The 288,358-nt window shown below is 41.1% G+C and overlaps 3 protein-coding genes, 3 non-coding genes and 2 pseudogenes across 6 annotated transcripts; 6 read left to right on the top strand and 2 right to left on the bottom strand.

Annotated features, from left to right (window-relative positions):
* The first annotated feature begins 1,011 nt into the window (after positions 1-1,011).
* Positions 1,012-1,130, top strand: LOC126273489 (5S ribosomal RNA). Its single transcript, XR_007549342.1, has one exon. It is a non-coding gene; the product is annotated as a 5S ribosomal RNA (ribosomal RNA).
* Positions 1,131-2,412: 1,282 nt separating this feature from the next.
* Positions 2,413-2,531, top strand: LOC126273488 (5S ribosomal RNA). The gene has a single exon (XR_007549341.1). It is a non-coding gene; the product is annotated as a 5S ribosomal RNA (ribosomal RNA).
* Positions 2,532-3,813: 1,282 nt separating this feature from the next.
* On the top strand, positions 3,814-3,932 carry LOC126273487 (5S ribosomal RNA). The gene has a single exon (XR_007549340.1). It is a non-coding gene; the product is annotated as a 5S ribosomal RNA (ribosomal RNA).
* Positions 3,933-5,214: 1,282 nt separating this feature from the next.
* On the top strand, positions 5,215-5,332 carry LOC126274540 (5S ribosomal RNA; annotated as a pseudogene).
* A 7,703-nt stretch (positions 5,333-13,035) lies between these two features.
* LOC126274539 (5S ribosomal RNA) lies at positions 13,036-13,153 on the top strand (annotated as a pseudogene).
* A 60,458-nt stretch (positions 13,154-73,611) lies between these two features.
* Positions 73,612-130,915, bottom strand: LOC126272963 (dolichyldiphosphatase 1-like). The gene is made up of 6 exons (XM_049976291.1): positions 130,810-130,915; positions 90,619-90,719; positions 87,381-87,559; positions 81,860-81,958; positions 78,459-78,587; positions 73,612-78,372 (listed from the first exon to the last, which is right to left on the bottom strand). The coding sequence occupies exons 1-6, from the start codon at positions 130,913-130,915 to the stop codon at positions 78,243-78,245; spliced, it is 744 nt and encodes a 247-aa protein (XP_049832248.1). The 3' UTR covers positions 73,612-78,242.
* A 40-nt stretch (positions 130,916-130,955) lies between these two features.
* Positions 130,956-199,608, top strand: LOC126272962 (queuine tRNA-ribosyltransferase catalytic subunit). Its single transcript, XM_049976290.1, has 8 exons — positions 130,956-131,096; positions 157,612-157,701; positions 161,454-161,607; positions 184,232-184,364; positions 184,530-184,691; positions 190,488-190,656; positions 190,990-191,184; positions 199,446-199,608. Exons 1-8 carry the CDS (start codon positions 130,956-130,958, stop codon positions 199,593-199,595), a joined length of 1,194 nt encoding a protein of 397 aa, XP_049832247.1. The 3' UTR covers positions 199,596-199,608.
* A 28,855-nt stretch (positions 199,609-228,463) lies between these two features.
* LOC126272964 (coiled-coil domain-containing protein 25) lies at positions 228,464-283,410 on the bottom strand. Its single transcript, XM_049976292.1, has 6 exons — positions 283,249-283,410; positions 283,122-283,169; positions 270,232-270,323; positions 249,206-249,385; positions 242,721-242,923; positions 228,464-228,680 (listed from the first exon to the last, which is right to left on the bottom strand). Exons 1-6 carry the CDS (start codon positions 283,271-283,273, stop codon positions 228,599-228,601), a joined length of 630 nt encoding a protein of 209 aa, XP_049832249.1. The 5' UTR covers positions 283,274-283,410; the 3' UTR covers positions 228,464-228,598.
* Positions 283,411-288,358: the final 4,948 nt, after the last annotated feature.

Below are 288,358 nucleotides of genomic sequence, written 5' to 3'. Positions count from 1 at the left end.
CTAACTACATTAAAAAAAAACCTGTTCCCGTCCGACCACCGAAGATAAGCAACAACGTTAGTATTTGGACCGGCGACCGCCTGGGAACTATGGCTGTCTTCATTTCTTGCTTTCTTGTCATTACCCCTGGCAGCCCTTTTTTCATGCTACCTTTCTCATGTGACAAAGATGCTTCCATACTGATTTTAAACTATCGTAAGATACGATATTAAGGAACTCAGTTTGAAAAGAGTGCGCCAAGGAAGACTTCCAAAGAGTCTCTGGAAATAACAAAACAGTATGAAGTGACAGAAATGTTGTGAAATACGTCAGGGCATATTGTTTTGTAGCAGTGCACAACGGAAAATTTGTAAACAAAAATTTACCTTTCGTCGCTACAAGAGATGGATGCTTTGTCGAACAGCCTGTGTCTAGTGTGCATGTTTTCGCACCTTTCCACGGCACGGCGCAGCACAGAGTTGCTCTGGTAGCTCCGAACGGCCGCACACGGCGCCTCGGACACGCCGGTTCGGCCCGCGCCCATCTCGCAGATGTTTCTCGTGCTTGTGCTGTCATATGGACCGCGACCCGAGCGGCAGCGAGCGGCAGTCGAGCAAAGTCGGGACAAGTCGGGACGGAAGGGGACAGCCGAGAATGCACCGTGCGAATTACGCAAATATCTGGAAGCGCGACGCGTGTCAGGCAGGTGAGAACGCTTCCCTCGGTCCAGCAGGACACTGCCACACCCCGCGCAGTCCCCCCGCCGCCGGCCGCGCCCAAGCCCTGCGCCGGATAACAATAATAAGGTGCGTCTCCCGCGAGTGTCGGAGGCCGCACGAATCAAACGAATGACAGCCGGTGCAACGAGCAGCTGTGTTGTGCGTGTGGTCCACGTGGCGGCGCGCCTCACTGCGCGTCGCCTTCGAGGTGGAAGGACGTGCTTTGCGTCAAATGCGCCACCGAAAACGGCGATTGCGTGTGTTGGGAGGAGAGGCGAAGCCTTCTTCTGCCGTGCGGCTACAGTATAACGACGCCAACGGCCATACCATGTTGAATACACCGGTTCTCGTCCGATCACCGAAGTTAAGCAACATCGGGCCCGGTTAGTACTTGGATGGGTGACCGCCTGGGAACACCGGGTGCTGTTGGCTCCCTCTCTTTTTTTAAATTTTACGTCACTACACCTGCCAGCCCTCTTTTCATAAAAACGCTCAGGTGCGACAAAGATGCTTCCACAAGCATTTTAAACTACTGTATTAAACGTAAGATGCGAAATTACAGTAATGAACTCAGTTTGAACAAGAGTGCACGGAGGAAGAGTGCTAGGAACTCGTTGAAAATAACGAAACACTGCGAATCGACAGATGTGCTCTTGAAATGCGTCAGAGCCTACTGTTTAGTAGGAGCGCTAAATTCCAAAAACTAACTACATTAAAAAAAAACCTGTTCCCGTCCGACCACCGAAGATAAGCAACAACGTTAGTATTTGGACCGGCGACCGCCTGGGAACTATGGCTGTCTTCATTTCTTGCTTTCTTGTCATTACCCCTGGCAGCCCTTTTTTCATGCTACCTTTCTCATGTGACAAAGATGCTTCCATACTGATTTTAAACTATCGTAAGATACGATATTAAGGAACTCAGTTTGAAAAGAGTGCGCCAAGGAAGACTTCCAAAGAGTCTCTGGAAATAACAAAACAGTATGAAGTGACAGAAATGTTGTGAAATACGTCAGGGCATATTGTTTTGTAGCAGTGCACAACGGAAAATTTGTAAACAAAAATTTACCTTTCGTCGCTACAAGAGATGGATGCTTTGTCGAACAGCCTGTGTCTAGTGTGCATGTTTTCGCACCTTTCCACGGCACGGCGCAGCACAGAGTTGCTCTGGTAGCTCCGAACGGCCGCACACGGCGCCTCGGACACGCCGGTTCGGCCCGCGCCCATCTCGCAGATGTTTCTCGTGCTTGTGCTGTCATATGGACCGCGACCCGAGCGGCAGCGAGCGGCAGTCGAGCAAAGTCGGGACAAGTCGGGACGGAAGGGGACAGCCGAGAATGCACCGTGCGAATTACGCAAATATCTGGAAGCGCGACGCGTGTCAGGCAGGTGAGAACGCTTCCCTCGGTCCAGCAGGACACTGCCACACCCCGCGCAGTCCCCCCGCCGCCGGCCGCGCCCAAGCCCTGCGCCGGATAACAATAATAAGGTGCGTCTCCCGCGAGTGTCGGAGGCCGCACGAATCAAACGAATGACAGCCGGTGCAACGAGCAGCTGTGTTGTGCGTGTGGTCCACGTGGCGGCGCGCCTCACTGCGCGTCGCCTTCGAGGTGGAAGGACGTGCTTTGCGTCAAATGCGCCACCGAAAACGGCGATTGCGTGTGTTGGGAGGAGAGGCGAAGCCTTCTTCTGCCGTGCGGCTACAGTATAACGACGCCAACGGCCATACCATGTTGAATACACCGGTTCTCGTCCGATCACCGAAGTTAAGCAACATCGGGCCCGGTTAGTACTTGGATGGGTGACCGCCTGGGAACACCGGGTGCTGTTGGCTCCCTCTCTTTTTTTAAATTTTACGTCACTACACCTGCCAGCCCTCTTTTCATAAAAACGCTCAGGTGCGACAAAGATGCTTCCACAAGCATTTTAAACTACTGTATTAAACGTAAGATGCGAAATTACAGTAATGAACTCAGTTTGAACAAGAGTGCACGGAGGAAGAGTGCTAGGAACTCGTTGAAAATAACGAAACACTGCGAATCGACAGATGTGCTCTTGAAATGCGTCAGAGCCTACTGTTTAGTAGGAGCGCTAAATTCCAAAAACTAACTACATTAAAAAAAAACCTGTTCCCGTCCGACCACCGAAGATAAGCAACAACGTTAGTATTTGGACCGGCGACCGCCTGGGAACTATGGCTGTCTTCATTTCTTGCTTTCTTGTCATTACCCCTGGCAGCCCTTTTTTCATGCTACCTTTCTCATGTGACAAAGATGCTTCCATACTGATTTTAAACTATCGTAAGATACGATATTAAGGAACTCAGTTTGAAAAGAGTGCGCCAAGGAAGACTTCCAAAGAGTCTCTGGAAATAACAAAACAGTATGAAGTGACAGAAATGTTGTGAAATACGTCAGGGCATATTGTTTTGTAGCAGTGCACAACGGAAAATTTGTAAACAAAAATTTACCTTTCGTCGCTACAAGAGATGGATGCTTTGTCGAACAGCCTGTGTCTAGTGTGCATGTTTTTGCACCTTTCCACGGCACGGCGCAGCACAGAGTTGCTCTGGTAGCTCCGAACGGCCGCACACGGCGCCTCGGACACGCCGGTTCGGCCCGCGCCCATCTCGCAGATGTTTCTCGTGCTTGTGCTGTCATATGGACCGCGACCCGAGCGGCAGCGAGCGGCAGTCGAGCAAAGTCGGGACAAGTCGGGACGGAAGGGGACAGCCGAGAATGCACCGTGCGAATTACGCAAATATCTGGAAGCGCGACGCGTGTCAGGCAGGTGAGAACGCTTCCCTCGGTCCAGCAGGACACTGCCACACCCCGCGCAGTCCCCCCGCCGCCGGCCGCGCCCAAGCCCTGCGCCGGATAACAATAATAAGGTGCGTCTCCCGCGAGTGTCGGAGGCCGCACGAATCAAACGAATGACAGCCGGTGCAACGAGCAGCTGTGTTGTGCGTGTGGTCCACGTGGCGGCGCGCCTCACTGCGCGTCGCCTTCGAGGTGGAAGGACGTGCTTTGCGTCAAATGCGCCACCGAAAACGGCGATTGCGTGTGTTGGGAGGAGAGGCGAAGCCTTCTTCTGCCGTGCGGCTACAGTATAACGACGCCAACGGCCATACCATGTTGAATACACCGGTTCTCGTCCGATCACCGAAGTTAAGCAACATCGGGCCCGGTTAGTACTTGGATGGGTGACCGCCTGGGAACACCGGGTGCTGTTGGCTCCCTCTCTTTTTTTAAATTTTACGTCACTACACCTGCCAGCCCTCTTTTCATAAAAACGCTCAGGTGCGACAAAGATGCTTCCACAAGCATTTTAAACTACTGTATTAAACGTAAGATGCGAAATTACAGTAATGAACTCAGTTTGAACAAGAGTGCACGGAGGAAGAGTGCTAGGAACTCGTTGAAAATAACGAAACACTGCGAATCGACAGATGTGCTCTTGAAATGCGTCAGAGCCTACTGTTTAGTAGGAGCGCTAAATTCCAAAAACTAACTACATTAAAAAAAAACCTGTTCCCGTCCGACCACCGAAGATAAGCAACAACGTTAGTATTTGGACCGGCGACCGCCTGGGAACTATGGCTGTCTTCATTTCTTGCTTTCTTGTCATTACCCCTGGCAGCCCTTTTTTCATGCTACCTTTCTCATGTGACAAAGATGCTTCCATACTGATTTTAAACTATCGTAAGATACGATATTAAGGAACTCAGTTTGAAAAGAGTGCGCCAAGGAAGACTTCCAAAGAGTCTCTGGAAATAACAAAACAGTATGAAGTGACAGAAATGTTGTGAAATACGTCAGGGCATATTGTTTTGTAGCAGTGCACAACGGAAAATTTGTAAACAAAAATTTACCTTTCGTCGCTACAAGAGATGGATGCTTTGTCGAACAGCCTGTGTCTAGTGTGCATGTTTTCGCACCTTTCCACGGCACGGCGCAGCACAGAGTTGCTCTGGTAGCTCCGAACGGCCGCACACGGCGCCTCGGACACGCCGGTTCGGCCCGCGCCCATCTCGCAGATGTTTCTCGTGCTTGTGCTGTCATATGGACCGCGACCCGAGCGGCAGCGAGCGGCAGTCGAGCAAAGTCGGGACAAGTCGGGACGGAAGGGGACAGCCGAGAATGCACCGTGCGAATTACGCAAATATCTGGAAGCGCGACGCGTGTCAGGCAGGTGAGAACGCTTCCCTCGGTCCAGCAGGACACTGCCACACCCCGCGCAGTCCCCCCGCCGCCGGCCGCGCCCAAGCCCTGCGCCGGATAACAATAATAAGGTGCGTCTCCCGCGAGTGTCGGAGGCCGCACGAATCAAACGAATGACAGCCGGTGCAACGAGCAGCTGTGTTGTGCGTGTGGTCCACGTGGCGGCGCGCCTCACTGCGCGTCGCCTTCGAGGTGGAAGGACGTGCTTTGCGTCAAATGCGCCACCGAAAACGGCGATTGCGTGTGTTGGGAGGAGAGGCGAAGCCTTCTTCTGCCGTGCGGCTACAGTATAACGACGCCAACGGCCATACCATGTTGAATACACCGGTTCTCGTCCGATCACCGAAGTTAAGCAACATCGGGCCCGGTTAGTACTTGGCTGTCTGCCCGCCTGGCAACACCTCGGTGCCGAGCGAGCAGTACTTCCGCGTGCGACTTGGCCGGCGGCGCCTCGCGTGTCGTCTGCTCTTCTCTGCCTAGCGGCTGTATATTTCATCACAGACTGTAAGTTATGGCTACGATTTACGGTGACAGTGAAGAACGCCAAAATAACATTCAATGTGAGTTCGATCGTTCTGTAGACAAGCCCTCGGCCTTTGAAATCCACCGTTGGATTCTAGAAGATCTGTTGTTAACGCACGATGACGTTCTCGGTATCCAATTCGATACTTTTCTTAACTCTGTGTTCTTGAAGTTGAAAAATTCCGAAATGTGTGATCATGTTGTGTCTGTCAATGACGGTGTCCGAAAATTTCGTCACCTTGACGGTCGCGTAAGCAATGTTAATGTGTCGCATGCTGGCTTTGGCATTAGGCAAATTCGTGTGTTTAACCTACCATTTGAAATTCGAAATGACACAATTGCTCGTTATTTGCGGCCGTATGGCACTGTTTTGTCTGTAGTGAAGGAAAAGTGGTCCTCCGCGTACTTGTTTCAAGTAGAAAACGGAGTGAGAAGTGTGAAAATGGTTGTTAGACAGCACATTCCTTCGTTTGTTTTGGTTAACGGCCACCGCGCGTTCGTTACTTATAGTGGACAGCCACAAACATGTTCTTTTTGTGGTGGCGTTGGCCATTATAGACAGGATTGTCCTAAACGGAAACGGCCTGCCCAGCTGCCCACTGTAGGTAATTTCCATGATGCCAGCTTTGCTTCTGTGGCCGCCACGGGTTTGGGTACCGCCCCCCCCGCGCCCGCGCGCCGTGTAGCTGACGCTAACTTTGCTGCCACCCCGATGGCTATGGATGTGTCCACTACCGATAGTGACTCTGCTTCTGTGTCTGCTGTGTTAGATTCAATGTCTCCGGCTCCGGCTGACGGGACAACTATCGAAAATCTGGTAGTAACGAATGTTTCACAAGAGACAGTGTCCGAACCCGTGCAGCAGTCGGCGCGTGATTTAGTGTCGGAACCTGTTTCGCTGTCAGTGACAGTACCGGAACAGTCCGGTTCTTTGATTGCCCCTGTTACTGTGCCTGCCGGTTCTCCTAATTCCGCTGCTGCTGTGGAATCACAGGCATTTTTTGTAGCACCGAAACCGAGACGGGACGAACGTTCGTCTCGTAGTTCAAGTCGGCAACGTTCGCGTAGTGTTGGTCGGTCGCCTCCCTCTGATAGGGGTCTTCCGCGACCCGATCGCAGTCCGTCTCCGGTTGGGCGTTCCCCCGACGCCTCCCGACCGACACGACCCGGTCGGCAGGCTTCCCAACAGCGTGCTTCACGACGGGACCTTGCCGACGAGCGACGTTCGTCTCAGGCTCCTGGCTCTGGGCGTCAGCCCGTGGAACAACAACAACAACGGCGCGCCTCTCCTCGCCGTCAGCTGCCTGCCGAAATCAATGTTGCTGATCAAAAACGTGACGTTGCTGTTCGGCACTTAAGGACTGTCTTAAGCCAGCCGGGCGCAGGCGACGACTCCGGGCAACCGACCGACACTGTTTCACCTGTGTTGACACCGCAATTGCCGACCAAACGTAAGGCGGAAGACACACACCAACGTCGCATTTGTCCTTCTGCTACTGAACGTGCGCCGGCTTCTTCTCCTGATGTCGAGATGTCTGTCGTTGGTCCCATGTCGGTGGACTCTAGTGGAACGGATTCTGGGACCGCGCCACCCCCCACACCCCCCTCCCGCCGCCCCCCAGGACTGGGCGGCGGACGTGGAGGCCAGTGACGCGACTTAGTGTGTGCAAGTGTTGTTTCCTCCTCTCGCGCACATTTGCATGATCTATGTTTTTTTTTAGCTATTTTATTGCTGCTTCTGCGGTGACCTCGTTTGGTTTTTTGTTGGTCGTTTTCGCGTGGTCAGCTCCGTTTGCCTTTATTCACCGACCGCCGCAAGATCCTCCGTCGTTATTCGGCGTCGATGTTCTATCTGTTTTAAATGACGGGTTATGGGAGCCGTGCTCTGTTTTCAATGGGGGACGGCCTATCATAGTCGTCTTTTTTAGTGCATTGCGCCGATTGGATGCTATGGATCCGGCTGACGGGATTTCAACTCGTCTCTCTGGTGTATTTTATCCTTTTGTGGTGGTTGTCTTTTGCCGATCATTGCTGTTTTTCTCCACATGTAAGGTTTTTATCAATTGTGCTCTTTTTTTTTTTTAATTATGTATGGATATTGAGCATTGTTCGTGGAACATTTTAACTGTTAATGTAAACAAATTGAGTGCCCAGTATAAGTTATCGGCTTTGCACACTTTTTTATGTGATTCTCACTGTCATGTCGCGTTATTACAGGAAGTTACGCGTACGGCTCTTTTGTATTTTATTGATTCCTCTGCTTTTACCGTTATTGATAATATCATGTCGGATGAACAGACTGGTACTGCCATTTTAGTCCGTCCGGGTTTTGATGTCAGTGACGTTGAAATATTGCCCAATGGTCGCGCAATCGCCTGTGTTATTAATGGTGTCACTTTTGTTAATGTCTATGCCCATGCCGGCGATAAACCAGCGCGGAATCAGTTTTACAGCCAGGATCTCTGTCAATTGCTCCATCGCAATACTAATGAATTAGTGCTTGGTGGCGATTTTAACGCCGTTATTGATGGTAGGGATCAGGAGCCGCGCCCTAATTGGTGTCAAGAGTTGCGCACTTTGGTTGACACTTTTCGCTTGCGGGACACGTGGCGTGTGCTCAACCCGAATACAACACATTTCACCCACTTTTATGCCACCGGTCATAGTCGACTGGACAGAATTTATGTGTCGTTGCCGCTTGCCGCCCATGTCACAAGGGCGGAAGTATTGCCGGTTATTTTTTCTGACCATTGTGGATTTTTGTGCCAACTTGTCTTACCGCGTGCGCGACCTCCTCGGCGTCCAAATATCTGGAAGCTTAATTGCAGTCTTTTAGATGATGACGCTCTTGCGTCCCAATTTACTGCTTTGTGGCGCAAGCTCTTGCGTGACAAGGGCGACGATGGCAGTACCATCAGGTGGTGGGTGGAGGTAGCGAAGCCGGCCATCAGGCGCTTTTTAATCAATTTTAGTCGCGATGCGGCGCATTGGCGCCGGTCGACGGCGAGATTTTACCAGTCCTGTTTAAAAGATCTAGCTCAGCGGGTCACTACGTCTCCACAGTTGCTTCCGGTTTTTAATCAGTTTAAAGCTCAACTTCTAGACGATCTTCGCCGGAAGGGGTTTGGGACAGTCACGCGTAGCCAACCTGTAGGTGCCGTTGAGGGGGAGCCGCTCTCTCTCTACCACCTGAACAGGGAGCGGAGGCGGCGGGAGAGGTTGGTTATTCGTAAGTGGCTCAAACAGGATGGGACGACGACTTCCGACTGGGTGGATATTGAGCGGGAGGTCCATGATCACTTTGCTGCGCTCTTTCACCCAGTAGACGCCGACCCCGGGGCGCTCCGCGATTTTTTGCAGGGGGTCCCACATGTTTTAACGCGACAAGACAGGGCCCATCTTAATGCGACTTTTACTTCTGAGGATCTCTCTGCGGCGGTGAAAAGTAGTCCTAGGGGCAAATCCCCTGGTATGGACGGAATCCCCGCGGAATTTTATTTAAAATTTTTCCCTCTTTTAAGCGATGTTTTAACTGTGATCATGAACGAAATCCATAACGGTGTTGACATCCCGGAGGAGTTTGCGGAAGGGCGTGTTGCACTTCTCCCTAAATCAACCGCGACGCCACGTATAGACAGTGTTCGCCCTATAACCCTCTTGAACGCTGATTATAAGATTATGGCGCGGTGTGTTACGCACAGGATGCAGGTCGTTCTGCCCAAGGTCATCAGTGAATATCAAACTTGTGCTGTGGCCGACAAGAACATTTTCGATGCCGTCCTGGCTTATCGCGACTGCATCGGATATGTAAAGGGTCACAGGCTCCGAGCGGCTGCGATCTTGCTAGTAGACTTTAAAAACGCCTTTGATCGGATCAGCCACTCCTATCTGCGGCGAGTGATGATCGGCCTGGGTTTTGGGTCCAAAATAACGAAGATGGTGTACAATATCTTGCGTAATGCCACTTCTCGGGTGGTCATCAACGGTATTCCTGGTAGCGTCATCCCCATTGGTCGTTCTGTCCGACAGGGGTGTCCTCTGTCTATGGCGCTTTTCGCCTTGGCGTTGGACCCACTCCTACGTTGTATAGCCCGGGAGTGCCGGGGTATTCGGCTTGGCGACGTTCAGCTGGTATGTCGGGCGTATGCTGATGACCTGGGGGTCTTCATTGATCACCCAGAGGATCTTGATCGCTTGCGTGGTGTTTTGGACCGTTTTGAGAGGGCGACGGGGGCTATCGTCAACCCTCGTAAGACTGTCTTGCTTCCCCTTACACCTCGATTACGCACTGTCAGCGGCGATTGGTTTTGTGTGAAGCAACAGCACACGGTGCTCGGTGTCATTCTAACTGACAACACACAGCGTATGGAAGCCCTTAATTGGCGTTCCACATTATACAAGATCCGAGCTGTTGCTAAACTCTACGCCTCTCGCAACCTGGCGCTTCGTCAGAAGGTGGCTCTCATTAACACGAATATCTTCGCCAAAGCGTGGTATCTGGCACAAGTTCTCCCAGTGCCAAAAGAATTGGAAAGGGCCATCCAACAAGCAGTTTATTGGCTGCTATGGAAGGGCGATATTTTTAAGGTCTCCTTGGCGACGTGTACTTTAAGCTTGCAGGAAGGGGGGCTAGGTTTGGTTGACTTCCGATCTAAGTGTGCGGCGCTCCTTGTGAAACGGACCACAGTGGTGATTGACAAGGGGCCGCACAGTCCGACAGCTGCCTTATTTCGTCATTACCGCCCACCATCAGTAGTAGCCCCTGTTTCAATCAGTCACATTCCGTATGTGTTGAATTTCGTGCGCCGCTATTATGTTTACAATAGTTATCTTGTGTTTGGTGACGTCTGTACATGTAGTGTTACTGAGATAATTCGAGCTCTTCGAGGGACGCCGATTAGGAACAAATGGGAATATCGGTTGCCACAGCATGATTGGAAGCTGGTGTGGAAGAACCTTGCTACCGCCGCCGTCCCTGCCGCCGTTCATGCTACTTGGTATAAAGTGGTCAACCGGACTATCCCGACAAATGCCAATCTTTGTGCTATTAATTTGATTTCTTCGGGAGAGTGTGAATTGTGTGCAGAGGAGGACACTATCGAACATCGTTTTGTGTGTGACAAATTTCGTGTGGTCTGGGACATTGCCTGTGACATGGTTCGTCTGATTAACAGGGTGGACAGGCGGCACGTGACAACCATGGACGCCATAGTGCCTCAGTGCGCGGCTTACCCGGCCACCAAAAGAAATGCGACGTTATGGATTCTTGGACATACAGTTTACTGTATCTTTACCCTGAAAGTGACTGATGCCGTCGATTTTCTATCCTATTTGTGGACGGAACACCGTCAGGACTTTGCTCGTGCGGCTTATACTCAGACTTTTGCCAATTTTTTGCGTGTGGCCTTGGACCATGCCTATGCTAAATTTTTGATATCTACATAGGACTGCCTACCCATTTTGACTGTTATCGCGTTATCCTCCAGTGGTAATGCCGGTGCTATGGCTTATGTTGCTTCGACGGGACTTTGCTGCTTACAACGGAACTTTCTTTCTACGAATGATGGAACTAAATTTGAATGCCAATGTGTGTTATATGGAACGAACATTATCGACAACGTATCCTGTTCTCGGGTTATGTGGATGTTTTATTAGTAGGAGTTAACTTGTGCTTTATTTATTTGTTTTTCTTTGTTCTGAGGACATTTTTTCTTTCATTTCCTCTCCCAAGATGACCGAGGAGACAGTGTCGAGAAGGACTTTTTCCTTACTTTTACGTGTGCATGTACGTTGGATTCCTTATACTTTCTGTGGGTGGATGTTTTTCAGTTTGTGATTCTTCTCGCCGTCATATCCGAAGATCATTGGCGGAGACCGTTTGATTAGATTTATTTTTTCTTTCCTAGTGTGATATACATTTTCGGCAGCTACTGCGTTCTGGTGGCCATGGAAGTTGGCGACCACTTTCCGCCGTCGTTCAAGCGGGCGTTTACGGTGTGGAGACATTTTTATTTTCCGTTTTGAAGTATAATTTGAGTGATTTTAACGTTTTTGTTTCTCAAGTTTTGGAGAAACCATTTTCTTTTGATTCGTATACAAGACGCAATACCGCATCAAGGTACATGCGCGCCTCACCGAAGAAGGCATTACTAGAAATAGCGTCTACCAGTCCACCTACGAGGAGCCAACAGCACCCAATTAGAAGGCATTTTATGGAGAGTGTAAAGGCCGGGCTACAAGGGGAGTTGGGAGGCCCGTAATAAAAAAATAAAAAAAAAAAAAACGTAAGAAAAAAAAAAAAGGTGCTGTTGGCTCCCTCTCTTTTTTTAAATTTTACGTCACTACACCTGCCAGCCCTCTTTTCATAAAAACGCTCAGGTGCGACAAAGATGCTTCCACAAGCATTTTAAACTACTGTATTAAACGTAAGATGCGAAATTACAGTAATGAACTCAGTTTGAACAAGAGTGCACGGAGGAAGAGTGCTAGGAACTCGTTGAAAATAACGAAACACTGCGAATCGACAGATGTGCTCTTGAAATGCGTCAGAGCCTACTGTTTAGTAGGAGCGCTAAATTCCAAAAACTAACTACATTAAAAAAAAACCTGTTCCCGTCCGACCACCGAAGATAAGCAACAACGTTAGTATTTGGACCGGCGACCGCCTGGGAACTATGGCTGTCTTCATTTCTTGCTTTCTTGTCATTACCCCTGGCAGCCCTTTTTTCATGCTACCTTTCTCATGTGACAAAGATGCTTCCATACTGATTTTAAACTATCGTAAGATACGATATTAAGGAACTCAGTTTGAAAAGAGTGCGCCAAGGAAGACTTCCAAAGAGTCTCTGGAAATAACAAAACAGTGTGAAGTGACAGAAATGTTGTGAAATACGTCAGGGCATATTGTTTTGTAGCAGTGCACAACGGAAAATTTGTAAACAAAAATTTACCTTTCGTCGCTACAAGAGATGGATGCTTTGTCGAACAGCCTGTGTCTAGTGTGCATGTTTTCGCACCTTTCCACGGCACGGCGCAGCACAGAGTTGCTCTGGTAGCTCCGAACGGCCGCACACGGCGCCTCGGACACGCCGGTTCGGCCCGCGCCCATCTCGCAGATGTTTCTCGTGCTTGTGCTGTCATATGGACCGCGACCCGAGCGGCAGCGAGCGGCAGTCGAGCAAAGTCGGGACAAGTCGGGACGGAAGGGGACAGCCGAGAATGCACCGTGCGAATTACGCAAATATCTGGAAGCGCGACGCGTGTCAGGCAGGTGAGAACGCTTCCCTCGGTCCAGCAGGACACTGCCACACCCCGCGCAGTCCCCCCGCCGCCGGCCGCGCCCAAGCCCTGCGCCGGATAACAATAATAAGGTGCGTCTCCCGCGAGTGTCGGAGGCCGCACGAATCAAACGAATGACAGCCGGTGCAACGAGCAGCTGTGTTGTGCGTGTGGTCCACGTGGCGGCGCGCCTCACTGCGCGTCGCCTTCGAGGTGGAAGGACGTGCTTTGCGTCAAATGCGCCACCGAAAACGGCGATTGCGTGTGTTGGGAGGAGAGGCGAAGCCTTCTTCTGCCGTGCGGCTACAGTATAACGACGCCAACGGCCATACCATGTTGAATACACCGGTTCTCGTCCGATCACCGAAGTTAAGCAACATCGGGCCCGGTTAGTACTTGGCTGTCTGCCCGCCTGGCAACACCTCGGTGCCGAGCGAGCAGTACTTCCTTGTGCGACTTGGCCGGCGGCGCCTCGCGTGTCGTCTGCTTCCTTTGCCACGTGGCTAAACCTCTACTGACTGTAAGTAATGGATTTGGTTTATGATGACAGTGAAGAGAGACAGAACAATTTTCAGTGCGAGTTTGATCGTTCCGTAGAAAAACCCTCGGCTTTTGAAATTCATCGTTGGTTAACTGAGGATTTGTTGTTGTCTACTACTGACGTACTCGGTATTCAGTTCGATACGTTCTTAAATTCTGTGTTTTTGAAACTCAAATCTTCCGATCTGTGTGATGCTGTTGTTTCTGTTTCTGACGGTATTCGCAAATTTCGCCACCTTAACGGAAATATTAGTAATGTAACTGTGTCTCACGCTGGTTTTGGTGTTCGACAAATACGGATCTTTAACCTTCCGTTTGAAATTCGCAACGACACTATTTCTCGTCACTTGCGGCCATATGGGACTGTGTTATCTGTTGTGAAGGAGAAATGGTCGTCTGCATACATTTTTCAAGTCGAGAACGGTGTGCGGAGCGTGAAAATGGTTGTCAGGCAACACATTCCGTCCTTTATTTTGGTCAACGGCCACCGTGCGTTTGTGACTTATAGTGGACAGCCTCAAACTTGTTCATTTTGCAATGGTGTCGGTCATTACCGGCAAGACTGCCCGAAACGCAAACGGCCCGCTCAGTTACCGATTGACGACAGTTTGCGCGGGCCAGCTTTGCCTCCGTCGCCGCCACGGTCTTAGGTACAGCCCCCCCCCCCCCCCCCCCCGCACCTTCGCTCCGCGTGGCCGATGCTAACCTCGCTGCCTCCGCGGTTGCCATGGATGTGTCCCCTCCCAGCAGTGACCTTGTTTCTGAGTCTGATGATTCTGCACAGGCTACAGCTACTGTCCAGGCTGCCGAAATTCTGTCTCTGCCCGATGTTTCACTTGCAACTGTGTCCGAACCCGCGCCTACGTCGGCGACTGATTTAGTGTCGACAGCTGTTTCGCAGACTGTGTCGGTACCGGAATTCTCTGGTACGGTGACTGACTTCGTTGACGTGGCCGCCAGTGCTCCCGTTCCCACTGCTGTCGTGGACTCGCAGGATTTTTTTGCGACTCCGAAACCGCGGCGTGATGAATTTCCGTCTCGAAGTTCTAGCAGGCAACGTGCACGCAGTGTCAGTCGGTCGCCTTCCTCAGGCAGGGGGTTTACACGACCGGACCGCAGTCCGTCTCCGGCTGACCGTTCCCCCGCCGCTTCCCGGCAGTCGCGGGTTGGTCGGCAGGACTCCCAACAGCGTGTCGCGCGTCGGGACCTAGACCCCGAGCGGCGGCAGTCTCAGGCTTCCGGCTCCGGCCGTCAGACACAGCAATCACAACATCAACAACAACAACGGCGTGCCGCTTCTCGCCAGCGTTTGCCTGACGATCCTAACATTGCCGATCAGAAGCGTGATGTCGCTGTTCGACATTTACGAACCGTTTTAAGTCAGCAGCCCGTTGGTTCCGATTCAGTTGTGACGGCCGACACGGCTTTGGCTGTGGCGACGCCGCAATTGCCGACGAAACGGAAGGCCGAAGACACCCACCAGCGTCGTGTCTGTCCTTCTGCCCCCGAGCGAGTGCCGACTTCTTCCGACGTGGAGATGCCCGCCGTTGATCCTTTATCGGTAGCTTCCGGTGGCGCAGATTCTGGGACCGCGTCCACCCCCACTCCCGTCCACCCCACTGCGTGGGCGGAGGACGTGGAAGGTGGTGAGACGACTTACTGATTCCTTTGTTGTCCCCTAATCCGGTTGACGGGAATTAAAACCCGTCTTTTTAGCATACCTTTTATCCTTTCTGGTGGCTGGAATTCCGTCCAGGTCTGCTGTCTGTTTTTAAATGAGGAGTTTTTTGTGCTTGTGTCTTTTAACTGTGTATGGAGCTTGAGCGTTGTTCGTGGAATATTTTAACTATCAATGTTAACAAGTTGAGTAATCCACACAAGTTGTCGGCCTTACTCGCTTTTTTACATGATTCCCATTGTCATGTGGCATTCTTACAGGAAGTTACGCGTCAGTCTCTGTTGTTTTTACTTGACACTTCTGATTTTACTGTCGTTGATAATGTAATGTCGGACGAACAGACTGGTACTGCCATCTTAATTCGTCCGGAATTTGATGTTGGCAATCTTGAAATATTGCCAAATGGCCGCGCTATTGCATGTACCATTAACGGTGTTGCTTTTGTTAATGTGTACGCTCATGCCGGTGACAAACCAGCGCGCAATAAGTTTTATGGTCAGGATCTTTGTCAACTTCTCCATCACAATCGTACTGACTTAGTGATTGGTGGTGACTTTAATGCAGTACTTGATGGTAGAGATCAGGCGCCGCGTCCTAACTGGTGCCAGGAATTGCGTACGTTGGTTGACAGCTTTCGGCTCCGGGACACGTGGCGTGTCCTTAATCCGGACAAGACGCATTTCACGCACTTTTACGCCACCGGTCACAGTAGACTCGACAGGATCTATGTGTCTTCGCCGCTCGCCGCCCACACCCGGAAGGCGGACGTGTTGCCGGTCATTTTTTCAGACCATTGCGGCTACATGTGTCAACTCCTCCTACCGCGTGCGCGCCCTACTCGGCGCAACAATATTTGGAAATTTAACTGTAGTCTTTTGGACGATGCCAGTCTCACGTCTCAGTTTACTGCGTTGTGGCGCAAGCTCCTGCGTGATAAAGGCGATGACGGCAGTAGTCTCGTTTGGTGGGTGGGGGTAGCCAAGCCGGCTATTAGGCGTTTTTTAATCGATTTTAGTCTCGATGCGGCGCATTGGCGTCGGTCGATGACACGTTTTTACCAGAACTGTTTAAAGGATCTCGCTCAGCGGGTGACGGCGTCTCCTGACTTGCTTCCTGTTTTTAATCAATTTAAGGCCAAGCTCCTCGATGATCTTCGTCGGAAGGGTGTTGGGGCTATCGCGCGGAGCCAACCAGTGGGTGACGTAGAAGGGGAACCGGTCTCTCTTTACCACCTACACAGGGAGCGCCGGCGGCGCGAGCGGTTGGCTATCTGTAAATGGATCCAGCAGGACGGCACGTCCACCTCAGATGGTGCGGCCATTGAGCGGGAAGTTCACGCGCATTTTGCGACGCTCTTTAGACAAGTGGACGTAGACGCCGCGGCGCTGCGCGATTTTTTGCAGAGAGTGCCACGTGTGTTAACGAGACAGGATAGGGCTGTTTTAAATGAACCTTTTACCTTTGATGACTTAGATGCAGCTGTGAAACGGAGTCCTAGGGGCAGGTCCCCGGACTGGACGGGATTCCCGCAGAATTTTATTTAAAATTTTTCAGTCTTTTAAGTGCTGTTTTAATTGACATCATGAATGAGATCCATAACGGCGTTGATATTCCGGCGGAATTTTCCGAAGGGCGCATTGTACTCATTCCGAAATCGACCGCAACACCACATCTCGACAGTGTTCGTCCCATAACCTTACTGAACGCCGACTATAAAATTATAGCACGGTACATCACTCACAGACTGACGAACGTTATGCCGAAGGTGGTGAGTGAACATCAGACGTGTGCTGTCAGGGACCGTAACATTTTCGATGCTGTCCTGGCGTACCGGGACTGCATCGGCTATGTTAAAAGTCACAGGCTCCGGACGGCTGGGATAATGCTGGTCGATTTCAAAAACGCCTTCGATCGGATTAGTCACACCTATCTGCGGCAGGTGTTGGTCGGTTTTGGATTTGGCACTAAAATGACGAAGATGGTGCACAATATTTTGCGGAATGCCACGTCGCGGGTCGTAATCAACGGAATTGCCAGTCGTGTGATTCCGATTAGCCGTTCAGTTCGTCAGGGTTGCCCCTTGTCAATGTCGCTCTTCGCTTTGGCGTTGGATCCGCTCCTCCGCTGTATCGCCCAGGATTGCCGAGGCATTCGCATTGGTGACGATCAGCTGATCTGCAGGGCGTATGCCGACGACCTCGGCGTGTTCCTTGATCAGCCAGAGGACATTGACAGGCTGCATGGTGTTTTGCAGCGATTCGAGAGGGCAACGGGGGCTGTCGTCAATCCTCGGAAAACTGTTTTGCTCCCTCTTACACCTCGACTGCGTACTGTCCACGGCGACTGGTTTTGTGTCAAGCAACGGCAGACGGTTCTCGGTGTCATCCTGACTGACAATACGCAGCGCATGGAAGCTCTTAATTGGCGGTCCACGCTGTACAAGGTTCGGGCTGTTGCAAAATTGTATGCCTCTCGGAATTTGGCGCTCCGTCAACGGGTGGCTCTTATCAACACGCAGATTTTGGCAAAAGCGTGGTATCTGGCACAAGTCCTACCTGTGCCGAAACAGCTGGAAAGGGCCATTCAACAGGCGGTCTATTGGTTGCTGTGGAAGGGTGACATTTTTAAGGTCTCCCTGGCAACCTGTACCTTGAGTCTGGCGGAGGGGGGGCTGGGTTTAGTTGATTTTCGCCACAAGTGCGCGGCGCTCTTCGTGAAGCGGACAACGGTGGTGATTGACAAGGGGCCGTGCAGTCCGACGGCTGCCTTGTTCAATGCATATCGCCCACCATCTGTGATTGCTCCGGTCTCGGTCGGTCATATTCCGTACACCTTGAACTTCGTACGCCGGTATTATATTAATAACAGCTATCTAGTGCTTGGTGATGTCCGTGCGTGCAGTGTCGGTGACATTCTTCGCGCTCTTCGGGGCTCGCCAAGCAGGAATAAATGGGAGTATCGGCTACATCAGCATGACTGGAAGGTGGTGTGGAGAAACCTCGCCGCCGCCGTTATTCCGGCCCACGTTCACGCGACGTGGTATAAAGTGGTCAACCGCACATTTCCAACTAACGCTAAGCTGCACTCTATTGATCTGATTTCTTCGGGTGTCTGTGATTCGTGTCCTGAGGAGGACACCCTCGAACACCGATTCGAGGGTCGCAAATTCCGTGTTTTTTGGGATATTGCGTGTGACATGGTGCGCTTAATCAAGAGGGTGGACTGGCGGCAGGTGACGGCCTTGGACGCCAACGTGCCTCAGTGCGCGGCTTATCCGACCGCATAACGAAATGCCACACTTTGGATTTTGAGACACACGATTTTTTGTGTTTTCACCCTGAAATTGACTGATGCTGTCGATTTTCTGTCTTGCCTGTGGGCAGAACATCGTCAGACCCTCGGTCGATCGGCTTATTCCCTGACTTACGCCAATTTTTTGCATGTCGCTTTGGCCCATGCGTTCACCAAATTGTCACTTACCTTCTGAGACTGCATACCCGATCTTGACATTTCTCTTTTTCCTATCTGGCAGTACTGCTAATACTAATGTTGACGTGATATGACGAACCCTTGCATGTGATCGGACTTGGCTTCTTGGATAATGATTTGTGGCACGGTAGAGCTGTGTTTATATGGACCGTACATTATAGAAAACGTAAGAATGACATACAGTTATGTGAATGGAGTTTTGTCCGTCATAGTTCTTTTTTGTTTTCATTACTTTGCTTTTTTCCCGTGTTGTTTTTATTTTCTCGCGACGCCTGAGGATACAGTGTCAGGGAGATAAATTTATCAAAGTTGGTGTGTGCCTGCCTGTTGGATTCCCTCCTGTTACTGTGCGTCGACGTTTTGTTTTTATTCTTTATGTCCCATCCGTAGAAAATTGGCGGATTTATTTTTCTTGGGACATTATTCTTGTCCGGTTTTTTTTTTTTTTTTTTTTTTTTTTTTTTTTTTTTTTTTTTTTTTTTTTGGCGGATGCCGCGTGACTGTTGCTTTGGAGGGTTGTCGTTGCTCTGGAACACTGTCACGGCAGGATGCAGTGGCGTCCAGTGGCCGAATTTCGTTTCTTTTCTTTTGAAAAAAAAAAGAAAAAAAGGTGCTGTTGGAATTCATTTAATAAAATACAAAATAAAAAATAAAAAAATAGAAAATTAAAAAATTTAAAAAAATGAAAAATCATAAAAACGGTGCTGTTAAAATTCAAGAAAAAAAGTGCTGTTCGCTCCCTCTCTTTTTTAAAATTTTACGTCGATTCACCTGCCAGCCCTCTTTTCATACAAACTCTCAGTTAAAATTAAAAAAAAGGTGTTGTTGGCTCCCTCTCACTTTTTCCTTTTTCCGTCGCTACACCGGCCAGCCCTCTTTTCATACTAACTCTCAGGTGTGAATACACAAAAACGTGCTGTTGGCTCCCTCTCTTTTTTTAAATTTTACGTCGCTACACCTGCCAGCCCTCTTTTCATACGAACTCTCAGGTGCGACAAAGATGCTTACATAAGCATTTTAAACTACTGTATTAAACATAAGATGCGAAATTACAGTAATGAACTCAGTTTGAACAAGAATGCGCGGAGGAAGAGTGCTAGGAACTCGTTGAAAATAACGAAACACTGCGAATCGACAGATGTGCTCTTGAAATGCGTCACAGCCTATTGTTTTGTAGGAGCGCTAAATTCCAAAACCTAACTAAATTTAAAAAAAACCTGTTCCCGTCCGACCACTGAAGATAAGCAATAACGTTAGTATTCGGATCGGCGACCGCCTGGGAACTCTGGCTGTCTTCATTTCTTGCTTTCTTGTCGCTACCCCTGCCAGCCCTTTTTTCATGCTACCTTTCTCATGTGACAAAGATGCTTCCATACTGATTTTAAACTATCGTAAGATACGATATTAAGGAACTCAGTTTGAAAAGAGTGCGCCAAGGAAGACTTCCAAACAGTCTCTGGAAATAACAAAACAGTATGAAGTGACAGAAATGTTGTGAAATACGTCAGGGCATATTGTTTTGTAGCAGTGCACAACGGCAAATTTGTAAACAAAAATTTACCTTTCGTCGCTACAAGAGATGGATACTTTGTCGAACAGCCTGTGACTTGTGTGCATGTTTTCGCATCTTTCCACGGCACGGCGCGGCACAGAGCTGCTCTTGTAGCTCCGAACGGCCGCACACGGCGCCTCGGACACGCCGGTTCGGCCCGCGCCCATCTCGCAGATGTTTCTCGTGCTTATGCTGTCATATGGACCGCGACCCGTGCGGCAGCAAGCGGCAGTCGAGCAAAGTCGGGAATAATTTCTTTTATTTCTTCATACATTTCTTCCTCATCTGCAGAGCTAGTTGGCATATGAACTTGTACTACTGTAGTAGGTGTGGGCTTCATATCTATCTTGGCCACGAGAATGCGTGAACTATGCTGTTTGTAGTAGCTTACCCGCATTCCTATTTTCCTATTCAATACTTGAGGTATTTCGTTTCCCAAGATGTGGTGGCAGACGATGCTGTGGCGTCCTCGAAGCGCATCAGATGAGCGAGTGTTTTCTTCCTGTTGCTACTGTAATGGACAATGAGAACCTCGTAGAATACGTCTAACAACTATTTGACCATCGATTTACGTTCTTGAGTGGTTCATAATTTTGTTTGTAAATGTACTAGATCTTTTATGTCCTTTACATCACATTTGCTACGTGATTCGCCCTGAAGACGTACGAAATGTATGTTATTTGGTTCAGGAAGCACGTTCCAAAAGAAATTGCTGCTTACATTGACATTTATGCTGCGAATTAGTCGTCTTATCCATCACACGGACAACGAGGATTCTCTGTTTTGCTGCAGTTGATTCACAGCTTAGTGCTATTGTGTGTTGGTGGCGTTGCCAGTTTACATACTGCGTATGTAACACACAATAAAAGCGTTGGGCGCCTACAGTGACCAGTCTACTTGAAAAACGTTTGTTTTCATCGTAATTTATGTAGCTTGTTTGTCGACTTCCAGACTGACAGTTTTTGGAATAATGTTTTACCTTGATAGTCCTAGTTTCAAACATTGTCTGACAGAAAACGTAGGCATGAAGGAGTCAGTGAAAGCAATTATTCGCTATTATAGAAAACTTTTGAATCCACTGGACACTTGAATTGTCTGCATTGATTCTGAGAATTTTGTTATTGCTTTCGTTTTTTACTGTCTCAATGCCAGCCGTGAGAATAAAATTAAAAACAGTGGGATTAGGTTCCTGATCTATACACTGTGTATTAATATTCTGCGCTGCTACGTAAATTTTTAAGGTTATATTCTTTACGTAGAACAGAGTATTCGTTTCAGTCCTAGGATCGACGATAAACTTCCGAAATACAATTACAACATAGTGGCATATCGATTATGGCTCCTCACCATCAACAGTAGTTGTTACCCACAGTTTTGTACACTCCTGGAAATGGAAAAAAGAACACATTGACACCGGTGTGTCAGACCCACCATACTTGCTCCGGACTCTGAGAGAGGGCTGTACAAGCAATGATCACACGCACGGCACAGCGGACACACCAGGAAACGCGGTGTTGGCCGTCGAATGGCGCTAGCTGCGCAGCATTTGTGCACCGCCGCCGTCAGTGTCAGCCAGTTTGCCGTGGCATACGGAGCTCCATCGCAGTCTTTAACACTGGTAGCATGCCGCGACAGCGTTGACGTGAACCGTATGTGCAGTTGACGGACTTTGAGCGAGGGCGTATAGTGGGCATACGGGAGGCCGGGTGGACGTACCGCCAAATTGCTCAACACGTGGGGCGTGAGGTCTCCACAGTACATTGATGTTGTCGCCAGTGGTCGGCGGAAGGTGCACGTGCCCGTCGACCTGGGACCGGACCGCAGCGACGCTCGGATGCACGCCAAGACCGTGGGATCCTACGCAGTGCCGTAGGGGACCGCACCGCCACTTCCCAGCAAATTAGGGACACTGTTGCTCCTGGGGTATCGGCGACGACCATTCGCAACCGTCTCCATGAAGCTGGGCTACGGTCCCGCACACCGTTAGGCCGTCTTCCGCTCACGCCCCAACATCGTGCAGCCCGCCTACAGTGGTGTCGCGACAGGCGTGAATGGAGGGACGAATGGAGACGTGTTGTCTTCAGCGATGAGAGTCGCTTCTGCCTTGGTGCCAATGATGGTCGTATGCGTGTTTGGCACCGTGCACACAGGGCCAACACCCGGCATCATGGTGTGGGGAGCGATCTCCTACACTGGTCGTACACCTCTGGTGATCGTCGAGGGGACACTGAATAGTGCACGGTGCATCCGAACCGTCATCGAACCCATTGTTCTACCATTCATAGACCGGCAAGGGAACTTGCTGTTCCAACAGGACAATGCACGTCCGTATGTATGTCGTGCCACCCAACGTGCTCTAGAAGGTGTAAGTCAACTACCCTGGCCAGCAAGATCTCCGGATCTGTCCCCCATTGAGCATGTTTGGGACTGGATGAAGCGTCGTCTCACGCGGTCTGCACGTCCAGCACGAACGCTGGTCCAACTGAGGCGCCAGGTGGAAATGGCATGGCAAGCCGTTCCACAGGACTACATCCAGCATCTCTACGATCGTCTCCATGGGAGAATATCTGCCTGCATTGCTGCGAAAGGTGGATGTACACTGTACTAGTGCCGACATTGTGCATGCTCTGTTGCCTGTGTCTATGTGCCTGTGGTTCTGTCAGTGTGATCATGTGATGTATCTGACCCCAGGAATGTGTCAATAAAGTTTCCCCTTGCTGGGACAATGAATTCACGGTGTTCTTATTTCAGTTTCCAGGAGTGTATTTGCTATTTGACCGTCGTCACCCTTTAGAGACCAACCTGATCTTTCCACAATGCCATTTTTGACTTGCTTCTTAATATGTCGTATAACTACAGATTTGTTGAAAATATTAACTGTTAAATACGCTATTCCACGAAATGGCTCTAAGCGCTATGGGAGGTCATCAGTTCCCTAGACTTAGAACTACTTAAACTTAACCTAAGGACATCACATACAGTCATGCCCGTGGCAGGATTCGAACCTGCGACCGTAGCAGCAGCGCGGTTCCGGACTGAAGTATTCCACAAATTAAAAACTTCCAGTTATTCTTTATATCTTGAAACTTATTGCCGTTCACTTTCAGTGAAGAAAAGATACGTAATTATAAAATGAAATTATAGATTAGTCTCAAAGCGTGCTGTGAATGGTTAAAATGAAATTAACTAAAAATCATCTCATTGTCTAAACCACGTTACTGTTCCAGAGCAGTTCGGCACTTCTCAAAAGTTTTTACACCTCTGATGTTTAGCCACATGTGGACAAATAGTGGGTCTCGTGAAGCAGCAGTTTATAGCCGTCACAAAAATAAAGCCTCAAAAATCAGTAAATAAAACTATTTTTCTACTGTTGCTCCGAATCGCTTATACTAACACCTCTTGGCTGCGACAACGACTCGAAGTCTATTGGGTATTTGATTTTTCTCTTCTTTTTCGGGCCTCCTTAGCTCCCATTCTAGCCCAACCTTCGCTCCTCAATTACGCCTTCATCGGCGAGCTTCTCCTCAATAATTTTCATTTGTGCTGAATTGATTTTTATCCTTCTTGCATACACACGTGTGTCATGTATTTTTTAGAGAGTGCTTGAATATATAACGTGAGTATTTCTTCTCTTAGCAAATTAAATATTACATATATTGTTGTGAATTAATTTGTTTGTCCAGATTCCACTTACTGCGTTTCCTTAAAATTCTATAAAATTTACATCTGTAAAAAAAAAAAAACTTGAAACATCTGTTGCAGCTGATTGATTGAGGGCTGAAAAAAACACCTCTGCTTATGCTACTTAGTATCGCTTATAGCCTCCTTCGCATTCCACAACGGCTCGAAGTCTGTTGGGCATTGAGCCCACAACTCTAGCCACATAACTAGGAGATTCAAGTAACTCATTCCAAGCGTCATGAATCACATCAGAAAGCTGCCGGCGAGTCAACGGTGACTTTTCCTTTTCCCGTATTACTCTGACAATTTTTGCCCAAATATTCTCAATGGGATTCATGTCAGCTCCTTTAGGTGCTCATTTCATCACAGGATTATTACTTTGGTCGTCGAACCACCTCTTAACCACACGCGTCATATGAACAGGTGAGCGATCTTGTTGGAACATGATCTGATCATCTCCAAATTTTGCTGTCACAGAAGGCAACATCACGCTCTCCAGAATTGATATGTAACTGGGCGCATCGAGTCTTCCTTCCACTTCCCACAGGAGCCCACACCCTTCGGCCGATATCCATGCACATACCGTTATCGACTCCCTGTCACTCGTTCGGCAACTGTAAATATATTATGGATTATACCTAGCAGCTTTTGGCCGGTAAACAAGTATTTTTCCGGTTAATGCCGTCGAGAAAACTTTTTCGTCCGTGAAAATCATTCTCCTCGAGAACTGGAGAGGTTTGTGGACATTTTCAGCAGCAAAAGCAAGGCGGGCTTCTCTGTGGGAAACAGTCAATGTCTCTTTCACAGCAGGGCTTCTTGCTCTCAGTCCACCTTCCCTTAAGCGACGAGTGGTCTTACTGCTAACAAGGAGACCCAAAGTTTGCTGAATTTGTCATGCGTTGACAAATGGGTGGTTCTCACTGAAACGGCGTATCTGCCGATCCTGAGTTGCTGTTGTTTTGCGGCGGCGGCCATGAGGCCTTCCATTCAGGTTACCACTCTCTTTCTTTGGTCTAATCCACCTGGCTACTTGTGAAGACCCATAGTTCTTGCTATATAGCCATTTGAAAATCCCTCTGCAAGGAGTGCTAATAGGAGACATACTGCCTCCTCCATAATTGCAGCCACACCGCAATGGCCAAGTATTTGTAACACTGAAATCGATGGCGTAAACGAGAGATCGCAAGCCCGTACCCGTGCAATTTCATGGTGGAGCAACGTAAAATCTGTAATTTTTCTCAGAAGGGACAGGTCCGCTCTTGTCATGTCTTATCCTGATAAATATTACATGAAATGAAATGTTGTAAGTTTTGCATATACAGCAGGCCTAACGCAAGAAACATTTCTGAAATATCTGAGGCAACCTAAAGACCACTCCGTGAATTTTAGCTGTAGAAGGTTGCCTTATAAGAAGGAAAACGTGTTTATCCTCGCTCGCCGTGTTTCCAAGTGGCGCAGTTAACTCTGAGGCATACATACAGGGTGTTTCAAAAATGACCGGTATATTTGAAACGGCAATACAAACTAAACGAGCAGCGATAGAAATACACCGTTTGTTGCAATATGCTTGGGACAACAGTACATTTTCAGGCAGACAAACTTTCGAAATTACAGTAATTACAATTGTCAACAACAGATGGCACTGCGGTCTGGGAAACTCTATAGTACGATATTTTCCACACATCCACCATGCGTAGCAATAATATGGCGTAGTCTCTGAATGAAATTACCCAAAATCTTTGACAACGTGTCTGGCGGAATGGCTTCACATGCAGATGAGATGTACTGCTTCAGCTGTTCAATTGTTTCTGGATTCTGGCGGTACACCTGGCCTTTCACTTGTCCCCACAGAAAGAAGTCACAGGGGTTCATGTCTGGCGAATAGGGAGGCCAATCCACGCCGCCTCCTGTATGTTTCGGATAGCCCAAAGCAATCACACGATCATCGAAATATTCATTCAGGAAATTAAAGACGTCGGCCGTGCGATGTGGCTGGGCACCATCTTGCATAAACCACGAGGTGTTCGCAGTGTCGTCTAAGGTAGTTTGTACCGCCACAAATTCACAAAGAATGTCCAGATAGCGTGATGCAGTAATCGTTTCGGATGTGAAAAATGGGCCAATGATTCCTTTGGAAGAAATGGCGGCCCAGACCAGTACTTTTTGAGGATGCAGGGACGATGGGACTGCAACATGGGGCTTTTCGGTTCCCCATATGCGCCATTTCTGTTTATTGACGAAGCCGTCCAGGTAAAAATAAGCTTCGTCAGTAAACCAAATGCTGCCCACATGCATATCGCCGTCATCAATCCTGTGCACTATATCGTTAGCGAATGTCTCTCGTGCAGCAATGGTAGCGGCGCTGAGGGGTTGCCGCGTTTGCATTTTGTATGGATAGAGGTGTAAACTCTGGCGCATGAGACGATACGTGGATGTTGGCGTCATTTGGACCGCAGCTGCAACATTGCAAACGGAAACCCGAGGCCGCTGTTGGATCACCTGCTGCACTAGCTGCGCGTTGCCCTCTGTGTTTGCCGTACGCGGTCGCCCTACCTTTCCAGCACGTTCATCCGTCACGTTCCCAGTCCGTTGAAATTTTTCAAACAGATCCTTTATTGTATCGCTTTCCGGTCCTTTGGTTACATTAAACCTCCGTTGAAAACTTCGTCATGTTGCAACAACACTGTGTTCTAGGCGGTGGAATTCCAACACCAGAAAAATCCTCTGTTCTAAGGATTAAACCATGTTGTCCACAGCACACTTGCACGTTGTGAACAGCACACGCTTACAGCAGAAAGACGACATACAGAATGGCGCATCCACAGACTGCGTTGTCTTCTATATCTTTCACATCACTTGCAGCGCCATCTGTTGTTGAAAATTGTAACTACTGTAATTTCGAAAGTTTGTCCGCCTGAAAATGTACTGTTGTCCCAAGCATATTGCAACAAACGGTGTATTTCTATCGCTGCTCGTTTAGTTTTCATTGCTGTTTCAAATATACCGATCATTTTTGAAACACCCTGTAGTTCTCTCGACTAACGAGGGGACCTCGCCAGGTGCCATACGCTGATTGTTCGGAAACTTTGCTCAGTGAAGGAGAGGACAAAATAAGCGAACATGTGTTTCGGCTTACCTGCACACACTCGACCGTTTTCGAGAGAACGACGGTCAAAGTTATCAACGCGCTGTTGGCTCCCGAGAATGCAATTGAAGCGGTGGATCAGTGGCTGCCGTCGTTCCTTCGTAACTTTCTGTAACATCTGTTCTGAATGCCAAAACATTATTTCCTCGGGAACTAGCACAGGAAGAAATGGCCACAGCAATAATGTAATTCAGGGCTCGTAAGAAAAGGTTTACGTGGTCCTTTTTCCCGCACGCTGTTAAAGAGTGGGACGGTAGAGAAATAGTCCGAAGATGGTTCGATGAACCATCTGCCAGGCACGTAAGTCTGGATTGCAAATAAATCCTAAATATGTGGTAATCTAGATGTAACGACGAAATTATGTTGTAATTGATACATGAGAGTTACATTTGATTTGAACATCGAAGTTGTTTGCTGTTTATTTATATTTTGTTCATTATTTTCAGCCATAGACAAACACCTAGGTGCGTAAAATTGATGCTGAAATAAAGTGTCATGCATGGACCAATAGCAATAAATTCTTAACAACTTTTATGGTATGCGGTATCTGCCAGCGTCTTCAGAAGTCAATATCGCATACGACGTTGCTAGGGCTTTTATAAATGGATATTGCAGACGACTTCCAACCAAATTTGAATGTAGCTTCTTAAAAGTTCCGCGATAAAACGATCTGAGTTGCTGGCGAATAGAGGTTATCCTCACTAGACAGTACATATTATCATTATACAGGAGGTGAAAAGGGTTTCGCTGGCTTCTGTGGCCGAGCGGTTCTAGGCGCTTCAGTCACGAACCGCTCGGCTGCTGTAGTCACAGGTTGGAATCCTACCTTGGGCGTGGGTGTGTGTTAGGTTAGATAGGATTAAGTGGTTATAGGTCTAAGGAACTCATGACATAAGCAGTTTCGTCGCATAGTCCTTAGAGCCATTTTTTGACCTTTCGCGTAAGTTTTCTTTACATAAACGACCGTATTTTTAGATTGCGTTGACATAGAAGCTCACTTTTTTTCACCACCAAGAGACCGCCTACTGCAGGAAATGCGATGAATTTCCGCTTATTACGTGTACCCTTACTCGAGGTAAACGGGTTTTAAGGGTTGGGTAGACAGATAGGCGGTCAAGAAAGTGAGACAAGTAGGGTTCCATTTTCACCGATTTAGGTGACGAAATCCTAACCACGAAAATAGCTAAGTCATTGAAAATGAGGGCTGCATAAATAATTCCCCCTACCCTGTATTCGAAATGTTCTATTTGCAGTCCATAAATCAGCATATTACTCGTAGCTACGCTTTCGATCCCAATCACGTTTACAGAAATGGAAATAAAATCCATTTGCCTATACACGTGGTAATTCAGATCCCAGTGTTAATGCCACCGCCTTTTAGAAATGCGAGCATTCCCATTGCCAGCTAGAAACACTTCGGCTAATGAACGTTTTCTGGCTCTGGCGAGTCTAATGGAGAATTCGAAACATTGTATAATACGTTTGGCAGCTATGTCGCCGTTTATTTCCTGGGACGGTGCAGAATGCCCTCTGCCACACACCGTTGGGTGGCTTGCGGGGTATAAATGTAGATGTAGAATTATCATACTAAATTTACTGGCTAATAACACTATTTTGTTATTGCCATTTTCATAGCGAAAATGCCGGCTAATTCATGTCTGGGGTAATAATAGAGGGCTGTTTGCCTGGATTGTCTTTTAGTGTAGCGAAAGGTGTTTGCTACTGCAAGCGAGGTCTGGTTTGTTTCCAGTTCTAATCTCGATGGAGGCAGATAGACTATCAGTAAAGCAATTTCAAGAAATTCTTGGGCCCCCAAACCATTTTATTGCTACCTTTATTCTGTAGTGGCGCCCTGAGGATGTCATTATGAAACTCTTGCCTACATTTTCCGCTTCTGTCAATAATTGAATTGACTTAAATATGGCAGTGAATGTTTTTTAACTGAATTTCGTTATCTTGACGCATTCCTAAATTTGCACACTTTCATGGTAGGTAAGCAACGGTAATCAATGTAAGACTTTTCTGAACGTTGACACAGACCGTTTCGCTCTCGAATGCGCATAATATTTTGCTAACGATCTGGGGTACTTATCTTACTAAAACAGTTATGTTGTCTCGATAAGTTGAAATTCATTTTTATTAGTACTGTTAATACTAATTAGCGTTTCTTCTTTCATTTATATCTTATATTTGCGTGTTGTGTTTAACACACTAATTACCATTACACATGACTGAAAACAGTCTGACAAAGTTCGGATACTTTTTCAGTGTCACGCCTATGCATAGTATGATGGCAGCACTTCGTCGCCTTGCCTGTTATGCTGTGTAACGGACTTTAAAGCTAGTATGCGGATCAGCGTAACGAAAATGCCGGCACGGTGCAGGTAGCTCAGCATGTTCGGTCAGAGGGTTAACTGCTCTCTGTAATAAAAAAAAAAAAAACTGTGTGACTGCATCAGTAATGAACTTCGTGGCGGACGTCACCTGACGCCCATTGAACAATAACGAACAAAATGTGATTACAAAAAAAAACAAAGGCAAGGGGTCTCGCTCGTTTTGTCCACGACTGTACATCCCCTCTTTCCCTATCTCTGTACACCTTTTCCTTCCCCAGCCATGCCCATTCGCACTTTTAGCCTCTGAAAAACGGTCGATACAGCAGGCTGCTACTCCTCCAACTGCTTGTTGTACAGAGTACCTTACACAACAGAGGCTTGATAACCGTTTTACGGCCAACGATTTTTAGGTTGCCATGCAAAGCAGGTCGTTAAAGCAGGCTGCCATTAGGATATTGCAGTGCCTGTGTTATTTTGATTACGACGCAAAGTTCCGTTGGACATCCGTGCATGCATGGGTCTTGTCGTGAGTCTTTCATGGATTGGCAAATGGTAAGGCGACTACTCACGATAAGCGGGAGGTTCGGGTTCGACTCCCGGCCCGCCATAAATTTTCATTGTCGTTATGCCATTCTACAGCTGATGGTTATCCTCATTGGCAATTGCGAACCCATGTAAGGCTAATATTACTCCAAATAATACCCCTGTCATGAATGTAGCCTACACATAAGGGGCGGGAAAACACCTTTTTTCCCGTATCACTGCTCTTATTGGAGGTAAGAGTTGTAAACACCACAATGATGGTAATTGTGAAGTTTGCTATTTGTATAGCATATTTGGTTGAAAGCGATTCAGTGATTTGCGAGAACATCCCGTATACACATACCTACATGCTGCTGAATATATGCAGGGTGATGTGGAAATACTTTTACAAATTTTGGTGACAGGTTCCTTACACTAAAACAAAAACAAGGAAAGTCACTTAAACGTACGCCAAAAAAACCTTCGTTTTCAAGTTATTGAGGAAAGCTGATGTTCAATGGCTTTCCAGGTACAACCCAACAGCTTCACTTATCTATGCACCTGTTTCACTCATTGTATCCAAGATGGCGTTGTATTGCCAGGACGACTTGTTTACAATCGCCATTTGTCTGTCTTCAACCCATCCATTGTGTACATGTGCTTCATGTAGTGTGTTAACTGAATATTCTTCGTTCAGACATGGCAGAATACTCATTTCGTGAGCAGGAAGAGGTAATTTTTTACACAGCCGCCTGACTAGTAATGGATACGAGGTGCATGGCTGTCTCTGGCGGCGTTTCCAGACTAAAGACAGCCTAGTCATCCTGCTTTCGTTGCCGTGTATCGTCGCGTTGCCAAGACAGGACCTGACGCACCATAGGCTGTTGATCGAGGAAGACTTTGTGTTGCTCTTATGCCTGAGCAGGAAGAGCACGTTCTATGATCTACTGAAGAAAACCCAGCAATCAGTGCACGGAAAGTGGTCCTGGCATGTGGTACATCTCCAAGTTCAGGGTGGAGGGTGCTTTACGAGCTACTCATGTATCTGTATCATCTACATGTCGTGGCCTTAAGCCTGCAGATGACCCAGAAGGAGATTAATTCTATCTAGTGTTTGTGCCACAAACTGCTAAGCCATTGCTTGTTTCTTCACTTTTGTTTACAGACAAGGCAACGTTGGGAAGAGATGAAATAACAAATTTCCACAACCAACAGATGTGGGCCAATTGAAGTCTTCCTGCTACAGTACAGGCTACACATCAGCATCAGTTTAATGTGTGGGCTGGAATTCAAGATGACTGTCTGGTAGACCATATGTTCTCCCAGCACATCTCACATGTACTGTCTACAGGGACTTTATTGGAAACACCATTCAAGACCTACTAGAAGACGTTCCCCTACCAATAAGAAGAAATGTGCGGTTTATCCGTGATAGAGCTTTAGCACATTTCAGTCTCAGTGTGTGAGCTGGCTGTTATCTACCATGATAGATGGATAGGCAGAGGAGGAGGCCTGCACGTTACCCTGACCTCAATCCTTTGGATTATTATCTCTTATTGCAACTTAAACGACTGATCTTTGCAGTATAGCACCTAGATACTCTGCATAGACGTGTCATGGAATGCTGCAAATCCATTCAAAACCGCCAGGGAGCATTTGGAAGGGTACAACAGTCCGTGATTCGACAAATGCGTGTGTGTTTAGAAGCTGGAGAAGGACATTTAGGTTGTTCAGTATGAGATTATGCGTTGATGGGCTCCAGTCACCAAAATTGTAAACTTTCATTAATAACTCGAAAACAGAGGATTTTAACACATGTTTATATGAACTTTTTTCCTTGTTTTGATGTAAGTTTGTAGAAGTATTTATGTAACACCCTGTATATAGGGTGGCGCGAAAGTCACTGGACACTGGGCACTGATTTAAACACAGAGTGAATTTATGTTTTATTGCAAATACAAACAATACTTAGCATTATTTTTTGTAGTCAAACTGTTTACCGTCTTCATTAGTACATATCTGAAGTCTTTTTGGAACCCTGTTACATACTCTATGGCACAGTGTGGTATCACTGTGCAAATCGTGAAATGCGTCGCGTATCTAATATTTTAATTCAGCAAGGGTCTGAGACTTTTGTGAATAAATAGAGTCCTTGACGGCAATGTCAATATCTGCCCTTCGGTCAGTCACTTTTCTTTGGAACGTTTCGTTTAAATAATCGCGGGCGGCAATGGCATAGTGTGGTGGAGCACCATCGAGTTGAAAGTAAATTTCTTGAAAGTTTTTCGGCACACGTCATAGATCCTGGTGCCACGTAATTCTCGAACGTATCCAAATAGTTACCGATTGCCAGTGTTCCATCAAAAAAATTTGGTCCAAGTACGCCAAATGACGATACTCCCCCACAAACACACCAGGTTGATTTAGTGGTTCTAACTAAAGATTTTGATTGTCAGTATACCAGTAAGTGCAGTTATGTCTTTTAGCTTGTCCGCTTAACTTAAAACTGGCCTCGTCAGATCACACAGTATTATTGAATTGGTCAGGATCATGTTTCTGTAGGTCAAGAATCAAATCACAAAACTGAAGACGTCGATCTGGATCATCTTCAAAGTACCCATGTCGTAAACGTGGAATGTAGGCTTTACACTCCTGTTTGTGTAATATTCCTTGCACTGATCTTGGTGATAAATACAACTTAGTTGCTAATCGTCTGGATGATTTTCGCGGACTTTGGATCACAGCTAAACATACCCGCAGTTGATTTCATTCTTGTCAATTATTGTTGTATATTCCATGGAAAGCTCTGATACGCTGTGGCTCGTAAAAGATTAATAAAACTAATTTTCCTTTAACCATTTGTTAATAATTTAAGTATTTCATTCGCCAGTAAGATTACTTGTACTTTAGTTAATTCTTATTTTTGAATCAGTTCCATACAAGAAAAAATATGCGTCTCGTGACGTTTCAAGTCGAAGATCGTTACGTGTATTGAAACACTAAGAACTATCGGATGCTGCAGAAGAGTGTAACGATCCATTTTGAGGCATCATTTACTATGGCTTCGCGCTTAAGCGTATCTATGGAATTAAAGAGATAACACAACTGTGTTGCATGTTAGCAGTTTACATTCAGAACAATGACTGCATGTGAATAATGCTTCTAAGCAAAATGTTATATGTAAATGGATGCGAGCAGTACAGTCGTTTGCCTGTGATCAAACGGTGACGAGAATGTCGTGACATCGAGCTGCCATGCCAAGAATCCATAAATGACGTGTTCTGGGTCACGAATCGATAAAAATACTGTATAACTAGCGTTCAGTTGAAATTGGTCGATTTGGTTGTGATGGTAGACTGTTCTGTAGCATAGCCCGAGATCTAGTTTAGGTCGAAAGGGGATAATCTAGTTGTGAGCAGAGTTGTAAAAGAACTCTAGACTACTGTAGACTATCGTAAGTATGCTTAGTCTACGGTAGTTTTTCTAGAGGACTTGGGCAGTTCATATGCTAAGTACATAGCCTGTACATTAGGTGTGTCTCCAGCAAGTGGATCCTCTATGATTTGATCCCCTTCCTCCATCTCCTCCTGTTCCTAGAACGAATATGGATCCTATACGTTTCCTGCAAAATGGATCCTCCCCATCCTTTGGTCTCCCCTATCCTTTCCCTCATCAGCCTGCTGCAGCGCATGTACCACAGTGTCCCGCCTGGTCTCCATACCTTCACCCAAGGTGGCTTCCACCAGCTACCTCTCCTGGATAATGTCCTCGTGCCTTCCATGTAACCCTCCTACCAGATCTAATCCCCCCTTCTTCCCCCCTCTCCTCAGAACTCCCTCTCTTCCTCCCTTTCCCCTTTCCCTTCTATCTCCTTTTCCCCTGCCACCCACATTCCTTCTCCTTTCCTCTTCCCATGCTTCCGACTCCTTTTCTTCTCCCCTCTACTGCCCCCTCCTCCCCCCTACTGGTTTCCCCCACCGTCTCTCCCCCCTACCCTTCACGCAGTGGTAGGTCCCCCCCCCCTTTCGACACAGTGATATTTCATGGTTTTCTTGTGGTGTCAGTGTTTCTCCAGTGCTGTGTGCATTGCTATGTTTCATCGCCACCAACAGTGTCACTCATTTGTGTTCCCACTATGGTGCTTCTTTGTTTTCACCTCGGTCTGCAGTGCTCATTCTCAGCATGTATGTGTGGCTCTCATCTATGTTTTTTAATCTCCCTTTTATACTCATCTGTTTTTGTTATTGTTTATTCACCCCTTTTTACCATTCTCGTTAATGTATTTCTTTTCTCATGTGCTTATGATTTTTGTACTCTCTTGGCTGTAGAGTGGCGTATTGTGCCGCTGGCATCTCACTCCATTATGGGGATTGAAATAAAAATAAAGGAAAATAAATTAGGTGTGTTGCATACCTATCGGTTGTTATTTCATTTATATCACTTTGTTTACACATTAGATTTCCCCAGAAACTGAGTGGGGATACATAAAGGGCCATGTTACCTACAGAACATTAGTACATGACTAGTGTTCTTTTGAATGCGTCATCATTCGGAAGTGTGGGAATTGTACAATACAAGGACCATAGGAAATAAGACAGATACCATGTGCAAGTAGTGCAGAAACATATATCACAAGGCAGTGGTTACTCTTCTAAAAGATCACCTCCGGACGTGTAGACTCTGTCCACAATCTGTCAAACGTGTTTGTGGTTCAGTAACCTTTAGAGAGATCAGAAAAAATTTCGAGGACCACTTCTGAAAAAATTAATAAAACGTCAATGTCTACTACATCTGCAACCTCACCTGATGAGCAATGTAGTCTCTCAAGCTTCACATCATCAGTTTCATTGGGCATCCCTACAACAGTTTCTAACAGACATGACAACATCACTAGAGCTGTTTGTGCTATACGGCCTCGTTATCAATGCTAGAGGCCCAATACTGGAGGAAAGTTTTGTATTTAATTAGTCCTGGCTATGAGCTACCTAAGCACCACGGTATATGTATAACATAGTTCAGTGTTGAGTATGGACATGTTCACCCTGTTGTTATGGATAAGATTGAATGTTCAAATGCTGTCACTTCAATTGCTGATGGATGCATAGATGTGTCTGGATACCAAGTGCTTAATTTCATTTTCACGACATCAGAATCAGTTTTCTTCAAGAGTATTGGTCCTGATAAGTGCACAGAAACAGCATAATTTACTGCCTCGAGCCTTATCAAAGTAATTCAAGAGATACAGAAGGAAAAGTTCATTGTGGTGATCAGCAACAATGCAAGGAATATGCAGTCTACCTGAAGAATAGTGGAAGAAAAGTACCAGCATATACTATGTGCATCTTTTAGAACTGATGCTGTTTATTCTAACATCGCTTGCTTCTTTGTTAACAGAATTCCAGTATGATGGGGTTTGAGACAAAACTTGTTTTCTCAAATTGTATTTTATGCTCATTTTCTAGGCAATGTTCAGCTACTGCTGACTTCTCAAGTTTCCTTTGTTTAACCTTCTCAAGTTTCCTTTGTTTAACATGTCATGAAGGCTCCGCACAAAGCTTGGCAACAGTGCGAATGGTCTGACCTCTGTATGAATATTACCACATTTACAGAAGCACCATACACGCCAGGGACTCGAAGACCTATGTTGTCTTTAACGGGGTACAGCATATCTCTTATCTCAGAGGTGGGTCACAACACTGGTTTCAGTCCATGACTCTTTGGACGAAACTAAGGTCATATGACTGAAAGGAAGCAATGTTAATTACATTATGTTTAAACGTAAATAAAGTAACACTGATGAGCAATTTTCACAATCTTTAGACACATTTCTTTTACTTCATATCAAGAAATGTATATCCATGTTAGTTATCTTTTTCAATACCACCTACATAGTTATCCTCCTGCCTGGAACTGAAAAATAAACAATATTTATATCAACATTAAATTGTCAATATTTAATTCAGGTTTTATCGAAAGTTGTTGATTTTTAATGCGAAATAGAGGGATGCTGCAGTAAAAAAAAAAAAAGACCGGACAAGTTCGAGTAAGACTCACATACCGAGAGTTCTGTACTAATTTAATTATGTATGTAGATACCTCATCCACCGTGGGAACAGAGAATCTCGACCATTTTTGCCTGTTATCTATATCAATACTGGAAACATATCAGCCCCGGGGATGATAAGACTTCGGGGAATGTTTGAATTGTAAGTTTAAGTTATTAGTGTAATTTTGTATTCACCATTGTAATGTTTCATTTATTTTATTAATTTTGGATCTATATTAACGTGCTCCTTCCCCCATGAACCATGGAACTTGCCGTTGGTGGGGAGGCTTGCGTGCCTCAACGATAAAGAGAGCCGTACCGTAGGTGCAACCACAATGGAGGGTTATCTGTTGAGAACCCAGAGAAACATGTGGTTCCTGAAGAGGGGCATCAGCCTTTTCAGTAGTTGCAGGAGTGACAGTCTGAATGATTGGCTGATCTGGCCTTGTAACACTAACCAAAACGTCCTGGCTGTGCTGGTACTGCGAACAGCTGAAAGCAAGGGGAAACTACAGCCGTAATTCTTCCCAAGGGCATGCAGCTTTATTGTATGGTTAAATAATGATGGCGTCCTCTTGGGTCAAATATTCTGGAGGTAAAATAGTCCCACATTCGGATCTCCGGGCGGGGACTACTCAAGAGGATGTCATCAGGAGAAAGAAAACTGTCATTCTACGGATCGGAGCGTGGAATGTCAGATCCCTTAATCGGGCAGGTAGGTTAGAATATTTAAAAAGGGAAATGGATAGGTTAAAGTTAGATATAGTGCGAATTAGTGAATTCAGTGGCAGGAGGAACAAGACTTTTGGTCAGGTGAATACTAGGTTGTGGCGTCGACACACGGATCGATACGCCAAAACATGATACGTGTATAGTATCTTCGATTGATGTTCTTTGTAGGTTGACTTCCGGGAATGAGTTCCCATCTGTACCCCGTGCTGTACAGTTGATTATGAATAAAGTATTGTGATAGGAAGCGAGAGACGTGGTTATTACCTTCCCACCCTTGCGCCTTCCTCAAGGTTATAAATACAAAATCAAATAGGGGTAATGCTGGAGTAGGTTTAATAATGAATAAAAAAAATAGGAGTGCGGGTAAGCTACTACAAACAGCATAGTGAACACCTTATTGTGCGCAAGATAGACACGCAGGCCACACCTGCTACGGTAGTACAAATTTATATGCCAACTAGCTTTGCAGATGAAGAAATTGAAGAAATGTATGATGAGATAACAGAAATTATTCAGATAGTGAAGGGAGATGAAAATTTAATAGTCATGGGTGACTGGAATTCGATAGTAGGAATAGGAAGAGAAGTAAACGTAGTAGGTGAATATGGATTGGGTGTAAGAAATGAAAGAGGAAGCCCCCTTTTCGAATTTTGCACAGAGCATAATGTAATCATAGCTAACACTTGGTTCAAGAATCATGAAAGAAGGCTGTATACATGGAAGAAGCCTGGAGATACTAGAAGGTATCAGACAGATTATATAATGGTAAGACAGAGATTTAGGAGCCAAGTTTTAAATTGTAAGACATTTCCAGGGGCAGATGTGGACTCTGACCACAATCTATTTGTTATGAACTGTATATTAAAACTGAAGAAACTGCAAAAAGGTGGGAATTTAAGGAGATGGGACCTGGATAAACTGACTAAACCAGATGTTGTACAGTGTTTCAGTGAGAGCATAAGGGAACAATTGACAGGAATGGGGGAAAAATGCAGTAGAAGAAGAATGGGTAGCTCTGAGGGATGAAGCAGTGAAGGCAGCAGAGGATCAAGCAGGTAGAAAGATCAGGGCTAGTAGAAATCCTTGGGTAACAGAAGAAATATTGAATTTAATTGATGAAAGGAGAAAATATAAAAATGTAGTAAAGGAAGCAGGCAAAACGGAATACAAACGTCTCAAAAATGAGATCGACAGGAAGTGCAAAATGGCTAAGCAGGGACGGCTAGAAGACAAATGTAAGGGTGTAGAGGCATATATCACAAGGGGTAAGATCAACACTGCCTTCAAAAAAATTAAAGAGACCTTTGGAGAAAATAGATCCACTTGTATGAATATCAAGAGCTCAGATGGAAACCCAGTTCTAAGCAAAGAAGGGAAAGCAGAAAGGTGGAAGGAGTATATAGAGGGTCTATACAAGGGTGATATACTTGAGGACAATATTATGGAAATGGAAGAGGATGTAGATGAAGATGAAATGGGAGATATGATACTGCGTGACGAGTTTGACAGGGCACTGAAAGACCTGAGTCGAAACAAGGCCCCGGAGTAGACAACATTCCATTAGAAGTACTGACAGCATTGGGAGAGCCAGTCTTGACAAAACTGTACCATCTGGTGATAAAAATGTATGAGACAATCGAAATACCCTCAGACTTCAAGAAGAATATACTAATTCCAATCCCAAAGAAAGCAGAAGTTGACAGATGTGAAAATTACCAAACTATCAGTTTAATAAGTCACGGCTGCAAAATACTAATGCAAATTCTTTACAGGCGAATGGAAAAACTAGTAGAAGCCAACCTCGGGGAAGATCAGTTTGGATTCTGTAGAAATATTGGAACACGTGTGGCAATACTGACTCTACTACTTATCTTAGAAGTTAGATTAAGAAAAGGCAAACCTACATTTCTAGCATTTTTAGACTTAGAGAAAGCTTTTGACAATGTTGACTAGAATACTCTCTTTCAAATTCTGAAGGTGGCAGGGGTAAAATATAGGGAACCAAAGGCTATTTACAGTTTGTACAGAAACCAGATGGCAGTTATAAGAGGCGAGGGACATGAAAGGGAAACAGCAGTTGGGAAGGGAGTGAGACAAGGTTGGCCAGCCGGGATGGCCAAGAGGTTCTAGACGCTATAGTCTGGAACCACGTGACGCTACGGTCACAGGTTTGAATCCTGCCTCGGGCATAGATGTGTGTGCTGTCCTTAGGTTTAAGTAGTTCTAAGTTCTAGGGGACTGATGACCTTAGAAGTTGAGTCCCAGAGTGCTCAGAGTCATTTGAACCATTTTGAGACAGGGTTGTAGCCTCTCCCCGATGTTATTCAATCCGTATATTGAGCAAGCAGTAAAAGAAACAAAAGAAAAATTTGGAGTAGGTTTTAAAATCCATGGAGAAGAAGTAAAAACTTTGAGGTTCCCCAGTGACATTGTAATTCTGTCAGAGACAGCAAAGGACTTGAAGAGCAGTTGAACAGAATGGACAGTGTCTTGAAAGGCGGATATAAGATGAACATCAACAAAAGCAAATTGAGGATAATGGAATGTAGTCAAATTAAGTGGGGTGATGCTGAGGGAATTACATTAGGAAATGAGACAATTAAAGTAGTAAAGGAGTTTTGCTATTTGGGGAGCAAAATAACTGATGATGGTTGAAGTAGAGAGGATATAAAATGTAGACTGGCAATGTCAAGGAATGCGTTTCTGAAGAAGAGAAATTATGTTAACATCAAGTATAGATTTAAGTGTCAGGAAGTCGTTTCTGAAAGTATTTGTATGGAAGTGAAACATGGATGATAAACAGTTTAGACAAGAAGAGGCACTTAGCGCACCTCAAGAGCATGATCCAGATCTCGGCCACCTGGTCCTCTATGCTACTTCCACACTTTGCCTTCAATGCACGTTGCCTCCCAGCTCAAACAGAAGTATCTGGTGTGATGTATTCACTGGCTCACCTTGCCCATTCCTGCCTGCTGCCTTCCACAACGCCACGTTTGATTAATTACCCAACCTGACACCCCCTGGCTATGTGCGTCTGCCCCTCTAGTGATGCAGTGTTCCATGTGGCCAGATATTCGGAGGGACTGCAGAACCTGGATCCACACCTGCCTCACCTGTCAACAAACCAAGGTTGGTTGCCAGGTACATGGCCCTATTGCTGCCATCCAGACATCAGGCATTTCTTAGCCCATGATTACATGACCATCATCGGCCCTCTATCTTCCTCTGATGGCTACCACCACTTCCTCACCATGGTAGATAGGTTCACACTCTGGCCTAAGGCAATGCCAATTCCCAATGTCACTACACCACAGTAGCCGCTGCCTTTACCTCCGTAGGAATGGCCCATTTCAGCTGCCAACACCATGTTACTATGGACCACAGATGCCAATTCGCATCTGTCCATTCTCATTTGCTGACAGACCTCTATGGGTCTGACTTGCACCTGTCATCGAGCTACCATTCAGTCACCAATGGCATGTTGAAACAGCTCCACTGTACCTTCAAGGCCCCTCCCCTCACCTTCCACAGAAAACAGGTGGTCCACTGCCCTGCCTCTGGTACTCCTCAGCTTCCACATCACCCACAAGGCTGATCTTGAGGAATCTGCAGCAGATCTTGATTACAGCCAATCACTCACCATGCCGGGTGACTTCCTGCACCTGTTCACCTACCCATGCATGACATCATCCCTGAATTCATAACTAGCTTGCAGAACTGCATGGCTCACCTACAGCCAACCCCTCCCTAGTTATGTTGTGTCATGCACCCACATTATGCTGCATATCGATGCTCACCAGCCCCAGTTTGCTCAGACTACTCCAACTGCCACCAGGTCCTGAAGTGGGAAGGTCCTCTTTCTTGTTTGGCTCTGTTGAGCACAATGAGTGGCTGAATGAATGAATGAATGGTAACCCCCCTACATAATCCATATTCTCTAAATTTTGCAAATTGTTTAAATTAATTTTGGAACTGACATTTCCAAAAGTAGCAATTTTAACTACAACAGCTAAGAAAAATAGATTGATAACTGTAGATGCTAGAAAGTCCTCGCAGACAAATTTCTCAGTTTTTTGCAAAAGTGCTGCACTAATCCACAGTTCCTCAAATAGGCCCTACTACAACGTATATTTAAAAAAATGCAAGAGGGTTCACTTGCAGCAAAAAAATCATTCAATGAAAAATTAATACGTAATGCAGAAAATAAAAGCAAAGTGGTGTGGGATGTAAAACACTAAACTGAGAAAGGTAGACACATGTATAATACCCTACAAATCAATGATAGTGAAAGGGTAATAGAAAATTCTCAGGAGCTAGCAAATTTTGTAAATGATTATTTCTCTGGTTTTGCAGAAAAGATGAAGCAAAATGTTCCTAAGATACATTAGCACCTCCAATGATTTACACACCAAGTACAAGGTTGTTTGTTCCCCAACAGACCTCGAAGTTAAGAACACAAGACAATAACTAAAAAGTAAGAAGTTAGCAGGCATAGATGAGGTTCCTGTCTCTGTTCTAATGGGGTGCATAAATAGCATACAAGCCGCATTAACAGACATAATAAATGAATCCTTTACTTCAACAAAGCAAGAAAAGACAGAGTGCTACTTATTGTAAAGAAGACAGGCACAAGTAAGCACAGCTACTGCACACATGACCGCCAACTCCAGCATCTTGGGCCAGAATGCAACTATCACGTGGGATGCAAGGATCAATGTGGAGGAGGTGGGGAAGGGGAAGGAGAAGGGGCAGTAGTGTACTGGTGGGGAGACATATGAACACTGGTGGAGTGTGCAAGGACAAGACTGCCAACAGGTGCAGCATCAGGAGGTTGTGTGGCAGGACAGTGGGGAAAGGAGCAAAAAAGGAGCGGAGCAGGCAAAGATGGGCAGGTGTGTTGGCAGACTACTGAAAATAAACAGGGTGTGAGATGAGAATGGGGAGGGTGCAGGTGAATGGTGTGTGTCTCTCTTTTACTGATGAAGGCTGTGGCCAAAAGCTTTATGTAAGTGTCTTTTAATTGTGCCTGTTTGCAACCTGACATGTCTTCTTTACGGTAAGTAGCAATCTGTATTTTCCTCTATTGTTAATATTCCTACCTGTAGTTTCCATTGTTTAATCCTTCAGTTCAGCTGTTTTCATAGAGTACATAAACCCTACATTAATGGTGCACCACTAACAAACATAATAAATGAATTATTTAGTTCAGATGTTTTCCCAGAGTGCCTAAAGCTTGCACACAAGTGGTGCCCTTGCTAAAGAAAGGTAATGAGGAAAGTATTGAAAACTGCATGCCAGTTTCACTGCTGTCTTCGTTTTCAAAAATAACTGAAACAGCCTTGACATAGAGACTGATAAGTTACATGAATAAATACAACCACATTAATGAGACACAGTTTGGTTTCAGGAGCAGAGGAAGTACAATATCACTCATTGCAAAATTCACAAAAGTAGTTCTCGAAGCTCTTGAGAGGTATGATTGTGTTACATGCATTTTCTTATACTAGGCCAAGGCTTTTGACACTGTTGATCATAAAATATTATTAATCAAGCCAGAAGCATGAATGATAAGAGGCACAGGGAACGAGTTATTTCAGTCTTACTTGGAAAATAGGGTGCAAACAGTGGAGATTATTCACACTTCCGCTGATGACAAATTTTTAGTAACACAATTGTCAGACAAGAAATATATAAACATAGCTGTTCCTCATGATAGTGTATTGGGACCAGTCTTGTTCTTAATATACATCAATGACATTCCGGGCAGTGTAAGACATGGGGAAAAGGTTCTCTTTGCTGATGGCAGCAACATCACAGTCACTAATAAAACATCCTGACACCTGTTAGTGAAAGCAAATGAAACCCTCAAGGATGTTCACAATTCAGTGGTTTGAAATAAATTGCAACTAAACATAAACAAATGAACAGTACACACTTCACCATAAACAAAGGAAACAACCCTGTTACTTTGAGCATAGATGGTAAATCTATAGATGGTATAGCAAACACAAAGTTTTTAGGGATGAACATTGATTGTCAGCTAACATTGACTGAACATACAAAGATACTGGCAACAAGACTGTCATCAGAATGCTGTGCTCTTAGGTTGTTAGCATCAGTTTGTAACAGCCAAGGTTTTGTGCAGACATACTGTGCCTACTCGGTTCTTAACTATATGATTCTTTTCTGGGAACAGAAGGCACAAAACATTAACATATTTTTAAGCTGCAGAAAACATCCATAAGAATAATAACTGGAAATAATAGTTGGGCTCATTGTAAAGAGCTATTTAATAAACTGGGCATCCTTACTGCACCAGGTGATTACATTTACCAATCTCTGCTGCATATCAGGGAAAATATTAATAAATACTGCACTAATAGTCCTATACATAACCATGAAACAAGTACCAGTCTGGAGTGATATTTACCCAAGAAAAAAAGAATAACAACAACTCAAAAGAGCATTTTATATCGGGATAAAACTGAATAGTAAGCTACCAAAGGAAGTGAAAAAGATTAGTAAAACAATTTGTTTAAAAAGGCACCTATACAATCTTCACAAGTAATTCATATTACACAGTTTAAGATTACTTAGAGCCATTTGCTGTAGTTATACCCTTTTATTATTATCTACCAATCTGTGTTCTCTAAGTGCTATGGGACTTAACATTTGAGGTCATCAGTCCCCTACACTTAGAACTACTTAAACCTAACTAACCTAAGGATATCACACACATCAATGCCCAAGGCAGGATTCGAACCTGCGACCATAACAGCCACTTGGTTCCGGACTGAAGAGCCTAGAACTGCTCAACCACAGCGGCCGGCAACTACAGCATCTTGGTACATTTTAGTACTTGATTTTGGTTGACTGCTTTCTCAAGTAATATATCTAAGGATGTATTAGGCATAATAGTAATGTCTATTGGCTCAGTTTTTCAGGTGGCAATGAACATATTGTTGAATATAGACCCCAGAATTGAGTCAAGGAGCACAGCAGCATCTTCTCACTCCATGAGTTATTGGTGGGTGTCTTAGTGTGGATGGCAGTGAAAAGTGAACTGTATTTTACATAGCAAGTGACCAGGAATAGTCCAGGAGTCATCAGGCGGTGTTCTTAGTGTGTGGGCAGCGAAGAAGAAAACCATGTTTTACTTTGCAAGTTACATGAAGTAATTTGTATGTAAATGAAGAAGCATTACCGTATTTACTCGAATCTAAGCCGCATCTGAAAAATGAGACTCGAAATAAAGGGAAAAAAAATTCCGAATCTAAGCCGCACCTGAAATTTGAGACTCGAAATTCAATGGGAGAGAAAAGTTTTAGGCCGCACCTCCAAATCGAAACAAAGTTGGTACATTGTAATATGAGACACAATTTAGGTCGAATGAATGACGATACCGCTACAGTAGTTTTGTTCGAGTCGTAAGCTTAGCAGACAGCAGTTAAGCTTTACCAGGTAGCCATTGCTATGCGTCAGGCGCTCCATCCGTATTTATACGGGTACTCTTCCTTTTTCACGTGCTTCGTCTGGTTTGAATTCATTGCTTATTTTTCTTTGATCTGATAAGCGCCGTATTCTTTGTTGTAGGTGTTTACGTCACTCTAAGCTGAAAATGCATTACTGTACTGTGTCATGCATTGTTTGTCGCAGTCTGATAGTGAGCGTTTAAGGCCGTCTCCGCTCGGGGCATGGCTTGCTTTTGTGCGCGCTACCGCAGCTTACAATAAAAAAAAGAAAAAGAAAAGAAAGAGAGGACTCGTCTCATTAGCGGAATAATGGCAAGAGACTGCTATTTGTTGTTACTTACACAGCTGCTTTCTTTGTTAATGAATAACAAGAACCAAATAATAGACTGTGTATGATAGAACATGTTCTGAACGAGAGTTAGGCGAAAATTTTTCACCGTTTGAAACTCTTTGCGGCCGCTTCTTTAGTACATCAAATTCTGCACAGAAATTAGAGTCATCTTAGATTTAAAAATCTAGTCAGTTGCCGTGCTTCATTTCTAACTGTATCACTATAGGCATAAGAATAATACGAATATAAACATGACACGATATGTATATTCTTCCGCGTTTGCTGGTGTGTCACTCTAGTTTCGTAGTTTATTATGCATACAGGATTTAAATGTGATAGCAGCAAACACGAAAGAATACATGGCAAAATGTTTATATTCGTATTATTCTTATGGTGAGGAGAATGCTGCATGTGATTCACATTTCATCAGGTTCCTATTAGCAACCATCTCCTCTCACAGGTAGGAAAAAATTCAGATCGTAGAGTTTGCCACATTGACAAATATCCCAAACAGTCTTGCCAGTCGGATTTTCGTACTACATTGAAATTCTGCTACATTCGAAGATGAACAATACGGAATTTGTATTTACTTCGTTGGATAATGTATGAAAATGCGGTGGTCGAAACTAGGGGCGGAGAAAAAAATCTCGTCTTCCACCTTTTTTTTAAGTTTATTTACTGACGCAGAAGTTTTGGCGCCAGTATTTATCTTTGTGCTTACAAAGCATGCCTGTGTAGCGCTACATATATTTGACGGCAGAAGTTACTTGTGGCGGACTTACCAACATTTTTCAGAACTTCCGCTTGCTTTGCACTTGATTCTAAGCCGTAGGCGGTTTTTTGGATTACAAAAAGCGGAAAAAAATGCGGCTTAGATTCGAGTAAATACGGTATTCATTAGAGAATTTAAAAAATGAGGCAGTGCAGCTTTTAGGACACTGACTTCATGTAGGAGGATGGAGCTACTCTATCCGGCCAACCTGATTTAGGTTTTCCTGCGTCGCTAAGGCAAATGCTGAGATGGTTCTTTAACCAAGGCCGCATCCAATTATCTGTCCTATCCTCTTACAGTATGTTATATATGCTGCGCATTAAAATTCAGCCCACTGATTGGCATTAAAGTATCATGACACATCTTATATCACTGATGAGATGATCCTTGGACGGATGAGTAAACAAATAAAGAATAGTCTCTAAGCATTCATAAAACATAATGCTTAGACAACCTTTTTTCAATAACTAAACATGGTTTTAAAGATGGTTTTCTTGTGTTAAATATCTAATCTCACCCTAGCAACTTTGTGTGACATACTTTTTTTAATCCTGCAGCCCCAAATACTGCCTTTATATTGCTTCTGAATTTTGTTCTTCTATCTCTAAAGCTCATCCACATTGTTTTCATTTCATTTGCCTCCATAAAACTGTCTCTAAAACATCTGTCTGCTGCTTCTTTTAGCACAGAGACCTTGCATTCCTTAAAAAGTAGTAGTAGTAGTAGAAGAAGAAGAAGAAGAAGAAGAAGAAGCAGTAGCAGTGTCGCAGCTGTAGTATCATCTATGAACAACATTTACTCTGCACCTGAACAGTGTTGTGGAAAATCATTATTACAAAAAAGGTCAAAAATAATAGTGCCCAACACACAGCCATGAGATGCTTCATAACTACCTTTCCCATATACTGATTAAATAATTTCCAGTTTCATGATATACTTTTAGCATCAGTTCCCCGACAGAAAGATACAACTTACGATTCACTTGACACAATATCTGCAACTGTAGCAGATAATGGTTGCTAAGATCAAACACTTCAAATAAATCTAGAACAGCTCATAGTTTAATATAGCTATCACACCCGACAGACAAGAATTAACTGGTGAAATTGTAAATAATGTTTTTCATAAAACCATTAAGTTGTTCTCGGCAAATGGGCTCTCATTAAACTTTGACAAAACACATACATCTGAGTAAATTAGCTTACCATGCCTATTTTCATTCTCTGCTTTCATATGGCATCATATTCTGGAGTAACTCATCATTGAGTAAAAGAGTGCTCATTCCACAAAAGTGTGTAATCAGAATAATTGCTGGAGCTCATCCAAGATCATCCTGCAGACACTTATTTAAAGAGCTATACATCTTCACTGTAGCCTCATATAAATCTAATTTTGGCTCAGAAGGGGGTAAATTATACTGCCACAAAAGTCTTTGGTCACTTACCTGACAACATCAAAAGTCTGACAGATAGCCATATAGCATTTAAAAGGAAATTAAAAGAATTTCTTAATGGCAACTCCTTCTACTCATTAGATGAATTTTTGGATATAGTAAGTGGGTAATTTCCCAACCTCCACAAAAAAATTATTGAATGTCATGTAATATTTTGTCTAATGTAATATCTTATATAGACACCTTTTATTAACCTGACATTTCCACATCATTACGAAGTGTTATATTCATGATCTGTGGAACAAGTACTAATCTAATCTAATCGATGCTGTTTCAGCCGGAGTTGTCTTTGCGACTCACCTGTTTTATAATTGATTTATTTATTAACCATTCTGTTGCTTCTATAACTATCCATTATAATCCCTTGCATCTTCTGAAGTGTTGTAATAGGTTCTTTGTGTAAATTTAAGTTATTGGCAAATTTTATTATTTTTGGAATTATTTACCTTCTACAGCTTCAAACTTTGGTCCATTTCTCAGATTTGTCCTTCACACAGTTCTAAAGAATTAGTTAAATGCCTTGTTTAATTTGTAGGTTCAGCACCCCTGCCAGTAAACACTGAGATGGATCCATATGAGTTGGCATGGGTCTGATTTTGGAGTAGTACAGAATGCTACCATGTAGGGTATTGCATGGGAAAAGCACTGACTTGTGTGTTTGGCAGCTAGCAGCAATAGGCATGGTCCAGCAGTTTTTGTATATAGACATCAACTACCTCAGAACTCGCACTGTTTTCTGTGTGCCAAGTTATCCCGACACTCACACTGTTCCTGTTGTGTTTGCTATGTGCTCATCCCTACTTTGCATTTCGAAACTCTGCTCCTCTGTAGATTTATTTTCAAGTTGAGTTACTCTCCCTTTTCTCAGCTTCAGCTCCGAGGGCTTGTATTGAGCCACCATCAGCTAGTATAGTGATATTATGGGGTGAGAGAGATGGTTTGCTCTATTCTCATGCCAGTGCAGATACAAAAGTGAAGCTGTAGGACATTCTTATGAATGTAATGCTTTTCTTTCCATAGTGTTAAATTGTGACTAGCATGGTATTGGGAGCCATTGTGCCTCCAACAGCAGCAACAAAAGCTGCAAGAACAAGAGCAGATGCAGGAACTACTCAAACAGGATGCGGAATTCCTCCATGGCAAGCCAGGCGCCTATCTCTGCTGCTATGGAAGATAAGATGTATACTCAGTCCAGCTGATAAGACTGCCTAGTTGTAGTTCAAAGTGAGGGATTGTATGAAATCATGCAGAATTTGGAGCCCTCACTGACCCTGAGAGATTCAACTTTGAGGATGTGTATCATTCGCTCTCATGGTATTTTGACCATGAAACCCCCATGATGGCAACACAGTTACAGTATAACGAATATCACAAGTGCTCCAGCAGGTGTATGCAGCATGGATAACTGACACACCAGGTCTCTCACACAAATGTCGGTTTGAGTGTCCATCTTGTATGCCGGCTCACTAATTAGGGATGGGATCATTAGATTAACACCTGACTCAGAGGTCCAAACAAGGACACTGGTGTTATCTGTCATTTCTTTTCCTGAAGTTGCTAAAATTGCAGAATCACATGAAGTTACAGCAACAGAACAGGACATACTGCCTGACAAATGGTAAATGGCAAAGTTAAATGAGTGTGGTAAATAGGTCCCACTGCCTGTGGGGAGATCCAAGCGGCTTTGCCTTCTGCTGAGCCACCACTGATGGATTGAGCATAGTGACATCATAGCAATAGGTCTGGTCCAGCAGTTCTCTTATGTGGACATCATCTACCTCGGAGCTTGCCTTCACCTCTTGCCATGCCCCATTTTCTGTGTACTTAGTTATCCTGTGAGCAGTTGAACGGAATGGACAGTGTCTTGAAAGGAGGATATAAGATGAACATTAACAAAAGCAAAACGAGGATAATGGAATGTAGTCAAATTAAATCGGGTGATGCTGAGGGAATTAGATTAGGAAATGAGACACTTAAAGTAGTAAAGGAGTTTTGCTATTTAGGAAGTAAAATAACTGATGATGGTCGAAGTAGAGAGGATATAAAATGTAGACTGGCAATGGCAAGGAAAGCGTTTCTGAAGAAGAGAAATTTGTTAACATCGAATATAGATTTATGTATCAGGAAGTCGTTTCTGAAAGTATTTGTTTGGAGTGTAGCCATGTATGGAAGTGAAACATGGACGATAACTAGTTTGGACAAGAAGAGAATAGAAGCTTTCGAAATGTGGTGCTACAGAAGAATACTGAAGATAAGGTGGATAGATCACGTAACTAATGAGGAGGTATTGAATAGAATTGGGGAGAAGAGAAGTTTGTGGCACAACTTGACTAGAAGAAGGGATCGGTTGGTAGGACATGTTTTGAGGCATCAAGGGATCACAAATTTAGCATTGGAGGGCAGCGTGGAGGGTAAAAATCGTAGAGGGAGACCGAGAGATGAGTACACTAAGCAGATTCAGAAGGATGTGGGTTGCAGTAGGTACTGGGAGATGAAGCAGCTTGCACAGGATAGAGTAGCATGGAGAGCTGCATCAAACCAGTCTCAGGACTGAAGACAACAACAACAACAGTTATCCTGTCACTCACACTGGTCATTTTGTTTGCTCTGTGCTTGGCCGTACTTAGCATTCAGAAACACTGCTCCCCCATAAATTGATTTGTAAGTTGAGTTTCTCTCCCTCTTCTCAAGTTCAGCTTCCCAGGCTGCCCTCCTTTGCCCATATTGGACTTGAAGGGTTCAACTCAGTCACAACATTGTAATCTCTGCTTGCAGCATTTTTTGAGTTCTCAGGATCACTCTGCAACATAGATATGTACATGCTCTTGGGCTGCCCTGTGTTGCTATGATCACTATGTCATGTTCTGTCTTCTGGTAAGTAGCGTATCCCTTTGAGGAGACAATTCTCTGTCTCCAAATTTTATAAGAATGTTAACTGGAAACTTCCATTGTTAGTGTTTAATTCCCATTTGAGCAAAATATTTTAAGATTTTACATCTTCAGTTTTTGGTTTCCAATAGTTGACAAACGCATTTAGTGTCTCCAGCCACTCGTTTTCAAGACTTGGACTCTCTATTATTGTTATAACACCACTAGGTTTGAGGATACCCTGTGTCAGGCAACAAATTTCAAGGCACATCTCCCATAAGCTGTCAGCAATACCTTAATTTTGTCAGCCCTGCCCCACTCCCTTCACCAAGCATGACAAGGACAAGGCAGAACCTTCGCATAATTTCTCATTTTATCGAGCCAGTGGACCACTCTTTTGGTTCTGATTCAGAAGCCAGACAACATCATGCCCCTTTAGGATGATTTTAAACAGACGGTCAACGTACAATGTACCATGGACTCATATCCACTTTTGCAGCTGGAGGAGTTGTTGGTGAAGTTGTCAGGGTGCTAATATTTTTCACATATCTACTTCTGTGATTCTTATTGTAACTGCCAGTGGACACCACTTCTTGAAATTTCTTAGTCCTCAATGTTGCCTTTGGGTTTTACCAGTTTAATTACTTGTCCTTTTTAATTTCATTTGTGCCAGGAATTTATCAACAATATTTGGAGCAGTTGATTCAGGACATTCCCTGTTGCACATGATAGGGGCAGTATCTGCAGGTAGTTTTCCAATGAGTTTTGGCAAACAGTCTACATTGAAAACTGGAGAAGTGTAGTTTTTTCACTCAAAGATGCATTTTTGAGACATGTGCTTAGCAAAGGTGGCCTCATCTCTACAGACAGGTACATCAAAGCCATCGTCAACCTGTTGACGCCCAAGAACCTGTAGGAACTCTAGTCCTTTTTGGGCACAATTTCTTATTGTGCTAAGTTCATTACCCAGACTGCACACATCTGTAATCCTCTTAAACCTGGACACTGATAGGTTCCAGTATGATGTTGATGCAGTTCTGTCTCATTAGAACCCAGATAACACTGAGCAGCCCATCGTTTATGCATTGAAGACATTTCCCACTGTGCAACATAACTAGTTGCTAGTGGAAAAGACAGTGCTGGTCATCCTTGTCGGCATTTAAAAAAATCTCATATTTCTTTGAATGGAGCAAAGTTCTCACTCATTACCGGCCACAAGCCCCTAGTTTCTTATTTGATCCTTGCTCTGAGTTACTGGATAATTACCAACCAGTTGCAGAGTTGGGCCCTCTTTCTCAGTAATTACTGCTACCAGTGCACCAATTAGAATGTTAAAGTAGATGCACTTTTGTGGTTGCTGGCAAGACCCCCCACATTGCACCAGACAATGCTGGATTCTACTGTGGTGGTGTGTAAGGTTGCAGCTGTCCTGTCTGCCATTCCACTTTTCTGGAAAGTTGTCTCAGCAGTCCAGTCAGGATGACCCCAGCACATCCCTTAGAGAGCAGATTCGCAGTGATGAAAGTGTTTTCCACTGTGGGATTGGCTCAATGTAGTCCAGGGGCTACTAACATTGGCCAAAGAGGAGTGAAGTGGTCATTCTTCCAGCATTGAGTCCTCACACATTCCAGATGCAGCATGCATCACATTGAGGTATGTTCTGTATGAAGACTTTAGTGTGGCTTCACATCTACCACTAAGCAATCAACGGTATCACAGTGACCTGTGAACAAAACCAGGCTGTACTACCACAGTAGTTTTCCCTGGCTGGTTCCAGAACACCCATAGGACATGGTGCTTGGCAACTTTGTATACTCTTTTTTGGGAGACACATGGTTGTTGCTACTCTATGCACTGTCAAATTTCCTGTATGTGGTCAGGCTGTCCTCCATGATCTCAACTGCAACTGTTCACATGTCGTTGGTCATTTTTGCTATCACAAACACAAAACTTTTCAGTCCTGGTCACACTTATTTCTGAATTTGATCACATATTTTGGCTAACCTCTACCATCAGAATTGTCATGAGTTAAAATGTATGAACATGGGATATACAATTCTTTGCACATTTTCATAAGAAAAGAAAATAATAATGGGGTGCATGTTATTTTATAGATCAGAAAATGAGACGTGTGCACAATTAATTTTATTCATGTTTGCATTTACACAGATAAGCCAAAACATTACGACCACTGCTCACTGCGACATTGGATGCAGTCTGGTGGCATTGCAAACACAAGATGTGTTAACAAAAGCATGTGAATGTAGCAGAGAGAAACAGGGTATCACCCTAGCAAAGATACGGGCTACAAATGGCAAAATTCATTGAGCTGAGCAACTTTGACAAAGAGCAGATTATTATTAAGCACAGCCTGTGAATGGGTATCTCAAAAACGGTGAAGATGGTTGAATGTTCATGTGCTACTGTTGCGAGCACCTGTGGAAAGTGGTAGAAGGACAGTTAAACTACAACTAGGCACTAAATGGACATTCATGACTCTTCACAGAACGTGGGGTTCGGAGGCTTGTCTGCTCTGTAAAGATGGTGATCTGTGGCATGTCTGCCAAAAAAGTGCAATGCTGCTGCATGCCCAACTGTTTCAGAGCACACCATTCATCATACATTTTGAACATGGAGCTCTGCAGCAGTGTTCACAAGTTGACCCAACATCATCAGAGACGATTGCAGTGGGCAAGTGACCATTGATCAATGTAAACACATTGGCTCTTCAGGTTAAACACATTTTTGCTGTACTAGGTCAATGGTCATCTCCACAGGCAACATCATCAAGGTGAACAGCAGCTAAAAATGTGCAGCATCCCACAGATGCAGGCTGGTGGGAGCAGCAGTGGGAGACATTCTCCTATGCTTGCATGGGACCAGTGGTAGTAATCATAATGTTTTGGCTCATCAGTGTATCTGTCATCTATCAAATAGAGAGTGCTGTTATTGTGCTTTGAGCCACACCTGATGGTGGTTAAACAATTTACCTTCTTACTGGGGACTGTGCCAGTATGAGTAAGTACTGTTTGATGATACACATTGTCTCATGTATATTACTGGTAAATGTGAGCACTTCTCATTTTGTGCTTTATCACAGTAATGTGCATCCCACAGTTATTTTCTTTTCTTAAGATAAAAATTTTGCAGTATGTGAAAAGAATGTTAAATCCCACTTTCATGCTTCACGACAGGTCCAATAATGCCAGTTTGCCACAGTGCATAATCAAAATCAGAAATAATGAAGTGGGACCAAGACTGAGAAATTTTGTGTGTTTGTGCATGATTATGGCCACTGACCTGTACAGTGTGTGTCAAAAATACCTTTACAAACTTTGGGAACAGTTTTCTTACCAAACAAGAAAAAAATTTCATACAACCAGATATCTGAAAATTCTTTGTTTTAAAGTTATTAATGGAAGTTTAAAATTTAGGTCATCAACAAATAAACTCACTGTAAATGCTCAAAATGTCCTCCTCTTGCTTCTAAACATGCATGCACTCGTCACAGACTGCCACCCCTTTCAAATACTCCCTGACAATTCCAAATGGTTTCACAAGGCTTAGATGGCAGGTCAATTAAGAGGTTCCGCATCTGGATGGTCTGCTGCATGGAACAATTGTTTAAGGTGCCCCCACAGATAATAATCCAAAGGACTGACATCAGTGGAATGTGCAGGCCATGGGACAGGTTCTCCTATCTATCTGCCATGGCAGATAACAGCTAGTGCATCTCAGACTGGAATGTGCTTGAGCTCCTCGTGCAAAAACTACATGTTTCTTCTTCTTTGCAAGGGCACGTCTTCGAGTAGATCTTGGAGGATATTCTGAATAAAGTCCCTGCAGACAGCAGCTTTAAGACAAGCTGTGAGAATGAATGGCCCTATGGTAGTACGTGTACACAATGGATATACTGAAGACAGATGAGTGATAAAATTAAACACAACCATATTCAGGACACAGTGAATCAAACAGGGGCATAGATAAATGAAGTTGTTGGGATTTAACTGGGAAGCTGTTGAAAATCAGCTTTCATTAACAATTCAAAAATGAAAGATTTTTGGACAAATGTTTATATGATTTTTTTCCTTGTTTTGGTACAAGAGACCTGTTCCCACAGTTGGTAAAAGTATTTTTGAAACACCCTGTATAATAAATATATTCTGTCTGCCATTTTTACTGTTGAGGGCTCTTTGCATTTGCACTGGTATCCAGCATCTAACTATTGCACCATTTCATTTGGCTTCTAACTCAGAGTGGAGTGATTCGTGTCCATGTCTGCCTTGTTCCAAGATGATGCAATGTCTAGCTTTATTGCCACACACCAGACAATACTGGTTAATGGGTGCAGTCCACTAGACGATTTGCATGGCCATCAGCCACAGAGTCTTTTGGATATGTTGTCCCCATAGTTACATGCCCTAGACCATCATGGCCCGCAACATTTTCCTCTCAGGGCAGCCATTTTGAAGTGGTCTTTCAGCCAGCAGCAGGGTATGGCTGTCGGGTGTTGTAATGGGGCACAAAGGTCAGTGTTTATTTCTGGTGGATACTGGTCAGAAGCAGGTGACCCATCATTCCAGTTAGTTGCTTTCATGATCTGTTGGACTCTTGACACTGCTGTGTCCAAGCAAACCGGTCAATGAAGTTGGTTGTGGCGTTGTTGTGGTGGTAAACTGGGAAGCTCCCAATTATGACAGAATGCTAACTCAACTGCTGCTCCCAGCCTGCCCTCCCCCATCCTACCTTCAGCTGCATAATAGGGCAGGGCAGGGATAATTTCCCATCTCCCGAGATGGAGACCACAGAATCTGAACCAGTGCCTCCTCTTCCACTCATTGATGGATGAGGTCTTGCCACTGCTGACATTGGTGGACCAACAATTACCCCAGCCTCTGCAGTATTCTGCCCCTTTAGTGGAGCCAGCTGCATCAGCAGTCTCCAGTGGTTGATCTGCAGCCACAAAACCCCATGCCCTCTCCAGTTTTGTGCTGGAGGTTGCAGCACAAACGTGAACATCTTTGGTCCAATGTGGCCTTTTCAAAAGGGGGGGGGAGTGATTTACGAGGGTTCTCAGAATCACCATGAGAAATTAGCACTAGCACAACGAGTTGTTCACATGATATTCACTGGACTGTTGCCTATAAACATGTGTCACGTCAGTGCTCTAGGAAGAGAGCTCTGTGGTCGGGCAAGATGTGACACTACTCCTGCAGAAATCATTGTAAAAGTGCACAAAATGGTCACGGAGGATCGCTGACTGAAAGTGCAAGAAATTGCTCACCCTTGTCAGATGTCATCTGAAAGGGTATATCACATTTTAACTGAAGAATTAGAAATGAAAAAATTATCTGCAAGATGGGTGCCACTACTCATGACGCTAGATCAAAAACGTCTGAGAATGGACATATCGGAACAATGTCTGACCCATTTTAGGAGAAATGAACAAGATTTTTTGCACTAGTTTGTGACCACAGATAAAACTTGGGTGCTCTACTATACCCAGAGACAAAGCAACAGTCAAAGCAGTGGAAACATGCTGATTATCCACCAACACTGATGCCATGACCTTTCCTGCTGAAGGAATTGTCTTTGCTTTCTGTGTTCTGGGATGTGAAGGGGATTCTGTTTGTAGATTATCTCCCCACTGGGCAATCAATTACTAGAGAATACTATGATAACCTCCTGGACAAATTGCAACAAAAGATATGCGAAAAAAGCCAGGTTCAGCAAGGAAAAAAGTCATATTCCATCAAGAGGATACGCAAGTGTCATCACCATGGCAAAATCACACAAACGACAGAATGAATTGTTGACACACCCGCCTTATTCACCTGATACGGCTCCATCATGACTTCCACCTCTTTCCAAAACTGAAAATTTTTCTTGGTGGTTGAAGATTCACTTCAAATGTTTGATTGATAGCCAGAGTTGACAACTATTTTGCAGGCCTAGAGGAAACTCGAACATAGTTGGACCAAGTGGATTAATCTAAAAGCAGACTACATGGAAAAATAAAAAAGCTTCAGTGATGTAAGTACTTTTTATCGATTCCGTTCCAACCACCCTCATAATATCCCTACCAGCAGATACAGAGATCGATGCAGATTAGATGGCATGGGTTATGAAGTGGAAAAGTGCAGAATGCTACCATGGAGAGCATCCAAAAGACATTTTATGGGCAGAGCCACTGACATAGGTGTTTTCCTGCAGGCAGCAACAACCTCGGACCTGATCTTTGGCTCATCTGTTTACAATCTATTTAGTTATCCTGTCTCTCATGCTGCTCACATTGTATTTTATCCATGCTCGTCCCTATGCAGTGTTCAGACTCTCTGCTCCCCCATAGATCGATTCACATGTTGAGTTTCATCCCTCCTCCCACATTCAGCTCCCTGGGGTTGTAATCGAGCCACTCCTGGCTAGTATAGTAATATTTTGTGCCAACAATGATAGTTTGTGGCGTTGTCATGCCTGTGCAGTCACTAGTGGGATATTTAAATTATGTTCATTGCAGTGTCTGAATATAATAAGTTATTATTCACTACTTGTCAAAGGTATAATAATTAGATATATTATTCTGTTGTTTTGAGCAGAGTGAGAGTCCTCTCTTCAGAACACATTAAATTACTTTTATGAGAACAATCTTTGACAATACTGTACAGATGCTTAAACTGGATGTTCAAGGACTACCAAAACAACATTTCTAGTTTCCATACAAATTGTCCCAAATATCTTGCCTTATAAGGATTTCATGTTGGATTTAGTGTCATTGAATAAGCCTGCTTTTCTTCATTTGTGCTTAAAGTTTTTATAAATAAATTTGTTACTCTGTTACTTTGAAAGAAGAAGTTATTTTTCCATCAATGCTATTCACCTGCTTCTTTTTTTTAAAAAAAAAGAAAAGAAAAAGGAAGAAGAAGAAGAAGAAGCTTCAGGTCACTACACCAACAACTGACAAATGTGCACCTCACATAATTTACACATAGTGGGGATTGCACTGGTAAATTGTCTACTTGTATTTGTATTCCATGCACTGTCCCATGCATTATTTGAAATAAACTTGGAAGATCATGCACTCATTAAATTATGCCACGTTGCTGAACACCGTTGCCATAGGATGTGGAGGTATAGCTTTTCCTCCCACTGTGTTTCTTAGGAACGTTTTCAGCATACAGAAACCCTGTTTAAGTACACTTGATAGAGAAAGCATTCTACCTATTTTCAAAATTTTCACCAATCATAAGAAAGAAGAAGCAAGATTATAAATTTAGAGCAACAGAAGCCCTTCTTACTTTGTGTACTTCACATAAAAAATCCCTACAAAGATTTTACTTAAAGTTTGGAAATAATTTAACTTTTTTTTAAAAATATATTTTTCAAAATTGAATTTCAACAGCTCTGTAAACCAAAAGTATGAAGTGTGTCCAAAAAGTACCAACCCTTCTTGTTTCTCATCTGAGATAGTGAACTGCCAAAGTACTTCTATGGTGGAGATATGGTGGCAAGTCATTCATGCTCACTGCCATGAATTCTGCCAACCAGCAGAAAGTGTAGTTGCTGGCAGTCATTCTATGAGTGATGAGATAAAGAGACCACTCATCGGATTACAGTAAGTTGTAAAATGACAGAATAACACTGAGCATCAATATTAAATCAAATTTTGCCAAAAGCTTGGTAGTACTCAATTGCAAACCATTCACAAGATTCAACGGGCTTTCAAAGACAATGCCACAAGCAACTCAGGGGTAATATAACAAAAGCTGCAACAATGGCCATGCATCAGTGAATAGGAAACAAAGTTCAGGCAGAATCTCCACAGAGATGACAGTGTCACTGGACAAGTGGCGACTTCTGTCTTTGAAGACCATTATATCAGAGCACAAGAGCTGGTGAACAAGACAGGGATAAGTATTTGATCAGTACATTCAATTATGACTGACAAGTTATGCATAAAGAGTGTGTCCTTGAAATTTGTACCAAAACTGCTGAAAATGGAGCAGACACAACACCATATGGAAATCACACAGGACATGTGCAGCGATGGAAATAGCGAACCCAACTTTCTGAACACCATAATCATAGATAGTGAAATATGGGTTTATGAGTCACTTCTGAAGCAATGTCAAGGTCATGTCGACTGTTTTTGTAAACTCTGATGAGGTGATGCATCATGAGTGCACACCACAAGTCCAAAGCATCATAACAGAATACCACTATGGGGTCCACCATTTTCGTAATAATGTGCAGTGCAAATGACAGAATTTGTGGGCAGCAAAAACTTGGCAGCTCCTTCGTGATAAAGCACCTGCCAATTCTGCACATCTGATTCAGACTTTCCTCACCAAAGACAACATTCCTGAGGTTAGTCAGGGTCCTTACTTCCATAACAAGGATCCATGTGAATTCGGGCTATTTTTAAAACTGAAAATGCCCTTGAAAGGAAAATAGTATAAGTCAAGAGAAGGTATCATGCAGAATGCTCAGAGACGTTTTTTTTTTTTTTTTTTTTTTTTCTAAATCAAAATGTGTACAGAGATGACTAACAAAACAAAAAAAGAAGAAACGAAACATGAATTATAGACATTTAATCTAACCCTTTCTTATTCCCTAAGAACATTGTGTGCCTGTTTTCCATTGAGACACGTGAGGGTAAAATCTGACAGAAATTATGAAGAGAGAGAGGATGTCAGTAGTTACTATTCAGTTCTCTCTTTCTTTCATGGCTAGTAATTTCAGTGTACTGACATTTCCATTGCCTGGAAATGGAATCTGACTGATATCATAATTTTTACCTGTTGTATATTTATTAATGTTCAGCTTCTTTTATAAACTTAAAAAGCCATTTAGTCATACATAGTGCAAGCAACTGCTTTCTCTATAATGAGTGAAAAAGTCACACAAGACTGCAAGTGATCACAATTTATAGACTGAGAATGAGTCTTATCTATACAAAGTACTTCAGTTCTACCAAACATCCATCCTTTCTTTCTTCATAATTTCTGTCAGATTTTACCCTCACGTGTCTCAATGGAAAACAGGCACAGAATGTTCTTAGGGAATAAGAAGGGTTAGATTAAATGTCTATAATTCATGTTTCGTTTCTTCTTTTTTTGTTTTGTTAGTCATCTCTGTAGACATTTTGATTTAGCAGAAAAAAAATGAGGCTCTGAGCACTATGGGACTTAACATCTGAGGTCAGCAGCCCCTAGAACTTAGAACTACTTAAACCTGACTAACCTAAGGACATCACACACATCCATGCTCGAGGCAGAATTCGAACCTGTGACTATAGCCGTCGCGCAGTTCCAGACTGAAGTACCTATAACCGCTCAGCTGCTGCGGCCGGCTTGATTTAGCAATATTTCTATTTTTGGACAGCAGTATTTAACTTTATAGCCTACACTGAAGTCAATAGGATGAAGTCAGATAACCCATTTATCATTTTTACATATATGAGGGTAGGTAGCTAATTCTAAGAAATTTCTACAAACAGGACATATTGTTAAGTAGCATGAATTTAATAGTGGTGTTAAACTTTCAGCCACATGTTACACACTGTTGTCTATTGGGAGCTATTGTATGTGATTGGTGTCCTACATTTCAGATTGATAAAGGCAAGTTCCTGCACTGATAAAACATGTTTATTTATGTGGACTGAGATAATTGAGCTCTGCTGAGATCTTGGGGCTCTTTGCACTAGCACTGAACTTAGGGACTGCATGTCTGGCATATTACAGACACTTAATGGAAGTTGCTTTGGAAGGAATGGTTGATAAAATTTATGATACTGTGGTGAAAGCCCATCACATCACAGTCTGTAAGTTGGAAACTATAGTATTCATCCTGCGAGTGGACATGTAGCCACTGCTTCAGCAGGGTCCAAGCAGGCAAACAGGGGGGAGGGGGGAGGTTTACTAGTTATTAGGAGCTCCAGCATCAGGTATATTATGGAGCCCCTTAGACGGACAGTGTTCACCACTGGAAAGAAAGCCAGTGTGCAATGTCTGCCAGAGGGCCTCATCTGGATTGTGGAGGCAGCAATGCTAAATGTTGCACAACAAACAATTTCTGACCGTTTGAAGGCTATGGTAAAGATCCAAAAGTGTAGAAAATGGGTGCCACATGAATTGAATGAAAGACAGATGGAAAACCGAAAAACCATTTGTCAAATTTTGCTTCAAAGACATGAAAGAAAATCAATTTTGCAGCGAATTGTTACTGGTGATGAAAAATGGATTTATTTTAAGAATCCTTAATGGGCAAAATCATGGGTTAATCCAGGACAACCATCAACATCGACTGCAAAACCAGATCGATTCAGCAAGAAGTCAATGCTCTGTGTTTGGTGGAATCAGAAAGGTGTGGCATATCATGAGCTTCTAAAACGCGGTGAAACTGTGAATACTGATCGCTACAGACAATAAATGATCAATTTGAACTATGCATTGATCGAAAAAAGACCAGAATGGGCCAGAAGACAAGGCAAAATAATTTTTTTACACGACAAGGCACCTACACACAAAGCAAAACTGGTTCAGGATACAATCAAAACTATTGGCTGGGAGCTGCTACCCCACCCGCCGTATTCACCAGACTTGGCCCCTTCCGACCACCATTTGTTTTCATCAATGGGACACACAATTTTCGACTTCTTCATAGGAATCGAAGTGTTCCTCGGACAATGCGTGTTCAATTGGTTTGCTTCAAAACATAATCATTTCTATTGCTGTGGTGTCCACAAATTGCCAGAAAAGTGGTCAACATGTATAGAAAGCAATGATCAGTACTTTAATTTTGAATTGAAAAGTAAAAACATTTTATTCAGTGTTTCATTTTCACAAAGAAACGCTCATTTCATACAGGTACACCTGATAATTGGAAACGAGAAGTACTTCTGAACAAATTTTCTGAAAACTGTCTTTAGCAGCTAGCTCACCAGCCCACATGCAATGGAAGTATCCTAGCCCTTGTAGCTACAAATAGGCCAGACCGTATTGACGACAGTATAGAAACAGGGATCAGTGATCACAATGTTGTTATAGAAACTATGGTTACGAAAATTAATAATTCAGTCATGAATGCTACGAGAGTCTTTCTGCTAGAAAGACAAGATAGGCAGTTGTCAGTATCTCAACTAGGGGGTAAACCAACATCACTTAGTTCCAGCAAGACAAACACAGAAGAATTATGGGCAAAGTTTAAGCAGATTGTAAATCGTGGTCTGGAAAGTTATGCACCTAGTAAGTGGATTAAGGATGGAAAAGACCCACCATTGTTTAATAAGGAAATTCAGAAATTTCCGAGGAAGCAGAAGTACTCTCAGTTCAAAAGAGAACACACAAATGATGATAAGTTAAGGTTATTGGAGTTTCATGTGTCTGTGAAAAGATCTATGTGCATACAACTACCACCATTGTCACACCTTAGCAAAAGATCTGGCAGAGAACCGAAGAAAATTCTGGTCCTATGTAAAATCGCTAAGCAAGTCTTCTGTCCTCCATGCAATCAATTATTGACCAGTCTGGTGTGGCAGTCGAAGATAGCAAAACAAAACCCAAAGTTTTAAATTTCTTGTTCAAGAAATCATTCACACAAGAGAATCGTACAAACATACTGTCATTTGACCATCAGACGGATTCCTGTATGGATGACATAGTAATAAGCATCCCTGGTGCAGAGAAACAACAGAAAGATTTGAAAGCAAATAAGTCACCAGATCTGGGTGGAATCCCAATTCGGTTTTTACTAAGAGTACTCTATGGCATAGGCCCTTATCACAAATCTCTCACCCAGCACAAAGTTCCAAGCGACTGGGAAAAAGTGCGGGGTTACTCCTGTGTATAAGAAAGGTACAAGACTGGACCTGTAAAATTACTCTATGGCATTGGCCCCTTACCTAGCTTGCATTTATCATGAATGTCTCACCCAGCACAAAGTTCCAAGCAACTCGGAGAAAGTGCAGATTACTCCTGTATGTAAGATACAGACTTCCAAAATTAGACCAATATCAATAACTTCATTTTGCTGCAGAATCCTTGACCATATTCTCAGTTTGAATATAATAAACTTTCTTGAGACTGAGGCTTATGTCCACAAATCAGCACAGTTTTAGAAAGCATCACTCGTCCAAATCTTAGCTTAGCCTTTTCTCACACAATATACTGCTTTCCGGAAAGCATCTGACACAGTGCCCCACTGCAAGCTGTTAACAAAGGTATGAGCATACAGAAAAGGTTCATAGATATACGAGTGCCTCAAAGACTTTTTAAGTTATAAAATGCAGTATCTTGTCCTCGACAAGGAGTGTTCATCAGAGACAGGGGTATCATCAGGAGTGCCCCAAGGAAGTGTGATAGGACTGCTGTTATTCTCTATATACATAAATGATTTGGCAGATAGGATGGACAGCAATCTGCAGTTGTTTGCAGATGATGCCATGGTGTACGGTAAGGTGTTGATGTTGATTGATGTAGTAGGATACAAGATGACTTAGACAAAATTTCTAGTTGGTGTGATGAATGGCACTTAGCTCTAAATGTAGAAAAATGTAAATTAATGCAGATGTAAAGGGGGAAACAAACTCGTACTGTTCAGATACAGCTTTTGTAATTTCCTGCTTGACACAGTCAAGCCATTTAAATAGCTAGGTGTAACATTACAAAGTTATATGAAATGGAATGATCATTTGAGGACTGTGGTAGGGAAGTGCGAATGGTCAACTTTGTTTTATTGGGAGGACTATAAGAAACTGTGGTTCATCAGTAAAGGTGACCGCATATAGGACACTTGTGCGACCTATTCTTGGGTACTGCTTGAGTGTTTGTGCTCTGTACCAGGTCAGATTAAAGGAAGACATCGCAACAATTTGGCAGCGGACTGCTCGATTTGTTACCAGTAGGTTCAAACAACACACAAGTATTATAGAGATGCTTCGCGAACTCAAATGGAATCAATGGAGGAAAGGTGACATTCTTTTTGAGGAGTACAACTGAGAAAATTTAGAGAACCAGCATTTGAGGCTGACTGCAGAGCAGTGCTACCACCACCAGCATACATTTCGTATGGGAGGACTGTGAAGATAAGATTATAGAGCTTAGGGCTCGTATGAAGGCTTACAGACAGTCATTTTTCCCTCGCTCTATTTGCGAGCAGAACGGGAAAGGAAATGACTAGTAATGGTACAGGATACCTTCCAACACGCATCGTACAGTGGCTTGCGGATTATCTATGTAGATGTCTATAGAATATGTCAGAGTAGAATGCAAATAACTTTTCTAGCTGCCTTTAATCAGCATTCTTAGACAGAGCACACATCAAAGTCATGTTCTACAAACAACAACAATTTGTGAATGCTTTATAAAATTAAATATTGTAGGTGGTTTGCACAGCAACAGTATAGCTTGTTCTCTCTCTCTCTCTCTCTCTCTCTCTCTCTCTCTCTCTCTTTTAGCATACTAGCAGAAAATGAAATCCCTGCAGGTTAGAGGAACAAAATTTGGCCTAAGCAATTGTCTTGGTACCATATTTCTTTGATTCAGGTTTCCATGTCATAGGTTACAATATGCACAAGAACAAATGTGAAATTGCAGGATTTTTATAGCAACCTTGCAAACATAAAGGTGCTGTGTATAATTTTATGGAATGCTGTTCCATGACTGTTGCACTTGGACAGCCAAATCAACAATGGTTGATGCTCGTACTGTAGGACATAGCATTTGTCATCCCTGAATGTCCAGGTCTGGTGATCTCACAAGACAAGACAAACTAGTTCGCACTTTTTAGAACATGTTACTGCAAATGAACTGCAGCAAAACTGATTCAGTAAATAGTCTGAATAATGACAAGAGTGCTCCTACTGCCCTATGAAATCACTCACAGACTGTACGTCCTGTGTACCTATGCCACAGACAGCTTGATTCCAAATACTCACCTGGCCACCTCCTTTCCAACACCATTAGGATCAAGACAGAAACAGCTCTCATCTGAGAACACAACAAATATCGACTGCACCTCCAATTAGCCCTAACTTGATACAATTGAAGTTGTAGACAAAATTAATTCATTTTAGTGGCATGAACGCTACAGAGCATCTGGAGTGGTGTTGTCCCTCAAGTAATTTATTGGTTATGGTTTGCAGTGTCACTCTTGTACCAACAGAAGATCTACAGCTGCTATGGAAGGTAGTATTATGCACCACAGTTACAGGACGAATATGGTGGTCTTCCAATTCACTACTTACCGATGTGAATACAGAACCCACTCTTCTCTCAGGACCAGTTACCAATAATGATGCACTAAGGTTGTATCAGAGCCAAATCTTTCTGCAATAGAGCAGAAAGAAGATACATCTCCCTGCAGCCCTATTATATCGCATCACTCAATCTCCCTAAGCTAATAACATTATGTCCTCGATCTCCTTACAGGCATGTTTGACACTCACTGTCACAATGTCAAATCCAGACAATAGCTAATGGGCACACAGTGTCTATCACATACTGATAGCAAATTGCTTTCAGAGGTCACAGTATGGCACTCTTAATCAACAAGTGTGAAAGCTGAATCATTATCTTTCAGAAGTGCAAACAAACCTTCCATATTTCACCTATCTAGGGCAACTCTTTATGCATGCTCGGATTTCACTTTCTGCCAGTAACAATATGAAGTAGAAAGTTTTTGATGACTTTGAGCCACAGTCATGCAATACTTTCTAAAAAGAGTTAAACCACCACTTGACTATGTATTATTAAATTTATCTTTGTACAGATTTTGGTTTTTATGCCATTATCAAGTACAATGCTAAAAGTTGTTAGACCAGTAATAAGTCACATCTTTGAAGAGACTACTTTAACAGACATGATAAAATAATGGTCTAACAACTTTTAGCATTGTACTTGATAATGGAATAACAGCTGAAATCTGGATAGCACAAACGATAAAAATAATAATATACTGTCAAATGACTTTACTTTTTTTTTTTAATTTGTGCGATTAAAATTTTTAAATTCTCATGGTTCCTTAAACAAGGCAACAGCTAATTTCCAGCCCCATCCTTGTATGTGGGGAAGAATTCTAACCCAGAGTATTTTAAAAAATGGGGTATTGTCAGTTGTTGCATGTTAAACAGAGTGTGTCTTCTGTTAACTTCAAAGACACCTACTCATGAACAGTACGCACAACACACACTGTGAAAATTTTTGCATACCACGACTTCTGCATCATTCAATGTTTGGCTGTCATTTCGGCAAGGGGGGGAGAGGTGTGTGTGCAAAAAAAGAGTAATGCTTAAACCAGAACAGATGAGAATTGTGGAGAATTCCTATCATCCCATGGGTTGAAAGATGTTGGAGGTTAAACACTATGCCAATGCCATGGTCATTAATGACAGAGCCATAATCAATGGACAAGGTGGGGGGAGAATACCAGACTTCAGACTTGTCCCAATTAAAGTGTCTGAGCTACCTAAATAGGCCAGTTACAGTGCTATTTTACTGACTCACTTGTTAGCACTTACTTTCTGCCACCCACAAACACTTTTGACTGCCATTCTTTATCAAAAATGGACTGATAAGAAGGGACTATAAGGTTTTACCATAGGCATCCTTAGTTGCTGTGTTCACCATCTTTTTTCCCTCAATTACTACTTGTTCACGCAATTCGTTATAGCATCTCTTTCCATTATCAATGCAACAAAGAATGAGATCCTTTACATTCTAGGCCACTGTTTTTATAATAAGTGGCAAATAACTTAAAATGTACAGCGTTGACTTGAGTGCTGATGAGTTTTTAAGCCTATAATTAAATATCATGTCCATGGGTGTCCCAAAGGTTACATCGGCAGGGGGGGGGGGGGGGGGGGGGGGGAGAAGGGTGAAACAAGCACATTTTGTGGATATATTCTGATAATACCACCAAGCAACTACTGTCGCCTCCTCCTTGGACTCATCTGTTTAAGTACAGCATTGTTAAAAGTTGGCTTTAAAAACATATGCTCGGTTGTACTCGTGGTGCTCCACGAATTCCAATAAAGTCTGGGTCCCTTATTCAGTAAAACAGGTGATAAGACTGCTTTGTTGGCTGAAGACTGTGATATGCTAGCTAACTACTACCATAAATAGGAAGTACTTTAACTTATATCTGAATATTTGTTAAAAATTTCTTCCACATTTTGCTATATTTCTAGTTTTCATTTGCGAATTTAATTTCCAAACTGTAGTTCAAAAAAATCATGTTTAATTCAACATTACACAACCATTTTAGAGACAACAACATTAGAACACACAAATTTTTCTTTTACAGCTGAATGAGAGAGGGAAGAAATATTTAATAGTGAAATTTTTGGCATTGTATTATCGAACCCATTATAGGTAAAGGATACGAGAATAGACTACAGTTTATACAAAACAATTCAAGCCATCTACAGCTATGATCTAATAAGGAATTAATATTTTTCTGTAAGTTAAACACGTTGTGCGCTTCTTTTCCAATAGAGGGAAGTCTTTGGTATTTTAACTATGCACAAAATTTGGTGTCAAAGCTATGTGATATACTTGCTAAAATATATACAGATAAATGCACATTTTCAAGTATATACAATCTTTAAAAATAGTTCATTAACTATTTGTATAAAATCTTTGCTGTTTGTCATTAACTTGGATGCAAAAAATTGATTTATTCTGCTATGAGGTTTTAACCTTCATTATTGCCTAAGAATGAAAAAGTTTTATAGAAAGAAAAACTATGTCTACTTTTCAGCATACAAATTTATTCTTAATCATCGTGTGGCACAAACTGAATACGTGTCTAAAAATACTGTAAGTACAACCTTAATACAAATCCAGCTGAACCTATACTTAAGCAAGTCGTCCCCCCCCCCCCCCCCCCCCCCCCCCCCCCCCCTCTTCTCTCTCTCTCTCTCTCTCACACACACACACACACACACGCTCTTTTCATTTATGAATATGTCAGTGATACTATGTAAAAAGAGGGAGGGAGGGAGGGAGGGAGCGAAAGAAAGAGAAAGAGAGAGAGAAATATGGCAAGAATACTTTCTACTGAATGTTTTTGTTCGTCACATCTGTTTTATTTTTCTTATTAATTCAAAAGGAAGGACTTGTTAATACTGAAAGGGCAGGCTTAAGTTTTATCCATATTTTCCCTATCAAATCCCTCTTTACTGAATAGTTGTTAGTGCATACTTGATGCAATACATATTTAATTTCTTCAAAATTACATAAAGTTATAATGTGTGGAAAAACATCATGACAGAAAACACTGGGAATTTATTGTGTTATCAGCACACTTAATTGGCATTTTTTGTGAGATATTCATGAATGAATAAGGCATGTATTCAGCAACGTGCAGCTGAAATTTAATACATTTGTAAAAAAAAAAAAAAGTAATAGTAAAGAGGTAATTTAACAGCAGTGACATAATTACAGTCCTCCTCAGTATTCAGTCTACATTAATCTCAAATCAAGTCACATCAAAGAGTGTAATATACGTTACATACAAAACTACGTTTATATTATCTCCATGGGCAATAACAGCAATGACCCTTCAGTCACTCGCTCACCATGCTGATAACATTTCAGCCCATCCCACAATATTACTTGATAATGCAGCTCGTACAAAGAACAGTAGTATTCACACAAAACTTGCAGATCCAAGGAGGTACAGCTTCAAATTTACTGTCAGGTAGGCAATATTCCTACAGTTATCTCTTATTTGACTTAAAATTTGTAACAGTGTCTGTTTTAAGACAAAAATTCAAACATTTACAAACCAGTTCTGTAGAACAAAAATGAAATATGGTTCATCTGCAATTTAAATGCTTTGTCTCTTATCAGTCAAAGCTATGAATATGCAATAATTAATTTTCAATGACTGTGTTACAGTATCCCTCTAATGAATTGGTCTCTACAAATTCTCTGCTATAAAAATGCAGTTCCCCAGCAAATAATGGTACCTTTTCAACTTATTCCTGAAAGCTCAAATATCAGAATCTATAGATTTCAATTGGCCCTGATTACGATTCACTATCTTCCTTCACTGGGCTTCTAGTGCAGTTCACACAAACATCAAATTTTTGAGATAGTCCATGTAAATAACGTTATTGTAAACTGAAAGCAATGGCTGGCGTAAAGGACATGAGGCCTTATTTTACATTTATTAACTGCTCTTAAACGTATATAACATTTACTATTCCACTGAAAGCATTTAGTGTTCTGCTTATCAGTCAAGTTCAGCTATATAGCCTGTGACTCACCCCCACCTAACTGATATTGCTATGTGAAATGGAACACAGAGTGTTGTATCATTGGCTGGTTGGTTGATTTGGGGGAGGGGAACCAAACAGTGAGGTCATCAGTCCCATCAGGTTAGGGTAGGATGGGGAATGAAGTCGGCTATGCCAGTCCAAAGGAACCATCTCGGCATTTGCCTGAAGCGATTTTAGGGAAAAACTAAATCAGGATGGTCGATTTGAACTGTCATCCTCCTGAATGCGAGTCCAATGTGCTAACCAATACACCACCTCACTCAGTAGTTGTATTATTTTGTTGTATCATTTTTACTGTTAATGTCTGTCAAGGTGAAATAAGTAGAGCACCCCTTACATTATTATGTAGTTATTTATCAAACCTGAAGTATAACAACAAACATGATCTGTAAATGAAATAGAAAGAAACTTCCACATGGGAAAAATATATTAAAAACAAAGATTTCAAGACTTACCAAGCGGGAAAGCGCCGGCAGATAGGCACATGAATAAAACACACAAACACACACACAGAATTACTAGCTTTCGCAACCGATGGTTGCTTCTTCAGGAAGGAGAGGGAAAGACGAAAGGATGTGGGTTTTAAGGGAGAGGGTAAGGAGTCATTCCAATCCCGGGAGCGGAAAGACTTCCCTTAGGGGGAAAAAAAGGACAGGTGTACACTCGCACACACAGTGTACACCTGTCCTTTTTTTCCCCTAAGGGAAGTCTTTCCGCTCCCGGGATTGGAATGACTCCTTACCCTCTCCCTTAAAACCCACATCCTTTCGTCTTTCCCTCTCCTTCCTGAAGAAGCAACCATCGGTTGCGAAAGCTAGTAATTCTGTGTGTGTGTTTGTGTGTTTTGTTCATGTGCCTATCTGCCGGCGCTTTCCCACTTGGTAAGTCTTGAAATCTTTGTTTTTAACAAACATGATCTGATTATTAACAAAAGTATGTGCACAAAAAAACATGAAGATTAGTTCATTAATGTGTCACCTAATTTATGTTCCATGGAATAACAGTAATGTAAGACTGGATAACACAACTGGCATTGAAACACTCATGTATCAACAGAGTAAAAGACAATTCTTAGAACTTAGTAACTAAGAAACGGTGACACTCAGTAACAGTCTTCTCGTTGTGATTGTCTGCAGTTCAACATGTCATCTTTATGGTGAGTAGCAACCTATCCTTTTCATAATTGCTGATTTTCCAACCTGGACTTTCCACTGTTCAACAACTAAGAAAATGTATGAAAGAAGAAATTGCAAATATCAGAAAGGCCTCCAAAATATGAAGGGCATTAATCAGTGTCTAACAACCATATTTCTCTACATCTCAAGTATGTATCATGTGTTCTCAACTTCAGACTTGTTAAGTTCACATTTCATGCTTGAATTTCAATTATTCAGCATCAGAACAGAACAGAAAAGATGGTGCCCTTCGTTTGATGTTTCTGTTCAATAATTGAAGCAATCTCCAGTGCTCTATGAACTGCATTTGTGTTCGAATACTTTTGATGTTGGTTCATTCTGATACTGTTGCCTTGCTCCAATACTGTATGCATACATGTCACTAGTGAAACTGAAGTAATATTACCCACACACATTGCTTTTTAAATTTCGATATGTAAGGGCTCTACAGTAAGTCAGTAATATACACTTATTGACACACAAAAGACAGTCTTTATTAAGCTAATAATGTGCACTGGCATTAAATGAATAATTAAACTTGTAGAGGTAGGGAGGGGGGAAAACACCTGATTGTGAAGATATCGACCCAGGAGCTACTCTCCTTTTAAGCTGGCTTCAATAATCTGAGATATGTAAATCAATGAAATTCAGGCTACTATTGTTATATTCAATAGAATATCATCTTTCACAAGACTTTTTTGAAGCAACTAAATTAAAATTTCATGTTCACAAAAGAACTAAGTCATTTTTTGAATGAAATACAGGGTAATCCACGAAACATGTCAGTTCTTTACACTTTTTTTGTATGTGTGCTGTGAAAGGAGCCCAAATGGAGATATTACTTCTCTGAAAAACCCTTTGCTGCTGTTACTAACTGCAACTCAACTGCCATCAATATCATTTTTTATCTAAATTCAGAATACAGCAACTGTGTGTCACCAAGAACTTGCACATGGCTCCTAACGTAAAATAATGTATGAGATTTTTTAAAAAGATGCAAAAGTTTTTTGTACAAAATGAAAGCAGCTAGCAAACCTTTCTGGGAGGGAAACACATTAATTTTAACATGAGCAATGCATCAAACTGTGTGGTATAGATATGTTTAATTATCTGACATATGATGGTGGAATTTATAGTGCAGCAAGAATAACTGTTAACAATTCTCCTACTCTTGTTAAAGATGACAATAGCCCCTCTTGTTAAAGATGACAATAGCCACGGACTATTTGAACTGAAGTTTGGTGGACCTAAAATGACCAGGGAGAAGAGCACACTGACAATCTTAACAGTGATAAAGACTAAGACAGGTATGCCAAATGATGAAGTAATTCAACAACTGAAAGAATAAAATCATTATATAGTTGCACCATTTTTTTACATGAAGGAATGTAAATTTGGATTTAATGCCTTTGTGATAATGAGGTCACTGGAGACTGAGCAGAAGCTTGTTAAGGATAAGGACGGGCTACGAAAGGGGTCACATTGCGTTTAAAGGAAACATACCAGCATTTGCCTTAAATGATTAGGAAGACCCAATGTGTAGTCAGATGGAGATTTGAGCCATGTTGTACCAAAAAGCAAGTCTATGCCACTTCATTCAATTTAAAAAAAAAAAATTGAAACTGGGTATTTAGCATGATATATACATCTAGATAACTAAGACCAGAATGTCTGTTTTACATAACATCCAAGTATTGTAAATATAATAATAGTTTAATTCTCTCTCTCTCTCTCTCTCTCTCTCTAATGTATAAACACTACTGTTATTTCAAAAAGTTTGCATTTGCTATCATTATTTACGAACAGAAAATCAAATGGTCTTAAAACCACAAACCAATCTACATTATGAAAACACTAATGGAATGAGGAAAACATGCAATTCGTTTGGCAAGAAAAGATGTAAGGTTAACTTGCAGTTCATATGGTAAGAAAAGATGCAAGTTACTACAGTGGCTGTTTAGTGTAGACCTCTGTTATAGAGAGCATACAATATATATATACAACATAGGGAGTTACTTTCTCCACATTGTAGAAATGAAAACTTAATCGTTTTTAAGTAAAACAAGCTCTTCATAAACTGAATCTTCATTACTCTGTATCCTGAGTAATTTATACTTACGTTTGCACATATTTATGTATGGCATGTAAAATGCACTCTTCCTAGTGGAAGTACTGTGCATTATGGAAAATATGAGAAACAAAGCTGAAACTCTGTCCTTACACATATGTCTGCAAACTCCAATATAATTTGAAATATTCATTTTAACACAGAAATTTCTAATAGCCTTAGTTCCTCAAGAGATTATTAAATTTAAATAAAAATTATAAATTCAACACTATTTATACCACATCTATTTTTCAATTAGATTCCCAAACCTCCAGCTCCAGTGTTGAAAGTTCCAACCCTGGTCAATTTACTTTTAATTTACAGTAATTATATTTTAGCAATTTTCTATGATACATATGCAACATTTCCGAATTAAAATTATCATCATCTTCCTACCCCACCTATTACAGGTGGTATATCATTGTGTAAGTTCAGAGGTCAGTGGAAGACACACAGCCAGCTGTCGGGGGATCTACTGTCACACATGGGCTCCAACCCCAGCACACTTTGCCTTTTTTCGTGTGTACAAATCACTGCCTGAAGCGAAATAAGCTACATATGATTCAAAAGTCGTAGGTCCAAATCAAGACTGAGCCCCAAACCTTTGGGATTTCCAACATGCATTTAGTGATTTAGTTACACAGATAGTCGCAAGTCAGCAATTGTACAAAATATTTGTCAATAGGAACTGAAGGGATCAACAGAAGAAACTGCTAACCTCCAACTTAGCAAATGATTAGTCTGTTCACAGTACCAAACTGTTTTTATTAATGCACCACATGCTGGTAAAAAGTAGCTCCGTTTATACCACCAGAAAGAGCTGTCTGCTATGTAAATTGTTTTGTTTTATTTGTGTTCTTACAGTTGAATTTATCTAGCCTATAAAATGGGAGTAGCTCAAAATGACACTCTGGTGGGTTATCATTTTCTTCTGCCACCTCATTCAATCATTAACATTTTATAACACTACTGTGCCATGATACAATGGATTTTCTAGAGAATCCCAATGTTTCATCCCCCTTCTGCACAGGTATCTGTCAGTACAATGGGGATGGGGGGGGGGGGGGGGAAGGGGGGGGGGAGACTGGCACACAGTGGATGACTGTGACATTCAGCAAAGAGCCACTGTGTGCAATAAATCAAGGCCACTACACCCCTACAAATGTCCTTCACAGAGACATATGAAATGTTGGGTTTACTAATAAGATCCATTCATCCATAGGCTGACAGGTCACAAATATCTATGACTGTAACATTTCCAGTTGAAAAGGTTTACACTTTAGAACTATCGGCAGCAGTTCCAAAACTTATAGGTGAAGCTCTGTGTTTGGAGAATAAAATCCAGGAGAATTATTTCCTGTTCCTCGGAAGTTAAACACTGTCTTTTTCCTCACAACAGGGTGTTAACACATGAGACCTGCCCAGATAGCTGAGTGCATTCACGTACCACTGCTGAGATTCACAGAGGCACGCCAACCCCGCAAATTTACAGTGACATTCAATGTGCTGACCAGCCTGAATGTGGTTTTTATGCAGTTTTGTACTTCCATCTGGACAAATATCAGGCTGGTTTCCACATCCTGCCTCAGTTACCTGATGTGCAAATATTTTGAAAACATTTTCACATTTGAACATGTGCTTTAAACAAAGACAGATGGGGTCCATGAATTCCACTCACCCACTGTCGCTAACATTGCTTTAACCCTTATAGCAACAGCAACTGTGTTGCAAGGAAGAAGAAGAAGAAGAAGAAGAAGAAATGAACATTTGATATGACATGAAATGCACTTGTTTCTTCAGGTAAAAAGTGTGAGGCAAGAAAGATGTCTAAGAAAAAATTACCTGGAAAAGAGTAGAAATAACTGTCACTGTACATGTTGATTCCAGAGTGCAATGCACTAATATGTCAATGGCACAACTGGCATAAAGCAAAAGCATGACAATTATAGTTCCATCTGAGAAAGTTTAACCCTTTCACTGTTACAGACATGCTCTTTGCAATCTGTGCTCAGGCGGCTTTTGTTATGGCTGTACCCTTCGCCAAATGCTAATGCCTGTGGCGAGAGATGGTGTTCTGGCTGATAGTAAATACTTATCAACTGATATTTCAAAAACTATTATTAGGTGAAAAATATTTATTTTTGTACATTGATACCTTCATCACTCGATAAAGAATGAAATTTCTTTTTGTTAGCTTTCATTCTTACTGTGCTGCATCAAATTAAGTACAACACTGCACCAAATTTTAAAGAGTTAGCAAAGGTGAAAACACATTGCGTAAACTTCGTGTATGGTTGATTTTAGCTCATACATTGCAGTGAATGAAATGCAGATAAGATATCAACATTTTATTTAAAATTTAGAGCAAAACAATTTCTCATTCTGTTCTTGAGTCATTGGGTTTTATATCCGACGGATGGTCAGGAGTGACACGCCCAGTTGCCCAAGTGGACTTGGCAGCTGCTATGAAATACTTATAATACATTTTAAAGAAAAATATTATGTGAAAAAATTTATTTCTGCACATGTTAAGTCTAATATCTTCACCTGATAAAGGACTAAATTTCTTTCCATCGCATGCCATAGTTACTGTGCTGCATCAAATTAAGTAAAACATTGCGTGAAATTTGAAAGGTTTTGCAGAGGTAAAAAAGCATTCGTAAACTTTGCATACGGTTGATTTTAGGTCAAACACTGCAATAAATAAAATATTAATAAGATATCAAAATTTTATTTAAAACTGAGAGCAGAAGATTATCTCATTTTGTTCTTGAGTTACTGGGTTTTTATATCCAAAGGACAGTCACGTGCAACACACATTCACATCCTTGCACATCATCAATCATGTAGTCATAACTATTACCATATCTCATAAATTATTCAAAGTATCGAAATGATGTTTTTTGCAAATGACAGCACACAATGAGGCACATATGTTGTATGATAAATACTAGATACTTTTTAATTCACCAAGATATGGAAGTAACTCATCCACAGCAGTAACGTTGGTGGCTCAGGATGCATTCAGACACGCACAACACTGCATGAAAACCCAAGTGGCATGTGTATACACATCCACAACACTAGCGGAATGGCATAGCAAGATGTGTATACACACCCATAGTAGCTAAAGGCTTAAATAATAATTTACTCGAATTTGTTTATGAAAATGTGAGGGTCATAAGAGTGACTAGCTTGCACTTCATCGCCAGATCACCATCAATTCTACCAGTTTACTTGAGGCAAAATATGTGGAGCCCACACATCTACATTAAACAATGTTGGCAGGATCACTGAATATAGCCTTAAAATTATTTTGACAAATAACTAAGGAAATGGCATGAACATACAGAAAAACACATCATGATGAAAAATTTTGTAAGTGAACTAAAAAGTTAGATTGTTAAGCTCTTTCATGCGCCTCCCCCCATCCTGGAATCATCATCATCTAACACTTATGAAACTTTTTACTAGCAACACAAGAATGCATCTGATTGAAATTCAGAAATCTTACTAACCACTAACTACAAATCCTTCTCCAAAAGTCAGTTTATCTAGCTTAAGGAGAAATTCCACACTTTCTCTCGGCAAGAGAGCACACACAGGCGATAAAAGGCTCTTTATAGCAAGCATTCTTTCCATTAGCAAACTGCATATCGTCATTTCATATTGTCCGCCCCTGGTAGCTGAGTGGTCAGTGTGACTGAATGTCATACCTAACAGCCCGCATTCGATTCCTGGCTGGGTCGGATATTTTCTCCACTCAGGGACTGGGTGTTGTGTTGTCCTAATCATCATCATTTCATCCCCATCGACACGCAAGTTGCTGAAGTGGCGTCAAATCGAAAGACTCGCACTAGGCGAACGGTCTACCTGATGGGAGGCCCTCATCACACGACATTTCCATTTCCACTGCCAACACATCAAAATATTTAGCAAACATTGAAGCCAATGATAATTTTAGTATGCAATTAAATCTGTCTTCAATATGGACAGCTGTTTCACACCACACTGCTTTACTAGGCATAATTCTATCAAATGTGGCACATCCTTGTCTTCCTCCACATTGTAAGCTAACTTACCTAAGCAATTAGAGGTGGACTTACAGTTAAGCATGTCAATCGAATTGTGATGTGACTTGGTATTATTTCATGGAAAACATTTTGAAAGGTGAATGAATTGATAAGTGACGGGGAAAAGTCCTAAGCCTAATACGGATACATAAAAAAATTACTCACTAAGTGGTGGTAGAAGAAAACAAACATAAACAGAGATAGAAACGCATGTTACTATCTTGTTCACCACCACCATCATATAAATCATTCAGCGTCTTTTGTGGTGTCTTTGTAGTTTTTTAGCTAAGGCATGGTAGGGAGGTTTAAGTAATTTTTCACTCTTTGGAAGAATTTCATGTGCATATTGGGCACCTTTTTTATTTGGCCTCGGAGACCACCTCATGGATGGAATTTGCTTTCAGAGTGTGGAATGCAATTTTTCTCTGAACACACAAATTATTAATCAGAGATGACCAGAGTTGTTTTATAATTGACTGTTCATGTGTTCCCATGTAGCTGTTGAGGCTTCAAAGGACTTGACTCGTCCACTAATTTTTCTTCTACATCAACATCGAGGAGATTAGAGTTTTCCAAGATTGCAAGGCCTCACAACCACAGACTTTTTTGGTTTTACAAGTGGTACGGTACTTTAAAAGTTCCTGGTGGTCTTTGTATCAAGGACTACAGCCCAAGTCTTGGTAGAAATGATGTCTTTCACGCACTTTTCCAGTTCTGAACATCCTTTCATCATATTTCTTCTTGGCACAAAGCACTGCAGTTACAATTGTCTTACAAGAAAGTCCACCTCATATACAAGCTAAGCTCCTCGACACGTTTGTGAAAAGCTGGGTGAAACTCAAACCGAACTGACAGAGCTGAAAGACATTATTAAAAAATCTGTCTGGAAACCATATGTATAACATGTTGATGTCACAGTATGGCAACAAATACTTTGGAACATAAAATAGTTCAGGTCACCTCTTATAAACAATCTGTATGTGCAGAGACAAGCTGTATTCCAGGCTCTGAAAGAAAATCCATCCAATGAAGGGGTCTCCAAGGCTAATTAAAGAAGGTGCCCAATGAGCATGTGGAAGATACTAAGAGTGAAAAGTTATTTCCATCTCCTTTATATGGTCAGCTAAAAAAGCTAAACAGATACCACAAAAGACACTAAATGATTCATAAGGATGACGAGGATCAAGAATAGCAACAAGCATTTCCATACCTATTGTGTGTATTTTATTCTACTGCTGCTGTTGCTTGGTGAGTAGATCTTTTATCTATCCATATTACATTTTTACACAATGATTGTTTTTTAGGAAAAATACTAAGACTGCCCACAGGTTGAACTTCGGAGCTTTGGATTTACGGCTTGACAAGCACTCACTTATCCCATCAACTCACACCACTATATTTATGTGATTTAATATCTACATAGTAAAACTGATTCTGGGACAATGTCTTCACATTTGAACTCTTAAGCTAAAAATTTGATTTGTATTACAACGTCATACCATCTCAAAATGAGGAATATTTATCAATTGTTGGCAAGCTGATCCAAAAAAAGAAATGTTTTTGTGCTACAGGTTTCAATTTTTTGCACCCAAGAAATGATTAACAGGCAGTTCATTTAGGAATTATGTTACCAGCAAACACATAACGAACAAATAAAGATTACACCTACCGCCTTTACATAACAAAATAGCTTTGGTTTACACATGACAATTACATAAAAGAGTATATAAATATAAAGAAAACAATTTCATCATAATGTACAAATGCATATCAGTAGAAGAGTTACATTGTCACTGTTAGCCACTGTCACAATCTGAGTATTGAACATACTGAAAAAAAGGTGGAACTAATTTTAATTACAATTCATATCTAGTGCTGTATGTTATGGTAGTGTGGTTCATCAGTCACAGAGGTGATGAATGTACAAAAATATAGAAGTTTGGTACAGACTGTCAAAAAACTTCATCAAGCACTTACAATAAATATCCAATAATAATTAAGTACTTAAGTATAACAACACACTAATTTCTGCAAATATCAGTAATTAATTGAAACAATGGATAAATGCGAGTGTTCGAACTGAGCATTTGTTGAAAATTTACACATAATTTTAAAATTGTCTTTTAATTTCCTTAGAGATAATTTCATAACTTTACAGATGGCACGTTCATGTAAAATTTCTGAGTAAATGCTCATCTGATTATTTTTTTGAGTATATCTACAAAAAAATCACTGTAGTTCAGTAAAAAAGTCATCATTCACATAGAAAAAATTATTTAAAATTGAAGCTAATTTATACTACACACAAAAAATTAAACCTGAATGTAAACTATTTGGAGATATAGAAAGTAACTTTATGGGAAAACAAACATGGAGTCTACAAATCTTGGTTTCACTGCATGGTAAATATAATCAAATTGTTCACTAAAAAAAAGGAAAATTTAAACACAAAAATAAACTACAAAAATTCAGTCATTCATAAAAGCTGCCATGATCACATTTTTATTACATGGAAGTGTTCTGAATTTGAAATTAAACACACTATTCATTACTTTGTACATTTTTTGACAATGCTACAGATGGTTATATTGTCCCACTGCTCACGTATAAAAATATGTACCATTCAAAACTTGTAATACATCACTCCAATTTAAAATAAAAAAGGACAATATTGCAAACTCAATGCACCAATGCACAGTCGAAATCATCACAGAGTTATGACCAACAATAATTTATACAACAACATGGCTAAAGGAACATACTTGTGTAAAGTTTTGTACATTGTCACTTGTAAGAGTGTTACAACAAAAAATTCAGTTAGTTCAATACAAGTTGGATAAACCTTATACTTTGTAAAAATCTCTGGTAAATTTGTGGTAAACACATTGTGGGCAAGACACATTAAAGACACCATCTTACATGTAAAGGGCAGATATTAGTTCTAAAATAATGTTATTACTGATGACTGGCATCTGTCAACAATCACAAATACAGTCTATTTTAACACAATAAATTAATATTATTACTTATAAAAGCTATGGAGCTGCTGCTTCAGGCTGCACTGTTCAGGATGATCTGCTCTGTCTATCAATTTCATCCATGTCTGTAATATAACGACAGCATATTGAAGTATCTTGTGTCCAGGAGAATGAACTTTGTAACACATACTTACTTGCACCGTCCACATTATCTTTTCCGTAACCAATAAAAGTGAATGAGGCTACTTAGTAAGCCACCATGGTGCAAGCCGCCGCCTCCTATGCCTAGCAGCTGTCATTGTGACTTCATAGATACCAGCTTCCTGCTCCTTGCCCTTGCCTCCTGCCTGCTGTTTTTGTATTCAAACCAAAGTACGTTTGGTATCAGTGTTGTGTCTCGCAGAAGCAAAAATTCCGATATTCTCCTAAAAATGTGGAAATAAGAAACAAAAAATATTATCCAAAATTCACAGATAACTTATGATGTAATGAACAATTTTCAAAAACTCACCATGAAGCAACAAGTGGAAACATAGGCGTGAATATCAAGTATGTGAGTGCAAACCAGAGAGATCCAAACAAGAAACCAACTAAAGCACCACTTAGCACCTGTTTCCAGGTATGGTACTGCAGGTATACTCTGGAAAGAAAAATACTTTTGCTTTAAGAACTTTCAACATCACAGCGCATCAACAATCGTTGGTTAATACATTAAAAAACTAAAAACCCGCCTCAGTGCTTTTTTCGCAATCGAGGCAGGTTTTTAGTTTTTTAATACTTTTGCTTTAGATTTTGCACAACAGACTAATCTGTTTCACTAGTGATCTGCAACTAGCAGTAAGTGTACAAGAATACATGTATTTTCAATTAATGGAAACACTCGGCAAACAAGACATTATCTATGTTGTGATTACTGATCATTCATAAATTGTAATTATTCTTCTTCTTTTTACAATCAAGGATGTTGGTTCTCAGCTGGTACAGCTGGCAACATAAGGTGAGACACACAAGATAACATTCTTACTTTCAGTGGTCTCTAACTGGTGGACAATGACGAGTTGAAAAAAGTGTAATGAGGACCGGTGATGTCATTCTTAGTGCACCTAACACTCGTATGTAATACGGCATGATTTTAAGCAAAATGTCATTAGCCAGGTTTAATAGATTATGAAAACGAATTCTCAGTGCAGCAGCCCCCTTCATGGATGAGTTGACAGCCAATTACTACGCTCAATGTGAAGTTGATTGAGTGCCTGCAATGTTACAACTGATAATGGCTAACAAGAATGTCATTTCCCAAGATGAAAATGTCTCATTCTGTAGAGGTAGTTTTGCATCTATAGGATTTAACACTTCTCTAGTCAAAATTTAGCATTCTTGTGTGTCTTCCTTATCACCATATATTAACATTATCATGCATTTCTATTTGACAATAAGAATGAATAATCCCATGCAAAATTCTTATGTTATGTCATACCTACTGTATGAGGAATGATACATAATTCCTCTGGAAGCAATTCATTTGTTGTACACATCCATTCTATGAAAAAATTAATCAGTGCTATCGAACAGAGGGAAATCAACCAACACAAATGCCACCAAAAATTATCCCTTTATCCCAATGTGGATTCTAACACGGATGATTGCTTTTTTACTTTCAATCACTGTCTCAGTAATTTTATGCAGCTGTATTTTATTTGCCTTTAACCCTCTGGTTACCAGAAAATCTGTATAATGTTTCCTACCAGTCAGGCCTCTCAGGCCCATGTTGCTCAAACTGACATAAATTGACACAGCTTTAAAATAATTTTATATATTTAAATTTTACACATTAAAAAACATTGTTTTATACTTTGACTGGTGGCTTTTCAAGGCTATACAGTTTATTCTCATTCTACACCAAATCTTTTTGTAATCTAATTCTTATTGAAAATTTGTGCAGAATCCACAGACAATACAAGAATATTCTTAGCATTCAGTTTTGGTGCACTTGTAACACATAATTTAACTTCTTCTATCTTTCTTCTCTGTACAATATACAAATCTTCTCCTTTTCTTAGTTCCCAACTTTGTGTTAGAAATATTTCTCCCACGTACAGCTCAGGCTGATTTTCTTGACACATTAGCTACCTATCGCTAAAAAAACTGGACTGATTTTGTGTGAAAACAATGTACAGAAGTCCTGGTGCTGCCTTCTGTTAATTTCTAGAATTATTTCAAAACTAATGCCAGTGAACATAACAGATGCCATTGTGAATGGCCGCACTAATATGATCTCACTGACTAATTAATACATACACTCAATGAGTTTCGCAATCTAAGGTATTTCTGCAACAAATACATTTAGTCTGTTGTGTAAGCAAGAAATTTTGGGAGCTCAGGAGGAAAAAATTGCTCAACAACTCACCTTGCCCTTTTTTCTTGGGAGTATAATTATACTTCTGGTCATTATTATTTTAAAATTTGTAATCTATCACAGAACTAAAGCAAATACTGAAAATAAAATTTGAATCTTGGTCCTTTTCTTAGTATGTATTACTCTTGAAGATACATCAATTACATATGGGCCAGTAATGCTTTAAACAACTGTGCAGATGACCAGTTTCCTAAGCTGGTCTCCAAAGTGTTTACACACTGTTTCTGTTCAAAGCCCGTACAGTCCAAAATTGGTACGCAAATCAGGCAGAATCACCACCACTGGCACACCAGATTGAAGATACCCAGTGATAAAACACCTCGTTTTGCTGCTTGATTCTACCGCTGTCTACATACATTTGGCATAAAGACTATGAAGATAAGATAAAAAAATTAGGGCTCATTTGTAAGCATTCAATCACTTTTCCCTCGCTCTATTTGTAAGTGAAACAAGAAAGGAAAGAACTATTGGTGGCACAGGGTACCCAACTTCTATGTTACAATATTTTCAATATAGGGGTGTGTGTTATCATGAAGCAGCAACCCCTTGACACAGTTTTCCCAGATGTCTCACCTTAATTGCTGCCCCATATACATTATTCATTCTCTGATGGATGTCTTCTGGTTTTCGCCCTTCGGCAACCAAGAACAGAACAGTAGCACATAGGTCCAGTTTGGACACATTTAGTAATAATATTGCCATAGTTCACGCTTCCGCATTTACCGCATGCACATCAGAAAGACACGAATGTCACACTAATCCCTTGCCTACATGTTGGTGTCTATAGACCTGCATCAGAGTCGTGCTGGGTTGCTAATACGTTGCAGCAACGCCATCAAATGGAAACATTTTGGTTGTCCATAATTTTTTTATAATTTTTTTCCAGAATTATGTCTAAGAAGTCAAATCAGACAGTCCTAAAATTTCACTAAAATAAAATGTAAAGGAAGTAACAGAGGAGGTAATAAAAATCACAGATGGGCCTCTCAGACCCAACAGTAATTGAAGGGTTGAACTGTGACCAGTTACTTCTACCATATCTTATAGCTCCTATATTAGCTGCAAGACAATGCCGAGGAATTTGTTTATCTTGTGAAGATTATAGTCTGTTCTGAAAAAAAAATTTCAATAAAATGTCTGTGTACATTCTAAAGCTACATTTCAGTAAATTAACAGTATTTAGTCCACAATAATTAATGTTTGAAAACATCAGGCATTTACTTCTTGGCATAGGGCTACATTATACCATTTTGAAATATCTGAAATGACTAGTGATAACTTTAATCAAACATGTACAAATGGAAAGAAAACAAAAACAAATTACATTAAACAATGAGGTAAGATTTATTGCCATTAAGTATTAAAATTCAATGCTTCTATTTAATGGGCATCCCAACAACAAAAAGCCAAGTTAGTGCTTAGTGGTGATAATCATTAAAATGTAAAGGGAACTTCCCAAATTCATACAAATCTAAAGAAGTAGTTTTAATACATACCTGCTGACTGTAACAAGAGCTGCCAGAAACAGACTAGAAATAATTATTGCTGTCTTCCAGATATTTTCCAGTAGAGTACTATTATTCATATGGTGTAATCTGTGTAACACATTTGATTCGACATTAGTCAAGAACATTCTACATAAAAATATAAGCTAAAGAAATAATAAACTTCAACAAAAACATACTTGTGAACAGGAAATAATGTTAATGGATTCATCCAGCACTGCTTGGTAGAAAAATTTGATATTACAAAAATAGTGGACAGTCAGTCATGGGTGGAATACAAATGATGAAAAGAGTAAAGGTTGCCATTAATTGCATTACTGACATGTTGCTTGTCAATTGGCACTTACCCAGATTAAAAATAATGCTAAGTTTTCAGACAATGTCTTTCTACAGTGTTATTCATAAGCATCGACAGTTTGTGGTTTTTCACTGTTAAACAGAAAACAGTTATTCTGAAAACAGTACTTTCAAAGTAAAAGGAAATTTTTATTGCCAAAATGCTATGTATCTCATTTTAACTCTGTGCATGCCAAAATTTTTTTAGGTTCTTCGCAAGAGAAGTTTTTCAGTCGCCCTTCTATTCATCATCATCATCATCATTTAAGACTGATTATGCCTTTCAGCGTTCAGTCTGGAGCATAGCCCCTTTATAAAATTCCTCCATGTTCCCCTATTCAGTGCTAGCATTGGTGACTCTTCTGATGTTAAACCTATTACTTCAAAATCATTCTTAACCGAATCCAGGTACCTTCTCCTTGGTCTGCCCCGACTCCTCCTGCCCTCTACTAATGAACCCATGAGTCTCTTGGGTAACCTTGCTTCTCCAATGCTTGTAAATGACCCCACCATCTAAGCCTGTTCGCCCTGACTACTACATCTATAGAGTTCATTCCCAGTTTTTCTTTGATTTCCTCATTGTGGACACCCTCCTGCCATTGTTCCCATCTACTAGTACCTGCAATCATCCTAGCTACTTTCATATCCGTAACCTCGACCTTTTGATAAGGTAACCTGAATCCACCCAGCTTTCGCTCCCATACAACAAAGTTGGTCGAAAGATTGAATGGTGCACAGATAACTTAGTCTTGGTATTGACTTCCTTCTTGCAGAAGAGAGTAGATTGTAGCTGAGCGCTCACTGCATTGGCTTTGCTACACCTTGCTTCCAGTTCTTTCACTATGTTGCCAGCGTGTGAGAATATGCATCCGAAGTACTTGAAACCATCCATCTGTTCTAACTTTGTTCCTCCTATTTGGCACTCAATCCGTTTATATTTCTTTCTCACTGACATTACTTTCGTTTTGGAGATGCTACTCTTCATACCATAGTCCTTACATTTCTGATCTAGCTCTGAAATATTACTTTGCAAACTTTCAATCGAATCTGCCATCACAACTAAGTCATCCGCATATGCAAGACTGCTTATTTTGTGTTCACATATCTTAATCTCACCCAGCCAGTGTACTGTTTTCAACATATGACCCATGAATAATATGAACAACAGTGGAGACAGGTTGCAGCCTTGTCTTACCCCTGAAACTACTCTGAACCAGGAACTCAATTTACCGTCAACTCTAACTGCTGCCTGACTATCCATGTGAAGACCTTTAATTGCTTGCAAAAGTTTGCCTCCTATTCCACAATCTCGTAGCACAGACAATAACTTCCTCCTAGGAACCCGGTCATACGCCTTTTCTAGATCTATAAAGCATAGATATAGTTCTCTGTTCCACTCATGACACTTCTCCATTATTTGCCGTAAGCTAAAGATCTGGTCCTGACAACCTCTAAGAGGCCTAAACCCACACTGATTTTCATCCAACTGGTCCTCAACTAATACTCGCACTTTCCTTTCAACAATACCTGAGAAGATTTTACCCACAACGCTGATTAAAGAGATACCTCTGTAGTTGTTACAATCTTTTCTGTTTCCACGTTTAAAGATTGGTGTGATTACTGCTTTTGTCCAGTCTGATGGAACCTGTCCCGCCTCCCAGGCCATTTCAGTTATCCCGTGTAGCCATTTAAGACCTGACATTCCACTGTATTTGATGAGTTCTGACTTAATTTCATCCACCCCAGCTGCTTTATTGCATTGCAATCTATTGACCATTTTCTCCACTTCCTCAAATGTGATCCTATTTCCATCATCATCCCTATCCCATTCTGCCTCGAAATCTGAAATATTACTAATCGTATTTTCACCTACATTGAGCAACTCTTCAAAATATTCCATCCATCTGCCCAAGGTGTCCACAGGATTCACCAGAAGTTTTCCTGACCTGTCCAAAATACTTGTCATTTCCTTCTTACCTCCCTTTCAAAGACTGCTAATTACATTCCAGAATGGTTTTCCAGCAGCTTGACCCATAGTCTCCAACCTGTTTCCAAAGTCTTCCCAAGATTTCTTCTTGGATGCTGCAATTATCTGTTTGGCTTTGTTTCTTTCTTCAACATAACTTTCTCTGTCTACCTGAGTTCTAGTATGTAGCCATTTTTGATACGCCTTCTTTTTCTTTTTACAGGCTTCCTAGACTGTGTCAGTCCACCAAGCTGTTTGCTTCATCCTACTTTTACACACTACTGTTCCAAGACATTCTTTAGCCACTTCTAGTACTGTGTCCCTGTACCTTGTCCACTCCTTTTCCAATGTCTGTAATTGACGACATTCAACTACCTGGTACCTTTCTGAGATCGCTGTCATGTACTTGTGCCTGATTTCCTTATCCTGAAGTTTCTCCACTCTTATCCTCCTACAAATGGACCTGACCTCCTGCACTTTCGGTCTCACAATCCCAATTTCACTGCAGATTAAATAATGATCAGTGTCATCAAAGAATCCCCTGAATACACATGTGTCCCTCACAGCCTTCCTGAATTCCTGACCTGTTATTATATAGTCAATGACAGATCTGGCCGGCCGCAGTGGTCTCGCGGTTCTAGGCGCGCAGTCCGGAACTGTGCGACTGCTACAGTTGCAAGTTCGAATCCTGCCTCGGGCATGGATGTGTGTGATGTCCTTAGGTTAGTTAGGTTTAAGTAGTTCTAAGTTCTAGGGGACTAATGACCACAGCAGTTGAGTCCCATAGTGCTCAGAGACATTTAAACATTTTGACAGATCTGGTTCCCCTGCCTTCCCAAGTATACCGGTGAATGTTCTTATGTTTAAAAAAGGAGTTTGTGATTACTAAGCCCATACTGGCACAGAAATCCAGGAGTTGTTTCCCGTTTCTGTTGGCCTCCATATCCTCTCCAAATTTACCCATAAACTTTTCATACCCTTCTGTTCGATATCCAATCCTGGCATTAAAATCCCCCATGAGCAGAACACTGTCCTTGTCCTTTACCCTAACAACTGCATCACTTAGTGCCTCATAAAAACTATCCATCCCTTCACAATGCGAATATACTGACACAATCCTAATTTTCTTCCTAGACACTGTCAAATCTATCCCCATCAGTCGTTCGTTTACATACCTTATTGCAACTATGCTCGGTTCCATTTCTTCCCTTAAGTAAAGCCCTACACCCCACTGTGCTATTCCTGCTTTGACTCCTGACAGGTAGACCTTGTATTCTCCCATTTCCTCTTCTTTTTCACCCTTTACCCGAGTGTCACTAACAGCTAAAACGCCCAGCCCCATCTTACTTGCAGCCTCTGCCAGCTCTACCTCCTTCCCTGAGTAGCCCCCATTGATATTAATAGCTCCCCATCTCATTACCATTTGTTTGCCAAGTCGTATCTTAGGAGTCCCTGGTTTGACAGTTAGAGGTGGGACTCCGTCACCTCCAAAGGTCCGAGGCATTTTGCTCTGATTGTTGCCAGCATCATATTTAAGTACCAGGGAAGCAGGTTGCTAGCCTTAGTTGCCCCGAGTCCCATTGGGTTTTACCCCTAACGGTTGAGGGACTAACCGGTGGATTTGGTAGTCTTTGCCGTATGAGCACAATGGTGAACACGACTCAGAATATGTCCGAGATGCCCAGCCTTCTTCCAAAGTAACTGGTATCCCGACTGTCGGGACCACTTACTTGGCCACTCATATGTTGCCCGTGGTTCATGAACTGGGATATAACTACAGGAACCCACACCATGAACCACGCCTTTCTATTCAATATAAATTTTGTTCCGTCAAGCACTTCCTTCACATCTGAACACAGAGATAAGAGTGTTGGATGATACAGTAATTCATACCACAGTTCAACATATTTTTACCCACCACCTGACAAATGTCACTTGCCACTTATCCAGGATCCACGAAATCAATAAAAGTCTTTACATGTGAATCCTCAAAATTATTGCCATGACATTTATAGCATATGGAATGGATATGTAATGTGCAAGTCACAATTTTGATAGTTCCTTGATCTGGTACTGGTATTAATGTATCCACGTTTCAGCAAGCATACAGCAGTTAACACAAATATTCACTAGTATGCTACTTGGGCATGTCCAATCCATCACTGAGAAATGGTTAAGGCTTCTTTTGATCAGCTGGCAGCAACTGCAGAACCCATTTTGCTGACAGTGAGCTTATTCCCAAATTTTGTTTGAAAACATGGGGTGCTTATGAGCTTTGCTATCTTGCAGACTTCTATTCACCTGCTGTTCGAGAAATATTTTCACTTTTTACTTCCATTAGAAGGTCTAGATGCCTCACATCACATTCGATCAACCAATCATGACTTTTTTTGTGGCATACAATGAAACAGAGCAGAGTAATACTAGATCAAAACATGAGCTGTCATAGAAGCTTCCCAGCATTTGCTCTTCCGATGTCTGATGTGACAGCATGTCCAATCACATGTAGTTACCTTAGTTACCTCCCTATGTAACTGTGGTCAGCAGGCGAATATCTGCTTGGCTGACTACATTGTAGTAAGCGAAGACAAAGAGCCGTACAGAGGTGTGTGTGTGTGTGTGTGTGTGTGTGTGTGTCTTGCATCTTTCTTTTGGGGAGGGATTGCACCCTTCAGACTTCACATAATAATAATAATAATAATAATAATAATAATAATAAACTGAAGACGAAAATCATTACAATGTTGCAACAGTGCCCTGCATAATGTCCTGATATTTGAAAAGTGCATTCACCAGATAATCACAAATGCAATTATGGCTTTAAACCTTTCATTCACTTTACACAATACCCGCTGAAATAAATCAATAAGAGTACTAAAGGAATGAAGGGCTTTTAAGTCTTTAGCCACTGACTGTGAAAATGTAATATCTCTTAAGTCTGTTCTACTGCTCATTTTCTTTCTATAACTTGCTAAATATCCCTTCCTAAGCAAGTTTATATAATACTAAGCACAAACACAAATTATCAACTGAGACAATATCAATAGAAAGCTTTATAATCAGTCATCATTTGAAAATTACACCTTACAGTTGCACAAAATAAATCATATTAATTATATCTACACCATCAAAAAAAAATTCACAATTGTGATGCAAATTACAAGCTAGAAGCATGCATGTTAATAAGGAATATTCAAGTATCAGGCTCACCTTATACACACAAAGTATACTATGTAAGTAGCAAAGAACCACATAAACTGTGAATGTGACGACGGCATTCCATATTCCGTATAAAGTGCATTCCTCTGCATAGGTCTAGCTTCACAAAATGTGTGCTTTAAGATGAGGTTCAGGAGTTCATTCAGTGTAGTGCCAAAGAAGAATGTTATCTACAAACAGAAAACACAAATGATTACCAAAATTATTTTAAAAGAGTTTGCTAGTGAAACTGTAAATGTGTGTAATTTAATAGTAGTTCATCTTCTCACACACAAATTTACAAATGGTCGCAGGAGGTTCTGCTGCTGATAAGAATAAACTGTACAGTTACTCTCTGCCAGATAAAAGAAAAATTCACTGAAAGGGGCACAAACTTTTTTTTCCTTGTTACTCTGTTAAATTTCAAAAGGCTGCTGGGTAAGGCAGCCCGAGGAAACACGAGCCAAAAATCAGTATGCAATCTTACTTTTCTGTCTTACTGTCTCACAACTAGCTGAGGGTCATGGATTACTTTCCTGCTTCAGCCTAAAAAGTCTTGCTACCAAGACATTTCCCCCAGTTTTCCACACAAAAGAATCATGGGTTCTTTTTGTTAGTATTTGTGTTCACTGCCACTTGGCTAATCAAATTTCTTTTTTTTTAGTTCCTACCATTTCTAGTTATTTTCTTAATCTGCCTGACACAACAACTGCACAGTGAAAAATACTAGCAAAACTTATTTGATATCCAGGTCATAATTAACATTATGTTTGCTCTTTTCCGCAAAAGAAGCAAAATGAAAGAAAGACAACTCTCCAATTTATATTATTAAACAACTAATCAGGTTCATGGCATCCGATTCCAGTTGCAGGAGGCTTCCAGGAGGGGGGAGGGGGGGGGGGAGGAATTTATTTTCAGCATTTTATAAAATTGATGAGCAAATTTAAAAATTGCTGTCATAATGAGTTCATTAAGGCGTATAATCTTACATTAACGATTTAATGCAGTAAGACAAGTATTACAGATAGAAGCTGTGTGTATGCCTTGAGGCAGCAGAACTCACTGCATGCCGGTACCTATGTTATATTCTCCCAATATTTGAGAATGAGAACACTTATCAACTCACAACAAACTTACACTGTGCCAGCTTCAGTATCATATACAAGATTCACCTCCAACCAATATATTTGCAAACAACAAAAATGGCTAACTTGCATGTCTTCCTTCTACCTGACACGTTCCACATCATTACGAAGTGTCGTATTCATGATCTATGGAACAAGTATTAATCTAATCTAATATAATGATCTAGGCAAAGGAAACTGAACATGTGTTTTGAGCTTTGTATACTGCAAAGTCAACTCTACCACGCAGAAATAATGAAAATTTAAAAGCACCATAAATATAATCAAAGTTACAGTTACTTTCACGATGACGACTGAGGAGCAACATACCAGAAAAATCAGGCAAAAACAAAATAAATGATTAATTTAAATACCCCATTTTTTTACCAACAACCACCACCCACCGCAGGTATAAAAATTTTCTAGTTGCTATTGCACAATGAAACAAAATAATGAGATAGTTGATGGTAACAGCAGCTGCTAGACTATAATGAGGCCACTTGGGTTTAATTATTAGATTGCGAACACCTGAGCCATAGCCTAACCAGTTTCTTATTCTCATCTTCTAGTCCTTTCCTGCTCCTTTTTTCCTCAGTTTTCTCTCCGTTTGGCTTGGTTGTGTCACTTACAACTCACTCTTTACTTTATTTTTCCAGAGCATTTTTAATTTCTTGACCATCCCATCTGGCTTCATCTTTTGAGCCCAATTATATTTCTCTTAATAATGACTTCTCAAGCATTTTAATGGTGTTACCACTTTGCAGCAGAATACATTGTAATTAAAGACACTGTATGCAAAACCAGTACTCAAAACCTGGACCTATCTTGTGTATTGTGTATTAAACCAAGGACCTAGAAGCGATGGAGAGGCTTCGTCCCAACGTAACCCTCAGTGGTTCACAACCCTACAACGGTCCACAGCTGCCCATCCACCTCACCACTGCCCCACCCCGAACCGAGGATTATTGTGCGGTTCGCCCCCATTGTCCCCCCCCCCCCCCCCCCCCCCCACACACACACACAGGTGAACATAATATGCTAGATTTCAGTGGCTGCTTCACAACCGATGCCATCAGGATCCTCCCCTCCATCATCATCTTTTCTGAACTGCGCAGATGGAAGTTACGCTTACAACACAATCTCTGCACCCGAAATTACCCTGGCCTCAATATATTTTAACATTCTGTTCCCACACCCTTGGTCTAACAGTTTCGTTCCCATCTGTCCTATCACTCCTCCCACATCACATCCACTCACCCTCACTGTCTCTGCACTCTGCCAACACACACACCAGTCTTTTCCCCTTCCCTGTTTCTTTCCTTTCCTGCTACCCATTTCCCCGCCCTCGTCTCCCGCAGCCTCCCGATGCTATACCTGGCAATCTTGTCCTGCTGCCACCTAGTCCTTGCACACTACATCTGACAGTGCTCTTCTCCCCCCTCATCTGTATCCTGCTATCCCTCCCCATTCTCCAGGCCCCTCCAGATTGCTGCTTTTGTTCAATGCAGCAGCTGCAATCTGAGCAGAGTGGCTAGAGGTAGTGATCTCGTGTGTGTGTGTGTGTGTGTGTGTGTGTGTGTGTGTGTGTGTGTGTGTGTGTGTGTGTGTGTGTTTTCTTTTCTGAAGAAGGCTTTGGTCAAAAGCTCCTCATGTAATAGTCTTTTCGTTGTATCTGTCTAGAACCCAATGTGTCATCTTTATGATGAGTAACAATATTCCCTTTACATAATGAAATTTTCACTCTGCAGCAGAGTGTGCGCTGATATGAAACTTCCTGGCAGATTAAAACTGTGTGCCCAACCGAGCCTCAATCTCGGGACCTTTGCCTTTCGCGGGCAAGTGCTCTACCACTGGCAAAGGTCCTGAGTTCGAGTCTCGGTCAGGCACACAGTTTTAATCTGCCAGGAAGTTTCATACCCTTTACATAATATTATTTACTAGCTACAACACTTTGGATTTTTACCATAGCAGAATGTAAGAGACCCACATCGCATCCGATTCTTTTTCTTGGCTGGACAACTTTTTCACTATTCAGACTCATCTTTAATTTTTGCAGTGTCAGTATCTTATTTTTGCGTATTTTAAACATTTTGTTGGTCACAACTAAATCTATAGAAAAATCTTACCGTGTGCAAATCTCTCCTGAAGAGAATGAGAGCAACAAAACCAGATATGATTCCAAATGGTAGAAGACTTGAAAGGGCTAAAAATTTACCCAGCCAATCACCTGGAAGAGAAACAGACAATGTTAACATAAAATTACTGCACAAGTACATGAACAATCTTATTTACTAGAACCATTTCTGTCGTCATAAGGATGACATAGCAAAAGAAAACAAAAACTATGACGTGAAATGACTAAATCATGTTTAGAGTTCAGCTCTGTGATAATATCAAGAAGCAACAACAGAACATAAACAGAGTTAATATGTACGAAATAGTCTCAGATATTTGGCACAATACTATGTGATAGAAAGATCATGGTGTGATCTCAGAGCATATGGGAATAAGCAGATGGAATATCTGCAGAGCACTGTAGATGAAAGTGACCCTTCCACAAAAGGTTTGAGCCTCAGATCAACACACAGTTTTAATCTGTTAGTCTGATGTGTGTAGCAGTTTCACGAGTGTCGTATGTAGAAAATGACAGTAAACTGCTCCACTTAAGCCCGATGGCAGAAGTACAGTTCCTAGAAGATGATTAACAACCTTTCCAGAGCCAAAGTACATGCTAAATCTCTGCCAGTGGGATATAGAAGCAAACATGTGAGAGTTTTACAACTGTTAAAAAAATAAAATAAAATAAAAAATAAAAAACTGCATGCATAATGTAGGCTTCACTCATGAGTAATGTGTGCATAACAAAGTATCACTACAACAATGGAAATTCCTGGATGGAACCACTCACCTATGGCTGACTCATGCGTGGTGCACAGAAATACTCAATAGAATACAGTATTTGCACTAGCTTTCGAGCTCTTGCTAGAGAAAGTGCAAGAGCTCAAAAGCCAGGGCAAATATAGTATTCTGTTGTGTGTTTCTATGCACCACACATCAGTCAGCTTAAGGTGAGTGGTTGCCTTTCTTTTCTTTTTGTTTTTCTTTCTTGTTTTTTTATTTTATTTTTTATATTTTATTTTATTTTATTTACATATTGTTCCATCCGGGAAGAATCATTAGTATTTTGTCATAGAGACTGCTGTTTACGCACCTCTTAAAGATTGTATTGCAGTACAATGCAAATGGTTACATGGTCTGTGTCCACAGTACATGCCACTGTAAGGATCAACTAAAGTTTGCTGAATCATCATCCTGATTTGAACCTTGATGTAACTGTGTTGTGTTGTGTGGCATTATGGTTGTGCAGCGCATCTGAAATGGTTCACATTTGCAGAGGGAATGTTGAAGTGTATGACTGTGCTCTCTAATGTGGGATGTTTATGTTTCAAAATTGTTTGTGAGTGAAGTTAGTGATTCACTGGATTACTTTGCTGCAGTTTGTAAGAAAAATATTGGAAGTGTTTGAGGTGGTCTGCTAGTGAGTTAGTTTGGTTTAAATTTTTTTGGAGCATTGCTCCACAAAAATAACTATTCATTCTAATACTGTAACTTATATCATAAAAAAAAATCTTGATTGCATTGACGTTTTTATGTTTTAGATGACCAGTTTCTCTCTTCTGTAAGCCCATCATCAGATCTACATTCCTTGGTGACAATAAGACTCTCTGGAAGACTCTCTGGCGTCGAGCAGGTCTGTCCGAGCAGACACAGAGAACACAGCATTTTTCTCCATGCCTGCACGGACCTGCTCAACATCATAGATTCTTGCAGTCATCAAGGAATGTAGCTCTGATTATGGTCTTATAGAAGACGAAAACCAGTCACCTAGATGTTGGCAATTATGAGAACAGATTAATTTTTGGATTTGGAATTATTAGTGCTTTGCATTTTTTATGGTTGGAGATTCGATTTATATATAATTTTTTGTTAGTTACAGATATAATAGCAAAGTTTACATGTAGGCTGCGGGGAACAGCATGCTGATCACAATCATATTTGTACAGTTGTTCAGTCTAACTGCCGAATACGTGAAATATCATGTTTGTGGAGAAAGTCTGAGACTGACCAAAGTTGGATGGACCACGGCAAGGTAGGCGGGGAAAACATATGGTGTTCTATCTGGAAGGGTTCATGGTTTGAGAATTCTATGCTGACCATTCAAGAGGTCATGTTGATGACATACTAGGATCTTTTTGAAACTCCTGCATGTTGTGCATGTACAACCATTACAGTGGCGTGATCAAGTTGAAATTTATGTCGGTTGTGAGTGAGGCTTTAAATACGCTGGTCGTATATGTGTTTGCTGGTTCATGTGGCTGCATCTAGATCAATTCAATTTCAAAATGGAAGCTTAAACCAAATCACGTTGGACTACACATAGTGAGCAGTATTCCTACATAAAAATCTAATCCTTATGTGGAAGCATGTGATTCCTGAAGAGGGGCAGCAGCCTTTTCAGTTGCTGCAGGGGCAATAGTCTGGATGATTGACAGAACTGGCTTGTAACATCAACCAAAATGGCCTTGCTGAGCTGGTGAATGGCTGAAAGCAAAGGGAAACTACAGGCGTCACTTTTCCCAAGGGCATGCATCTTTAATGAATGGTTAAGTGATAATGGCATCCTCTTGAGCAAAATATTCCGGAGATAAAATAGTCTCCCATTCGGATCTCCAAGCAGGGGCTACTCAAGGAGAATGTCATCTACAGGAGAAATAGAACTGGCATTTTATGGATCGAAGCACGGAATATTAGATCCCTTAATCGGGCAGGTACATTGCAAACTTTAAAAAGGGAAATGGATATGTTAATTTAGATATTAAGAAATTAGTGAAGTTCGGTGGCAGGAGGAACAGGAGTTCTGATCAGGTGAATACAGGGTTATAAATACTAAATCAAACAGGGGTAATGAAGGGGAGGGTTTAATAATGAACAAGCTAACAGGAATCAGGGTAAGCTACTATGAACAGCATAGTGAACACATTATCGTAACCAAATATGCATGTTGCCCATGACTACCACAATAGTACATGCTACATGTCAACTATCTCCGCAGATGAAGAGATTGAAGAAATGTATAAGGAGATAATAAAAATGTCAGATAGTTAGAGGAGACAAAAATTGTGATGGAGAGCTGGAACTCAACAGTAGGAAGTAGGTGACTGTGGATGGGGGAAAGGAATGGAAGAAGTCGCCTGGTAGAATTTTGTGCAGAGCATAATTTAATCATCACTAATACTGTACTTTGTTTAAGAATCATAAAAGAAGGTTGTATACATGGAAGAGACCTGAAGACACCAGAAGGTTTCAGATTGATTATATAATGATAAGACAGAGATTTAGAAACCAGTTTTTAAATTGTAAGACATTTACAGGAGCAGACGTGGACTCTGACCACAATTTGTTGGTTAACAACAGTAGATTAAAACTTAATAAACTGGAAAAAGATAGGAAATTAAGAGATGAGGCCTGGATAAGTTGAAAGAACCAGAAGTTGTTGACAATTTCAGAGGGAACAATAGGCAACGGCCAGCTGGGGAAAGAAATACAGTAGAATTGAATGAAGAGCTTTATGAGATCTAACAATGAAGGTAGCAAAGGATCAAATAGGTAAAAAGACAAGGTTTAGTAGAAATCATTCGGTAACACGAGATATATTGAATTTAATTGATGAAAGGAGAAAATATAAAAATGCACCAAATGATTCAAAAACAAGACTGACAGCAAGTGGAAAATGGCTAAGCAGGAATGGCTAGAAGACAAAAGCAAGGATTTAGAAGCATATTTCACAAGGGGAAAAATCAGAGAGGCCTTTAAGGAACAGAAAAGCAGCTGTATATCAAGAGCTCAGATGGGAAATCAGTACTAACAAAGGAAAGGAAAGCTGAAAGGTGGAAGGAGTATTATAGAGGGTCTATACAAGGGAGATAAACTAGAAGGCAATATTATAGAAAGGTAAGTGGACACAGATGAAGATGAGATGGGAGATATGATACTGCAAGAATTTGATAAAGCTCTGAAAGACGTAAGTCGAAACAAGGCCCCAGGAGAAGCAGATATTCGGTCAGAACTGATGATAGCACTGGGAGAATGAGCCATGACAAACTCTTCCATCTTGCATGCAAGATGTATGAGACATGCGAAACACCCTAAGACTTTAAGAACAATGTAATAATTCCCTTTCCAACAAAAGCAGTTCCTGATATGTGGAAATTACTGAACTATCAGTTTAATCAGTCAAGGTTGCAAAATACTAACATGAATTATTCGCACAAGAGTAGAAAAACTGGTTGAAGCTGACCTCGGAGAAATGTAGGAACATGCGTGGCAATACTGATCCTATGACTTACCTAAGAAGATAGGGTAAGGAAAGGCAAACCAACATTTATAGCATTTGTAGACTAAGAGAAAGCTTTTGACAATGTTGACTAGAATACTCCTTTGAAATTCTGGACATAACAGGGGTAAAATAAGGGAGCAAAAGGATATTTACAACATGTACACAAACCAGATGGCAGAGTCGAGGGGCAGGAAAGGGAAGCAGTGTTTGAGAAGGGAATGTACAGGGTTTTAGCCTATCCTGTTAGTGATTCAATCTGCACACTGGACAAGCAGTAAAGGAAACCAAATAAAACTTTGTAGTAGGAATTAAAGTTAAGGGAAAATAAATAGAAACCCTGATGTTTGCTGACGACAATGCAATTCTGCAGAGACTGCAAAGGACTTGGATGAGTTGCTGATTGGGACAGACATTGTCTTGAAAGGAGGATAGTCGGACATCAGCAAAAGCAAAACAAGCCTAATGAAATGTAGTCCCAGTAAATCAGGTGATGCTAATGGAATTAGACTAGGAAACACACTTAAAGCAGTAGATGAGTTTTGCCTTTAGGGTAGAAAAATAACTGATGATGACTGAAGTAGAGAAGATATAAAATGTAGACTGGCATTAACAAGAAAAGCATTTCTGAAGAAGAGGAATTTGTTAAAATCGAATATAGATTTAAGTGTTAGCAAGTCTTTTCTGAAAGTATTTGTCTGGAGTCTAGCCACATATGAAACTGAAACATGGATGATAAACAGTTTAGATGAAAAGAAAATATATGCTTTCAAAATGTTGTGTTACAGAAGTATGTTCAATATTAGGTGGGTAGATCACGTAACTAATGAGTAGGTAATGAACAGAATTGGGGAGACAAGAAATTTGTGGCACTACTTGACCAACAGAAGAGATCAATTGATAGGACACATTCTGAGATGTGTCCGCCCCTGGTAGCTGAATGGCCAGCATGATGGATTGTCAATCCTCTGGGCCCAGGTTCGACTCCCGGCTGGGTTGGGGAATTTTCTCCACCCAGGGACTGGGTGTTGTGCTGTCCTCATCATCAACCGATCATCCTCATCAACTGCAGGTCGCCAAAGTGGCATCAAATTCAAAGACCAGCAGCACACAGTGAACGGCATGCGCGACAGGGGACCCTAGCCATACGATTTAATAAATAGAATTCTGAGATGACAAGGGATCACCGTTTTAATAGTGGAGGGAAGTGGGGGGTAAAAATGAAAGAGGGAGACCAAGAGATTCAGAAGGATGTACGCTGCAGCAGCTCTTTGAGGATGATGAAACTCACATAGGATAGAGAAGCACAGAGTTGTATCATACCAGTCTTAGAACTGAAGACCACAAAAACAACATCAACAATGTGGAAATAACCCAACAGAAATGTACACTTTGAGAGCGGTGTATGGAAATAGTGTAGTGGTTTGTAGCACAGAATAATCATTGTGGTCTGCTTGTTTTCGTAAAGGTCAGGTAAGTGTTGAGGACAATCCAAGCAGGTCACAAAAGAATTGCAAAATTGCTTCAATGTTATCGAATAGAAGAACAGTGGAAGATTTGCTCCAATTTATGAAACCCGGATACAAAAATTTGAGCCAGAACTGGAATCTCAATCGTCACAATTGAAAAGATCCAATTCTCCACATCAAAATACATTCCGCCACCAAAAATCAAAGATTAAACTGATGATCTTTGTGTACGACATGAATGGAGTCATAGCTACCAGTAGAATGTCCCAGGGGACGTCTCTAACAGGCACATACTACAAGCTGTTTCTGCAAAACGTTTTGCATTCAAAAATTTGTCAAAGAAGGCTTGCAACTGGTACCCACATTTTGCACGATAGTGCAAGATCACATATTGCCCACCGAGAGAAACACTTGACAAATATGGATGGGAACTATTTCCCTACCCACCCACCTTACAGTCCTGATATGAACCCCCCCCCCCCCCCTTCCCTCCTCCGACTTTAATTTGTTTCCGAAATTGAGGGAACAACTCCATGGAAAATGTTTTGATACAACTGACAAAGCTTTCAGTGAGGTGACCCAAGTAACAAGACAGCGAAACAATGAAGGTGACCTACCTGGAATACAATAGTTGCAAAACAGCGGGAAGCTGTCATATGCAAGTACTTTCTTCAATTCTCTCTTAAAGTGTGCCAAACTTCTGAAGCAGCCCTCATACTGTTTTTACCAGCATTTGTCAACTGGACACTATCCAGTCTTTCTACATGCACCCAAGACTCATTTCAGACCCAGACTATGAGTACGCACCTAATGGCCATATACCATAGTGACATTACTCAAACATTCAACAACTCCGACACAAAATCCTGAATATCTTTCTCACAGTGGTCACCAACAGCAGCTGAGGCAGCGGCTGTGGCAGCACAGACAGTTCACAGCTATCTCAACAACAAACGTTGTCTCTAGGAGTCCATTACAAAAGAAATTAGTGTCCTACCCAGGCACCATGATATGAGAAGAAAATAAGGTAAGCAATGAAACACCTGGAATGGAATCTGGATAGTGCCAGCTTTTCTTCACTGTCCAGTGCAGGATTTGCCAGTTGCATGATGATAGTCATAAAAGAGTGTGGAGACAACACAGTAATAATGCACGTTTCAGGCATCAGTCCGCAACAGGGAGGTGAGTCAATCAAGTATTGGGCTAGCGCAATGTGCAGGACCTTCCAGCCTATTATCCAGCCTTAGCTGCTGTTCACACTGTGACTCAAGATATAATGTGTAAGCAACCCGCATCAGCAGAGTGCATAGAAACATAGTGGAAGTGAATTAACTGCATACTGGGATGACAGTGATACACCACCATCACATATCTTTGTCGTATCGCCCAGCACAATACGGAGTGCTGACAGCTCCATGCAACTTGTGTTGTACGATACATAGGTAGGGATATTTCATGTCATCTGATGTGCATCAAAAAAATGTTTTATGTAAATGAAGGAAAGCTACATCGATCTCTGGTGTTAATTTCTCAGTAAAACATTTACTTTTCAGGTTAAAAATTTAAAAAAAAAAAAAACTTCTGGGGTTTATGTTTGTTCCTTGCAATGCAGTCTTTTTCACCTGATTTTGAGTAAACTATTTTGTAAAATACAGTCATTTTTCTGCATCTTATAGTCTGATGTCACAGCTTGATAACAAACTGGTTTTGTTTTCATTATTGCCCAAAGATATTGTGACACTTTGAAGTAAAGTAAAACATTGCACATAGTTTTAAAAGTCTGCAATGAAAAATGGTGTAGCTGGCCGGTTTACATTTGATGTGAAATATAGCAAACACATCAAAATTGCTTTTGGCAGTCAAATGACAGTCATAACTACTTCCATTCTCTAGAAAATACATGAGGTATGTTGGAGGTTGTCTGTAATGTGGATCTGCCTCGTTCATTTTTGCTGCTGATACAAGCTGAAGCTACAAAAGAAAAACTTACTGAAATGGAAAGACAACAGGAATCATCAGCTGATGATGCTGACTGGATGTTTTTTCAGCCAAAGCACCCTGATTTCAGGAATCTTTGTAACAGGCAAACAAAGAGTTCTGAAAGCTAAATTCATGTTACTTCTGCACGAGCAGCTGGATGAACCAAAGGTGGACACCAGTATTCTGTGTGTAATCATGGGCTTCTTACATTTATTCAAAAAATCTCCGGCAATGTTTCTTCTGAGTACTCATCAAACTGAATCTATACTACTATGAAAAACTGAACAGTTGTAGAAATACTGTCCTAGCTTTATCAATCTGTAACCATTATTTATGTAATTATCACACTGTATGAAGAACAATACTGGGTGGTCTTATACAAAATAAACTTCTGATGGTGTTACTTTAAATGTCATTCACAAACTTACATTACTGTAATGAGTAGCTTGTTTCTGATCATGAAAAATAGCAAGTAGAAAATCTGAGTCCAGCTTTGTCAGAGTATCTAACACCAATTACTCAAGAAAGTGGAACTTGTATGAATTCATTCTGTAGTATCCATAGAATTAGTGTTTGGAGATCTCATAAGAAACAACAGCTAAACCAAGGCTGATATTTATGGCATTGTAGGGGTGCTCCCAAAGCTTCTTTTCCTTTTTTAGTTTCTTGAGGTTTAAATAATGAAAGCCACAATAATGTCCTCTCAAAAGAACACATGACTGCAACTAAAACTGAAATGTTATTCATCCTGTCTGTTGCTTATAGTATGGCAAGTCCTACTGTGCATTGTGTCACATATTCCACTGGAAACATAAAAAGTAAAGCATGAGCTTGCTGCCCCTAGCCTGTGAACACATTCCTCAAGGAGGCAGGAATCCAACAAATGGAATGGTCTACACAGTACCCACTGACATGACCCCAACTATGCATGTTTGGGACCAGATGAAACTTGCAGTGCATCATTGCAGGAACCCACCTGACACATTGGATTACCTCAGGAGGGGCATGTCGAAAAATGAGACAGGCTTCACCACCACATACATATCATCTTGGGACAGCACACCAAAGAAAATACATGTACGTTGCAATGAATGTGGTGGATCATTGTAGTGTTGAATGTTACCAAACAGCAGATTTTGCTTTCACAGATGTGAAAGACTTTATGTTAATTATTGTTTAATTTAATTGCAAAGTTACCTGTTCCCATTGAAGTTAGGCTTGCTCAGATATGTAGTTAGTGCAAAACATTTTTTTTTTCCTTCAGTTTAGCTTACAAAGGTTGCCTTAGAAAATTACACATTTCCATTTTCACACAGATAACCATGAACCTGCTGTGTCGACTATTCCATAGTATTTTAACTTTTGCAAGAGAATATCTTGATTCACTCAAGCGAAAGCCTTAACAAATAAATCTGACTGATTAGGGTAGAACTGCCTTCAGTGATGAGTTCCACTTGAAATTGACCCCCAATGACCAGCTAAACCTGTCCGGAGAAACCCCAGGCAGTGGTGGGATAGCAATCTGATTGTCGCCCACCATATGGCCGGACAACCAGGGGATATGGTCTGGAATGCCATTTCATAATAATTTCATAGCAGTACCCCTTTTGTTGTCATCCATGGCGTCCTTGGCAGCACAGCAGTACATCAACAATATTCTACACCCTGTTATGCTGCCCTTTATGGCAAATCACATTTGGCTTACATTTCACCAAGATAATGCCCACCCACAAATGGCGGAATTTCTACTGCCTGTTATCATGCTTGCCAAACCCTATCTTGACCAGCAAGGTCATCAGATCTCACCCGCCCTGAGAATATCTGGCGCATTATGGGCCAAGTCCTCCAATCAGCTCGAGTGTTTGACGATCAAACGCACTAATTGGACAGAATTTGGCAGCACGCTATCCCTCAGGGGGACAACCAATATTTCTGGCAATCAACGCCAAGCTGAATATCTGCTTTCACAAGGGCCATAACTGCTTACATAAGGGCCAGAAGTGGACCAACACATTATTAACTTGCTCAATTTGTGAAGCTCTTTCTCTTGAATAATCATCCTATTTTACTAAACTTGTAATCATTTGTTGGTCTCTACATGTACATTGCATCTACTGATTTCCTTTCCATTCCATTTGGATAATTCCTTCGTGGGATGTTGCTTCTTTGTCTCTGAGTGTATAATATAAATTGTAATTTCACTGCCCAGTAGGTTTCCTCAGTTTTGTATGATATTCTGATGTCATCTGTTTCCTGAGTTTAAAATCAATTTATCTGACTTGGTTTAATTTTTTATGAGATTAGCATTCACAAAATATGGATAATAGAAAGATAAATTATATTATCAAAGGTAATAGCAAATTAATTATATTTTCAAGTAGGCACAGTGGACTGCTAATATCTTTCTCTTCACTTTACAAATAATTCTGAACTTTTACTTTCAGTCCCAGTCATGGGAACCTGCAGGGGAAGGGGCAAGGGGACAGATGTTCCTAGAGATAATTCATTGCGTTTACAAATATGATAAAATGATGTAATGTGACAAACATATTAAAGTGAGTTATAAAATGAACTAGAATAATGAAAAAGTTTGAAGAAGGTTCAAACTGAAGTTACCAAAAGCATAATTAATTTAAAATCTCTACACTGTTCTTTAAGAAATCTCATTCTTTACATATGTCTGTAAATTGTTGTGTAACCATCTTAAAGCTACTGCAGCATTTGACGGTCAGAATTCAGAGATTCTCGGAAGTGAAGAAACATCTATTGACCGACAAACTGTACCTGTAGATAGAAAACTTTTCAGTGTGTGTGTGTGTGTGTGTGTGTGTGTGTGTGTGTGTGTGTGTGTGTGTGTGTGTGTGTGTGTGTGTGTCAGTGCCCTAACAATGATTAAAATTACTGAATGTGGATAAGAACGATAACTGTCATACACGCATGCACAGGAAATGACCACACAATTGCTCTATCACACAGGTACTCCCACATGCACTAAAACCAATGAGGCGGCAAGATAGCTAATCAAGAAATTAAAACAGACGGAAAACAAAACACAGAAGAGTTAAAAGAACAGCATAGGGAAATGTGACTGGCTGACCACTTACAAAAAAACTTGACAAACTAAAAACACCTCTCCAAAATCTTGTTAAAAACGTGGGACAATTCACAAAACTTTAAAACGCGAACCACATTTGTTTGATCATTGCATAAAATAGACCGCAGATCTGCTGGCGAATCCACTGCACTCCACAGGTCAGCAAATAAAATGCAGTTCAATAAAATGTGGTGCACCACAATCTGCACACCACAAGCACCACACATCAGAAGTCCTCTCGCCGGAGTAAAAATCCATGCGTCATAGGGCTGAGGCCAATGCGAAGACGAGTAAGGAGGGGTTCGTCCCATCGATGTGGCTGGAAGGAAGTATGCCATGGCCAAGTTGTGGGCTTGACAATGCGGAGCTTGTCGGTCACTTCTAGCCCCTCATGTTCCCAGCAAGACCCGACAGTCACGACAAACCTCCTTGGGTGCTCGATCAGCCGTTTCATTCCCCTGAATTACCATGTGCCCTGGTACCCAGCAGAAAGACACCTCCTTCCCCAGTCACTGTAGTTGAAGGAGGGCTTCCTGGATAGTCTGGGTTACTTTAGGATAGTCTGGGTTACATTATCTGCTGGGCGCTCAAAGAATCTGAACAGACGAGAAATCTAGCACTGGGAGAGTGTCTCATCTGCTCCAGTGCCTGCAAGATTCGAGAGGCAGTCTGACCTTGAGGACACGATCCAGGAAGACGACAGAGCAACCAACAGAGTCACCCTGCTTAGACCCATCCGTACATGGTCGTGGTGCTCAAATAAAATAGCAGAAAAGACCATAGTAAAACCAGACGCAGGAGTGCTATCTCTCCTGTACCACATCAAATCTACAATCACTCTGGGTTTCTCCAGTAACCAGGGTGGCAGACGTTTAAAACTCTGTACTTGGGGTCCCACTGGTGCCACACCGAGTGACTCCAGCATATACTACACACAGATCCGAAATGGCATCATGATGAATGGACGTTTGGAAAACAGGCGCCCCAGATGTGGATAAACAACAGTATGGTGTGCAGGTGAAGTTCAATCTGCGAGGAACCTAGATGCTTGGCTCACCATGAGCAGCTGGCGCTGGATAGTAAGTGGCACTTCCCCCACCTCAGCACAGAGGCTGGGTATGGGACTGGTGCAATAAGCGTCAGTGGCCAGCCGAATTCCCTCATGGTGGACAGCATCAATTATTCACAGAGAAGTGGGCCTGCTGACCCATACACCATGCACCCATAGTCCAGCTGCGAGTGCACAAAAGCCTGATAAAACTGGAGGAGACGTGCCCTGTCCACTCCCCAAGATCCGTGGCTAAGGGACTTGATAATGTTCAGCGCCTTTGGGGTTCGGGCTTTTAAGTCTCGCAGGGTTAGCAACCATGACAATCTGGAGTCAAAAATGAGGCCCAAAAATGCACTGTGTCTCTAAAATGTAGGATGGTATCCCGCATCTTCAAGGCATGTAAAGTAAAAAGACGACGAGAACGATTAAAATGAAGACTCACACACTTACCAGCAGACAACCGAAAACCCGTCTTTGCTGCCCACTCTTCTAGCCACCACACTGTAAGTTGCAACTGATGACTTGCCGTTGCAACACTGGAGGAGGAGCAGAAAACAGCAAAATCGTCCACAAATAATGAGCACTGAAAAGGACCCCTTACTGTAGATGTAATACTGTTGATGGTAATGGCAAAGGGAGTAACGTTTAACACACTGCCCTGAGGGACACCATTCTCCTGCTCAAATTGATCAGAGAGTGTGGCACCAACTTGGGTCTGAAAAAACCGCCGAGACAAGAAAGACCGAATGAAAATGGGGAGGTGCCCACAAAACCCCTACTTATGCAGTTGCGCGAGTATATAGTGTCTCCAGATATTATCATATGCCTTACTTATATCGAAGAAAATGCCAATACAGCCATGTTTAGGGAGGAAAGCCTGCTGAATAGCCACCCCCAGGAGGGTCAGGTTGTCGACTGCGGTCCGATATGAGCGGAATCCACACTGAGAGCGGCTAAGGAGTTGCCTGGTCTCCAAGGATAGCACTTTGATATTTACATTCCTGAATAACATTATTGCGTTATTTCTAGATGCACATGCATCGCTCATTCTTTTCTACATTATAGGTGTTAATTATAGTGTCATAAATGGATGTTAGACAAACACAATTGAAGAAATGCAATAAAATCTTAAAAATGACATCATCGTCGAAACATTAAATGAAGAAAGACGCAAAATTTAATTTACGTTCTATTCCCACAATGTTAGTAATGATCGACAACGTGCAGCTCTTACGGACAGAAAGATTACACATCAACGTACTCCAGGCATTACTAAACGGCTATCAGAAAATAAATGAAGTTGCCCATCAACTAAGTGCTGGAACAAGTACGTGTACACGGTCCTTTAAGGACACCCATGATGGTAGTTTCATATCGAAAATCGCTATTAGTAGTTAAAACTTCCGGGCTAAGAGGCCGTGGTCGAACAGTAGAACTTCTTCTCCCTGACGTTTCGTTGCCAGCTGCGGACAACATCTTCCGAGGCGAGTCTACGACTGGCTACCAAGCCGCGGAGGTCCTGTATATATAGAGCGGGTAGAGGGCACCACCACTCGTCACGTGATGTCAACGGTAAAACTATCTCTGACTGGCGTCATTACTCTCGATCGAAGGTAATCGATTGTCACATCTTTGATGCAAGGTTGATCGCCATATTTTATCTAACTTCAAAGCTTCTTCTTTCTTGTTAAAATTATTGTGGTGTTTAAAAATCTCTATCGCCTCTCTATACATACGTGCATGATAATGCGATGTCTTAGCTAGCACGCTTGTCTCGCTAAATTTTATCTCATGGTCTCCGTCTTCGAAAACATGTTCTGCTACTGCTGACTTATCCGTGTGTCCCAATCGGCAGTTCCTCTTGTGTTCAGTCAGGCGAGTATTGATACTTCTTTTAGTTGTTCCAATGTAAACTTTCCCACAACTACACGGAATTTTGTAAACACCCGGAGTAGCTAAAGGGTGTCGTGCATCCTTCGCCGATCTTAAACATTCACTAATCTTCTTAGTTGGTCTGTAGATTGTTTCAATTCTAAACTTGGCTAGCACTTTTCCGATACGGTCCGTAATATTATGGATGTAAGGAAGAAAAACTTTCCCTGCTGAAGGTTGTTGTTTTTGCATGTTTTCGGACATTTTCTTTCTAGGGTGGAGTGCACGATCTATCTCCTTACCAGTATATCCATTTTTCCGAAAAACTGTCCGCAAATGATTTAGTTCCTCTTGTAAATACGCTGGCTCACAAATTCTATTGGCCCTGTCCACCAGTGTTTTGATGACACCTCTCTTCTGCCTGGGATGATGATTTGAACTCTTATGAAGATAACGGTTGGTATGCGTATCTTTTCTGTATACTTTGTGACCAAGAGTACCATCTGCTCGTTTAATTACTGAAACGTCCAGAAAATTAATCTGTCCATTACTCTCTGTCTCCATGGTAAATTGAATTTTTGAATTAATGCTGTTCAAATGCTTCAGAAATTCGTTCAGTTGCTCTTCTCCGTGATTCCATATCACAAAAGTATCGTCCACATACCGATACCACTTCAAAGGACTTTTTCTGGCTGACTGAAGTGCCTGTTGCTCAAAAAATTCCATAAAAATATTAGCAGCGACTGGACTTAGGGGGCTACCCATAGCCACTCCATCAATTTGTTCATAGAACTCATTATTATACTGGAAATAAGTCGTAGATAGGCAGTGCCGGAACAAGGCTACTATATCAGTAGGAAATATGTCAGATATGTAAGCCAGAGTTTCGTTCACCGGAACCATAGTAAACAAAGATACAACATCAAAGCTAACAAGGATGTCACTGGGGCTTATAGTAATCCCCTTCAGTTTTTCGATGAACTCCATGCACAGTCCAGAGACAGGTAGTGCTACTTTCATTGTTTTCTACATGAAGTGGCTAGCAGCACAGTTTAGTCAATAATCAGCTGCCTTTAGTGAATTAGCAGTCTGGTTAAAAGTTGATCAAGTCTCTTCAGTAAATTGATTCCTTAGGATGGATAGGATGTGTGACTGCTGTGTACGGACACAGGAGGAGCTGGCCACTCTTTGCGAACAGCTGAGCATGTTGATGGCCACGGTCAACCGTCTTCAGGCTGCTGCCTCGGAGTGTAGTGGCAGTGAGGAGTCTGGTGTGTCGCAAGGTACACCCCAGGTGTTACATGCTTCACCCACTGTCCCTGCTGTCGAGACATCTTCGCAGGTACCGGGCGCGGTTGGGCCACCCTCTCCCCAAGGGGAGTGGCGGGTTCAGCAGCGTCTACAGCGTACAAGGCAGAGGGTAAATGTGGAGGCTGTCCGTGTGGCATCGCCCGCTCTGCCTGCGAGTGGACATGTGGCTGCTCCTTCCAGCAAGGTCCGAGCAGGCACATGGGGGGAGGGGTTTATTAGTTATTGGGAGCTCCAACGTTAGGCGGCTGATGGAGCCCCTTAGGGAAATAGCAGAAAAGTTGGGGAAGAAGGCCAGTGTTCACTCTGTCTGCTTGCCGGGGGGTCTCATCTGAGATGTGGAGGAGGCCCTACCAGCGGCGATAGAGAGCACTGGGTGCACCCGACTGCAAATTGTTGCTCATGTTGGCACCAATGACTCCTGCTGTCTGGTTTCAGAGGTCATCCTCAGTTCGTACAGGCGGTTGGCGGAATTGGTGAAGGCGTTCCCAGAACCAATCGCGGTCCTCTGGTTTGGAGCCGAGTGGAAGGCTTAAACCAGAGGCTCAGACAATTCTGCGGAGATATGGGGTGCAAATTTCTCGACCTCCGCTATCGGGTGGAGAAATGTAGGATTCCCCTGAATAGGTCAGGTGTGCACTACACGCCAGAAGCGGCTACAACGGTAGCGGAGTACGTGTGGAGTGCACATGGGGGTTTTTTAGGTTAGAGAATTCCCTCCCTAGGCCTGACAAGACGCCTCCTGAGACGTGGCAAGGTAGGAGTAGGCAAAATGCAACAGGGAATAACAATATTAATGTGCTAATAGTAAACTGTACGAGCGTCTAAAGAAAGGTCCCAGAACTGCTCTCATTAATAAACAGTCACAACGCCCATATAGTACTAGGGACAGAAAGTTGGCTGAAACCAGACGTAAACAGTAATGAAATCCTAAACTCTGATTGGAATGTATACCGCAGAGACAGGCTGAACAGTGAAGGGGGAGGCGTGGTTATAGCGATAAGAAGTGCAATAGTATCGAAGGAAATTGACGGAGATCCGAAATGTGAAATGATTTGGGTGAAGGTCACGGTTAAAGCAGGCTCAGACATGGTAATTGGGTGTCTCTATAGGCCCCCAGGCTCAGCAGCTGTTGTGGCTGAGCACCTGAAGGATAATTTGGAAAATATTTCGAGTAGATTTCCCCACCATGTTATAGTTCTGGGTGGAGATTTTAATTTGCCGGATATAGACTGGGAGACTCAAACGTTCACACGGGTGGCAGGGACAAAGAATCCAGTTAATTTTTTTGAGTGCTTTATCTGAAAACTACCTTGAGCAGTTAAACAGAGAACCGACTCGTGGCGATAACATATTAGACCTTCTGGTGGCAAACAGACCCGAACTATTTGAAACAGTTAATGCAGAACAGGGAATCAGCGATCATAAGGCGGTTACTGCATCGATGATTTCAGCAGTAAATAGAAACATTAATAAAGGTAGGAAGATTTTTCTGTTTAGCAAAAGTGACAAAAAGCAGATTACAGAGTACCTGACGGCTCAACACAAAAGTTTTGTCTCAAGTACAGATAGTGTTGAGGATCAGTGGACAAAGTTCAAAACCATCGTACAATATGCGTTAGATGAGTATGTGCCAAGCATGATCGTAAGAGATGGAAAAGAGCCACCGTGGTACAACAATCGAGTTAGAAAACTGCTGCGGAGGCAAAGGGAACTTCACAGCAAACATAAACATAGCCAAACCCTTGCAGACAAAGAAAAATTACGTGAAGCAAAATGTAGTGTGAGGAGGGCTATGGGAGAGGCGTTCAATGAATTCGAAAGTAAAGTTCTATGTACTGACTTGGCAGAAAATCCTAAGAAATTTTGGTCTTATGTCAAAGCGGTAGGTGGATCGAAACAAAATGTCCAGACAGTCTGTGACCAAAATGGTACTGAACCAGAGGATGACAGACTAAAGGCTGAAATACTAAATGTCTTTTTCCAAAGCTGTTTCACAGAGGAAGACTGCACTGTAGTTCCTTCTCTAGATTGTTGCACAGATGACAAAATGGTAGATATCGAAATAGATGACAGACGGATAGAGAAACAATTACAATCGCTCAAAATAGGAAAGGCCGCTGGACCTGATGGCATACCAGTTCGATTTTACACAGAGTACGCGAAGGAACTTGCCCCCCTTCTTGCAGCAGTGTACCGTAGGTCTCTAGAAGAGCGCAGCGCTCCAAAGGATTGGAAAAGTGCACAGGTCATCCCCGTTTTCAAGAAGCGACGTCGAACAGATGTGCAGAACTATAGACCTATATCTTTAACGTCGATCAGTTGTAGAATTTTGGAACACGTATTATGTTCGAGTATAATGACTTTTCTGGAGACTAGAAATCTACTCTGTAGGAATCAGCATGGGTTTCGAAAAAGACGGTCGTGTGAAACCCAGCTCACACTATTTGTCCACGAGACTCAGAGGGCCATAGACACGGGTTCACAGGTAGATGCAGTGTTTCTTGACTTCCGCAAGGCATTCGATTCAGCTCCCCACAGTCGTTTAATGAACAAAGTAAGAGCACACGAACTATCAGACCAATTATGTGATTGGATTGAGGAGTTCCTAGATAACAGAATGCAGCATGTCATTCTCAATGGAGAGAAGTCTTCCGAAGTAAGAGTGATTTCAGGTGTGCGCAGGGGAGTGTCATAGGACCGTTGCTATTCACAATATACATAAATGACCTGGTGGGTGACATCGGAAGTTCACTGAGGCCTTTTGCAGATACTGTAAAGGCAGCATGGCTCAATATTTCTGCAGGGGACTTCCAACGACTTCTGGTGTCCATGCCACGCCGAGTTACCGCATTACAGCGCGCAAAAGGAGGTCCGACACCATATAAGGAGATATCCCACGACGTTTGTCACCTCAGTGCAAAATTAAATATGTACTGACCATTATTTTACAAAACTTTGATAAGAATTGTACAACGTTTTTCTACTCTTTGTAAAACAGACGGTACATATTTAATTTTACTTTGAGATCTGAGGATGATCAACGGAGCTCAAAATCTAGCCATACTGTAAAAAATGTGCAATAGGGACTGAAAAATAAACTATATCAATTCAGCTGCAGAATTCTCTTGTGATGAATATGTTGGCTATAGTGAAAATTGTGCCAAGTCAGATGGTGAGAGACTGTTTTACTTTACTGAACTTTAAAATTACTAAACAATTGCTGCAAAATTAAATTTAATACAGACTGTTTACATCATAAAATAATCCTAAAGCAAGCAAAAGTGCAATACAGAAGAAAAGTGAAATTGTGTGGGTAAAAGATATCATTGATGCCTACAAGTACAAGGGCTTACTAAATGAAGATTTATACTTACTGCACTTAAAGGTACCTAAATCCTTATCTCCAGTACAGTGTGACAACCTATGTGTATATATAGATAATAGAGTGGATTGGACAGGTCATCAGTCCCTTTTTCCTGATGCAAGCAAGGCTCAAGGTACAAAAACACACAAAGTACTTTTGAGAAAGTAAAAGGGGGGAAAGGAAAGGGAAACCACACCTAATAAGAAAACAAATGGAACGAACAAAAAACGGGGAAAACATACACCACAGGGAAAAGTAGAAGAAGGTATTAAAACCATAGAGCACATGGTCTGGGCTGGCTGATCACAATAATGAAAGAGGATGAGACAGCCACTCCGTCCACCGTAAAAGGACAAGGAGACATGAACACATGTACGGAAAAGACGACCACCAAGACAAACAAATGTAAAGAAAGGGCGACAAAGTTAAAATGGAGGGATGGTGGCGGAATCGGAGAGAAGGCTAAATGCCCACCCTTAGATACTATGATAAAAATTCCCTGCAGGAATAAAACGTAAAACTGCACCTGCTGTTGAGGCATTGTCACCCAACACAGAAGGTAGGGTGCTAGGAAGGTTAAAAGTCCGCCACAGAGAGGATAAAAATGGGCAGTCCAGAAAGATGTGAACGACAGTGATATTACACAGAGGTAGGTCCTCGCAACGGAGGAGATAGCCATGTGTTAGCCACATGTGGCCAATGCGGAGCTGGCAGAGAATCGCAGAGTCCCTGCGAGAGACCCACATGGAGGTCTTCTACACATTCGTAGTCTCCTTAATCACACGCAGTTTGTTGTGCATACTGAGATTATGCCATTCCATCTCCCAAAGCTGAAAAACCTTGCGGCGTAATAATGATTGCAGATCAGTTACAGGGATTCCGATCTCCAGAAGCGGTTTCCGTGTAGCCTGTTTGGTCAGCCAGTCGGCAAGTTCATTTCCTGGGATTCCCACATGGCCAGGATCCACATAAACATTATGGAATAACTGGGCCATTCCAGGGCATAGATGGACTCCTGGATGGTCGCTACCAAAGGATAGCGGGGGTAGCACTGGTCGATAGTTTGTAGGCTGCCAAAGAGAAAAAACGACTTGCAATGGCATGAGCAGATGCGCTCGTGAGCACGAGAAATGGCCACCAGATCCATCTGGCAAGGAGTGCTGATCAATATGTCCTCCATGAACATACACAAAGCCAACATGACCATCACCCATCGAGCCCTCGGTGTAAACCAGTGGTCCCCGTACATGTCAAGAATCGAGAGGAAGTGACAGCAGAGAGCTGCGGGGTTAACTGAGTCCTTAGGACCGTGTGAAAGGTCCAGGCGAAGCTTCGGCCTAGGTGTACACCATGGAGGTGTACGTGAATGGACCTCGAGTATAGGTGGTTAATGTAAATACGCCACTTCAGACAGAAGAGATCAGATGCGAACCACAATTGTAAGCCCAGACCTGGGCCTCCGATGATGCGGGAGATGAACTGCCGTGGGTGGGGAAAAGGAGACGGTAATTCAGATGTTCACTACGAATGTGTGCAATGTAACTGGTGAGCAGTTGTGCACGCGTAACCTTCAATGGAAGGACTCCGGCCTCCACCATGACACTGGTCACTGGAATCACCCTAAAAGCTCCCGTTGCCAGTCGAACGCCACAGTGGTGGAATGGGTCAAGTAAATGCAACATTGAGGGCGCTGCCGAACCATAAACCAGACTCCTGTAGTCAAGGAGGGACTGAACAAGGGCTCTGTAGAGCTGCAGCAGCAGAAAGTGATCTGCACTCCAGTTGGTGTTGGTCGGGCAGCGGAGGGCATTGTGGTGCTGCCAGCACTTCCGCTTCAGCTGACAAAGGTGAGATAGTCTCGTCAAACAGACATCGAAAACCAGTCCTAAGAATCGGTGTCTCCACTACAGTGAGTGGATCATCATTAAAGTGAAGTTCTGGTTCCGGATGAATGGTACGACATCGACACAAGTGCAAGACACACGACTTCGCGGCTGAAAACTGGTATCCGTGGGCTAGAGCCCATGACTGTGCCTTGTGGATGGCTCCCTGTAGCCGCTGCTCAGCAACACCAGTAGAAAATGTAGAAGTTGTCTGCATACAGAGGTGAGATGGACGGCCCGATATACTAAATACAGTGCCCTGCAGGACCCCATTCTCCTGGATATGGGGGGAACTATGGGAAGCACCAACCTGGACAGGTAAAGTACGGAGTGATAGCAAATTTTGGATAAAAATCGGGAGTGGGCCCTGGAGACCCCACTCATACAATGTGGCAAGGTTACGATGTCGCCAGGTCGTGTCGTAAGCTTTTCGTAAATCAAAAAAGACAGCAACAAGGTGTTGGTGTCTGGAAAAGGCTGTTCAGATGGCAGACTCAAGGGGCAACTAGGTTATCAATGGCAGAGTGACCCTGGCGGAAACCGACCTGGCATGGAGGCACTAGGTCATGTGGCTCCAGGACCCAACACAACCGCCTACTTAACACACATTCTAGCAGCTTACAAAGAATGTTAGTGAGGCTGATGAGCCGATAGCTATCCATATCACGCTGGTTTTTACTGGGTTTGAGCACTGCAATGATGGTGCTCCCCGCCATTGCAATGGAAAGACGCCATCACACCAGATCCAGTTGAAGATGACAAGAAGATGTCGCTTGTAGTCGGACGAGATATGTTTGATCATCTGACTGTGGATCTCATCTGGCACAGGAGCTGTGTCGGGGCAATGTGAAAGGACGCTGAGGAGTTCCCAATCTGTATATGGAGCATTATAGGGCTCACTGTGACGTTCAGTGAAATAGAGGGCCTTCCTTTACATGCATGCTTCGAGGGCATAGTGCTCAGCAAAGTACTCAGCAATTGCGTTTGCGTCAGTAGATAACACGCCATTGATGTTAATGCTAGTGACACCTGTCGGGGTCTGGTACCCACAAACACGTCTGATCTTCGGCCAGACTTGGGAAGGTGACGTATGGCAACCAATGATCGAGACGTACCTCTCCCAACATTGCTGTATCCGTCTTTTTATAAGCTGGTGAACGCAGACATGGAGCTGTCTAAAAGCTATTAGGAGCTCTACGGTAGGGTGCCACTTATGTCGCTGTAGAGCACGCCGACGCTCTTTAATGGCCTCAGCGATTTCCGGCGACCACCAAGGTACTGACTTTCGCCAGGGGCACCCAAAAGAAAAAGGGTTCGCGTTTTCGTCCGCACAAACGATTGTTCTAGTGACCCGCTCAACTACCGCATTGATGGTACCATATGGGGGAGATTAAATGGTGACAGCAGTGGTGAAAGCTTCCCAGTCTGCCTTGTCTTAGAAGTCCAGGGGAATGGCGCTGGGGGAGTGACAGGAAGATGGGAAAGTTGTCACTATCACACAAGTCAACATATGCTCTCCAGTGGACATACGGGATAAGACCTGGGCTGCAGAAGGATATATCAATGGCCGAGTAAGTGCCACCAGCCACATTGAAATGTGTGTGGGCCCCAGTATCACAGGTCGAGTTGAGACAGGAAAGTTTCGACATCTCTACTTAGATCAGTAAGCAGTACCACCCACATGGGGTTATGGGCGTTAAAATCTCCCAAAAGTAGAAAGGTTTCGAGAGCTGATCAATCAGTGCAGCCAATGCATTCAGGGGTACTGCACCATCTGGAGGACGATATATGTTGCAGACAGTTATTTCCTGTGTCGTCCTTATCCCAACAGCCACTGCTTCAAGAGGGGTTTGAAGGGGCACAGGTTCACGGCATACTGAGTTCAGGACAGACACAAAATCCTCACACTCTATTATAGTCACTACAGTTCTTGTAATATCCCCTACAGACACAGAGGACAGGGGTCTGCATTGTTGGGAACCAGGTTTCCTGGAGAGCAACGCAGGAAGCAGGTGTAAAGCTTAACAGTTGCTGTAGCTCATCCAGGTGGTGGAAAAAACCGCAGCAATTCCACTGAGGATGATGTTATCATTAGGCTGGGAAGGCATGAAGCATGCAAGGAGGCAATTACGACTGATGACCATAGATGTTAAGTCCCATAGTACTCAGAGCCATTTGCTCAGAGGCAATTACACCTCCAGGTCACCTGCTGCCACTGACTGAGAATTTGTATCCATCCCTACTGAGGACGAGACATCAGTGAGTTCCAGGTCCTCAGAAAATGTTAAGATCTCCACCTCATCCACAGGTGGAGAATTAGTCGGAAGTGGTGGTGTTGGGGCCTCCGGAGAGTCCTTTTTCTTAGCAGACTTCTTGGTTTGCTTGCTGGAAGGACTTCTCCGAAGAAGCTTCAGACAAGGAAGAAGACCATGAAGCTCTTTGTCCAGCAGCTTTTGGCTCCTTTAACCACTGGTGAGTGTCCACTGTGGCATTAGTGGAGACCTTGGGAGAGAGTGTTCCAAGACAACCCTTCCACACGAGAGGAGCCTGAGGAAGCTGTTGCTTCTCTAGCTGGGGAGAGGGGAACAATATCCCCTGCGTTGGGGGGGGGGAGGGGGGGGAGGGGGAGGGGGGGGAGCGGCAGCTTGTGTCTGAAGTAGGTAGTTTGGGAGCAACAGAAGGGGGCGAACGTATTCTGGAGGTGTGGAGGGCCCGACAGAGTGGACACTGAAAGAATAAAATTATGAGAAAACATGTATGACAGGTGAAAGAAAACAAAGTACTACTGCGCCTAAAAAACACTAGTTTTTTGACAAACTTGTTTATCTCGAATGATGCTCCTACAGTTCAAGAGAAATCTCTTCATTCAAACGGATTAAACTATAATAGCAGATGTCAAATGTGCAAGTGGCGTGGCAAAGCTTTGGAAGCAAAATTATCAAAGTGTTGAAAACACAGTTGTGATCAGAAAGTAGCTATAATAGCAAAGTATGATTATATACGATTTAAATAAGTCAGCATTCATTATTCGGCAAGGTAAAGTAATACTTTTGTCATTATGAGTGGCGAAGAATATGTAAGGGAATCTGAAATTTTTTTTCTCCGGAACGGGGATTGATGGAGTGACAAAAGAGCCAGTAAAAAGTTTTCTGCAAAACTAAAATGCAAATTTGACACACTGATTTTCTGTTTTCTGATAAAGAAAAAAGCAATGTATAGTCTGCGACCAGTAAATGCCGGACACGAGCGTACACTTAAAACTTCACAAAAAGGAGAAATCCATTATTCTTAACGTCGAACATGAGGCAGAGGGATCCCTATGAAATCCCCAAACCACCTTCCCTACCCTCTGGCTCCTACCCTTGCAACCGCCCCCGGTGTAAAACCTGTCCTATGCACCCTCCCACCACCACCTACTCCAGTCCTGTAACCCGGAAGGTGTACACCATCAAAGGGAGAGCCACGTGTGAAAGCACCCACGTGATTTACCAACTGACCTGCGTGCACTGTGACGCTTTCTATGTGGGAATGACCAGCAACAAACTGTCCATTCGCATGAATGGACACAGGCAGACAGTGTTTGTTGGTAATGAGGATCACCCTGTGGCTAAACATGCCTTGATGCACGGCCAGCACATCTTGGCACAGTGTTACACCGTCCGAGTTATCTGGATACTTCCCACCAACACCAACCTATCCGAACTCCGGAGATGGGAACTCGCCCTTCAGTATATCCTCTCTTCTCGATATCCGCCAGGCCTCAACCTCCGCTAATTTCAAGTTGCCACCGCTCATACCTCACCTGTCTTTCAACAACTTCTTTGCCTCTGTACTTCCGCCTCGACTGACATCTCTGCCCTTACTCTTTGCCTTTAAATATGTCTGCTTGTGTCTGTGTCTGTGTATGTGCGGATGGATGTGTGTGTGTGTGTGTGTGTGTGTGTGTGTGTGTGTGTGTGTGTGTGTGTGTGTGTGTGTGCGAGTGTACACCTGTCCTTTTTTTCCCCTAAGGGAAGTCTTTCCGCTCCCGGGATTGGAATGACTCCTTACCCTCTCCCTTAAAACCCACATCCTTTCATTTTTCCCTCTCCTTCCCTCTTTCCTGACGAAGCAACTGCCAGTTGCGAAAGCTCGTAATTCTGTGTGTGTGTTTGTGTGTTTTGTTCATGTGCCTGTCTGCCGGCACTTTCCCGCTTGGTAAGTCTTGGAATCTTTGTATATATATATATATATATATATATATATATATATATATATATATATATATATAATGATAAATGCTATCAATGCTTTGTAAACGGCAAAGTTGTAAGGTTTCAATTACAATGAATGCAATTTCTTTCCTTCATCACTTCTAGTTTTATTGGACTGTGGAAACATTCCTGTTTTTCTGCGTCACCTTTTATAACTTCAGGTACTTACAGTACACAATTTGTTTTGCAAACTCGATGTGTCTATATAAATGTTGTCAACAGCAGCACTGCTGATTACCATAACTCTTGCTATAAATTGTAGGAGGAAGGGTTTGACTATGATACAGGGAAATGCCAGAGTAGTTCGTGATCCCTAAATCACTATTAATTCTAATATGAAAACCGTAATTTGGGCAAAGTGAAACGAAACAAAACTGCAAAACCACGCTAAATAAGTAGAGAAATGTGTCGAAGCTATATTGCTGTTACCAGCCAGCCAGACAGGCAGGCAGGCAGCCATGATGCATTCGCGAATCTCATGCTATCCATCAGACTGTCTGGGTTTCCATGCGATCAGTGATCAACGACTGATCACTGCTATTTGCTCACGTACGTGTGGTACACAAAGCTATCAGTTGCCCATGCGACGGACCGCTCTGATCCGTCGCTCGTGTGTGGGTCACTTAAGGGACGTCATCTAACAATGTTGAACGAAACAGATTTTTTACACACAGTTTATGTTGAACGAGCCTACCGCCGCCGTATCCGTCCCTCCCCACATCGCCGTATTCCGAGTACAGATGGGTCGTTCGCGAAATAAAGGGTCCAAAGAAACGGTTCATCAAGATGAACGGAACGGGCGAGGAACGAATTCTAAGGAACGGTTTCTCGTAGTTCAATTCGGTTGCAGCTTTCTACTTCCAGCTCCCGAAAAAGGGGAACGGTCGGCCTCGTTCCCGCAACGGCACGTCGCCCGGTCTCGTTCCAGTCTCCGTCCCGTTCCCGCCTGTCTCGTCCTCCTTCGCGTGGCCACTCGTCGCAGTTCCACTGCCGACTGCTCATGGTTAGTTCTCTATCGAGGTGTTAGTCATTTCGTTCGCTATGTACGCCTATTCTAGATCTGTTTCAACCCTTTTTTGAGCTCTGAACTTCTCGCTCTTTACGAATTCTATTCAGCGTCCGTTACTGGTAATTAAAAAGTATTTTATAATTACGTAAAAATTACATGGCATGTAATACTTACATCTTTTCAGGTAACAGTGCAGCATATCAGTTTACTTCACTATTTCGATAAACAGCAGAAGAAATACTTGTAAAAAGGCAAGATTTTTTGTTTTGTTTTTACGCATGCAAAGGAAGTCGGCACGGCACACACGAATGGCTATTTTGCGTCTTTTTTTTTTTTTTTTTTTTTTTTTTTTTTTTTTTTTTTTTGATCCAAGGTAAAAGAGCATTTTCATTGTTATGGAAGGCAGACCGACTTACAACCCAACGAAGGCCGCGCTCCATAATCGAGTGTCTGGTGTCACATTTTGTAAAGAGAATACGATACCTTCTACAATATTATTTCAGTGGTACAGGGTGGCGCACGAAAAATCAGCCCCGAGAACTAGACTGGTCATTGTCGCCCACCAATCGTCATTCTATTGTTTCAAAGTTGTTGTTTGCATTAGCTTATTTGTTATTTCTTCGCTGCCTAATTATTACATGTTTATCTATTCTGCTCGTAGCACTCAACAAATCGTGCGTAATTGGAGAGCAGTCTCAACTCGGGGCCGGTTTTTCGTGCGCCACCTTATATTATTTCACTGTGATCAGCCGCATAACGCTACAGTTTGCTAAACGAGAGGTTTTGCAGAATCACGAAAATTAAAAGTGTGTGAGAATTCTGTTATGAATAAAAACTATGTACTCCAGGGGAGAGGCATGTGCCGCCTTTTGGCGCCTACCATTTCCAGTCACCTATGCTACTAATTTTCAATTTTTTGTAAGAACCATATACCAAGTACAAAAGAACGGCGAACGAGTAAAAATGAACGGTTCCCAAAAAAGAACCATCACCAGTGAACTAGTTCCCAAGGATGAGAGAGTTTGCCCATCTTTAGTACCGAGAGGCCGGCCGTGCCTGGGACCAGCGCCATTCCAAGAACTGTTCAGCAGGAATCAATTTCGGTGGAGGAACTACTTCGGCCGCAACTCATGCGGTGTCAATACCATCACCCAGTCAGAAAAGCCAACCAACGACGATCTCGCTATCCCTGATAGCGGCGACCAATCATGCGAGTCTACTGTATTCGCCCGTGCGGTATTATAACCTTCGACCAAGGGCTGCAGTGTCAGTCCCATCACGGATTCAAATCCTGTAATTATATCATGAATTCGCGATCGGCAGTACTTCAGTCACCACGTATTCATTGCGTCGCCATTCTGGAATATATCGTACCCTTGACGAACTTGTTATTGTAATCAGCACAGTCAAATACTGTATCGCTATTTCGACTCGGCCTCAGGCAGAGATTGTACTAATGGAAGTATTATTACGTGTGTTTAGAGTAGTTACCAAGGCAGTTCTGAGTTACAGTAAACTAGTTTCTTCTGGACTCAGACTAATTTATTGTGTAATGATTTCAGAATACTAGAATGACAGACAGACAGAGTGCTATCCCTCACCACAAATCATTACCTTCACAATAATGGCGCAGTCGGTATTGTGATTTCACACCTGTGCATCCACAACGTTTCTTCAGATATCTGACAGATTGCAGATTCCCATTGTCGTAATTCTGCTTCATAAACATTGACTGGATCTTGTGAATAAGGTATGGGAGACGTCCAGAAAGTAATGTTACAATTTTTTTTTTACACAAACACAAATTAAGATATTATTGTGAAGCCTACAGGAACACAACAGTATGGGAATTGTGAATCCAACTTGACGCAAAACTTTTTTAAAAATTTGTCTACTTATTTATTCCCCAAATTAGATTCAATGACAAACAAATCATCATCATCAGTGGGCTCTTGAAATCAAAAGCATGCGGGAAACAGCATAGTTACATAAAGACAGTAACACATTATTAAACTTTCACTGTTTGTTTTTTTCTGTGGATACTTTCATACTACCTTATTTATTATTTACATTTTATGGCCTTCATTGGACCACTCTAGCTAACTTCATACACAGAAATTTTCAGTCTCCTGTCAGCCCAGTACTTCATTCTCTCGGATCTCATCCTTCTTTCTTCATCGGAAATCACCCTTCCTACTGTCTGTTAATTCTCCTTTGCAGACTGGTTTGTTTCTCTGTGAGTTCCCTGATTTATTTATTGTACGTTACAGCTTTTTTTAAAGAATTGTTGTCGCTGTTTGTGGCACATTTCTGTGCTTTTCCTGCTGTCAATTTTCTCGGTATACATCATGTCATCTGCAACTGTGTGAGTGGCTGTTAATAAACAAATACTAAATGGTGAACGTCACATATTAACGTCTACGGTCCCTTAGCGGTGCAAAGAATTGAAGCTTCAAAGTCAAAAAAGTTAGGTCCCTTAGCTGTGTAAAAAACAAACTTCGAAGTCAATGCAATCAAAGGGTATGGCCATTTAGGTCACACATTTTGACACTAGCAAACTCACTCATCAATACCTAAAGGATACTTCCCGTCGATCTACACTCCTGGAAATGGAAAAAAGAACACATTGACACCGGTGTGTCAGACCCACCATTCTTGCTCCGGACACTGCGAGCGGGCTGTACAAGCAACGATCACACGCACGGCACAGCGGACACACCAGGAACCGCGGTGTTGGCCGTCGAATGGCGCTAGCTGCGCAGCATTTGTGCACCGCCGCCGTAAGAGTCAGCCAGTTTGCCGTGGCATACGGAGCTCCATCGCAGTCTTTTAACACTGGTAGCATGCCGCGACAGCGTGGACGTGAACCGTATGTGCATTTGACGGACTTTGAGCGAGGGCATATAGTGGGCATGCGGGAGGCCGGGTGGACGTACCGCCGAATTGCTCAACACGTGGGGCGTGAGGTCTCCACAGTACATCGATGTTGTCGCCAGTGGTCGGCGGAAGGTGCACGTGCCCGTCGACCTGGGACCGGACCGCAGCGACGCACGGATGCACGCCAAGACCGTAGGATCCTACGCAGTGCCGTTGGGGACCGCACCGCCACTTCCCAGCAAATTAGAGGCACTGTTGCTCCTGGGGTATCGGCGAGGACCATTCGCAACCGTCTCCATGAAGCTGGGCTACGGTCCCGCACACCGTTAGGCCGTCTTCCGCTCACGCCCCAACATCGTGCAGCCCGCCTCCAGTGGTGTCGCGACAGGCGTGAATGGAGGGATGAATGGAGACGTGTCGTCTTCAGCGATGAGAGTCGCTTCTGCCTTGGTGCCAATGATGGTCGTATGCGTGTTTGGCGCCGCGCATACGACCGAGGCACACAGGGCCAACACCCGGCATCATGGTGTGGGGAGCGATCTCCTACACTGGCCGTACACCTCTGGTGATCGTCGAGGGGACACTGAATAGTGCACGATACATCCAAACCGTCATCGAACCCATTGTTCTACCATTCATAGACCGGCAAGGGAACTTGCTGTTCCAACAGGACAATGCACGTCCGCATGTATCCCGTGTCACCCAACGTGCTCTAGAAGGTGTAAGTCAACTACCCTGGCCAGCAAGATCTCCGGATCTGTCCCCCATTGAGCATGTTTGGGACTGGATGAAGCGTCGTCTTACGCGGTCTGCACATCCAGCACGAACGCTGGTCCAACTGAGGCGCCAGGTGGAAATGGCATGGCAAGCCGTTCCACAGGACTACATCCAGCATCTGTACGATCGTCTCCATGGGAGAATAGCAGCCTGCATTGCTGCGAAAGGTGGATATACACTGTACTAGTGCCGACATTGTGCATGCTCTGTTGCCTGTGTCTATGTGCCTGTGGTTCTGTCAGTGTGATCATGTGATGTATCTGACCCCAGGAATGTGTCAATAAAGTTTCCCCTTCCTGGGACAATGAATTCACGGTGTTCTTATTTCAATTTCCAGGAGTGTAGAATCACGATGTTCGGCAAGAACAGTACAAGTAAAGGAGAAGTCCGAAAAGAGATGATTTGTAGTTATATCACACGAAAAAAAATTTCTTTCGTCATTTGTCATGTGACTTTTTTTGTTTATTTGGCCTTTGAGTGTGTACTCAAAAACGCCATCGGCAACACATAGTGACAATGTACACATAATTGAATAAACAAATACAGAAATGCATATTTACAAGAATAAAAAGCTTAACTGTTAAAGTTTTGTACATAACGTTTTAAAAATTGAATTGAATTGGAAAATAATTAAAAGTGTCTTGGATTACAATTCACACCAATTCTGAAATATCTTCATCAGCAAGACATATTTATAATTTTCGTACACTATTAAAACCTACAGATGACTTCCAAGTTAAAATTAAAACATTCTCGAAAGCCTACAATTCCCGGGATCGATATCCTGCCAGTATCAATTTCGATTGCAGGCAACGATCATCGAGATTCTCGATTCCCGTGATGAACTGTCTGTATACATAATTAAGTGTGTACTGAACTCTCAGAGCGTCAGTCCTAGTCCTACCGCACATAATCAACATTTACTTCAATGCATTTTGTCAATCGTGGGATAAGTTATTTAGTACCTGCGTCGCAAATTTCTCTCGCAAACTGCTTAAACCACCAGCGGAAATGTGTTTTCATCTACGTATTCCTTCAATTTAGAAAGTAAATTATAGTCGCTAGGTATGAGATCGGGACACTGGGAGGGATGGTTTAGCACAGGGCTTCCCAACGTGTGGTCCGCGGCCACCTTTCACCAAATCGTGTAAAATAATGAGTAAAATTATTGAATAAAAATGTGAAAATCAAATTCATCATTTTTTTGTATGAAAAACGTGTACTTTTACTTCAGGTCGTATTTCAAGCAGCCTTTTCGGTTCCTAAGTGAGAACTCATACACAGTTTAGTGACGGAGAATGCGGTTTCTCTGACCGACGTTTTGCAACAATACGGGGGTCGCTTGTGCGCCGGCTCACGGCGCTAGATGCGCTGAAACCTATTTAGCATGGCAGCTTGTCAACAGCGAACAGTTTGGACGTGACGTTGATTGCTCTTGGAGCAAGGCAGCTCCAACGTATGAAATGTCAATTACCAAGTAATTGTAATCAGGCTATAGTGTGTTGAACAAAGGGAGTAAATCCACTAGTAAGTGTCTGGATGCAGTGGGAATTCAAATTGGATCGTTAATTTCAAGTTGTTTTCATTCATCTCTAAACCAAAGACTATTGATACTTCAGGTTGAGGGGTAGGGGGGTCATTCGGAACATGGCATTAAGAAGCTTTCAGTTCTCATGAGTTTCGCTCTGAAATTTAAAGTTTCTGTGCTCCTGACTGACTAGGGGTCCGCCATGGATTTTCGACTGAAGAAGAGGTCCGCCAGCTGAAGAGGTTGTGAAGCCCTGGTTTAGCAGATTCCAACTAAAAGAGCTCTCTTGCGCTGCTAGAGCAGCGGCGGCCTAGCGTTGTCACGAAGGAGGCTGACTCCCTTCACTAGTATTCCATGGCATCAAAAAATGGTTCAAATGGCTCCGAGCACTATGGGACTTTACATATGAGGTCATCAGTCCCCTAGAACTTAGAACTACTTAAACCTAACTAACCTAAGGACATCACATACATCCACGCCCGAGGCAGGATTCGAACCTGCGACCGTAGCAGTCGCGCGGTTCCGGACTGAAGCGCCTAGAACCACTTGGCCACCGCGGCCGGCGCCATGGCGTCAAATCGTTGGAAAAGAAAAGCCTATACCATGCAAAAGGTGGAGTAGAAGATTTTCTTTTTCACGTCTTTCATATGGTCGTAAAGACTGGAAAACCAAGTTTTGCCAACAAAATTTATGTTGGCTTCAACTTTCTGTAATCAAAAAACTTTGACCACAGTTTCTTGGGCTCCTAGCGCCTTGAAGTCTATTTCTTTTTTTAAAAACGCACCAAATTCTCTATAAATTTGATTACTACAATTTTTTCCTGTGCCCAATATGAAGGGCCCCTATAGTTCGTCAAAAAATAATGACTTTCAAACTTTGTGCAAAATGATAAAATACAAAATTTATGATCACTTTTATTTCAGTTTCCGTTTATATACTGTAGTACAAATATATTACATGTAACGTTACACTGAGGAACCGAACAACTCACTTTGCTGCACAATCAGCTGACATGTTTATTGAAACGAAGTGAAGAATTAAAAACGTTTCTGAAATACGAACTTACTCCTTATCCAATGCCTCTGTCAGTAAGAGACACACGAAAAGAAACAAATTCTTCATTCTACAACGCCCTTGTTCCAGTGAACGATGTGAATTCAGTTGCACAGAATAAATTTTTTGTCGTTGATGGAGGGTACTTTATACACCTTATACCTTAGCTTTGAAATGTTTCCTTCAGATCAATAGCCCATTGTTGTTTCTCACCTATAGCGTTAGTCTGGATCTCAATTTGCTATTGTATTTGATGGACACCCAAGTGTGGGAGAGTAATGTAGCACAGAGAGGGCTGAGAGAATTCGTAGGTCTAGAACACATTCTTCGGTTTGAAGTAGTTGTTGAATAAGAGATGGTAATCCAAGTCCCTCGGGGTAAATTTTTATCCGTTAAACGAAACAAGAATCGTCTGATCACACTTTTTAAAAACGAATTTCGAAGGAGGTGGATCAGGCACAAGAAGATGGCGCCGTTATGATTGTAACATGTACAGTTTCAAGAACTGAAGATTTTGGAAGTTCATAGTCATAGTGAGAGAAGATACTGACATCCTTGTGCTCAAGCTTTATTTAACACAATGCATCGAAAGCTTATTTTTTCTAATACCTAGAAGAGGAAGTGCAGACGACAAGTGGTTCTGCAATCCAATCTCTAAGTTCGTCAGAGAGCATATGCTGTTCACTCACGCCGTTGGTGAATGTGATACAACAGCAGCTTTTTTTATTTTTTGTCACAGAAAAATGAATTTTTTCAGTGTAGTAAGAAACATGAACACTTACTCAGCACACACGCAAGACACCAGATGCTAACCGTGAGGAAATAGCAGCTGGAGAACAGCTTATCATCACACTGTATAGTGGAGGTGTCAGCAGTTTCCAGACGACAGATGATTTGTCAGCCATTTACACAGTCTGCCACAAAAAGCAAGTTCATCCTTTCAAAAGATGCTGCGCAGCACCACTCTTTACGGAGTTACCAGCAAATCCAAAGTCGAATGGAAAACTGGAAACTCCTGAGAAGTGGAGCTGGACTGACAGTAAACACAGACCGAGGCCTGTTGTAACGAACCAAGCTAAAGCATCTGAGTCAGTTCTTCGCGTTGTTTCATGTTCATGTAGCGGAGGTGTGGCGAAGCATACCTCTGCAGAAAAGCACGTTTGACTTGTTCCATTTGCAAGAACTGCAGTGGAGTCACCTGTGAAAACGTGACAATTCTTATGTGAAGAAAGATAATAAATGTTTCATGGATTTCTTATTAAGGAAACAGGCATCGGAATCAACAAACTGGAAGAGGCTGAGTCACTGTAGAAAGAACAGGTCGATGTAGCACCCACTAGATCTGCTTACCCTGATCCTACTACTAAATCCATTTCTGGTGACAGAAGAACGTGGGCCATCGAAACGTTGGAAGTGACTCACCCGTATCCATTTCAAGTGCACCGAACGTTGAAGTACGCTGTTGTAAGTGTTCCGCATCCAGAAGCAGTAATAACGAGTGTTAGCAAATGTTAATGTATTTTTAATTATAATTAAACTACCTAAGTTTCATTTGTATTGCATGATTTTTTATACAAGTATAATTAGCTACCTATTTTGGTTTGGCTATATCATCTAATTATAATTCAGTTTTCTGGTTATTTTATATATAACACAATGAGTAAGAGCTGTAGTTTTATAAATGTGCATGAGTCAGGGCTGAAATGCCCTGATGCTTAAAATCGACAAGTAATGTACGTATCACAAAAATACATGGGGTATTTTGTCATTTTGCACGAAGTGTTTTGACGAACTCTGGCACCCGTCATACTGTATACAGAAAAAAGTTGTAGGAATAATTTTTTTAGAGAATCTTGTTCCCCTTTAAAATGAAAATCGAGTCAAAGGGCTAGGAGCATAAGAACTGAGATTTTTTTTTGAAAAAACTGAGAAAGTCCTACATTCTCAGTTTTTTGACTACAGAAGTTCGGCCGACATAAATTTTGTTGGCAAAACTTGGTTTTCCAATCTTTCCAACCATATGAGCAAGTAAAAAAATAAAATTTCGCACCTCATCTTTTTCGAGTTTTATCTGTCTGGGCTATTTCTTCCATACTGCTCTGCGAAGTTTCTTGTGGGCCTCTCAGTATCGTGCAGATTTGATTGTTTCACCTCTTGAAAAGAATTCGACAAGCAGAACCCCTTTCATGTGACAGAAAGCGGCTGACATGACTTTTCGAGGTTACTGCTGAGTTCTGAATTTTGTTGTTGTAGGGGAATGACTGTGGTATTGCCGTAAACCAATGTTTCATCCCCAGTCACGACCAAAAAACTCTTACGCGACTCGGACTCTGTTGATTTTGCTCTGCAGTAAGCATCTTTGGAACCCACTACTAACATAAATTGGGATATACAAGTCGATCCCTCCCGATTTCATGTTCGAAAAATTTGGGGCAGTTCGTGCAGGTCATCAATGATCACGCGGTGATTCGAACGGATAATCTCTTCAAGATTTTGCACCAATTCGCCATGGAAAGGCATCCACATCTCTCGTCATCGTGATTTTCCGTTCTTCCGAAAGTAAAATTTCGTAACCATTGTGTCACGTGTTGCCGTGACATAACCTCCTCCCCATGCACTGACACGATTCCGCGACGAATTTCGGCACCACTCACACCCTTTGCATTCAGGTAGCGCAACACAGCGCGCTCTTGCGCTCTTCGTCCTTGATGGGAGGCAATATGACAGCGATGTTCTTCAACCGTCACCGTGAGAATCGGGACGCTACTGATTCACATTGTTCTCGAACATTCAGTGTGTTTTTGGGCAGAGTTACCACCATTTCTCTGCACTTGGCTATTTCTGACATGTTCCTTGCATTCTTACCTCATTGGTGGACATTTTGGACTACATTTTTTAATTGTCTTGTGATTCTTACTGAATGTGTAATTTTCCGCATGACCCACCAAATTGATTTAACGGTTCCACTTTTTATTCATCTCCATTCCTTCTGGCCATATAAAAGAGCAACCATTTCTCTTATTACTAATGCTAGTGCTTCGGTTTTTAAACTAGTTCAGAAACTTTTCCAGTATAAGTATCTGAGTGAACTTATATAATATTGTCGAAATCAAATTAGCTCTCTATTTTCAGAGTTCCCTGCTCATGGCGACGGCATATCACAGTTCCCATTGTACTTAAGGCACCTGGTCAATCGTACACTGACTGGATTATCATCTCGCAGGGTCTCTCCCACAACTGTAATTTTAAATGTGAAAACAAAGATTGTGCTCTTTCTTATGCGGTCGGTGCTGTGAGGAATATGTCAACTGAGTACACCTCAGATGCTGGGCTACACAATGACCTCACCTGTCTGGACAATTCTACATTACAGGAATGCTTATCAGCTGTGCAAGCCTTCAACCAAGTCAAACTGTCAGATCAGATGCTTCACTGAAAGGAATGTGAAGTCTTTCAGACGATTTTTCAGTGTTCTGTATCTCCCCCTGTTACAAAGATCAGTTACCACATCAAGCACCTAGAGACCTTGAACTACACCCCCCCCCCCCCCCCCCAAGACCAGTGCTCACCTTCGTCAAATGTCGCTGCTCTCAATGTTTTGTGACTCATGACAGAGTCTTGCTATTACAAATGCACAAAACTCTTATTTTATCGTAAGCAGGGTCATAAGACACAAAGAGTGCCTCAAGAAATTATGTCACACGACAAGTGCTCCATTTTCATCACTATGATAGATAATTCAGTGCATTCCAAGGATTTACCTCGCACCAACAAGTGATCCATTTTTACTACAAATGGAGACAATCCCGTGATTCCGTTACCTCACAGGACGTATCTCCTTGTGAAAATTTTGACGCTAGTGCATACAGTATTTTCTCTAAGGACTGTGACTTGATGTAGTTAAATTTAGCAGTGGGGATCACGTGTCTTCACATTCTGCTAACATTATGTTTGTGGATACCGTTATTAGTGGTCAAATGATTCAGTTTCAAATAGAAACTGGTGCACCTAAGTCTCTTATCAATGCTGCTAGTTATGCTTCCATTGGATCTCTCAAGTATTCAAATTTACTAGCACTATTTAAAATTTGAATTAACATGCAGTGACAATCAAAGTTATTTGTCATGTACATGTCAGTATAAATAAACTTGAGTGCCAGCCCACTTCCTCGTGATGTGTCACCAAAACAACTGTCAATAGCATCGGCCTTGATCTCTTCCAGCATCTGCATTTCAGGATCCACAAGTCTGATCCCTTCCCATGCCACTGTTTTTCAGGTGGCCGACCATACCTGCAATGCAGTGAGCAACACCAGCCCAATAGTTGCTCAATAGGGGTGATTTTTAGCAGAGGTGCTATTTTGGCCACATCTCCCGCAGGAGACATTTCAAGACTATGATGGCAACAAAAACAATCAGTGACGTCTCGCTATCACTGATATCAGAGGCCAATCATGCATCTCCACCGTATTCATCTGCACGGTATGATAACCTGTGACTGAGGGTTGCAGAGGCAGTCTCATCAGCGTCAAATCCTGTCACAAATGACAGTTCTTCAGTTACCATGGATTAATAAAGAAAAGCATCCTAGAATATACCACAGCTGTGACAATCTCGCCGTTTAACCAGCACAGTCAAATACTGTGCCATTATTTGGACTCAGCCTCAGATAGAGATTGTTCTATCATAAGTGTTGTGTACTTGAGGTCAGAGTTTATATCAACGTATCTGTACTTTCAGAACACTAAATTGGACAGTCATTCAGAGTGACACACACTCATCTTCACTGACAGCACGTCACAAAAGCTTACAAGAACCTGCCAATACATTAAATCAGCAGAGCCATTTTATTGACAGTGAATTTTTTAGAAGAAGGCCTCTTGCAATCATCCACCTTGACATAATGCTCATATGAGAACAACCCTACTCACTGGGAAGAGACGACAATGCCACTTCCGCTCGCACACCATCCTAACAGCAAACCAGTTGCCTTCCATACTCACTGTATTGCATGCCATAAAATGTCACCAAGAAGCAGCAAATGCAATTAACTATGACTACCACATTCTGTTCCCTGTAACTTAAGTTGCATCAGAAGAGTTCGTTTTTGATAATTTTATTGGTTTCTGTCTCTTACAGTTCAACAATTCCAATAGTTTACACTTTTACTATTTTAACAGTCCACTGCACTGTAAATTAAAAGTGAACCATGATCAAGCCATCATTTAACCATGATCAAGAAAAAATTCAACTGTATCTATGTCAATTAAAGTTAATCGTGGGAGTTGATCACTATTAAAGTTGACCGAAGTCGGAAGAGATCGATTATCTTGAACTGTTCACGATTAAAATAAACACATTCCTTCTCAAACAGAACCACACTCCCCATGGCACAGTAACAATACAATAAAAATCTGAAGAGGGCACATAAGTATCACAGCCCAGGAGCTCACGGCATTTTGACCACCTTGTCACGGACAGACAGTAATTACCATTATCTTCGCATGTACAATGGCCAGTTTTCTTTGTAACACACAGAGTTAACCACAGTCCAATTCCCAGTTACCTGAATGTGTTTTGATAATGATCATTTAACACTGATGCAGCACAAACAACTTTAACACAGTGAAGCTTTGACTATGAACACAGGACTTTTGGTTATCTTGCTTGTTTAACTGACAATGATGCAGCCGGCTCAAAGCTATTAAATTCAATTTTAGTTACTGCACTTAATTCCACTTTCATAATTTTGCTATTTTATACCTTAAACTGTTTACACTTTCACAGTTCATTACCCATAACATTTTGTGCTATTTTTTTTACACAGTTTTACTTTTTATAATTTTAATATACGACACTCTTTTCACAAGTTACTATAATGTTCGCCAAATGTAAATCCATTATGCTCTTGACACCCCTCCCATTCCCTGCCTTCTTTAGCCTTTCCCAAGCCCCCTCATTCCAATTTTTTTCCCATACCCCACTATTACCAATTTCCCCTCCCTCAACCTGTTGCCTATCAAAAACTTAGACCACAGTTACGTACCACAGTATCTGACAGTAAAGATTTTGCTTTACTTTATTTTGGATCTGAAGGTGATCCAGGGAGATCGAGACTAGTCATACTGCACTGGGACTAAAATATAAACAATATTGACAAAGTTATAGATATCAACTGCTAAATGTTCTCACAATGAATAACTCAGTCATAGCGACTTCTTCAATTCCTTAGTTGTCTTTTCAATTACTGCCTTGTCATTTTATACTTAACTGTGTCAAGATCAGTGACATTAAAGAACAACAGGCCTCAAGATCTGAAAGTAATTTGTGTCAGGATTTAAATATAAATATCTTTCAATACTGTTGTGAATAAACATTTAAAGATTTTATGAGTTATCAGACACCTATTCACTGTTCAACAATTGCAGAAAACTCTGGAAGAGGACGAGGACTAAAGCAGCTTCCAGAAAATTACTTAAAACCATGTGAATTCTTCAAAACCAACTAACTCAAGGTTGCATGCACGTGCTTGAAGACTGACCCACATAAACACAAAATAAATATCCACAGTCATTGTGCCACAAGCCTTATAGCCCTGTGTCAAAGCCCTTGCAGCCTCTTTTCCTGAAAATGCGGATCAAATATCTGAAGATGGGCAATGCAGTTCAGAACAACCTGCCTCCATTAAGTACAAAAAGCGATAGAAACTGCCAGACACAGAGCAACCTTCAAATGGTTCAAATGGCTGAGTACTATGGGATAAGTGTTGAATATAATTTGCAGTGTAACAAAGGATCAATCCTCCTCTCCCCCCCCCCCCCCCCCCAATAAATAAATAAATAAATTTACTGGGAAAATTAAGTTTAATGATTGTTAGAAGACCGTAAATTTTTTCTGATATTTTCTTCACCCTCAAGCATCAACTCATGTCAAAACATCCAGATCTTAATACAAAAAATTCCTATAAACCAGCTGTGTTCACCATTCATCCATGAATAGCTTACTATCAAAAATTATCTCAAATACCCTAATTTAAATATTTCAGAAGAAACAACCAGATTTCTGTATTAAATCATGAAAAAAAGATCCTTCAAATTTGAACTCTCTTATGATTTATAATGGATGCAGCAATAAATCAGAATCATTGGTAGTCATCAGAAACCTTAAGACCACATTAAATGTTATCAAAAACTGTTCAACAAAGTGTTCAAGGAATTTGGATGAAAAGAAAAATTTGCAGAGTATATAACCTGGAAAAAAAAACCAACAACAGAGAATTTAAATTTAAGTCCTACAAAGTAAATGAGCAACTTTGTACACACACGGACACCTGATAATTGAAACTGAAACATACTTTAATTTAAAAATCATACACATCACATAAGAAACCTACTTTCAAAAACTGCTCTCAACCTTTTGCATAACTCAGTATTAGGATCAATAAATCCAATGCAAGAATGTAAAAGAAATCAGAGAAGAATAAATCTGATAAGATAACTCAGCACAACAGCTAAACAAATCAGTCACATCCAAAACTTGGACATGGCAATGAATGTAAAGAATAAAAAGCTGTTTATTTCTGCAATTTTTAACTTGATCCAGAACCCATTATTGTGGAATTCACATTGGTTATTACTTCTGGGAATACGAGAGGAAAGAAAACTGTTGCTTATACTGAAAAAAAGTGTGTGCAAGAACGATTTATCGAAGGAATGGTACAGGGCACAGAAGGGGAGGAAAAGTATCTGGAAAGCTGAATGATGTTACGAAAGGGTAAAGTTACCCGCAGGTTATTAAAGAACACAACAAGTGGACTATTTTAAATTTGAGGGTAAGTAAATGAAATTGTAGTTCTCAGATTTGAAATTTTCCGTACTGTTTTTTTTTTTTTCAGTCTTTTACGCTAACATATAATTTGGAGCCTATGGGAAACTCGGTGTAAAATCTCTTAGGGCCTAACTGAGAATTACGGCTTGTACAGACTTTCCATCCAGTTCTTACAAGGCTACTGACAACACAGTGTAAATCTCCTCGCTGTGTCAGATCCTTAAACACGCATGGACTGTAACTGAATGTCACTAAATGCTATGTATAATATAATTTATGGTTAGGCAGAGCTCCAAGTGCCTTACAATACTGTTGACCCACAACAGCACTCCAGTTCATGAACATCAGTAACCCGAATTAAGTCATCTATTTTACAATGAATTTCCGATGTAGGGAAAATACTATCATTTGCATTTGCTAAAATATGTTTAATATGACAATAATCACTGCATCAACAAACTTATTTGGCACACGAGGCAGATGTCTTCAAACAGTTAATATTCTTCGGTAACGTTTGTTAACAGAGATAGTGTTAAAGAAATGTATTAATATATATCTCGAAACGAAGTTACTTGCCTTGTGGATATTCAACTAGAGTAAGCGAAAGAGGAACCCAAACAAGCTTGTCATCCGTCGAGACTTTGGCTGTGTGTATTACATGCTCTTCTTCTGAAGCTGCCATCTTTGTTGCTGTGGTATTCCCGGCATTCCATACTGGCAAAATGTCAACATGTGGCACAAGCAAGCCGGCGCTGTCTTTCAACGTACTTGCAAAATGTGAAAAGTCAAAGGCACGGACAAGTATAATGAGTTTACCACACTATGACGTTGAAACACCAGTCTTTATGCCGGTCGGAACGCAGGTAGGAAATGTTCTAAACGTTTACATACGTTTTGCCACGTGCGTTAATCCATCGAAGCTAGGTTATTGCAGTAACGACGTCCGCAATGTATGAAGTTTGTTATAGATTTTTTTTTTCTAGAAACATATACAGTGTATCCAGAATACTGGAGTGTCGCCTTTTGCATGTACCAGAATGATACAAACAGGGTATTTTTGCAATTTAAAGAATTAACGCGTGAGTTGTAAACAACGCATCGGATTAAAACTAATTTGTTTTATAATGAATGTGAAGCCAACAGCCCATCAGTAATTATGTGAGCAATTTTGTTTTTGCGCAGAAAACATACCAGCAAAGTAAACAGTGCAAGAATTACATGTCTACTAAAAGAATTATACTTTTGTAGTTGTTTATTATAGTACAGTAATAATACATTACTATTCAAACAGAAAATGATATGGTTCTATGTTTAACATTTGTCTGTTCTGCAGGGTCTCTCTTACGGCAACACTATCTTTCCCTATGTGTTAGGTTAAATGGATTTTATAGCGAAGCGTTCGGTACCGCGTCTGGTAGTTGACCTGTGATGTCATCAAAATGGACACAGGCTACTTGTAAATCCAATATGGCGCCCATAACTTGACGTCACGCATGTGACAGTAATAAACATTGTGCGCCAGAAAGATGAGCAATAGCACAAATGCCATTGGCAGAAAATAACTAATAAATTAAAAGAACGCATACAAGGTATCAGCAATTACGTAACATTTTCGCGCTATTCTCTTCTTGGATCAGCAGGAATATTAGATACTAGTCGATGGCTTTAACCAATAACGTAATGTTCATGGCTTCTGTGACGTCCCCTTTTTTCTCCTCCTCCTTCACAGTTTGGTTGTGATGAGCGGCTAATCTGCAAATTAGTTGAAGATGTAGATTTGACTGGAAGGTAAACATTGGTTTTGGTGGCACAGTAATCTGTAGCTTAGCCCATCTGGGAAAAAATAAAATAAAAATAGTCGCCACTAACATTATGGTACAGTCATGTAGCTTGCACATTTGTTGCATGATTCCCATGTCACTGGTCACGACTGACGAGTGCTATCGAAAGTTCCTTTTTATTCCTCATTTTCAATATGAAAAGGAATGGAGAGAATAAAGTTTTTCCCTTGATCATGCTCTCCCTCCACCAACTGACCATAAAGCATACGCTATCAAATAATATATAAAACAGGTCTTTTGAAATTTTCACATTAGATTATCTCTCTTGCACTTCCCTCAGTAAAATCCTTGTCCCCTTAGCATGCAGCAATATGGACATCAGATGTTATCTTAGATACATTAGAATTTGAAATGCAAAATTTGAAACTAGTGTAATTGTCTCACAATTGCCAGGAGACACAGTGTAAGTGCTACACTCTCTGATAGATATAGCTAATGACCTATACCTAACTGGTTCATGCTTCAACAGTCTTCTGCTAGTTTTGTACAGTGGAGGTTCCAAACATGTTCAGTGAAGGCTGGTGCTACAGTTAACTTATCAGAGACGAACTACCACGCATTTTGTGCTAGCATAGTAATACGGACACCATCACTTTTCATTGGCTACATCTTTAGCTGGTGAGATGCTAGTCATACAAAATAACAGAATTTAGTGAAAATTGACAGCCACCTATATATGCAGATGGTGTCTGGGATGCATTTGTTTGTATGTTTCATCGTAGATGTCCACCATAAGCTCTGTTTATAGTCATTTATTTCTTGTGCCTGGTGTATAGGTCCAGTGAGACAGTAGTTCATTGAGGGAAACATTAATTTGGATTGTGTGTATTACACCTCTCATTATTATTATTATTATTCTCTTACCTATATTTCTGCTTGTGTCTGTGTATGTGCGGCTGGATGTGTGTGTGTGTGTGTGTGTGTGTGTGTGTGTGTGTGTGTGTGTGTGTGTGTGTGTGTGCGCGAGTGTACACCTGTCCTTTTTTTCCCCTAAGGGAAGTCTTTCCGCTCCCGGGATTGGAATGACTCCTTACCCTCTCCCTTAAAACCCACATCCTTTCATTTTTCCCTCTCCTTCCCTCTTTCCTGAAGAAGCAACTGCCAGTTGCGAAAGCTCGTAATTCTGTGTGTGTGTTTTGTTCATGTGCCTGTCTGCCGGCGCTTTCCCGCTTGGTAAGTCTTGGAATCTTTGTTTTTAATATATATATATATATATATATATATATATATATATATATATATATAAAACAGAAAGAAACTTCCACATGGGAAAAATATATTAAAAACAAAGATTCCAAGACTTACCAAGCGGGAAAGCGCCGGCAGACAGGCACATGAACAAAACACACAAACACACACACAGAATTACGAGCTTTCGCAACTGGCAGTTGCTTCGTCAGGAAAGAGGGAGGGAGAGGGAAAAATGAAAGGATGTGGGTTTTAAGGGAGAGGGTAAGGAGTCATTCCAATCCCGGGAGCGGAAAGACTTCCCTTAGGGGAAAAAAAGGACAGGTGTACACTCGCACACACACATATCCATCCGCACATACACAGACACAAGCAGACATATTTAAAGGCAAAGAGTTACGGGCAGAGATGTCAGTCGAGGCGGAAGTACAGAGGCAAAGAAGTTGTTGAAAGATAGTTGAGGTATGAGCGGCGGCAACTTGAAATTAGCGGAGGTTGAGGCCTGGCGGATATCGAGAAGAGAGGATATACTGAAGGGCGAGTTCCCATCTCCGGAGTTCGGATAGGTTGGTGTTGGTGGGAAGTATCCAGATAACTCGGACGGTGTAACACTGTGCCAAGATGTGCTGGCCGTGCATCAAGGCATGTTTAGCCACAGGGTGATCCTCATTACCAACAAACACTGTCTGCCTGTGTCCATTCATGCGAATGGACAGTTTGTTGCTGGTCATTCCCACATAGAAAGCATCACAGTGCAGGCAGGTCACACACTGAGCATCCTGTATAGACATATTTTTGCCCCTGATCGAAATCCCATCTTTCTCACTCTGATCCGATATCTTCAAGTCTTTAATATACTTAAAGGCATCGAAAAGGGAAAAATTCATGTCCCAAAAAGTAGTATTCCTGTTGAAGTTCCATTAGTTTGCCAAATTTTACTTACTGACGAAGAAAGAGGGTGAGTCAATAAATTAAGTTGTAAGATATGGGAGCACATCAGTTCTGTGACTACCACCATGGAATTCAATTTACTTTCCATAATATTTTCACTGGAAACATAAATACATACATTATCCCACTATTTCACAAGGCATTGAAATCCTATAGCTGTTGCATGAAATGAGTGATCTCTTGGGCTACTGTCACGTTGTCTTCAAATTGCTGCCCATCAAGATGCCTTTTAATGGGTGCAAGCAGATGGAAATCACTGTGGGGCTGCAGACAGGGCTTTACAGTGGATGATCTTGATGGCCTCAGTGAAATGTTTGTAGCAGCCCCTATGTTTTTCTTGTATGAGGTGGGGATTGCCATCCAGAAGAATCACACCCTCTGTAAAGATTCTATGTAGTTCCCATCATATGCCCTATTCCAGTTGCTGCACAGTGCTAAGTAGGATGCACAATTAACAGTCTCACTACAAGTCTGGAATTTCAGTGAGATAACACAACCACCATAACCCTGTGTGCCAGTGGAACAATAATGTGAAAGCTTTTCAAACAAATTAATACATTAAAGCATTAATGACAACTGTCATGTTGTTAGCATTTCACCTTTGTAACAGAAATCAGACTGGCTGTCGCAAAAGAATGAAATTAACCTGTGATTGAAGGAGCATAACATTTGGACCCCCACCAAGATCAGTACTGGGTCCACTATCATTCTTAACCTATACAGCTGATTCTCTAATGGCTTTAAAGTATCATTCAGAAACTATAATGTTTGCTAATGATACTAGCATACTAATCAAGGTTCCGGTTCAGTGTAAGAAGAAACAAATCTAGTGATAACTGAAAGGTTTAGTTCTAATTTCTCAAAAACTCACATTTTACAAATTCAAAAAAGATGTATTCCGAATATACTGTCATCTGGAACAGCAACCAACCCAATTAGTAAAAAGTATTCGCTTGTGTCTGCCTGTTTGGTTACACAGTACCATCGTCAGACCATCTGTTGGTGAGCATTTGCCACACTCGCTTCCCAAATAGGTTGACGATGAAAACTTTTCAGCTGAACTGTGATTTGCATAGTCACAACACTAGATATAAAATTAATTTTTTGCCTTATTGTCGAGGGTTCGGTGTAGACTTGTGTACCCTACAGTAAAGATATTCCACAAGCTCCCAACAAACATTGGAAAGCAAGTGCTGTCACTAACTCAAAGGTTTGAACACCACAGTTCTGTTCTAGGCATTATCCTGCTGGAATCAGTTTGCCCTTGCTTTCCTCTGACCTTTTACTCTAATGTGGCTTCAGACCATAGTGTTACTTGGTAATTTTCACATTAACTAGTAGTTGCCACAAGTGAAAGATGACACAGATAAAAGTGCTAGGGCTGACTGGGGATCAAATCCCATACCTTTTGAATTAATAGTCTGGCATTGGCCCATTTTACAAGGTAAAGCAAAAACATGGGATCCCAACAAATTCAAAAGAAAGTTATTAACCTACTTCATTAGACACTTCTTTGTCACATTACTATTGTCTAGATTCATAATCATCAGTATTTGCCCAAAGGCAGGTTTTTACATGATAACTTGTCATGCCCTTTTTCCTTCTGCCATCCTCTTCAGGTCCACACAATCTCCACTTCCCTTTATGTCATCTATCATCTCTCAATCTCCTCCCATGACCTTCCAAAGCATCTCTCAGCAGACACTCTTGTCTCAGTGAATGTCACAGCCAGTTCTTCTTCCTTTGTCCTCTCACCAGCATTTTTCAACACTCTTTCCTTACTTATTCTTTCCACATCCTGTATTTCTTTTTGGTCTGGACTCATGTTTCCACTCTCCCTTTTGTTTCTGGTTCACCATGTGGTTTGAGCTCCCTTTCTAAATTGTTTCCATAGTGTGAGCCATTTGGGAAAGAGCTTCCTCTTCTTCTGCCTTCCTTCCTCACTGTAGACAGACTCCCCCCCACACACACACATGCTCCCCGACCACCCCAACCAGGTGATCAGCACATGTCATTGTGTTGGGGCTGATATGTACCCTTCCGGCTGAGGCCCCAGACAACACGTAGATCACACTTTTGGTACCTGAGCTGTCACCGCCTCTTGCACCGCCTCTTGTGTGCCAAGAAGTGGTCGCTTGTATTTTTGGGGCATTGGAACTCCCAGGAATGACCGTCATGCCACACAGCCCTTGTGCCGACTAGGTGGTGCCTACGGGGTGAGCCCCTGATCAAATTGGGAGGCACCAGCGTGTATGCTCTGTACATAAAGTGTACTAAACTTCATACTTCTGGCTGCTCTTGTGCAGTCATCTCTTCAGTCAGGAATGGTTCTCCCTCTGCTCCTGCTTTTGCTTCCTCGGCTTTCACTTACCTGGTTGCCTTACTTAGTTTGTTTTACGACAGATGGAGAGACTTTCGCTGATACCAAACTGCCCCCCCCCCCCCCTCTTTTTTTTTTTTTTTTTTTTTGCAGAACATGCCAGAAATAAGTTAGGTGAAGTTGACTCACTAATTTAAATACAATCTGGTTTCATATTGATTAAAATCTCTTCTGCCAGTTAGTCAGCTTCCCTTTGTGTGTGCGAGCACTTAGGAGACATCCCAGTGAACATCATTCCTCATCAGTCCTTAAATATGACCTAAGGCGTTATCTTTGACAGGGACCTCCTCCCTCAATCGCACGAGGAACTCGTACTAATATGGAATGGCATGGCATTTATTTCGTCTGGGAAGTCCAGAGAGGACATTAGGATAATCGTGTTGATACTGATGCTTTCATCGTGGCTTTTGAGAGGTATACTCTTCCAGAAACGTCAGAGTTATGGTTTACCATTACAATGTGAAGACCAACTCCCATGTGCTGTTTCTGGCGTCTACATTTTGGTTTGATGTTTTCACACTGTGAAGTGAATTCCGTTTGCAGTGACTGTGGCCGCCCTTGCGGGGAGGGATTCCTTGTACCCCACCACCCCAGTGTGTGAACTGTTCTTGCCCACATTATCCTTACTTGCCAGATTGCCCAATCTATAAAAAGTAAAGGGAGATTTAGGAATTTAAAACTCTTGACTCTCAGCTATTTATTGTCCTCTGAGGCCTTACAGAAATTAGATCATTTCCATCTGGTACTTTGAACATCTACCTTTGCTTCTGTTATTCTTTTCCTCCTCCTTACCTCCATCCTGTCCTGATTTCCCTGTCCTCATCCCTGGTGGTTCCTGTTCCCTCCTCTCACAGAAATGCTCCTTCACCTCACCTAGAGAAGAAACCCTCTTCTCTGACACCCTTTTGGGATACAAGAAGCATGTTGCTTCATGTCAGATAGATTGCCCATGCTCAGTGGGCCACAAGGACACTTGTTCTCTTTTGGATTCTGGTATTGCTGCAACTTGCTTTCTTTCCATCCACACCTCTTCTCACCCTCGAAAAAGGAGGAGGAGCAGAATAAGAAGAAGAAGAAGCAGCTTAAGTCTTGGGATGAGCCCCCCCTCCCCTCCACATCCCAGGGCATGTGGCTCCCTACCTCTCAATCAGGGTCCGATCTTACATTCATGCATGACATTCCGTCCTTACTGGTGACAGCCACTTATCGCCAATGCAATTCTAATGGTTATTATCGCCATCTTCCAGAATTGCATTCTCTTCTTCCTCTCTACTCTGTAGCTTCTGCTGTATTTAAAGTCTCTCATTTTTTGGATACTCATTCACCACCTCTTCAGTTTCCAAGTCTTCTGCTGGAACCGGATCGGCCCTTTGCAAGCTTCCGGTGTTGTCTGTACATTGGTCTGGCATGGATGTTATTAGTTCCCGGGTTCTTTGTACTGCACTGGAAGCGGCGGCTATTCAGATTCCTTTAGACTCTGCACTGACAATATGTAATCATTATCTCCCCCAGACTGACCTCCTACTCTTCCTGCTCTCCTTGCCCTCCTTAGACAGGTCTCACCCCCCCCCCCCCCTCCCCCTACACCCTTCCTTCTCCTTGGGATTTTAACAATCATAGCCCTCTGTGGGGTGATACTGAAACCACTGACCAGAGAAGGACTGTTGAAGACCTGCTGGCAGTGCTTAATCTCTGCCTCTTTTTAACACTGGAGCCCCATACACTTTAGCGTGGCACGCGGCACTTTCGCAGCCCTTGATCTTTCAATTCATAGCCCTGGATTCCTCCCCTCTGTACATGGGGAGTTCATGACGATTTATGCGACAGCAATCATTTTTTGATCATCTTATCTTTTCTCCAGCATCACTCTCCTGGATGCCCTCACAGATGGGTCTTTACGAATGCAGGTCAGGATGCCTTTTCCTTGGTTGCCATCCCAACCACTCCACTGCATGACAGTGATGATGAGTCTGTATGGAATCTGACCAATATCATCCTTTTGGCAGCTGCTTCTGCAATTCCTTCTCCCTGATGAAAGATTGTCCCTTGGTGGATCCACGAAATTGTATGTCTATGAAAGACCACTATCATGCTCTCCAAGACTGCATATAGCATCTATCTTTTGAGTACGTCCTACCCTTTAAACGACTTTGTGCCAGGATCCATTATCTTCTTAAATGCCAGGAACACATTTGTCGGGAGCAATTATTGTGTCACTCTCATAGTGCCGCACACTCTCTCTTCACAGATAAAAGGTGCATCTTTGGCCGCTGTCCTCCCACAGGTGTCCTAGGAATTTCCCTGAGTGGTATTATCCTCTCCAGCCCGGACTCTTATCACTGAGCACTTTGCTTAGAATTTCACCCAAGCCCCAGCAATGGGCCACTATTCACCCATGTTCTATCTTCTCTAATGCCATCTGGAATGACTCCCTTTATCTTTCATTCCCCACCACCTGCTGCCTTATAATGCCCCATTTCGCAAATGGGAATTAACTGGCACTTTTGCTCTCTTCTGTGACAATGCTTCTGGACCAGACCGGATATACAACCAAATATTTCAACACTTATCAGTGGCCAACCAACTTTATATACTTGCCCTTTTTAACCGTCTCTGGAGCATAGGGGGTATTCCCTTTCCAATGGCAAGAAAGTTCATTTTTCCAGTTTTGAAATTGGGTAAACTGTCTCTTCAGATGGACAGCTATCATCCGATCAGTTTAACCAATGTCCTCTGCAGATGGACAGCTATCATCCGATCAGTTTAACCAATGTCCTCTGCAAGTTACTTGACTGTGTGGTGAGTTGTACGCTGTATTGCATCTTTGAATTCTGGGACTTTTTTGCTCAATCCAGGGTGGTTTTCACCGAGGCCGCTCTACTTAGGTAATTTAGTCCACCTGGAGTCTGTTATCTGAATGGCTTTTTCCCCATCATCAACACCTTCTCTGATCTGCTTGGTGCCACAAATCCTTGCCACCATACATGAGTAGGGCTCCAAGGCCGGCCCCCATTTTTTATTCGGAACTTACTTTCGTTTTGCACTTTTCAGAAGCAGGTTGGTGCCTCCCATAGATCTCTCATCTGCAAGAGAATGGGGTTATGTTTGGAGTGTCCCTCTCTTTTTTGTGGTTCAGTGATCAGGTAGTGGGTGCGGGGCCTACAGTGTCCCAGTCTTTGTGTACTTATGATTGTTGCATTTATTTTTATTCAGCCACGATGGGCATTGCTGAACACAGGCTGAAGGGAGCAACTGAGCACAGTATTGGGCTCTCACTCATGGCTTCCATTTTTTGGCTGCCAAGACTTGTGTAATGCACTTCTTCCCTTACTGTAAAGTCCATCCCCATCCAGATCTGTACCTTGATAGCCAGTCCCTTAGTGTGATGGACTCTTATCATATGATGCCCTGTTGATATGTTTTCCCCATTTTCGTCAACTAAAGCAGACATGTTGGTCACACCTCATTGCCCTTCAATGCCTCAGTAACACCATCTGGAAGATGGACTGCTGTACTCTGATATGGCTCTATACCGCTTTGGTCCAGTCCTGTCTTGATTACTGGAATCTCACATACGGCTCGGCCTGTTACAGAGGCAGGACCCAATATACCATTGTGGGGTGAAGACAGGGGTTCCACCATTGTGGGTTCTGTGCTGACAACAGTTGTCATTTGTACATTATGCATCATCTGCTCCCTGAAGCACCCAAACTACCGTCTACTCTTTCCAGATATGGAGATCCACCTTCTGTGATGGCAGCCCAGGTCTGTGGTTATGATCACCATCTGTATACAGTTCCTCTTTTTTCTGAATGCCAGCTTTCCCCTCTACCATCCATTCTCCATGCCCACATCCATATATGTCTGTGGTGCATGCCTCACCCACAGCTCTGTTTTGACCTGTCACATGGCTCGAAAGACTCAGCTGACCCTAAGTCCCATTGCCAACAATTCTTCTCTGTTTTCGGCTTGTTTCAGGGTTCGGAAGTGGTCTATAGTCATCCCTGTATGGTTGCTGGTCATGCTAGCCTTGGTTACATTCTTGGAAGATGTAATGAAAGCCACTCCTTGCTGGATAGCTGAATTATTTTCACTGCAGAGTTGGTAGCCATCTCTTGGCTCTTGAGCATATCCATTCCTGCAATGTTGAGTCCTTCTTCATCTCTAGAAACTCTTTGACCAGTTTACAAACTCTTACCCTTGCCATGCCTTAGTCCTGACTGCCCACGATTCCCTTTTCTTCCTTGAACAAGGTGGATGCTCTGTGATGTTTGTCCAGGCCCTGGCTCATGTTCGCATTTCGGGGTATGAACTCTTAGACAGGCTGGCCAAATGTCTTTTTTAGATTAGTATTCTGGTATTGGACCTTCGATTGGTAGTACGCTGTCAAGTTCTAAGGATTTGGAATACGGAATGGCATACACTGAGTCTGCTAAACAAGCAGGTGTTAAAGGAGACCATGACTTCGTGGAAGCCCTCCATGCAGGCAAGGACCTCATCGTCCTCTGTTGGCTCCATATCGGCCATACTTGGCTGACTCATGGTCACCTAATCTGTCACGAGGATCCACCCCACTGTCACTGTAGTGCCCGTTTGATGGTGTTCCCCATTCTGCTGGACTGCCCTAATCTAGCCACTCTGGCGGATTCTTAATCTTCCTGACTTACTACTTGTTAGCGGACAATGCCTCAGCGGCTGACCAGGTTTTACAGTTTATCCGTTCTCTATAAGGGATGGCGCCTGAGGCTTGTCAGCCCACAAAGGGGTTGACTGGACACTGTGTTTGCTCCTCTGCCCCTAAAGAGCAGCAGCTTGCTGGGTTTGGTGGTCCACCCCAGTCCTCGCCCTACCCCCCTATTTTGCTCTTCTTCTACCTTTTTGCATGTTCTGTATGACTTGTTGTTCTTCCTCAGTTTTCCTGTCTCACCCTGTCTATGTTACTATTCTGTTTTGGATGTCGTTGACTGTGGTGTCTGTGGTATTTGGCAAGCTGTCTGCTTTAGGGGGCCCCCGGCTGCTCCCTGGAAGGGTACCTCACCCACCTTTTTTCCTTTCTTTCTTGTTCTTTTCTTAGGCTTTGTTGACCTTCGGTAGACATAGGGTTTTTTTTCTTTCTTTTGGTTTCGTGCACTAGGCCCTTCTTTGGTGTGTGGTTTTGTTGACTTGCATGTTCTAGGTAGGAGGGATTTCACCAACTTGTAGTTTGGTCCCTTTAATCAGTAAAACAACCAAACCAAACCTTCACTATACCATTGCGTGTTTTGACCTTCTAGTAGCCTCTCAAATCATCAGCAATCATAGTCATTGTATTTCGGTGATATTTAAATGCTCTTACTTGGCTAATAATAACTTGTCCTGTCGTAATATGTGCCAGTCTCCTTTCTTTGCCAATCACGATACTTGTTGTTTTTGCAATATTGATTCTCATCCTGTATTCGACAAAAGCATCATTCAGATCTTTTAGCACTTTATTTACAGTTTGTTCACTTTCTGCCACTAATATCATGTCATCAACAAACTGTATACATTCTATTCTTTTTCCACCAATACACGCTCTTCTTTTTCTGTCTAAGCCTTTCGCAATAATCTCTTCCTGGTCTAAGGTGAACAATAAAGGGAAGTGGCAACAACCTTATCTAACACCCCTTCCAGTGCTGCTTCCTTCCAATCCATGTTCTTACTTTCTGTTGTCAATATACGTTCTGTACCAATTGTCAGTCCTACCAATCTAATTCTTTCCTCTTCAGAATATACATTAGGCTGGTTCCAAAGTACTCTGTTGGAAGCATTTTCCAAATAAAAATAAAAAAGCATGAGCTTTTCTATACTTCTGAACATGTCTTTCCCCTTGATTCTTAACAGGCCCACAGCATCTCTTGTTCCCTTTCCTCTTCTAAATCTGAACAGTTCCTCCCTACTCCATCTATACAACTAACCACATAGCAATCTATTCAGCACTCTCGGCAATACTTTAGCTGCATGAGAAATTAGTCTGATAAGAAACTTCCTGGCAAATTAAAATTGTGTGCCGGACCGAGACTCGAACTCGGGACCTTTGCCTTTCGCGGGCAAGTGCTCTACCAACTGAGCTACCCAAGCACGATTCGTGCTCCGTCCTCACAGCTTTACTTGTGCCAGTACCTCGCCTCCTACCTTCCAAACTTTACAGAAGCTCTCCTGCGAACCTTGCAGAACTAGCACTCCTGAAAGAAAGGATATTGCGGAGACATGGCTTAGCCACAGCTTGAGGGATGTTTCCAAAATGAGATTTTCACTCTGCAGCAGAGTGTGTGCTGATATGAAACTTCCTGGCAGATTAAAACTGTGTGCTGGACCTAGACTTGAACTCGGGACCTTTGCCTTTCGCGGGCAAGTCTCATTCTAGACTGATAATTCTGTGCTCTTTGCATAGTTTGGTATTTCTTTTTTTCTTCTCAGTTGGTATCATTACCATTGCAATAAAGTCATGAAGCCAATTCCCTTTGTTGTGTATCTCATTAAAGACTATTTCCTTCTTTCCCCTGTTTCCCAAACTCTTCAACACTTCTACTTGCAAGTTATCAATTGCACATACCTTCTGATTCTTCACCTCCTTCAGTGCCTTTTTTATTTCTGCTTCCAAGATGCTGTAATCCTTTCCATATTTCGGCACACATTCCTTACCGTCAAGCTCTATTTCATTTGGTAGTTGATCCATCTTATCCAGACATTCTGTATCTTCTGCTCAAAATCTGCTGTGGCTCTGCAGTTAATATATCATCCACTCTTCCTATTTTGGTGTTTGTCTTCCTCCTTTTACTTTCAAAAACTATCTCCCTAGCCAATCTGTACACAATTTCATACTTCCCCACTCTCTGTTTTTTTCTATTTCCTTTCATTTCTCTTTCATCCATCCTTCTATTGCTTCTTCAGTTTCTGTTCTTAATTTATTATTCCATTTCTTTGATCTCTTATTGCCTTCTTCATTTTCCACATTTTTCCACTTTCTCCTTTCTTCCATCTTTTCTACATATTTTCCATTATCCATTCTTTCCTGATACTTTTGGTCATTTTAATTCTTAGTACTTCTTTGGCAGAGTTCATGAGCCCTTCCCTCATTTTTATCCATTTGTCATTTACACAGTTGTCATTCCAGTCCCTCTCATTTTTCCATAAATGTGTCTTCCAACACTGAAGCCTTACGTAGCTCATTGAGTATCAAAGTTTAATCTTTCTTTTGCTTTACCTCGCCTCGCTTTTGTAAACTTCACTTGTATTTTTTCAACTAAGAGGTTGTGTTCTGAATTTATTTCTGCTCCTGGGTAAGCTCGGGCACTCTTTAGACAGTTCCTAAACCTTTTTGTATAGGATGTAGCCCAATTGATACCTTTCTCTATTCAAATTGGAAATCCATGTATAATACTAGCAACCAGATTTTATTTAGAAAATAGACATCCATGCAAGGCAAGAAGAAGAAAAAGAAGAGGAGAAACCACACCAGAGAAACTGTTGACCATAATTTATGGAACATGATACGAAACAGTGGTATTTTATTTGTGTAGCTGTATTTTGTTACCAGTTACTTTCTGTTATTTCATTTTTATACCTTTCTGAGGATCCCCTGATCTTAGGTATTATTACAAATATTATTGCTGTTATGTTTTAGTGTGTTGTGAGAGTTAAAATAACATTTGATGAAAGAAATATTTGCTCATTGTAACCTACTGAGACTGATTAATGGGAAAAGGACCTATAAATGTTATACATATACATTAAAACATAGGTTAATATATCTAGTACTATGGAAAGCTTTACTTAATAGTAGTATACATATCATATAAAAATATACTTGTATATTAGTATCTGGTTGTTGTTCAACTCTATTAAATGTAAGTATTTAACCTGTAGGAAACAAAACACCATCTGAACAAGCCTTGAAGGCCCAATGGTAGCAGCCGACCATTATGTCATCCTCAGCTCTAAGGCATCACCAGATGTGTGGGCGAAGGGGCATGTGGTCAGCACACCACTATCCCGACCATTGTTAGTTTTTGTGACCGATGTCACTATTTCTCAATTGAGTAGATTCTCAATTGGCATTTAAACTGTCCTATGTCAAATAACCTTTTTGCCCTATGAGCCTTTCTTCTGGAAAATGCCTGAATTGTTAAACCTCTTCATAAGAAAGATAACAAGAATTGATTTAAATAATTATCGTCCAATTTCCTTGCTGACATATTTTTCCAAAATGTTCAAAAAAAGTGATGTACCGTGGAACCTCACTTAACTAGCACCTCCCATAATGCTCAATTTGTATAACGACCAAACAAATTGTAAACACAGGACTCGCTTAACGAGCGATGTTTAGCGTAACGAGTGACGACGATTTAGTGTGACATCACCAGCCATTCGTGCACAGCAGGGTAAATGTTCAACAATATGAAGACCTTTTATTGTCAGCAGCAGTATATGAATACACATACATGTCTTTAGTACATACTGCAGTCTGGGTTCAGCGCTCTGCTGCCATGTGAGTGCAGCTTGTGATCACACAGTGTTTTTTGTGTGAAAATTTTAATAACTTTCATAGAAATATCCTCAAAGATAAAGCCAAGAAATGCTGAGCACGAGAGAAAGAAATTGAACGTAGAAATGAAATGTAAAATCATTGAAAAACAGAAATGTGGTGTGAGTGTTGCTGATTTAGCATACACATACAATTGTTCTACATCAACTATTTGCACTATCATCAAGAGAAAGGACAAGGTTAAGGAGCTAGATGCTTCAAATGGAGTGACAAGAGTATATAAACAATGGTTTTGTATTCTGGACAAAGTCAAAAGGTTGCTCCTTATTTGGATAAGTGAAAAGCAATTGCAAGGTGGCACTATTAATGAGAACATAATTTGTGAGAAGGCAAGAATGATTTTCACTGATCTCATTAAGACAAAACCAGGATCAACAGCAGTCAAAAAAGTGTTTACTGGGAAGCCACGAGTGATTAGAGAAGTCTTAAGAGAAGAATCGTCATCCACACCATTGTGAGGCACAGCAAAGCAGCCAGCTCTGACACAAAGGCAGCAGAGAACATCATCCGCAACTTCAGTATGCTCAAAGATTCCAAGGGTTATCTGCTGCAACAGTTTTTTATTTGTGTTGAGACGGGTCTATTCTGGAAAAAGATGCTGAAGCATACCTTTATAACAGTAGAGGAGAATGCATTGTCCGGTCACAAGCCAATGGAAGACCATCTCACACTGCTATTCTGTGCCAGTGCAAGCGACGATTTGAAAATTGAACAGCTGCTTGTTTATCGTTCAGAAACTCCATGAGCCTCCTAGAAATGTAAAGTCCAGAAGAGCAGGTTAATATCATGTGGAGGTCCAACAACAAGGCTTGGGTGGCACATAATCTTTTTTATGATAGGATGAGTGAAGTGTTTGGTCCTTTGGTGAAAAAATGTTTGCTTGAGATGAATCTGCACTTCTTTCTTGTCATAGACAACACTACTGCCCATTCTCCAGGCCCCCTTGAATGTCAGTTCATCAGGATCCAATTTCTGCCTTCTAACAGCACTCAGTTACTCCAGCCTATGGACCACCAGATTATTTCTAACTTTAAGAAGCTCTACACTGAAGATTTCTTTGAGCATTGCTTGGATTGACTGTAGCTACCGACCTCACTCTTAGAGAGCTTTAGAAATATCACTTCAACATTGCCTGCATCAAGATGATCGAAAAGGCATGGGAGGGGGCTACCAAGAGAACTCTCACTTCTGCTTGGAAGAAGCTACAGCTGGAGTGTGTTGTCGAATGTGACTGAGGCATTTGAGTCGGTACCTATGGAGTCCGTAGTTAACGAAATTGTCTTTGGCCAAGAGTATTGAACTAGAAGTGGATAACAATGATATTGATGAGCTTGTGGAAGATCACAGCCAAGAAATGACCACCAAAGAGCTTATGGTGTTGGAGGAGGAGGAGGAGGAGGAATAGGAAGTGGAAGTGTTAACAACAAAGTAGCAATCTTCTGGCACAATAAGGGAATTGCTGAAAGCAAGGGAATTGGTTGCATCATACATTGAAAATCGTCATACCGATAAGAGTGGCTACGCATGCTACAAATTTATTTGACAATTATGCTGTGTAATATTCTCACCATGTGTTGAAACATTGGTAGAATCAAATGACTATAGATAGCTTCCAAGTAAAAAAGAATTAGTTATGTATCGTGAATAATAAAGTAAATACTGCATGTATAATTTTCTTTGAATAAATGACATGAATGATATACAGATTTTAGTGTTTTTTCAGCATGGAACACATTGTCGTATTTTACATTAATTTATGTGGGATAAATTGTTTCACTTAATGAGTGTTTTGCACTACAAGTAAGATTCTGGAATGAATTATGCTCGCTGTGCAAGGTTCCACTGTACTCAGGAGTAGAAACAGTATACTTAGCACATAACAGTTTCAATTCCAGAAAGGTTGCCCAACTGAGAATGCTATTTACACATTTACTCATCAACTGTTACAAGCCATATTTAATAAAATATTTTTTTTTTTATTATTTTGAGGTTTTCCTCATTACAGAGGCTTATCTCCAACATAATAATTTACTTGGAAATTACAATACAAACAATAACCATTCTTAATCTATATTCTCCAGGTGTTTCGATCTTGTGTGTCTTCTTCCTCTGCTCCCATTCTCCTCATTGTGTGCTGTACATTTTGGATCCAGGTGGTCATGGGGCGTCCTCTTCTTCTTCTCCCCTCCGGTTCCCACTACAGTATCAATTTTGGTATGAAAATTAATCCTATATTTTTTGATTTTTCCCCACGTTTCTCCAAAATCTGACGTAATGTGAAAATGTGGTCTACACATGATCTCCCAGCCGTGAATCCACTTTGTTCTTCTTGGGTTCTAAATTTTTTTTTCCAGTTTGTTTTTAATTACTTTTGCAAAAATTCTCAATAATGTGTTTGTAACACAAATTCCTCGATAGCTGGAACAGTTTTTGCGATCCCCGTTCTTAAATATTGTATTAATGTAACCTAGCTTCATCTCGTTGGGTATTGACTCTCCATGTATCATTTAGTTGAAGAGCTGTGTTATCAGTTTCACAATTTTGTCACTACCATATTTCAGACACTCCAGATTGATATTGCCTGGTCCCGGTGATTTACCATTCTTTCCTGTTCTCAAAGCCTGAAGTACTTCACTTTCTAAAATCTGGGTCTCATCATCTTCATATCCTCCTTTTTCGTGCACAGTTCCTTTTTCTAGATATTCTTCTCTGTTCTCATTTAATAATTTTTGGAAATACTCTTCCCATTCCTTTTGTGTTATCAGTTGGAGATTAGTTTTGCTTTTTGTATCCTGTTGAAGCCCTTTCAATACTGACCATGCTTCTTTTGCTCTCCCAAATCCTAATTTGCTATTCACCTTGGCACATGTTCTTTCCCATGCTTCATTTTTTGCCATCCTTATTTTTTTCATCACTTCATTCTTTTTTTCCTTGTATATTGATCTTGTTTCTTCTGATTTATCATTCAACCACTGAAGGAATTCATTTCGTTTTTCTCTAACGAGGACCTCTAGTTCCTCTGACCACCACTCTGCTGCACAGTCGTGGTTGCTATCTTTTTTACCAAACACCTCTGTTGCTATGATTTTCACATTAGCTTTTATATAGTCATATATTTCCTCTGTACTTCCTTCAAATGATTCAACCAGTTTCCTTTCCATCCTGGCCGCAAAGTGTGTTCTGATACCTGCGTCTTGTAGGCTGTCAATAATAAAAGGCAAATTTTCATCTTTCTCAGTCTGGTTCGTTTTATTTATGTTACTTGTACCATCCTTGCATTCTTCCATGCCCAGAAAGACTTTATTTTAACTAGATAGTGGTCTGATCCACACCGGGCTCCTCTATAAGATCTGACGTCTACTGCTTTGAAACTACTTGTTTGCCTAATGATAATATAATCTATTATAGAACGAAGTTCTTTGGTGTTCTTTTGCCAAGTATATTTATGAATGTCCTTATGTTTGAAAAATGTGTTGGTAATTTTTAGATCAAATTGTTCACAAATTGCAATCAATCATTCCCCATTGTCATTATATTCGTCCTCTCCATGTTTTCCTACTATTCTACAAGATTCTCTAATTCCTACCCTTCCATTCAGATCTCCCATGATAATCAGTTCCTTTCTTCTTGGGATTTTTTCAATAGTCTCCCTGAGGGTGTCCCAAAATGTATCCTTCTCCTTATCTTTTGTGTCGTTTGTGGGTGCATATATGCCAATAATCACAACTTCCCTAGCAAATGATGTCATTTCAACAGTTATAATACGTTGATTGATGAATGTCTAATTTGTGATTCTTTCTTTCCATGATTTCTTTATCATAATGGAGACTCCTGCTTTGGCTCTTACTGCTTTTGATACCCCACACCAGATATGTACATAATTATCCAGTTCTTCTTCTCCTTGGCCTTTCTTCTTTGTTTCAGAAAGTACGACCACATCCATGTTGAACATGTCAAGTTCTGCAGGTAGTAAATTTATTTCAGTGGAAATACCTTGTACATTCCAGCATCCAAACATAATTTTCTGTTTCTCATCGCCAGTTCGTCGTCCAAAGTTCCAATTTTTCCGAGGCATATTATTAGGTTTTTTAGCATTTTTATGTTTTTATGTGAGTGAGCAGCTGGCCCACTGCACAACCCCCAACCCGGACAACCAGGTAATTTTTACTCAAGGTTTTCTTCCTTTAGCCTTTGATAAGCCAATATCATACTACAAGGCAGCAGTTGCTAGTTTTGGTCCACCCCGGCTATTTTATTTCCCCGATACCCACCATATCTGGTGAGCAGTCCCCTATCCGCCACCTGGGGAGGTGCCCGATGGGAGACCAGCAAACTCCACACGGGAATAAATAATAAATAAATAATAAAATATTACCACTTGATATTTTTTGTGGTTGTTCAAAGGCATTGGATTGTGTAGATCAAGTCACTCTCTCAGAAAAACTCGTTTAAATGGAACTGATGCTGTACACACTGCTGGTGGGAATCACAGGTAATGAACAGAAAGCCGAAAGTTGTACTTCAGATGATGCTGGAAGGGTAAAAAATTTTAGTGACTGGAGAGAAATCACAAAGGGAGTCCCACAGGGTTCAGTTTTGTGTCCACTCCTGTTCCTCATATATGTCCTTGACCTTCCACTTAACATTCTTCTCCTTCTTCTTCACATCATGTATTAGACAAATTGTCTGTTACAGTAATTAACATTTAACAAGCAGAACTGGTGCCTTTTGTAGACGGTACTAGTGTTATAATAAACCCCGTTAGAGGGAAAGCAAAGGAAAAGATTGTTAATGATGTTTCTCAAAGAATTCTTAAGTGGTTCTCTGAAAATGAACTCTCCCCTGATTCCGACGAAACACATTATATTCAGTTGTGTACTACAGAATCATAACAACAATTGATATATCACATTAACAGGTAGAACACACCAAATTATTGGGCATATGTATTGATGAAAACTTGAACACTAGGAAGCATATTACTAAGCTTCTCAATTAAGTTCAGCTACTTGTGCCCTTCATATAATTGCTGATAGTGAAAACAAACAAATTAAACTGATGTCACATTTACAGACTGGTAGCCTGCAAAAAAATACACATTGTTTTTAAATGTATTTGCATGAGTAGGACTAAAAAAACAGTGTTCATTAATGTTAGCACTAATACCATATACATATCCTGTAACATGACTCTTCCACATCATTTTGATCAAAATAATCATTCAGATGATCTACATAACTAACTAACTAATGAGTAATAATAACAACTCACCATATATTTGAGGTGTTTAGTGCTCTATAGACAGATAAATAAGACTGAAAACGTGTGATTTACATTGTTGCCAGTAATTGATGAGTTTAAAATGTTCTTAGATATTCAGTTGGGTAGCATCGTCCATGTGGGGTATAGTATCGCGACAAACTGACTCATGGGGCACAAGTCAGCGTGCTGAAATACCACACAGTTAGGATGACACTACCCAGCTGAATGCATTAAGGCATCTGTGAAGGTTTTTGATCTTACCTAGACTACTATACTGCATCCATACTGCGCAAGCCATCATTTGGTGTGTGGTGGACCATTATTTGTCCTCCTCCTCCCCCCCCCCCCCCCTCCCCCACACTCCCCGCCTCCCCCCCCCACCATATCCCCTGTTCCATTTGTGTATGGTATGTGGAAGAATGATGGTCTGCAAAGCTTAGTATTACCTATAATTTCTCAGGTTTTCATGTTACGGTTATTTCATGAGACATGTGTGGGAGGAAGTAATTTGTTGCCTGGTTCCTCCTGGAACATATTCTCTCTGAATTTCAGTAGTAAATCTTTCCATTATCTGCAACACTACTTTTGTACTATGTGGCACTGGTGTTTGTTGAACTTCATCATATTGCTCTCATGCCGACTAAACAATTCTATAATAAAACTAGCCCCTCTTCGTTGGATCTTCTCTCTTGCTACTATTAATTCTAACTGATTAAGTCCAAAATTGATGAGCCCACTCAAGAATAAGTTGAACAAGTGTTTTGTAAGCCACTTCTTTTGTAGATGAATTATATTTACTTAATATTGTTCAGTGACCCTCAGTACAGACAAACAAACAATTGCAATTTCAGAAAAAATGGTTGATTTATTCAAGAGAGCTTCATAAATTGGGCAAGTCAATAACGCATTGCTCCACTTCTGGCCATTATCCTCTTTGTACAATTTGTTTCATGTCATCAGTCTGAAGTGTTTTTCAACTGTGTGCAGGATTGATCATTAAATGGCATATAATATACACTCCTGGAAATGGAAAAAAGAACACATTGACACCGGTGTGTCAGACCCACCATACTTGCTCCGGACACTGCGAGAGGGCTGTACAAGCAATGATCACACGCACGGCACAGCGGACACACCAGGAACCGCGGTGTTGGCCGTCGAATGGCGCTAGCTGCGCAGCATTTGTGCACCGCCACCATCAGTGTCAGCCAGTTTGCCGTAGCATACGGAGCTCCATCGCAGTCTTTAACACTGGTAGCATGCCGCGACAGTGTGGACGTGAACCGTATGTGCATTTGACGGACTTTGAGTGAGGGCATATAGTGGGCATGCGGGAGGCCGGGTGGACGTACCGCCGAATTGCTCAACACGTGGGGCGTGAGGTCTCCACAGTACATCGATGTTGTCGCCAGTGGTCGGCGGAAGGTGCTCGTGCCCGTCGACCTGGTACCGGACCGCAGCGACGCACGGATGCACGCCAAGACCGTAGGATCCTACGCAGTGCCGTAGGGGACCGCACCGCCACTTCCCAGCAAATTAGGGGCACTGTTGCTCCTGGGGTATCGGCGAGGACCATTCGCAACCGTCTCCATGAAGCTGGGCTACGGTCCCGCACACCGTTAGGCCATCTTCCGCTCACGCCCCAACATCGTGCAGCCCGCCTCCAGTGGTGTCGCGACAAGCGTGAATGGAGGGACGAATGGAGACGTGTCGTCTTCAGCGATGAGAGTCGCTTCTGCCTTGGTGCCAGTGATGGTCATATGCGTGTTTGGCGCCGCGCAGGTGAGCGCCACAATCAGGACTGCATACGACCAAGACACACAGGGCCAACACCCGGCATCGTGGTGTGGGGAGTGATCTCCTACACTGGTCGTACACCTCTGGTGATCGCCGAGGGGACACTGAATAGTGCACGTTACATCCAAACCGTCATCGAACCCATTGTTCTACCATTCCTAGACCGGCAAGGGAACTTGCTTTTCCAACAGGACAATGCACGTCCGCATGTATCCCGTGCCACCCAACGTGCTCTAGAAGGTGTAAGTCAACTACCCAGGCCAGCAAGATCTCCGGATCTGTCCCCCATTGAGCATGTTTGGGACTGGATGAAGCGTCGTCTCACGCGGTCTGCATGTCCAGCACGAACGCTGGTCCAACTGAGGCGCCAGGTGGAAATGGCATGGCAAGCCGTTCCACAGGACTACATCCAGCATCTGTACGATCGTCTCCATGGGAGAATAGCAGCCTGCATTGCTGCGAAAGGTGGATATACACTGTACTAGTGCCAACATTGTGCATGCTCTGTTGCCTGTGTCTATGTGCCTGTGGTTCTGTCAGTGTGATCATGTGATGTATCTGACCCCAGGAATGTGTCAATAAAGTTTCCCCTTCCTGGGACAATGAATTCACGGTGTTCTTATTTCAATTTCCAGGAGTGTAGTTTCTGTGATCACCTATATCGTGAATTAATTACTATTCAGACCTGCTGATCAGATCATTACTTCTGTTCTTCATAGTAGACTTTTCCTTTGTCTTCTGTGTTGGAGGATGAAAGAAAACTGAAATTATTGTCATATCTCTGTACTGACCAAGAAAATTTCTTCTCTCAGTTATCAGTTTCTTAAAGCTTCTTTATACTTTGACAGGTAACTTTCCTCAGATATTTGCAATACGGTCGTATTGCAACTGCTCGAATTTCAGATGTCTTATCCCATTAGACTGTACAGTGTGAATCCAGTTTGACAAAGCAAAACATCAGAGAGAATGAGTAATATCAAAATGACAGTGTTAAGACTCTTTCCGTTCTAAGATGTTATTGTTATTGATATTGTGAACCCTATTCTTCCATGGGAGCAACACACCTCTGATCTGCTAGGTCTAAGAGCAAGTAGCCCACAGTGGGTGGAGACGCTAAACTCTTTGTCCCATCTTGTAGATATGTTGTACCCTTACCTCGTATTATGCTGTCTGTAAATTAAATATCAATAAAAAAATATTAAATACACTGATCCTCTTTTTGTTGTTTAGGACAAGAGTGTAACCCATTATTATTCCTAGAATGATGTGTTACATCTAAAGTCTACTTCAGGTCACTCCAGATGGTCACTCCTTGGAATTTTACAGTAGTTACTGTTTCCAGTGGTTTGTCACTGGTAGTGTAATGATACAGTAATAGATGTCTTTGCCTATTTATGTGCAGTACATCACACTCTGTAGTAATTTTCAATACGGCTCATGTTGGCTTATATGCCAGATTCTGGTGTGGTCCGATTCGAGGTAATGTCAGTGAGAAACTGTAATGACATACCAGCTGATCGGTTTCCATAAAGGCATCTGTTGGTGCTACTACACTTTCAATTCTAGCAAGGATATAGGGGGTGAAAGAGGTATAATGAATATTATGTTACAAGCAGGAAACAAAGAGTGGAAATCAGGAGGATTAAACTCGAAAAACACCAGGAAGCAAGTGAATGGTGATCTCATTAAGACACCTGCATTTATTTTCACCTTCAGTTCTCTATCATTGCCTAAATATTAAACAGCACTGTTTATTTACGTTAATGTGACACCATACACGCCAAACCTTATGCACTATTCCTAGTTCTAGCTCTATGTTCTCACCACCAAAGGCTTCCAAGAGATGTGTACAATGTAGAACATGCAGCCGACCTACATACAAAGAAAGAAATGTGTATGACACAACATCACTATTCTGTCTGAACTGTTTAGTCAGTCACACCACTTGAAGTTGTGACTGCATTATTCTTTGAGAAAAATAAATTATGAGAAATTAAGGTTTCAAGGGGGGCCCCATCAGAGCAATGGTTACTGTTACACAAATTTTAATTGCTAAAAGATCTATCTGCAATTATTCCAGTTGGAGCTACCAATGGTAGCAGTGATGTGCATGATTTGTGCTTGTTTGTGTGAATGGGTGTGTGGTTTCTTTGCTGAAGAAGGCTTTGTCCAAAAGCTGTAACACGTAACAGTCTTTTCATTGTGCCTGTTTGCAGCTTATATGGGTCATTTTAATGGTTAGTAGCAATCTACCCTCTTCCTAATATTAACATTCCAGTCAGGAGATTTTCTCTACACTGTGGTTAAGGGCTCCACTTCCATGTGCCCCAGAATTTGAGCTGTTGAGAGTCTTTTCTTGGTAGAAGATTTGTGTGTTCTGAACATGCGACACAGTGCACTCTGCAGGATCATTCTGCACCACTCTTATATTATGCTTTTGTGCATCCACACAAACAATTCATTGGGAAGTGGTTGACAGTTGGCACTTCAGTCGGCACTCCCCAATAAGTACAAATCCACCAGAAATAGCATTGCCTGAAAGAAAGCCACCCAGATGGATACATACACTCAGCAAGGCAAACTAGACACTTTAAATCCAGCTGGCTGTGTACTTTCCTTTTGTTGGCTGGCACTCATCAGAAGTATAATTCATTGCAGTCTCAAATTCTTTGTGGCTAAGAATACAAACATCATCTTGTTGGAGAGAGAAATGTCTGTACAAATAAGGAAACATTGTCCAGACCATGGCAGAATTCTATGTTCTAACTATTACTACCATCAATGGGGACCCAACCTCCTCCTGAAAGTGAGCAGTCACTAAGAGAAGTAGTTGGGATTTCAGTCCTGCAAATGGTAATGTCTGTAACCAGCCCATTATGTGGGACATGGATTCAGCATTGCCTGAAGGAGGTGACACTTCACCAGGCCACGATAATATTCACAACTGTGTGTTCTGGCATCCCGTTCCAGTGGTAGTGAAATTCTCCTTCTAGAATTTCCATAACATCATTTATAAAGCGGAACAGTTCTCAGGCTCTTGGAAGGCAGCAGTTTAAATACCGACATGAAACCAAGGAAAGACTTTGTGTCCAAGTAGTTACAGTGTTGCTCTCACCAACTAAACGAGAAAAGGTCTCAGAAGCCATACAAATCCTCAGTAATTTTCAGTGTGCATCAGGGGATATCACTCCACGTTGATAACTGATACTGCTGTAGGCAGTTATACAACAGTCTTTCCTTTGCAGGCATCACCCCATACATAATCTCTTCCTTCCGGAAAAGGCCTATGATACTACTATGAGTCATACTATCCTCCAACAGCTCAACACCGTGGGACTTCTTTGCTCATCTTTATCTAGCCATTCCTTTCCCAAGTTTATTTTATATATGTATTCGGTGATGTCCTGACAATTGTTTTGTACTAGAGAGTAATGTCTCTCAAGGTAACTTTCAAAGAGAGACTTTCTAATTCTGTAATTAGTTCAATATGAACAGTAACTTTCCTGATCTGAATGGGGAATATCATTTTAATGAATCCCTGAGATCTCTGGGCCATTTAGTGATAACTTAACTAGTCATCCAATCTAAGGAATCTGAAAGTTCATTTCTCAAAGCTTTCAACCTTTGAAAAAATGTTAGGCACAAGACATGGGATGCAAGTGCGACACGTCTGACCCCCTTTTACAGTCTTCCTTTGCTCCCAGCGTGATTATCACTGCACATTGTATTGTTTTGATCATTCATCCTACCAGGAGATCCAGTTTTCTTTTTTCTTTCCTTTTTTTAGGGGGGGGGGGGTGTCTTTGTGTTAATGTTGGAAACTTACCACTTTCCAGTCATGCTGTATGTAATCATATTCTAACAAACATATATAGTGGAGCGGTAGTTTAACAAGTGTTTGGGAACAATAAGGCCATTTGGAATTTGTGCAAAAAAACTATATTTTAGAATATGATGTGACAGATATTTGCGCTAGAGTGTCAAAATCACCGTATTGGCTGCTCCCAAAGTCCAAAGACAATTTAGATTTGACAGATTTTAAGAGAGAAATTACTGCAAATGTCATTTTCAAAACATTCTACCAAAAGAGGCAGGGATGATACATAGCAGTTAATTCAGAAATAAGAAAAGTTAACTAGATAATAAAACAAAGCCGTTGACATACAGTTGCAAGAAGTCCAGATCAAATCTGTACTGAAACTAGGTCATTGCACTTTATGCTTTGATGATAGGTTTCACAGAATAACAGCAAATGAAGGGTTGTTATGTAGTCCCATCATTTATACAGTGCTGTTGACAGGATTTTATCACTGTCTTGTAATGCCGCTTGTAAGATGGAGTGGGGTTCTTCTGTTTGACAGTAAGTTCGTCTCTGACATGCTGTCGTGGTTGGTATGTGGTGCTACTAAACTTTTGATAATATTTTAGAGTAACGCCACAGCTTTATCAATGCAGAGGGGCTCTCTTGGCTGCGCAATCATTTTTGCTGTCCATCATCTTCAGGATCCACTTGCTAGGTAAATTTATGGTGTACGTGCAGACTTTTATGTTGTCTTATAGGCGTTAGAGGAGTGAGACATGCTTGAGAAAAGATTTTTCTCGTTTTCTGTGATTCTCTCGGTGGCTTCCAAGCAATTCATCAGATTTACCTCAGGGAGAAAGTAATACAGATGCTCGTGGACATTTCCTCCTTCAGAAGTGGATAGGTACCAGGACATTCCTGGATGCAGTGAGTGAAAAAGCCGATGTAGTGGCCAAGGAAAGGTAGAAAGTGCCAAAATTGTGCCACTACCCTGCAAAATATTACCACACTGTTATGTCAGAAGGTCACATGTCAACGGTAGAACAAGATGGTACTGACTATTCCTTTACAGCATTTTGTCCTCTAGCCCATGGCTACGTACTTTGGAAAAAGGGGTCACAAACATGTTGTGCATTGGGATACAAGTTTTAGTACATCAGTTTTAACAGTTGTGTACTATATACCAGGGAGAGGACTACAGTAAATTTAGGTAGATACTTGCTTCGACTTCAGTTGATGACAAGATGAATTTCGTAGGAGTTTTACAGTTTTGGCTGAACACCCAACTTGCTTTATCTTGTCAGATTTTGCTTTGTTGACCTGAGATAGTTGCATAATTTAGGCTTAAGTTGCCACTTTTTCCGGTTTCTTGATTTCTCTTTTCTTCCTGTCAGTGAAAGAGTGAACCTATCCAACTTTCCAGTGTTCAATTTTATTACTGCTTTTTGGTTGGAAGATCTTTTCTTGCATCAAAAAGTAACACTTGTTGCAAACACTGCTTATATCATTAAAATGCCAATATTTGTAATAATGTTAAAATAATAAAATTTATATGTTTAAATTTTTATTAATTAGTTATTTTGTATTCTAGGGCACACTGAAAGGATTGCTGCCAGATCAACTGGAAAAGCTTGATTGCCAGATTATCCTTGGAAATACTTACCATCTTGGTACAAGACCGGTAATTAGCACTAGTCTACAGTTATTTAATAAAACACAACTTGTCAGTTAAAAACCTTTTGAATTCAAGTACCCTAAATGGGTGGAAATATAGCAAAATTATGATCATATTTTGATATAGGCTTAGCAGAAATTTATTAGGGGGAAAACATTACACATGATTAAATATGTCACTATTGAGTTCAGGTGAGACATGAAATTTTAGGTCAGATATAGAATTCCAGCGTACTGAATCGATTCAGATTGCTTTCAGAGCTGCACCAGCTCTCAAGTGTGACATTTTTACAACAACATGTTTTCGGACTGTGTTATCCATCATCAAGTGCTATGAGACAAGGAAAGGAATCAGTACATCACAATATGCACGTACTGACAACCATATAAAATATTTGCATTGTCCTGTAGAATAGCGTACCTTAAAGCTTTCGTACCATTATACACCAAAAGCAAAAACCCAGCAGCAAACGTGCGTTGTCAAAAATAAATGTCTTCCTGGAAAGTCTCATGTTGCGTGTTATATTCTCAAGGCATAGTTGTAAACTTAAAGACAGCCACTTTCACCTGCCAGAGGTAGTTCCTTCCTCCAATGCATATGTCACAGTCCCCAACGATGCTACTGTCTCTTATAAAATCTATGATTGTCACATGTCAGGTCCTATTAATTCTAAAAACCAATACTACACCTGTGTTGCAATATGTGCATCCATATAGAATTATCATCAGAAAACATTAAATCTAAAGCTGCTATTGGAGACTGCTTCCTAAGGACGTCACTAAAATGGGCCCAGTAATAACCCTTGGATATTTCTATATTCTCATTTAACACACTAACACATTCATTTTTACAGTACAAAATATTTTCATTTCCTCTAAACTTGACAACCACCATCCTTTATCCTCAAAGTGCAATACCGTTATGCTCTCTGTAATGTTACTCAATGAATGCTGCTTACTCTTGAAGTGCTTCGCCACTGACAATGAGCCATTCTCTTCATTAATATGCTTTTCCCCAAACCTTCCGTAAAGTGCCTGCTTGCTCTGCGGGACCATGTGGCCACAAATAGATCCAGTTGTAACCTGGTGCTGCCAGGGTAGGTAAAGTGCCGAGCTGCGCCAGAGTAGTTCATTCTTTGTAGTCCTCTGGGCCTGGTACTGACCACAGTAGTGGTCCATCAGTCAGAGCTCTCACAAAGGAAATCATTAGAATCTCCAGTGCCTTACTACCGCCAATTGCCACAGCATTGTGGAAGTGCCAATGACTACCTCAAGAATTATCAGAAAGTGGCCTCTAAACCAGAGACTACAGTCGAGTTTTGTATTGGCTGTCGCCATTACTGTGTGTTGCAACTTTTCAACTCCAAAGTATACTCAGTCTTTGTCAGTTGTTGGGGCCATCTTCCCAATTATGGACATGCATCAGTCAAGTGATATCTTAAACAGTACCATGAATAATTGTTGTAAAAATCTAACTCTAAGATGGAGCTCTTGGTTTGTGTGTTCTTTAGTAAACTGGTGTTCTCATTGCAGCTCCACTGGTGTGGGACATTCGCATTCCCTTCTGTAATGTAGTGTTACTGGAACATAAGCTGTTTGGATGAACAGACCTACTGCTCACCCTAATATTTTACTGCAGTTTAGTTTCCTACTCATTAATTTTTGTTGCAAACTAACTGTGATGTGCAGGCAAGTAAAGCATGAAGTACAGTTTCAAGATACTTTGCATTTGCAAAACATTTACAGTGTTGCAAAGATTTCACAAAATGCAGATGGTGTCTCAAGTATGGTTGGAGAAAAGTACTGTACAGTAACATATAAAATAAATTTTATGAAGAAATTAAGTAATAGATGCTGTTGTTACTCCAATAACTTCAGACATAGTAACACACAGTAGTGAAATTCAAAAGTCAAATGTGAATAGAGATAAGAACTAATGTGTGTGACACGTTACTTCCTTTATTAAAATTACAGCTATTTCTTTATTATTAACACGATGACTGCTGTGTGGCTACCAGTGGCCAAAGCAGGCAGCTCTGATGTGCTGGCAGCATCCTAAGGCACTCAGTGTGTTCAAGTTATTTCATTGTTTTAGGATATACCAGTCTAGTGTGTTTTGCATTCACCAGTTGCAGAGTCTAGTAAAAATAGGAAAGTTTGTTAACATTTGAAGCATATTCACCACTAAAAATTTGGCATTGTTATGGAGAGAAATTGCTCAAGAAAATTTCAGGTTTTGTTCCAAGTGCCGTCACCAAAGTCCACAGCTGCTTCTTTTCCCTTTTTTATGTTATTTGAGTGCTGTATTTCATACAGAAAATGTACAGCAATTTTGTGCCACAGCATGCATATGAACCTAACACATTTGATTTCAACGGCTGCTTCGCTGCCTGAGTCATCTGGATCCTTCCCTCCACCACCAGCTTTTCTGAACTGTGCAGATGGGCGTTATCCTTACAGTACATTTTCTGCTCCCTTCATTATCCCGGCGCAACTTATGGTAACATACTGTCCCCAACCCCCATCCCACTGTCCTATCATCTCCTCCCCATTCTCATCTTCCACCCTGTTTATTTGCAGCCCTCTGCCAATGCATCCACCCGTTCTTCCTCGCTGCTCTTCATTTTTCCTCCTTTTTTTCCCCCCATGTCCCTGCTCCGCAACGTCCTGACGCTGCACCTGTTGACGGTCTCGTCCCTGCACACTCCAGCAGACAGCATTCTTTTCTCTCTCTCCACCCATCCACTATTATCCCTTCCCCACCTCCCCCAGATTGCTGCTTGCACCCCACATAATGTTGCTTTTGGGCCCGAAATGCTGGAGTTGACAGTTGTGCATGTGCAAGCTGTGCTTGCTTCCTTGTGTGTGTGTGTGTGTGTGTGTGTGTGTGTGTGTGTGTGTGTTCTTTTACTGGTGAAGGCTGTGGTTGAAAGCTGTATATGAGTGTCTTTTCATTGTGCCTGTCTGCAACTTGACGTGTCTTCTTTATGGTAAGTAGCAGTTTGTCTTTTCCTACATTATTGATATTCATATCTAGAGTTTTCATTGTTTGAAATTTGTGAGAGAAGAATGTATACATACATTACAATAAATACTGCATGCACAGAGGCATTCAATCAATCCTTCTTCCTGCACTTCATATGCAAATGTAACAGAAAGAAACCGTAATAACTGGTACAATTAGTTGTTCCTTCTGCCATGCACATCACAGACGTTTGCAGAGTATAGATGTAGATGTAGATGGTAGTGTTGCCCATATCTAGGCTAAATGAGTTTGAAATCATTCCACTGTACCTGATTTTTATCATTTTTTGCCAAATCATTCCGGCAAACAGTTGAATACTGTTGATGACTCCTTCACTCCTTTCTATCCAAACAATACTAGTTCCATCTCCAGTACATTTCTGGAAATAAAGTGTTACATTGAAGTAAAGGGAAAGTATATGACGCTAAACTTTTTGTGTGTACTGTGTTGCTATTGTTTTCTTAATCCAAAAACACAATTTCATGTTAAATTATGATCATCATATCTACTACAAACACTCAGATATAAAGACCTCCATACTGTTGTTATAGAGATATGACTTTGATCCACTTAATTTACTAAAGTATTAACTACATATTTGCAGATGCTTATTTGTCTGTTCTGCATGTTACTAAAGAAGTATTGCCCCACCATTTGGGATGTGGTAGTAGGCACCGCTCATTTTGTCAGTTGTTTTTATGTCTTGTTATATGTGTGTCCCTATTGTTTCACAGGGTCCAGATGTTATTAAAAAAGCAGGAGGCCTGCATAAATTTATGGGCTGGAAGAGGGCCTTGTTGACAGATTCTGGTGGATTCCAGATGGTCTCACTGTTGAAACTCGCTGAAATCACTGAAGAAGGCGTAAAATTCAGGTCTCCATACAATGGTTGGTATCTTCAGTAATAGTTTCTAGTGAAAGATTATCAGTAAAATGTGAAACTATCTGTTTATCCAGTAGCAGTTACAGAGGAAAATATTTGTGTTTAACATTTACTAAACATAGCTGGAGGTAAAACAAAACAGTACTGGTCCTGGGTCATTCGACTCTACCAATTCATAACTGGGAATCCAAGTGGTCATGACAAAATACACTAAGATAATGTGTTCAGAGCAGCAAATTTTCCTCTCTCTGATGTTTACCTCTTTTTTTTTTTTTTAATCCCAATTTCTGTACTGCAGCATTCTGTTACATGCAAGGTCTGTTCTAAAAATTCATTTATTTAGTTATTTGCCAATTCCTCATCCCTTCGCATGCATATGCTTTCAGCACATATATTGTAAACAGCACTCCTCCTCCTCCTCCTCCTCCTCCTCCCTGAGTCTACCTCTTTCTTCCTCTGTCCACTCATCCTCCTACCTCTGTCTGTCTATCCCCCCCTCCCTAGTCTCTCTCTCTCTCTCTCTCTCTCTCTCTCTCTCTCTCTCTCTCTCTCTCACTGTTTTGTCATCTCCTCCTTTCCCTCTCTTTGATCTTATCCTCCAACCTCTCTCTCTCTGACCATACCCTCCTCCCCGTTTCGCTTTCCATCTCCGCTCTCCCTCTTAGTTTTCAACCTGTCCGCTACCCCTCTACACCTTCCACCTTCCTCCCCTCCCGTTGTCCGTTTCTTCGCCCATCTCGCTCAGTCCATCCCCTCCTCTGTCCATCTAAACCTGTCCCCAGCCATGATCATCAGCATAAGTAGCCCCTGCAACGCAGTTCAGTAAAGCAGTCTGATACTATTCCCACAACACAACTGTCATGCAGGGCAGGCTACTCATCAGGGGCTTAAAATTATTCATTTGCCCCCTGACATACAGGCTACCATGCAAAGCAGGCTGATAGTATTCCAACTCGCATATCATGAAGGGCAGCGTATGTGTCAAGATGGAAAACTGTTTCTTGCCCCAGGCATGTAGGTTGCCCTGTAAAGCAGCTTGATTTGCTAGGCAAATATTGTTCCCGCACAACATGCATGTCATGAAGGGTAGCCTATGAGCCAGGGACTGGAAAAAAATGCTTTTGCCTGTATCCCCATTCCTATTGGAGCCAGGAGATTATAAATGCCACAGTGCTGATTCTCGTTATGCCTGCTGTTTCTGTGCCAAATTTAGTTGAAATTGAATCAAGGGTTTGGGAAGACCTCTCTCTCTCTCTCTCTCTCTCTCTCTCTCTCTCTCTCTCTCTCTCTCTCACACACACACACACACACACACACACACACACACACACACACACACAGAGAGAGAGAGAGAGAGAGAGAGAGAGAGAGAGATGTAAAAGGCAAGATTAAAAATACATTCTACAACAATTTTTGTCTTTGTTACTGAGTTAGTTTTTCAAAGTTATGATGTTACTTCATTATTTGTTTTTCTGAATGCTGTACCATACTTCATCATGTTGTTGTTGTGGTGGTGGTCTTCAGTTCTGCGACTGGTTTGATGCAGATCTCCGTGCTACTCTATCCTGTGCAAGCTTCTTCATCTCCCAGTACCTACTGCAGCCTACATCCTTCTGAATCTGCTTAGTGTATTCATCCCTTGGTCTCCCTCTACGATTTTTACCCTCCATGCTGCCCTCCAGTACTAAACTGGTGATCCCTTGATGCCTCAGAACATGTCCTACCAACTGATCCCTTCTTCTAGTCAAGTTGTGCCACAAACTCCTCTTCTCCCCAATTTTATTCAATACCTCATCATTAGTTATGTGATCTACCCATCTAATCTTCAGCATAATTCTGTAGCACCACATTTCGAAAGCTTATATTCTCTTCTTGGCCAAATTATTTATCGTACATGTTTCACTTCCATACATGGCTACACTCCATACAAATACTTTCAGAAACGACTTCCTGACACTTAAATCAATACTCGATGTTAACAAATTTCTCTTCTTCAGAAACGTTTTCCTTGCCATTGCCAATCTACATTTCATATCTCTCTTCTTCGACCATTATCAGTTATTTTGCTCCCCAACTAGCAAAACTCCGTTACTACTTTAAGTGTCTTATTTCCTAATCTAATTCCCTCAGCATCACCTGACGTAATTCGATACATTCCATTATCCTTGTTTTGCTTTTGTTGATGTTCATCTTATACCCTCCTTTCAAGACCCTGTCCATTCCGTTCAACTGCTCTTCCAAGTCCTTTGCTGTCTCTGACAGAATTACAATGTCACCGGCGAACCTCAAAGTTTTTATTTCTTCTACATGGATTTTAAAACCTACTGTGAATTTTTCTTTTGTTTCCTTTACTGCTTGCTCAATATAGAGATTGAATAGCATCGGGGAGAGGCTACAATCCTGTCTCACTCCCTTCCCAACCACTGCTTCCCTTTCATGTCCCTCGACTCTTATAACTGCCACCTGATTTCTCAAAAAATTATAAATAGCCTTTCGTTCCCTGTACCTTCTATCAGTTTTTCCATTTGTCTGTAAAGAATTCGCGCTAGTATTTTGCAGCTGTGACTTATTAAACTGATAGTTCGGTACTTTTCACATCTGTCAACACCTGCTTTCTTTGGGATTGGAATTATTATATTCTTCTTGACGTCTGAGGGAATTTCGCCTGTCTCATACATCTTGCTCACCAGATGGTAGAGTTTTGTCAGGACTGGCTCTCCCAAGGCTGTCAGTAGTTCTAATGGAATGTTGTCTACTCCTGGAGCCTTGTTTTGACTTAGGGCTTTCAGTGCTCTGTCAAACTCTTCACGCAGTGTCATATCTCCCATTTCATCTTCATCTACCTCCTCTTCCATTTCCATAATATTGTCCTCAAGAACATCGCCGTTGTATAGACCCTCTCTATACTCCTTCCATCTTTCTGCTTTCCCTTCTTTGCTTAGAACTGGGTTTCCATCTGAGCCCTTGATATTCATGCAAGTGGTTCTCTTTTCTCCAACGGTCTCTTTAATTTTCCTGTAGGCAATATTTATCTTACCCCTCGTGAGATAATCCTCTACATCCTTACATTTGTCCTCTAGCCATGCCTGCTTAGCCATTTTGCACTTCCTGTCGATCACATTTTTGAGACATTTGTATTCCTTTTTGCCTGCTTCAGTTACTGCATTTTTGTATTTTCTCCTTTCATCAGTTAAATTCAGTATCTATTCTGCTAGCTCTCGTCTTTTTACCTACTTGATCCTCTGCTGCCTTCACTATTTCATTCCTCAGAGCTACCCATTTGTCTTCTACTGTATTTCTTTCCCCCATTCCTGTCAATTGTTCTCTTATGCTCTCCCTGAAACTCTGTAGAACCTCTGGTTTAGTCAGTTTATCCAGGTCCCATCTCCTTAAATTCCCACCTTTTTGCAGTTTCTTCAGTTTTAGTCTACAGTTCATAACCAATAGATTGTGGTCAGAGTCCACATCTGCCCCTGGAAATGTCTTACAGTTTAAAACCTGGTTCCTAAATCTCTGTCTTACAATTATATAATCTGTCTGACACCTTTTAGTATCTCCAGGGTTCTTCCATGTATACAACCTTCTTTTATGATTCTGGAACCAAGTGTTAGCTATGATTAAGTTATGCTCTCTGTGCAAAATTCTACAGGTGGCTTCCTCTTTCATTTCATAGCCCCAATCCATATTCATCTACTACGTTTCCTTCTCTTCCTTTTCCTACTGTCAAATTCCAGTCACCCATGACTATTAAATTTTCATCTCCCTTCACTACCTGAATAATTTCTTTTATCTCATCATACATTTCATCAATTTCATCATCATCTGCAGAGCTAGTTGGCACATAAACTTGTACTACTGTAGGAGGTGTGGGCTTTGTGTCTATCTTGGCCATAATAATGCGTTCACTATGTTGTTTGTAGTAGCTTATCCGTTCTCCTATTTTTTTTATTCATTATTAAACCTACTCCTGCATTCCCCTATTTGATTTTGTATTTATAACCCTGTATTCATGCTACCAAAAGTCTTGTTCCTCCTACCATTGAACTTCACTAATTCCCACTATATCTAACTGTAACCTATCCATTTCCCTTTTTAAATGTTCTAATGTACCTGCCCAATTAAGTAAGGGATCTGACATCCCACGCTCCGACCCGTAGAATGGCAGTTTTCTTTCTCCTGATAACGACATCCTTCCTTTAGGAATATTTTACCCAAGAGGACAACATCATCATTTAACCATACAGTAAAGCTGCATGCCCTCGGGACTAATTACAGCTGTAGTTTCCCCTTACTTTCAGCCGTTCGCAGTACCACAACAGCAAGGCCATTTTAGTTAGTATTACAGGGCTAGATCAGTCAATCATCCAGACTGTTGCCCCTGCAACTACTGAAAAGGCTGCGGCCCCTCTTCAAGAACCACACGTTTGTCTGACCTCTCAACAGATACTCCTCCGTTGTGGTTGCAACTACGGTACCGCCATCTGTATCGCAGAGGCACACAAGCCTTCCCACCAACGGCAAGGTCCATGGTTCAGTGGCGGGGGGTGGGGGGACTTCAATACTATGAAACGTGTACAACCAGAATGCTGAAATTGCCATCAATTGGAGCATTGATATGTCCTCACTCATATGCTGTGTGCTGTGCATAATGCCATTATGGAGATGAGAAAAACAACCCTTAGGTGATACTACAATTTGCAGTGATTGATATATGTAAACATGTACAGACCAATACATATGGCACATCTGTCTGAAAGATAATGTTCATCCGTGAGTAAGAACAAAGAGAATGGCCAGCCAGCATTCCTTTTTCAGTATAAATTCTGTGCTGAATTATATTAAAAATGTAAGAAATTTTAGAATTCATACAATAAGACTAGAGTATCCTTAATTTGGCACATTGGTTGTATGTATTTTGTGGTAATGTATAGTGAAATTGTAGTTCTTGCATACAGTCATGGGTGTTCACAACATCAAATATTTGGTTGTTCCATTGAAGTCTGTGAACTTTGCTAAGGTGGTTCAGGTAATTTTACTGTCATTCTTAATGTATGTGTTGTATTTTCTTAATTCATGTTTTAATTTTTAGGGTATTGCAGAACCACTTGAAATTGTATATAGCTTAAAATCCACAGTGGAATAAATAGTGTGTCATACCACTGACAGTCACCTGGTGAAAATGTTGCAATTTCATAAGTACAGTGTGACTGTCACCAACCAAAGTGTAAACATTTCTGTCACCCTTTCAGGAGCTACACTCATTTATTGGCTACTTTCAGTGATTCGTACAAGATCAGTTATCCGCTTGGACTGACCACATAGAATTTATCATTCTCTCTTCAATACCTTCATTTGTTTTTGTTGTTACTTCACATTTCCTGTTCATTCTGTCATGTTTTTAAAACTCTTGAAAGAACATTCTTCATAAATAATGGTGAGAATTACTTGCCTAACATGTCTTCACCTTCCTCTTTTGTACTACACAAAAATCCTGATAATTACATGGGTAGATCAGATAACCAATAAGGATGGACTGAATAAAATTGTGGAAAAAAAGAAACTTATGGCATAACCTCACTAAAAGAAAATACAAGTTTATAGAATAAAAGCCGAATCATCAAGGAGTAGTTAATTTGGTAATGGATGGAAATGCGGGAAGGAGGGATAAACATTTTAAAGGGAGACCAGTGTTGGAATAGAGTAATAGGCTTAAAACTTATGTAGGTTGCATTAGTTATTCAAAGATAAAGAAATTTTCACAGAATAGATTAAGAACTGTATCAAACCAGTCATTGGACTGAAAAATACAACACCAAATAACAGTAAAATATGTCCAGTGTGGCTGTTTATAATCACTGAATATCATTCCTAACATACTTGTTCCTTTTTGTCTACTGGTTTTGAGTTTTTAAAAGTGCTTTGAGTATGATTTGCTTTTTGCAGAACTACAGCTGTCTTTAGATGTTCTTGATTTAGCTGCTTCTCTGCTACATGTAATATGCATTTGTTGACAAAATTACTTAATAGGATAGGAAAAAAAAGTACTTACCAAGTGGGGGAAGAACACACACATAAAAGACAGTTGTAATTGGCAGGCCTTCGAAGCCATTGGCTCCTCCTTCAGGCAGAAGGGTTGAAGGGGAAGGAAGAAGGGTGAAGGAAAAGGACTGGAGAGGTCTAGGAAAAGGGGTACATTTCGGGAAAGTCACCCAGAACTGCGGGTCAGGAGAGACTTACCATATGGGATGAGCAGGAAAGACTGATTGTTGGGATCATCTGGTAGCAGAATACATGAGGTGTGATCAAAAAGTAATGGAAATTTTTGTTTTTGCTAAAGAATATTTCTTTATTTATAAAAATCAACTTTGTCCCCTTCAGAGTATTCCCCCTCAGATATAATTCACTTTTGCCAGCACTTTCTCCAATCTTGGAAGCATTTCTGAATGTTATTTTTCGTTATGGTGTTTATCTCCTTCAGTGATTCTGTTTTTATCTCATATATATCCGGTAAATACAATGACTGAGGCAGCATAATCGGTTTATTTTTTGCCAAAAAATCATGAACAAGTATTGAGATGTGAGCAGGAGCATTAACACGATGCAGTTTCTATAGTGGTTTTGCCACAATTCTGGTCGTTTTCTGCAGATTACTTCACACAAACTGTGGATAACTTCCAGGTAGTACTCCTTGTTGACCATACAATCATAAGGCAGGAACTTGTGATGCACTATCCCATTGTAATTGAAGAAAACGTTGAGAAGAACCTTCACATGTGATTGACTTGCCACCATCTCCCCCCCCCCCCCCCCCCCCCCCTTCGTCTTCACCCCGTTTTCACCCTTCAGGCAGTTTCCATAGGGAGAGGTTCTGGATCGTTGTCGACTTCTCTGAGCAATTCCTGAGCGATGTCTACGCAATATCATTTATGTTTAAAATTCAAGTATTTCAGAGCAAACTTCGCTGCTAGATGTTTTATGCCCAAAACATTAGAAAAAAAATCACATGGCATGAGCCAAAGGATATGCCAGCATCATCAGCAACCTCTCTGATGGTGATTCAGCGCTAAATATTCAAAACAGCTGAAAATGCAAATATGTGTACCAACAAGCAAAAAAAAAAAAAAAAAAGTAAATTGACTTATGAAGCCTGCAAGACTAAAAAATTATTATTTTTTTTAATCATACCTCTTACACTTTATCATACCTCGTAAACCTAAGCACAAGATACTGGACTTCAATCGATACTTCACAACAAACACCATCTCGATCCTCCATCCTATCCCATATCATTCCATTCCACCTCACCCCACCACAAATACTATCTTCTCTGACTGGCATAGATGGGAATTGTGCTTCAGATCCCACAATCTTTCTTGCTTCCATCTCTGCTAGCCTCTGTCTTACATCCATCTCCATACATGACCTTGTGCAGCCCAAGTCACAGCATTACTCCACACCCATAGTGTCTTCTCAGTTGTCTCCCTCTTCCTCTGTCCCCTGCCCCCCACTCAGTCATATTCTTCGTTTGATTGTGTACCACATGCATCGTCACCTGCCTGCACCAGGATGGTATAGCCGGCACCACATTCCTATCCCGTAATCTGTTACCTTTATGTTCCAGCTGACAGCCACCTCCAGGATAAATCATATTAATACTGAGTAATAACACCTGTAGCCATGATAATGGCCTCAACTCAACAAGGAAGAGAATCAAAGTGTCCAAGTTTCTTCGGGTACACCATAGCCAGTTGAAGCATTTAATTGATGATGAGATCCTTAGAGCTATCAAATTGTTGGTGATTTGAGTTTCATCCACTGTTCGAAATAGTTCCAAACATTTTCTATGGTATTAAGATTGTGTGATTTAGCAGGTGAGTTGAGGTGTGACAGGGTGCTTGAATCATAGTTAAACCAGGGACATTTTCATGCAGCTCCTTGAACATGGCTGTTGGTGTCATGGAAGCCAGGAGTGCTCATAGCAAACTTGTCATGAAGATGTAGAGGAGAGCACTTCGCTTGCTGGCAGAGACTGTTAAAATAAATAACCCAGTTCATATTTGTGGTCCCCCCCCCCCCCGGGGGGGTTGTGCTTGGATACCACCCCGTTACAACCACACTCAAGAATTCTGTCGACACTGTGATTGTCCCACATCTCACATGGCCATGCAGACAAAGAGGATTTACAACTGCTCTTAGAAGTCGCAGTGTGCACTTGTTCTCTGCCTTCATGAAACAAAATTGCTTCCTCACAACCACTTTGAGCTCTCGCATTTCTTCCCAGTCCATTTTGAACTCCCCCACCCCGAGGACGGCATTCCGTCTCGTGGGTTTGTCATGTTGCTCATTCAGGATGAAGTTCATAGTCAACCCATCTCCATGCCTACTCAGCTTCAATCTATTGCAGTCTGCATTTTCCTTCCTCACCTGACCTTTTCCCTTTGTACTGTTTACATCCCTCCATCATTCGTTGTCACTAGGGCAGACTTACTTCAGCTTATTGGGCAGCTACCTCACCCCTTTCTGCTGCTCGGTGTCTTTAATGCACCCCATCCTCTTTGGGGTTCTCCCAATACCTGTCGGAGAGATGCCCTCTTGGCTGAACTCCTTAATCAATTCAACCTGTTCTGCCGTAACATAGGAGCACCCACATTCCTTTCAGACTCCACACACCGCTGTTCACATTTGGACCTATCCTGCTCTGCCCAGATTGCCAATTGTCTGGAGTGGTCCATTCTCTCTGACACATAATCGAGCAACCATTTCCTGTGTGCTATCTTGTTTGCTGATTCCTACCCCACCTCCATGCGCACCCAAATAGCAGCTGACTAAGCCCGACTGGAGGCTTTACTCCTCCCTAGTGATCTTTGACAAACAACATTTCCCCAGTTGTGATGAACAGGTGGAATATCTTACAAACATTATTCTTACTGATGCAGAATGTTCCAGTCGTCGCACTTCCTCTTTACCACACCATGTCCCGGGCCCTTGGTGGACTGAGGTATGCCGCAACACAATTTGCACGTGGAGATGTGTCCTGTATTTTTAACCATCATCCTACGATGTAAAACTGTATTCACTATAAAAAGATGCAAGCACTATGCCATTGCATTCTTCAGGATAGCAAAAAAGCTTGGTGGATTTCATTCACTAGTTCTTTTAACAGTTCCACTATCTCCTCCGTCATGTGGGCTCTGTGAGACCAAGATCCATTCCCCAGTTTCCAGCATAACAGTAACGGACAATGTCATTGTGGACACTATTGCTGTCTCCAGCACCTTAGGCTGCCATTCGGAGAGATTTCTAGCTCCTCCCACTATCACCCTGTCTTCCTCCATCAGAAACAAGCAGAGGAAACTCAGACGATACCCTTCTCTTCTCAGAATCGTGATTGCTAAAATGCTGCCTTTACTATGAGGGAGTTAGATCATGCTCTCACTTCGTCCTGATCCTCTGCCCCAGGGCAAGACGTTGTTCACATTCAGATGTTACAGTATCTTACCTAAACTTGGTAACGACAAACACCTTCCTTCTAGCTACCACCCCATGTCTCTCACCAGCTATGTTTGCAAGGTGATGGAACGTATGATTCATTCCTGGCTGGCGTGGTGTCTCAAGTCTCGCAATTTACTAACCACTGCACAGTGTGGATTTCAAGCGTACCATTCTGCAACTGACCATTTCGTCACTTTGTCCACCTGTGTCATGAATGGTTTTGTGCAGAAATTACAGACTGTGGCCATGTTTTTCGATTTGAACCTGCTGGAGGATTGTTATCCTCCATAGTCTTTACACTTGGGGCTTCTGTGGTTGCATGTCCCACTTCCTTCGGGAATTTTTAAAAGGTGAGTTTTCAAGATACTTGTGGGTTCTGTCTTGTCGACACCTTTATCCAGGAAAATGGTGTGCCTCAAGGTTCTGTCCTGAGTGTCATTCTCTTTGCTATTGCCATTAATCGAATAATGGCCTGTCTCCTGCTGGGCATCTCTGGCTCTCTTTTGGTACATGATTTTGCCACCTATGGCAGTTCTCCATGGACATGTCTCATTGAGCGGCTTCTTCAGTGATGTCTTGACCGTCTATACTCATGGAGCACCGACAGTGGCTTTAGTTTTTCCACTGACAAAACTGTTTGTATGAATTGCTGTTGGCATAATTGGCTTCTTCCACTGTCTTTACATCTTGGATCTGTTGCTCTTCTGTTCATTGAAACTATGAAATTCCAGGGGCTCATGCTCGATAGGAAACTTTCTTGGTTCTCCCACTTTTCTTACCTGGCAGCCCGTTGTACATGGTCCCCCAGTGTTCTACATGTCCTCAATGGTACTTCCTGGGATGCAAATCGAATCCACGCCCTCCTCCATTTCTTCTGGTCCCCTTTCAATTCGAAACTAGACTGTGGGTGTTTCGTTTATGCATTTCCACATCCGTCCCTCATATGCCATCTCAATACTATCCACCATCGTGGCATCTGTTTGGCCGCTGGCTCTTTTTACACTAGCCCAGTTGAAAGTCTGTGTGCAGAAGTTGCCGAGCTACTGCTGTCGTACCACCATGACTGTCCTTAGCAGATGTGCATCCCATTTGTCTGCCATGTGTGCCACCCATCTTATGCCTCCTTCTTCGTGGACTCCTTTGATTGCCATTATGAGATGCATCCCTCTTCTCTGTTACCTTTTGGAGTTCACTTCGGCTCTTGCTCTGGCAGCTTAACTTCACACTACATGCAACTTTTTTTGGTGGGTGTGAACCTGTCACCACCTTGGCTTCATGTGGCAGCTTGCGTTCACTTTGACCTTCATTTATTTCCTAAGAACACTACTCCGCCTCACTGTATTACCTTCAGTTTCACACCCATAGCATGCATCTTCATGATAGTACCTTTGTGTACACTGATGGCTCTCGGACTGACCGTGGGTTTGGGTGTGCCTTCGCCATTGGTTCCAACATTTTTCAGTATTGGCTTCCAGAACACTGCTCAGTATTTACAGCAGAGCGCTTTGCCCCATATTGAGCCATGTAGTACATCCAGTGACACAGGCTTTTCAATTGTGTCATCAGCTCAGACTCACGCAGCACCCATCAAAGCCTCTTTGTGCTGCACACCATCCATCCCTTAGTGCAACTGGTCCAGGAAAGCTGTCACTTGCTCAGTCTTGATGGAGCCACTGTGATGTTTGTGGGTTCTTGGTTACGTTGGTTTGACAGGACGTGAGGCCACTGACGCCGCTGCAAAGGCTACAGTCCTCATACCTCAGACCGATAGCTCTTACATTCTGTCCAGTGGTCTCCGTGTTGCCACCTGTCAGCAGATCGTGTCACTTTGGCATCACTGTTAGTCCTCCCTTCATGAGAACAAGCTCCAAGTTATTAAGCCTCTCCCAGCAGCTTGGATGAATCTCACCGCAAGGAGATCATTTTAGCTAGTTTGCTTATTGGGTACTGTCCTTTAGCCATCCAATTGTTGTTAAGTGGTGCTTCACCACCACTTTGTGCACATTGCACCCAACTTTTGACTGTCCACCATTTCCTTACGGTATGCCTTTTTTTTAACCGCTTACATTACAATTAGTGTTTACCGTCTGAGTTATCGGCTGTTTCAGCGAATGACGCACACACTGTCAAATGCGTTTTATTCTTTTATCCATCATAGTAATATGGTGAAGGCCATTTAATTTTTAGTTCTGCACCTCCATTTTTCTATGGCGTATTTTATAGATCTTTCTCCACATCCCTGTTTTTAGCGGTCTTCTCTCCGTCAGGTAGGATTGACATGTAGTCATTTTTAACTCCTCTCTTTGTCTTCATGTTCTACAGTTTTGCCATGGGCACATATGGCCATAGTTGTTTTTATGCATTAGAAGGATATTCATGGTAACCAATTGAGTAGACCTTGATCATGGTGTGCAAGCCACTACAAGAAATGTCACAGATGCACCTCTGACATGAATTGTTAGGTTGGTGCATATGCTTGTTGTGTTTTTATTGGTATTTTGTTAGCTGTGGGTTTATTTATTGATTGTTATTTTTTATCTGTAGTTCACTGTTGCTATTTGAGTTTACATATTGTCATTTGGAGATAGTGAGTGGAGCTGTGGATGCTAGAAAATGGAGTGCTAAGTAGAGGAATCGGTACTTTTCTGATGTATTCTTTTGTTTGAGTTCAACAGAGGGGTCAGCAGTGGAGGCAACTACAAACACTTGCACCATATTACAGGGATAATGCCATTGAATAGAGCACAGCAAGAAAATGGGTTTCTCAGTTTAAGAAGTATCATTTTGACTTTAGTGACTCACCATATTCAGAAAGATGTTTTGGGTTTGATGAAGATCATTTAAATGCATTAATCACAATAATACATATCCCCAGGGGGCTCATGATTCTTTCATGAGTTCATGCATGGTTCACACAGGGCTCCAAGCTGTTGCAGCCCATTCTTCCTTCCCGGGCTGCATTTCCTTCACCATGCCCCTTCCTCCCCTTCCCCATCTTGGCTCCTTCCCCACTGCCTCCTCCTTCCTCACTCTTGGTGTTTTTATTTACGTTGACCACGTTATCCACCTTGTTTCCTGTATTCCTTGTGATTTTGTTCCTATTGTCTTTTCTCTTTCATCCTTTTTGGTGTTTTTAATCTCCCTTTTGGATTTGACCTCCACTTCTGAATTTGACCTCCACTTCTGAATTTTCTGTCTTTAGTGTGAGGCATCTGGGGAAGAACTCACTCTGTAGTGTATACAACATGGATTCCTCTCCCCCCCCCTCCCCCCTTTCCTTCCCCTCTACCTTCCTCACTATAGTCCCCCTACATCCCACTAGGCCACCAGCACATTGTCAGTCTGTGTGATGGGGCTGTTATGTACCCATCTGGATGAGATTCCTGACAACACAAGGATCACACCACTGATACCTGAACTGTTCTCTCCCCAAGTATGCCAAGGAGTGTTTGTTTGTCATCCTGGAGCAGCGGAACTATCGGCAACAGCCGCCATGCCAGACAACTTTTGCTATAGGTAGAAGGCACCCAAGGGGTGTATCATGGTGCATGCTTGGTGCAGGAAGCGTATCAAGCTGCAAAAATCTGGCCATTCAAACGACTGTCTCTTTTGAGTGCTAGCGGATCACTGAATGCTGCTTGGTATGACCCCACACCTTCCGTCCCCTGGCTACACCCTTGGAGGAGGGCCCGGTTCATCGTCTCGAGAGGAAACACTTGCCGCACTACCTGGTCTGCACTAGGACACCACCACAAAGACTTTCTTTTTTGTGGAGAATATCGAGTCTTTCAGTAACACATGGTCAGGCTCCCTGTTGAACAAAGCTTCTTCTGCCGCCCAATCTACAGCCCGTCATGCTTGCAATAGCCTTGGTGCCACCCTGATGTCTATTACCCCTCACCATTCTGTGAATATGGTCCAGGGATTGATTTTTCATAGGGTCTCATCCTGCACTCTGGCTAATATGGAGCGACGTGTCGTGCAATTTGTTCGACGTGTGCAAAGGGACTTACAGAAAACCGCACCGATACTGATGCCGTTATTCTGGCTTTTTAGGGGGATACGCTCCCAGAGAAGGTCAGGGTTATGTATTACCAGTGTCTCATCAAGCCTTATGTCCCACCACCCAGGATGTGCTTTCAGTGCTTGCGTTTTGGACATATGTCTTCCCACTGTATGATGAACCCTCTGCGTGGTGACTGTGGCCACTCATTCCCTGAGAGAAGGTCCTGTGTTCCGCCACCTTTATGTGAATTATCCACACTCGCCAGATTGCCCAGTTTACAAAAAAGGAAAAGAAGATCCATGTGTACAAGTCCCTGGATCATGTACCTTATGCTGAGGCTCGCCAGAAATACGACAGACTCCACCCAGTTTGAATTTCTTTTGCCTGTTACATCCTTTCCCCTACCTATCTCTTCCTTATCCCAGCCCTGTCCCCTCATTATCCCCCGTCCCCCGCGGTTCAGGTTCCTGTGCCCTCCCATCCGGGTGCTGCTCCTCCTCCTTGGCCAAAGAAGTGCCCTCTTCTTAGGTGCCCCTCGATGGGGCTCCCTCCTGGCCTCCCCCTGGCATTTCTCAGTCCAGAGGCCTGTCACCACAACTCAGCTATGGGACACACCATCTGTGCATACTAAGGTCACCTGCTCTCTTTCGGTTCCAGGATGTTGAGAAGCCTACTCTTCCTGGAGGATGAGGAGGAGGAGGAGAAGAAGAAAAAGAAGAAGAAACACAAGTCCCAAGACAAGGCCTCCCCCCCCCCCCCCCTCCCCTGGTGCTCCCGGAGGTGCCATCTCTCCCATTCACAACCTGATATCTTATTAATGGATGTTGCCCCATCCTCGTCGGTGATGACCACTGACCTGGTGACATGACCTCTCCTCGGTAGTTTATGTCTAACCTGGACTCTCTCACAACATGATGATCCATTAGAATTGCAATGCATATTGCAGTCACCTACCGGAAATACTACATGTTTATTACAGTCACCTACCGGAAATACTACATGTTTCTTCTTATTCCATGTTGTCTTGCTCTTCAAGGAATGCACTTCCATAATGACTGTTCTCCCATGTTTTATGGTTATTGGGCGTTGTGTAGGAAGTGTGCCAACCTCAGTACAGCATCTGGAGGGGTCTGCACTTCTGTTCGCACTGATGTCATTAGTGATGAGAACCCTTTGTACCAATAAGGAAGCAAACACACTATGAGTGCAGATAACCCAATCAATCACCATTTGCAATGTCTACCTCCCTTCAGGTAGGTCAGTTCCTTATGTTGACTTGCTTACCGTAATACAGGGACTCCTTGCCCTGTATCTCCTCCTTGGGGAAGTGCCACTACGACAGGTAAATGTCTTCTAGTTGACAAACTTATTAGAGACTTTAAAGCATGTCTCCTCAGTGACAATTCCCCTACATATTTCATTGCTGCTGATATGATGTCCTCCTCTGCTGCCGTGGCTTCTCTACATTGGCCACGTCATATGACCTTTGTCACAGTGACCACTTTCTGGTGATTCTCTCTCTTCCCCCGCTGCCACCAGGCAGATAGGCCCCCACATCGGGCATTCTGCAGAGCCAGTTCGCCTTTATATATGTCTGCTGTGCACTTCGAAATCTCACCTCTCTCTTGGATTGCATTGATGCGGTCATGTGAAATGTCTCTGCCAGTATTCTTCATGCTGCTGCCACAGATCCCCCTTGTCATCGACTTGTACCATGGTGAACCAAGAATGTTGCAGTAGCTATCCAGAACTGCCAGCGTGCACTGCAACAATTTAAATGACACCCTTCACAGACTAACCTTATCACTTTTAATGAAGCACTAGGTTTCCTCCTTGGTGACGTATACCTCTTCATCGCAGGTTTGGTCCAAGCTCCGCAACCTTCTGTGCTGCCAGTGAAAATCGACTGTCCAGGGTCTTATCCTACAGGGTGCTCTGTGTACTGATCCATCGGTCCTTGCAGAACTTCTCACGAGACACTTTGCGACAGCATCAATGTCCTCTTCCTACCCTGCTACCTTTCTTCAGCAGAATCACCAAACTGAAGAAAGTTCCCTCTGTTTCAACACCAGCAAGCTGAATCCTTTAATGAGCCCTTCACTAAATGAGAATTCTTGCAGGCTTACTTTTTCACATGACACAGCCCCATCCACAATCAGATGATCCAACACTTGAAAATTACCCAGAGGCATCATCTACTCAGGGCCTTCAACTGCATTTGGCTCATGGGTGCTTCCCTTCACAGTGGTGAGACAGCTTATTTATCCCCATCCTTCAATCTGGGAAGAACCCAACATCTCTCAAGAGCTACCACCAAATTACCCAGACCAATGTACTTTGTAAGATGGTTAGCTTCTGATTATGTTGGGTACTTGAATCTCGGGGCGTTTTGTCCCTGTATCAGTGTGGCTTCCGGGAAGGACAATCTACAGCTCACCATTTACTGATTGGAAACAGCAATCTGATGGGGGTTTTACTAACTGCCGACACCTTGTTGCAGTTTTCACTGACCTACATAAGGTATATGACACTGCTTGGATCCAAGAGAACAGTACCCCACAGGGTTTTGTGTTAAGTGCCACACTCTTCCTCATTGCTATCAGCAGGCTTGTAACCTCTGTTGGACATCTGGTTACCCTGGCATTGTATGTTGATGATTTTTGCATTGGTGTAGCTCTCACTTGGTAGCATCTGCTGTACGCCAGCACCAAGGAGCCATCCAATGGACCTCTGCGCAGGCCCTGGCCCATGGCTTCCACTTTTCTCCCTCGCAAAAAGCAGGTTATGCATTTTTGCTGTCGACCCACAGCACACCCTGATCAAGGCAACCAGCACCTTGGTGTTATTTGCAGTTCCATTTCTTGGGCCTTATTTTTGATGGAAAGCTGATGTGGCTGCACCATATTCTTCACCTGAGCATTACCTGCATGCAGAAGCTTAATGCTCTTCCCCTCCTGACCCACACATCGTGGGGCACAGACTGTCCTTTTTTCTCCATCTTTACCGTGATCTGATTTTGTCAAGATTAGATTATGGTTGTCAGGTGTATGGCTTAGTGGCTCCTTCCACTCTGAAACTAATTTACCCTGCTCACCATTATGAGGTGCGTCTGGCTGTTGGTGCCTTTCGCGCTAGTCCTGTCGACAGCCTCCTTGCAGAAACAGGATTCCCCCTCTACAAATTTGACAGAGGCAATTCCAGATTTTTTAGGGAATCTCCATTTGACGATTCCCTGACCATCCTGTTTACCCCGTCATCTTTGCAAACAAGGAATGTTTCCCTCCTGATACACGCCCTTGGGTGGGACTGCTGGTAGGAATGCGTTTCACTTCCCTCTATCAGAATCTCCTATCTCCTTTCACTGGAAAGTGACCTTTGTATTCCCCCCCCCCCCCCCACCCCTCCCCCCCACCCTTTTGGATGGTACCTCAACCACAGATTAGGACCAACCTGTTCCAGTGTCCTAAGGTCTCTGTCGCTGCTATGATATTCTATCATCTCGTATGTTCCACCCTTGTAAAAGTTCCAGGGTGCTATCATCTTCTACACTAATGTTTCTAAAACAATCGATAATGTGGGGTACGCTTCTACATCTCCTACAGGCATGGAACACCATTGACTGACGGGACCATGTATGTTTTCACAGCCAAACTGCTCGCCATTAACAGGGCCCTCCATTTTGTTTCTCAGGCTTTCCCCCAATGTTTTAATATGTACTGACTCAATGAGCAGCTTGAAGGCCATAGGCCAGTGCTACTCTCATCATCCTATGGTCTCTGCTATACATTACCTTCTCTCTGCCCTTGGCCATGCCACCTGCTCCGTTCTCTCTCTCTGGGTCCCAGGTCTGTAGGCATCCCCGCAAATGAACTTAATCATTTGGTTAGAGAGGCAGATACTTAACTCCATCCCCTTTCATGATTCCAGGTGCAGATATGCGGATGAAAATCAAACTCTCTTTGCCCAAAAATGGAATGACATCTCATGCGCTACTGCTCGCAGTAATAAACTCCACACAATTGTCGAAACTGTTGCAGTTTTGGAACTCATTCTACCGCTCCTCTTGGAAAGAGTCCTAGTCCACTGTCGTATTCCTTCTACACGTCGATTGTACTAGGCTCACTCATTGTTTTCTCTTGCGCAACAATGTGGCTGTTAAGCCATACTGACAGTATCACATATATTGGTGAAATGTCGCCTTCTTTTGGCCCTTCATACTAAATATAGCCTTCCACATTCCTTGTTTTTAATATGAGCAGAAGCTCGGCAAAAATCAAACAATGGAAACTCCAGGTAGGAATATTAACAGTGTAGGAAAAGACAGATTGCTACTTACCGTAAAGAAGACTTCTATACTGCAAGTAGCAAACTATCTTCTCCTACAGTATTGGAATTAGCAGATGATTCACAGATGGTTCAGATAGTCCTCATTGTCCTACAGTAAAGTGGTTTTATTTTCATTTATAAGGTTTTACTTTCCCTTTAGAGCAGAGGCAGGGTGTGGGACCCACAACTACTCTACCATGCAAAGACCACTCTTTTATCCCTCTGTTTTTACCACCACATGTGCATCACTGGTTGCTTGTCATCAATTGGCTAATAAATAACACTGATCATTCCTATACTGAATTGTCACTGGTGATCAGAAATTGTTTCTTTAGGCTAAAATAAGGAAAGCAAAGGAATGGTTGAGCCCAAACAAAGCAGCAGCTCCCGACTCAAAGACCTGCATGCATCCACAAGAGATAATGTTCTGCATCTGGTGGAACATCAACAGTGTGGTGTACTAGAAATTGCTTCCCTGAGGTGTAACTGCCACTGCTGACATTTATTGTCAACAGCTGAGACACTGCAGATTCAACCTAAGAACAACAACCAGGAAGACTGTGTGAAGTGATGCTACTCCGCAATAAATCCACCCGCATTCTGCTAGACGGACAAAAAACGCTATACAGAAGTTTAGTTGAGAAGTCATTCTGCACCTACCTTATTCACCTGATCTTGGACCCTCAAATTTTCATCTTTTCTACTCTCTATTGAACAACATTCCCAGAACTTCCTTTCTGGTTGAAAATGCACTCTGAACATGGATCAACAAGTTCTTTGCCTCGAAACCACATGATTTCGATAGTCACAGAATCGAAAAGTTACCCCAGCGTTGACAGACTGTCATAAATAGTGGTGGAGAATATATTGATGACTGAAATCTATGTTATGTGTCTCTGATGTGTTTACTAAACTTACAGAAAAAGGCTAAGAACTAATGCACCAGCCCAATATATCTCCCACACTTTGTGGGTTAATCACCTCATTGTAATGTCAGTGATCTGAATGCCTCCATCATTTGAAAAGAGGCAAACTTGGAACTCACTGGATTACACTACTTATCTGTAGGCGGCTGCTGCCCAGTTTCTATGTTGTTTGGCCCATTGATGATGATTAGCTTTGTTTGCTAGTGTGAACAATGCTTTTTGTGAAGTACCCAACTTCACATATCCATGGCAAGTAGTTCCCTTTCCAATGTTCCCTCAGAAACTGGTTGAGGTGGACCTCCTTTCACTCAGAGCCTTTTTAGTGCCATTGTTCTTATGTAGCATTACTTGGCTTTGAATGTAGCAGCATTAGACTGTCGTTATTGATACACCAGCAAATTGGGTAACTCCATGTACGATGTCCTCATGGACAGTTCCAAACATGATAGTTCACTTCTGTTTTTTGTAGTGACTCCACATCGACCCACCTTACTGCAGTGATTCCATACAACTGACTGATATATTACGCACCATTTCACTATCACAACTAATGTTGCCAGTGGAGAATCATGTGACTGGTATGAGTTCTAACTACACCATCTGCAGAATTCCTAAGTAACCCTTGAATGGAGTGACTTACATATATAAAATTAATATTTTCTTCTGATGAGCTTCTCTTGATTCACTTCTCGGTTAAGAGTAACCGTGCCACCAAAGTGAATCATCCAGATGTGGAATCAAGTTGTTAGATGTAGAAATCATCTTTCAGGGACCACTTTCAAATGGCACCAACATTATTGGTGCAGTTATCTATAATGAAGTGCTGTCAGAAAGAAGCTGCATAAATATTCTGTCAGATCTTTATGAGATTTCAAAGCAGTGTCAAGATTACAAATTGTGTTACATGTTCAGAAATGTAAAATTGTGCACTTCACAAAACAAAACAAAACAAAAAATGTAGTGTCCTGTAATATCAATGAGTCACAATTCGAATCAGTCACCTCATATAAATTCCTGGGTGTAACACTTTGTAGGGATGTGAAATGGAATGATTACATAGGGAGATATTCCATGTAAAGTAGGACACACGATATTTAAAAGTTTAAAATTTGGTACTTTTAATATATTTTTTGAAAAGACTACTTTTTACTGTGTGGCAACAATTGTGTGTGGTCCCTTACTGCTTTCCCTCCATATTTTGTAACCATTTTTCTAACACCGTATGTTTTTCATGTGATGAGAGTGTGAATTATTGAAGATTTTGGACCTTCATTTCAACTAATTGGCAGGTAATAATCAGCATATCATTATTTATGTTACTGTTACATACCTCAATGTATTGCATAAAGAGTATAAAACTGAAGTAGGTAAATTATAGGTCAGGGTAAATAATATAATACAACAGCATGAGTTTTCATGTATATGAGTCACTTTAATGTAATTAAGTTTTTAAACCAAGAGAGATGTTAGAGATAATATTATCTTGTTCAGTAATTTACTTCTTGGTATGAATGTGTAACTAATATCACTACCAAAAAATTTCCAAATTTCAACCAATATTGTAAAAACAGAAAATTAAATGTGTAATGTTAGTCACATAATCTGAGTCACAGCTGTATTAATGTGAGGTGAGAAGAAGAGGATGCCCATAGCAGCAGCAGAAAGACAGAGTAGGAGGAGGGAAAAGTTGAAGAGCGTAGTAAAACATGAAGAATTTAAGAAAAAGCATGTGGAAGAAGCTCAAAAAAGCCAGCAGAACCAGAAACAAAAATTTCTACAGAACATAAGCAAGGACTGTTATTAGAAGAAAGAAGAGCTAAAAATAGTGAGATAGAGAGAAAACATAGGCAACATAAGATGCAAGGTCAACAACCTAGTAAAGCAAGTTTGTCACCGTATAAGTCACATATTGCTCTGGATAAAACCATGGCTTGAGTAGTGCAGTTGCTTACATTAGCAAGGCACTGTCAGTTATACCTCAAAATGTGAAGGTAGTTTCAATCTGGTGAGATGGATCTGCCTCTTAATTAACAAAATAAATTACTGCTGCTGAACCTGAATTTCAATCATTTCGTAATGTGAAAATCTATTGGAACTTATTTGCTACATTTCATGGTAAAGGAGCTGTAGGTGGAATTGGTGCAGTTGCGGAACAGCTAGTGGAGAATGCAGTAAAAAAGCAAAAATTCATAGGAAAATGCATCAACTTTCACTCAGGTAGCTGCAAGTACCTGAGCGATGTTGTCAGTGCAAGAGGATATTTTCAGTTCTCTGACTTAATTGAATTTACAATTCATTTGCCCAGAATCAACTCACAATTTTTCAGAGTGTTTGAAAAATGAAATTTTAATGTTAAGTTTATCTGATCTGGTACATAATGTCACATTTTCTCAGGAAAAAAGTTTTTCCAACAAGAACTAGCAAGTAACACGACTCACATAACATTGAGTCAAGCACCTTTTCCAATATATTACAATATTTCACATGGTATAAATATTTTTAGAAATCTGTAACACTGTCATTTGAATGCTACCTAATATGAATTTTCTGTGATAAAAATCAGATCCATACTCCTAATAGTTTGAGGATACTTTCGACCTAAAATGCACATGTCCCAAATTTGTAACACGAGTCACAACAGAAATTACATTTTTGTTCTTTAATTTTAATGCGCTTCCGTGATTAAATAACACTTCAAGATCTTTGCCTGAATGACACAATTCATAATGATGACATACAAAAGATAATATGGATTTATAGATTGATAAAAGTCAACATAATAAAACACTGATTTCAAAATTTAACACGAGTCACCATGGAATCTCCCTAGGCTCATTTGTGGGTAAAGCAGATGATAGACTTTGCTTTATTGGTAGAATACTGGGGAAGTGCAGTCAGTCCACAAAGGAGCTTGCTTATAAATCACTCATGTGACCAGTTTTAGAAAATTGCTCAAGCGTTTGGAACCCATACCAAATAGGATTAGCAGAGGATATTGAATATATACACAGAAGGGCAGTGCAAACAGTCACAGGTTTCTTTGATCTGTAGGAAAATGTCACAAGAGACACTGAAGAAACGGAACTGGGAGACTTGTGAAGATAGGCATAAACAATCCCGAGAAAGTCTATTAACAGAGTTTCAAAAACTGGCTTTAAATGATTACTCTAGGAATATACTACAACCCACTACATATCGTTCACATAGGGATTGTGAATAAGATAAGAACAGCTTTCAGACATATGTGAATTGAAAGGGAAGAAACCCTAATAACTGGTACAATGAGACGTACCATCTACCATGCAGTTCACAATAGTGTAGATGTAGAAGGCATCGAAACACAGTCATAAAAATGTACACGACAGAATGACAATATGGAAGTTATGAGTTGGCTTGACACTTTTGATAGAAAAAAAATCAGTGAATATCCTACATGTAAATAAAAGTCAGTTCTATCTCAAACCCTCCTTTTGCAAATGTACTTTTGACACAGTGAGGCTGTTATGCATTCTTCTCATCAGAAGTAGGAAGATGAAGATTCAATGTTCTATGTGTACACATATCATGATCTCATTAAAATAGTTCTTTTTCTATTAATAGCTGTAAATTGAGTTGTAGTTACTAGTTTTTAAGTGAAATAGAAAACTGCATTCATTTTTTTCCATGAATTTGGCAGATGTACCTCAATGGATAATAACTGTTGCGAAAGTATTTCAGTACCCATTATTTTTACTTACTGTATGATAATATGTTACATGTTTCTTTACATTAAAAGCTTAAATTTCACAGAATTCACTATTTTACTGATAGTCACTTACACCACGATTTTTGTAACCTTTTCACTGTAATATTGGTTGTGAAGGTATGAGATCTTTTCAGACTCAGAAGTTATGCTCTCACCAGAGAATTCCATTCACATACAAAATGCAATTGGAGCTGATATCATTATGCAGTTGGATGACGTTGTGAAGACAACAACAACTGGACCTCGTGTAGAAGAAGCTATGCATCGGTTAGTGTTTGGGGCATTTGTATTGCCAAGAACCGCCAAATATCTCTTATGCGAATGTGTCAATTAAGTAGATAATGCTCCCACTTCAGGACCACAACTTTGTAATATAAACTTCACATTCTCATTATATCTATTCGTAATAAATAACTGTTTTGTTACTTACAGGACTACAAGATGGCTTGATAGATGTCTGAAAGCTCATAAGAATCCAGATAGCCAAAATATATTTCCTATTGTACAGGGTGGTTTAGATCCTGATCTGCGCAGTGAAAGTGCTAAGCAGCTCATCCAACGTGATGTTCGTGGATTTGCAGTTGGAGGTTTAAGGTACTGTTGTTTATAATTTTATTGTGCAAATTCTATAAGATAAGTCACACCACTTTGAATATAAATACTGAACAGTTGTGGAAATTCATTTAAAATATGTTTTTGAGTGTTTCGTCTTTTAGCAAAGATATTTTAAATTACCAGACTAGTCTCTTTCCCATTTTCATGTAAGTTATCATACTGCCCCATGTATTGAAAAATACAATTTTCAACATTTTACATTATTCGTGGTTGCTTTATTAAGTAGTCCTTTTCTCTTGAGTATTACTTTTGTTAAAAGACATTGAAAGAAATCACAAGTGTCATGCTCAATTGTACAACAAGAATTTTGTGTAGATGTTATTAACATCAATTGCTCTTTTTATCACCCACTAGAAGTAAATGCTCTATATCACCAGTGTATATATTTGTCCACATTCATTGTCATTCCATTTACAACCATCTTTATACTTTATGTTCACTGTCCAGTAACACTTCAGCTCTCATCTGCACATCATTTGTTCATTTGTGCTTCATAACTAGTACTAGTACAGATATCATCATTTTTGCATGAGAAAGTCTATGATGCATTCCAAAATTCACAACTATGAATACTATGGGCAAGGTCTGTATGCACTTGTCAGTCAAGAGTTTTATACATTCTCCAGATGTTAGGTTCTCATAGAGATAGAGCTCCAGATAACAGCAGACAAGTGTTTGCCACATCAAATGATAATTTTTCTCTACAATGCTTTTAGGAAACTAAATCAAATTTTTCACATGAAGTTTCCAATGTGTTTGTAGAGGAAAGTTTAGCATTGGTGTATGTACGCACTTTTGACATAACAGCAGCGAGACATGAACTTTCAATTTAAGAATCACCCAGGAACTGAGAAATAGATCACTGTAATTGAAATGGGGGTAGGCAGTATGTGTAAACAGGTACATCAGTGGCAGGTGGGCCAAGGAAGTTCTGTGATGCTGGATTGTGAGAGATAAGGAAAGACCAAGGCAACAGCCCCTTGGAAGTTGAGTAAAAGATGGGGGTAGGCAGTATGTGTAAACAGGCACATCAGTGGCAGGTGGGCCAAGGAAGTTCTGTGATGCTGGATTGTGAGAGATAAGGAAAGACCAAGGCAACAGCCCCTTGGAAGTTGAGTAAAAGATATCAGAAAATGCTAGTGGTGTGTTTAGCTAAATACCATAATGCATGTACAAGTCTGGAGGAGCCCTGAGCCAGCTGTGGACATAAAGTGGCTGATGAATTTCACATAAAATCCCTTAGTTTGTAATGATAACACTGCTCAGTATTGCATATTTAAAAAAAAAACTAATTTTTTAACTGTCTTTTAACCTTCTGTACTCCATAAGTTCTTGATATGTGGTGTATGACAAGAGATGTGGCACTCCAGAAAAGTTTTTCCCCCTTTCCTGTTCCGTTTTTGATGGCATGTTGGAAGAAAGATTGCTAGTAGCCCTCTGGATACAACCTATTTTACTCTTTTATTCATTGCTTTGTTGTAAGTAACAAGTTCCGTGCCTTTCATTGGCATATGGCTCACAGGATATTAAATGTAAGGCTTTCTCTGATAGAGTCCAATTAGAAATTATTGAGAAAGTATATGTTACATCCTTGCTGACAAATCCATAAACACGTTTAAAAAACAAAATTTAATCTAACTTAGCCAGGACTCCAGACAAGTGACCTTTACTCAAGGCTTGTTCAAGCAGATGTTTAGTAATTGACTCCTTCATGCATTATAGCTCTTTAGGAGTCTTGTAATAATCTCTGCCTTCCCCTTAGCTTGATTTATGCATTTATTTCATCTTGAATTGTTCCAGTCTGTTACACACTTGTGACTGATTTTAGTGACTGGTCATTGATAGAGTGGTCAGAGAATATTGAGACTTTCCGTCTACTTACTGGTATTACATTTCATTTATTTATGTTCAAGGATTGGCTGCCAGTCTTTGCACCAAGCACTATCATCAAGTCTTTGAACTTTTCATTAACTATGTGACTTGCCTGTGTATGACTGTGTCACCTTTTGTTGATAATGTGTTGTGAACGGTAACAGTCCTTACACTTTCTTGAGTTACAGTGGATCTCCCTTTCACTTCCTATGTCATCTCTTTAAGGACAACATGCAGAGTTCTACTTGCTAGGAATTCTTCAAGTTAACCACATAACTATTCCAGTACTCCATAAATATGCAGGATGATTCATATTAACATTAAAAAATCCTGAAGCGACATAGATTACACTGTGACAAGTAATTTAATACAAGACACATGGAGCCACAGATGTTGAACATGTAACTTCATGAGATGGCATACCTCGTTGCATGTGCAGCGGTTGGACTTGTTAATCCTATCCTCACAAGTAGAGGGCAGTACTACACATAGCTCCCCAAAGCTACCCTTTTCTTGTTCTTACACTGTCTGATGTGATAAGGTAGTGCTTGGAATAGCAACAAAGTAGAAATCATGTCATATGTTAGACATTATCTGATAATTAACCTTGATTTCAGAACACATGTCTGATCCCTGTATTACCTTCCCTTGATACATGTTTTGCCTTCAATGTTTACTTACATGCAGGGTCTCTGTTTCGCGCATTCAGTGATCGACAATAGCAAACAATGTGTGAGCATGTAAATACGATGTGCAATCTGCATAAGTATTTCTTGCTGAAAGTGCACTGGAATTAGCAGTGCTATGACATTACACATATTGGCTCATTAAATGTGAACTGATTCATCATAATATTCTATTACTACCATCACGAGCACTACTGTATCAAATAGATAATGCAAGAACAAAAACACAGCAACCCAGCGGAGTGATGTGTAGTACTGCGATGGTGGGCTCAACAAGACCAACCACTAAAAGTGCAGTAAGGTATGTCATCTGGTAACATCACATGTTTGACATTTGTCATCAATTTTTTGGGGTAGTTCCCAACAGTTGCGACCCCATGTGTTTTATATTAAATTACCTGTCTCAGCATCATCTGTGCCAATTTAGGGCTTTTTAAAAGTTAATAAGAATCACCCTGTATATTTGGTTTACTAGGGGTTGCTGCAGAACTACATTCAAAACTTCCCAGAGATAAAAAAACGATGGAATAAACCCAGTCTCCCCTCTGCAGCATTTAGATCTTGGGAACAATCAGACCAAACTGAATTTCACATGATTCATGCTTGCTGAATCTACATTTATTTCTACAGAAAAGTGTTTGGTCTCCAGAAAAGTACTTATATGGAAGCATTAAATAAGTTTCATAATTCTATAGCAAAATAGATCTGTAGCTCGTATCTGTGAACCTTCTTAAAGACTGGAAGGCCATGCATTGATTTCAATTGTGGACATTCGATTGTTTCAGCATACAAAGTTAGACAGTTACTGGAGTAGCACATATTCAGTATAGAATGTAGGCTAAAAGTTGTTTGTGAATTCTGCACTGATTTCTACTTCTGTCTTGATATCTGTGTTACAGTCGCACAAATTCTGTTGTGATCTTCTATGGACAAAGTTTCATTATATCACCTTACATTTCAATTCTACTATATTCAGTAGGCATCTGGGCAGACAACTTCTCTAATTTGTGGGATCCAGAAAAACTCAGCAAGATTATATCACACGGAAAAAGTTCAATTGCATTCGTGTTACGGCAGATGCTTATTTTGAGATCACTTTTAGACTTCACATAAAATATTAGTAAGAATGTTTATTAATAATTTGAAACTTGTTCACAAGACAGAAATGGTGTTATCATTAACAAATGTGCATATCTGAAGGAAGGAAGAAAGAAAGGAAAATGAGAAAAAACTAATTTTTAATAACTTCAGAAATAGTTATGGTTGATGAATCCTTCCCTGGCACCAGTCTCCCTACGGTAGCAGAAGAGAAATATACAGCTTCAAAATTTCATAATCTTCCACTATTAAATACGTCTATGAACTTTATCCATTTTTAAACAGAGATTTCTTAGCAATAATTATTTATGTTATTTTATCCATGCTGGATATCTAAAACACCATTGCTAGTAAGGATTGTTGGTTGATAATGGAACCAGCGACAAAAACTTTTAAAATGCTTTATTTCTGTGCCATAACCAGTTTCGGACCATCACGCCTATCTTCAGATAGCTGAAATTTCCAGTTATATTTACATTTTCGTCAGCAGCATGTCATCCGTTCATACATGTTCCAGTGGACAACGCTTTGTCTTGCTTTACAGTCCTCATGCTGTTACAGGACACTGTGTAAGGCGGCTGTTAAAGTGCAAACAGCACACTTATTCTAAAAACACAGTCCAGTCACATTAATGTGACCATCACATGTGATACCCACCTATAGGTGGCAGCACTACCAGTGGAGGGTTTATAAACTGTGTCAGGGGGATGTGGAAAACAAATCAGTCATTATAACTATGCATATATGCAGAGTTTATCTGACACCTGAAAGGGCATGATCATTGGCTTTCAGCCTAAGAGTGGAAGCATTTCCAAAACAGCTAAGTCTGTACACTGTTTACGTGCTGACTTGCTTAAACTATATCATGCGTGGCCAAATGACACTATCAAAAACTAGACTGAGTCAGCTGTGGAGCACCATGGGCCATTGATGACAGGGGTGAACAACGGTTGTGGAGATGTATATGGATGAATAATGAGCAACGTTGGACAACTGAGTCCCCAGATGAACCAAGGGGTTACCAACAGTGTCTCCTCAGTTACTGTATAGAGAACATTGCTGCATTTGGGTCCCCACAGCAGGCACCTGGTTTGTGCACTCATGCTGGCTATTGCTCATAAGCAGCAAAAGCTAGAATTTGCACACCAGTAGTGCAGCTGGACATCCACTGAGTGGTGATAGGTAACCTTTTCAGATGAATCACATTTCATGCTCCATCAACAAGAATCTTCTGAAAACAAACACCTTACAACAATCGTTGGAAGGGTCCGGGCCAGAGGAAAGAGTGTTATGGTGTTAGAAAAGTTTTCGTGGCATTCATTGGGTGGTTCTGGAAGGCACAATGGATCAACACTAGTATGGATCTATCATTGGGACATTTCCTCGGCATGGTGGCATCTACCAGCAAGACAATGCAACGTGTCACATAGCTCGCAATGTATGAGCGTAGTTTGAAGAGCACCAAGATGCATTTAACTTTCTCCTGTGGCAACTAAATTCCCCAGATTTAAACCCAGATACAACTACCTTAATGGAGCTGTTTGCGCCATGGATCCTTAGCCAAGAAACCTAGTGCAGCTGGCCGCAGCACTAGAGTCAGTACCCCTGTCAGGACCTTCCGGAACATCATTGACTGCCTTCCTGCATGACTCACAGCAGTCTGCAATGCAAAAATGTGGCTATTCAGACTTATGAAGGTGGTCACATTCATGTGACTGGACAGTGTAAATCACTGTGGCTCATAAACTCGTCATGTTAATTCCGAGCTCTGACATGGGATTTATGTTCGATATTTCTGTTGTAAAATGTTTGAGTGCCACAGTGATTTATTTAAAATATGTATGCTGTTTGCACTGCTACAGTTCACTCCTGAAAAGGCATAAGGATCCCAGCAAGACAAATCACCGTCCTTCGAAACAGATTGCAAGAGCGGGCGATATGCTGCTGACAAAATGGGAAACATTAACCATCAGAAGATGGGCATAATAGCCAATTTAAAATATCTGTGGCTGGTCGCATTATCCATCGGCAATAATTATTTGTTTCAGGCTATGATATTGAACTTCCATATTTATCTGTTCTATTAGTGTTGTGAAATTATTATTATTTTCTTTTTCAGTGGAGGTGAAAGCAAGGATGAATTTTGGAATATGGTTCATTTGTCAACAAACATATTACCTGAAGATAAGCCTCGGTATTTGATGGGTGTTGGATTTGCTGCAGATCTTGTAATTTGCTGTGCGCTTGGCATAGATATGTTTGATTGTGTGTTTCCGACAAGAACTGCAGTGAGTAGCATAAAAATAATGGGGAAACTACAATTTTAATACCTTTATGGAATGGTTTGTGTTGATATAGTTAATTTGTGCTAATGGTTATTCAATTACGGTGTTATTCAACATGTAGTTCTCAAAATTATTTCACTGCAATATACAGTATTTTTCAATTTTGAAAGTATTCTCAATGGTTACCAAGTGTTAAGTTGTTGCCATGTCTCAGTGTTTGTTTTCTAATGCTACTTTTTTTTCATTCAAGGAATAAACATGAAACATTTACTTAGATGATACCATATGTACTGGTTGTGTGTGTATTATTCTTATAGCTGTGTTGCATGTTTCCAGAGATTTGGATGTGCTCTTGTGAACACTGGGCAGCTGAACTTGAAACAGAAGAACTACAAAACTGATTACAGACCTATAGATGAAAACTGCAACTGTTCAACATGTCAACGATATTCTAGAGCATACCTTCATTCCATTGTTACTGTTGAAACAGTTGCTTGCCACCTCCTTACAGTGCATAATATTTGCTTTCAAGTAAGTAAGCATTTTGGTTCTCATATTAAATTTCTTTTTTATATAGCATCCGAAATTTATCTTACTGCTCACCTTCTAAAAAGGCGCGAACAAACACCAGCAGCCACAATGCAGCCAAAGGTTCTTCAGTTGTCTTCTAATCTTGCCTTTTCATGTATAGTTGTCATTTTGAATGGTCGACAAGCATTTAAAGAAGATTGAAAATATAGCTGAGTTTATAGGCAATGTTCTTCTTTGGAACTACTTGATACAAAACCAACATATGAGGTGGTACCCAAACAAAATTATTATTTTTTAAAAACTATATTTTCAAAACAACCTTACATCCTTTAAAATACTCTCCATTATAACTAATAAATTTGCCCCATTGGAGTTTCCACTGTTTGAAACTTTTTTTTTTTTTTTTTTTTTTTTTTTTTTTTTAAGGCATCTTTAGAACTGGCTGACGCTCCGTCCTCTTTGATGCTGTTACTTACCAAACGAAAGCGTTGGTATGCTGATAGGACACAATATTGTCGCCTATCAACATACCAACGCTTTCGTTTGGTAAGTAAAAGCATCTTTATTTTTAGATATATTTTTCCCATGTGGAATGTTTCCCTCTATTATATTCATGCAATATAAAGAAACTTCCACATGGGAAAAATATATTAAAAACAAAGATTCCAAGACTTACCAAGCGGGAAAGTGCCGGTAGACAGGCACAATAAAATAACACACAAACACACACACACAAAATTTCTAGCTTTCGCAACCAACGGTTGCTTCTTCAGGAATCTTCAGGAAAGAGGGAAGGAGAGGGAAAGAGGAAAGCATGTGGGTTTTAAGGGAGAGGGTAAGGAGTCATTTTAATCCCGGGAGCAGAAAGACTTACCTTAGGGGGAAAAAGGATAGGTATATTCTCTCTCTCGCGCGCGCACACACACACACACACACACACACACACACACACACACACACACACACACACAAGGTAAGTCTTTCCGCTCCCGGGATTGGAATGACTCCTTACCCTCTCCCTTAAAACCCACATCCTTTCGTCTTTCCCTCTCCTTCCCTCTTTCCTGAAGAGGCAACCATTGGTTGCGAAAGCTAGAAATTTTGTGTGTGTGTTTGTGTGTTATTTTATTGTGCCTGTCTACCAGCACTTTCCCGCTTGGTAAGTCTTGGAATCTTTGTTTTTAATATATTTTTCCCATGTGGGAGTTTCTTTCTATTTTATTTACATCATATATATATTAAAAACAAAGATTCCAAGACTTACCAAGCGGGAAAGCGCCGGTAGACAGGCACAATAAAATAAAACACACACACACACACACACACACACACACACACACACACACACACATCCATCCATCATACATACACAGACACAAGCAAAGGTCTGCTTGTGTCTGTGTATGTATGGATGGATATGTATGTGTGTGTGTGTGTGTGTGTGTGTGTGTGTGTGCGCGCGTGTGCGAGTATATACCTATCCTTTTCTCCCCCTAAGGTAAGTCTGATGGATGTGTGTGTGTGTGTGTGTGTGTGTGTGTGTGTGTGGGCGCGCGCGAATAAATACGTATCCTTTTTTCCCCCTAAGGTAAGTCTTTCCGCTCCCGGGATTGGAATGACTCCTTACCCTCTCCCTTAAAACCCACATCCTTTCATGTTTCCTTTTCCTTCCCTCTTTCCTGACGTAGCAGCCGCCGGTTGTGAAAGTTCGAAATTCTGTGTGTGTGTTTGTGCGTTTTATTTATTGTGCCTATCTACCGGCGCTTTCCCGCTTGGTAAGTCTTGGAATCTTTGTTTTTAATATATTTTTCCCATGTGGAAGTTTCTTTATATATTATCAAATCGGTTTCCTTTCTGGGCGATAACCATAGCACCATGACTCATCACCAGTAATGATCTTTGACAGAAAATCTGGATCAGTTTTGAGCTGTTGTTTCAAAGCACAACATGTTTCAATGCGACATTCGTTTTGATTGTCAGTCAGAACCCAAGGAACAAACTTGGCCATTTCATTCCCAAATCTTCCATTAAAATTCACTTAACCAAGCTCTAAGATTGCACGCTAATCTCTGACAGTTGATCAACTGTCTATTGACGGTCTGTGAGCACAAGATCTAGAAGTTTTTCAATATTTTCGTCAATTCAGGCAGTTGATGGACATCCAGAACAAAGTTTGTCATCGATGTCGACATGTCACCCCATTTTTTAATTCAACGTACCACTTGTACACTTGAGTTTTCCCCATAGTGTCATCTTGGTAAGCTGTTTTCAACATTAATACAGTTTCAGCATCATTTTTATCGAGTAGAAGAAAAAATTTAACACAGCTGCACATTGTTCGCTTAAACTTGCCATCATAAAAACAAAACAAGAACAAAACAGTGCTAGTGAAAACAATCACTGCAGATGAACAGTGCAAGCCAGGTTGACAATACAGATGGCACTAAACTGGCAAGGGGTTGCACTATACACGCCTAGCAGCAGAAATGCGTACCACACAAGTTCTGCAAATGGCAATGTTTATCCTCCCTGGGCTAGTGTGCCACAACTCTCTCTCTCTCTCTCTCTCTCTCTCTCTCTCTCTCTCTCTGTGTGTGTGTGTGTGGGGGGGGGGGGGGGGGGGGTGTACTGTTATACTGCAGCATGTATACGCGGACAAGAGGGGGGGGGGGGTAATCCCAGATTTCCCAGTTAAAAATGCACTCCTTTTCCCACGTAAAGATACGCTTCTTCCAAGGTGAAAAATACTTTTCCCATAATAAGTGACAGTATACTTTTCTCGAAACTGTAAAAATATCAATCCTTTGAATGGTAAAGGTTTTATGCCGGGAACTACTTTTTTTTTTTTTGTTTTTGTCATCAGTTTACTGACAGGTTTGATGCGGCCCGCCACGAATTCCTTTCCTGTGCTAACCTCTTCATCTCAGAGTAGCACTTGCAACCTACGTCCTCAATTATTTGTTTGACGTATTCCAATCTCTGTCTTCCTCTACAGTTTTTGCCCTCTACAGCTCCCTCTAGTACCTTGGAAGTCATTCCCTCATGTCTTAGCAGATGTCCTATCATTCTGTCCCTTCTCCTTATCAGTGTTTTCCACATATTCCTTTCCTCTCCGATTCTGCGTAGAACCTCCTCATTCCTTACCTTATCAGTCCACCTAATTTTCAACATTCCTCTATAGCACCACATCTCAAATGCTTCGATTCTCTTCTGTTCCGGTTTTCCCACAGTCCATGTTTCACTACCATACAATGCTGTACTCCAGACGTACATCCTCAGAAATTTCTTCCTCAAATTAAGGCCAGTATTTGATATTAGTAGACTTTTCTTGGCCAGAAATGCCTTTTTTGCCATAGCGAGTCTGCTTTTGATGTCCTCCTTGCTCCGTCCGTCATTGGCTATTTTACTGCCTAGGTAGCAGAATTCCTTAACTTCACTGACTTCGTGACCATCAATCCTGATGTTAAGCTTCTCGCTGTTCTCATTTCTACTACTTCTCATTACCTTCATCTTTCTCCAATTTACTCTTAAACCATACTGTGTACTCATTAGACTGTTCATTCCGTTCAGCAGATCATTTAATTCTTCTTCACTTTCACTCAGGATAGCAATGTCATCAGCGAATCGTATCATTGATATCCTTTCACCTTGTATTTTAATTCCACTCCTGAACCTTTCTTTTATTTCCATCATTGCTTCCTCGATGTACAGATTGAAGAGTAGGGGCGAAAGGCTAAAGCCTTCTTAATATGAGCACTTCATTCTTGATTGTCCACTCTTATTATTCCCTCTTGGTTGTTGTACATATTGTATATGACCCGTCTCTCCCTATAGCTTACCCCTACTTTTTTCAGAATCTTGAACAGCTTGCACCATTTTATATTGTCGAACCCTTTTTCCAGGTCGACAAATCCTATGAACGTGTCTTGATTTTTCTTTAGCCTTGCTTCCATTATTAGCGGTAACGTCAGAATTGCCTCTCTCGTGCCTTTACTTTTCCTAAAGCCAAACTGATCGTCACCTAGCGCATTCTCAATTTTCTTTTCCATTCTTCTGTATATTATTCTTGTAAGCAGCTTCGATGCATGAGCTGTCAAGCTGATTGTGCGATAAGTCTCGCACTTGTCAGTTCTTGCCGTCTTCGGAATTGTGTGGATGATGCTTTTCCGAAAGTCAGATGGTATGTCGCCAGACTCATATATTCTACACACTAACGTGAATAGTCGTTTTGTTGCCATTTCCCCTAATGATTTTAGAAATTCTGAAGGAACGTTATATATCCCTTCTGCCTTATTTGACCGTAAGTCCTCCAAAGCTCTTTTAAATTCCGATTCTAATACTGGATCCCCTATCTCTTCTAAATCTACTCCTGTTTCTTCTTCTATCACATCAGAGAAATCTTCACCCTCATAGAGGCTTTCAATGCATTCTTTCCACCTATCTGCTCTTTCCTGTGCATTTAACAGTGGAATTCCCGTTGCACTCTTAATGTTACCACCGTTGCTTTTAATGTCACCAAAGGTTGTTTTGACTTTCCTGTATGCTGAGTCTGTCCTTCCGACAATCATATCTTTTTCGATGTCTTCACATTTTTCCTGCAGCCATTTCGTCTTAGCTTCCCTGCACTTCCTATTTATTTCATTCCTCAGCGACTTGTATTTCTGTATTCCTGATTTTTCCCGGAACATGTTTGTACTTCCTCTTTTCATCAATCAACTGAATATTTCTTCTGTTACCCATGGTTTCTTCGCAGCTACCTTCTTTGTACCTATGTTTTCCTCCCCAACTTCTGTGATGGCCCTTTTAGAGACGTCCATTCCTCTTCAACTGTGTTGCCTTCTGCGCTATTCCTTATTGCTGTATCTATAGCGTTAGAGAACTTCAAACGTATCTCGCCATTCCTTAGAACTTCCGTATCCCACTTCTTAGCGTATTGATTCTTCCTGACTAATGTCTTGAACTTCAGTCTACTCTTCATCACTACTATATTGTGATCTGAGTCTATGTCTGCTCCTGGGTACGCCTTACAATCCAGTATCTGATTTTGGAATCTCTGTCTGACCATGATGTAATGTAATTGAAATCTTCCCGTATCTCCCGGCCTTTTCCAAGTATACCTCCTCCTCTTGTGATTCTTGAACATGGTATTCGCTATTACTAGCTGAAACTTGTTACAGAACTCAATTAGTCTTTCTCCTCTTTCATTCCTTGTCCCAAGCCCATATTCTCCTGTAACCTTTTCTTCTACTCCTTCCCCTACAACTGCATTCCAGTCACCTATGACTATTAGATTTTCGTCCCCCTTTACATACTGCATTACCCTTTCAATATCCTGATACACTTTCTCTATCTATTCATCTTCAGCTTGCGACGTCGGCATGTATACCTGAACTATTGTTGTCAGTGTTGGTTTGCTGTCGATTCTGATTAGAACAATCCGGTCACTGAACTGTTCACAGTAACACACCCTCTGCCCTACCTTCCTATTCATAACAAATCCTACACCTGTTATACCATTTTCTGCTGCTGTTGATATTACCCGATACTCATCTGACCAGAAATCTTTGTCTTCCTTCCACTTCATTTCACTGACCCCTACTATATCTAGTTTGAGCCTTTGCATTTCCCTCTTCAGATTTTCTACTTTCCCTACCACGTTCAAGCTTCTGACATTCCACGCCCCGACTCGTAGAACGTTATCCTTTCGTTGATTATTCAATCTTTTTCTCATGGTAACCTCCCCCTTGGCAGTCCCCTCACGGAGATCCGAATGGGGGACTATTCCGGAATCTTTTGCCAATAGAGAGATCATCATGACACTTCTTCAACTACAGGCCACATGTCCTGTGGATACACGTTACGTGTCTTTAATGCAGTGGTTTCCATTGCCTTCTGCATCCTCATGTCGTTGATCGTTGCTGATTCTTCCGCCTTTAGGAGCAATTTCCCACCCCTAGGACAAGAGAGTGCCCTGAAACTCTATCCGCTCCTCCGCCCTCTTTGACAAGGCCGTTGGCAGACTGAGGCTGATTTCTTATGCCGGAAGTCTTCGGCCGCCAATGCTGATTATTTATCAAAATTTAGGCAGTGGCGGGGATCGAACCCGGGAATGAAGACGTTTTGATTATGAATCAAAGACACTACCCCTAGACCACGGGTACCCCTTGCTTGGAACTACTGAGAACGAAAAAACTCGAAAAAAAAAATTGTTTTGGAAAGCTCTGTGATGTGCAGCAACATATTTTTGTATTTGTATTACAAAAGTATAGATTCTAATTCCACCACACAGCACATTAGATTCTGAAGCACTGAAATCTACATTGAAATGCACTTTTGTAACACAATCATAGCTTATCTCACTTGATCTCACCACCCAATGACAGCAGATATTCAGAGCATAGGTCATGTGATGTAGTCAGCCAATAGCAATGTCACTGTTACATAGTGTGAACACACTCTGTACACCAAAAGACTGAAGAGGGAATGAACAACTCTTTAGTGGCGCAATCATTTTATTGTTTCAGCTAACCCTTCCCATTATACCATGCTCCACACCTGCTGATGAACTTAACTTTAAAATCCAATGTGCATGTACAAATTTAAAATGATACATGTGATCAATGTTTCGCAAAACAGTTGTTGCAAATTGGAAGTGGGGAAAATGATAGTCAGTGAATCCACACAGTGTATCACAGTGCCATCAAACTTTTGTAAAATCACAGCAACCAGAGATGAATTGATGCACAAAGTTTTCCCAAATATACAGAAACTACAAAAGTCACCAGTGACCCAGTGAACATGCTGTAATATGAGCTAAAAACACCTGTCAGTACTATCAGTTACATCATTCAAAACAAAATTCAAGACAAAGCTGTAAATTATGTCTGAATACTTGAATTCACTTGATTTGCCGAGCATGCTGCTGAACACGTTGATGGTAAATACTGGTATATTATTCTCATAAATATCAACCTACCATGGCTTTGCGACAGTACCAGACTTTCAGTAAAAAGGATGATGAACAATATCACCGGAGCTACAGCATTAATAGGAAATCATGTACTGTTACCACACATCCCAGAGATTCCAATAGATATGCCAATAGAGTTCAAACACTGGCAGTTTCCGGTGCGGCTAACATTTGCAATAACCATCAATATGCCACAGAGAGAATCCCTGCCAGTGTGTGGACTAAATTTGGAAAATCCAGGCTTCTCACATGGACAACTGTATGTTCCTTGCTTACACTTTGGGAAACTGTCTGACTTATTCTTGTACCTACCAGACAGAAAAATCAAAAATATTGTGTGTCCAAAAGCACTCCCATAAACAGGGTTATAAAACAACTTTTTTTACCCCATGGCGCTGCAACACATGCCAGGTAAAGCTAGTTAATAAAATAAAATTTTTGTGACTTATGGGTCTCTGTCCGTTAAACATTTAGTCATGCTTCAAGATCTTGTAAGCTGGGCTTCCATCCTGACTTTCATTTAGTTACTCAACCAGCTAATAGTTTTCTGTTGTAGCAAAAGTACATAAGCATGCATTTATAATGTACAATTATCAGAGTTTAATACTAATCTTCATAAGTGTTCCACGATACTTCTCATTATCTTACTTGCTACAAGTCACATAATTTTCAAACAGCAAACTTCAGAATGTTTGCTTCAAATTAAATGTCTAGCAAAGCAAATTATTTTAATTGGATAGATAAAAAAATATATTCACCCAGCGACTGCAGAACACACGCATAAAAGACAGTTGTAATTAGGCAAGTGTTTAGAGCCAGTGGCTCCTTCTTCAGGCAGAAGGGTTGAAGGGGAACAAATAGGGGCGAAGGAAAAGGAGGACTGTAGAGGTATAGGAAAAGGGGTAGATTTCACCCAGGACTGCGGGTCAGGGGAGACTTCCCTTCTCATCCCACATGATAAGTCTTCCAACCCGTGGCTCAGGTGAATTTCCCGAAATCTATCCCTTTTCCTAGACTTCTCAAGTCCTTTTCCTCCTTCACTCTTCTTCCTTCCCCCTTCAACCCTTCTGCCTGAAGAAACAGCCAGTAGCCCCGAAAGCTTGCCTAATTACAACCCTCTTTTATGTGTGTGTTCTGTCGCCGCTTGGTGAGCAGATTTTTTTTATCTATCCAATTAAATTATTTTGTCAAAAATTGATTGATGTTGTTGTTATAGTAAAACAAATTGTTATATAGTCAAATCAGCTGGCACAGTGGCGAATTCTGTAACTTTGTTGTCTTTTTTTTCCAGATGCAATTAATGAAGTCAATTAGAGAAAGTATAAAAGAAAAGAAATTCCCATTGTTTGTGAAGAACTTCTTCAAGACGCTGTATTCGTCTGGGACTTACCCAAAATGGATAATAGATGCTCTTTCAGCTGTTAACATAGAGCTTGACTGAAGTGTGCTGATTTCTTAGGATTAACGGATATGGAAAAAAAAGAGAGAGAGAAATTTCATCTCAAAATGTGAGAGATAGGTATGGTCATTGATTAATTTATGACTCAGTAAATACATATTTTACTATGAAACCCTGCCCACTTTGTGTATTTTATTATTATTGCTCACTAGACTCATGCATGTAATATTCAAGGTATAAACGTCTCAGCAAACAGAATTAACCTTGTGACTGGAGCGAACAGCTCCAGCTGTCTTGTGCTGGGGCTCTCCATTTGCATTTGACTGCTGCAAAATTTTTGAAATTGAGACTTGTTTTTCCCTTAGGTGCAGTGTATTTTAGTGCTTTTACCATCGTAGCAATATTAACAGATTCTCACCCAACTATGTTTCTGGGATTTGAACCACTTCATTGTCAGGTTACCATCTGACTCATTACACAATCTTTTTCTGTAAACCAAAAAGGTGATGTTTCAAAAACACATGTCCTTCAGCAAATAATCAGGCTCAGCGTTGTTAATGAGTTGGTGTGTCTCCAGAATGAGTTTCCACTATGCAGTAGAGTGTACACTGATTAGAAACTTTCTGGCAGGTTAAAACTGCGCCAGACTGGGACGCAAAGCTGGGATGTTTGCCTTTCATAGGAAAGTTCTTTACTGACTGGACTGTCCAAGCACAACTCCCTGTAAAGGTTCGTTGTCCAAGGTACAAATGGGGCTGCCCTGCTCGTGCAAGCACAGTTTGAGTTTGGGCTGCAACGTGTGACTGCAGTGGACGCCGCCGCAGCACTAACAGTGCTGCGACAGAAGCCGTGCAACTGGGCTGTTGTCACATGATGTCTACTCAATGAGTCACTCACAGAAAGTAATAATCTGTGAGTTTGTCTCCCAGCATCAATGTCTTTACATTCAAAGTAACATATGTACAAGACCGCTTTGTTCCAGCACCATCACAGTTGGAAAACTGCCGTTTTGTAAAAAAATTCCTTTGTCCATTCCTAAGGATTTTTTCAATGGGGACTGGGAAATAATAGGAGACAGTTTGTAGACAAATGCATACAGTAGTACTTACACCATTCTGCTGACATATTCTGTAGAGATTTGAAATGAAAAAAGTAGAGATGGGTAAGATTCTGCTGTTGCTAAAAACCTGAAAGAAAAGACAATTAAGCTATACTATTATTTAAACTAGTTGTCACTTGACAGGCAACAGGCTGCAGGGCTCCCACCACCAATAAACCAATGGCAGCCAGCACTGTCGGCTGCCACTGCGTTGCCACTTTGCTCTGCTAAACTGACTAAGGCATTGTTTCAGCCAGTCCTCAGTGAGCCGTTGGTAGACGTGCGGATGAGAGATTTGAGTGACTTGTAGCTTCGTGTGTTTACGATGTCTGATGAGAGCAGTTGCAAGAGAGGGAGGCCGAGGCTGTACACTCCGTGGAAACCTCCAAAAAGTGGCAGACACGGTGTCGTTATATGCAGTCAGGAACGTGAATAGGTGTGTTCCTTAAGGGAGTATTTTGAGAGAGAGAGGGATGCAGGAGGGCCTCTCGTTCCTTTTGATAAGATGGTGGAGCGAACTGCATTGATAAGATGGTGGAGCGAACTGCAGCTGCTCTGCAAGTTAGCGAACGATTATTAATAAGAATCTGCAAGGAGAAATTCACGAAAGATGACTCAAGTGAATCATCTAAATTAGAGACACCTGGGAAAAAGAGGCGACTAGAGAAGAGGGTCACAAAACTTGACTCTTTTCAGGAAGATGCCATTCGTCGTCAAATATACGCATTTTATTCGAGGAAGGACTATCCAACACCCAAAAAACCACATGCTACTCTCACAGCGGCTAACCTGTTTCAGGGTAGTAAATCGTCTTTGTTACGAATCGTGAAAATGTTAGGATTTCACTATAAATCCATCACTGGCAGAAAGTTACTAATGGAACGCCAAGATATTTCAGCCTGGCGATGCCACTTTCTTAAAGAATTAGTGGGAACAAATTTTGATGATATCGTTTGGCTTGATGAAATGTGGGTGAATGCAGGACACAGTTTTAAAAAAGGCTGGACAGACGGTACCATCAGCTGTAGTATGGCAGCTCCGATTGGCAGAGGAAAAAGGATAATTGGAGCACATGCCGGAAATTCAAAAGGTTTCATTCCAAATTGTCTGCTGCTATTCAGTTCAAATAAGACCTCCGACTACCACGAAGAGATGAACCACAATAATTTTGTGAAATGGTTTGAAGGCTGTGCGCTCCAGAACTTAGCAAAAAACTCTTATCATTGTTATGGATAATGTTCCTTATCACTCAGTAATACAAGATAAAGCACCCACAAAGGCAATGAGGAAAAACGACATTGTTAGCTGGTTACAGAAACATAAGGTACAGTTCGACAGTAATTTGATAAGGGCAGAATTATTAGGACTTATATCGCAACACAAGCCAAAGGACCCGATTTACATTGTGGATGAAGTAGCAAAAAAAATACGGGCATAAACTGCTCAGATTGCCTCCTTAACCATTGCCATTTCAATGCAATTGAGCTGATTTGGGCTCAGGTTAAACAGCATATTGCTGTAGAAAATAAGAAATTCACATTAACCAAACTGGAACGCCTTTTGAAAGAGGCAGTTGAAATTGTGACATCGGAAGACTGGCAGAAGGTAGTGCATCACATGAAAGGAGTGATACAGGATGCATGGAACAATGAAGGTATTTTACAACAAAGTGTCGAAGACTTAATTATATCTGTCAATATGAGCAGTGACAAGGATAGTTCCACTGACTCTGACTCTGAATTAAGCTGTGTTGTCACATTGTCTGATTAGTGTGTAGTGTACTTACTGCCGTTAAATATTGTGTTTGTGAATTTATTTGAGTTAATTCTTATTCTTATTGTGAGACTAAGAAATACTGTTTGGCCAGCTCTCGTCATCTCCTTACAGTAAGGTAGACTGAATTTTAATTCTGTTTCATTTTGTATATACATCAAGATGTTATTCAATGTGTGTAATAGTTTTCGAGATTTGCTATTTAAAGAAGAAAACTTTTCTGGACACAAAAATTTCTCACACTTCAATAGTTAATGTAACAACGGCCCTAATTAAAATTAAGAAAAGATATTTGACATGCCTATAGATACCACTGAGATCAATACTGTACGTAAATTTCAAAATATTTGCGTAATATTTATAGGAGATAGAGATTTTAAACGTCATACTTGTTTCGAGTTCCGTATTGATAGGGTTGCTTAAAAACGCTGTTTTCAGACATTTACAGGAAACGTAATGCACTACGAAAACTTTTAAGGGTTCTTTGCCGACTGCATTATTTTGATAATGAAAAAAAAAAAAAGTTTTGCTGTGACACCAATAGTTTTTCAATAATGACGTGATAAGTTAGAAACTGTTTGCGAAATCGAGAATTTAAATGGTTTCAAACAAATTAACGTAACTCTTGTCCTAATTCAAATTAAGAATAGATATTTGACAGATTGAGAGACATTTTAGAGATATACATCACATGTGGGTTCGAAATTTTTTACTTACTTTTTTGTAGAAGATACATGCTTTAAAGCAATTTTCTATCACCAGGGGTAGCGATGCGCTGAGGCGGCTGCCTCCAGCCAGTGCTTGACGTGACAACGCCACAACTTCATACGCAAACGTCAAGTGACAACTACTCTAAATCAGACTTTAGTATGCTTTTATTTTTAGTATGTCTGTATTTCCTGGCATTTTAAGAGATATTTTCAACAACATATGGAGAAACATTAGGGACTCATGTCGTTGAAATAGAAGAGAGAGAATACTTGAATAGGATAAAATGTCTCTGTGATACCAAAGAAATGGGTTCCTTATTATCAGTAGGTTTTCCTGGGGACAGTTCAACACAGAAAAGTCACGCGGAGTGGCCACACAGTTTGAGGTGCCACGTCCCGGATTGTGTGGCCCCTCCCACCCCGTTCCAAGTCCTCTCTCTGTGTGTTGTTCTTAGCATAAGTTAGTTTAAGTAGTGTGTAAGTCTAGGGACTGATTACCTCAGCAGTTTGGTTCCTTACCAATTCACAAACACGACAGAAGACAATAAGTAAATTTCTTGATTTTAAGCATACTATTTTCATGTGCCAGTCGTTTCTGCTTCTTTACCTTTGTGAAAAATTAATTTTGGCTGTTAAAGTGCCTGCAGGTAATTTAAGGACAGGTCTAAATTTCATTGAATGCACATGTGTCCCTAAAGTATGAGGGTAATCCCCAAAGTAAGGTCTCCTATTTTTTTAAAAGTACATAGACCTGTTTATTTCTACAATGATTTAGATCAGTTTACAACTTGAACATTTAGCTATTTTTCGACATAATCACCATTTCTGTTGATGCATTTTTGTAGATGCTGTGGTAGTTATGAACCTCTTCTTCCACCTTGTAGTCAGAGCTGAATCGCTGGGACGACAATTAACGCTGACAGGTACTGTGGGACTCTGAAAAACCTCAAACGGGCAATTTGGAACCGGAGAAGAGGAATGTTGAACAAGGGCATACACATTTACCATGACAACGCCCACCCACACATCACTCAGCAAACTGTTGCTCTCCTGCAAAGTTTCAGTGGAACATAATCACCCACCCATCCTCTAGTCCTGACTCGGCACCCAGTGGCTATCACCTGTTCCCTAGGTTAAAAGAACATTTGGCCAGAAAGCTGTTCAGCTCTGCAGACGAGGAGAAAGAAGAGGTTCATAACTTTCTGAACAGCATGGTGGTGAGGTGGTATGACATGGGTATACAAAAACTGCCACAGCGTCTACAAAAATGCATCAAAAGAAATGGTGATTATGTCGAAAAATAGTTAAATGTTCAAGCTGTAAACTGACGTAAACCATTGTAGAAATAAACAGGTCTATGTACTTATAAAAAAATAGGAGCCCTTACTTTTAGGATTACCCTCGTAACAGAATTTCAGTCAATGTTTTACATGATGTTATTAGTCATTTTAATTACAGGTTTTTCACAGTACAGGTTTTTCACTGCTGTACCCTAATGCCTTGGAAGATGAAATGTTTCACTGTTTTGTAAACAGAGCAAAATAATAATAATAATCCTGTTTCTGTGACTGAAATGTCCCCCACCCCCTCGAAAACTGCTACTCCTACAGCTATGAAACGTTTAGTGCTGTTTTATTGCAGGGTAGAAATACATACAAATACTTACTACTCATTTTGTCACCTTTCAAGCAAAATGTTTCGCCAATAATTTTGGTGGCAGAATTTATCAGTTTCATTCTGACTGGCAACAGTCTCACCTATTTTGACAGCAGATCTATTACAAATAAGATATGGAGAAAACAAACGCATAGTTAGTATTCTTCTAAGCGTTACCAACCGGCAGTTATTGTGGAATGAAAGTGACCAATTTTGTCATCGAATTTACTGGGGAAAAATAATCTTGTTTCACAGGTAACCAAATCAATAGGAATTTCTTCCCAATGTTGTATTCTTCTTTTTGTAATTGCTATGTTGTAATGAAGCGGCATTTAAAATTTCATAGCATTAGAACTTTTTAGAGATGGAAAACATCTTTGTTGGAAGAAACAGGACTTTTTAAGTTCTGTATATAAAATGTAAAAATGTTAATTCTCCAAAATTATCAGAACCAGAACAGTGTCGTGTCCCCCCCCCCCTTTTTTTTTTTTTTTTTTACCTATAAACTGATAATTCAGATCTCCAATAGCATCATGTGAAATAGTGACTGAAACGTTGTTACAGGACACATGTGGATTCAATGAAATTTAGATTTTGTCTAAACTTTCTGCAAGCACTGCATTGATATACTCGGCAAACTAACATTGGGAATATTTTGTTGCATTTCTGTCTCCAATATTTGACTCTTTCAGTCAGAAGATAAGTAAAGTTCTGAGAGAAGGTTGTGAGTCGTGCTTGAATAACTCAATCGGTTGCGATCTTACCCACGAAAGGCATAGGTTCCAGGTTAGAGTTCCAGTAAAAATATGAACTGCCTGAAGTTTGGAACAATAAAAGATGATGATGATAAAAATTAACTAATTGGAAGTATTCATCCCATCTTAGGGAGTGAAATGAAATGCAGCACCTGGGGTAAGGCTGTCATATCTTGTTCACAGCAACTAGAAGAGTAATGTAACATTAGACTACTTACATCTTGTTGAAAGCCATGTCATTGTGGAATGAATATTGCAACCTTAGAATTGTTTGCGTAGTTATTTCCAGTTATCATGGAATGCTACAAATAGATGGTAATTATGTTGGAGTCAAGTGTGTGGATAGACAACAGAACAGTTTTAAAGGTTACTCATGTGTCTGTCAAACGAGGCCTAGAGGGACCAAAGAGTGTAAATTGTGATATTGTAATCTGGGAAATATCTCTGCACTAAAAATCATTTGGTCATCTAAAAGCTTGATAAAACTTGACCTTAATTCTTCTTCAGGCTTGAATAATAGGACCAACAGAACATGGTGAAACTGGCATAACTATCGCAGGCTGTGATTAATGCATAGAAGTAAGTAGGTTGATGCATAAATTTATCGGGTATTTGTCGTAAGAATGGTTCATTACTCCATGTTTAATGCTGTGTTGCAGTAGAAAGATACTGGATTCATATTGAATAAGAGTGGAGTTCTTTAAATGGCCATTTCTTTCCTTCACCTAATATCTTCAGAATTCTTTCCACTTCCTTTCCCACCATTGGTGGTTCATTCCGCGTCTTGGTAACAATAGAGAGTCTTGGTACCATTTGCTTTGTAGTAAGACATACTGCGTTGAACGAAAATTTAGAGTACCGCATTCCTGTGTTTATTTAGTTTGTCCAGCTGTCGAACTTTGAGATCTTGGTTGGTTTTGACTCTTAATTTTATTTTTGTTGGTGACCTTAAAAATACATATTCATTTGGCAAATGCGTAGCTTTGCACAAATTCCAGTCTTCATTTTCTTTGAGGTGAAGATACAATCCATTGTACCCGTGTGGCTAACCTAATTCTTTCAGGTTTGACCACCTAAATCAAGCAGAATTGTACAGTTACGTGCTAGATCTGTAGTTACGTATTACAGTTTGCTATAACATTTCATGGTATTGAATACCTTTATGTATTTGATCATAAAATACATTTGGTATAGCAACCAAGTACGCTTTCCACTGCAAGTGAGAGCAAGAACTCTCAATGCTTTATTAAAAAAATTTAATTGCTTCTCATATGAAAATCAATAAACTTAGAAATGGAAAGAGGAATCATTAAAATTCCCACAAATTTATATTTGAGAAGAAAATCTAAAGGCCCTACTGTCTGCTTACTTCTCCGCTTAGGCAGTTACACTCGCAGCTGATCATATGTGGAACAAAATAACCACTATTTATGCAAGCATACGCAGTAATTAATCTGCTGTGTAATACCATATACTTAAAATATATGCTTATGCTAAGTTTTCTGAACAGGTATGATTGTGTTTTACCAATCCCAGCATGATGATGCCTGTTACAGTGTGGTACCCCAATATTTCACACTGAAACCACTTTTGTAGAAGAAAGTCTTTTGCACAAGGCTAGCAAGAACAATACTGTGATGACTACAGAACAATATAAAATGGTTTAAGTTGACAATGAATCACAAGTTAAGACTGTGTCTTGTCAATTGGATTTCATTAGAAAGAGTAAGAAAAATTACTTTTGCCTCATTTTCCAGGTATCCCAACTAACAATATTAAATATATTCATTTTCAATTGATGTTTCAGGAAATTCAGGCAGTTGTATTGTGCACTGTTGCTAGAATCAAAATACCACTCGCTATCCACCAAAAACGTTGGTACTGGCACAATTCTACATCTTTGTATTTATGGCAGTGACAGTATGAGACTGGGTGGTGTTGAAACACCCTTACTTCAATACAGCAGGTGGCAAAGTTATGCCAACAGTTCCCTATACATCTTCTCAGCTAGTGCATGTTTCTTAGATTAAATGTCATCCTTCTGCCTTCCTGAGCCAAAAGACTGCAAGGTTTTCTCTAAAATATTTGATATGAGGACTTTGGAGTATACCCAAGAGCATTATTCTGGGGCACCTAGTGTGATGAGTGGCTCAACAGCCTGGTGCAACTCTTTCAGTTAGATTGCCATTTCAGCCAACTTGCATGTTACTAACTTACCTTAGTGATCTGGGAAAGGGGCTTACAATTCAACATGAAATCCGAATCACTTGTCATCCTTGGCAAATCTTCGCATAGTTGAGAGGTGAAGGGTAGGTTGAAGGTGGACTAAATATTCCACTGTCCAACTAGGATTCATTCCCATGACTGAGGTAGTAATGATTGTCAGTGATTACATCGTAAAGCCATTCCCATTTAACATGCATTGTGATGCTAGGGATGTGAAGTCAGTAGCTGGGAACATACTTGTTGTGCTGCTGAAGTGAAGTTAACATCCGTAAATCAAAAAAATAAGTTGTATTTTGACAAGAGACTCTTACCTATTGAAGCTCTGAGGCACATGAGCATAGTGCATTAAGGCACATGTGTGTGTAAACATCCTAGACTTAACTAATATTTCCTGAAATGCAAATTTATGTCAGTGTGTGTCTGTCTATCCTTGGTTTCTGTTAAAGATAAATGGTACTTATAACACCAATAGATGAAATATGCATTTGTTTAGTAACACTCTGAATATCTCTTCTGAGAGCGGGCAGGTGTATTTGAGATAAATGGCCTCTCATATGTCTCGTCAAAGTATTTGCTCAAGAGCCAATACTGAGAATGTGGAATGGCACCTCGGGCCACATATCAATCTTATTGTTAATTGGTAACCTACATAAATTACTTTGTTGTGAACTCTCAACAAAGTAGCTATAGCAAAGATGCTACAAGTTGTCCACCAGGCCTCATGTGCTGATCATTAAAAAGTTGTCATCATACGGAATACTTTGCATTGACTGTTCTCTCTTTGAATGCTGCCAACCTCTGTGATCTCCATCACTTGCGACACTATAGTTGCATGGTGAATTGTCATTGGTTTTACTATGTGTGCAGATGACTCTGATTAGTAACACTATTTGTACTTACATTTAAATGCAAGTTTTCTTCTACTCACTGAGTTGTATTCCAACAGTCTCATTAATTTGATGCTACAAATGTACCTAAATACTGCATCTGAAGATGACTGTCTTGGTAAAGTGCATTCACAAATCCTTGTCAAAATTTATACTACAGCAGCTGATCAGTATGAGTCGCATGCAGTGGCCACACCACTTGCACTTATGCCTCTGACATAAATGGCCAGCTTCACTTACTCCTCAGCCAAATTCACAAATGTTAATAAAAATTAAGCACATCATAATATATTGTCTGTATAAGAATTTTTGTTTGTCACTTATTAGCAAAACTACACTCTTAAGAAGCTCTAAACATTGGTTGACATTCGACTATTAGTTGCTAAATACCTGTTGCTATAAATAAGCCTGAGAACCATGGGTCATACAGATACTTATTTCGTGTCACAGACAACGACTGCTGGTCTATGGCCTTGCATCCAGAAAACTTCAAGGGCTTTTTAGAATGTGGTTAACATGGAGAAATAGTTGTAGTTACAGCACATTTCATAATTCAAGCAGGGAGCACCTCACTGACAACCTGGTTTCCCACTACAGCAACTTGTACTCAGTTCTTTAACATTTTTATCAAATAAAAGATATTTTTTAGATTTCTGTAACACAATTAGTGACAGAGTTTCCTTAATCTTGCAATTTTGAATTTATTGTAGATACAAATACTGTATTCCAACAAATGTTCTGCTCTATGGGATTACGTTGGACAGAGTAACATTACTTCACAGCAAAATATGTCTATTTCTTGCCAGATTTCACATACTCTTGAGACATGTGGATTGCAGGACAAATTATCCAAAAGACGATGCCAAAATTAAACTACTTCCAGAAATCAGTTGGTATTTTGACACAGTTAAGCCTAATATTCAGGTATGCCAGGGGAAAAACCTGGCACATAGTTTTCAAGGTACTGAAGATTTCTTAACTTTCCCACACCAAATTTTGTCATTCATTTTAAGAATTGCTCTAGTTTCTGGAGAAAATTGTTTCCTAAGCTTTACAAACATGCATTATCAAATAACCACAATAAATACTGTCTCTGTGGTCAAACAATGTAAAGTCATGACTAGTCTGGTGCCTAGACTACTTACAGATCTTTTGGAGAATTCAACTTGTCCACTATTACAAAAGCAAATCATGTGTAGAGCCTGAATTTTAATGACCTGGCTCAGATTTAAATGATCTAAAACTTAGGGAAGTATGACTAAGTTTATTTAAAAATATACTTGATCTTTTTGTATCCCATCACTTCTGGATAAATTCAGAGTATACTACTTAGTTTTTGAAATGTCTGCATGTGTTTGGAGAGAAAGAAGAAAAAACGTTGTAAACACATCCTGTCAGTCTTCAGTTGCTACTGGATCACAAGATGCATTTTCAGGTCTTCCATTTTCAAAGATCTACAGTTGTCACAGAAGCCTATTTGAAGGCAGCGAGGTCATTGCAGGCTAACATTTGTTCATTGTTTTCCAATATTGTGGCCATTCCCTGAAAGACTGCCACTAATTTTGCACATTGTAGGTTACCCAGGATTCCACTGGAACAATTTGTCAGCCACGTGACCACTAGCTCAACCCAATCGGGGGCGGCAGCACACAAATGAGAACTGACAGCTTCCAGTTGTGTGATGGCTTTTGATATCACTGAAAAGTTGTTGCAAAGTCTTACAGACAAAGTATCTATTTACAGACCTCTTTCACAGTTTTGATAACACATGATTTATCACTATCAGGCTCACAAACAACTGTCTTTATTTTGGTGTAGTTAGTGCAGTAATACTCAGCAGCATTAAGCCAAGAACCCCTTGTGTAAGAACAGGCTGAGGGGGCAGTGGCAGTGGAACTGCTTGCTCCTTGAATTTGTGTACCCATAGTGGAGCTTTCACCTTCAGTTTTTGTAACAGGAAATTAATTTGTCCACATAAGGGCAATTTGATCACACTTCTTATGCAACTCAGTGAAACCAGATGTAACACACCATGTGGTGTACACCATGTCACACTCATCTCACCCACCTCCTTGAAAAATGATTGTACGACTGAAAAGGGACTGTCTGCTCATAAGACTTTGTTTTCAATTCTTCTCATAGCACAGCTGCTGTCTTTAGCAGTACTACAATGTTGTTACATATTAAAATGCTTTTCTGAACTAACTTCACATCACATAGTTTGCAAAATACTTTCGGCATGTTGAACCAGGCCGAGTTTGGACTCAAACTGAGTAATATGACCACATGTGGGCCTTGTTGGCTCTGAGACCATTTTGTCAACTCTGCACAATGTCTTATACAAGCGAACTGATTAGTGTGTTATGTGGTTTATCTATTATAGTCCCTAATAAATGAACTCCCTTTGTAGTAATTGGTGTGTTTATTTTTGACAATATCACCTGAAACAGTTTCATGTTTCTTTTCTTGTGCCCTTAAAGGTAGAGTAAATACATGCATTTTTGGCAAAAGTTGGCCAAAATATGACTTTTTACTAAAAAAAACACGTAAATATGACTTCATATGCACAATAAAAATATATTGTTCTATTGTAAAATACCTGGATTTGTTCATAAATTATTGTAAAATTAACGCCAAAAGATTAGGGGAAAAAATTAGATTTGTTATTAAAATCTGGGACCTAATCATGAGTATCCTGCTATTTGGACAGTAATTCCTCTCTTGCAGAGCACCCCTGATCCTGCTTTGAATGTGTATAGTGTCACACACTGCAGATGAAACTTATACTGCACATAGGTCCAGATGAGATATATCAATATTACACATCAACACCTTGTCTTTAAGATATTTGTAGCTTCTGCCCTTCATTCTTCCATTCTGGGAATTATTCAAATCAAAATGGCTTTCAAATGTACATTTAGGGTGTTTTATATTTACTATAAAGGGGAAAGAATTGATTACAAAAATTATTCAACTTTGCCAGAGTGAGAAAATGCTTTTTAAACACGATAGCATTTTCTGCTTGGCAGTCACTGTATGTTTCATGTTTAGCATACATTGTTTAAACTGATTTATGAAAATAGATACAACTATCTTTTATTGCTGATGTCTACGGACATGCTACACATACACATTTGAATATACTTACGCAAATGGGGTATTTATTTTCAAAATTAGCTAAGTCTACAAATCGTGAAGTGTTCTGCTCAAAACCAGACACAAATAAATCCAAACTGGATGCCAATTTCATCATTTGTCACAACTGAAAGTGTCCTCCACAAAAGTAGAATATTTCTTATAACAAACTACAGGACTTGACAAGACCAGTTATTGCATTTGTGTTGCAAACAACTGGCAATTTTAGTGTTGTATGACCATGTAAACTTGCATGTGTCTCCCACAGTAAACGTGTGTGGGGAAAATCCTACAATGCAATCATAGGTTTCAAAGGAAACATTGGGGATAAAATTGTGTGTTAACATCATCAGATTATGTGAAGAAATTTATGCTTCACACTTAAAATATCAGTGCTCGCACCCTTGCTTGCCCTCTATAACTAAGTGACACATAATCCAACCAACAAGGCCCAAAAGTGAAATTGTAACATAAAATGTGACCGATGTATGAGATAAACATGGTGTACTGAGATGCTTTTCATGGAATACTTGTAACAAAGTACAAAGGTCTTTGTGTACTTTGTTGGATTAAAAAGTACGGTCCTGCCAAATTTGAAAGTAGACATGGAGATCAACTCAGTCATATGCACAAAAACTGAAGAGTGCAAAAATTCAGGCAGAAGTTAAAAGAAAATTATCAGTGTTAGTCTCAACAAATGTATCTGTGGCAACTGCCATGGCCACCAGCAGTAACAGCAGAATCACACATCTGACATAGTGTAGCTGCTGCCAGCCATAGCAGAGCTCACACCTAACACCCTGTGCCTAGCCTGGCAGTAAAACATCAGTCACTAAGCATGAAGCAGTCAATGAGTTAAAACTTCCATATTTACAACGTTTTGAATATTTAATATGCTTCAGGTAATATGGGATCAAAGATAAAGGAATGCTACTTTTGAATGGTGTTCAACCTAAATGTCCATATTGGCTTTGAATGTCAGGAAAGGGATGTACACTCAAAATGCATTTAACTTACCACTGACATAGAAAAGGAGAATAGTACTGTGAAAAAAAGACAAATCTGATTATACAGAAAAGGAGTCACGAACTCCAGTATGTATCAGACTGTTTGGGTAAGCATAGTTCATGATGCACGTCAGCCATTATCCCCCCTCCAAAGCAGAACACAGTTGCACACACAAAGGGGATACAGGCAGGAGTATGCCTCGTGCTGTTGAAGTAGATACTTGTTGCACAATATGTAACTTATGCAACAAATTTAATAATTTTTTATGTGTTTTTTTCCCCCCGCTTGGTGGTCAAGCTACCTCTTTACAAAGTTTCAACAAAATCAATTCAAGAGTTTAGCTGTGAAAATTTGATGGACAGAGCTACTTTCAGATTTAATAATATTTGTTCGTATTAAACTTGTTCAGAATTGTATAAGCATCACGTAAAGCATACTAACCAATAAAAGCATTTTCACATATTATTGTAAAGTTCAAACATCAAAGAGTAAACAGCTTTTTTCTAACTGTAAATATGTTCCCTAATTCATGTAATAAGATTCAAATCAATAAATATCTTATACTACTTTCTATACTAGCCTAGGCTCTTCCTCAGCATTTAAGCTGTATCAATATTAAATTTCATCAACATTGGTTCAACAATTTAGTCATGAAACGGTAACAGAGAGTTAATTTTGCATTCATAAGTATGGATTTCTGTCAGAGACAGCAAAAGACTTGGAAGAGCAGTTGAACGGAATGGATAGTTTCTTGAAAGGAGGATATAAGATGAACATCAACAAAAGCAAAACGAGGATAATGGAATGTAGTCGAATTAACTCTGGCGATGCTGAGGGAATTAGAATAGGAAATGAGACACTTAAAGTAGTAAAGGAGTTTTGCTATTTGGGGAGCAAAATGACTAATGATAGTCAAAGTAGAGAGGATATAAAATGCAGACTGACAATGGCAAGGAAAGCGTTTCTGAAGAAGAGAAATTTGTTAACATCGGGTATAGAGTTAAGTGTGAGGAAATTGTTTCTGAAAGTATTTGTATGGAGTGTAGCCATGCATGGAAGTGAAACATGGACGATGAATAGTTTGGACAAGAAGAGAATAGAAGCTTTCGAAATGTGGTGCTACAGAAGAATCCTGAAAATTAGATGGGTAGATCACATAACTAATGAGGAGGTATTGAATAGGATTGGGGAGTTTGTTGCACAACTTGACTAGAAGAAGGGATCGGTTAGTAGGACATGTGCTGAGGCATCAAGGGATAACCAATTTAGTATTGGAGGGCAGCATGGAGGGTAAAAATCGTAGAGGGAGACCAAGAGATGAATACACTAAGCAGATTCAGAAAGATGTAAGTTGCATTTGTTACTGGGAGATGATGAAGCTTGCACATGATAGAGTTGCATGGAGAGCTGCATCAAACCAGTCACAGGACTGAAGACCACAACAACAAGTATGGATTTGACAGATTTCTGCAGGAAATGGTTAACAGGATCGGCTGCAGGAAAGGGTTAACAGGATCGGGTGCAGCTGTTGGAAGAAAACACAGATAACACCAATCTGCAAGAAGGAGTACACTGTGGCAGTTAACTTCTACACCACAGAAAATCTCCATTCTGCAAACCCTGTTTTCACTATTGAAGAAAAAAATGTGTCGAAGGTCAGTCATACAAAATTTCTAGGGCATTCATTCCCAGGCAGATCTGATGTTGGAGATGCATCTAAACAATTTAAATAAGAGGCTGAATTCACTAGCATATGCTGTTGGGATCCTCACTCAGAATACAAGCTGCTCATAGTGTTGACAATGTACCATTGTGGTATACATTCACCTCTTATGTACTGAATTATTCTTTGGGGGAATTCCACAATAACATTTAAAATACAGAAAAAGATTATCAGTGTAATAAAAAAAGCTAAATGCAAAGATTCCTGTAGACCCGTTTATTAAAACTCAAAATATTTCCACTACCTTGCTTGTATATATATGAAATACTAATTTTCACAAAAGGAAGCAGCTTAAAAAAGTAAAATCTCTTCAGAAAGAACTATGATGTACATACATATGACACTAGGCAGAAGATGAACCTACACTTGAACGCAGTAAATACAAACTTATGCAAAAGAAGAGAGTATCATACTGAAGCTATGTTATATAACAATTTGCTTTCTTATCTGAAATGCATACCAACATTAAATGCATGTAAAATAAAGTTAAAATAGTTCTTGCTTGACCACAGCTTCTATTCTTTGTCTGAATTTATGGGATATTGTAAAATGTAAACCACATTTAACAAATTTTACTAACTGTCAATTCATAATACAGTTTACATTGTGCTTATCATGTCATATCACATCTAGAAGCAATGTAGTACACTAACCTGCATTATTATGTATTCTGATTATGTCTTCAATGTAGTCAAAATGACTACTGTATTGTAAATAAACTAGGTTTAACACTGTCCTATATCACATGTACAAACAATATAGTAAAATGATTCTTGGACAAATAAATAAATAGAAGTGATCCACAAAATTACCATCCAATACCTTTGACATTGATTGGTTGCAGAATCTTAGAACATAGTCAGAGTTCTAACATATGAGGTATCTTGAACAGTATTGATTGCGAAAACTTCGATCATGTGAAACCCATCTTGCAGTTTTCTCACGACATACTGAAAACTTTGGATAAAGGCATTCATGGTAGATACAGTGTTTCTTGTTTTGTGAAAAGCATTTGACTAGTACAGACTTATGCTTATTGCCAAAAGTATGATCATGTGGGTTATTGATTGACATTTGTGACTAGACTGAGGACTAAAGATGGGGAGGACGCAACATGTTATCTTGGATGGAGAGTCATCGTCAGATGTACAAGTAGTGTCAGGGAAGTGTGTTGGGACTCTTGCTGTTCACGTTGTACATTAATGACCTTGCACGCAAATCAGACTTTTTGCAGATTATGCAGTTATCTATACTGAAGTACTCTCTGAAAGAAGCTGCATAAATATTTAATCAGATTCTGATAAGATTTGAAAGTAGAGCAAAGATTGGCAACTTGCTGTAAATGTTCAGAAATGTAAAGTTGTGCACTTTCCAAAATGAAGAAAACATGGTGTCCTATGACTATAATATCAATGACTCACGTTTGGGCTCTACCAATTTGTACAAACATCTCAGTAATACTTTGAAGGGATATGAAATGGAATGATCATATAGGCTCAGTTGTGAGGAGATGGTACACTTCAGTTTATTGTAGAATACTGGGGAAGTGCAATCAGTCTACAAAAAACATTGCTTGCAAATCACTCTTGCAGCCCATTCTAGAATACTGCTCAACAGTGTGGGACTCGTATAAAATAGAGTAGTGCCTCCAGAATTTCCGGGTAAATTCTAGACACACTCATATTTCCACCATCTCAAACATGCGTTATTTTAAAAATGAGTGTGTGAAAATGGAACTGTGTCTACTGCGCCATGATTATGTGTGTGCAGGACTGGCGTGTATTGGTAGGGCAGGTAGTCGCAGTGCTCACCTCAGAGGTTACACGCCCAGTACAAGCAACAAACGCATTGTACTCCGTGACAATGCTACATAAGTCATTATTGAGAACAGTTGAATGTTGCAAAAGAAAAGAACAGAACTTACTTATTCACTTACTTTCGTGAGGTCCGGATGGTGGACTTGCTAGAGCTTTTTAGATTGTATTTGTTATAAAGTATGTAAGAGTATCTGTCGGACCAGTAATTGTTGGGCTTACAAAAAATGAATCATTTATATGGTGTCTTGTTTGCAGAAATGAAAATATAATGATTGGTTTTAAGTATCCTGAGTGTACAGAGTTATTTTAAAAGTATAAAAAATTCCTCCAAAACAGCATCTTATCTTCGGAGAAGAAGTTGGGCAGACAGTCGCAGCCAGCTATGCTGAAAAGATCAGCGAAACAACTCCACATAAGTTCAATAATAAAGTGGGAGTGGGAGTCTGGCATGCACTCCAGTACCACACTGCTCCCTCTAGTCACCATAAACTGCCAGAATAGGACTAAAACCGCCTATCTATTGCTCACATGGGCCTCTGACAGAAGTTTGCAGAGTATGGATGTAGATCTAGATCATTCTCATTTGCTGGCAAAGCTAAGCTTCCATATTAGGAACACATTACCATCAGTTAAATCTTTACAGCTGTTCATGGCACTTCCAAGATTACTATGCCTAGATATTTAGTGCCAGTGGGGAGCAAATCAATGTACACAAATCAAAATGAAATGATTGTTCCCTATGACGATTTGCAAAGGGTAATTTAAATAATACTCTTAACTGGAGCTGCCCAACAGTTTTTGGACAAGTAGAGGAGTTGAAGAGAATGGCTAGCATTCAATTGGCTAAGTATTGTGACATTTTCTCCAATCATAAAATTGTAAGTTTGTAGGGCAGGACTGGAATGTATGTGACAGAAAAGTGTTAAGGAACCCAGGTAGTCACTTCCCTCAAATATTTCAACAGCATGAAGGTATGGAAAATGATGCTTGAATTAGGTACATAAAAATTATGTAGGTGTGGAGAAAAATTATGAGGAAAGGAGTGGCACTGTAAATCCTACAGCACTACAGAATGTTTTATTTCAGTCTGGATATGTGGAAGGAATTTTTGATTAGGTCCATGAACCGAACTACCTGCATATGAACAGTTCCAATAGACTGTGAATGTTTAGAAAGTATATCATTTTCCTGTCACTGATACTTTTCATTTATTGCTAATACTGTATCAAAATGTGAAATTTGATAAATGCTGTAATTGATTATATTAGATACTGTTTCTGAGGCATAATCCTTCACCATGTAAGGTTGTCATAGAAAATTTTAATAGCAAGTTTGAGAAATGAACAAGTCCAGTCATGTGATTTGTTAATATAACAGTAACAATTTAAATGACCAGTGAACACTAAATTAACTATGTTCTCCAAGTACGTGATGAACTATTTCACAAGTGTTCAATATAACTGCCTTCTGAAGTTGCAAACACAGTGAAGCATGCAGTTTTAGGTTCTTTAGGCTTTTCAAATTCTGCTTTGGGTCAATAACGGTGACCAATATTACCACACGGATGAGAACTGACATCTGTTTCCTCATGGTTTTTACCTGCCAGGTCCCTGTTTTTGGCTATTATGTCATTGCAGACGGTTTGCAAATTGTGAGTGTTGATGGCTCCAAGGAAAGTGGTTTGCTCAGCTTTATTCACAACTAATATATAAGTCTATTACAACATTGTTTTACTGGTTATTGTGGTGCAGTTTCAGTAAATTTGGAAGCTTCATTTACTGCAAGAGTGGGAAGATCCTTAGTTGAGGTCATAAGCACATATTTCATAACCTTAGAACACCAATAGTAATAGAAGTTAAAAGTGACTATGTGTTAACACAAGTGTGCATGCGCGGGCTACATATGTATTACAAGAAATTAAGTTATTTACAAATTATGACTATATATAAAGAAAAAAATCCTTGTATAAATACCAAACATCCTGATTTTTATCTCCTTTACATACAGTATTATTTACATTTAACTTTTTTAACTATCGTAGACAAAGAAATAAAAACTCTTTGAAAAAATCAATGTTCAAGCATCAGTTTTGATGATGATCACATAATTTTAGTTTCAATATATTACTTATTAGTTTCCTGATTTCTGATCTACTAATGGAACCAACAAACAATTTTTCATGATCATCTGCATTCAACTGGCGTACATTCAAGGCAATACACAGCTTGATGATCACATCTGCTGTATTGTTTACATGTTCTGTATTGGCAAGACCTGAAAGAAAACTGGCCAACTTCTCGATGAGTAAGGTAACAGGCTGCATGAGTTATTCTGGAAGTCCAAGGAGTAGTCTGCCTTTCAGTCTGATAGCTCTGAGTTTGTTTTGCTATGATATTCGACACTCAATAGAAGGTCTTGCTAGTGCAAATCCACCTCTTGTAGGTAATGATACCAGACGACTTTCAGTTTAAAGCTGTTCATCTGATATACCACAAGACCATTTATGCCCGCCATGTTGACAACACTGTAAAACAATGTGAGAGGCCATCTGCAACTGTTTCGAGTAACACTGTATTGCGTACACATTTTATCAAAAATATCGACACACCACTTTGTTTATAAAATGCGATGCTTTCTGGTTTTCTAGCTTCGCCACTAGCAGCATCGATCTTATCATCATTGTGAAGTGTATACAAAAAGAAAAATACTTTATTTCGCTTTGGCACGTAACTGACTAGCGTGCAATTATGTTGAAACCCGAAAATGGATTCATTTATTTCTCAGTTTTGTGTTGGTTTGAACAATTCAGGTACTTCTGGTTTATTCTTTCTTAGTGGTCCTACAGCCATAATCTTGTGAATCAACAGTTCTTTGAGTGTAGGCACGCTAGTAAACCATTTGTCCACAGTGATATTGCATTCCAGGCCATATAATGGACTTGGAATTTGATAGACGATATCACGCACTTTATCTGATTCTCTCTCTGGTTGCATGCCTATGTAAATCTCAAAATTATAGGCATGTGGACACTTGATGTCCACCACCATAATGATCTTTATACCCAACTTTGCTGGTTTGTTTCGCATGTACATCATGAAACCTCAACGTCCCTTGAAAGCGACTAACTGCTCATCAGTCATAAGATTTTTGCTTGGAGTATAATATTTCTTACAGTTCTGAAGCATTGTCAGGGTCCACAGACTGCAATTAAAATTTATTTACACATTTTGCACCACAGGAGTTGGCACACCCTAGTGAGAACTGGGATTCATACATGAGGAATACACGAAACAATGGCATTGTAGCATGTCAATTGTTGAAAATAAATGACCGTTTTACTCGCTGGGCTACACATATAGCCCATGTGTGCACTATAGTGTTAAGTCCGGATCAATGGGAGGAAAGAAAGCAAAAAATGATGATTTCCTCTTGGAGGAAGGTTCACAGTCAACAGCCTCTACATTATTCACTAAAATGACCGATACCTCAAACGTCAAACATACATTAGAATTAAGTGATTAAAAAAAGGGCACTAGGTTAGCAAATGGTGAACCATCAACGCTTGATGACAATAAGCACATTGTGGTGGGGGATCACCAAGTAACAAATGGTGCCAATACACAACCTTGCTAAAATGATCTCCTTGCAATGAGAGGGCCGAGAGATGGTCAACCAAGCTGTTGAGAAAGGTTTAATTCCCCAAAGTTTATTCCCATGAAGAGAAGACCAGTGGTGATGCCAAAGTGATACCTTCTGCAGTCAGCAACATTAGGATCATCCAAAGGAATGGAAGAGCTAGCAGGCCGAGGCAGAAGCACTGTAGCTTTGGCAGCAGCCTCATTTCCCCGTCAGACCGATGCAACCAGGAACCCACATGAGCATGATAGCGGCTCCCTCAACAGCGAGCAAGTGGGAGCTTTCTTGGACTTCTTTCATTAAGGGATGGACTATGTACAGCACACAGAGGCTCTGAAGGGCACTTGGAGAATCAAATCACATGCACAGTTGAAAATCCTGTGTCGCCGGATGTACTGTATGCCCTGATACAGGGCAAAGAGGTCTGCTGTAACAATCAAGTAGTGTTTTGGAAGTTGATACCAAAAATGGTTGGTGTCAATGATAAAGGCACACCCGGGGCATGGTCAGTCTTAGAGCAATCAGGGTACACAAAGGTGCTATCGGTAAGTTCCGTGCAAAGGTTGGGAAACCTACAGTGATAGATCAAATCTGGAGTAGTGTCCATAGTTCAAGATGAACACGAGCCATCGCACAAAGCCAAGGCAGTAAAGGATTCAAAAAGCAAACTCCAGAAGGTAACAACAGAAAAGAAGGGCACTGGCTGTCAAAGGGAGTCATCAAAAAAAGGTGTACAATGGGTGGCTGAGCACGGCAGACAAACTGAATGTGCATCCGTTGAGGAGGACGACATTCCAATACAACAGTGGTAATTCAGCAGCTTCTGCATAGACTCTCAGTCGAGCTAGCACAAAAGGTAAATGTATTCCACAATGGTGAATTGTGTTAAGACGGCATAAGATGGTTGGATGTGCAGATGAATAGACAAAATACCCATAGTCTAGTTTCAAATGGACAAGGGATCAGTATAAGCAGAGAAGGGTGGTCTGATCCAGTCCGCAGGAAGTAACACTTAGGACATGTATGACATTGAGGGACAAAGTACAGTCATGTAAGACACGTGGCAGGACCAAGAAAGTTTCCTATCAAGCATGAGCCCCAGGAATTTCATAGTTTCAGATACGGAAGAGCAAGAGGCCACAGTTACAAAGATGGTGGAAGAAAGCCATTGCACAGCCAGAAATTCATACAAAGGGTTTCAATAGTGAGAAAACGAAAGCCATTATCAATGCTTCACAAGTAATGATGATTGACGCATCATTGAAGACACCACTCAAGGAGACAAGTCCATGTAGAACTGCAATAGATAGCGAAGTTTCCAACAAAAAGGGAGCCGTAGATGCCTGGCAAGAGACAATCCATAATAGGGTTAATGGCTATAGCAAAGAGGTCAACACTCAGGATGGTACCTTGAGGCATCCCATTCTCCTCACTAAAGGTATTCAACAAAGCACAAACCACATGTACATTCCTGAAGGAATTGGAGCAGACAGCCTCGAAAGTCCTGCATGTATAGAGTATACCAACAGGAAAGGATTCTTTTCCCTTCACCCAGACCTGGGTGGCCTGCTCATCGAGATACATGAGGCAAACATGTATCTGATACAGTGGAGAGGGGGAGGCAGCAATTGCCCTTATGACCACCTCTACCACAAGTAACACATAATCCAGGTGTATTCTGATAGGACATGGGAGTGTGGTTATAACATTGACACTGGTAGCAACGTATCAGATTTGGGGTGTACGATTGGACCGTGATGACTTCCTTAATCTTCGATGGAAGCACTACTCAATCAAATGTGAGACAATGAGTGTGTGTAGGCACTAAGTTTGCATCAACTTTTATCATTACCGGATGTACCACAGTGACACACTGATCAGAGATAATTTTGGATTCCCCTCTCAGTCACACCACCAAGCAGCCGAGCATAAATAGCACCATGCAAAGAACTCAGCATATGATGGATTGCGATTGCCATGGAGGAGCGAAACTGTAAGCAGTTATTGGGCTTGAAAATCATAATTAGTTTCCAGGAAAATGAACAGGATGGACATGGATGAGCAAAGCCATAAACAGTGGCTGGGCTTGAAAAATTACAATTGGTCTCCAAAAGCAAAGTGCCATTACATAGGCAAGAACATGATTTCACAGGGCCTGCAATTGCATCAACATTGTATTAACTGTAGCAGAAGACTGACCTCCTTCAGTATGAGAAACCGAGGCACCGCATGAAGAGTCTTTGAATCTATAATTTCATTTCGGTTACATTTAGTATACGTATACTGAGATGAAGATGATTGACTCATTGAGAAAAAATTCTCCACGACTGCCAGCTTCTCTGATGGAGGGCTCCTTCCAACAGGTGACCCCCCCTCAGAGGGGGGGCTCAGTGGCCTTAGGTGACTGTTCACATTTCCTGAGCTCTATACAAAGGGACCAACTGGCAATTGGGAAGGTAATAGCTCAGACTATCACCCCTCCCTGGGCCTGGCCTGTACCAAAGGTGCATGCGAACCCTACCTATCAACATGAGGTTTGCGATTTATGCGTTATTCAGTTACCTATTATGCATCAATGCTTGGACTGGCCTTCAGAAGGGCACAGGGAGGAAGAAGAAACAAAGAGAAACCTCAAATGTCAAAGCTAAAGACGGGGAAAAGGCAGAGAAAGAAGAAAAAACAGCTAAGGTCATACAAGCCTATGTTAGAACCTTAGAACGCTAAGATGAAAAAGAAGTTAAAAGCACCTACACTTTAAGCCCAATCGAATACGAGGAAGTTTCACCAAATACGCTGCAAAGACAACGGAGTCCCAAACTAAAGATTAAATGTCCTTTGCCATATTGCTACAACAGATAAAAAGTAAAATGAGGTTGTGCATCATTCAGTAACACAGCTGATAACTCAAATGGCAAACATACATCAGAATGTATGCAGATAAAAACACGGCATTCGGTCAGGAAATGGCACACCATCAGAGATTGATGACAATGAGCACAAAGTGGTAGGGGATCACCATTTAACAAATGGCAATGGTAAAATGACAGTGCCCAGTTCCTAGCTAAAATGATCTTGCGACAAAAGAGCCAAGAGGCGGTTAGCCAAGTGGCCGGTAGACGTTTAGTTCCCCGGAGCTTATTTCCATGAAGAGAAGACCAGTGATGATGCCAAAGTGACACCACCCACTGGCAGACAGCAACCACAGAGATCATTGGAAGAAATGGAAACACTAGCGGGCCGAGGTACGAGGACTACAGCCTTGGCAGCTGCGTCAGCAGCCTTGTTTCCCATCAGACCAACATGACCAGGACCCTGCATAAACATCACAGTGGCTCTTTCAAGAGTGAGCAAGTGGAAGTTTTGTGGGTCCCACTGGACTAACGGACAGATTGTGTACAGTACACAGATGCTCTGAGAGCCACTGAGAGAATTAGAGCACTGACACAATTGAAAAGCCTGTGTTGCTGGAGGTACTGAGGGGGTCTAATACAGGGCGAACAGCTCTGTTGTAAATATTTAGCAGTGTTGCAGAAGCCGATACCGAAAATAGTGCTAATGACGAATGCACATCCGACACCATGGTCAGTCCGAGAGCCATCAGTGTACACAAAGGTACTATCAAAAAGTTTTATGTGAATACGGAGAAGTGTCCTTAGGAAGAGAACGAAGCCCAAGTCGTACACGGGCCGCTGCTCAAAGCCAATGTGGTGAAGGGTTCACACCCATCAGGAAAGTGGCAGACAGCATGAAGTTAAGCTGCCAAAGCAATAGCTGAAAGCAAACTACAGGAGGTAACTGAGATGAGGGATGCACCCCCATATTTGCAGTCAAAGGAGTCATCAAAGGAGGCGGCATTGGATGGGTGGCCAGGTACGGCAAACAAACAGCATGCATATCCACTGGGGAGAACATCATGTCAGTATGACAGCAGTAGTTCGGCAGCTTTTGCATACTCTCTATCAACCGGGCTAGTGTAAAAGGTGCCAGTGGCCAAATGGATTCCATGATGGTGGATTGTATTTATATGGCTTAAGATGTACAGGTGCATACACGAAACACCTATAGTCTTGTTTCGAATGGACAAGAGAACTGAGGTGAGTGGTCTGATCCGCTCCCCAGGAAGTATCGTTTAGGACATGTAGGGCACTGAGGGACCAGGTACAGCGGGTGGTGAGGTAAGACATGTGAGAGGACCAAGAGTGTTTTCTATCAAGCATGAGCCCAATAATTTTCACAGTTTCACTAACCGGAAGAGCAACAGGCCCGTAAAGTTGGTGGAAGAAACCCACTGCAGCACCAGAAATTCATTCATACTGTTTGTCAGTGGAAAAGCAAAAGCCACTGTCGATACTTCACAAGTAAATATGATAAAGACATCGCTGAAGACACTGCCCAAGGAGACTAGCACATGGAGAACTGCAACAGACTACAAACTCTTCAACAAAAAGGGAGCAGGAGATGCCCAGCGGAAGACAGGCCATAATAGGGTTAACAGCTATTGCTTAGAGGACGACACTCACAAGAGAGCCCTGAGACACCCCATTTTTCCAGATAAAGGTGTCCAACTAGACAGAACTTGCACGAACCTTGAAAACTTGGTCGTTTAAAAATTTCTGAAGGAAACTGGGCAGGCAACCTCGGAAGCCCCACGTTAAGAGAGTATAGAGAATACCTGACCTCCAGCAGGTGTCATAGGCTTTTCCAAATCAAAAACATGGCCAGTCTGCTATTTCCACAGAAAACCATTCATGACATGGGTTGACAAAGTGACGAGATGGTCAACTGCAGAATGCACTTGAAATCCACACTGTGCTGTGGTTAGTAGATTGCAAGATTTGAGTCACCATAGCAGCCAGGCATGAATCATACTTTCCATCATCTTGGCAAACACAGCTGGTGAGAGAAATGGGGCAGTAGCTAGAAGGAAGATGTTTGCCCTTCTTATGCATGGGTATGAAGGTGATGCCAGCATCTGGGAAACAAACCAGCTGCCCAGATGTGATTGTATGTGTGAAGGGAAAAGTGCTTGCCCGCAAGAGAAAGGTGCTGCAACATCTGAATATGAACACTGTCCTGCCCTGGGGCAGAAGATCAGGGTGAAGTGAGAGCATGATCTAGCCCCCACATAGTAAATGTGGTATTGTGGCATTCACGATTCTGAGAGGAGATGGGTATCACACAAGCTGCCTCCACTCGTTTCCACTGGAGGAAGGCAGGGTGGTAATGGGTGGAGCTTGAAAATGCCACAAAATTGTGGCCCAAGGTGTTGGAGATAGTAACAGGATCCATAATGACAACATCCAATACAGTCTAGCTGGAAACTGGGAAATAAGCCTAGGTCCAGAGAACCGTCATTGGTTGGCCCACATAACGGAAGAGGGAATGGAACTATTGAGAGAACTAGTAAATTATATCCCGCTAGCTCTCCTACACGGGGCAGAGAAGACTGTTTGCCTTTGATCAATTTCTTACAAGCCTTTATGTTTGGCACATGAAGTCTCAAATGTTTGTTGGCTGGAGGAACAGAAAAAGTCTTCGCGTGAGTATTTCTTCTGTCTTTTCTGGACTGCCAATTATGTAGCAGGTGATTTTGCCACTAGAGGCGAAAATTTGGGGGCTTGCTGCATAGCTGGAGGAGAAAGAGATGGAATAGTACCATGACACTGGGCAATTTTACAGCTGTTGTGCTGTTGAGGCTGCAAGCACGCATGGCCATGTCCTTAATGTAGCGAGGTGTAGCAAGAACGGTACTGTCAAGTGCCAGATGGTAAAACGCAGGACTTCCGACCAGCCAACAACTTGTGAGTTGGACAGTCCACTCATCGAGACACACAGTACATTTTTGGGATGACTGCATGGTCGCCATTGCAATTGATGTAGTGGGGAGGAGGAGGAGGTGGGCAATGGCCTTTGTAATCATCCCTACCAAAAGTAACACATTTGGCCGTGGTTTTACACGACATGCAAGTTTCGTTGTAATGTTCACACTGGTAGTAGCAGGTCAGGCTGTGATGACTTCATAACCTGCAGCGATCTTTGATTGAAGCACCACTTTATCAGATGTAAGGAAACGAGTGACTTTAGGTACTACGGTTGCATCGACCTTTTTTGTGGCCCAATGGACTGCAGTGACACCCTGGTCAGAGAAGTAAGTTTGGATTTCTCCAGCAGTCAGATCATCGAGAAGCCGAGTGTAAATAGCACCATACAAAGAATTCTGTGTTCGATGGGCCTCGACACGAACACAATAGCTGTGGAGGAGCAAAGCTGCAAGCAGTTGTTGTGCTTGAGAATGACAATTAGTTTCCATAAGCAAAGTGCCATTATGTAAGCAGGAACAGGATTTCACAGGGCCAGCAATTGCATCAACACCTTTCTGTTTAATAAACAGATTAACTGTAGCAAAGGACTGACCTGCATCAGTATCGGACACAACAAGGAACCGAGGTGCAGCTGGAAGAGTGTTGGAATCTTTAATCTCATTCCATGCTGACTGAGATAGTGATTGGCTCATTGCCAGAAAGTCCCTCCATGATGCATTCCCCAAACTCCTGATGGAGGGACCAATTGGAAATCTGGGAAGGTAACAGCTCAGGTGTCCCTCCCCCCCTTTCATGGGCCTGGCCTGTACTAGCTGATACGTGTGAACACTACCTGTCGAATCAGGGCTGGGTATTACACGTTACTCAGTCACCTGTTACGCGGGGGATGTGTGGAGCGGCCTCCAGGAGTGCACAAGGAGGAAGAAGAAACAAAGAGGAACCTCAAATGTCGAAGCGGAGGAAGGATAGGAGATAGAGAACGAAGAAAGAAAGAAAAACCAGTGGAGCGGCTGTTCTGATGTCAGGCTACAGAAAATAAAACCAACATGTTCGCCGAAGGAGGGGGAAAAAATAGGAGGAGGTTAGACATGCAGCATGGAAGGGAAAAGGTGCTGCAAAGGCTGGAGACCCATGGTAGTAAGCATGAACTTGCCAAAGGGTAGTGCACCTGCTGGGGGAACTGTTCCTATGCCGGGCTACTGAAACTTCAGAACGCATTCCCGAAAATTTTGGTATTTTTTATGACAGTTGTCTAAGTGTGGATACTGTTTGTGGTTGGTGGGTTTAATGTGGACAGAGATGAGGATGCAGCCCTCAGAGACGAGGCGGCCAACATCCAGGAAGGTGGCATGTTGGGTCAAGGGAACCAAGTCAAGCTGACGGGAGAAAAATGTTAAGGTTGTGAAGGACTAATGGTTTAGGCAACATTTAAGAAACAGGCTGTGTGACTGGGTTTTAGTCAGGGAAGGCGAAACATTTCTGAACTGGTGTAGAAAGATGGAGCACAGGTCCATCGAGGCAAAAAAATGCAAAAGAGAATGAAACCCTGTAAAAATACATATAAATATGTTAAAAACCATACAGAAATGAGGGAGAAAAGGAACAGATGATGTATGTAAGTATGGGTGTGTTGGGATAAGTGAAGGGACGGGAAGGGAGTTAGGTCCAGGATGATCACAAGTTCGTGTGGCACAGGTAGGTGTGGAGAATGAAATGTGAATATACATAAGAATGAGAGAGGAAGTGGGATTGAAAGGAATAAATAAAATTATAGGTGGAAAGAAGTTGGGGCATCAGATGTTGCTTCAACAAGCCACGCAGTTATGTAGCCGTGTACTGGACAAGACACTGATACAGTTTGGTTCAGAAGTGTTTGCAGTTTGGAAGGCGATGAGTAAACACAGGAAAGGAGGGAAAGAACGGACACTGAGAAGAGCAATGCTATAGAGAATAGTAACAAAGGAAAACAGTACAGTGTTGTGGGATTGAAGAAAAGCCGTTAGGCAAAATCAAACAATGGAAACTCCAGGCTGAAATATCAAGAATATAAGGAAGATGGATATTGCTACTTATTCTAAAGATGACACATTAAGCTGCAGACAAGCACACCAAGAAGACCCTTACACATTAGCTTTTACCCAAAGCCTTCATCATCAGAAAAGGAATCGCACACAAATTCATTCACACAAGCAAGCACACCTCACATGCACATTGACTGCCAGCTCCAGCAGTCTGGACTGGAATGCAACTGCCATGTAGAGCAAAAGCAGCAATCTTAATGAGATGGGGAAGGAGAAGGGATAGACAACAGAATGCTGTCTGGTCGATACCAAATTTATCAAGACATGAAGGACGGTATATTTTTATCAGTGAATTGACAAAGGAAGCACATGATCTCCAGTACATGCAGGCACTTCTGCTATTAGGTCCACATATAAGCTGCAGTGCAGGTACTTAGCACAGAAAAACAACAGTGGAGATTTGGGATGCTTTTCTCAAATTTGTTTTCTTCCTTTCTCATAAAGTATAGAATTATCATCTTTGAAGAATCTTCCTGTAATGTATGAAAGTAACTCAAACTACATTTTTCAAAGATATATTACAGGACAACAAAGAATGATGACATGGCAACTGATTACATCATATTCAAGTTTGGTAACATATTTACACGTTTCAAAGAAAAGTATTTATTGAATAGAAAATGGTTTTATTTTAACTAATATTAACACATCAATATTTGCACAGTATCCACATAGTCAAAAGTAATATCTATAGCTGTTCCATGTCTTCAGTGCACATTACATAAAATCATCAGAATCATTTCCATCATCATATTTATTTGATGTCATATTCTCAGGTTTCATTAAGTTACTGTAGCTCCTAAAAAATAAGAAAATATTCAATTAATATGAAGGAAAGACAGAAATTAATAAAGTTTATGAACAAACTATTGCTAATAACATAGCAATAGAAGTAAACAAAAAATAAATAGGTGCAACAAACAGGGTGGGATATAAATTAGTTGTTTCCGTCACCACATGGAGATTCATAGGATCCCAGTAGAAACAGTCATGTCTGTTCACTCCGCCAGGCACATAAAAAATCACTTTATAACCCCAAATAATGCTTCTGCAAAACTTGGGGACAGCATATTGTCAGATTGTCTATAACTCACAGAATTCCATACACCTACCCAGATCATCTTCTACAGGCTTTGAAACAAATACATGGTTTTCTGTAGTTACGTTTCTATTCATTGTTTCTCAGTTAACAACAGACAATATAACCTCAAACTGCTACTGTCAACTGACTTATGGGTACTATGCACTAGTCTAGTTTCCAACACTATTTGAGCAAAACAGAATCTAAGGATTGCTAGTGACGACTTACGGCGCACCCCATATATTAAAAAGAGAAGGCAATAAATAAATAGCCAAAGAAGAAGAGATATAAGAACTAAAGGATTAGATATGTAAAGCCAGACAGTCTCAAACAAGGTGGTTGACTCTCCACTCAGATCAGTGAGATATTTGAGAGGAATATGCTAGAATGTACATCTAAACTTGCTGCTCCTTGTTTTGAGGGTGACAAAACAGATGCAAAAAATGAGCACTAAATAGGTACTGGAAAATTCTAACATGTTTAAAGCTTAAACTGTGTCGTTCTTTCTTTCTGGCCAAACAAAAAGGAATTAAAAATGATCATAGTCCTCAAGGAAGTCTAAGCCCAGTAAGACAAACAAAAAGAATGAAGTCTATTACATAAAATATACTTTAGAGGAATATAAAATTAAGACAGAGCTTCTAGCAAGTACTTACTTTCGTACTGTGAAATTGCAGACACACCAATACATGTACTTAAAAGTGCAAAGTCTAAACCTTATTTTCACAACTGTTATTCCTTTCCTTGAGGAGGAGAGAGAGGTGGATTCAGGAAAGTCAGAAAGTAGTCATAGATTACTCAATATGAGAGTAATCCTCACAGTACTGGAATTTTGCCTCCAGGAGGTAGGTACTGACCAGCCATTCTGTCCCTTTGAAAAGTCTATTATATTATATTTGTAGTAAATTTTAAGATGAGCTGTGAAATTAACAATCACGGTACTGAAAGTAAAACTAATTTGCATGTAGACACTGTTCCCCTGATATGGGGTTTTATATGCTAGTTCAAAAGGGTTTTGTCAGGCTGCCAGCAGGCATGTAACATGAAATTAGAAAGTCACAAGTATTCAAAATCTATTTACAAGTGTACCTCAACAGGCATTCCTACAATATATCAGAATATTTAGACCCAGGGTAGTAATTTATGGGTAAAGCTCGTCCTGGATGGTCAATCATATTGTGAAATATTACTTCTCTCTACACTGCTCAATAATATTGTGCAATAGTACTGCAGTTCATAAAGTTGGACTATAAAAATGCTACCTTGTTGCTAGCAGAAAAAAAAGATGGATGAAAAACTGGTTCAAGGAGTGTGAAAGATTAATCATAAAAACTTGTGAGAGAATTGAGGATGAACAAAAAATAGACTACCATAATTTTTTAGTAGTAGTTGATGGTCCAACAACATATGATACAGTACTGGAAATGGTTCTTCCCCCCATACATAGGGGACATTTCTTGAGGAGAGAGAAGTGACGAGTCAGCATTCTAAAGGCTAAACATACATTGTTGCTACCCGGAATTCTCTAATACAACAGACTGTGTTAAATTGTTTCACAAATACGGGCTCTGGTACATAAGTTGCTGATAAAAACGGTATTGTTCCAGAAGAATAATGGCGTAGGATCAATGACGTATCTGAAAATGTGAAATTCCAGGACTTTGTTCGTTTTGATGATTTCCTGACTTTCACATCCAAGATCGACAAAAGTGAAATGTGTGAAATACTTGTGAAAGGACACTGAGGTAGGTGGTGGTGGTAGGTGGCGGTGAAAAAGATGACACTGCAACAAGTTTCACTACTGCTGTGTAAGGAATTGTTGCTGTCGGGAATTTCCTTTCCTCTTTTATGTAGATAATCAATTATAATATATTAATTAACTGGTGTGACAACTTCCTTCAGTACAATATTTTGGAAAGACAAAACAAACATGCCTTCTAGATTTCAAACAAGGATGTGTTCAGTTAAAAGTGTAATAATAAACTGCAGTTAAGGGGAGTTGGAACACCCTATCCTGACAATGTTACAATTTCTTGACTTGGCTTCCCTGTATTTCAGAAACCACTGTAGCCATTGACATGAAACTTTTACAGGACATTAAACTGTATTTTCTGAGTCTACTGAACAACAATAACTGATTTCAGCACTGCTTTAAGAAATACAGTTTTTTAATGACAGGGTTAAAATTTTGTGTACTTTTTTTTGTACGTTATCCTAAACAATTTTACTTACACATAACATTATGTCCTCCTTTTAGTTCAGTAGACTCAGGATATGTATGATATTACTCCCTGAAAATTTGAATACTCTATTCAAAGTGGTTTCTGAGATTTAGGGGAAAATGCAACAGAAAATGTAAATTTTCAGGAACGGCTTCTAAAGTTTCAAAAGACCGTAACTCGCTTAATATATGCTTTTTTTTATTTTCAGTCACTCAGAACCAGTCTGCATCATACTGTATATCATCCTCTTGATCTTTCCACAAATCTTTTCTGGACTCCTTAGTAGCCAACTGCATTGCATACTCTGCTTTATCAATGCGAACCTTGCCCATCCGTTCAAGTTCTCTGATACAGTTTGTTCCAGCATTAATTCCCCAATGCTGCTATCATTAATCAGGTCCAGGAGGGCAAAGGTGCTGTACTGGTTTTTCATCACTTGACAGTCTGTGGAAGAAGTTAGTCCATATTGCCAGCTTCATTTTCAACAAATCCTCAGTATTATTTCTAATGGCCAGCTCATAATACTGCTGTAGTTCAGCAATCATTTTGACTGTCAACAAGCCTCTTATGGTTTTACCATCAGAAAGTTTCTTGTCTCTCAAACTTTGTTTCAACTTCCTGAACCTGGTGCCCATCCTCTTCTGGACATGACCAACGCATTCCAGTTTGTGATAATCTTCTCACCACAAGGGTGAGCAGCTACTACTGTCGATTTTACAAGGTGGGTGTGGCATATTCATCACGGCGCACATTGTTTCTATTGCAGTGTGTCTTTTGCCAATAGCTCTCAATCAATAAAAACACCCAACGTTTACTTCAAAATAATTAACCTTACACTTATCAGAATTCCAAAATGAATGAGTATATTTACAACTGGCACAATTAATGATAAGTTTCCTGGCTAGTCCATTTTATATTTCCCTGTCTTCATGTAAACTAACTGGCCCTTCACATATTTTACAATGCATACATTCCCATAACACCCTTGTTAGAATGTGTAAATCTACCAGAATATAACCTAACCTACCATTTAAATCACTTCTGTTTTAAGAAAACTGTGTATCACTACATTTTATTTTAATCTTCGAAGCACTAATGGATGTTTCTCTAGATACTGACGAGTTTGCCTGTATTTCATTGTCTGTAACTTCACACGCTACATGTTGAACACAGTGTTTCCCTTTACTCAAAAATCTATTACCATGAAACCTATGTTTCTTAAAAACATACTGCTGTCAATGTGAGTAAGTTAGCACTAGTGAAAAGTAGTTGCTTAATAGGTGGTTGATTTGTGGGGGTTGAACGGAGCAGACTACAAAGGCCATCGGTCCCTTTTTCGATAACCATGAAACAACCATAAGGAAGAAAAACAAGCAACGGAGATGACAAGGGACAACACGGAACCATAAAGACATATACAAGGACCAGAAAAGAGGAATTAAAAACACAGAATGTTACAATGATTGGGCAACCATGTAAACAAAAAAGGGAAAAGCCAACCACCAAGAGACACACTAAAAACCCCAATCTAAAACTGTACGCCAAAGGCCAGAATCAACACGAAAGAAAGACAGAAACCCTCAGATCGAGTGATAAAAGCCCCCTGCACAAATAAAACTCAAAACAAAGCCTGCCATGGGAGTGTCATCCGTTAAAAGTGGAGCGAGCGTATGAGGCAGTGCAAACGTCTGCCTGAGTGCAGTTAAAAGCGGACAGTCCAACAAAATGTGGACCACTGTCAATGCTGAACCATAGCGACAGAGAGATGGGTACTCGCGGCACAATAAATAACCAAGCATCATCCACGTGTGGCCAATGCGCAGCCAGCAGAGTTCAACAGAGTCCTTGACAGAGACCCGTAAGGAGGAGGGCCACACACCGATAGTCTACTTGATGATGTGAAATTTGTTGGGTGAAGGCAGGGTGCGCCATTGATCACACCAGATACCAAGGACCTTCTGCCGCAAAACTGACTGGAAATCACACTCCAAAAGGCCAATCTCCAGGGCCGAAGCACTGACAACCTATTTGACCAACCTGTCAACCTGTTCATTAGTCGGGATGCCGACGTGACTCAGGGTCCACATAAAAACACAGAGAGGTTGCAACGGGTAAGAGTTTGGAGGGACTCCTGGATAGTCATCACGAGACGAGAGCGAGAAAAACACTGGTCGATAGCTCTTAAACCGCTCAGGGAGTCACTACAGATGACAAAGGACTCACCTGAGCAGGAGTGGACATACTCGAGGGCGCGAGAGATGGCTACCAGCTCCACAGTGAAAAAACTGCAGCCATCCAGCAACAAGCATCGTTCAGAGTGATCCCCAAGAGTAAAAGCACAACCAACTCGACCAGCAACCATCAGACTGTTGGTACAGACTACGGCGGAGCAACGTGGCAAGGATGGAAAGAAAGCAGCGGCAGAGGGCCTCAGGAGGGACAGAGTCTTAAGAACTACGCACCAAATACAGCTGAAGGCAAGGACGGGGCACACCATGGGGGTATACAGACATGGGCCCGGAAATGAGGCAGGAGAGGGAAAAACTCAAGCCCAGAGAGAAGAGACCAGACGCGAATCACAATCAGACACCCTGATCGAGGCCACCGTTCCGGAAGATGGATGACTCAGTTGGCGAACAGGAGACAGTTTATGGGATGCCCGGGCAGCTACAAACACACGCAGCAAAACCAGCCAGCAGTCATTGGCACTGGATCTGCAATGGAGGGCCACCTGCCTCCACACATAGGAGTAATCAAGACAGGGATATCACTCAGCTCGTCAGAGGCAAGCAAAGACCTTGACTGGGCTGGGGAGGCAGCTTGGATCAAAATCACCCTGCTGTGTATTTTAGACAACGCCTCCACTTCCCCAAACCTATCTTCGAGGTGGTCTACGAAAAATTCGGACTTCGTTGCCTGAAAGGTCTCTGCATTAGTCCTGCAGCGAACTAGGTACCGAGGCGAATACGGCTCACAAGACTGGCTCGCCCTATGGTCCTCCCAAGGTTTGGCCAGGGAGGGGAACGAACGGGAATCGGAAACTGCTGGGGCTGAGTGACCAACAGCTTGAGTCTATTTAACCCGTTTCATTGTGAGTCATCTGCCCTGATGCCACCCACTCTGATCAGGTGCTCTCCCCATGGGTGCCACCCAGTCATAGCAAGGGCCACCTGGAAAGATAGCCAATGCCAGGAGTCCTGGTGCCCCAGAAAGGATGGGCACCTACTCCTTGGCATAAGCCGGGAGGTCGCAGCTCAGGCATCAGCAGCGCATTCCCTACGATGTCAGGGGACTACCACCAAGAGGGTACTTGACAACCACACGACGACAGACTTTCTACCACGCTGGATTTCCGGTGCCAAAATGATCCAGAATTGTCCGAGGCATGAAGGATGGTATGGCGCAGGAGACGAGAAGTAGGCAACCCACAAGACTGAGGGGGCCAAGCCCACCACACGACAATAAGCAGCAGCAAGATGGACAAACAAAAAAACACCACGTGAGGCGTCCTTTCCCAAATGGCATGCACTATCAACAGAAAGTTAGAAAAGGTGGAGGTCAAACCCAAGTGGGGACCATCACAGAAATGCCGAAACATTGGAGACCCCTTTTAGTCACCTCTGACGACAGGCAGGAATACAGCGGGCCAATTCTAACCCTCTAACACACTGGGGGAGTTGTTGAATACTTTACAAAAGTAGGAAGCAGTCTCCCACGAATTCCTGTGTAGTGCTCACCACTTCATTTCAGAGTACCACATTTATTTGTTGTAAGTGTTCTAATCTCTGCCTTTATCTACAGCTTTTACCCTCTACAGCTCTCTCTCGAGCCACACAAGTTTTTATCAGTCTCCCTAATTTTTAACACTCTTCTTTGCACCACATCTCAAACACTTTAATTCTCTTCTTTTCCAGTGTTCACACAGTCCATGATTCACTTTCATACAATGTTAGCTCACAATGGGTAATGTCAGAAATCTCTCCCTACAATTAACCATCTATCACAGGTGATTTTCCAACTTTTCCCTACAAAATTGTGCGCCATTTTTTTCTACAATTAGAACAATTGTAAGGATAGAATTAAAGGAATGTAACAAGAAAATAAAACATTTAATTTAGAATTGATTTTTAATTGACATTCAACACAAATAATGCAGGAAATGTGAAAATTGTGTTCAATGTTAAAAAGCAGAATAAACTTATTGGCCGTTTTGCTGAGTGCTCTATAACTCAAAGCGAAGTTTCACACACCAGCTTGGGAATATGGTACCAAAACTGCTGGTGCGAGATGGTATAGATGTAAGTATGTGAGAGAGACTGTACAAAGTGTAAGTATGTGAAAGACGGTAGAACGTGTAAATATGTGACTCTCAATGTTTCAGACCAAAAATAAAACATTCAATGGGAAAATAGTGACCTCCAAATTTCCAAAGCAACAGAAAAACATTTGGCAGGAAAATAGCAGCTTATGCTGTTCCAGAACAACAGAATTGCATTCAATGGGAAAATCGTGACTTCTGACATGCAAACAGGGAAGCGCAGAAATTATGGGTGATGCGATAACAGGCTGCAAAATTTTCCAGAAAAGCTGATCGCGCATGTTTGCGTTGCCTGCAGCTGTAGGGTTAACAATCTATGTTTGATACTAGTAGACTTCTCTTGTCAGGAATGTCCTGTTTGCCTATTTTAGTCTCCTATTTATGTCCTCTGCTTTGTCTGTTACATGTTATTTTGTTACTGTTCTGGCGTAACCACAAGTGCCGGAATGAAGACGAAGAACGCAAGACCAGAGAAGGTGGTGAAACGACGTTGGCCAATGGTGCGTGTGGATTAGGACCACACCATGACAGGAGCAACACTCGCAAGAAGTGAATATAAGTGCCACTCCTGCCTGCCTCAGGCGTTCAGATTGGCTCCATATACGGACATTAGTGGACAGTATAGGTACAGTTGAAGACTGGCACTCACCTAGCAGTTATCAGTGACTTGTGTCAACTTGCAGGAACATTGTCTACAGCAAGAACTTTACTGTTTGTTGCAAGTCGCCCTTCACTGCGACACCTTTGTAAATACAAGTATTGTCATTCTGCTCTATAGAAATACAACTACTAATGTTATTTGCTTGAATTATTGTATAGCATTCCGAGAATGCATTATCCCTTAGGCACAATATACAAACGAGTGGGCAAGACCCGACAACTTATGACGAGTATCCTCGATGTTTAATCAAGAAACTGAAGTGTTAAATATCTGGTGGCAAAGATTAAGAGGCTGTGGAAATGTTGGTGTAAGTGACTGGCACCTCTAATTACCTTAGTTGCAGTTGACTGGAAGGGTGACACAGAGAGCATTATTATCTTGAGAAATGACTTAAAAGTTATTACCAAGCAATGTATTTTCACTTGTTATCTATTTTTATGTCCTCTACTGTAATTAATATCCTTTGTAATTACATTTATAATTAACTCTCTAATTGTTTACATCACACAACTTTCCTATTTTCAGAATTTGAGGCCTTATTGGTAAATTTTACATATGTAGTCGGATAAAGCAAGAGATTTGTACTGTCGGTGAATCCAAACTGTAATTAATTACTTAACTAAAATAATACAAGAGACTTTATTGTAATTAAAGTTCGGATCGATTTTCATATTTAAAACTATATAAAAATTATATATATTATATAAAAATTATATCAATTAATATTGTCCTTTATACCTTATTTGGCTGTAACATCAGTTTCTTTACGTTTTGTAAATTTTAAAATAACAACAAAATTGTACAAAATTAATAATGGGTTATTTTGAAATTTATTGTTAAAATTCTATATAAAGTGATGCAGTGAGGCTGCAAGCAGTTGTTGAGTTGTTGTTTTGTCAGTCAGTCAAAGAGATCTGTGAAGTATGTCAGTCAGTGTTGTTAACGTGATGAGTATGCAGTTCACTTGTGAATAAATTTTGTGAAGTTGAAAACTGTTTCTTTCATCAAATGAACTCCAGGCAATAGAAAGTTAAGTTAAATGTAACAATCTGAGTAGAACGTTATAAGACTCACTAACAATCATGACCAACAAGTGAATGTGGTAACAGCTAGATATCAATTCTTTAATTGCTAAAACGATCAGAACAAACTTATTGTGGGTGGGTAACAGATTTGCAGGGTATAACAAGGAAATGCAAATTCAAATGTGCTTGTGGTGCTTCATATTTCGATACTATGTTATGTGATGTGATTGTGTACAATGTACCAGATGTGAAACTCTGAGAACAAATTTTGAAACAGTCCGAACCGTCATTTCTGCAGATAGTGCAAATACTAGATCGGTATGATTCCAGTGCCTTGTTGGCTCATATATTAGAAAGCTATTTGCTGTGTCGAGTTTCTTGTTGCGATCGATCCATTTGGCAGTGGCAGCTTGCACTAGCCATGCCGAGTAAACATCATTCCACACTGCATAAGCAGTTCACTAAACAGGAAGCTACAAAGGTGAACAAAATGAAGTCTTGCCCTAGGTGTTATTCACGGCACAAACGCCATGACTGCCCCTCCCGCCAAGCTCAATGTAACGCTTGTGGTAGGAAAGGACATGTGCAATCTGTATGTTTGCAACGGAGAAAACATAAGAATTCAGCCCACTCATAAAAACCTAGCCTCAAGACCCAAGCCTCAAGACCCACGTCATTAATGCAGTAAATTCCAAGTCTGCAACTAGCAAGAACACAGTTTTTTCAGTGATACAACATCCAAACAAACTTATTGTTCATTTACTTTCTTGTCGGCAATGCGTGAAGTTTCAGTTGAACACAGGTGCCTCTGTCACATGGCTAAATCATCACACATATTAACTGTTAGGCTCTCCAAGCCCGTCTAAAACTAGCATGGAACTGACGGCTTCTAATGGACAAGGCATTTCCATTCCCAGAACATATACTTTGCCTGCTAAGTATCACTTGAATACAAAAACAATGACTTTCACAGTGATAAAATCATGCGAGTTTGAGAACATATTTGGTCTTGATTCTTTTGATTTGTTTGGCCTTAACATTCATGACGATGTGTTACCAGTGTCTGCGTTCCACATAAATGACAGTGTAGCTAGCTTGCTAAAAGAATTCCTGGAACTATTTTCTGAAGGTTTAGGCAAAGATAACAATTTTGCTGTACATATTACTCTGAACGACAATGCTCAGCCGAAATTTTGCCGGGCCAGACCTGTTCCCATTGCATTACGGGACAAAGTCACGGCTGAACATAAAGACTTGCAAGATAACGAAGTTATGGGGCCCATATCAGCAAGTCCACTGGTTTTGCTCCCCAAACCTTCAAGTCACATTCACCTCTGTGTTGACTTTAAGTCTACACTCAACCCACAAACTGTCATTGATACTTATCAATTGCTATGCCCGGAGAATCTCATGGACAAATTAGGTGCTGGACGCAACTTTTCAAAAATTGATTTGCACGACATGTATCTTCAAATGCCACTCAATGAAGAATCTCAAAAAGTGTGTGTAGTAAATACGCATTTGGAATTGTTTAAATATTTGTGTTTGCCTTTTGGCAGTGCTTTTGCACCCGCCATTTTCCAATGGTATGTGGAACAGCTGACTGCAAAGTGCAAACTATTTGGATGATATTGTAGTAGCATCTCGTACACCTGAAGAACATATTGCAAATTTACGTGCTTTGTTTCATGTGTTATCTTATGCAGGACTGAAGTGTCGACTGGACAAGTATGATTTTTTTAAGCCTCAGTTGCAGTGTCTTGGTCACATCATAAACAGTCATGGTGTAAATCCTCTACAGTCACATTTGCTAGCCATACGTGATTTGCCAATTCCTCACAATATTACAGAACTGCAGTCAGTATTAGGAAAAATTAACTGCTATATTCGGTTCATACTGAATGCTGCGCAAATCACAGATCCATTGTGCTGCAGGAATGTTGCCTTTGTTTGGACAGATGAGTGCCAAATAGCTTATCAAAAATTTAAAGATGCATTGCTCAGTGATAGATGCTTAGTTCACTTTGATCCTAACAAACCAATTCTATTAAAAGTTGATGCTTCACCTTACAGAATCGGTGCAATGCTTTTGCACAGAATTGGTGATAAGGACAGACCTATTGCTTTCGCATCAAAGTGTTGTCCAAAGCTCAGTGTAACTATTCACAAATTGAGAAAGAGGCTTTGGCTATTGTGTATGGTGAAACTGAATGAATGTTGTGTGACTAGGGCCTCCTGTCGGGTAGACCGTTCGCCGGGTGCAAGTCTTTTGATTTGATGCCACTTCAACAAATTGCGCATCGATGGGGATGAAATGATGATGATTAGGACAACACAACACCCAACCCCTAAGCGGAGAAAATCTCTGACCCAGCCAGAAATCGAACCCGGGCCCTTAGGATTGACATTCTGTCGCGCTGACCTCATGGTATCACTAAATTCCACCGCTATTTGTATAGCAGGTAATTCTACTTGCAGTCCTTGTTTCATCTGACGAAACCGGTTCCTATATGAACTGCCCAAAAATTGCAAAGACGGGCTTTGTTGTTGTCTCAATACCAGTAAGAGATTTTGTATCAAGCAACAGTTCAACACGATAATGCGGACGCGCTTTCACGTCTACCGATTGGCCATGACAGACTTTGACGCTTCTGCTGCATCTTGTCACATCGATGCTCGGGATTCTGAACTGTTTTAATCTTTTCTGCCTAACTATAAGAAAATCTCACAGGCCCCGGAAGCTGATTCTGATTTGAACTTTTTGCTCCAGTACATTCGCAAATCTTGGTCTCACTCAGTGAATAGCATAAAGAACCATGAAGTGGGCCGATACATTGTTATGTCAGCATTGCCTCGCTGTACAGAAAGGTGTGATTCTTGTTCAAAATGACAGTGGTCGGTCACATGTATTGATCCCTAAAGGTTTGCAAAAAGAAGTGTTGGAGTTGCATCACCAAGGACACTGGGGGATTGTACGTACAAAACAGTCAGCGCGTCGACACTGTACTTGGCAAGGTATGGAAGCCCAAATAGAACAGATGACATCACAGCGTCATGCATGTGCAGAAAATCACTCCACTCCACCATAAAAATTCTCTGCTTGGCCTATGCCACAATTGCAATGGCAACGTGTGCACGTAGACTATGAGGGACCTTTTTTTTGGAACACTTGTTGACTGATTGTGGTTGAGTCATGTAGCAAGTTTCTGTTTGCTGTGCCAAATAACTCGACAGCATCACATAGCAGAATTCAGATGTTGTCATCAATTTATTGCCTAGCAGGTTTGCCTGAAGTAGTAGTGTCAAACAACAGCCCTCAGTTCACATCAAATGAATTTGAAACATTCTGTGAACACAATGGCATTCAGCATCTAACTAGCACACTATTCCATCCACAGTCAAACAGCGAAGCGAAACATTTTGTCAGAACCTTCAAGCAACAGATGGCCGAACTCCGCTCTGCACACACCAGGGACCAAGCGTTGCAACTTTTTCTTGCCTCATATTGTTTGCACCCACAAAATGGACCGACACTGTTGGAATTGCTTCACGGCTGCCGCCATAGGACACTGTTCCACTTGCTCTACCCTACTCCGCATCTGGGGCCGAAGGAACGCCACAAGTAACACTTCGTGCCGCATGATATTGTCTTTTACAGGGTTTTTAGCAGCAGCAGACAGTGGGCGGGAGGTGAGTTCATTCATTGACAGCAGGAGGGCAAAGCAGCAAGGTGTGCAGAATAGTAATGCAACATGGGTAACTGCACATAACGATGATGGGGAGGAGTGGATTGGAAGGAGGTGACAGAATGGAGAAACGGTAGACCGCAAGGAAGAGGGTATGGTTGCAGGATGAATTCAGTAAAGGTGTGAGGCAGGGGGCTAGCAGTGGAAAGAAGGATTACAGGAACAAATGATTTGCTGTAAGGACAACTCTCATCTATGTAGGTAAGAAAAGCAGATGTCTTGGGAAAGGATCCACACGGCACAGGTTGTGAAATAGCCACTGAAATCAAGCATATTGTGCTCAGCAGCTTGTTCTGTAGGCAGCTCTACCAGTTGTACAGCTGATGTTACGAACATAAAATGCCGTTCACGAATTGCACCAGAACTGATATATGACATGACTGCTTTCACAGGTGGCCATGCATCTGATGGGAAAGGATAAACCTGTGACAGGACTGGATTAGGGTATGCTGAGTGGATGTATCGGACAAGTTTTGCACCTGCATCTTCCACAAAGATATGACTCTTGTGGCAAGGAGTTGGATGGAGGTATGGTGATGGACTAGGATATAGCATAAGTTGGGTAGGCTGAGGACTACTAATTTGGAAGGAGTTCCTCATTTCTGGGCACAATGATGCGACTGTTGAAACACTAGTGAAGGATACTTCCTGTCTTGTTACGTGCCTCTAGTTGACTCTATCCCTCTACTATATGACAAAGGACAGATCTTCATAGATCTGTGACTGGGAATGAGCATCTCTGAAATTATAGAGCTGGTCTGCTGTTTTTGATGTAATCATCAATGGAAAGTGGTTGAAAGATGGTGATAAGGTACTGGACATCCACACCTCACGTCATTACAGAATGTGGAAATAAAGAGGACTGCCCATTCTGTGAAGCAGAACAAGCACTGAACACTGACAACTGCGCTGAGCCAGACTCAACTGTTTCACGGCACTGCATTCAGCACACTTTGTTCAGCACTGAGATCTGCAGAAGACAACCCTGTGTGTTCCTATGCTGACCCAATGATACTGTCAATTACACAGATAGTTAGCACAGATCACCGAGATAGGACCATGGAACTACAGAAGAGAGTCTCCGGTAGGATGCATCACATTTCTTATTACACCAGGACAATGCTAGTGTCCAGATATGACTCATCCAGCAGATCAGCTGCTTGAAACATAAACGGCACCATCGAAGCAAGCTGGTGGGAGTAGTATTATGCTACGGGGGACATTCATCTTCTGTGGGACTTGTGGTAGTAATGAAAGGCACCATCACATATTACTGCAATATTATTACAGACCATCTGCGCCCTTTCATGCCTGATATATACTCCGTCTGAAGTGGTACCTTCCAGCAGGATAACTGTTTGAGTCACAAGGCCAGAATCGTAGCATATCGGTTTGAGGAGCATGGCAATGTACATAAGCTGATGAGTTAACGACCAAATTCAGCTCGTCTGAACATGATGAAACACATTTGGATCACTATCAGAAGTCAGCTCTGCACTCACAAATCACAGGAATTGTGTGTCCTTTGTGTGTACATTTGGTGTCCTGTACCTCCAGAAAGTTACCACAGACTAGTCAAATCCATGTCACACAGAACTTCTGCTGTACTGTATTGTCATGTTTTGACTCAGCAGCGTATATAAACAATATCCTCTCACCAAGCAAATTTACTTTTTGAATTCATGATATACTCTGTCACTCTCCTACTTATTAAAAGAATATTTGGTATCTACATTACAAAATATGCCAACGGCAGGATAAAATTTACATTCTTGCTGTAATATACCTCAGTTCAGCTTCTTCTTTCTTTCTTCTCTCTTCTTCCTTCTCTCTCTCACGTTGCTCACGAAGTAACCTCTTTTTGTCTTCCCGTTCTTTACGATCCCTTTGTTCACGTTCTGCTTGCAAATCTGGATGCTCTTCACGTTTTGTTTTGTTTAATCGATTCACAATTTCATTGTTTCGTTTTGCCACTCGAATTTTTCGTACCTGATGAGCAAATAATACAAACAATGTTTTTATAACTCCACTGTCTCCAATAATACTACTGTTCATTACAAATACAAACAGAAAAAGCACTAGTACTAAAATGGAAATAAGTGCTACAAAACTTTTTCTAAGTGCTGTAGTCCACAAAACTCTACACTTTGTTTGGACACACGTGCATGGTTCTATTGGAAGAAGCATGCTGGTATCTTCCTCCAATATGTGAAATACTTTACCTGAACTGTTACTTCATGGCCTACTATTTAACATGCAATTTGAATCGTAGAGTAATATTGCATTTTTTACTGCACAAGATATTGGCATAAGGAAAAAAAACCAATGGGCTGCCAGGATGAAACTCCCAGTTTCAGTGTCTGATACAAAATGTACCATCAAACAAACAATATTCCACTAGTCTTGCAAAGGTAGTTCAATAACAACGTAAAATTAGTGTCATGATTAAATGAGCACAGTTCTATAATAAAAAGTGTTACAACATAACATAGGTTCATTAAATAGAAAGAAACTTCCACATGGGAAAAATATATTAAAAACAAAGATTCCAAGACTTACCAAGCGGGAAAGTGCCGGTAGACAGGCACCATAAAATAACACACAAACACACACACAAAATTTCTAGCTTTCGCAACCAACGGTTGCTTCTTCAGGAAAGAGGGAAGGAGAGGGAAAGAGAAAAGGATGTGGGTTTTAAGGGAGAGGTTAAGGAGTCCACTCCCGGGATTGGAATGACTCCTTACCCTCTCCCTTAAAACCCACATCCTTTCGTCTTTCCCTCTCCTTCCCTCTTTCCTGAAGAAGCAACCGTTGGTTGCGAAAGCTAGAAATTTTGTGTGTGTATTTGTGTGTTACTTTATTGTGCCTGTCTACCGGTGCTTTCCCGCTTGGTAAGTCTTGGAATCTTTGTTTTCAATATATTTTTCCCATGTGGAAGTTTCTTTCTATTTTATTTACATCATTAATTTGAACCCAACAATTACGTTTTTTATTGTCTCTGTTGCATTTCGAAATCTTTTCTATCATCTTACTTTCTCTTTTTGTTTGTACAAGTAGTTTCACTTTGTATTCATCTTCCCTTTTTCCGTAATCTACCATACATTTTATCCTGCCTAATTATACTCAGTAATACGTAATTTACCTCGAAACCATAACCTAAAAACTTTAACGCTTTCAACATTATCACTGCTATAAAATCCACTGTTCCAAGTTTACAAACATTTCGTGTAAACTCGTGAATACTATTTCACAGCTTCAGTTCCTTTCACTCATTAAACAACCATCAAAGCTATTTCCAACAACTTTCGTTTTATTTCCATTCCCGTTTTTCCCACATAACCGATCATTTTTTAGCAGCTTCCCACAGGTTTAAACGTTATTATTTCTTTGTCAAACAACTGTTAGCCTCATTTTCATAACCTGCCAGTACATAACCAGTCCTTTGAATACATTTACACGTATTTTTTTCGAATTTTTTATCAAAAATTTTTTTTCGAAATTTTCCTGAATTTTCCCACCCTTTAACGTGTTTTGGAGACAACACAACTACCTAACCTTTGCACCCATTGTTGTTCACCAACCTAAGTTCAGCACAGGATCAACATAGCTCATCTCAAACCAACACTTTTTCGACTTTTTTTACACCTTTATCTCTCCCTATATATATTTCTATTTATTTTCACTTTAACCTCATATTACCCTTTCCACCTTCTAATACCATGTCAACCTCACAACATCCCTACAACGACCCCATTAAATTTTATTTACATTCCCCTAAGGTAAGTCTTTCCGCTCCCGGGATTGGAATGACTCCTTACCCTATCCCTTAAAACCCACATCCTTTCGTCTTTCCCTCTCCTTCCCTCTTTCCTGAAGAAGCAACCGTTGGTTGCGAAAGCTAGAAATTTTGTGTGTGTGTTTGTGTGTTATTTTATTGTGTCTGTCTACTGGCGCTTTCCCGCTTGGTAAGTCTTGGAATCTTTGTTTTTAATATAACATAGGTTCAGATTAACTTCTTTGTGTCACTTCTTGCTGTAACTACCAATTTTGTGTGTGTGCCACTTCATAGTTCACAAGTGAAGATTACACGTGATTCAGCCACTAGAGGCCACCCAGCCTGCTAAAGACAGCAGCTGCCTGCACAGCCTGCTGGCTGCATGACCTGATGAAACTAATGAATATTTAGGTCAGAGTGCAAGGCTGTGCTGACCACTTGTGTATTACTAATTGTATTGCACCTTGCCATCCATGTGTATGTACTGTTTGAACAATAAATTACAGGGTTCTTGGGTTAGATCACCTCCTCAACATCTATAGAACTATTCAGGGCCAACTTGAGAAATAAACTCTGGAAAAATGTACAAAATATTCCAATAATCTACAGCTGAAATAATTTTAGTTCATTCCGAAAAGACACGGATGCTTAACTTTCCCAAAGCCACAGATTCCAGATTTCATTTTCCAAGGTCCAAGTGAAATTCGAAGGAGAATTATCTCTGCCCTTTTTTATATATTTCCCTCCCCTTCAACTCTTAAAAATAAAAAGATAAGACTGTTATTCAATCAGCAGAAAAAAAACATTCATTCTTTGCATATTTATTTAATGCAAGACCCAGACATGGTTTCCAGGAAGTATGCTATCATTTAGCTACTGTTGTCTGTAACTACCATTCAACACTTTTCTGCTCTTCACCACAGAAGAAGAAGATACTGTAGAGGGGGGCTGGGGGTTGTTTGGAGAAGAGATCGAACAGCGAGGTCATCGGTCTCATCAGATTATGGAAGGGTGGCGAAGGAAGTCAGCCATGCCCTTTTAAAGGAAACATCCCAGCATTTGCTTGGAGCTATTTAGGGAAATAATAAAAAAAAAAAAAAAAAAAAACCCTAAATCAGGATGGCCAGGTGCAGGATTGAACAGTCGTCCTCCCGCATGCGAGTCTTCACCACAACTACACCATATGCAATGTATTTGGTTTCCCATTAGCAACAAAAAGAACACTTTATGACTAACATAGTCACACAACATACAAATGATATCCTAACAAAGCTGATAAGGAGCACTATAACATTAAAAAGTTGAGAGAGAGCTTTCTCCATGTCATATATGTTTTAATTAGTATAATGTTTTTTGAACATTAAATCCACATTATGTGTAAATTTTTACATAAGAACAATGCTCTACTAACATTGAACGATATAAAGGCATTACTACAATTTTATGACATGAATAAGGTAGAGTATCGTTAAGCATACCTTAAACATTTTCAAATGAGTACAGTCACTAACAAGGAGAGGTCCCAGTGATGAGATCGAATTTTTGAAACCCTTTATATATTTACACAGGTTAAAATCTCCGACATCACACACTGCAGCCATTCATTCTGATGTGTCCTCACTTGTGAGCAATAGAAAAAAAAAAAAAAAAAATCAGAATTTTGCATGATGCTAAATAGTTTTAAAAAAGTTGTATTGCATAGACAGGCTGTGTGATGTAATGGATAGGGTGAGAGCTTCACATGCAGGAGGTTGTGCGTTCAGATCTCATCAGTTGCATTTACTTTTTATATTTTTAAATCTCTATCAAACTGACTTTGCTCATCATTTTTATTCAATTAACTGATCTAAAAATAACTTTTTATTTCCTTTCCTCTGTCACATCATTTTAATCATAACATCAACTTCACCATTTGCTCTCATTTTTCTTACTATTGTTATTTTTCCACTTGAAACCTTTGGTCATGTATTTTTAATTAATTTTATATATTCATTTTAATATTATTTCTATTGTTTTTATCATTCTACTTTTTCACCCAGTTCATTGCATTAATTATATCTATTCCTCATTTTGCTTGAATTTCGTTTTGCTTATAGCCTCTTCTTTCATTTAAATCTTCGCCTGTGTTATTTTGTCCATACTGCAGTAGAAATTTAGGTTATGTTTTAAACATTTCTATGATATTTATCATGCAAAAAATGACTGCACCTACAGTTAAAAAAAAGAAAAAAAAAGTTTTTCACATCATTGCACAGTCAATATAAATAGATTATTTCATCTATTGTTGTTTAACAGACAGATTGAAATTTTCAATAACTGAATATTATTATAGATATATACAATCAAAATCACATTCACAAAAATTCAAAGTGGAAAAAGAATTATATATTTTAAAAAAAATTAAACTTTCATATGGTGGTTAAAATGATGTGACAAAGGTATAGAAATACATTTAACTGGTTAATTGAATAAAATAATAATCAAAGTCATTTTCATAAAGATTTAAAAATAAAAAATTTAATGCACCTGACAAAATTCGAACCCGCAAGTTCCACCATGATACACCCACATCCTATTCATTCAATCACCCAACCCGACCATTTAATACAACTTTTTTAACATTATTCAACATCTCACAAAATTTCAAATTTTTTTCATCAATTACTGCCATACAAGAGCTCACCAAGGTGAATGGTTGCAGGGTGTGATATCTGAGATCTTAACCTATATCACCGTACATTTTGTTCCAAAATGTAGATCCCACCACTGGGGATCTCTGCTTGTAAGTATAGATGAAAAAATTGAGAGAGCTAATGTTCAGTTGCTAGTAATGTTACAAATAAATTCTCTCAATAGCGACTCCTCAGCAACATTCCAATGACAAAATCCAAATTTTATGTGAAGTGTAGTTTTCAAGATAAACTACTGTAATAAAATCATATTCAGTTGCTAACCTTTTACTAGCCCACTTGAAGAGCAACTTGCTTAGGAAGTTGTGATATTCATTCCACTTTTTCATGGCGTGGTGTTATTTGACTAAAAACATCACAAAAACAAATATGTGCACAGGAAAGTACAAAGTAAAAAATGTGAACTGTGTGTGACAACCGAACATCTCGACTGCAACAACATGCTATCAAAAACAGTAACAGCATCCACCAACGCAACATAAAAATTTCTTAAGGGGGTATTACACGACAATCCGCCAAGTATGAAACAGGTCTAATGTTGCTGCCATCTGGGTATAGAAAAGGTGGGGCTTAAGAGAATAGGAAACACATTATGCTCACGCGATAACAGACAGCAGTTCCAATCTCACGTAATTCTGTGCATGTGCACTACACAGCAATAGCACGTGCACACACAAAAGGGGGGTACTTCCAGTGTGCTTTCGATTTGCTATTGCTAATGGTTTACTTTTGTTGTATGCAGCCTGCAGGCAACTTCAGGTCTTTGTATTGGAGCTTTTGCATGTTTTCATAAATGCCATAATTAAACAAATGCAATATTTTTTGCTGGCACACTTTCCGTTACACAAGCTTTTTGCAAAAAGCATTCCTTGTATCTTTTACAGTTGCCAGAAAACTGTAATGTGATAACCAACCTGTAATGTAACAAGAAATGTACTTTATCAATTATAAAAAAACAGGAAATTTTTTTACTTCACTTGAGTGAATTCTAACCTATATCATAAACAGAAGCTTGTCAGAACAAGCCACACTCATTCACATGAAGTTCTGAATTTCCTGTGATCTCCAATCCTCACTTCCTTCGTTACTGGGAAATATATAACCCTGCCTTCTCCCTTTCTTCTCAGTCAGGATCACAAACAATAGGTTAATCTGAAGGGTTATTATGGACAAACAATTTGTGTATGGGAGTAAAATTCTTAGATGTTGCGAATGATTAGTATACTTAAAGAATTTACCTTTGTGCTCATTGTATGCCATTCATTCTTGTGTTTCATATGAATGAGTAAAGCATGCAAAGGACTTTCTTTTTTCTTTCCTTGAAGGTTATGCCATAAATATAGGTTCTTATGGTGGGGTGCCTTCCTTTTCTCCCCATTTGTTAAAGTTTTAAATTATAATGAAGAGTTGGCAATTACCCAAAAACCTATTAAAAAACTCCAGAGGACAAAAAGTGACAAACACTAAAATTCGCCAGTTACAACAGGATTCTTGAACAGAGGCAGGACGTGTGGAGATGTCTAGGATTGTTAACTGCAGTGTTATCAATTCATAACAGCTGCGCAGCATACATGAATCTGTTACATCTTTCCCCAGAGACTGGAAACATCTATAATCAAGATCACTGCCTTTTGCTTTACAGCCAATGTAAACATGTATTCCAGAGAAGATATCCCACATTTGTTCATGTAGTACTAGTTGCTTACCACTTTAAGAAGCTGTGACTATCCCCAACAACTTTATGAAGAATAATGCACTCCATAAAAAAAATTTACAAAAGAAAAGAAAAAAGGTAAAATATTTTACCTCTTTATCTCGATGAAATCCAACTTGACCAACTTCCATGCTATCTGTTTTTTTCAAGTTGGACCACATTGTGTACACAACATCTACATCGTTAAGTTTATTGCCCTGGATGCTGTTAGCTTTCACAAGTTGTGCTGCATCTTCTAAAACTGAAGTTGGTATATCATCTAGAGTCTGACCCTGGAACATTGTTGAAAAGATAGAAGTTATGTTTTAGGTATTACAGAGAATATAAATGCAATTATGTTTATTACAGAAGAAATAACAATCAAAGTTACATGTTTAGGGAGTACAATTTTTAAAATCACAATAAATAATAAACCAGCAGGAAGTAATTTCGAACACTGGTATATACCTGAACATAAAATTACAAACTAAATTCGTAAGTACCTGAATTCAACTGAATTTCAATGAGCTAATGTTATTATGCATCATATTGCACATAATCAGCCAACATGGTTCTTTAAATAACTGGACTGTAAATACAGCTGGAATTTCACAATACATAATTAATAGAAACAGAAACACTTTATAAAACAATAATAACCATTCTTCCACTTGTTCAGTACACAAAAAATTTAATAGTAACCCACTTTGCTTAATTGCAATTATTTATGTTTAAAAACCACACTGCCTGACAAGAAAAGTGAAGCACCAAGAAGAGGCACAAGAAATGAAATTAAACACAGGTTGAGAGAGTATGTGATGTTATTTTGGTGATTACAAAATCAAGTAAAATTTACTAAGAACTTGCAAGTATGAGCCCACTTATTAGTATTAACACTGGCATGCCTCTCCAAAAAACTGGGAGAATGGAACCTTTCCACGGAGCATGCCTTATTCACAGACAATGGTCACCAAGGGTAGTCGAGAATCACTTCATCATTGAACACAATGTGAGCCTATTCATCAGTAGGCTTTTCTTTATGACACGGCATTCTAAATGCAGCCATTTGTGCAGTGGCAACCTATGTGTGGGATGGTAATTCTCTAGTCCTGCTGTTGCTAGTCTCCAGTCAATGGTGCAGAATGACACAGAATGTTACAGCGAGGCCATAACTTGTTCTTGGATGGCAGGTACAGAAGTGAAGAGGTTATGATGTACTTAGTGCACAATATCCTCCCTTGCAGCAGTCAAGACACAGCTGATCCATATCTTGACGTGAGTATGCGTGCCCTCACATTCTCATGTAGCCCAACATCGGGCCACTGTCGCATCTGAATGCCCCACAAATATGGATATTGCACAATCTGACCAGCCAGCCAAATGGGAGATTCAAAATGAGAGTTCAGTGAAACTCTGTCAGATGGTGAAAAGACTATATCACACCAGTGTTTGGCATCTCTGTGATATCCACACCTCCACGAAGTTACACTCACATCTGATGATGTTTCTGTGTGGCTTGTTGGTTGGTTTAAAAAAGAAGGGGAAGGGACCAAACTGCGAGGTCATCAGATCCATGTTCCCAGTAAAATAATTACACAAGGAAAAGAAGAAAAAAAGAAGACATACAGCACAATAACGGGAGAAAGGAAGAACCAGAAGAACGGCACCAAAATAACCAACACTACTATGGACAAAAAACGAAATGAAAACCACAGAGTTAAGCAAGAAACAGGTAGAAGGGGTAAAAACAAGAGAGCAGATGACCGTGGCTGGCTAACCACGAGAATAAAAAGCATAAGCCAGCCACTCTGCGACACATTAAAACATCCATACTAAAGCATAAGAGTGGAGAACATAGAGGGAGACAGAACATGCGCTAAAACTCATATAGAATGATAACACCCACCGTCATGTATAAAACGTAAAACTAAATTAGCCAATGAGGCGATGTCAGCTAAAATTAATGGCTACTAGTCCAGTAACTGAAGACTCCATCGCAGGGCAGCCAAAGAAGGACAGTTCACCAAGGTATGGGCCATTGTCAGCCTGGCGCCACATTGACACTGAGCTGGGTCATCATGGCACAGGAGGTAGCCGTCTATCACCCAAGCATGGCCAATGCGGATTCAGCAGAGAACCACCGAATCCCTGCGACAGGCCCTGCACTGGAGGACTGCCACACATACGTAGTCTCCTTAATTGCACACAGTTTGTTGTCTGTGCTGAGTTTAAGCCATTTCATCTCCGGAAGCTGCAAAACCTGAACGCAGGTCAGTTGCAGAGAAGGCAATCTCCATAAGCGGTTTCTGCATAGCTTGTTTGGCCAGCCTGTCAACAAGCCCGATGCCTGGGGCTCCGACGTAGCCTGGGCTCTGGACAAACACCACTGAATGACTGGACCATTCCAGGGCATAGATGGACTCCTGGATAGTCGCTACAAAAGGATTACGATGGTAGCACTGGTCGATAGCTTGTAGGCTGCTCAAGGAGCCAGTACACAAAAGAAACAACTCCCCAGGGCATGAACAGATGTGCTCAAGAGCAGAAGATATAGCCACCAGCTCGTCAGTGAAACACTGCAGCCAGCTGGCAAGAATGCTGTTCAATATGTCCTCCATGGACATATGTGGAGCCAACATGAGCATCAGCTACCGAGTCGTCAGTGTAAACCACTTTGTGGTCTCAGTACATGTCAAGAATCGAGAGGAAGTGGCAGCAGAGAACTGTGGAGTTAACTGAGCCCTTAGGGCAAAGCTGCAGCGTAGGTGTACACCATGGAGGTGTAAGTGAATGGACCTCAGGTATCGGTGGTAAAGGCAAGGACTCCGGTTCGGAACGAAGGGATCAGACACGAACTGCAATTTGAAGCCCAGACCTGGGTCTTCAGTGCGGGAGATGAACTGTCTTGGGTGGGAAAAGGAGAAGGTGATTCGGATGCGCAGGAGATCTACGAACGTGTGCAATGTAACTGGCCAGCAGTAGTGCACGCCTAACCTGCAATGGAGGTACTCCGGCCTCCACAAGGACACTGGTCACCAGACTCGTCCTAAAAGCTCCTGTCGCTAGACAAATGCCACAGTGGTGCACTGGGTTGAGTAAACGCAATGCTGAAGGCGCTGCTGAACCATAAACCGGACTCCCACAGTCAAGGCGGAATTGAACAAAGGCTCTGCAGAGCTGCTGCAGCAGTTGGTGTTGCTCAGGCAGTGGAAGGCACTGAGGTGCTGCCAGCACTTCTGCTTAAGCTGACAAAGGTGAGGAAACCAAGTCAATCGGGTGCCATAAACCAGTCCTAAGAATCGATATGTCTCCACTACAGTGAGTGGATCATCATGAAGGTAAAGTTCTGGTTCTGGATTAACAGTACGACGCCAACAGAAGTGCATAACACATGACTTTGCAACCGAAAATTGGAAACTGTGGGCTAGAGTCCATTACTGCACCTTGTGGATTGCTTCCCGCAGGCACCACTCAGCAAACACACTACTGGTAAAGCAGTCCGAAATGCAGAAGTTGTCTGCGTACAGAGAGGGTGAGACGGACGGCCCTACAGCTGCTGCTAGACTGTTAATGGCCACTAAAAATAGAGATACACTCAATACAAAGCCCTGCAGATCCCCATTGTCCTGGATATGGGGGAAACTATGGGAGGTACCAATCTGGACACAAAAAGTATGAAGCGACAGGAAATTTTGGATAAAAATCGGAAACAAGCCTCAGAGACCCCACTCGTATAATGTGGCAAGGGTATGATGTCGCCAGGTTGTGTCATACGCTTTTCTTAAATCAAAAAAGATGGCAACCATACGTTGGTGTCTGGTAAAGGCTGTTCGGATGGCAGACTCGAGGGACACAAGATTATCAGTGGTAGAGCAACGCTGGCGGAAGCCGCCCTGACATGGAGCCAATAGGCCACGTGACTCCAGGACCCAACCTAACTGCCAACACACTATACGTTCCAGCAGCTTGCAAAGAATGTTGGTGAGGCTGATGGGCCGATAGCTATCCACATCAAGCGGTTTTTTACCAGGTCTGAGCTCTCCCGAAATTGCGAAGGAAAGACACCATTGCACCATATCCAGTTGAAGATGACGAGGAGATGTCACTTCTAGTCAGATGAGGGTGTTTAATCATCTGACTGTGGATCCGATCTGGCCCAGGAGCTGTGTCGGGGCAATTTGCAAAGGGCACTGAGGAGCTCCCACTCTGTAAGTGGGGCGTTACAGGATTCACTGAGTAAACAAGAGGACTTTCCCTTCCAGCCACCGTTTGAGGGTGGGAAAGGCTGGGAGGTAATTCTCCAAAACAGAGGTTCGCGCATAGTGCTCAGGAAAGTGCTCGGAAATTTGATTTGTATCGGTACATAGCACGCCACTGATGGTAACACTGGGAACACCTGTTGAGATCTGGTTCCTGAAAACACGTTTGATCTTTGTCCAGACTTGGCACCTAATGGTTGAGACATATCTCTCCCAACATTCCTGCTTCTGTTGTTTGATAAGTTGGTGAAGGCATGCACGGAGCCGTTTACGGGCTATGAGGTGCTCCAGGGAAGGGTGCCGCTTATGCCGCTGTAGAGCTCGCCGACACTCCTTAATTGCTTCAGCGACTTCCGGCGGCCACCAAGGCACTGCCTTTCGCAGGAGGCACCCTAAAGAGCGAGGGATCGTGTTTTCTGCCACAGAAATGATTGTTGTAATCACCTGCTCAACCATCACATCATTGTTACCATGTGGGGTAGATTCAATGGTGATAGCAGAGATGAAAGTTTCCCAGTCCATCTTGTTTAAAGCCCATCTGGGCAGTTGTCCATGGGCCTGACACCGGGGCAGAGACAGGAAGATGGGGAACTGGTCACTACCACACAGGTCATCAAGTGCTCTCCAATGTATTGATGGGAAGTCCTGGGCTGCAAATTGATAAATCAATAGCCGAGTAACTACCATGAGCCACACTGAAATGTGTGTGGTGGCCCCAGTATTTAAGAGGCAGAGGTTGAACTGAGACAGTAAAGTTTCGACATCTCTGCCTCTGCCAGTAAGCATGGTGCCACCCCACAAGGAGTTATGGGAGTTAAAATCTCCCAAAAGTAGGAAAGGTTTAGGGAGTTGATCAATCAGTGCAGTTAATACATTCAGGGATACTGCACCATCTGGAGGAAGATATACATTGCAGGCAGTTATTTCCTGCGTCGTAGTTATTCTCTCAGCCACAGTTTCAAGAGGGGTTTGAAGAGCCACAGTTTCACTACAGACTGAGTTTAGGACATAAACGTAAACTCCAGCTGCAGTCACTATGGTTTCTGTAGTATCCCTTATAGCTGCGGGGGACAGGGGTCTGCACTGCCAGGAACCGGGTTTCCTGGAGGGCAATGATGAAAGCAGGTGTAAAGCTTAACAGTTGCCATAGCTCAGCCAGGCGGTGGAAAAAAACTGCCGCAATTCCACTGGAGGATGATATCATCATGAGACTGGGAAGGCACGGAACATTCAATGAGGCAATTTACGCCTCACGTCACCTGCTGCCACTGACTTTTTGCTTGAGCAATCTATATCCATTGTGCCTCAGGATCCGGAGAGATCCAGGTCCTCAGCGGACACCAAAAGCTCCACCTCATCTGCAGACACAGAGCTTGTAGGTAACGGTGGTGTGTGTGCCACCGCAATTCCCTTGGTCTTGGGGACCTTCTTTTTGGATTTCTCTCACTGCTTCTTGGATTTCCCTGGCTGGGAGGACTTCACTGATTCAGTCTCCGGGACTGAGGATGAGCGTGAAGCCTTACAACCAGCTGCTTTTGGGCTCTTCAGCCACTGGTTGGGTGTTATATTTCCCATTAGCAGAAATCTGGGGAGGGAGTGACCCAAGGGACCCCTCCCTAGCGAGAGGAACCGAAGATGACTTACGCTTCTCCGGCTCAGAAGTGGGTACTTATAACCCCAAAGGTTTGGGGGGGGGGGGGGGGGGGGGTTGCCCCCCGAAGTAAGTGGTGCGGGAGGAACAGGAAGGGAAGTGCCCCCCACCAAGGGAGCAGGTGTAGACTTCTGCTTCTGAGAGGCAACAGGAAAGCGGGGAACTGGATACGGCGACAACTGTTCTCATAGCGGCGGCGTAAGGGAAGGTCATAGCCACAGAATGTAAGTGCTCAAATTACCTCATAGCCTGAGTGTAGGTCAGTCTGTCCAGGGTCTTATATTCCATGGTTTTCCCCTCTTTCTGTAAAATCCTGCAGCCTGGCGAGCAAGGTGAATGATGCTCGCCGCAGCTGACACAGATTGGAGGTGGGGCACATGAAGTATTGGGATGTGATGGATGCCCACAATCTCAACATGTAACGCTGGATGTACAGTGGGAAGACATATGGCCAAACTTCCAGAACTTAAAGCACCACATTGGGGGAGGGATATATGGCTTGACGTCACAGCGGTAGACCATCACCTTAACCCTCTCGGGCAATGTGTCACCCTCAAAGGCCAAGATGAAGGCACTGGTGGCAACCTGATTATCCCTCGGACCCCGACGGACGTGCCGGATGAAATGAACACTTCGCGCAGCTCATCGTCAGACTGCAAAAGGCGGTCCCTGTGGAATATAATACCCTTTACCATATTTAAGCTCTTATGGGGTGTGGTAGTAACAGAAACATCCCCCAACTTGTCACAAGTGAGTAACGCCCATGACTGAGCAGAGGATGCTGTTTTTATCAAGACTGTCCCAGAGCACATTTTGGACAAGCCCTCCACCTCTCCAAACTTGTCCTCCAAATGCTCCACAAAAACTGAGGCTTCATGGACATGAAAGATTCCCTCTCAACTCTCGTACATACGAGGTACCGGGGCGAATAAGCTTCACTGCCATCCTTAGCCCGGCATTACTCCCACGGTGTGGCCAGGGAGGGGAATGATTTGGAGTCATATTTCTTAGCATTGAAGTTAGACTTTGCCCGCTTACAGACTGCTGGCCACTTATTCCAACCCGGGCCCCTCCCAACACGCAGCAAGGGCCACATGGCAGGATGGCCATTGCCAGGAGTCCCAATGCCCCAGGGAGATGGACATCTACTCCATAGCATATGTGGGGAGTTAATGGCGCAGTTATCAGCAGAGAAATTCCTGTGTTGTCAGGGGCTACAACCAAAAGGGTACACGGCGGCCCCACCACAACGGACTGCCTACCATGCTGGATATGAGGTGCTAAGAAGTCCATGGTCATCATCGGCACAGAAAGCGACACTGCATAGCGCATGGTGGAAAATGCACCCAGGAAGGCGTCCTCACCCCGAGAGATGTAGAATGAGCAGAACTGGGACTGCAATGCGTTGACGAGAAAGTGGGCTACAGATCTCAATGCCCGATGGACACGATGTACTATGTAAGGTGCCCTTCCACAATTGGCTCGCTCTTCAAGAAATTTTAGGAAGATGGAGGTCAAACCCGACAGGGGATCATCACATAAAGGGTGAAACGTGAGAGACTCCTTTTAGTCGCCTCTTACGACAGGCAGGAATACCTCAGGCTTATTCTAACCCCTGGACTCGCAAGGGGGGGGGGGGGGGGGGGGGCACTTCTCTTTATTGTCAGACAGTGTATATACAATTACATGGCAATCTGAAGTGTCTGGTGAAAGAGACAAACATTCTATAAAACTTGGAAACTAAGATTCTGGCACTTAATCTGTTTCCCCATTCATATGGCATAATCTATGAGTTGTATTGTGGAATCATGTCCCAATAGTGAATTGTTATTGAGCCATATTTCTACATTTACTGACATTTTAGAGCAGTTTTACATACAAATAGTATACAACTTTGAGACATGTCCATGGAAAATACTCATGTTTATCAGTGATACCAAGATACAATATTTTAAGAATAGGATACAAGAAGATTTTGATGAGGCTTATGGAGAAAAGAGATACCAGTGAGATTCAACGAATTTCTCAATAATCTGTGTCAATGTTAGTAACCAGTGACTGATATAACACAAATTCAAAGTATTTTGTAAATGGCAACTCAAGTAGTACAGTTGGACAAGAAAGGAGTACACTGAAAATATCATCCTACGAAAATCTGATTAACTACATGCACTGACATATTTTTTTGAAACAAATCATAAATCTAAAGATCACTAAGTGTCAATGGAATTTTTAACATAATTATTGAGTTGAACTAATTTACTAAGTCACATCCCTAGTGATACATGAAATGCAACACTAATGTGGGGGATTTTTCCAAATATGACTTTCATAAAAATAGTATCAGAAAAACTTAGTCAATTACCACTCAGTTTCCTTGCTGACTTAAATATCTGAGAAAGTAATGTGTGTGTGATCTACAGAGCCTTAATTTTATAACTAAGCATAAACAATTTACTTGGTACATCATGATTGGCTTCCAAAATGATTGTTCTACTTGCAATGCCATATACACGCGCACTCACAAAATATTAAAATTATTTAATAACAAAACATCACCACCTACAAATTGTGTGAATAGTACAAAGCAACTGTATTACGAACACATGGTTTGAAACATAGCTAGCAAAATGAAACAAAACTGTGATGAAGGATTCAAATTTTAGTGACTACCGGAAATTTACAAATTACACAGCTCACTTTGGGTCCACTCTAATTACTTGTGAATGACCTTCCACTTAACATACCTCAACCAGCATAGTACTATAGCACAACATTCAGCCGTGGCTCATCACACAGAATAAGAGTATCAATTGCAGAAAAATGACGACGACAACAGGATTGTTTGGACATAAATCACAAAAGTAAACAGTGGGAATAATATATGAGGTTGTCCACAGTCATCGTATAAAAAATAGTTAAATGTTCTAACTGAGTCTTTGCTAGTGAAATTCCTAATAAGTAATCTGTCAAAAGTTTGAAAAGAACTGTTCAATGATAGAGGTTTGTTTCATCAAAATATTCCCCTGCAAATCTTCAAAGTTTTTCCAGGCTGAAATTCCAAATTTGCCTTAATTTTTTTATGTGAGAGAAATTTTTTGTGTGGTAGCAAGTCTTACTTGGCTGGTTTTCAAGGTTTTTTTAGTTATCATGTCACTTAGTAGCGATTATTCGAAGTTCACCTATGACTGAAAACAAGTTATATACAAACTGATTACTTTTGTTGTTTAAGAAATAATTGTCAGTTGTAATGTTTTCTAACACTGTTACTGCAGATAAATTTAAAATTTCTCAGTATAATCATCCTTCACATCATAATAGAAATACTATCTGCATTATTTTACTGTTCAGGTTTGTTTGCTTCAGTTGAAAGTTAATTCAGAAGAATAAGCATAATGTCATAGTATTCATCAAGAAGAGAATTTATTACTTTACGCACTTTTCCATATATCTAAATCAAATACCAATATTTCTTAAAAACCCTGTCACCAGCTCACAAGAAAACAGCTCCTGCAAAGCAGTCATATCTTGTATCATAATAATGATTATAGTAATTTAATTTTGCATGTAGCATTTTCTAACATATTTTCTTTTCTGTGACTGATTATAATTTTCAACTGCTTCAAATCTTTGATTTTTTCCCCTTGGATTCATTCTGCTCTCATTTTGAGCTTTTACTAAAACTGATATGTTTTGTGTATAACACTTTTTTTCCATACATCCTGTGTCACAGTAACCTCAACGTGATCACGACATTACAACAATTCAATGAATTTCTTCACATTTTTATGTGACTTCGCAATCAACTGTTTCCTAAGCAGAATCTTAGCGTGATCCATAACCTCGTTCCATCAACAATCAGTTGAACTACAATCATGCATTCTCAGGAATTCCCCCAGTCTTCCAAAAATCCCAAGAATTTTCCAATACATTCTATTTCCCCAAGAACTTCCAATTTTCCAGACACTTAGCCATCTTCAGGGGTTTTCAAAGCCAGAACACCAGAAAAAATTACTATCATTACTCACTACTTAAATTACCACTCGCTCAGAAGGGTTATGTAGCTCCAGAAATGCTTGACCACTTGTCCAACAACATGCAATATCTCATAATTTGCAAAACAAATTTCAAATTTAAACTGTAATCATTTATAAGGACAACTCCTACAGCTCTATATATGATTTTTTACTTAGAAACTAGTCAGCATATGTAGGATAAAAGATTTTTTTTTTTGCTTTTGGTGTTAAATTTAAGTGTGTTTCACCAGCAACTACTGTTATGCCAGGAACAAATACATTACTTTACATTAAATTCAAGCTACTATGTCATATAGTAATCTGAAAATAGATAACATGTAGTTATAAACACAAAAACCATTGTCTGTAAACTGACTTTCTATTATTCCTATAAAATGGTGCAAATAGTACACGGAACATGGATTAACTAGCTATTAAATTATGAATCATTATTCCGTGCCTCTTATTTTTGTAGTAAACCTGTTTTGTGAGCTTCTTAAGAAGTACTCTTAGAATAGGGTTGCATGTAGTAGTGTAATACACAATCAAAACCAAAGTGAACACTAATGTCAGAACAGCCAAAGTAAAAAATCGCACTATAGCACTTTTTTTTTTTTTTTTTTTTTTTTTTTTGAGTGGTCACTGATAGATACATTAATAACAATTCTACACAATTGCAGTTAACTCTTTTCTATACTTTTAGTATGATTATTTGATTATTCTCCAAGCAGCAACGAAGAGTTCCCTTCAAAGATTTAAACTCTTTTTAAAACTAAATCTCACTATAATTTTACCTCATCGTAAGTAGAACACTGTGTAAGTAGGAATGGAAAATGATACTGCATGTCTAAATCCACTTGAGTACTTCTCAATGTGTTTGTCATAAAGCAAGGCATCAGAGTCTGATGGCAACAGGCTCAGATGATTTTCATTCAGCCCAATAGGCTGAGCCATAAATGGAGGTATAGTCTTCTATTCATAACTAATAAAATACATACAATCTGGTGGTCCAGCAGTGCCAAACAACAAATGACGAAAATTTGGACATTTCATTTGAGTTGTTTTGGTGTAAGAGCTCCGCTACACATAATACTTGTAGCAGATACTGATAATACTTAAAGGAATATTTCCATGCAAAAACTGTCTTACTTGTTACTGTAATTATTATTTTCAAAAGCAGAAATATAACATGTATGATGTGTCCTTTGAACCCTGAAATATTTCACGGCAAAGTAATAGTTCCACTTCTCTGTGGGTTACTACTGCCACTACGAATAATGAGAAAAATATGTCACTCATTTTCTGTGGGGTGAAAGTATTTATTAACGTTCATTACGAACAGAACCTTTTAACTGTGTCACCAAAAGCGTGGTATGCATCCACCTTATGGTACTGCTTCCTTTCTCACCTATTTCTGCTCTAGCTTCTTGTACAATAAGTGTAAAATGTAGTTTGACACTTACATTCTTTTGACTTTGGAGCTTGTGTAGGAGCTGAATTACTGTGTTAACAAGAATGCGCAACAGAGATTGTAGATGTTGTTGTATTTGAACAACACAAAACAAATGCCGAATAAAATAAAATTGTAAACTATTATCCAATTTAGACATGTCTCAGCGACTGTCAAATTTAGACTCACTCAAGAATTTGGTAGGGTTTATTTAGTTTTATTTTTTATAAAGGGTTCCTACGGTGAAATTGTCAAGCCATCATCGACTGAACATGTATGGCTAAAAATGTGTTCTATCACAAAGGCAATTTGACACTGAAAGTTGTGTGTGTGGGTGGGTGGGTGGGGGGTATTACTGCAATAATGTCAATATACACAGAGGTTTGGAAATTCTGAACTGCAAGTTGTGTTTGCAAACACAGGCATGATAAACAAAAACAGTGTACATTGTCATACTAAGCATCAACATAAAAACATATCTTGTTCTTTCTGCAAAAGTACTACTTGAAATAATTCACACACATTTTTCAATAATTACGTTGTAAATGTTTTGCCCTAAGCTTCTGAAAGTGGCTTCATTATTACTTTCATTTGCAAAATGTTTCCTATTAGCGTTGGGTTCCAATAGATGTCACAAAAATTTCAACATAATTAAACCAGTAGACTAAAGTGTATTTAGCTCTTCTGTACACGGACCATATTATAGTATTTATGGCAGTGTCCTTAGTACGACTGCCTTCTGGGAAGATAATGTTTCCACCTAACAATGTATGGCAGGGTATACAATGAATCACCGTTTCCAATCTGAAGTTGACCCGCTGAGTGTGACTATGTTCAATGTAAAACAAACATTGAGGCACAAATATCTCTAGTGTTTGAGATATCAATCAAAAGCTTATTCATTCACTACCCTCCTTCGGAATGGTATTTACACTAACACTATGTTGATTTGCAGACTCAAGCAACAGAGGATAGCACAGTTCAACATTTCCCTAGTGGTTTTACAAGACTCCTGAGAATTTCGCTACTTTTCTCATAATGCTTGACCGAGACAAATTCCCATCCCTATGTTCAAAGATCGGAGCACCATGAGTAATTACTAACCTATTGGATGCTAGTATCCATACTGTGTATATAAAACTTTTCGTGCACATTGTGTTGTACACCTGCTGAGTAATTTCTAAGTAAATTTATTCTTGTCCACGGAAACTGCTAATTACATTACTAGGCAAAAGTTTTCAATTACAGACAACAAAAAATATATACTTTATTTCAATGTATGAACACATTGTATAAACTAAGTAGACGAACAAAATAAATATTTTCTCTCTATCATTCCGTACAATACTATACTGCTTGGACCTTAGTCTCTTCACAAGTATCCACTCTTTGCCCTCAGAACAGCTACACCAACTCTTGACATTCTGGAGATAAGATTTTGTACTGTTTCTGCAGATACTGTAGTTCAACAAGTCTGTAAATCATTACATAGATATTCAGTATTACATGGCTTCAATTTTCTGACCCCCCCCCCCCCCCCAATCAAGTTCACCGCATAAGAGTTCAATGGGATTTATGTCAAATGACTGACTTGGCCAAATCATATTCTCCAGTTTCCAACATTTCTCTTTCCTACTGATGTTCCCTCTGAGCATTGTTTAGAGGAATGTTTGGGATCACTATCCTGCTGCAGAACAAACCCAGGACCATTAAGTCTCTTGCCTGATGTAACTGCATTGTTGATCAGTATCATGTGATATCCTTCCTTCTTTATGTTCCATTAATTCTCACTGTATTACTAATTATCATCTACAAAACATCCCCACACTATGACTGACCCTCCACAATGCTTCACCTTGGCCATCACACACTGACTCTCATACATTCTCCAAGCAGTCAATGAACAAACATTAGATGATGGCTTCCAAATACGTCAAACTCAGATTTGTCCATGAATTACACCTCAGACTGCAGACTCCGGTTTTTCAGATGCTCTGCCCACTGCAATCAGTTTACCTTATTTTGTTTGCATAATAAAAGTTTTTGGCCACTATGTACCCTTTTAAACCTTGTTCACAAAGGTATCATTGCACTGGTGAGACAAGAGTTGGATTTTCTCATGTACTATTTTCTTCTTAGTGAATTGAAGGCTGCACGAGTCCTCTGACATTTACTCTGTACACATATGAATTGCTCTTCCCAGTATGATGTCCTCCATTTCAAGCACCAGTTTGCTTGAATCGCTGCAAATTGTACTCCGCTGCAAATTTTACTCCGCTGTAGATTGGGCTGTGCCAACTTTAGTTGATATTGTCCTTTTACAATGGCATTCCCGATGCAGTGGTAAAATAGCAGCGTGTATTTCAATTTTAGTCCCCTGCTTCCGTTCCATTAAGAGGTAATGTGGTATGAAACTTATTAGGTATTTAGACACACTACTAGCTGCACACAATGTACTCTAAACTAATGAAAACTTTTTACTATGAAGACAGTTGAAGGAATGAGGCCTATTCGAACAGAACCACCTTAAGTAAGGTCACATAAAGCCCCTGCATCCCTCTGTGTGAACAACCAGTCAAATACGTCCATCAGTAATACCGTGTCCGCTACGTCTGAAAAGCTTTTACACACCAATGCAATGTCGCCCTTCTTTCAACACTTGCTGCAAACTGCCCAATGCTTGGGCACACAGCACACTCGTGTTAGACGAAGCAGTATGAGTGAGACAGAAGGAGGGATGCAGCCACTGCTGTGCCGGGGCCCATTGCTGCCATTGACATAATCGACACTGCTCCTTGTTATGCTGAGTTGGAGGTTGTACTGCTGCAATGGTTTCCCAGTCATTCTGTACACTTGCAGCGTGCCTAGCAGGGATTGACTGAGCAACTTCCAATACCTCCCCACAGACACAGCAATCTGATTGCCTGTGGCCCATGACACTTCAATGCACTGGTTCCATACTGAGCACATCCGTAAGTGTTGGATTCTCACGTTGAAGTGCTTTTTCACAGACTTCTCTATCTGGAGTCAGATGAGAAATAAAATCACGGACCATGTGACCAGCATAGGATTTGTGATAGGTACTAGAGACAAATTTATGACGGCGTCTCAATACATCTAATTCTGCAGCACAGGTTTTGAAAGACTGGTTTGGGTGTTTCTCAGAAAGGTAAAATTCTACACGCATTGCAGTGACATGTGTTCTGTCAAAGTAATACGCTAAGAGAAGCTCGCACATATCATCAAATGATAAGCTGGCTGGTTCTTGCAAAGGTGCAAGTTGGCAAAACACTGATAACATGTGTGGTGAAAGCCAGGAAAGAAAGGATGCCCTACACAGGTTTGCAATGCCCATGAAAAAAATCTGGAAATGTTGGTATAACTGTGTCTCATAGAAACCCCAATCTTCAGCCGATCCATCGTAAGACGAGAAGGGCAATGGTTGCACTGACAGGAGAGTAACCTGCCGCGAACACGAAGACACCACTTGGCTGAGAGCGGCAGTGAGAGCCTGCTGTTGTTCCGCGAAACCTCGCTCCTGGGACATGAGATGTTGGAGTATTTCTTGCATCGAGATATTTGGCGGCTCATTTAGCACTGATACCAACACACGGAGAAAACTTAGCTCTCACTCATCACCAAGTTTGTTGTAACAAGAACAAGCACCATTTAAGGAACATAGTACTTTATACAACAACACGTAAGATACATGTGTGCAGCACTAAAAACAATTACTGGACAATCAGCACAAAGAATAGGCCAGGCCCTCGTTTGCAATCATTTAAATTATGCTGTTTCTTTGGGGACTCACCAGAGAGTGCCAGGGGGCTGACCCACGTGGCCTCTATAAGCGGGTCTGTGAATTTTATGGACACATGCTCTCTGAAATCATACACTTCATGAGTGAAGGTATATCAATTATATTCTTGTAAAATGTGGAAAGCAGCAGAACTATTGCAAAAAGCTGTTTCATGTATAGTGTTTATAGTTATCAGCTGTATGACACTACTGCATTAGGCCTGATATTTTACACAATTATACTGCTCTACTTGTTATTGACCAACAGCTGCATTTACTTTTTACGAGTTCACCAAGTCTTCAATAACAATTCTTGCTGGTTATTGTTTTTGAAACGATTGCAAACAATGTAAAAACAAGAAAATATATTAATCTGAAACATTTCTGTCACAGGGGGTTTACCTTTACCCAAAATAGAGCAATCATTATTTAGGGCACGCATAATCTTCTCCTAGCATGATTCAGACTCTATCACTTTGCCTCCCATCGCACGAAAACTGTGGAAATATGTTATTTTCTTATCTCTCATGTCTGGTATCAAACAATGGTTGTTATACTTAAATCTCTTAGGAGAACTTTCTGTTTGTGTCCTCCTCCTCCTTCTTCTCCATCATCATTATCACTGTCATTGTCGTCTTGGATTATCACCCTTAAATACTGTGGTTCTACAGAACTATTTCCAGGGGCAATAATTCACAAATTTCACTCCTCTGTTCCCTTCCAGCATATTTCTAGTCTCTGTTTCAATATGGAAAATGTACTAAATTTCATCTTATAATTTCATGAACTTCTCAAGTTTGTTGTATATATCTTTACCACAACAGCACAATATACTTGTTCTCAAACTACAATTTACTAATTAAGATTGCCAACTGGTGACAGCTACCAAACGACCTTCAACATAAGGTTAACTTTCACAGCACTCTCTTAAGTTTCCATGGAGACGAATAAAACTACTGACTGTCCCTTTAACCCATCTATACACACACAATAGAGATTTGCACGTAAACATCAAAAACAAAGACCAACACATACGAAATACATTATAATTTGATTGTATATAACATTGTTAGCTGCAACAGGCAGAAAATGTGCTTTGTTGGTGCTGCACATTCTAGCGATTTTGATCGAGATAAACTTAAAACTGCACTGTTCTTCTTCGGCATGCCAGTGTAAAAGTATGTACAAAATCAGCTTAGTGAAAAATCCATGCAATATGCATGTTTATTTATAAATAAAAGCTGGCTTAAGAATTTTCCCTTATGTGAGATTACATTTACAGGATGGTATGCTGATTTAAAGTTCTAGATTTGCATATTTTACAGTTCACATTGCTTCTGCAAATCTTTCATTTATTATACCAATCTGTATTGCGATATATTTTGAAATTTCAAATATTTGCAAGTGCTGTGCTAAACCAGTACTGTTATTGTCAATTTTAGGCTTAAATTTAAATGTGCTCTTTTAAAATGTTTGAGAAAAGTAAGCTGATCCTCATTCACAACAATCATTCTCTAATTTCATTGTACAATTACATGAGAAATAGGTTAGTTTGAGAATTGTCGGACACTTACAAAACTATATTTTCAAAAGTTACCAGTACGAGTGTTTTGGATACATAATTTATTTAATGGCAAATCAGTGTTTGTGATTCTCAGTTCACATGAAAGAATAATCTGAATTTGTTGTATATAAATGCAAATAAACATATAGTTTCGAGAATTTTCTGAAGCTATCATTGTCCTCTGCATAATCTACAAGCAAATTGCAGAGTGTCATCATTTGAATTTTAGTTACTGTAGCAGATTTTCTATCTAACATATTGTGTTACATCCAGTTTTTCCTTAAAGAGGAGTATTCCTATATATTATCTACATTTTGCTATAGCCTATAATTAACCTCAAAAAGTTTAGGGAAACCATTAATTTTCACCACTAGCTTTTCAGTTATTTTGTTTGAAGTATCATTTTGTGTATTTGCTTCAGTACTAAAAAGAGAATTAATACTTTTTTTTAGGTCAACAGGTGAAAAGATAATCAGCAGGCTTAGTTTAAAGTTATTTATTCACTGTCCTGTAACACATACTGGGCCAGCCGAAATGCAGCCACACTGTGAATGCTGTTCTCAAACATGGGATGAGTTGGTTGAAGTTTGTCAGCAGCTGGCAATCGCCCTGACTACTGTCTAATGATTGGCAGCTGCTGCGAATCAGTGTGTTGGAAAAGCTCCCAGGACTTGTGTACCCGAGATACCTGAACCATCAGGTATTATAGTCTCCTGTATGCTGTCTACTCTGCAGAAGTACAGGATTTCTGATTATCTGTTCACTTGACTGTGAGAAGTGTGTCAGTGGTATATCTAGGCATCCTGTAAATGGTGGGCAGGAACTATGGAGGACTCAGGGTCTTTCGTACCGATCTCCCTGACCAACAAGTTTGAGGTTCTTTCACTGAAACTAAACCTGTTTTGTCCGGTGTCAGGAGGATGCAAACGGTAAAGGGTAGGGTCTATTAACCATTGGCAGTTCAAATATACAGCAAATAATGGTATCCCCCAGGGAAATGGCAGCAAGGGACAGGAAAGCAGGAAAGGATACCAGGTACACTCAGTGTGTATGTCTGGGGTCTCATTCAACATGTTGAAAAGGCTATTTCGAAAGCCACTGACAGAACAGGGTGCAACCAATTGCAGATTTCGGCACACGTTGGAGCAAACAAAGTCTATTGTCTGGGCTCCAAGGTCATTCTCAGGTCATTCCAGTGACTGGTAGAGAAGGCTGAGAAGACCAGCCTTGCACATAGAGTTTCAACAAAGCTCACAATTTCCAGCATTGTTCTCAGAACTGATCATGGCCCTCTCATCTGAGTCGAGTGGAAGGACTGAACCAAAGACATTGAAGGTTCTGTGGAAAGCTAGATCCAGATAATGACAGCTGTAGGACACTCAGAAGTATCAGTGTAAGTTCGAAAGAAATGCCCCCCCACAGTTGACAGTATTAAAATCCTAATGGTAAACTGCCGAAGCATTCACAAAAAAGTGGCAGAGTTTGAAGTGCTCACGAAAAGCAGCGAAGCTCCCATAATACCAGGTAGAGAAAGCTGGTTATAACCTAAAATTGGTAGCAGTGAGACTTCTCGGGAAAATTTAAGTGTATACCGAAAGGATACACAAACGGGAGATGGAGGTGGTGTATTTGTCGCAGCATACAAGAAGATAAAATCCACTGAGATAGAAACTGGTAAGACTGTCTGGACAAGACTATTGTTTGGACAAGACTTAATACCAGTGGGTGGGGATAAAATGATAACTGGGTCCTTCTATCGCCCACCAGACTCTTCTCCTTCCAACTATAATCTATCATAGATCCCTGAAAAAAAAAAAAAAAAAAAACTATGCCCACCTCTTGGAAAAAGCACAGGTCACACCTGCCTATAACTGGGGTAGTAGAAGTGATCCACAAAACTGCTGTCCAATATCCTTGACATGGATTTGCTGTAGAATCTTAGAGCATATTCTGAGTTCACACATAATGAGGTACCTTGAACAGAATGACCCCCTCAATGCCAACCAGCACGTATTTCGAAAACATCGATCATGTAAAACCCAACTCGTATTTTTCTCACACCGAAAATTTTGGCTCAAGGCAAAGAGGTAGATGCTGTATTTCTTGATTTCCGAAAAGTATTTGGCTCAATACCACACCTACACTTATTGTCAAAATTACTATCAATGGGGTACACCAAGTGAAGTTTGTGATCGGATTGAGGTCTTTTTGGCAGGGGAGATGCAGTATGTTATCTTGGATGGAGAGTCATCATCAGAGGTAAAAGTAAGTTCAGGTGTGTCCCAGGGAAGTGTGATAGGACCCTTGCTGCTCATGTTGAAAATTAGAGACCTTGCAGACAATAATAATCTTTTTGCAGATGCTGCAGTTAATCTGTAATGCAGTATTGTCTAAAAGGTCATCAGATCATAATAAGATTTCAAAGTGTGCAAAAATTGGCAACTTGCTTTAACTGTTCAGAATTGTAAAATTGTCCACATAAAAATAAGCAGTCTATGACTATATCAATGAGTCACATTTGGAATTAACCAACTCATACAAATACCTCATTGTAGCACTTTGTAGGAATATGAAATGGAATTCCAGTTTATTGGTAGAGAACTGTGTAAGTGCAGTCAGCCTATCATCAGTCACTCATGTAACTGGGTCTAGAATATTGCTAAAATGTGCAAGATCCATACCAGATAGGGCGTGGGATCCATACCAGATAGGGTGTGGGACCCATACCAGATAGGACTAACAAGGGATATTGAACATATACAGAGGAGGGCACTGTGAATGGTCAAAGGCTGATATAATCCTGAACTGGAAGACTGTTGAAGATAATGTAAACCAACTCATGAAAGTCTATTAACGAAGTGTCGAGAACCAACTTTAAATGATTACTCTAGGAATCTACTAGAATCCCCTCATATTGCGCACATAGAGATCATGAGGATAAGATTGGAATAATTACTGCATGCACAGTGGCATCATTCTTCCCACACTCCATGCGTGAATGGAACAGGAAGGAACCCTAATGTCTGGTACAATGGGATGTACCCTCGCCACGCACCTCACAGTGGTTTGCAGAATATATATAGATGTAGATGCAAATTTACTTATGTCACATTTTATGCCCATGTTTAAATCACCTACAAAAGGTTTTTCACTAACATCAAATATTTTTCTTAACTGAAATATACTCCACAAGATCAGTTCATTTATACAATTACAAGCACAATAAAAAGCTGTAAGAGCAGCCATTAACTTACCAACCAAAGTGCATTTAAAGTTCAAAACAAGTGGGATATATTAGTTCCCACTTGAATGAAAAGTTTTAACTAAATTTTCCATTTTGGCATTAAGGGAAAAAAAGTTGTTCTAAGTACAATGTCCTATGATAGCATCATTGTCACCTTACTTATTCTTCTTAACCTTGAAGACTATTCTATTGCTACTTTCATATGTGAACATATTATTGCCAAGCTCTTTCCACCCTTATTTATTTCATAAATATAAATTAATCCTGAACGTCATTTCGTGGCTCCATTTCACAAGTACTGTGAAAAAGCATAATATGGATAGTGCTCTAAGAGCCAGTCTCTCTTTGTCAATCCTTATCTCTCCATTCTAGTAACTACCAGTTTCTAGTCATTTCCTTGACTTCCTCTCAGCTTTGTTATTTTCACATTGGTAGAATTTTTTTTTTTTTTGTTATTCTGATTTTTTAAGGCTTGTACTACACTGGTCCAAAAGTGCCTACATTAAGGATCAAAACTGTGATTTTTCTCTCTTACTCTTGTCTTCTCCATACTGATGTTACAATAAGCTGATGAATACTTAACACGTTCTTAATTTGTATATGAAACTGTACACTGAAAAATAAATGAGGGAAGCTCAGCATACAATGGTCCATAAAGATTATTCTCTCACTCTCACTCAAAAAGACTACCATGAAATGATAAGAAGAGATGAGATACACACAAGAAAGAGAGTTTGATCATCCTACATTTAAAACTGTTTTGGTCTACTTAGGTACCATCAACTATTTTTTCTGACAACAGCCCTCACTTAACATTTTCGTCGTCTAACACTGCTGAGTATTTTGGCATTTGGCAATACTGAAAGTGTAATCAATACAGCACATGTGTAACCCACTGGGTCCAAATCACTTCACATTTCATAAAATAAATTTTTCTCCACTACAGAAAAGTTGCTGAGATCAATTTCAGAAGTGGAAAATCACCATAAATTTTTCACTGCTTATAGTTACATTAGAGAAAAATAAGACCCCTTATGCTGAAGAACATGTGTCATAAAAGACATATTTCAAGATAGTATATGCACCTCAGTGGTTTCAAAGCAGTGCTCATAGATACATCATTTCCATTACGTCACATAGTATGTGGAATATCTTACAGGGTGGAGTCTTAGGTACACATGGGCAGATGAAACCTTGTCAACATGAAACCACACATCTTCTGGCCATCCCCATTTGATGAGGTCTTCATCTGAAAAACAATAATACAATATTTGCTATTGAAATGGCATTTTTTATTTAGTACAAGAAGGAAATGTGCTTCAAAGTCATGAATCTTGTAAACTTAGCAAGTTTCACAAGTTTAGTTAATACAAAGCATGTCCAGAAAGTAAGTACAGTTTCACTCTACTGCCACTGCAACACTAGCATCACAGTTAGCATATTCACACTTGTGTCTCTGTTTCACTGTCTTTCCACTTACCCCTTTACAGCTGGATTGTGTTGTGTTTATGTTTGTTAGTAATTGTTCAAAATGTTAAAAACAATCTCTGAAGCTGCCAACTGTGAAGTGCATTCTGTAATACTGTTTCTGGATGCAAAGAATATTCAACCAGCTGAAATTCATTACCAACTTGTACAGATTTGTGGCGAAAAACGTAATGATCCATGGAATGGTGAGAAAGTGGGTGAAACAATAAAATGATGGTCAAACTAATGTGTGTGACGAAGCACAAAGTGGATAAGAATGCTTTGTGATGAGTTTCCACAAACTTCAAAAACAGCTCGGCCTGAAACTGACTCAAATCACTTAAATTTTCACAAATTGTGCTCCCATTGGGTTACAAAAATGAACTGACTTAGCAATGAACTAACTTAGCAATGCTTTGACATTTCTGACCCAATGCAGTGGCAAGGGACATGAATTAAAAAACAGAATTGGGACCGATGACAAAACTTGGGTTTGTCATGTCACAATGGAGGAATGTGTTCCATGACACAGGGCATTCTGCTTACTGAGTTCCTTCTCAGAGGTGAAACTATCAATGCGGTGTGATACATCAAGAAAGCTACGGTGTACAATTCAAAACAAAGGGCATGAAATGCTCAATCAAGGCACTGTAATGCTTCATGGTCATGCACATCCTCATTCTGCCTGTGTCACTAAAAACCTTGGTCAACAATTAAGGTGGGAGCAGTTTGATCACCCACCGTACTGCTCCGATCTCACACCTTCTATCACTTGTGCTTGGATTCAAAGTGTGATTTTTGAGGAAGGCATTTTGACAACAATGATGACGCATGAAACAGGGCTCAGCAGTGGCTGTCTTCACTGATGGTATCTTTCTATGAGGAGGACATAGGCAAGGTTTCACATTATGACAAATGTCTGAATAATGTGGCAACTATGTAGGAAAAAACATTCAGAAAAATTATTTCTTGTAAAAAAAAAAAAAGAAAAAAAAGAGAGAAAAAATTTAAAAATGCTTTCCTGTGATGTCTTCCCCAAAACAGTACTTACTTTCTGGACATGTCTCGTATTGCTAGGTTTAGCTATCTCATGTTTCAGATGACAAATATAACTGACAGAAAAATTCAGTTTGGAGACACGTCTACTCTAGTCTGTTGGAGCTTTACTCAAATAAGCATTTTGTAATTTGTTAATAGTACAATTGCTTTCCTCTCACATGTATCTTTACCCTATGTGCATCTATGTCATATTCGTTAAAAGCAAATATAAAAATTCTGATATAATTAGATAATACAGTCTTTGAAAAAAGTAATAATAAACATCTTAAATGTGTAACTTAAAACTTTCCCCCTAAAGATCATTTCATGGAATTTTGGGCAAACTGTTGGATGTCTGTAACTTGCTGAAACAATATTTCAACGTTCATTCTGGCTACCTCCTGTTATGTACTGGCAACAGTACACTGTGACTCATCAATCAGGACAGTTTCCAGTTAGATGCAGATGGGAATCCAGTAACAGAATCACTTCGTGGTCTGTGTGAGTCAGTGTCATTTCTGCAGTTTTACAATGTGAAGATGTTCAATTTGATAGCAATGAGGGCAGCTTTCACCACAGGGGATGCCCACAGCACTGCATGCACTTGAGCAACAGACATGCAGGATCTTAATACTTTGGAGACTGGCCACTTAGAAGAATACTGGGGATAGGGAACTGGCAATTTATGCACTTATATAAAGGCTTACTGGCACGTATGTAATTGATTTATCTTCAAGGTTAATACACACTAAAAAAGAACCAAGCTTCAAGTTTTATTTTTTATTCTTACTTTTGTTCTTTGACAGATTGTAAATGCTAAAATAATGAAAATATAATCACCCTACCACAAAAAAGTGCAAGGTGGAGTGGGGATTGTTAGTGTGTATTGTTGGGACAATGTTTTCTCCCACATTATGACTGATGTTATCTTTTGTTTGCGGGGGGGGGGGGGGGGGGGGTGTTGCGCACGTGTAATTTTCTTTGAGATTTGGTATCACCACTTTTGCTGAAGTAGTGAGTTTTGTGGGTTAGGTTGTTACATAAAATTCATAATTATTAGTTGATACTGGTGGGTATCACGGAGTGAGTTGTTATTATAGTCAAGTCACATTTTCAATAATAGTCACTGTCTGTTGGCCTCATGAGGTTCGGTTAAGCAATATAGATCAAGGGAAATTTCCAGTGCAGGTTTTGAAGTTACGTTTGCGTTCATGATATCATGGACTTCTTTTGAGCTATATAGATCAAGCGAAATTTTCAATGCCAGTTTTTTAAATTTTATTTGCACTGTTTATTGCTCACTATATATATGTGCTTGACTGTTTTATTAGTATAAGTTATGGTATGTCATTATTAGGATTGTCGTACATTTAGTTTGTCACCACCCAAAATCTTCCGAATTCTCACGGTTGTCCTGTTAGTTTCATGTTATTTCTGCAGTTAAATATTTTTGTATTATTTGTGTCTGTTCACGTGCGTAATGAGTAAAGTCATGGTCACCATATTGTATAAGCTCAAAATACGTGTGTCCACCATATTAATGACATCACAGGTCAAAATCAACCAGTGGTACCACAATCTTTGGTTATGCCAGAGAACTCAGTACACTTCTGCAGCGGACACCTGAAGATTCTATGCCAAAATACTGTGGCAGCAAGATACAGAAGTGTGGCAGAAAAATCTTAAATGATAGAAGAAAGGAATAAGATGTATATGACCGAGACCAAGTCACAGGTACAAAGAATTGTAAAATGTTCACAAAGGAAATCTTTCTCCTAATCACTATGGAAGAAAAACCTGCTCTTCATAAAGATCCAAATCTTTTCAAAGCTTGGAGGAACAATTTCAGATAAAATTATTCTATAAGAAAAATGAAGGGTGCAGAAGGAAGAGGGGGCAGTGGAAGGAAAGAGGAGAAAGTAAAGCAAGGGAAAGGGGAGGAGTGCAGTGAAGAGAACCAGAGTAGAAGGGTGAGGGGAATACAGTGAAACTCTTTGTTGCAGTGTTTGGAAGAATGGAATATAGATTTGGCAATGCTTCATATGGGAGGTTTTTTAAAAACTACATCACTGGCTTTACGATAGGTAGGCAGGAACTGTAAGCAGTAAGTAAAGTATGATTAATTTCTGTTGGCTCATAATCCTGATGTAAAACAATGCCACTTTGGAACTGGTGAGTACAGGCTTTTAAAAATGACTGATCTATGGATCAAAAGGTTTGTATATATGAGGTGCGACAATAAAGTAATGAGACTGCTTTTCTTTGCAAGACGTGGCAACCCTGCAGGCTTGAGTAGGCACAATATCTTTGACCTCGATCTATAAGCTGCTTCTAGTCCACGCGGTAGATTGACGCAACTGTTCTGTCATGAGTTGTGCTGTAATAAGTTAACACATGTTTGTGACTCTCATCACGGAAATGAAACTGCATAATATTGCGCAACGGTATGCCATTTATTTTTGCGTTAAATTGGGTAAAAATGCGACGACAACTTACAGTAAGCTTCAGAAGGCTTTTGGAGAGGAGGTTGTGTCAAAAGCTCAAGTTTTTTGTTGGCATAAAATGTTTAGTGAAGGCAGAACGAACATTGAAGATGAAGACTGCAGTGGACAACCATCAACCTCACAGACAGATGTCAACTTGGCCAGGATGCATGAACTCGTACGATCTGATTGAAGATTATCCATGAAAATAATTGCAGAAGAACTAAACATAAATCAAGAAACGGTTCGTCTAATAACAACTGAAGATCTTGGTATGAGAAAGATTTGTGCAAAAATGGTCCCCAAATATCTCGCACCACAACAGCGAGAAACACGAAAAAATGCGACAGCCAATCTGTTAGAGCAAACGGAAATCAATCCAGAATTGCTGAGCCGTATTATCACTGGTGTTGAAAGTTGGTTTTTTCAGTACAAGCCAGAGACAAAAAGCCAAAGTTGGCAATTGTGCTCAAAGGGATCGCGCAGGGGAAAAAAAAAAAAGCGTGTCAAAGTCAATAGTGAAATGCATGCTTGTGTGCATCTTTGTTTCCAATGGAATTGTTCGTAAAGAGTGGGTGCCTCCTGGACAAACAGTTAACCATAATTACTGCAAAGAAATTTTAGAAAGACTTCGTACAAGAGTTCTTCGTGACTGTTCTACATTGCTGGTAATTGGATTCTGCATCATGATAATGCACCATCCCATACTGCTCTGTCAGTACAGCAATTTTTTACCTCAAAAGAAATTTCAGTACTACCACAGCCACCTTATTCACCAGATATCACTCAGTGCAACTTTTTTCTATTTCCAAGAGTCAAAACAGCTGTCAAGGGACACCATTTTCAAACAACACAAGGATGTCCAAAAAGCTGTGATGAGGTCTTGGAAGATATTACAGAAGGAGAGTTTCAGAAATGTTACCATCAATGGCAGAAGCGCTGGAAAAAGTGTGTGCAATCAGAAGGGAACTACTTTGAAGGAGGCAACACTAAGCTTGACTAAAACAGTGAGTACCTTTTTTTCACATCAGTCTCACTACTTTATTGTCGCACCTCGTAGTTACAACAAAAGGGTAATTCATAACTAAAATATTGAGAAAATGGACAGTTGTTTTTTACATAACTCTCTGTCCACAGACCCTGCTGCATCCATGGATTCCAACTGACTGCTATGTCATCCCCCACCAAGAGCATCATTATATGCATATGGAGGGGTGTGCGGGTCAGCACACCACTCACCTGCCACCCACAAAGGAAAAATCCTTAGCAGTACTGGGAATTGAACCCAGGTCCTCCACATGGCACTCACCCCCACTGACCACGTAGCTACGGAGGTGGAACATGGCGTGTTGTGATCACATACCCATCTACTGATAGTTTTTGCTTCCTTTTTTAATTAAAAAATCAGTTTTTGGCAAAAGTTAAGCACAACCATTTCCAAAATTCCTAAACAGGGACCCCCTCTATGTTGGCTTACATCTGTTAAAGCACAAAGTTTACTAGATAGCAAGGTAAAATAGTACAGAGTACATGTTAATGTAATGTTTTGGGCATTTCTGGTATTGTATTACAAAGTTTATAAAGTCAAGAGCGGTCACAAAGTAAACTGAACTGTGAACTGGATATATTTTATGGCGTATTCCTTAGGGACATACCAGTATTGGTTAAAATGGCTCTCAGCACAATGGGACTCAACATCTTAGATCATCAGTCACCATACGAGTATTACTTACATATGTAATATGCTCCTTCTTTGGAGTATCAATAACAAAGAGAAAATAGGGAGCCTGGAATTTGTTTTGTGTAATGTGGGCATTCAGTGATAAGACATGACACAAAAATAAGGCAGCTGAACCTACCGACAATGTACATCAACTTTAACCCATAATATATCTTATCATAAAGAGAATGGAATACTAACAGTAACTGTTCTGGTCTATACTATTTTTTGGAATGTAGGCTGTGGTGACATACTGATCTGTAGTGTAGCCTGACATCTAGGTGGTGTGTGAAAGGAGACCGGATGCAAGTTGAAACAGTATCAAAGAGTTCAACTAACCCCAAAATTTGAAATGAATTTGTTGTTATCCTTCTCACACACACTGCCAAGCACCTCTGTAAAGAAATGCAATCATTTCTTGTAATCTCGAAGAAAAATTATTAGAAGATAGTATGGTACTTCCATATCAACATCCTTGAATATATCCCCATTCTTGGTAAAACATTGCGCTTTTTCTTGTACTTAAGTCATCAATATAAATTTGATCTTGAAGCACAATAAACAGCCTCATCTTGCAAAGATTACTTTAAGCTTAAGAACAAACAGGATAGTAGGTAGAGCTGCATTGGACGTAACTCTTTAATCTGTTAATTGCACATTGATTTCAGCTTCTGTGCAGCTATCTTCACTGCTACATGAATAAAAGAACTTAATGAGAATCAGCCATTAAAATATATATTTAAAAAAAAACATCACAAATAATCAGCTTTAAACAGTAAATTTACATATCAATTACGTCGAAGTCATGATGACTCTATGTATATAAATCACACATTGACCACTTGGCATTAAAGACAACTAACAGTTAAACTGAGCTTGCTAGTTACATTTCCATGCCACAAACCTCAGTATGTGACTTCCTGGCGCTTAGATCGAGGACATTAGAGAACTTTCCACACCAATTTCAAGCACAGGTAAACACACCACAGGAGATTATATTAAAAACAAAGATTCCAAGACTTACCAAGCGGGAAAGCGCCGGTAGATAGGCACAATAAATAAAACACACAAACACACACACAGAATTTCTAGCTTTCGCAACCGACGGTTGCTTCTTCAGGAAAGAGGGAAGGAGAGGGAAAGACGAAAGGATGTGAGTTTTAAGGGAGAGGGTAAGGAGTCATTCCAATCCCGGGAGCGGAAAGACTTCCCTTAGGGGAAAAAAAGGACAGGTGTACACTCGCACACATACACATATCCATCCGCACATACACCTGTCCTTTTTTCCCCCTAAGGTAAGTCTTTCCGCTCCCGGGATTGGAATGACTCCTCACCCTCTCCCTTAAAACCCACATCCTTTCGTCTTCCCCCTCCTTCCCTTCCCTGAAGAAGCAACCGTCGGTTGCGAAAGCTAGAAATTCTCTGTGTGTGTGTTTTATTTATTGTGCCTATCTACCGGCGCTTTCCCGCTTGGTAAGTTCTACAATACTTGCCCTTATGTTATTTTAGATTATCACGAACTAAACTTGGTCATGTGTTACCTAATAATTTTCTCTATGAAACAGGAGTATAGAAATTACAGTGTCCCAATTGCAATGCTTGTTATGTATTGTAAACTGGTAGAAGGCTTGGGATTAGGTTTCGTAAGCATATGGCATTAAAGAGGAGGATATAGTTAAAAATCAACTATTGCTGCCCATTTTGTTGATAACATGGTCCTCCTGATCTGACCTCACAACTAAAGCTGCTGCAAAGAGGGGATGACGGCAGTTTTTTTAATTGCCTTGAGGAAGTTGAGATATTTTGCTATCAATGCTCTCCCTGTGCCACCTTGCTCAATGAGCAGGTGACAATGAGAAGCACCAAATTTTGGGAGCATTCAAAAGCCTCTGGTTAGCAAAAATTAGGGGCTTTCAAAGGTCCAAAGAAGGACACACAATACTCCAAAGGTACAGCTTGACACAGTGTTGTGTGTGTGACGGCTCATGAAATGAGAACAAAATTCTTAGCTTATGAACCAAGTTTTCCAGTAGCCACAGAGTGTATGCATCTGCAGTTTTGTAAAAGCAAACCACGTTACATAAATGTTCTATAATAAACAGTGATAAGTATCTACACTCCTGGAAATTGAAATAAGAACACCGTGAATTCATTGTCCCAGGAAGGGGAAACTTTATTGACACAATCCTGGGGTCAGATACATCACATGATCACACTGACAGAACCACATGCACATAGACACAGGCAACAGAGCCTGCACAATGTCGGCACTAGTACAGTGTATATCCACCTTTCGCAGCAATGCAGGCTGCTATTCTCCCATGGAGACGATCGTACAGATGCTGGATGTAGTCCTGTGGAACGGGTTGCCATGCCATTTCCACCTGGCGCCTCAGCTGGACCAGCGTTCGTGTTGGACATGCAGAGCGCGTGAGACGACGCTTCATCCAGTCCCAAACATGCTCAATGGGGGACAGATCCGGAGATCTTGCTGGCCAGGGTAGTTGACTTACACCTTCTAGAGCACGTTGGGTGGCACGGGATACATGCGGACGTGCATTGTCCTGTTAGAACAGCAAGTTCCCTTGCCGGTCTAGGAATGGTAGAACGATGGGTTCGATGACGATTTGGATGTACCGTGCACTATTCAGTGTCCCCTCGACAATCACCAGAGGTGTACGGCCAGTGTAGGAGATCGCTGCCCACACCATGATGCCGGGTGTTGGCCCCGTGTGCCTCGGTCGTGTGCAGTCCTGATTGTGGCGCTCACCTGCACGGCGCCAAACACGCATACGACCACCATTGGCACCAAGGCAGAGGCGACACTCATCGCTGAAGATGACACGTCTCCATTCGTCCCTCCATTCACACCTGTCGCGACACCACTGAAGGCGGGCTGCACGATGTCGGGGCGTGAGCGGAAGATGGCCTAACGGTGTGCAGGACCGTAGCCCAGCTTCATGGAGACGGTTGCGAATGGTCCTCGCCGATACCCCAGGAGCAACAGTGTCCCTAATTTGCTGGGAAGTGGCGGTGCGGTCCCCTACGGCACTGCGTAGGATCCTACGGTCTTGGCGTGCATCCGTGCGTCGCTGCGATCCGATCCCAGGTCGACGGGCATGTGCACCTTCCGCCGACCACTGGCGACAACATCGATGTACTGTGGAGACCTCACACCCCACGTGTTGAGCAATTTGGCGGTACGTCCACCCGGCCTCCCGCATGCCCACTATACGCCCTCGCTCAAAGTCCGTCAACTGCACATACGGTCCACGTCCACGCTGTCACGGCATGCTACCAGTGTTAAAGACTGCGATGGAGCTCCGTATGCCACGGCAAACTGGCTGACACTGACGGCGGCGGTGCACAAATGCTGCGCAGCTAGCGCCATTTGACAGCCAACACCGCGGTTCCTGGTGTGTCCGCTGTGCCGTGCGTGTGATCATTGCTTGTACAGCCCTCTCGCAGTGTCCGGAGCAAGTATGGTGGGTCTGACACACCGGTGTCAATGTGTTCTTTTTTCCATTTCCAGGAGTGTATATTACGAAAAGGATAGTTGCTACTCACCACATAGCTGAAAAGTTTGTGACAGTCTATGACTCAGCATCTTCACTGTATGGCAAGTAGCAACTATCCTCTTCATAATGTTGTTACATTCCATCCTGGATTTTCCACAGAGTGATAAGTATCTATATTTCAATTTGCATATTGCACTTCCTTGAGATCTTAACAATGGTCCATACTTGACAATCATGCAAGTTACTTTTGATAATGTTAGCCAAGTTGCAAGAATTAATGGTCAACTAAAGCGTACGATTCCACCCGTCGCCTTTGACCCACGGATGTAAGGCTGTTGTGGTGTGTGACGTCACGACGGCGCAAAGTTCAGTTTGTGAGAGTGGCGTGTTTGCGGATGTCTTTTTGATGTGATCGGTGGTGCTCTCTGGTGGTGTGTTTATGTGTTGTGTGATGTTTTTGGCTTAGTTTGCGTGTGTGGCATGTTTATAGGTGAAGTATTTGGTTTAGTGGCATGTGTTTATATTTAGTTTGTCCCACCCAAAAAAAAACCAATTTCCCATGCTTGTCCTGCTAGTTCATTTAGTTTGTGTGTGTGTGTGTGTGTGTGTGTGTGTGTGTGTGTGTGTGTGTGTGTTTGTGTGTGTGTATGTGTGTGTGTATTGGTTGTTCAATGTATTTTCTAGTTTGTTGTCATGTTTATGTAATGACGTCATAGGCGCCATACTGCAGTCGTAGTGGATGGCCGTTTCTGCCATATTTGTGATGTCATGGGTCAAAGCAGACGGGTGGATATGTATCCATAATGTATAACATGTTTATCTGAACTGATTAGGCCCATCAGGTCCTCTCTTACATCCGATTAGGGTTTCACGCATACAGAGTTTAACATGACAATGAGTATTAAAATGATTTGAATATCTGAAGCGTCAGAGCAAACAAATTACACTGAATATGAACTAATAAAGATAATACTTGCAGTACTTGTACTACCCCAGATGTTGTCACTAACAGTGCGGATGATGATTTAGTCATTAACAATCTTCTGAAGCGAGAGATATTGTTCAGTCCTCTAATATAAAGCAGGAGAGGTAATCCCAGAGTCAGGTGTTTGCTACTGAGAAGAACCCCAAGAAAATGGCTGAACAATGGAGTGGAATAGAAAGAATTTTGCTTTGATGGGAGCTAGTGTTCCTGCCATGTTGCTCAGATAGGTGTATTAAGATCAAAGAGAGATTCGAGGGGCAGTGTTCATTGATAAAACGGTACAGACAATAAAAGGGGATGGCAATCTCTGCATGTGTCTGCAAACAGCCAAGACAGCTGTGCATATGATGGTGGAATGTAATTACAGAGTCGAGCATCACAAGCACAATGAAAACAGGCATTTACAACCAATTCCAGACACACTGAGCTTTCCTGAGAAGGGCACTAATACCAGCATTGAGTTCAGTTTTTCTACAAAAACAAATATTAGCATTTTGCTTTGTGCCACCCATATTGAGTCTTCCTTCTGGTTTTAACATTATCACTGAAAATATTTCAGCACTTAAGAATACCACTGTAATTTTATTTAAGGCTATTACGTTTTACTTTTTAATTTTTTTTAAATGTAGAATACAAATAGCTGTAATAAAGAGGGCACTAGTTACTACTGATGTCACATGCCAAGGTTAGCTACACAGAACTGTAAGCAGAAAGCTCATTTAAAAAGTTAATTGTCTGTAATGTATAGCAGTGTGACGTACGATTTTATTTCCTACGAGTCATCATAAGTTGGATACGACAGGTACAAAAATTACAGTTTACAAGCTGATGTGGTTGTAATTTGGTATTAATTTATATTTTAATGGCTGATTCTCATTATGTTCTTTTATTCATATAGCAATGAATATAGCTACTGAGGACCTCAAATCACTCTGCAATGAACAGATAAAAAATTTACAACTGTTGCTATCCTTCCTCATATCTAGGGTCTCATTAATATGTTCTTGGCACATGCTGAACAAAAAGAATAAAATACACCCTAACAACATCAAAAGACACCAAACCACCATTATGGCATCAGCTTTGTCATAGAATTGCTCATACTTATCTAACAAGTACTGAGTCCCCACAGGAATATGGAGGGTTTGGCAAGGGATGTTTCTTTTATCAATGCAGTCAAACACATTAGAAACTTCAGGAACCATATCTAGCTAAAAAATGAGCACTGTATAAAATACCACCACAAATTATTGTTGTGACACATTCGTTGCCTTCGCCAACTCGTACCCAAATTGTGTCCTACAATTTAACCTCCACCTTCGACTACAACAGTTCAGACTACAAAATTTTTGAGTATGCACACTGATTATGACTTGAGCTGGAAAGATAATTCAATTCAGCATGTCTGAACTGAGTATAATTTACAGAGTTTGTAGTACACAATGTACAAGACCACTGTACTTGCTCATTTCGATTCTATTGCATCTTATGGTAGCCTATAATGTTCTGGTACATAACAACATCTCACTTGAGACATTTTTAAATTACAGAAGATGGTCATTACAATTATTATACACAGCTCTCCACAGAGTAGTTCCAAGTTTTTACCTGTGCAGTTAAAAATACTCACAGTACAGTATCATCTTGGCACTTATTCAAGTGTACTGTATACAACAACACATATGAGCAGTGCATGTATTAATACACATTTTCCATAACTACAATATGTGTCTCAGTAAGTATTCGCATGTAGAAAAAGTAAGAATAACAAAACCTCGAAAATGTGAGTCATTATGGAATAAAGTTGCACAATGCTCTGTCAACTTGCATTGAGGGGATATGGGCAAAAAGAGTGAAAGTTTACATCAGAACTAAAAATTTACTTGCTTGATATTTTTTTTAAGAGATAACTATTTTGAATTCCTAAATCAATAAAAAATATTTGTATTTTCTCCATGGTCACTTGAATCATGTTGCTCTCATTGTAAATTTTGTATTTCGTTTGTAGACTATTTTTAACTATTCTCAAGATGTACTGTACGTGTCTAAAATCATTATTTATTTCTTCAGTCAGCAATACATTTATTCACTGTACCGATTATGTCGTAAAATGCTATTTCTATATTTATTTTAATTTAGTATAGAGAATTCTGCCATGGGTATGCTGTGCTCTATTACGGCGAATCCTACATCATATACCTTATGGAAAGGACGATGATAAACTAAACTAAGCTGCAGATCAAACAACTAAGTTTTACACATGGAAAAAAAAAAGTTGTCGACCGTAATACTCATGGGCAAAGGTTTATTTTATCGCTAAATCTGCTGCAACCAGGAAGTAAACTCTAGGGTACTCAACGGAATAAATGCAACAACCGTGACGAACGATGAAAAATCCATCACGGTCGTAAATATGAGACGTTAACAGGCGTTATAACATTACTTTAAATCACGAGAGGTTTTCCAGCTGAAATTTCTGAATGCGCACAGCGACTAGTATTAAACATGGTTTAAGTTACGTAGTTGACCACCCTTTCCTTTCTTTCCTATGAATTTATGTCACGAACGAATGTCCTAAACTTCTATATACACTTGCTATTATTAAAGGCGTGGTATTAAATATCCATGAACCTATCAACATAATACGTTGCTGTACGACTCTGGATTTTATTTGTATTTGATTTTCCTGGTTTATGCCGTTACCGGCCCAGACTCTTCTTTTAGACCACATAAACATTACAAGTAGTCGCCAAGAAAAATACCCGTCTAAGTCAATAACTCATTTCCTTATAAAACAGAGTGAGACATTAAAATGACCAATATGAGAGATACTTACTTTCGAATTTGTCTATTCCCATAAACAATGTCACTGGTGGTGACACGACTGGAAAAAATACAAAATTTCATAAGCAACGGAAGACTATCCATTCTTAAATCACGCTCATCTTTTTTAAAACTATTACCGTTACTGGTGAAATAAAAAACCATTGTGCTTCTGCTCTCCTAACACAAATTGTCAACACTGCGCCTAAATAATAAACACAGTACACTCCACACAACAAACATTCACGTGCTCAAAATCATATTCACCACCGTGACACCTATGACGCAAAGATAGCACGTACACGGTAGCATACATCAACCAAAAGGTATATTTATTTCTGACTTCGACCAATACATCGACCACCAAATATACTCGAGCAACAAGCCGAAACTAGGTTACATCACTGTCTAACAGTTAGACTATGGTTTTTCTTTCGAAATACAGGTATAACAACGTGAATGTGTTCGACGCACACGCAGTGGGGATTTCAATGTTGATTGTTGTAATAGGAAGAATGACTTTGTAGTATTACTCAGTTCTTTCAGTTTGAGCTCCGCCATTGATTTTCCTACTCGGATAACAAAGACCAGCAGGACATTGATAGATAACTTTTTTATAGACCAACATAAGTTTAAGAACATAAATGCTTATCCTGTTGAGAATGATCTTTCAGATAATGGTGCACAGCTAGTTACAGTATATGACATAGCTCCATGCAGTATATCAAATCAGAATTTCAAAGCATTGCGTTCAATTAACAATATAAATATTGCAAACTTTAGGGAAGGCCTAAAGCAGCTAGACTGGGATGAAGCGTATATGGAACCCGATGCAAACTAGAAATATAACTTATTTGAAAATTGTTTTCCCAAGAAAATAGTGAAACATAATTCCAAGAAAACATATAAAAAACCTTGGGTAACTAAAGGAATAAGACTAGTTTACAACCATAAAAGAGAACTGTATCTAACAGCAAGAAGAAGTACTGAACCCGAAATTGTTTAATATTATAAAAACTATTGTGCAGTACTAAGAAAAGTTATTAAAAAGTCTAGTAGCATGTGTATCATGTCTGAGATCAGTAACTCTGATAATAAAATTAAAGCAATTTGGAATATTATTGAAAGGGAAACAGGGCAACCAAGAGCACAGGAGGACTTTAGTGCCATAAAACTGAATGACAGGTGTACTAACAAACAATCAGAAACTGAAAATATTTTCAAAAATCATTTTTTAAATGTTGTGGAGAAAATGGGATCTAGATCTTCACTAGAAGACTCAAGGCTACTAATAGAAGAGGCCATACCTGTGCAGTTTGAAACAACTGTATTTCCACCTACCTCTCCCTCTGAAATCAGTAAAATAATAAACTCACTGAAAAGAAAAAGGTCTTACGGAATTGATGGTATTTCCACCAAGATACTTAAAGCTTGTTCCCCACAGATAAGTAGGATTCTCAGCAACGTATGTAACAGCTCTTTGGAGCAGGGTGTTTTCCCTGATAGACTGAAATATGCCATTGTAAAACCATTGCATAAAAAGGGGGATACATCGGATGTCAACAACTATCGCCCAACTCTCTTCTGACAGCTCTATCAAATATTATTGAGAAAGTAATGTATTCAAGAGTAGCCTCCCATATTTGTAAAAATAAAGTACTAACAAAATGTCAGTTTGGTTTTCAGAAAGGCATTTCAACAGAAAATGCTATATACGCTTTCACTGATCAAATATTAAATGCTCTGAATAACCGGACATCACCCATTGGTATTTTTTGTGATCTCTCAAAGGCGTTTGTTTGTGTAAATCATGGAATTCTTTTAGTTAAGCTAAATCATTACGGTTTGAGGGGGGCAGTGCACAAATGGTTTAATTCATACTCAGCTAGAAGAATGCAGAAAGTTGAAATAAGTGGTTAATGTAATGTTAAAACAATAGCTGATTCCTCAAACTGGGGGACGGGGGGGGGGGGGGGGGGGGCTGTCAAGTATGGGGTCCCACAGGGTTCGGCCTTAGGTCCTTTACTGTTCTTGATATACATTAATGACTCACCATTCCACGTTGATGAAGATGCAAAGTTACTTCTTTTTCCTGATGATACAAGTATAGTAATAACATCCAAAAACCAAGAACTAAGTGATGTAATTGTAAATGATGTTTTTCACAAAACTATTACGTGATTCTCAGCAAACGGACTCTCCTTAAATTTTGATAAAACACAGTATATACAGTTCTGTACAGTAAATGGCACAACTCCAGTAATAAATATAGACTTTGAACAGAAGTCTGTAGCTGGGTAGAATTTTCTAAATTTTTAGGTGTGTCCATTGATGAGAGGTTAAACTGGAAGCATCACATTGATGGTCTGCTGAAACGTCTGAGTTCAGCTACGTATGCTATTAGGGTTAATGCAAATTTTGGTGATAAGAATCTCAGTAAATTAGCTTACCATGCCTACTTTCATTCACTGCTTTCGTATGGCATCATATTCTGGGGTAATTCATCGTTGAGTAGAAAAGTATTCATTGCTCAAAAACGTGTAATCAGAATAATTGCTGGAGCCCACCCACGGTCATCCTGCAGACATCTATTTAAGGATCTAGGGATCCTCACAGCAACCTCACAGTATATATATTCACTTATGAAATTTGTTGTTAATAATCCAACCCAGTTCAAAAGTAACAGAAGTGTGCATAGCTATAACACCAGGAGAAAGGATGATCTTCACTATGCAGGGTTAAATCTGACTTTGGCACAGAAAGGGGTAAATTATGCTGCCACAAAAGTCTTTGGTCACCTACCAAACAGCACCAAAAGCCTGACAGATAGTCAACCAACATTTAAAAATAAATTAAAAGAATTTCTAGATGAGAACTCCTTCAACTCATTGGCTGAATTTTTAGATATAAATTAAGGGGGGGGGGGGGGGAAACTAACTTAAACATTAGTGTCACGCAATATTTTGTGTAAGGTAATATATTGTACAGACATCTTTTATTAACCTGACATGTTCCACATCATTACGAAGTGTCATATTCATGATCTATGGAACAAGTATTAATCTAATCTATTCTAATCATTCTCCCAGATCACACAGTTTACAATCACCAATTGTGTTTGGTTCATGATATGACGTGTTGATGCAAATAAGGTAATGGAAATCATGGACTGCCATTCTGGTGATCACGTCTCTCATTTCGAAGCTTTCTTTTGTCCATATTCGGTCAATCATGTCGCCAATGCTGTAAGATTCTAGAAGTACATCTTCCATTTTTTCCTTCAATGTCTCAAGTAGATTTTACAAAGCACTGCTGATGGGTAGCATCAGGTTTGTCCATTGGACTTCAGTGAGGAAGGATTACCTCATCAGCACATTTGCAAGTCGGGATCATGTTGTTTACGACACTCCAATTCTTTATTTATTTTGATCGCCTTCACTCTTTCTAGTGTCGTTAGGTTTTTCACTGTAAAATATTGTCCGGTAATTTCTATGCCATACGTCAGTATAGGCAAGATTTCGGCTGTGAATGATGCCATTGCCGTCTCTAGGCTAAGGGATCTGATATATTGTGATTCATGGATTGACATTACTGCTTCCATTGCTTTCTCTGATACGTTTTGTAAAACATTTTGCAGTTGTTAGTACTGTAACTCCTTGGTACTTAAGTTTGGTACGATCTTCTGTTTTCATTTCATTATATTTATTATCATCATTTGTATAATTTTTATATGATATAGGAACTGTCATAATACTGCCCAGAATATGCACAGCAGAATATTACAAATTTCTATCAAACACATAAAATTAACATTATGCTGAAAATTAAAACATTGAATTAATGGGTTCTTCTGTTACATGCTCTTTCAACGTCTACCACATGCGATGGATTTATGTATATATTTTGTATATTTTGGAAAACATATATAACACATAATTTAGAGTTAAAAGAGTATATATGAGACATAAAATTGACAATGAGAACAATATGATATTGACAATACAACTATCGGTTAGTGATTTAAGGATTCAAAATATTCCTCTATGCTATAAAAATATCTATTTTTCAGAAACTTTTTTTTAAATTCTGACTTAAATTTTCCTTCATACTCTGTTCCCCTGATGCAGAGTGGCAGAGCATTATAAAGCTTTATTCCATAGTGACTCAAATAGTTTTGAGTTTTTTTTCTTGTTCTTCCTACATGCAGATTCTTAGAGATACGTGTATTATAGTAACGAAGATCTGAATTTACACGTAAACTACTCAAGTGTGTGCTTGTATGCAGTATGCTTTTTAATTTGTGTACAAAGATTGTCCTGTAAGTTTGTTTGGCTGCGTGAACAAGGGCTTGGAGTGTGTTTTTGGAGAGCTGTGTGTAATAATTCTAATGGCTCTTTTCTGTAATTTAAAAACATCTCTCAAGCGACATTTAGTTGCACCCCAGAATGTTACTCCATAGGATATAATAGAATCGAAATAGGTCATATACACTAATCTTGTACACTGTGCACTGCAAATTCCAGAAATTATCATCAGTGCAAAACATGCTGAATTGAGTTTTTTGGATATGTATGTGACATGGTCTTTTCAGCTTAAGTGCTGATCAATGTACATGCCCAAAACTTTTGTAGACCAGACTTTCTCTATTTCATAGGCACTCAATGATAAATAGTAATCGTCCTCCTTATTTACTTTAGTGTACAGTATGTAATTTGTTTATTTAAATTGAGTGATAGCTTATTAGCGTAAAACCACTGTTGCACACTCTGCAGAACCTTTTCAGCTGTAATGAATAAGGATTTGCCGTCATCACTCATAATTAAGCTTGTATAATTTGCAAATAACATAATTTTTGATGGTCTGTTGGGCCTTTCAGTGTCATTTATATAGATTAGGAATAATAGGGGGCCAAGAACACTACACTGATGGACACCTACTGCCACTTTATTAGCAGCAGATACCCATTTTATTTGTGTTTATTCTGATATGAGGCGAGTTCCACAACATGAGTTCTATCTTGGAGATAGAATTCAAACAATTTCCTCCCAATTCCTCTGGTGCCTAATTCCTCCAGTTTGTCGAGGAGAATTTGGTGATCTACTGTATCAAAGGCCTTGGAAAGATCTGAGCTGATTCTTACCACGCATTTATTATTGTCTAAATTTCTAATAATTTCTTCCGTATAAACCTGTATAGCTGTTTCTGTGCAGTGACTTGTACGAAAACCATGTTTATTACAATTTAGAAGAT

This window comes from Schistocerca gregaria, chromosome 5, assembly GCF_023897955.1.
Source record: "Schistocerca gregaria isolate iqSchGreg1 chromosome 5, iqSchGreg1.2, whole genome shotgun sequence".
NCBI classification, from domain to species: Eukaryota; Metazoa; Arthropoda; class Insecta; order Orthoptera; family Acrididae; genus Schistocerca; species Schistocerca gregaria.
Note: the sequence above shows the minus strand (reverse complement) of the source record. Positions and strands in the feature narration are given on the sequence as shown.

Coding starts and splice junctions, on each gene's coding strand:
- LOC126272963 (XM_049976291.1), bottom strand. CDS start 130,915: ATGGCAGCTTCAGAAGAAGAGCATGTAATACACACAGCCAAAGTCTCG. Junction 90,720..130,809: donor TCTAGTTGAATATCCACAAG/GCAAGTAACTTC, acceptor TTTCTCTTCCAG/GTGATTGGCTGGGTAAATTT. Junction 81,959..87,380: donor GTATACTTTGTGTGTATAAG/GTGAGCCTGATA, acceptor TGTGTTACACAG/ATTACACCATATGAATAATA.
- LOC126272964 (XM_049976292.1), bottom strand. CDS start 283,273: ATGGTTTTTTATTTCACCAGTAACG. Junction 270,324..283,121: donor GGGAATAGACAAATTCGAAA/GTAAGTATCTCT, acceptor ATTGTTTTTCAG/ATGAAGACCTCATCAAATGG. Junction 249,386..270,231: donor TGTACCTAAGACTCCACCCT/GTAAGATATTCC, acceptor ACAATGTTCCAG/GGTCAGACTCTAGATGATAT.
- LOC126272962 (XM_049976290.1), top strand. CDS start 130,956: ATGTCAACATGTGGCACAAGCAAGCCGGCGCTGTCTTTCAACGTACTT. Junction 190,657..190,989: donor TGTTTCCGACAAGAACTGCA/GTGAGTAGCATA, acceptor GCATGTTTCCAG/AGATTTGGATGTGCTCTTGT. Junction 191,185..199,445: donor TGCATAATATTTGCTTTCAA/GTAAGTAAGCAT, acceptor TTTTTTTTCCAG/ATGCAATTAATGAAGTCAAT.